A 288,358-nucleotide genomic window follows, 5' to 3' on the forward strand; every position below is an offset into this window, starting at 1 on the left:
CAGATCCCTTCCTCACCATGATCATTTCCCCCATAAATGGGCAAGATTCGGAGTCACGCCCATCTCACTTTTCTACGGCAAGAAGCTAACAATCCCTGGCAATCCTTGTCTTTCTTACAAAACAATGAGGGTATATTAAATACTAAACCGCTCCCCTAATCTATCAGCAAAGGTATTTGCAAGCCTGTTAATGACATCTTAAAGCCTTGAAAACACCAAGAGCATCCACGTTGACTGGAGCTCATTTTGATGATAAGACTGAAATCCAGTCTTCTCTGACAAATAACTTACATTGTCCATTGCAAAGGGAACCCACAGACATACATATGTAAGAGCTTCTCTGTGTGGCTTCTGGAATATAAAATGTGTCTATCTTTTTTTTTTTTCCTAGACACATGGATTATGTAGTTGAATACACTCGGAAGCACATTTAAATTAGCCAGGCTAATCCTTGTGATTAAGATTCAGTGCACTCGGGTTGGAGAAAGACCATTGAAGTTAATATTTGAAGTAGAAATGCATCCAACCTGGGCCAAACAGCCCCTATTGTTGTGAAGGGAGGCAGGGGAAAGAGTCCATGATTACAGGCCTAGAGATAGGCAGCAATCTTTGATTCCTTGTCCTCATATCTCACTCAGTCCCCATAGTGCCAACTCCAATCAGATTGTTACAGAATGTACTCCAGAAGACTTCAGGAATCCTCACTGTACAGCCTTGTATAATGCCATGTCTTACATAGTGTGACTTCAAGTAAAACAAAGAGTCAGCGTGCAACAATAGGAAAGGGCCCTAGCTCTGGAGTCTGAGGACGTGGATTCAAAATCTACCTAAGTGTGACCCTGAACCTCACTTTTCTCAACTGTAAAATGAAGAAGTTGGATGAGATGGCCTGTGAGGGCCCATCTAAATCAGAATCTTAGTGTCCAGCCTTTCAATAGAATGTACATGTTACAATGGTACCTATGGCTGCCATGACACTGTTAGTTAAGGAAGAATAAAAAGCCAGCATGATAGTCTGGCTTAGGGCAGATACGAAAATGTAAGTGGGTAGAGATGTCAGTGATAACACCTAGAGCTGTCAACATGCCTGTTGCTACCTGGGACAGAACCTGAATATTGATCCCAAAAGGGCAACAGCATTCCTAGGGGAGTGTGAATGTGTAGCATAAGCTCTCCGATCTGTGTGCCCATGTTGAGGCAAAAGTACTCAGAGAATAGGTCTAGACTGTAGGTCAAGCTACCTGTGACAGTCATCATTGATGCTGATTAGACTTAGTATATTCTGGGTAAATGTTTATCTGCAAAGATGGTTCTAAGGTCCCACCCATGTCTAAGAATAGGGTAGCTTGCAGGGTAAAGCCATCTTTGTTCCCATCCTAGTCTCACCCAGACTCAGAAGGTCTGAAGGATGGAGCTTTTGGCTGTAGTGAAGATCTTGATGTCTGTCAAATGTAATAGTTGATGCTCTTTAGCATTGAAGCTTTTTTAAAAGGCAAGGGAGTGATTCTCCATAACCTGGCACTCACCTGTCTAGTCTTAGTTCATATTTTTGTTCTTCAGGACTCTCCATGACAGTTAATCTGGCCCATTCATTGCTCCCAAGACATGACATTCTGTCTGCCACTGGATGGTTTGGCAATGGCAGCCAGGAAGATGGGGAAGCCCATTTGCCAGTAAGATGAAAGCACATGCACCAGAGTCCAGGGTAATTCCAGGACCAAAGTGGGGAAGGGAAAGGGCTGTGTACGAGTGGACTTACATGAGCATGTGCATCAGTGCATAGATGGAAAATATACACAATGGATGGAAACCACTTCAGAGCAGTTTTGAGTTAAGTTCTAACTGCTAACTATTGGACCAAGAGCATCTGTGAGGTGCAGGTGGGCTTAGTTTGCCCTGGCAGGGGGTTGCCAGAAATCAGCAGGTTGTAGGCTGCTTTTTATGCTGTTCCTATGAATCTGATTTTCCAATACTGTGATTTTTACTGAAATATGTTTTGTTGAAAAGCCTTTTTCTTCTGATCATGTTAGCATCTTCCTAAGAAGCAAATGCTTTAACTTGTATCAAGCACTCTGTCTTCAAGCACTTAACATGAGATCCTTACATCCTAGCCCAGTCTGTAACTTGAGAGCAAGTTAAAAGCCAATCACTTTTTCAATAATGTCTTAAGCAAAGGCTTCTGACTTATAGTATCATTGCCATTCAGTTATTCTCTTCTGCTGCAGTTGTCCATCACTTAAATCCAATTCAGGGCAAGTCATGATATCACCCCAATTTCATGGTCCTTTTCAAGGATGAAAAACAAACAACAACAACTCTTCTTCTGTCTTCTCTATAATATAAAATTGGTTTTGGACAAATCTTTCATACTCATTCTTTTTCTGGTCAATTGCTCAACTCAAGATTGGGAAGGTTTTTTTTTCTTTGTTGTTGTTTGCTTTTTAGTTATTCGGGAAAAAATATGACCCAATGACTATTAAGTCTCCATCATTCCAGTGCAATTAACAGTAGGCTCCCCATTTCATCACTGCCATTCTCATATAGACTTTAATAGCATTAGGAGGTGAGAGTCAGTGTGAAAGACCCTATTGTGATACTAGTCGTAGAGGACCAATGACATCAGGAAGGTGATGTCTTGACGCAAGCAAATTCCATTTCAAGGAGGCTGGACTGTGCAGTCACCAGCCTCACTCTCTCCCCCGGAGCTATCTGGGTCCAGTGGCAAGATATAGATCAGGACGACTGGAGATGACCTCCTGTGATACTAGTGATAGCAATAGAAATGCCATAGACTAAAAGAGGGGAAGGACTGTGTAGATAACAAGACCTTAAAACATGATAGACCACAAGAATTAGGTCTATGAATAGATATATGAAAGATTTCCCCCCTTTTTATGTTTAAAAACCAAGCTTCTTTTTCTCTATTAAAAAACAACCTAGGGGGGCGTCTAGGTGGTGCAGTGGATAAAGCATCAGCCCTGGATTCAGGAGTACCTGAGTTCAAATCTAGCCTCAGACACTTGACACTTACTAGCTGTGTGACCCTGGGCAAGTCACTTAACCCCCATTGCCCTGCCTCTCCCCCCAAAAAAAACAATCTATATGAACACAGCATGGCAAAGTAGGTGGAATGCTGGATTTGGATTTGGGAAAACCTGGGTTCCTGAGATGAATCAAGCAAGCAGAGAGCACATAATATTGGCTTACTATGTGTCTAGCTCTATGCTAAGGCAATCGTGCCCTAAGGGAGTTTACATTCTAACTGGAGAGCAGAGACAGAAGACAGCTAAGCAGTCCTCCATCCCAATTTCTCAGGAAACTGAGGTCAAAATGGTTATGTGACTGATTTACCCCACATCATATGGGTGTACGTGAGCAGCATTGTGCTGGTTGGAATTTACCATCCTGGGATTTACAATCCATTGTTCCTTCCACAGTCCTCCAGCCCTCCATTGTGTGACCTTGAAAATGACAAACTCTGTGCCTCAAGCAACTTATAGAATGATAGGTCTAGAGATGGAAGCAATCTTGGAGGCCATAGTGTCTAATCTCCTCATTTCAGGAAATTGAGGCACAGAGAGGCTCAGTTCTTTGCACAGTCATCCAGCTAGTAAGTGTTGGTAGCAGGGATTGAACCCAGGTCTCCCAGATATTACAACATGCATGAGGGTTGAAAGTGTCACACACAGAGGAAATGATAGATCTTTTACTCCAAGACAGAAAATGACTGAGCGATGTATGAGGAAGGAGAAATGGGTTCTCATCGCACCTTTGCTGAGTTTCTGGGTTTCAATCAATATTAATTCTTTCTTTGGTGGTGGATAGTATGCTTCATTAGTCCTTTAGGATTATCCTGGTATTGCTGAGAAAAGTTAAGTCATACACAATTTTTCAACAAACAATATTGCTGTCACTTTGCACAATGTTCTCCTGGTTCTGCTCACTTCACTATACATCAGTTGACATAAGTCTTTCCAGGACTTCCTGATCTCATCCTGCTTGTTATTTCTTATAACACAATAATATTCCATCACCATCATGTACCTTAGCTTGTTTATCCATTCCCCAATTGATGGGCACTACTTTGTTCTCCAATCCTTAGCCACCACAAAAAGAGCAGCTATAAATATTTTTGTACAAATAAGTCTTTTCTATTTTTGTGGATGTCTTTGAGATATAAACCTGGGAGTGATATTGCTATACCAAAGAGAATGCACAGTTTTATAGTCCTTTGGGCACAGTTCCAAATTGCTCTCCAGAATAGTTGGATTGGCTCACAACTCCACCAACAGTGGGTTAGTGTTCCTGTTTTCCTACATCTCCTCCAATATCCAACATTTTCCTTTTTTGTTATATTAACAACTCTGATAGGTATGACATGGTACCTCCAAGTTGTTTTAATTTGGATTTCTCTGATCAATAGTGATTTAGAGCATTTTTTTTATGTGGCTATAGATAGTTTTGATTTCTTTGTCTGAAAACTGCCTGTTCATAGACTTGGACCATTTTTCAATTGGAGAATTATTTGTATTATTATTAATTTGACACAGTTCTTTATATATTTGAGAAATGAGGCCTTTATCAGAGATACTTATTATAAAAAAATCCCAGTTTTCTGCTTTCCTTATAATTTTGGTTGCATTGGTTTGTTTGTGCAAACGCTTTTTTAATTTTATATAATCAAAATGATCTATTTTACATTTTGTAATACTCTCTATATCTTCTTTGGTCCTAAATTTTCCCCTGACAGAGAAATTATCCCATAATCTTTTCATTTGCTTATGGTATTACCCTTTGTGTGTAAAATATGTACCCATTTTGACCTTATTTTATTATATGGTGTGAGATGTTGCTCTAGACCTAGTTTCTGCCAGTTTTCCCAAGAGTTTTTTTTTTTTAATCAAATAATGAGTTTTCATTCCAAAAGCCTGGATCTTGGGTTTATCATATACTTGATTACTGTAGTCATTTACTATAGTGTAATTAATACCAATTCTTTTCCACTGACCTGTCACTCTATTTCTTAGCCAGTACCAGATTGTTTGTGATATTTACCACTTTATAATACAGTTTGAGATCTGGTATGGCTAAACCACCATCATTTGCATTTTTAATTAATTACCTTGATATCCCTGAGCCTTTGTTTATTGAGATAAATTATGTTTTTTCTAAATCTACAAAATAATTTTTGATAATTTAATTGTTATAGCACTAAATAAATCAATTAATTTAGGTAGGGTTGTCATTTTTATTATATTGGCTCAGCCTTATCCATAAGAAATTAATATTTTTCCAACTTCATATCTGATTTTATTTCTGTGAAAAGTATTTTATAGTTCTATTCATATAGCTCCTGGGTTTGTCTTGGCAGACAGATTCCCAAGTATTTTATATAGTCTACAGCTATTTTATTTTTTGTTTGTTTGCTTGTTTTGGGCAGGGCAATGGGGGTTAAGTGACTTGCCCAGGGTCACACAGCTAGTAAGTGTCAAGTGTCTGAGACCAGATTTGAACTCAGGTCCTCCTGAATCCAGGGCTGGTGCTTTATCCACTGCGCCACCTAGCCTCCTCCCCCCTACAGCTATTTTAATTGGAATTTCTCTTTCTATCTCTTGCTGCTGGATTTTGTTAGCAATATATAGAAACGATGATGATTTATGTGGGTTTATTTTGTATCCTCCAACTTTGCTAAAGTTAATAATTTCAAGTAGTTTTTAGTTGATTCTCTAAGATCTAAGTATAACATCATATCATCTGCAAAGAATGAAAGTTTTATTTAATCATTGCCTATTCTAATTCCTTTAATTTCTTTTTTCTTCTTTAATTACTATAGCTAATATTTTACAGTACAATATTAAGTAATAGATGTGATAATGGGCATCCTTGCATCACCCCTAATTATACTGGGAAGGCTTCTAGATTATCCCAATTGCAGATAATGCTTGCTGATGGTTTTAGATAAATAGCATTTATCATTTTAAGGTTAAGATCCATGTATTTGTTTTATCTCTAGGGTTTCTAATAGGAATGGGTGCTCTATTTTGTCAAGGGCTTTTTCTGAATCTATTGAGATAATTATATGATTTATGTTGGTTTTGTTATTGATATGGTCAATTATGCTGATAGCTTTCCTAATATTGAACCAGTACTGCATTTCTGGTATAAATCTCAACTGGTCATAGTGTATGATACTTGTGATATATTACTGTAATCTTTTTGCTAGTATTTTATTTAAAATTTTTATATCAATATTCATTAGGATCTGATAGGGAGAGAAGGAGGGATAAAATTTGGAATTCAAAATTTTAAATAAAAATATTTATTATTTTTTAAAAAAATATTAATTAGGGAAAATGGTCTATAATGTTCTTTCTCTGTTTTGGCTCATTGGTTTGGGTATCAGCACCATATTTGTGTTATAAAAGAAATTTGGTAGGATTTCTTCTTCACCTATTTTCCCAAATAGTTTATATAATATTGGGATTAATTGTTCTTTAAATGTTTGGTAGAATTTGCTTATGAATCCATCTGGTCTTGGGAATTATTTTCTTAGGAAGTTCATTGGTAGCTTATTCAATTTATTTTTTCTAACATTGGGTTAAATATTTTTCTTCTGTTAATGAAGGTAATTTATATTTTTGTAGACATTTATCATTTAATTTAGTTGTCAAATTTATTACCATATAATTGGGCAAAATAGCTCCTAACAATTGTTTTACTTTCCTCTTCATTGTTGCTGAGTCAGCCCCTTCATTTCTGATACTAGTAAATTGGTTTTCTTCTTTCTTTTTTTTAAATCAAATTAACCAATAGTTTCCCTATTTTATTTGTTTTTCATAAAACTTGCTTCTAATTTAATGAGTTCAATGGTTTTATTGCTTTGAATTTTATTAATCTCTCCTTTGATTTTCAGGATTTCCAATTTCGTGTTAAATTGAGGATTTTTCATTTGTTCATTTTTTGTTGTGATTTTTTAGGTGCATGTTCAAATCATTTACCTGTGTTTCTTTCTCTATTTTATTGATGTAAGCAGTTAGAGACATAAAATTTCACCTAAGTACCACTTTGGCTTCATCTCATAAATTTTCATATGTTGTCTCATTGTTGTCATTTTATTTCATGAAATTATTGATTGCTTTTATGATTTGTTCTTTGGCCCACTTGTTTTTTTAGGATTAGATTATTTAATCTGCAGTTAATTTTAATCTCTCTTTCAATTGTCCATTATCGAACATAATTTTATTGCACAATGATCTGAAAGAGATGTGTTTACTATTTCTGCTTTTCTGCATTTGGTTATGAGGTTTTTATGTCCTAATACATGGTCAATTTTTGTGTAGATTCCCTGTACTGTTGAGAAAAAGGTACATTCCTTTCTACTCCCATTCAATTTTTTCCACAGATCTATTATATCTAACTTTCCAGAATTTTATTCACTTGCTCAACTTTTTTCTTGATTATTTTTTGTTCCATTTATCGAATTCTGAGAGGGGAAGATTAAGGTCCCCCACTAGAATAGTTTTATTATCTATTTACTTCTGTAAATCAACTTTTCCTTCAAATATTTAGAAAGCATATGATGTTCAGTCTTCTTCTTTCCCCTTTTTATCAAAGTTCTTTGAAATATTAAAAATCACTCTGATCTTTCCTTTTTGTTTTTTTTTTCTGTTCTTCCCAAAATATGGATGCCTAAATTTAAAAATAATTGTATTATCTGGGGTTTCTTTTTCACACAAAATGTCTCTCTGCTCTACCTTCTCTTCCCAATCTTCCTTTTTTTTCCTCACCAGTGCTCACCTCAGAAACTGATGTCTTTTCTACCCAGTGATCATTTGACTTCCAAGAGAATCATAGAGGGGTAGGAGGTGAGGAGTGTCTCAGTGCAGCTCCTGCAAGCATGATCCTGGGAAGAGTTATTTCCCAGATCTCTCACAAAACATATGTGGGGGAAAGTATTACCTCTCTTAACAGACCAGGTACTTAATGTCTTCAAGAACTGAACATTGAAACATGAGCCCAGGTAACACCAATGTGGCTATAGTCTGGAGATCAGGGTCACTGGTTGACCTCTAATGGCTATTTTCCCACTCTCTCCTGTCTTTCCACATTCTCTCCTTCTCCATCTGATCGTCAACTTCAGAAGCAATGTGATATACTACATGGAATGCTTGACTTTGTGACTGAAGATACCTGGATTCAGAGTTCTGATTTTCCTACCAACTAAATGTATGACCTAGAGCAAGTCATTTAACTTCTTTGAGTTAAAGTTTACACAACTCTAAATTGGAATGATGTATGTGCTCTCTAACAGGCTTGGGTTTGTTTTTCTTTTTTTCAGCTCTTGTTTTATTCTACCCCCTCCTATATATTTACAGTTTGTTTCGTGAACCAGATATATGGTTTTACATTTCTCTTGATGATATTTTTGACAAAATTTACCTCATCATTATGGGCATTTTTAAATCCATTGATGAATTTTGTTATAACACAATAGATACTTCCCAACAAACACCAAACAAATACCTCTGAAATAATTAAGTAAAATTGCCTAATAGCATAACTGCATCTGACAGCACATTTTACTTCATAGTCTATCTCTTAAAAATTATTTGCCTTTTAACTCATTCATTGTACTTGACTTAGAGAGATTTACTTTGTCTACTCTGTTTACTTTGTCTACTTTGACTTATTTCCACCATTGAGCTATTGTGTATGTTATTCATTAGGCTCTTTTTCTTTTTGCATCTCTTTGTATTAGCCTTCCCATGTTTCTCTGAATATTTCATATCCATCATTCCTTCCAGGGCAGTAATATTTAATTACATTCATATATAAGTTTGTGCAGCAATCCTACAACCTTTGAGGATATATTTGTTTCTAGCTCTTCTTACTACAAATAATACCTCTATCAACATTTTTGTCCAATACATGTATATTTTTATATCAATATCTTCTTTGGGCAATAGTTCCACAGCAGCGGCATTTCTGAATTAAGAGGGTGGGAAACTCTACATGTAACTGGAAAATAATAAAATATTTTTATTTTTTAAAAAATAGGATGGGAGCCATTTAGGAGCGTTCCTTGCATATTTTCTACCTACTGAACCATTTTGTGGGCAATGACTCTATAGCATGCCTCTTTTCCCAAGGTCTTCCAACAAATTTTTCCCTCAATTTGCTCATTTGATGGTCATGAGGTGATACCAAGGGTGTCTGTTTCAGGAGCGGAACAGAAACTGGACATACTAAAGGAGGATAGCTTCAAGACTCTATGTGGAGTCAAGCAACGAGCTCTGTCAAGCCTAAAAGGAACATCCTGAGTACCCCAAACAGGGGAAAGAACAACTTTCAGCAAAAGCATTTCCAGTAGTAATGAGTTCCTTCTTCCCTCCCTCTTTGCCGCATGTGTTCTAAGTCTGAGCCTGTGTTCCCCTAGATTCTGTATACATAGGGGAAAGTGGGCTTCAACTTTGAGAAGAGCTTTTTGTACCAGCTGTTCAAAATATACCACCTTAGTAAATAACCAATTTAATCCTAATTAGATTGGGTTGGCTAATTAGCTAATAATCAGTGGGGGAAGCATACTGATGTGCTATACTATTAGGAAAAGCACTCATCACCCCCTCAAACCCTCATGGTATCCTAGAATCTGTGTCATTTGAAAACATATGGGGGTTCCTGTCTGTTTTAGGTTTTAAGGAACTTAACTAGGATTTCTAATATGTTGTTACTTATAAATTAGAGGCTATAGCACCAGTCTTTGGCATTAAGCATTTATTAAAGCATATTAAATATTAGTAAAGAAAGAACACATTGCTCAGAATTAGAATCCCTACATACCTAGGTAGAAAAGAGAGAGAGGGAGAGGGGCCGCGTGGCTGCCTCCTCCAGCATCCCAGCCAGGAGAACACATCCTAGAAAAGAAGGGAAGAGAAGAGCGCAACCCCCCTCACCCCAAAGATTTTTATCCTTTCTCAGGTATAGGTGGGTCACTGCGCATTGATCCAAACTAATTGGCCAGTCCATTGATTGACATGACTTGGGGGGTCACCTAGGTAAGTTAACTTCCCTTACGTAGTCAGGAAGGTCAATATACATTTCTTTGGCAATTTCCTGACTCTGGGCTGACCTTAAAAAAGGTCAGGCAAGACTCCCTCCAGTAGGGGGCAGGCCAAAAAAACAATTATCTTCCCACAAACTTTAAGGGGAAAAGCAGCCAGCCACCCTTTAGGAATCTACTCTGTAGGTTCAACTGGAGGAATGAGATATTGTGAATGTATGAACCATATTTAAAATGTTGCATTTCCCTAATTAATGATTTTGAATAATTTCTCAGGTGAATAATGTTAATTTGTGATCCTTCTTTTGAAAATTATTTATATTTTATATTGAGGGATGGATAGTAATCCTATAGATTTATAGGCAGGGGATGAATTCCTGTTCAAGTGAATCTTGTTTGTCTTCTATATTTAATGTCATAAGCTCAACAATTTTAGGGCCTGGCTAGAGAATCAAATAGGAAAAATAAGCATGGAGTATAGAAGTTTGGGGAAAGGATCAGGGAGAGGATGGTGCAGAGTACATAATATAGGGCTAGGTGATGAGATAAGTATTATCTACCTTGGAAAGAGTCCTAAGGGAATGGGCCATATAGGTTACTTAAGAAAAAATGGATCTTAAATAGTTATAGTTTGCTCTGTGGGTAAGGACAAGAGCCAGGACTGTTGTCATATTTTGTGTGTGTGTGTGTGAGAGAGAGAGAGAGAGAGAGAGAGAGAGAGAGAGAGAGAGAGAGAGAGAGAGAGAGAATGAAGGAGTGAACAGAACACTGAACACTGGGCTATCAGAAGACCCAGGTTCAAATTAGTTCTATCACTATGTATACAAACCTGAGCAAGTCACCATTACATTGTGAGCTCCTTGAGAGCAAAGGCTGTCTTTTCTTTGTATCTCCAGTGCTTAGAACAGTGTCTGCCCCATAGTAAGCAGTTAATAAATGCTTATGAACAAATGACTATTATTGACTGATTTTTACCTCTGAGTCTCAATTGTAAAGAAAAACAGATCTTTATCCAAAACTTTTAAAAAACCATGAAGTACCAAACGCATATAACTTAAGTACAGTTTTTTAATACTATATGTCAAGGAAATGGGATTTCACCAATGTTGGTAGATCTTTCACTGATGCAGATCACAATCGTCTTAAGATTTAGTAGACCAAATCAATGATCTTCTAAATTTCTTGTGTGGGGGGGGGGGAGAAATACCATCCTGTTTCCAACCTGGTGACATCTGGGTTAGTAACTACACTCAAACATTAGCTCCTTGGAGACAGGGATTATTTAATTTTGAGCTTCATATCCTTAAAACCCAGAACAATGCCTGGTCCATATAAAATAACGCTTATTTGACTGACTGATGATATTCAAAAGAGAACAATAGAAAGAGACAGGACAAGGAACACACTGGCAGGTGAGAGAGAAAGGAAGGTTAAGGGAAATGATCTCACAGAATCAGGGTGAACACAGAGACATCCATACAAACAAGGAGGGTGGAATGAGACTTTCTTTATATATGGCTAATGTAGAAATCTGTTTTGCTTGATTATATATGTTTGTAACAGGTTGTTTTTCTTTCATTCTCAACTGGGGAGGTGGAGTGGGAAGGAAAGAAGGGAGATTTGGGGTAATGTAAAAATTAACATAATATATATGTATATGTATACACACATACATACTTATACCCACCACACGCATATATGTATTCCTATTTCTGAAGAAAATGAAGACTACCATAATTGTTTAAGTTCCCTTTTAGCTAGTAATCATTCAACAAAAAAGCCACTATATCAATATTTATGATTTTAATTATTAGTTTTAAGGTGTTTTACTAAAGAGAAATGAGTGACCTTGGTTGGTATTATATATTCAAATGTAAACAGCTTTGGATAATAGAATACCAGGAACTAGAATCTCAAACTCCATCCACTCCCAAGCTCCTGCCTTAACTGTGTAACCTGAAGTAAGTATCCCTATTTTGTCTATGCCTATGTTCCTATCAGTGTCACAGCTACATCTTCTCTTTATTTCCTGGCAATGCTGTGAGGATGTAAATCCACCCAGGAAAGGGCAAAATTTAAAAGCTACTGAATTAATGCTCACAGAAATTCAGCCTGGAGGCCTGCATGTTTACATTTTTTTAAGAGAGACTGACTCCCAGCTCTTCAATTAGCCTTCCTGCTTCTAAACATAAATAGAGAAATTTAAATGACAAGCTATGGTCTAGAAAGTGAATCCTGATCATCTGATGGGAGGAAGAGAGAAAAGAGAGGAAAATGTTTTAATGGGTAGTTAGCCCAGAAAGTGACAAGATAAAACGATTAAAGCTTTGTTAAGATACCAAACAGTTACCTTGGAAATATTTGCAAAGAAAATGATGATGCTGTCAGTGAAATAATGTCATTTAAGAGAAAAGACTGCCATCTGGACAACTTTTCAATGATGCAGCTGATCATTCCACTGTTTTATCAAAGGCTTCCATTGTTCTTAAACATTTACTGCTAAAGTCACACATTTTTAGAATTACACTGTTTTCCTACAGTCCTGTGAAACACACAGTGTTTCTTTGTGTACATTTCTATTTGTGGTGTTTATTGGAGGTGAAATGACAGTGTGTCAGTAGGAGCCTTTTATTTGGAGCTGACTCATTCAGAGATATTACAATCAAACTTTTGTGATGTCGCAAATGCCAAACACTAATGCCAACTTCTGAATCAGGAGAACTGATTCAACCCACTTATGTATGCATGGAATGTAAGAGATATATTCATAGAAGTGCAACATTTTAATCAGACCAAAGAAAAAGGAAGATAAACATTTCACAAAGTACGTGCTTTGGTTTTATGAAAATTGCATAGATTAATGCACTAGGGAAGTATCCTGATATACAAATTTTGGATTTTATATATATATATTAGAGGCTTCACTTTCCTAAAGGATTTTTGTAGGCTTCCTTTTAAACAGCATGATTCTCTCATAGATTTAAAATACTCATAACAAGAATGAAAGACCTCATATATACAAAAATATTTATTCACAGCAGCAATTTATGGTAGCAAAAACCCCTTTCAAACAACATACATAATAAAAATTTGAACTTTTTTTTAATAAATTAGTATAGTAATAGGATTACGTCATTAAAATTGTCAAATGTGAGGAACTTAGAGAAGCATGGGAAGATTTATATGAACTAATGCAGAATGAAGTAAGTAGATTCAAGAGACTACAATAATGTTAATGAAAACTATATACAGTAAAAGGCAGGTGAACATCTACTTAATTAGAATGACCAATTTTAGACATGAATAATTGATGCAACATATCTCACATCTCTTATCTGTCAGTATTAAAGTACAGGGCTGAGAAATGCAACACATACAAATATGAAATGTACATGTTATAATGTGGTCACGGGTGGGGAGGTTGGTTTTGCTTAAATATTTTTCTTTGTTATAAGAGTGGACTAAATGGTGGTGAATTGGGGTTATAAAAGAGAAATGACTGGTTTGTCATTACAGATGACAATAAAGTTTATAGAATATTCATGGGATTTACAGCTAAAGGGGGCCTTATGTTTCATCAAAGTTACTATTTTTTTTTTGTTTTTCAATTCTATCTGACTCTTCATAACCCCATTTGGGATTTTCTTGGCAAAGACATTGGTGTAATTTGCCATTTCCTTCTCCAACTCATTTTATTGATGAGAAAACTGAGGCAAACCGTGTGAAGTGACTTTCCTAAGGTCACACAGCTAGTAAGTATCTGAGGCTTGATTTCAACTCAAGTTTTCCTTACCCCTGGCCTGGTGCTTTGTCTACTGCACCACCTAGCTGCACTTATCATCAAAGGCCCATCCTCTTATTTTATTGATGGGAAAACTAAACCCTGATATGGAAGTCACTTGTTCAAGGTCACAAAAGCAGCAGAGCTAGAATTCAAACCCAGGCTCTTTAACTCTAATCCCTCTGCTCTTTCCACTTTCTTTCCATGGTTTTAATCTTTAACGGGTGTTTAATAAATCCTTGTTAACTGAATTGTCATCAAACATCAAATGTTTGAGCATTTATTAGACCTAAAGTTGTGCACTATTCTGTAGAGAGACAGACTGCAGTAGATAGAGAATAATAATAATTAACTAGCCTTTATGTGAAGCTTTAAAGTTTGCAAGGTATTTTACATATGTTGTGCCAAGTGAACTTCACAATAACCCTGTGAGTACTTCAATTTTATAAATAAAGAAATAGACCTGGAGAGGGAAAGTGACTTGCCCAAAGTTACATGGTGTCTGAGGCAGGATTTACACTCAAGTCTTCCTGTCCAAAGTTCCAGGACTCCATCCTCTACACCATGGAGCTGCTGGATAGAGAGCCAAACACATAACCAGGAAAGGGAAGGTTCAGATCCTCTGATAGGTTGCAGCTATGTGACCTTAGTTCAAGTCATATAATGTCTCAGTGCTTCAGGCATCTAGCCTTGGTAGAGGGAGTTGCCTCAAATGAGAGTTTCCTATGCCAAGAAAATCACTTGTCCTGACCTAATCATCAGGTTCTTTGCTAGGTGATTTTAAATGATTTTTATATGGAACTTTTCCAGAACTCATCAGAAATATCAAATGAGCAATGCTTATTTGTCACACTTAAATGTTATTGATTTCTTTGGGTTCTTTTTTGTTTACTTACACACACACACACACACACACACACACACACACACACACATACACACCCCCACTTCTACCCTTGATAGTGTCTTCCCCTTGACTCAGTTAATTTCCCTGGCTATTGGAAGTACTGTCCTTTGTGCCTACCCCAATTTGATTACCCTGAGAACTCTGGATTGACCCATAAAATGCTGCTAGGATCATAACTTCATAATTTTCACTATACCTTCTTTTCCCAAGGAACAACCCTCCTATTGCTTCCTGGTAATCATCCTCCAAGAGGCAGGAGAATGGCATAATGTAACATAACATAACGTAATGTAATATAAAGTAACACACCATAGCATAATTATAACAAATATAACATCGCACAGTTTGCATAACATACGAAATACTGCATGACATGACATTATATATGACAATGTAAAACATAATATATAACATAATTATAATTTTAAAATAAGGGTTTTTTTAACACCAATTCTCTTTTTTTCTCCATTCTTGGTTCAAACTCTACGTGTAAGGCAAAATAGAAGCTGATATTTTTGCTCATCTCACTGTTTAAAAAGCCATTATGAAATCTGATTATATAGCAGTAGTGGTACCATATAAATATATGTGTGTGCAGTTTACATACCAGGCAGTCGTAAAAAGAAAATATTCTGACAATTCTTTATATTGTCTCAATTTCTTTCTCCGGATTTCAGTGTCTGTTCATTTTGTGCAACTGTGGCTGTGCAATAAATAGATCTTTGAGGTTGGATCAGCTGGGCCAAGAGATAGCTGAACAGAATGTGTACATCAATATAAACTAGAGGTGCCACACATAGGCATGATAAACATGTTCTAGGACACTGTGCCACAACTTCAAGGCACTGTCAGTTCAGGTTGTTTCCATATCCAGCTCTAGACATCATTTTGTCAGTGTAAGGTATATCCAGAAGAAGGTGACCAAGATGATGAGAGGAGGGAAACTATGTTATGAGGATGGATTTAAAAGACCTTAAGATCTTTAATCTGGAGAAGATAATATCTCAGGACGACATGCTGAGATGTCTTCACCTATTTGAAGAGCGATGAGGGAAAGGAAAGTGACTTATGCTGGAGATCCTTTATAGCTAGTGTCAATGGATAGAAATTTCTAGGAAAGAGATTTCAGCTCAGTATTAAGAAAGCCTTCCTAATAACAAGAGCTATCAACAAGAGAATGTCTATGAAACAGTAAGTATCCTGTCCCTAGAAGTATTCTTGCAGCTTTGATAATTTGCTAAGAATGTTACGGAACTGCTTCATACATCAGACAGAAAGCATATAGTCGAGCCTGCTAAGGTCCCTCCCAACCCTAAGTTTCTAGGTGGCTAGTGAGGTCCAGGCTATGGTCTGATTGTTCATAAAAGTGAGATCTGGCCCATGACCCTAGACTGCATTCTTCACCAGTCAACTGTCATGCAAATAGGTTTCTTAGTCATTAAGAGACTATAAATAATGATCATGAGGCCAACGGAGCAGGAGAGGTCATGGTTGATATGCACTGTAACAAAAGTTATGCAACTATTTAAACGTGGTTAAGCTACAGAATATACTATGGGTGGAGAAAGAAATGGCAAACCAGTCCCGTAACTTTTCCAAGAAAACTCCAAATGGGGTCATGAAGAGTCAGACAAGACTGAAACAACCGAACAACAACAAATACTAAGGAAGAGAAAATGAAACAAGTGCTTATTAAGCATCTACTACTATGTGCCAGGCACTGTGCCAAATTTTTTACAAATATTTTCTCACTTGATCCTCACAACTACCCTGAGACGTAGGTGCTAATACTGCCTTCATTATGTAGTTGAGAAAACTGAGTCGAAGAGAGGTAAAATGACATGCCTAGGATCAAAGAGCTAGTAAGCATTCCTGACTCCAGGCATTATCCACTGTGCCACCTCCAAGATGGGATAGTGAAGAGCCTGGAGGTCATCCCTTAGGAGGACTTGGTGAAGGAACAAAGGATGCTTAACCTGGAAGATGGGGGCCAGGGCAGTGAGTGATAAGTGTCTGAGTATATGAAGGGGATGTTATTGGCCTCATGGAATGGACTTGTTTTCTTTAGTTTCTGAAGGAAGAACAAAGACCAATAGATGCAAGTTGATTCAAAAGGAGCAAATTTGAGTGTGATGCAGGGGGAAAACTGCCTGATAATTAAAGTTATCCTGAAGTGGATGCGCTGCCAAGGGAATTAATGAGTACTTCCTCCCTGGAACATCCAGATAAAGGTAGATGACTATTCATTAGCTATTTGGAAGGGGGAAAGTTATTTATTTATTCAGGTGTGATTTTTATTGGTGGCCTCTGAGGTCTCTTCTAATGTCCAATATTCATTCTGTAATTCTGAAATCTCATTGTTGCTTCCTTCCCTTTCCCCACCCCCTTCTCTACCAACCAGTACAAACTTGAATAATAGAGATAGTAGCAAAAACTGAGGGTAGGTAATGGAGAGGAGTCATGCCTGTGCCCCTTGTTCCTCCCACCAGGACCCTAGAGCGACCCAAGCTACCTGGTAAGCACTTTGTGAGAGCCAAACCAGCCCAGGGCCAATTTAAGTCATTTTTATGGGACATATCTCCCTAGGAAAGCCTATGGAAACATAGCCCATAGTAATAAATATTAAATATGAAAAAAAATTCAGCTAGAAACATTGTGAGAGGCCTACACCACAGAAAATGCTGCTGACTTGATAGGATGTCAACTGCCTGAGAAGACTTAAGGGTATGTGTCTAAAGCAGAATTTATTCCAGCTGAAAGTCCCCAACCAATATCCAGAACAATGTGGCATGCCATGCAATTGCCTGCAGAGACAGAAGAAGTTTTACTGAACTGATCCCCATGCAACAGAAATTTATTTATAATCTTTTGTTATCCTAGCATTGAGTCATCTTCAGGAAACTCAAGTGAGCCTGAACAACTAGCCCCAATTCTTCAGTGAAAGGCATTTTTTAATGCATTAAAGGCAGTGTTACAGAGTAGATAAAGTACTGGAATTGCAGTCGGGAAGACCTAGGAAAGATGCTAGCTGGACAAGTCACTAGACCTTTCAGCCTCAGTTTCCTTATCTGTAAAAGAGAGACAAAAACAGCATCGCTCTCACAGAGTTGCTATGTGGATCAAATTAACAAGAATTTATTAAGTATTGACTATATTCCAGGTGGGAAACTAGGTAGGAGGGTGAATAGAGTGTTGGACCTGGAGTCAGGAAGAGCTGAGTTCAAATCCAGCCTCAAACACTTATAGCTGTGTGACCCTGGGAAAAATCTAACCTTGTTTGCCTCTGTTTCCTCATCTGTACACTGAGCTAGAGAATGAAATGGCAAACCACTCCAGTATCTTTCCCAAGAAAACCCTAAATGTGGTCATGAAGAATCTGACTGGGGGCAGCTAAGTGGAGCAGTAGATAAAGCACTAGCCCTGGATTCAGGAGGATATGAGTTCAAATGCGGCTTTAGACACATGACACTTATGAGCTGTGTGACCCTGGGCAAGTCATTTAACCCTAATTGCCCCAGGAGGAAGAAAAAAAAAGAATCTGACTGGACAGAAAAACAACTCAACAACAATACTCCAGGGATGGCTCTAAGAGCTGGGAATACAAATTCAAGCTAAAAGAAAGGCAGTCCCAGTCCTTAAGAAGCTTACATTGGTTTTTTGTTTTGTTTTGTTTTGTTTTTAGTGAGGCAATTGGGGCAAAGTGACTTGCCCAGGGTCACACAGCTAGTAAGTGTTAAGTGTCTGAGGCCAGACTTGAACTCAGGTACTCCTGACTCCAGGGCTGGTGCTCTATCCACTGCGCCACCTAGCTGCCCCAAGAAGCTTACATTGTAATGAGGGAAGAGAAGGCATAAAAAGAAGATGAGAGATAGGGGAGGGGAAAAAGAGAAGGGACATGGTGAGGGGTGGGGGGAGGAGGTGGGTAAAGGGTAAAGGAGCCTGGAGAATCAGCAGTGGAGCCTAGAGAGGAATGACAGAATGAACATGGCTGGCTTAGACACTTTCCTAAAAATGGAAGGTCTAGGAGCAGAGGAAAGGACTACAGGGGCAGAGTGATCTTTCTCAAGGAGAAAACTAATGGGTCCTAATGGAGAAAGAATTCCAGAGAGTAGAGAGCAGAGCCCAGAGAGAGAATGGAGTAAATATGGCTGGCCTGGACAAAGGACTTTGAAATCCTCAAAGCATTACAGAAATGAGAGCTAATTTTATGTAGTGACAAATGACTGTGTAAACATTCAACTATCCCAACAAAGTCAGTTGCAAGTAACTGATTTTTTAAAGTTTTGTACATATATTCAAATAGATTAAGACCTTAATTACATTTGGTCTGATGGTGAGAAAGATCTGAATTGCAGGACAAAAATGAGTTACCCAGGCTATCATTTTCTGCCCAAGAGCAGCTGAGCTATGGGCATGACAAGATGTCAGCTATTGCCAGCAGCTTGAAGGATTGCCACCAGCAACCCCTCCACCCTGAGTGAGGGCAGCAGACATAAACAAGCAATGAGCAGTGGAGCTTCTGGGCTGCTGTTTGAAAGGGTGGCCTGCCTTCCTGTTACTGTACCACTTTTTTTTTTTCCTGGAGAAACAAGAGAGATAATTAGCCTGGGAGACCTCATCATGTTGGAAGAGTGTAGCTTTGGAGATTCATTGTTCCTGAGCGGATTTTAGTGAGTGTTATTCCATTCTTTCATGCTTTGTGTGTGAAAATGGGGAAGTACTGTATACCAGGCTAGGCACTGATTGAGATCTTAGGCACAGAGAATGGAGAACCCAAGCAGAATGTCAGAGATACATACATACTTGCCAACATCTTCCAATCTTTCCTCATTCCCTTGGATCTATCTGTGTCACTGCTGTCACTGCCAATAGGGTAGTGAACTCTGGCAGGCAGAAGTTAAAGGGTACTAATGATGTTGACATTAATAATGGCAATAGTAATTCAAAGGGGAAGCCTGGTGGTGAAGGGCAGCTAGGTGGATAAAGCACTGGCCCTAGATTCTGGAGGACCTAAGTTTAAATGCAGCCTCAGACACTTGACACTTACTAGCTGCATGACCCTGGGAAAGTCACTTAACCTCAACTGCCTCACCAAAAAAATAGTAATTTAGAAGAGTATTTCTATTAAATAGAGTTTTCATCACTCTACTTTAGGTTAACTAACAGAGCCTTCCAGAGGAGCAGGTGATTCTCACAAAGTAGCTTTTTTTCCCTCTCATTGTTAGTTTCAGCATCCACATTAATAGAAGTCATCTTTAAATGTAATCTCACTTAGTCAGGGTCTTTCCATCTGTGACATAAAGAGAAAAGAGAGGATAGGACACGGTTCAGAAAGTCACAGCTGTTAGGGACCTAACACAGCATCATGTTTGCCAAGACCTTTGGAATAGACTTTGCTGAAGCAAAGTTATAGCAGTTGTAAGTTCTAGCACCTCAAGCAACTTATAGCACAGCCAGCTGGATGCATACTCCCCCACCCCTACCTGGAAGAGAGATACTTAACAATACAAGAGAGCATACAAACAGAGTTCATGTTCCAAATGTGGTTTTCCTCTACCACAAGATCCAGGATCAAGATTGTAGGATAACATTCATTTGTTCCCTGTCCTTTGTTTATCATTCCACAATGCAGAGGCCTATAGCCACAGGTAAGTGGGCCAGCCTAAAAACTGAGGTGTTTTTTTTTATCATTTTTATCATTTCTAATCTGCTGTCTACTGGCACCCTCAGAGTGGGAGAGAGTGCATTGGTACCTGACTAGGGCTTTGTTTAATGGCTATTGTTGCTACCCAGATCCAGACCTGCTCTGTCTCTCTGGTTGGACTAACATCCCCTGAATAGGAGATTTTGTCTCATGGCAATTAACTTTTAAAAATGTATATTTCTAATATTTTTAAATACTTTAATAGTCTTTTTTAAACTTTTCCCCTAATCAATTGGGAAATGGCTAAACAAGTTGTGGTATATGAATGTAATGGAATACTATTGTGCTGTAAGAAACGATGAGCAGGGGGATTTCAGAAAAGGACTTAACATGAACTGATGCTGAGTGAGATGAGCAGAACCAGGAGAACATTGTACACAGAAATAGCAACATTGTGTGATCAACTGTGATATACTTGTCCCTTCTTAGCAGTGCAATGATCCAAAACAATTTCAAAGAACTCATGACAGAAAATGTTTTCCACATCCAGAAAAAAGAACTGTGGATTCTAAATGCATATTGAACCATACTATTTCTACTTCTTGTCTGTTTTTTCCTCTTTTATGAGGTTTTTCCTTTGTGTTCTGCTGCTTCTTTCGCAAAATGACAAATGCAGAAATATGTTTAATGAGATTGTACATATATAAACTATATCAGATTGCTTTCCATCTTGGGGGAGGGGAGAGAGAAGGGAGGGTGGGAGAAAAATCTGGAACCAAAAATTCTATGAAAACAAATCTTGAACACTATCTTTACATGTAACTGGAAAATAATAAAATACTTTTATGATTTAAAAAAAATTAAGCACTTTCAAAAACTCATTTTTTTTAAGCTTCACAACAATGCTCCAAGGTAGATTTTCCTAGTATCCTTATTCCCACTTCACCAATTAGGAAGCTGAGGCTTAAGGTTAAGTGATATGCTCAAGGTCACGAAGCCAGAATGTTGCGGAGTCAGGAATCAATCCTGGACAGGTCTTCCTGATTCTAAGTCCAGCACTATATCCATATTCTATCCTTTTAAACCCTAATGCACTACAGAAATATTATTCATATTACTGTTAGTCTTCTTATTTCTATTATAACATGTTCCCTACCAACTCCTTATCTTTAAAGAAGGTTCTAAACACTCTATAGCAATCTACATTGAAACTTGGCTAAGGTACTTTCCCAGGATTAATGGGGTCTTTACCACACATTTCTAAGAAAATGGACAGATTTGGGGGAATGAAATGCAAGTACACTAGGAACAAAGGAAATAAAAATTGTAATAATTTAAACAAGTGGTTTCACTGTGAGCACATTTAGTGAGTTACAGTGTATTTATATAAGGGATCTTGGTAACAAAATCACACAAGGGTATTGAAAAAAGCTAAGGACAGGGACCCTATTCAGTGGATTCAAAATGCAGGCAATTGATAGTATATATCTCTTTCATCTGTCACTGGAGACATGCACATGAACCAGAGAACAGATTATTATGCAAAAGTTAAGAGAGGCAGCCTACTCCTTTCCTGGTAGTTATTTCTTTCGCCTTAAGAATTTCTAACGTGATGGTTCACACAGGAAAATGAAGCTCCCCTACTCTGTTTCCCTAGTTCTCAGTTGAAATATGAGGTTGTAAATTCTGTGTTCTGAAGCAATCATCACAATTGAGCTAAGGCATATTTTGACCATCATTTACGACTTCCTGTTCTCACTCAGCAAGTGTCTTTGGTCATCCAAAAGGTGAATTACCTTTGAGAGGTTTTGAAGGATCTGGTTTTTTAAGTGAAATAACTAAAAGGCTTTTTTATGAGATTTCACTCAAAACACCAGCCTAAACAGGTGAAAAGGGCAAAACCAGGAATAAATTGTGTGTCTGCCCTTTGTTCCACTCACTCTCTGTATATTACATCTTTTCAGCTAACAGACTTTAGGAAGACATTCCTGTCGATAAGGGATGAGAGTCCAGAACGTCTTGTCCTCAGAAGCTGGTCAGTGATGGATGTGTTTTCCATCCCCTTTGGTACCTTCTAAAAAGCAAGTCTCAAATGTTGATAAATGTTCTCAGAGCTTCATATATATATATATATATATATATATATATATATATAGAGAGAGAGAGAGAGAGAGAGAGAGAGAGAGAGAGAGAGAGAGAGACAGAGACAGAGACAGAGAGACAGAGAGACAGAGAGACAGAGAGAAAGAGAGACAGACAGAGACAGACAGACAGAGACAGAGACAACCAGAGACACAGACAGACTAAAGGCCAAACTTTGGATTCCTCAAGCTCCTTTAAATTAGGTCAGGGGACATAGGGATGTGTAATTCAGTACTTACTACTAGTATGGCCTTAGCAAATTACTATAACCTCTCTGGGCCTCTGTTCCCTAATCTGTAGGACCAGGGCTTGGATTAGATGATGCCTAAGGTCTTTTTGGCTGTAAGTTTCTGACATTGCTTTTCTGAAAACTGCAAATGTAATATAATGTGAATAATGAATGAAGTGCTAGAAACCCTCAGGTTGGCCAAAGTATTTTCCTCACATTAACAGTATGAAGTAGATATTGCAAGAATGATGAAGTCAGCTCTATTTGCAACCTGTGTGACTCTGAACAAGTCACTTAACCTCTGTTTGCCCCAGTTTCTTCATTTGCAAAATCAGAAGGTGTGGACTAAATATCTTTAGGCTAATGAACTAAGATACCTTCTTGTTCTAATCCAGTGATTTCCCCAATTTAGAGATAGGAAAACTATAGGATCAGATAAGGGATATAACATGTCTACAGCTAGTAAAAGCTATTATTATAACAAACCAAGTATTAATATATGTGTATGTAAGCAGATATGTCCGCATAAATTTATGTTTATATATATTTATATATAAACATATATAAACACACATATATATATATGTGTGTATGGTTATATGTAATATGGATACATGTATACACATATACATATATGTGTGTGTGTTTTTCAGCAACTATGGGACATAGTGGATAAAGCGCTGGGCCTAGAGTCAGGAAGATATGAGTTCAAATGCCCTCTAATGCTTACTAGCTGTAGGACCCAGAGTAAGTCCCTTAACCTCTTTCTGCCTCTGTTTAGTGATCTGTAGAAGAGGGATTATAATGGCACCTATCTCCCAGGGCTGTTGTGAGTATCAAATGAGGCAATAATTGCACAGTGCCTGGCACATGGTAGGTCCTAGAGAAATATTAGCTAATCTTTTGTTTTTGTTTTTTGTTTTCTGGACAATGAGGGTGAAGTGACTTGCCCAAGGTCATACAGCTAGTGTCAAGTGTCTGAGGCTGGATTAGAACTCAGGTCCTCCTGAATCCAAGGCCAGTGCTTTATCCACTGTGCCACCTAGCTGCCCCAGCTATTCTAATTAATTATTGCTTTCTAATAATGAAATACTTAAAACCTTAGATTTAGAACTAGAAGAGCTCTTCAAGATCATCTCCTCCACCACCCTCATTTTACAGATGAAGAAAGTGCCACTTTCAGAGGTTAAGTGACTTGCCCAACATGAGTCAGGTAATCAGCGGCAGAGCAGAATCTGAACCCAAGTCCTCTCACTCCAAATGCACACTGCCCCCCAACTGTACTGAAGTTGGCTTTTCTTAATATGAAACACTTTTCCACACTTGGTAGTTCCTTGCTGGATCTTCTCTTTCAATTTAATAACCAAAATACGACGGCCCAACAGATGAGGCCTAAGAAAGCCTCAGTCAAAATTGAGTCTCGAGATCCACGACAGGAAAAATGGCAGCATGTTATGGAGTCAAAGGAAATCACCTGAATCAAAAGACACGTGTCTATTTCTACCTTTTATGATGCTGAGATATATTAGGTCTGCAGGCAAAGGACTTGAGTCTGCGGTCCAACTTTGCTTCTAACCTCCTGGGCAGACAAGATGAAGGCCCAGAGTCAACATGCCTGGCTGGTATGGGCCACATTCCAGCAGCCACTAATCCCTGGTAATCATTTCCTCAATAGGGCACTCTGCTCCTCCTCTGCCCTGATATCTCAAGGGCCACCTCTCTCGTCTAGGCCTTTATCGCCTCATTCCTGGGTCGCCCAAACCAGACTTCCTTTTTCCAGTCTCTCTCCCACGTAAGCCCATCCTAGGTACTGCTATCAGACAGATTCCCTCCTTTCCACTTATTGGAGGCAAGGGCAGTGATGTTAAAGGGGCTTGAGCAGTGAAAGATGTCCACTCAATAGACTTTTTTTCTTTTTAGTGAGGCAATTGGGGTTAAGTTGACTTGCCCAAGGTCACACAACTAGTCAAGTGTCTGAGGTCAGATTTGAACTCAGGTCCTCCTGAATCCAGGGCCAGTGCTTTATCCACTGTGCCACCTAGCTGCCCCTCAATAGACTTTTAAAAGAATGGGGCTGATTTGATGAGATGGAAATATTCATGGCTAGAAGATTTGTGGAGCGGGTGCAGCAAGGTTGCATAGTGGAAAAAGCACTGGATTCAGGAGGACCTGAGTTCAAATCCGGTCTCAGACACTTGACACTTACTAGCTGTGTGACCCTGGGCAAGTCACTTAACCCTCACTGCCTGCAAAAAAAAAATGATCTGTGCAGTTTAATAGTTATAAGATTTAATAAAGATCAAGACCAATGTAATCTTATTCAACATTGAAGTAAAGCCTAGAGTCTGGATAAAGGGATTAGGGTCCCTGCGTTCTGCCTTAGTCAGACCACACACAAGTGGAGTATTATGTTTCAGAGTTCATTTTAGGAGGAAAAATGAAAAACTGAATTGGATTGGGGCCAAAAGACAGGGACTAGGATGGCAAGTAAAGAAAATCATGCCATGTGTTAAAGGAATTGGGGGGGGGGTTACATATATAGCCCACACAAAGGGGTGTGGAGGGAACAGGAAAGCTTTCTTCAAATTTCTCAAGGACTACCATGCAGTAGAGGGAATAAATTTGAGTTATCTAGCACCAGGGGGAAGACCTAAGCACTTGGACAGGAAATAGGGGAAAAGAAACAGGAAAAGAAGAGAAAAGTTTCTAGGAAAGCTAGCAAGCTCCCCATCACTGGAGGTATTCAAGCAGAACTGAGGATGGCATCTTGGATGCTAATCACACCATAGCAAACATAGCATTTGCTGACTGTACCGTACTGTTCAATCATGTCTGACTCTTGGTGGCCCCATTTGGGGTTTTCTGAGCAAAGATACTATAGTGGTTTGCCATTTCCTTCTCTGGCTCATTTTACAGACAAGGAGACTAAGGCAAACAAGGTTAAGTGACTTGCCCAAGGTCACATAGTAAGTGTCTGGGGCTGGATTTGAACTCATGAAGGTTAGTCTCCCTGATTCTAATCCCAGTGTTATATCCACCTCTAGCTCTTGCACAGGCCACAAAGAGTTCCCTCATGGAAAGGCTGAACAACCCCTCCAAAAATATCTGGAAAGGAAGCAGGCAGGGGTTGCCTGCTTCTTTTTCTCTTCTGCATATGTTCCAACTCCTCTGAGGAGAGAGGGTGTGAAATGGGATGGTACATGGACACCAACAAGAAGCCCTTGGTTGTGCATATCCTTTCTTGAGAGGCCAAAGCATCAGTACTGCCAGGAGCAATCAGGTACACACAAGCAAGCCCTGGGTATTCTCTGTGGGATGGCTACAGTTTTATCCATATTTTATTTTTTCCAAGCCTTCATTAGCTCACTTTTTCCTTGTAAATAAACTCCAATACTATCTTTCATCTCTAAAATCAGGAGAGTAACATCTGTAGGGCCTACTTCACAGTGTTGTCATGAGGCTAAAACATTTCAAAGAGGTATACCAGCTCTTGTTGCTACTGCTGTTATTCACTGTCTTTCTAAAATACAGAACTAAACACAATATAGTAGATATAGCCTGACTAGGGCAATTTACAGTAGCCTATGCCCCCTCCCCCACCAAGTTCTATTGTGTTCCTCTGAATGAATCGTAAGATTGAATTTGGGTTTGTTTGTTTTGTTGGTTAGGGGTAAATCACATAGCTGACTCATTGACATAACTGTCCACTAAGCCACCTAGATATTTTTTTTCACATGAACACTGTCTAGTTGTGCTTTGCCCCATGGCATGTTATGGTTATAAAGTGACATTCATGCATCAGTTAATAATATCAAAACGAACTGTAGTTGAGCAGTATGGCCCTTTTTGTATTCATGCCTTGTCTCCATAAGCATCACTGCTTTGGTGCTGTATATTCTGGTCTTCATACCTGACTTCATACCTTTTCCCCATCAGCACTGCAAATTTAGATAGGCAGTATTTGAAATGAAAAGCAGCTGTTTCTTGGTTTAGCTGATGTCTGTCATCTCTAAAAGGGTCACTTGTCCCTTTTATTCCAATAGTAAAAACATCTTAAAATGCTTGGGGGAAAAGAGCATGACAAAGGTATATTTCATCTGCCAAGTAGTTTAAAAGGATGCCCAGTGAACAGGTTTATTTGTATTTCATATGGTTGGAGGATGATCTGATTCTTTGGGGGGGGGGGCAGGGGGGTAGAAAGTATATGTGAAACAGCCTTTATAGTCTAAGGAACCAGGACCCAAATTCCTATGGTAGACTTAAAATATACTGAAAAGTTGTTGGAACTAGGTATTTTAGCAACCATGTCAAGCCCATCCAGCTTTCCTGTTTCTGGATGAAAATTATAAGGGCAATAAATTTGGGAAATAAAATGGAATCAATGCCCAAATAAAAAAATCAAACTTTCTTTTAAGATCCAAAATCATCTCAAATACATTTTTTTATTCAAAAAGTATTTATTCAATATTCTGTTTAATGCACCATACTAAGGACAGGTACAGATGAAAAATGACTTTCACTTCTCTAAAGTGGTTTATAATATAATGAAAGAAAGTAATTCTATCTTTTTTCCCCAGTTGGTTTTCAGTTGTGTCTAAGTCTTCATGACCCCATGGGGTTTTCTGGGCAAAGATACTGGAGTAGTTTGCCATTTCCTTCTCCAGTTTATTTTGCAGATAAGGAAACTGAGGCAAACAGGGTTAAGTGAACTGTCATGGGGCACATATTTAGTAAGTGTCTGAGGCCAGATTTAAACTCAGGAAGATGAGTTTTTCTGACATTCTATTCATTGTACCATCTAGCCATCCCTGAAAGAAATGATATACAAATAAGCATGATAATTCATATTTATAAAACACTTTCCTCACAACAACCCTGTGAGCTAAGTAGTAGAAATAACATCCTCTTCTCACAAATGAGGAAACTGAGAATCAAAAAAGGTAAATAATTTGCCCACCTAAGTATATGTGACTATACATATGTTATGCAAGTATAGTATAGATCTGAGCCAGGATTTGAAGCTGGGGCTTTCCTGAACTTTTTAACTCTAGCACTTAGCACACGGCCTTACACACACAAGTCACTTAATACATACTTGATTGATGGATTAACTCCAAATCTAGCACTCTTTCCACTATATGACACAATCTTCAACATGAACTAGGATGTGATTCAGCAAAAGAAAGATCCAAACAAGGGCAGCTAGGTGGCGCAGTGGATAGAGCACTGGCCTTGGACTCAGGAGGACCTGAGTTCAAGTCCGGCCTCAGACACTTAACACTTACTAGCTGTGTGACCCTGGGCAAGTCACTTAACCCCAATTGCCTCACCAAAAAAAAGAAAAAGAAATATCCAAACAAAATTCTTTAGGAAAATGTAGGGTGAGAAGGCTCATTTACATTTTGGAAGATTATGAAAGACTTCATTTAGGAGCTCTGACATAAGCTGGTCCTCAAAGGAAGGAAAAGATTTCAATAAGAAAAAGGATCTTGTCCCTGATATGGGGAATCAGACTATGTGTTTGCACATGGGTAGGGGACAGCAGGTCGAGTTCAAGCACTTGCTAGTAGTCCAATGTCATTAGAAAGTGTAGTGTGTGGATTATAAAATAATGCCAGAAAAGGCTATTGGAAGCCAGCCGTGTATAGGCTATGGGGCTGTAAATTAACTGTGAGGACAGGCAGATGGGGAAAAAGAGGCAAAAGGAAGAACTGAAGGATTCTGAGCAGGAGGGAGATGTAATCAGATCTGTGCACTAGGAAAACTATCTTGGCAACTATGCGAAAGATATATTGGAAAGGGAAGAAACTGGAGGCAGGGATATCAATTAGAAGTCTATTATAATAATATGACAATTAATGATATCCTGAAACAGGCTGGTGGTAATAGGAATGTAGAGGTGAAGGCATAGATCCAAAAGAAATCGTGACATGAAATTAATAGCATTTGGCTATGGGAAAGGAGAGGTAAAAGTGAAGGAAAGGTCAAAGATGACTCCAGTGCTTTGAGTCTGGGTGATTGGTAGAATGTTGGAACCATCAAAAACAACAAAATAGGAAATCTGGGAGAAGGGTCAGGTTTGATGCAAGTTAGATAAGTTCAGTTGTGGACATGAAGAGCTTAAAATGGGAGAAGGGCCTTTAAGTTAAGATGAAAGGGTACAGGAGAGTCATCTATACAAAATAAATGATTTGGTCTTTTTAATTAAGATACTGTCATTTTACAGCAAAAATAAAGTGATTAAGGTTTAATCAAGACTTACCTCTATTTGTGCTTCACAGGTGATATAAAAGGAAGCTATCATCATGAAGGAAAGAAAAGCACTGGGAGGCTTGAGAAGACAAGCAGGAAAATAATTGCAGTAAAAGGGGTGGAGAATAGTAGTATTCCCCATCAGAAGATTGAGAAGACAAAATGAAAAAGCTCTTCTACTCAGCAGTGTCCTCAGATAAAATCTAAGACCATTGAAGAAATGTCAGCACATGCTCTGAGATGCATATCCGAACTGCCAAGCAATCTGATGAGTTGAATCCCCAGAGCTTGGCAATGTGATGTTTAAAATCTAAATTGTGGTCACCTTAAATTAGAAGCTTTAGCACCAGTCCTTGGGCATTAAACATTTATTAAAGCATACAGATATTCCCATGGAGTTCAGAAAGTTAAGAAAAAAGCCTATTTAGCCTAGAGTTCCAGCCTGGTCTGGTTCTTCCTCAAGTCCTCTGCCACAAGCCTGCTTCAATCAGGAACTCTCTCCAGCAAACTCATTGTAGAAGCTTTTTATAGGTCTGGAACAGAGGAGGTCCTTACACACTGCTTCAAGTTGATTGGTTGGCGTCATCCAAATCCATTGCTTCTGAAGGTGTTCTCAAGGTGTTATTACAATCCAGTTAACTTGAAGTAGGCTAATCAACAGTCAATCACTCTCACTTGATTCAATCAGTATAGATTAATCTCCCGTTGGGTCTTTGAGTATCTGCTAAATTCCATTATTTCATCACAGCAACTACAAACTCTAAATGCTCTGGGGATGCTCCAGGGAGACTTTGGGTGGGGCTGTTTGTTGGCATTTAGCCCATGAGGCCCAACCAGTATTCCTCTCCCAAGACTTTAGGTTAATGGCAAATTTAGTAAGTAACTAGCTTATTTATAAAAGGGGATTTACTAAGGTAGTGTAGTAAAAACAGTTGGCATACAACTCTCTAACCAGTACAGATAGAATCCAGGGGAAAGAGGCTACATGTGGCAAAACAGTAACTCACAGCTTCTGGTTATGAGAAGTCTTTTTCTCCTTTCCATGAAGTGGTCAAGGACACTTCCAGAAAAATGAGAAATCACAAGGGTTAGAGAAACTAAAGCCAAAGATGAAGGGCTCCTCTTTCCTCAAAGAAGATGCTTCTCAAGGGGGTTAACTAGGTTCTTGCTTGCCCTCCCTCTCCCTCTCCCTGTCCATCTCCCTGTCCTTCCCCCTCCTGCACTCCCTCCTCCTCTTTCTCCCCCTCCCCTCTTCTCTCTCTCTTCATTTGCCTCTCTGCTGGAATTTGTGCTTAATGCTTGAATAATGTGGGTTCTTCTGAACTGATCTTGTATTTTATACATTACCCATAGGGTTTGACTAAATTTGTTGGATTATTCAGTTCATCAAAGGACTATTCACACTCAATCTAAAGTCTTTGGTTGATTGGTTAATTGAGACTTTTTTCTCAACTCCTAACAGTATCGGAACATCTTATTTACTTTTAGGAAGGTGAGGTAACAATTAATTTGCTCAACTAACACCCCATCCTGACATGAATAAAATGTTATTTAAAATAATAAACATTGTGAAATTGAGACTGTCATAAAAGAGAGACTATTTAACCATCCTTTTGAATCAGCAAGCCTTGATTAGGCCCTTCTACATATAAGGCCCTGGCGATGACAAATGCTCTCAAGGAACTGAAATTATGCTAATGCAAAACAACAGTGTAGTCCCCCAAGATTTTGGATTGATTGTCAATCTAGTCAGACAGCCATAAGTAGCTTATTTATAAAGGTGTATTTACTAAGATGGTGTAGGAAGAACAATTCACAAAGAGGTGAATCAGGAAAGGCCTCTTGTAAGAAAGATTAAGAATTGAGCCTTGAGAGGAAATAGTAGTTTGAAGAAGTAGAGTTGAAAAGGAAAATATTCCAGGCACAGGAATCAGCCTAGGCAAAAGCATGGAGACAGGAGCTGGAACACCATGTAGCAGGAACAGCAAGTCAGCCAAGAGTAACTACCTTCCCTTCTCCTCAGAGGCTTCAGCTAAAGGTTGTGTCCAGAAATGGAAATGGTATCAAAACAAGTTGATGGCCTTTGGCAGGTCCCCTTACTTCAGAAGCTCTATTGGTTACCCCACTAATGCCCCATATGTTAACTGATTTGATCCTTGTAATCAGGTGAGATAGAGAATGGAGATAGAAGGATCTCTATTTTATAGAACTGAGGCTCTTTAAAGAGAAAAACTTTTCTACATTCAAGCTCAGGTTTTGGGGTCCAAATCCTTTGTTCCTTCCATTATTCATAGCTTTCAAAAGCGGTGGAACAATGTACTGGAGAAAAAAAAATCACCTTGGCAGTAAGAAGAACCTTATTTTAAGTCCCAGTTTTGCCACTCAGTATTTTCCAAATTACATGTAAAAACAAATTTTGACATCAATTTTTTAAAACTTCTTCCAACTTCTCTTCCTCCCTCTCTCTCCACACCCTACCACCAAGAATTCAAGCAATTGGATGTAAGTTATACATGAGTAGTCATGCAAAACATCTCCAAATTAGCCAGGTTCAGAGAGAAAACAGACAAAAACAAAACTTCATATTAAGGAACTATCAAAAAAATGATTCAAACTGTTTCCAGATACCATCAGTTCTTTCTATTTATTATTATTAGTAGTAGTAGTATTAGTATTAGTATTAGTAGTAGTAGTAGTAGTAGTAGTAGTAGTAGTAGTAGTAGTAGTAGTAGTAGTGAGGCAATTGGGGTTAAGTGGCTTGCCCATGGTCACACAGCTAGTAAGTGTTAAGTATATAAGGCCAGACTTGAACGCAGGTACTCCTGACTCCTGGGCCAGTGCTCTATCCACTGTGCCACCTAGCTGCCCCCTACCATCAGTTCTTTCTTTGTAGATGGATTGCAATTTTCATAAGTCCTTCAGAATTATATTGGACCATTGCATTGCTGAAAATAACCACGTCCTTCACAGCAGATCATCTTACACTATTGCTGTTATTTTGTATATAGTACATTTCACTCTGCTTCAGTTCATGTAGGTCTTTCCAGGTTTTTCTGATAGCATCCTGTTCATCATAACTTTTATATAGTACCTTAAACTTGACCAAGAATTTTCTTCACAATAGCCCAGCAAAGTAAGTGCCATATATTTTACCATTATAATCAATCATCATAACTGTTTCCCTCTGTCCTATTCCCTTCCCATGATATTTACTCTCTATTTTCTATCTTCTTTTACCCTATTCCTCCTCAAGTGTTTTGTTTCTGACTGCCCCCTCCCCCACCCTACCTGCCCTTCTTTCACCCTTCCCTCCTTATCCCCTTCCCCTTCCACTTTTATGCAGGGTTAGATAGATTACTCCACCCAATTGAGTGTGTATGTTAACCCCTCCTTGAGCCAACTCTGATAAGATTAAGGTATTTGAGCTAATTCTGATGTGTATAAGGCTCCTTCACTTCCCCATACCTCTCCCATCTCCACCCCACCCCTAGACTCCATACCCCCTTTTCTGTTTCTTTCATGTGAGATTTCACCCTATTCTGCCACTCCCCTATCCCCTCCCCCCAGTGTATTCCTCTCCTCCCTCAATTTTACCCCACAGATGTCATCATGGGGTAGCTAGGTGACACAAGTGGACAAAGCACCCACCCTGGACCCAGGAGGACCCAAGCCCAAATTCAGTCTCAGATGCAAGACACACTTTAACCCCAACTGCCCCCCCCCAAAAAAAACCAAAAAAAATGTTTTAAAGGTATCATCCCTTCATAATCAATTCCCACCTGTGCCCTGTCTAAATTTATTCTTATTATCTGCCCTAATACTCAGAGGGCTCTTATGATTTAGACATATCATCTTCCCATGTAGGAGTGTAAACAGTTTAACCTTTTAACATCTCTCATTTCTTTTTCCTGTTTATATTTTTATGCTTCTCTAGGGTCTTGCATTTGAAAGTCGAATATTCAATTCAGTTCAGGTCTTTTCATCACAAAAACCTGAAAGTCCTCTTTTTCATTGAAGTCCCATTTTTCCCCTGAAAGATTATACACAGTTTTGCTGGGTAGGTGATTTTTGGTTGTAAACCCAATTCCTTTGCCCTCTAGAATATCATATTCCATGCTTTGATCACTTAATGTAGAAGCTGCTAGATCCTGTGCTATCTCTAACGCAGCTCCACAGTATTTGAATTGCTTCTTTCTGGCTACTTGCAATATTTTCTCCTTGACCTGGAAGCTCTTTCTGGCTACTTGCAATATTTTCTCCTTGACCTGGGAGCTCTGGAATTGTGCAATAATATTCCTGTAAGTTTTCATTTTGGGATCTCTTTCAGGAGGTGATTGGTAGATTCTTTCAATTTCTATTTTACTTTCTGCTTCTAGAATATCAGGGCAATTTTCCCTGATAATTTCTTGGAAGATGATGCCTAAGCCTTTTCCTTGATCATGGTTTTCAAGTAGTCCAATAATTTTCAAATTATCTCTCCTGGATCTATTTTCCAGGTCTGATGTTTCTCCAAGGAGGTATTTCACATTGCCCTCTATTTTTTTTTTATTCATTTGGATTTGCTTTATTGTGTCTTGGTTTCTCATAAAATCACTAGCTTCTGTTTGTTCAATCCTAATTCTTAGGCAATTATTTTTATCAGAGAGGTTTTCCATTTGGCTGTTAAAGCTGTTGACATTTTTCTCATGTCTTTCCTGCAACACCCTCATTTCTCTTTCCATTTTTTCCTCTACCTCTCTGACTTTATCTTCAAAGTCCTTTTTTTTTGGGGGGGGGGCAGGGGGTGGTGAGGCAACTGGAGTTAAGTGACTTGCCCAGGGTCACACAGCAAGTAATTGTTAAGTGTCTGAGGTCAGACTTGAACTAAGGTCCTCCTGAATCCAAGGCCAGTGCTCTATCCACTGCACCACCTAGCTGCCCCTCAAAATACTTTTTGAGTGCCTCTATGGCCTGAGACCAATTCATATTTTTCTTGGAAGCTGTAGATCTTGCTATTCTCTTCTGAGGATGTACCTCCATACTCCTTGTCACTAAAGAAGCTTTATATGGTTCATAACTTTCTCTGCCTGCTCATCTTTCCCCTCTTTTATTTGACTTTTAACTCCTTCTTAGTGTGGGGTCCTGCTTCCAGAATATACTGTCCCAAGCTCCAGGGGGTCCCAGGTGTTATGATTTGATGAGGGGCAGTGTCTTCACTCACCTGGCCCTTTCTCTGCTCTGTAGATAACCCCAGGCCAATTTGCCAATCAACCAGAAAGCAAAACTGTATGTGCTATGTTTGCCAGCTCCAATGAGTGTACACCCCTCCCCCACCTGGGCTGCCACCTGATCAAGGTTTCTTTCTGGTTCCCTGCTGGGGTAGGACATCCAAATCACCCCTTAGCTCCTTCATACACCTCTGTAGACTCCTCTCCCCCATCCAGCTGTTCAGCCCTCTCACCAGACTATGAGCTTAGTTCCAGAAGATGCTGGCACTGCAGCTGATTCAGAGGTTTTGAGGTAAGTTTCCCCCAGGAGCAGCCTACCTGGGGCTGTATCTGTGTTGTCGCTATCATGGGGCTAGATTCCACTTCCAGCCCAGTTCCCCCTCCTGCCAAACTTCCAAGGTGTCTTTGGCTGGAAATTTATTTCAGTCGTCTTTTTGTGGATTCTGCTGCTCCGGAAGTTGTTTTCTCTTTGCCACTCAGTATTAGCAGGACCTTAGGTAAATCATTTACTGTCTTTGAAACTCAGTTTCCCCATCTGTCATTTGGCCTAAATAACATCAAAGGCCCTTTGCAGCTCTGAGAGCTTTGATTCACATATATATATAGTAGTCCCTGAGTGAAAGAATCCCAAGGGTTCCAAGAACAAATTATAGACACCACCACTTTTGTTAACAAAAAAAGTACAGTATGATATGAATATTTTTATTTCTTTCACATTGTCTGGGAATGATACAATGTTTGATTTTTAAGATCTTTTTTTTTCCTCTTATAAACTTGGCCACCATTGGTATACATATGTATGCAAATCTCCAAATAACAACAAATACAACACATGAAACCATAAAGTCCCATTGTTTACAATTTGTTCTAAGAAATATGACTTGGACTCCCTGTTCTTTTTTGAATTTCTTTTCCAAAATTTCATTGTTGTTTAAAATGTCAGTATCTATATTATACTTTCCATTCTCCATTTTTTCCAAAATGTAACACTCCATACAAGTTTTTTCATACTTCTTCATTTATTCCTCATATTTATCCCTTTTTGTTTTTAGTTTTGGCCTGGGCCTGTGATTTTATTAGATTATGTAATTCCCTACTATGATGACTCTTTTTTTGGGGGGACAGCGGGTGTAATGAGTGTTAAGTGATTTGCCCAGGGTCACACAGCTAGTAAATGTCAAGTGGCTGAGGGCCAATTTGAACTCAGGTCCTTCTGAATCCAGGGCCAGTGCTTTATTCACTATGCCACCTAGCTGCCCCCAGTGATGACTCTTGGAAAGCTTCCTAGGGGTATTGAGAATTTCATTGTCTTGTCCAGATGAACATAGCCTACATGTGCACAGTTTCTGAACCCATATCTTCTTGACTTCAAATCTGGGACTGTTTCATTTGTCATTTCTAATGCAACTATAATTTTCCATTATCTTCATCTATCCCCCAATAGAAAGCAATGCTATCTATTTTCCTCATTGTTAATTCAATACAGTGCCAGATATACTAGCAACAAGATGAGAAAAAGAAATAGGGAATAAGCCTTGATAAGAAGTGTATAAAATATCTGTTTGCAGATATGATGATGGGTTATTTAGAAGTCCCAAAAGACTCAGCTAAAAAAAAAAAAAGATTGAGATAATAGTTTTAGCAAACTAGTAAGAAGAAGAAGAAGAAAAAGCACAAAAAAATGAAAATGACTGCCACAAAAGACACCACACAGAAATTAAAATTGCATTAGGTGTCACTACAGTATAAATTAGATGTAACAAAGAAAAAAATGAGAATGTATTTTAGAAAATATGGTTGTCAAAACAGCAGATTCTAAAAGTGCATTTCAATTACCCCTCAAGGTCTTAGGGTAATTTCATAATACTTCATACTCCTTTCTCCGAGAATCCAAGTAAAAGAATAGGAGAGAAGGATAAAGCGGGAATTTAGGGGAGGATCTGAATTAGGCTGACAGGAAAATAATTACACACATGGAGACCTATATAGATGTGGAAACAGTACAATAAAATAAAGACGCCTTAAATAAAGAATCGTTTATTCATCTAAATTTGTAAGTGATGATGCAACAGAACAAGAAAAGGGGGTGGGGAGCTAGGTTGCAGGGGAGGGTGGAATAAGTGTTTTTAAGGTCAGTTAACGATAACCTTGAACCTGAGGAAAAACTGGATTAGATATGAACTTGAAAACAAGGGGGAATCTTAAACAATGCTGCCCACTACCGTTTAATTAGAAAAACTGAAGGTAGCAATTATTTTAGCTACCTACTCCAAAATCTGACAATCTTGAGCACTTAGCACCATCTTCTGGACAGTCTCATAATAAACTGTTCTTTAACATCATGTTCTTTTTCTTTTTCATACAAAGAAAGGACAAGGAAGGGGTGGAAATTCACAGATCAATCTTAAAGTACACATTTTTTTTCCTGCAGAAAATTTGTAAAATGTCTCAGCTTCTAGAATTTTCCTAAAAGATTTTGTTTAAATCCTGAATATTAAAGAATCACAATACGGAGTCAAAGTTAACACCCCCTATACAATTTAGACAAGCTGTTTAACCTCTCTCAGCCTCAGTTTCCTGACCTGCAGTGATAATAGCACCTATCTTATAGGGTTGTGAGGATCAAACGAGATAACATATATAAAGCATCCTCCCAAACCTTAATCACTGCCCCCAGGTGAAACCAAGGGAGCTTCAAAAGAAGAAAATCTCCAACCCCCTATTTCCTTCCCACTCCCAGGAAGGCAAGGTCACAAAGAGTGTTCTTCATTAATGAAAACTTCAGAGCAAGAGATCACAGTATCTAACACTAACCCTTCTTTGTAGACTAATCAGCCAAGTTCCTCTTGCACTCAGTTGATGAATAATGGCCTAGAGAGCTTAATTTACTTCCTTGAGGTTACACAGTGAGAGCCTGATACGAATTGGACTCTCAGCCCAGTGCTCCTGCCTATACAGAAGAGACTAGTGTCTTTGTGACTTTTGCTGATACCTCCCTATTCCTTACTCTCACTGGGCAAATTAAGAGCCCTATGAAGAGTTAATCAAAAAAAGCTGTTTGTTCATGGGGGCTTGACTAAGGAGAGTAGTGTACTTTAAGTGGTGGTTTTGAGGAACCTAAGAAGCAGTTCCACAAACATTTTTATTAAGCCCTTACTATGTTTAGGGATCTCCTGATAAACTGAAAATATAGAGATGAAATGATGTGGGTTTTTGCCTTCAAATGGTTTCCAATCTAATAAGGGGATGAGTAGTAAGTTGTACTGGGGTGTCTGTTTTCTGAATGGACCTCTCCATTGCTCATGAATACTCATACTGGAACACTCAATTAGTTGGCCAGTGGGTGTGTCCCATCCATGCCAATCAGCCTGAGGATGGCACAAGATTTTTCTGACCTAGATATCCAGCTCCATTGTCCAGGGGGAGGGGACACAATGGGTTAGATGAAGGTGTAAGATATTATATAGTTTTTAGTAACAAACCAGTAAACGTTAGCATAACAAAGTAAAGTAAAGCAAACCTGAGAGCTCTAATCAGTGACAAACATACAATGCCCTCATGGGCTCTCTTTACGGAAGACATGCAAACTGGCTATAATCAAGTCAGAATATGATGTTATAAGTCAATCAGATTACAGATGTATAACCTCTCATACATAAGTCATGGTACATATTAAATTAAGCACCATATGCCTTAGAGTAAGAGTACTGTTAGACCTGATGGAGATACAAATGCATACAAAGAGGAAATGACTTGAAGAAGTGGCAGGTGTCTGCCTATAGAAGGTATGCTGAATCATGTAATAGGAGCATGCATTCATTTAGCACCTGAAGGTTTGCAAAGCAACCACCCTGGAAGGTAGGTGCACTTCTCATCTCCATTTTATAGCAGAGGAAATTGAGAAAGTGGCTAAATGACTTACCCAAAGTCACATAACTAGTTAGTGTCTGAGGTTAGATTTGAATACTTTTCTTCTGACTCTGGGTCTAGTGCTCTCCCCACTCCATCACCTCCCCACCTCACAAGCCACTTATTATATAACACAGACAGCCACTGCTGAAAGAACGTTGCATGGGTCACAGCAGCATTTAATAGCCAGATAAGCTGGAGGGCTACAGAGGGAGAGAGAAGGAAACATTGAGATGTACAGTATGTCTGTATCATAGATTATGAAAGAGTCAAAAATAAAGCTGCAAAGGCAGGTTAGAATAATTTTGTTGTGGTTCTTAAATGTCGGCCTATTACTTGTAACCATGCCTTGCTGGGCAGAACTTCACTGCTATTGGTCGACAATGTTTCTAGTTTCTCTGCTGAATTATCTCACAATCTGCCTACCATTTCTCCTATTCATCTTTTGGGATACATCTCTAAACAGTAGTTAAGGCTTAGGGTTGCACCCATGACATCCAAGAGTACTTTTAACGATTGATGGTTTAGCAGAAAATGTCAAAGGACTTGATGGTAATGAGTCGCTGATTGTTTTTTTATTTTTGATAAGACTTAGCATACAGTCCAAAATGTTAAGATTTCTAGTGTTTAAAACCAATGTTCCAGTTATCCCGTTAATTACTGCTAATTTTCTTAAATGTCTAATGTTTAAGAGTGATCTGGAATAATGCCATACTAGGAGGAGGAATAGAGACAGGGTAATATGGTAGAAAAGTTTCTAGATTGAAATTCAGGAGTCCTGATTTTATCATTAACTTGTTGTATGACTGAACAAGTTATTTAAAGTCTCTTTACTGGAAAATGGTCTTGAGAATTCCTCCATCATTTAATTTCAATTCTTGTATTTTTCTAAGTGTCGAGTTGGGTGATAACTGTGGAAGTACTCTACACACATATTATGGATCCTCTGGCCTGCTCTTCCAAAGCCAGGCTGCTACATTGACCCCTTGGGGTGCTAGGTATCCTGGGGAGTTTGTGGAGTGGCTCCTGACCTAGATACCACTAGCTTGAGCCCCCACCAGCAGTCCTCTTTCCTGCCAATCCCTCTGTAATTAGCAGCCTGTGACTAGTGTCCCCAATTCATTAAAACTCAACGTTGGGTACCAAGCACAAAAGAATATTTACTTTGAAGATGTAAACAAGAACAAAGTAAAGCATTTCCCCTATTACTTTTAGAGTACTTACTAATTGTGCGTACTCCCCCTTATTCCCTCTGGATCTTAGGGAGGAATAAACTCAAAACTTAGCTTAATTCTTATATAGAACCGATCCCACTAAGTCTGGATTCAAAGTCTTCTCTGCCAGAAGACTCCCTGTCTCAGTTCCTAATGAGCTGATATCCCAAAGGTACCTTGTTTCTCAGGCCATTGTTACTGCACTGTTTCTAGAATGCTGAGAGATCAGATCACCTTTCTGACCTGTGAAACTGCCAAAGTCCTTGACTTCAATTCCTAAAGATCTCTCCCTTTACACATTGTCTCTCAGCAGATACTTCAATGAGCAAATCAATCATTGAATGAGGCAGAAGGGGCAGAAGCTGATAAGCCTTTTTGAATGCCTCTCTAGCCTGTTAAAGAGCCCCCTCTTCAGCACTTAGTTAGTGGACTGGAACCAGTCACAGAATGTCTACACATGATCCAGGACTTGCCTAGAAACAGGTTTCCAGCCTGTCCATGTAGAACAATGCTGATACAAGTACCCTGGGCCCTCATGACACATATGCAAGTCTTCACTATCCTTCTGGGCCTGCTACTAGTCTGTACAATAATACTGGACAAATATGTTAACTCATCTAAGATTCAGTGTTCAAATACATAAAATAAAAATAAGTAATGTTTAAGACATTTCTGTTACAGTAAAATAAATGTAACCCTGTAACTCAATGTTACAACAGCACAAGTTAACCAACCCAAGTGAAAAAATATGCACTGAGATCCTATATTTTTGGCACATTGTAGGACACAAAAATACATGCACTGATGACATAAATTGTAAGTAAGGGCACTGCAAAAAGTTTCCATTCATTCAACAAACATTTAAGCCCCTCAGGGTACAAAAATAAGTAAGCCATATCTCTGCCCTTAAGTAGGGGGATATAATAATTAGAAAGAGGAAATAAGATCTTGTACTCTAGTTAGTGGGCACAGAGCCTGGAGTTGGAAAGATCTGAGTTCAAATCCAGCCCTCAGGCAAATACTATCTGTGGGCAAGTCACTTAACCCTGTTTGCCTCAGTTTCCTCACCTTTAAAATGAGCTGGAGAAAGAAATGGCAAGACACTCCAGGATCTTTGCCAAGAAAACTCCAAAGTCAGACACAACTGAAAATTACTGAAAAGCAACAGTTCAGATTTTGATTATTTAGTAAGGAAAAGACCATACAACTGCCAATAATCAGTGTTGACATTTCCTACAATTGTTTTTCGGGTCCTGACATACAACAAATGTCTTCCCTGGGAAACATTTGAAATTCTTCTGATTCTGGAATTAATAACAAGGGAATAAGCTCTTTTTGAGCTCTGTATTGCTCAATAAGTAATGGCATTTTGGCTATATTTTGTTCAAATTACGATAATAGATTTTCAGCTGGAAGGAATGACCAAGGTCAGCTAGTCCATTCCCCATATTTTATAGATAAAGTAACTGATGCCCTTCAAGGTGAAATGAATTGCTCAAACCATACAGGCAGCAAGTAGCAAAGCCAGGATATGACTCCACATCCTCTTGCTCTAGATTCAGCCAGTTTTAGATGAACTTAAAAGGCCATAACTACAGAGGAAGCAATTGCTTTGTGAAAAAAGCCTGGGTGCTTTATCTGGACTACATTTTTCTTGCTTAATAAATAGTGTGTATTCTTAGGCTATAACAACAATCCTTTCTCTTCCATTCCATGAATTTCCACCTTACCTGAGAATTAGTCTTTTACAGTAGAATACTGTGTGCTCAGCCAACCAAGAAAAAAGTCTGGGAAGGAAGTCTTGTTAATACAATGCAATCAACTTTCCCTTTTCAGTGTTCTGTGGGTGTTCTGATTTCCCCGGGGCTCGAAAGTGCTTCATACAATAGTAATGTATACAAATTTTCACACATATAATGATCTGAATGAATTTTAAGCAGTCTCTTTGTCTAGACCTAAAATATAACATTATTCTCTGGAAACCGGGATTGAATTGTGAAATCATTTTAGTAAATTTAGGATTGTAAAAAAATGATTGACCTGAGTCTTTCCTCTTTTTGAGCAGTCTTCATTCAAGTGTACTAAGGCTTTGTTAGTGAGGGCATTGGCAGAGCTGAATAATAGTCCCAACTCCATAATTTCCTCTTCCTATGACCTTGGACAAGTCATTTCTTTGGTGGTTTGTTTCCCCATCATTTTTAAAGTGAAGGGAGTTAAACCAAAAGGCATCTAAAGTCTTTTCCACTCTGACATTCAATGACGTTGTGGCTTTTAATGTCCCTGGAAGGTCCTCAAATAAATAGTTCACGGAGGAATAAATTGGGAGACACTCACAGACTGCTCCTTCAACTTCAGTGACCTGCTCTCTCCATTCTGAGCATTGAGTTGTTAGCATTGCTGTTCCCACCCCAACAACAATGCTTATTTGTCATATAACTTCAGGAAATATGTATACAAGATAATTAAGAGATATTAAAGTTTGAGCTGAATGTTTTACACTTCATGGTTTGCAAACGAACTTCACAAATACTAGCTTAATTCATGCTTACAACAACCTTGGGAGGGAGGTGGTGTTATTATTCCCATTTTACAGTTGAGAAAATTGAGGTACATGGAGGTTATATAACTTGTCAAGGGTCAAACAGCTGGTAAGTGTCTGAAGTTGCATTTGAATTCAGGTCTTCCTGATTGCAGGTCTGGCACAGAGCCACCTAGTCTCCTTAGGGAATTAGATGTTTCAAAGATGGAAGATCTGGGAATAAATTACTCTGAACTTGCCTCATCTCCAATGGCTGCCTCCTGTTTGGCAACTTTGATTTCTAAGACTGATTTTTGTCTTGTCTTGCATACAAAAAAGTCCCCATAAGAGTTCATTTAGAGCTTTGTAATGGTCTGTGTAGCAGGAAATGGAAGCCTAGATATACTCTGGGAAGATGCATCCAGGCATTAGAACAATTTACAGCAAAATCATACTAAGTACAAAAGGTATGACTTAATGCAAAAGTGATGATGTGATGATGATGACGACGATGACAACAACCATGATGGAACACACCTAAAGTATCAAAGCATGATGAGAAATAGGAATCAGAATGTGCCAAGAACAAACTACCTTCACTGCCTTGACTCACCACTTCCCTGATAGACCCTGGTAAAGACAACCTAGTGGAAAAAAAAAAAAGGAAAAAAGCAAAGAGCCTTGAGGATTACATTACATACCCCATAGCCATCACTGAAAGGAATAATTCATGAAGAGATAGGAATCCCCATCAACCACTTAAACCAAATGCCACCTCAAGAAGGCACTTCCTGTCCCCACCTCCTCAGTAGTCACAGTTACTTAATATAAAGGAAGGAAACTCCTCTCCACCCAAGTCCTTTGAACTGTGAAAAGTTTCCACATAAGGAGCAGATATGGTGTTATAAATAGAAATGACATTAAAAAAATGTGTTAGGGGCAGCTAGGTGGTGCAGTGGATAAGCACTGGCCCTGGATTCAGGAGGACCTGAGTTCAAATCCAGCCTTGCACACTTGATATTTACTAGCTGTGTGACCCTGGGCAAGTCACTTAACACTCATTGTACCACAAAAACAAACAAACAAACAAAATGTTACTGTCTGCTTTGCTTTTCTGCTAAACCTTTCTCAAAGCTGAAACCTCTTCTATGGGTTGCCTTCCCCTACTGGAGAGTGAGTTCCTTGAGAGCAGGGATTATTTGCATTCTCACCTCCTGCACTTAGCACAATGCTCTGCACATAGGAAACAGTTAATAAATGCTTTCTTATTCATACGTTCTCTCCATTGTTACAGGAAACAGTGAGTCTGGATTCACTGAATTCCAGAAGGTCTGATCTTTTACTCAACATTTTAATGCGGTCTAAAGGGTGAGATCGCAGTCCTTTTCTACATAAAAGGGAAAAGGAATAAAAGTAGTAAAGCATACAAGTCCCTCCCTCGAAAACATGAGAGATTAACAAGTGCAAGGTGACTAAACTTAATTTCATAACAATGAGCATACCACACTTATAACAGGTATTCCAAAAAAGATAAATTAAGTCAGATAAAATAAAGGAACAGAAATGATTTAATGTAGTGTAGTATTCAATATAAGCAAAGGCAAATAGCAGACCACCATGGGGACAGAGTAGATATTTTGTGACACTTTCAAGTGTATGTTGTCACTTTCTACCACATATGCCTCTCTTCTTTTTCTCCCTATCATTTACTTTGTTTATTTTCTCCTTCTTCCTTTTATTTATTTATTTTAAAGTTCCCTACCTTGCACGCCTTATGAACTATCAGTAGAGCCCACTAGCATATCCAAAGCCTGCTGCTGCTATTCATGCCTGAAAGCATTTGCTTACAGGGAGCACCTTTGGCATTCCCTACAGTTTGGATCTCAGGTATTCTTAGAGTAGTATAGTCAAAGGCTCAGTGCTGGTCAGGAGAGGACCTGAGACTTTTCTGGGTTGAGTTATGCATGTTTTTCTAAGGGAGCCAAGTATGAGTACAAATTCCATATAACCGATCAAATATATGATAACATTGTAGTAACAATACTGACCATCTCTAATTCTGTTTACAACCCAGAAAATTGACAGTCTGGAATTAGAGACCTCCACTAAAGTACTTCTCTGATGCCTCACATGGGTAAGGAAGATAAATTACAACCAAAATACATGTCTATTCAATCATCAATGAGTTACCATGATTTGTATGGTATAAATACAAGAATGTATGACTATATAGAACACCCCAAGTAGAGACAAAAATTATTAAATTGGACATAATATGATAATTGCCTGCTTGTCATATTCCTGATCTTTTAAAAAAAGGCCTCTCTGAATAAAGGAGTCCACCCTGTAGGGTTATATGTGTATATGAGATAAGAGGCCCTTCATGCCCCATGTAGGCATGTATATGTTGGCCATGATAACCTGCAAGGTTAACCACAGACTGAGCTATCCTCTTTTTTGCCCTTTTAACCAAAGTTGCCCAGTCTTCAAAGCAAATATCAGAGGCATAGGAATGAAGAGACCACCTTGGAAGCAGAGTTTCTCTCTTCCCCCAAATATAAAATCACAAAGACTGAAGTTTGTTCTACCCCTGGCCACATTATGGTTCACATTACATAGGCTTGGGAGAGACATCCCCCAAGAAATCCAAAAAGGCTCACTCAGGGAACAAATACAATCATGTCTTGCCCTTATTTTGCTGAATCATACATATGCTACATCCATATTATATACCCCAATTGTGGGTGTTCTACAAGGTTCTGTCCTCTCTCTCTTCTCTTTCTTTTTTTTTTTTTCATTTATTTAGACTTCCCCCCAACTCCACGTAAAAACAATTTTAAAGTCCATTTTTAAAGCTTTGTGTTTCAAATCCTCTTCCTCCCTCCCTCCCCACACCCCCTTAAGAATCCAAGCAATTTAATATAAGTTATATATGTGTAGTCATGCAAAACATTTCCAAATAAGTCAGGTGGTAAAAGAAAACAGACAAAACAACTTAAGAAAAAGAAACTAAAATAATATGCTTCAATCTGTATTCAGACACCATCAGTTCTTTCTTTGGAGATGGATCACATTTTTATAAGTCCTTCAGGGTTGTCTTGGATAACTGTATTACTGAGAATAGCCAAGTCATTCACAGCTGATCATTTTACAATATTGCTGTTACTTTGTATATAGTACATCTATCAGTTCATATAAGTCTTTCCAGATTTTTCTAATAGCATCCTGCTCATCATTTCACAATTACTACTGCTAACTGAATTTCCCTCCATCACTATTCCCTCCCCATATCATTCTATTCTCTATCTTCTTTCATCCTTTCCCTCCTCAAAAGTGTCTTTTCTTTTTTTCACATTTTAATTTTCTTTATTATTCAAAAAAACATATGCTTTTTATTTACTTTTTTGACTCTGTGCCTGTGCCTTCAACACCTTCACAACAATTTTCTGCTCCTCAATCAGGAAAGCATGCTTGATCCTGTCATGGACACATTTAGCACACATAGAGCCACCATAAGCCCTGCTGACATGCTTTTTGGTCTTTGATAGCCTCATAAGAACTTTAGGTCTCACTACACAAACACCTTCAAGTCTTCCTGGGCACACACCACAGGATGATTTTGGTGCTTTTCCAACTTTCTTAGTATAAAGGTAAACAATTCTGTTACCTGGGGTTCATGACAGCAGAGTTTTGTTGGAAGCTGTGTTGTAGGACGACCTACGGTGATATGTCAGACGCTGAACCATTTTTAATTTCTGTCGAGTCCATCACCGGGTGAGAGAAGAAGACTCCTCAAAAGTGTCTTGCTTCTGACTGCTGTCTCCCCTCAAATCTGCTCTCTCTTCTATCACCTTCTCCCCCTTACCCACTTCCTCTCCTATTTTCCTGCAGGGTAATAATTGATTACTATACCCAATTGAGTATGTATGTTATTCCCTTTTTGAGCCAATTCTGATTAGAGGAAGGTTCACTCACTCCCCAGCACCTCCTCCATCTTCCCTTCCACTGGATAAGCTTTTTCTTGCTTCTTTTATGTGACATACTTTATCCCATTCCACCTCTCCCTTTCCCTTTCTCCCAGTGCATTCCTCTCTCACCTCTTAATTTTATTTTTTATCCAACTCACACCTGTGCCCTCTGTCTCTTTGTCTAAATATATTCCTCCATTCAGCTGCCCTAATAATGAGAAAGTTCTTATGAGTAACAAGGATCATCTTCCCACGTAGGAATGTAAACAGGTGAAAATTTTTAATATCCCTTACGGTTAATTTTTCCTATTTACTTTTTTTTTTTTTTTTGCAGGGCAATGAGGGTTAAGTGACTTGCCCAGGGTCACACAGCTAGTAAGTGTCAAGTGTCTGAGGCCGGATCCGAAATCAGGTACTTCTGACTCCAGGGCCGGTGCTTTTACCACTGTGCCATCTAGCTGCCCCCCTCCTATTTACTTTTTAATGCTTCTCTAGAGTCTTTTATTTGAATGTCAAATTTTCTATTCAGCTCATGTCTTTTCATCAAGAATGCCTGAATGTCCTCTCTTTCACTGAATTCACATTACCCTCCCCCCCCCCCAAGGATTAAACTCAGTTTTACTGGGCAGGAGATTATTGGTTGCAATCCCTGTTCCTCTGCCCTCCAGAATATCTTATTCCAGGGCCTCTGATCCTTTAATGTAGAAGCTAGCTGCTAGATCTTGTGTTATTGTAACTGTGGCTCCACAATACTTGAATTGTTTCTTTCTGGATGCTTGCAATATTTTCTCCTTGACCTGGGAGCTCTATAATTTGGCTGCAATATTCCTGGGAGATTTCATTTTAGGATCTCTTTCAGGAGGTGATCTATGGATTCTTTCAATTTCTATTTTACTTTCTGGTTCTAGAATATCAGGGAAATTTTCCCTGACAATTTCTTGGAATATGATGTCTAGGCTCTTTTTTTGATCATGTATTTCTGGTCATCCAATAATTTTCAAATTATCTCTCCCGGATCTATTTTCCAAGTCAGTTGTTTTTCCAGTGAGATATTTCACACTGCCTTCTATTTTTTCATTCTTTTAGTTTTGTTTTATTGTTTCTCGATTTCTCATAAAGTCATTAGCTTCCATTTGCTCAATCCTAATTTTTAAGGCATTATTTTCTTCAGAGAGCTTTTATACCTCCTTTTCCATTTGGCCAATGGATTTTTAAGGCACTTTTTAACTCATTGGCTTTTTGTACCTCTTTTTACCATTTGGCCTAGTCTGTTTTTAAGGTGTTTTTTTCTTCAGTATTTTTGTGTGTGTGTCCCTTTAACCAAACTGTTTACTTTTTTTCATGATTTTCTTGCATCACTCTCACTTCTCTTTCCATTTTTTCCTCTACCTCTCTTTATTTTCAAAGGTTTTTTTTGAACCCATCTATGGCCTGAGACCAATTCATATTTTTCTTGGAAGCTTTGGATGTAGGAGCTGTGACTCTGTTATCTTCTTCTGAGGGTGTATTTTGACCTTCCTTGTCACCCTAGAAACTTTCTAGGGTCAGCACTTTTTTTTTTCTGTTTTCTCATTTTCCCAGTCTATTTCTTGAGTTTTTATTCTTTGTTAACGTGAGGCACTGTTTCCAGGGTGGAGGTTGTACTAGCCCAAGCTTCAGGGTGTTTGTGCAGCTGTTTTCAGAGATACTTTTAGGTATTTGTAAGTTTTTAGTTCTTCCAAGGTGGTATGACTTAAGGAGAGGTATGCTTACAACTCTCCTGGCCTATGCTCTGGTCTGCAAGCAACCACAGGCCTGCTTCTCTGCCCTGGAACTATGAACAGAGCCCTGATCTACTGTGGCTGCAAGTTCTTGTATGCTCATGCTCCTCCCCTGCCTGGGACTACCACCTGGATCTGAGTATGGGAAAAACAACAGAGTCCTGCCTCAGTGCTAACAAAGAGATTCCTGTAATCTTCTGCCCAACAGTTAGACTGAACATAGCTGAGTTCCAGAAGCAGTTGGTGCCACCACTGATTCAGAGGCTCCCAAGGCCTGCTCCTGGCTTCCTGTGGCTAGGGATGTGTCTGTGCTGGAACTGGGGCTGAGTTGGTATGGACTTCACTGGGCTGTGCTCTACTCTCACACCAGTAAAACAGATCTTTCCTGCTGACCTTCTAAGTTGTCTTTGGTTGGAAAAGTATTTAACCTTTTCTTTTTTTAGAGGTTCTTGTGCTCTAGGAATTGTCTTATGGCGTTATTTGAAGGTATATGGAGGGGATCTTAGGGAGACCAAGTCCCTGCCTTTCCTCATCCATCTTGGCTCTGACCCCTTTCTTCTCTTTCTTTCCCACTATCTCAGTGACCTCATTTACATCCTTGGGCTCAAATATCAACTTTATGCAAAGGACCCTCAGGATAACATATCTAGCCCGACACTCTCTTGCTCCAGACCCATATCACTAGCTTCCTGTTGGACATCTCCATGTGGATATCTCATGGACAACTCAAACTCAACATGTTTATAAAAGAATTCATTATCTTTAAAAAAAAAGAATTCATTATCTTTTCCCCTAAAGTCACCCCTTCATAATTTTTTTTTCTATTCATGTTGAAGGTACCACTAGCCTTTCAGTCAGCCAGGTTTACAATCTTGCCTTCATCCTTGACTCCTCCTTCTTCCTTAGACAGTATTTTCTTGTGGTCCCCTTAGAAATAACTGCCCAGATTCATTTCACAGTGTCTGAGCTGTAGTTTCTATAACCCTTTGTTATAATGTGTACAAGGCTATGTTTGTTTCTTAGAATTCTGTAATCACAAGTGCCATCTCTCCACTGGGAAATGCAAATAATTGATATCATTCATTAGAAAAGAGATACATACACACATTCACATAGACCTATTTTAAATATTGAGGCCTATCTAAGCTTTTTAGGATGTTTATGTATTAGAAATAAATTATAAATTGATACAATATACTTATAAATGTTTACCTTGATTTACATATTCTTAATTGGATATTGCCTTCTTTTGTTTTCATCTCTGAAGCTAGCCAAGAAATTCTGTCCTTGTTTCTCCAATTATATCTTCATAGATAAACAGCTACCCAGGCTCAAACATTCCCATAGTACTTGGGACATTCCCCTGGTATTAACTGACACTGAAAAAATGAGGAAATTTCATATCTCATAATCTTATTCCACTCCAACATTTACTCAGAGATCTCAAAACATAGATCTGGAAGCAGGTAATACTTTCTTCCCCACCAATCATCATCATGGAAGCCCCAGAAAAGAGGACGTGTCAATAGCACAACAAAAATAAGGATTTTTTCTATAACAAAAGGGGAAGCTACATTATGTAGGGACTGCCACATCATCATCCCAATCTGTACTTAGATTTGGAGGCCCACAACAACCCTTTCTAGTCTCTAGATAAAATCATGGCTACCTTCTATACATCTCTTTTGAAAACAGACATATTTTTCTCGGGTTTCTTTCTTTACCCTTCTCTGTTCTAGGTGCTGGGTTATGACATAATCACTCATATGGAGAGTTCTTTGCTGATAAATGTAGGAACTGCAATGTGTAGAAGAACCTGGTCAAATCTCATTTTCAAAGCTCTTCAGGCTCATGGAGAGGGTCCCTTATTCTCACTGTTGCTATGAGTGGCTCCAATTTACATTTCTAATCCCTTGTAAAGTCTTTTTTATTCTACTTCCACAGCATCTTTTTTCATTCTTTTCCCTTCTCTCCACTCATATAACCTCCACTCTAATTGAGGCCCTAATCACCTCTGACCTAAACTATTGCAATAGTCTTCTAATTGGACTCTTGGTTCCTCATATTTTCTCCCTCCAATATATCCTTCACATAGCTGCCAAAACAACATTCCTAAAGTTCTCCATTTCTATGCTTAAAAACTTTCAGTGGCTCCCAAATGCTGTTAGGATAAATTCTATCTCTTCCAGTTGCCATTTGAAACTTTTTTTTTTTTTTGGTGAGGCAATTGGGGTTAAGTGACTTGCCTAAGGTCACACAGCTAGTTAAGTGTAAAGTGTCTGAGGCCGGATTTGGACTCAGCTCCTCCTGAATCCAGGGCCGGTGCTCTATCCACTGCGCCATCTAGCTTTCCCCATTTGAAACTCTTGACAGTGTTTCCAGCCTAACCTGCCATGACTATTACATATTCTCCCCATTCGTGAACCCTATATTTCAGTCAAAGTAGTCCACCAGCTACTCTGATAGCCATCCATCCTCCTGTCAATTTGCCCAATATGTTCCCCATGTCCAGAACACACTAACTCCTCACTACTGCATTGTACAATCCACAGCTTCCTTCAAGGTTCAACTCATGTGCCACAATGTTCCCCAAGACAATTGCACTGATCCCACCATCTATTAGTACACTCTCCCTTCCTGAATTATTGTTACATTCAATACTGTTTCCATTAATGTACTTAATGTTTGTGGGGCAGCTAGGTGGCACAGTGGATAGAGCACCGGCCCTGGAGTCAGGAAGACCTGAGTTCAAATCCGGCCTCAGACACTTTACACTTACTTACTAGCTGTGTGACCCTGGGCAAGTCACTTAACCCCAATTGCCTCACTAAAAAAAATATACTTAATGTTTGTTAGATTGGAATTAGAGCATATGTCTTTTCAAATATTGCTGAATGAAACTGAAACCAAGAACACAGAAGCGCCTGTGTTTTATCTGCGTTTTAAGAGAAGCCAAGTTTCTCACAATTATAGTCAAGATTCCAAGGGTAAGAGGGCCTGATCACCAGGTTCTCCAACTAGACTTTAACATTGTACCATGAAGGTTAGCAGATACTTTACTAGGGGAGCACGAGCTCTGGAGGGGTCTTATCAAGCACGACAGCAATTGGACTTATATATATATTCAGCCAAACATGAGAACTGTCACATTGCATCAAATCAGAAGTCCTTCCGAGACAAGACTTTCTCAACAAGGGCATACAGGGACATTGGGCTATATCTCTACTCTCTTCAATAAATGCTACTACATTTTTGAGGCCTGGGATCCTTTTCTATACCAAACTTTGCCATAAGAATAACAACTACCATTTTGAATTTTAATGTTTATGAAGTTTTCCTTGCAACAACCTTGTGAAATAGCGTACTACCATGTTTTATGGTAGGACATAATCTCGAGGGGGATATAACCTAAGCATGCCCAGACCTCCCTTATAACTCATACCCAGATGGATTTATCTCATTGATTTGAAGTTCCCTAGAACAATGCAGATCGTTATCTATCCTGTTTCACTCTTATCCAATCCCTCCCATAAATTCAACACAGGAGTGTCCACCCAACATGCTAGAGGCCTTTTTTTCTTCTCATGATATTGTGAGGATGCCAGTGGGGACACCCTGTGGCTATATACCTGTAGTCTCACCCTTTCCACATGAACAACCCGTTTTATTTATTTTTTTATCATAGTCTTCCCTGGTAACATCATTTAGTGCTACTTTCTTCAAGGTTCTTCACTGGTAATATGTTGAAACTTCTGACAACAAATCTAGCACAGCTCTTTTCTGCAACCTGATAGTAGGCATGATTATATTTTTCATTGATCACTGAATAGTCAGTCAAAAGCACATTAGTAGCACTGTTTAGTGAGGAAAGCTCTGTTCACAGGACTCTGCTTGTTTTGCTTTGGTCACTAATTTGGACTTCACTCAAAATTGGGCCTTGGTTGCCCTCTTTAAGTGAAGTGACAAGTTTTAGTATTTAATAACTTTTGGCTTGTTATCATTTCCAATTGAGGAGTTGGGCCTCATTACTGTAAAGCTAATTGTCTACATTCTATAAATCACAGAATAATAAGTTTATAAATAGAGGTTTTCCTTCACTAATCCAAGGTTAGAAAAGTTTCACAAGAATAGAGGCTTAACAATTATTTGGTGGATTTTAGTAAGTATTTCATAAACACAAACTGAATGACTGATTGTTTTGATAGAATAACTCTGGACCTAATGTATATGGATTTAATTATCTGGATTCTTTGGTAAAAAGCCTTAATTTTCCAGTAAAATATGACTGCTAATACCTGACCTTATCAGTTTTCTTAGGTCTCTTTAAAAGAGCTCTAAAAGTACAAATTATATATAATATGCATAGGGGTATATGTGTATGTATACATACATGGAATTGGTTTTAGACTTTATGGGTATTCATTCTTGGTTCAGCTTATCAGCAGGGGCAGAGTTCATACTTAATACCTTGGAGAACCAACATATCTAAGCCCCTATCTTGATACACTCTTCAAAAAGAGTTCATATTGGAAACAAAAGTATCGTCTTCATGCAGACCATTTTTTCATAGACTTAATCAGTATGGCCTGGTCTTGAATATGCTTCCTTCAGAAATGGATCAATGTCAAAAAAAGCAATGTAGTCCAAGAATGAAAGGCACAGTAGCTAGAGTGCTAGACTTCGATTCAGGAAAACCTGGGATCAGATCCCATCTTTGCTATTTATCCTACATATAACCAATGTGTCAGTCACAAAAGTCTATGATTCTCACTTTCTTTATATGTAAAGTTGTGCATAACAATGCTTTTATAAACTACAACACAAGATTAACTTTTAATGGAACCTTTAAAGTGTTATCTAAATACCAGTTACTACTAAAGCTACATTTGAGTAAAAAAGTCTTAATCCAAAGGGGACACGGTATATTATCACTGTTTAGTGAATGCCCTGCACAAAATATAGGCTTACATTTGTTGATCTGAATAGAATATTGGATAAAAGAGGGTTAGAGCATCTGCACATTGCCTGGCTTCACAACCTCTAGTACATTAGCTGAACGCTTTCTCAATAGGTTCAATTTCAGTTTGACCTACATTTCAAAGCACTGTATTTGATGGTCAGTAGTGCTGGCATAAAAACCCCATTTGGATGCTCAGCTGAACAACTACCCTGAGAGGCCCTTCTATCAACTATAAGCTTTGTTAGCACTACATCTTAGCCAGGATTATTAGAACTAAACAGCATCAGCAGGTGCAGGATGCATATACACATCCAGGCTCAGTTGTGTGCTCTCCAAGTAGGCTCTGTGCCCATGTCCAGGGGAAGATCAGTATTGGACCAAGTCCTACACGACATCATTTGCACCTGGATCTCCCTTGGGGAATGAATATTTGGGCAATCCTCCCTCTCTACTGCACAGATCAGTAATGGGTTGGTCACAGGGCTCAAAGGAAGGCCATGAGACTGAGCCTCAGGTTCAGTAGAGATAGGCAAAGCAGCTGCCACCTTTGGCTGGGAAGCAGGGATTGTGGAGAATGCCATCAGCCATTCAGAAAGGACAGAGGCTCTACAAAAACAGGTTTACCAGGAATAACAGGTTGGTTTGCTGACACTAACTGAAAAGTATTGTGGCTACACTTTAACAAACCCAGTGGAGCACAATCAAATAACTTCCCTCTACCTTCTGAGTCACTACCTTTAGATGCTACACGTTGCTCACACAATGCCATTCCAATGATTCTCCCTCCTATTCTGCACCACCTAACCTGTGCTTGCCAAGGACTCCTGGGCCACTCTGGCATCAACCTGGCTTGGCTTTCTGCTTTATCCATGCCCTTCTTCCAGTCTGAACATCATCTCCTTATCTCCAGAGGAAGAATGCTTTCCCAGAGGTCTGTCTAATCACCTATACATGGAGCCCTTGTCTTGCTTCAAAAGGGATGTGGCACCATTATAGTCATTGATGCATTGCTGATATTAGCTACTAAACATGTGCAGTACTCACACAGTCTGAGCTGGAGATCCATTCTGGCTCCATGTCCCTGCTTTCACACAGCATATGGGGCCAGGATAACACTGGATTATACCCAACCCTTGAAATGCTTTGAAGATCATGGCAACTGATCCTCTCCGGAATCACTGGAATTCTGCTCCCTCTATATGGTTCTGTTATGAATCAGAATTCCATCAGGACCTACCCATTTGGGTTCGAATAAAAAGAGGTGGGTCCTGCCTGTTTGTTGGGGGAGAACAAGTATCTCTTGAAAGAGTCCCAAGTCTGTATCTGTGGGCAATTAGAGGTCAGAGATGAGCTGACAGAGCCAGAAGGGTGTTGTGGCAAGCTACTAAAAGAAAGCAGCCAAGAATATGAGTTAAAAATGTAGCTTTGTTCCTTTCTATTTGTGTGACCTTGGCCAAGATATATGACCTCTCTGGGGCAGGACAGGGAGGCAGGCTAATTCTCCTTTCCTTTCTAAAATCCTTGGAGTAGGTGACCATGAAATCTATGGCTCATAGCAAAGGGACAGAGAGTGGGCAATATAAGAGAAATAGTCCAAGCCTAGCAGCACTTCAGAGACACTCTCCAAGCACATTACTTTTACTCTGACAAGCAGTCATCCTTATCTCCATCCCACAGGAACTTTGGCCTCTCCCTCTTAGGTGCCAAGCTCTGCTCATCAGTAAACTTTTTCCTTATCTTAGCCAGAACCAAGCTTCCATGGCATGTCCCGAGCATCTCCAAAACATGCTGCCTGGGTACTGCCCTTCTCCCCACCCCCTTCTAGATCTTCTTTATGTATTGTCTTCTTCCATTAGAATGTAAGCTCCTTGAGGGAAAAAATTGTTTTGCTTGCTTGTATTCATATCCCCAGTATTTAACATAGCACCCAGCACACAGTAAGTACTTAATAAAGTTGCTTGCTTGCTCATTCTATCCTTCTGTCTTTCCCTCATCTCTGTTTTCTTCAACATGAATAGGGAAGTTACAAACAGGGAAAGCATTTTGTTTTGTTTTGTTTTGTGGAAGATGAGTTCCATCTGAAGCATATTTTATTTGAGTTGTTGGCAAGATCCAGTGCAATGCGGGGAGGAATGGATGGGGTGGGGGAGAGGGAGGGAAAGAAGAGAAAAAGAGGAAGGGAGGAAGGGAGGGAAAGAGGGGGAGAGGGGGAGAGGGGGAGAGGGGGAGAGGGGGAGGGGGGAGGAGGGAGGGGGGAGGGAGGGGGAGGGAGAGAGAGGGGGAGGGAGAGAGAGGGGGAGGGAGAGAGAGGGGGAGGGAGAGAGAGGGGGAGGAGGAGGTGGAGGAGGACAGAGCCTTAGAGAACACCCATAGTTGTAGATGAAACATCTGTGATACCCAGACAAAAGAGAGTAAAGAGTAAACTAAGAGGTTAACAGGTTGAAGGAGAACCAAGTGATAGATGTCTCAAAAATCCAGGAAAGGGAATCTTTGATAAATGAACAAATAACAACCAAAAAAAAATCATCTACAGTAAAGTCTTGAAAAATCAGTATGTTGGAGTTTATTGCCTTTTAATGTTTAAGTCAGGGGATATATCTGTACAGAAATTGCAAAACTGTTCATTAAAAACATCCTAAAAGTCCACAATGTGCCCCCATTACTATGAAAGTAGATCCCTGGATCAATAAATGGAAACCCTCATTTCTATGGCAAGTGATCATTATTTCTCTAGTTTAAACATGAGTAAATGTCAGAAATCAGTAAAATAAACCTAGGATAGGATTTTATGTACTTTGTTTTGCTTCTTTTCTTAGCTATGGGGTGTTTTTTATTTTATTTTAGTTATATTGCTAATGCAAAATTACTTTCTTCTTCTGAAGTGTTTCAAATTATAATGAGATTAGTTGGATGCTTTTTAATGTGTTTATGTTTTTCATTTCCTGGGAGACCAGCTTATGGCCAAGGGCGGAAGAAAGGCCTGTAAATTGGCTTTCTGCAATTTTGGCTATATTGACTCTTCATTCAGCTGGAATGAAGATTCGATTCAATACCTGGAGGCTTAAGAAAAAGGATGAAATTCTATATAACATCTTAGATGACTTTTAGGCAAACATAACAGAGACAGAAGACAAATGAATATTCTCCTCCACAAAGGAGTCAAGTCAGGAGGACACAAGTTTATTTCAACAACATTGTAATGCCAATTATGCCCATTCCTATACTGTATCAAATTAATCCAGGCCCAACTATGACTGAAACTACAATAAACAATTAATAAGCAATTTCCTAAAGGACACTGTTAGCAACAAGCATGGGGGGTAAGAAGAGTAACTGGGACAAAGCTAGCAAGATAAGTTTCAAGGGAAGCTTATCAGCCCCGGCTGAGCTTCCCTTCCACCCCGGGGCCCTCTCCGAGACCGGGTGGGGGCTGATGGCGGCCCATTGCAAGTGGGACAGGAAGTATTTAAGCTACATTTGCACTGCCCTCATTGCCAGTGTACCTTGGTGAGAACAGTTTCAATCCTTATTTGAATTAGTTTGATTTAAGAAAGAGTCCCAGTAGCCCAAAGGCAAAATACTGAAAACGAAACAGAATAGCAGCACTTTATTTGTGGGGAACCAAATCATGGGGCTCAGTCCTGGGAGCAGAGTTCATTCGGAAGGAAGCAAGTAGTGCACACAGGGAAAATGGAGAGAGACTAAATAAGGTAGGAATGAGGTGACAATTCTCAGCAAGGAGGGAAAGTCTCACCAGAAATCAGGGGGCAAAGTTGGGTAAACTGAGGAACTCCCCCTCCCTGTTTACCTGTGTGATGAAAGCCGTTCCAGTGTCCTGTAATCAGGTCAATTCTTTCAAGTCTTTCCAGTTTGAGGCAAGCTGGCCTAGCCCTTGAGAATCCAGAGTTCATCACCATAGGCACCAAGGGAACAGAGTAGGATTTTTGTGGCAGAAACTATATAAAAAAAAAAGTGGAACAAAATACAAAATATACAATAACATGTATATACCACTTTAAAATTTTAAAGAGCTTTAAAATTGCGTAGTTTCATAAATGTGTTTTTAGTATAATATATAATAAAATTCTAAGATTATTTTAATGCAAGGCACTCAGACAAAGAAAGCAGGGGAAAACCCCCTCTACGTTCTTCTCAGAAGAATCAGAGAAATATTTTTGTCTTATAAAAAAAGAAGGAAAAACCCAAGTCAGTTTTCTTTATTCATTATGTAGCTGGTGCATAGGCCTGGGATATCCCTTTCCTGGATGGGGATAAAAAAGAAGAGTCTGTGCTTCTCCCAACATACCTCAGCACCATCCTTAAAGGACTTACATTTAGTAAAGCAGGATAAGACCAATGTACAGGCAAGTGTAACAGAATATAGAGTCTGATAGAGGCAAAAAAAACCCAAACCAAATAAATTCCTTCGGGAAAGAATAAGAGATCAGTTTCACCTGGCTCTTTTTAAAGAAACTGCTCCCTCCCCCATTATTGCTCTTTGAAAGTAGACTAGACTGGGAATCAGAGGATCAGACCTTCAAACCCTAACCAGGAGGCAGTGTGGACCGGCTTCTAGACCTGGTCTGAGGGAAGCTGGAGTTTAAATCCCAGCTCAAGGCATTTTTAACACAGCCTCAGCCCAGAGGAATTCTTTACACCAAACAATACAGTTCTTTATCAATCTTTCACCCATCACCTGCTAAGCTGTGACCAATTCACACCCTCTCCGTGCCTCCGTATACTCATCCGTAAAACAAAAATCCTTTGCATCCCTCTTACTCTGAATGTGAGATTCTACAATGTCGCCGGGTCCTCGGATTCTATTAGGGAAGTAGGTAGGAGGGTGGAGTCAAAAATACCTGGCCTCTAAAGCCTCTGCTCCGTCACTTCTGTGTTGTGACGTCACCTCTCTGTTCCTCAGTTTCCCTAGCTATGAAATGAGTGCGTGCGTGCCCCTGTTTGGGGAGATGGTCAGGTCTCTCTATGGTCCCCTCGGGATCTAAATCTATAGTCCTCCTGGGCCTATCAGCCCCGGGTTCCAGTTCTGGGCCCCTCTCCCTTCCCTGGATCCCTTCTTGCACAACAGGTGAGAGTGGGGGAAGCCTTCGGAGAGGGGCGGGGCCGGGGGCGGGGCCGGGCGGCCGGGCGGCCGGGCGTGAGGGGCGTGGCGGGAGCGCGCCGGCCTGGGCGTGGCCCCGCCCCGCCCCAGTTTTCTAAGCAGAGGGCGGCTGGGGCGGCGCCACACGGAGTGGACATGGGGCTGTGCCTGCCCTGCCTGGGAGATGGGCCCCAGGACCCGCCAGACATAGTAAGTAGGGCCTCGCCGCCCTCTCCCTTCCGGCCCTGCCAGGCCCGGCTCGCGGACGTCCCCCTCGCCCGGCAGCGACAGGTGTCCCTCGCGGCCGGCTGCCCACGTCCCTAGCCCCGGACCGCTGGCTTCCGCCTCCAGCACCTCGAGGCCCCGGCTGACCTTCCCTTCCACCCCGGGGCCCTCTCCGAGACCGGGTGCGCTGGGCCTGGGGCCGATGGCGGCCCCAGGTGCCCCGAGGGCGGGTCTGGAGCCTTCCACGTGCTGGGCGGGGCTGGGTGGGGGAGGGGAGGCACGCACATGCGTGGCCTTGACAATGGGGCTTGTGTCTGGCGGGGGCGTCCCCCTCTCCCCCGGCCCCCCACTCAGCCGCGCAGGGCGCGTGGGGCCGGGGAGCGGAGTCAGCAGGCCCAGGTGGGATGGGTGGAGAAGACGGACTGCCCCGGGATGTCATTAGTTAGAGCACCCCCAGGTGTGCGAGCGTGGCGGGTACCCGGCACACCTGCCCGCTCCACCAAGGAGTCCGAGGGTCCTTCGGGCGTGGGCAGGTGGGGGGGGCGGTAGAGCGAGCGCCGGGCAGACCCCCAAACTGCCCCGCGCGTCTCAATTCCTCATCTGTAAAATGGGAACGGGAATGAAAGCTACCCCCAAGGTGGTCGGCAGGACCAAACGAGATCATAACTGCCAAGCGCCTAGCACGGTGCCTGGCGCCTAGGAAGTGCAGTATAAATGCCAGCCGTCCGCTTCGTCATTGCAGCTCTTGTGATCGGGGCAGCGAGAGGTTCCCTGACTTGCCCAGGGTCACAGAGCTGGTATGTACACCACCTATACCTTCGGCGTATAAGAGGATAGGGATCGAATACAGCTCTTCCTGGCTCTTAAGAACGGTTCTCTATTCACTGCACCACGTTGCCTCCCTTCAGGAGCTCTTACAACACTCACAGCGATTGTGGGACAGCCATTGACCTATTGTTTATTTGGTATTAGGACTTCCCTGGTGAGAAAATTCCCTCCCCAGGACAACTTAAAGAGTAATCTAGAGCTCCAAAGAAGTTCACGACTCACCCTTGGGACACAGAACCAACAGATGTCAGAGCAGGGACTGAAGCCATGTCTGCCCAAGCTGAGGACTGCTTTCTCTCTACCACACTATGTAACTGACGGTTTCCTTCCTCAGAGACTCATTCTTTCTATTCCTTCCCCCATGTTGCCTCTTAAAGATGAGACCAATAGGGAGAGAAATTGATTGGACCAGCATTTCCCCTCATTTATGAAACTCTCGAGAGGGGATACTCTCTAAAAATGCAACAACAGGCTGCACCTTTTCTGCAATTTATAGTGTTGGAAAGTTGTCTCAAGCATGGAGAGGTGACTTGCTCAGGGTCACCTAACCAGTATGTGAGGACTTGGAGAACCTGTTCTTTATGGGGCTCAGCAATGCTCTAGAAAGAACCTAGGATTTAGATGAGACTAAGTACTAACACTGCTTCTGTGGCTTACTGTTGTGTGATCTGAGCAAAGCCTTTACCTCTGGGGCTCAACCTCAGTTTCCCCATGAATAATATAATACCGTCAGTTACTTGCCTTAAGTGGCTGCGAGGGTCCAATGAAATAATATTTTTTAAAGTTTTGCAAATTTGCCTGTCTTGATGAAAACGGTTTAACCCCTGTGGGTCTTCTTGTGATATATGCTTTGCCAAGGCCCTTCCAGCACCAGTTCTGTGAATGGGAGTTGAAAGGACAATGAGGAAAATTTAAACTTGCTGGAAGAAAAAGGGGGAAAGACCTCCCCACTGGCAGTTTGAGCTCTCACAAGGTATAATGAACTAACTTCCCAGTCCTTGGATGCCTTGGTCAGGGCAGACCCTTTGCTTCTGTTGTAGAAGGTTATTTGTGGCTTTCTATTTATTTGCATTAATAAAGGTCTAGAGCTGGAAGGAACCTTAGAGACTTATTAAATCCAATACATTCATCTTACATGTGAGGAAACAGGCCCAAGGTTAACTGACTTAAGCAAGGTTGCCCAGGTACAGTGTCAGAAACTGGATTTGAACACAGATCTTCTGACTGCAGAATCAGTGCTTTCCAGTATATGTTGCTGGGCCCAAGAGTGGACAAGGTCCCTTCCGGTTCCAAAATTCTGCAGTTCTGTAATCTTTGATCTATCCTGGTGAAAATGACAGCTGGAGATTTTACTTACCCCAGGGCCATATTTTCCTTTCCTTTTTGGTCATTTAACTATTTTGGCAACCTGTCTGGCAGTGAAGATTATTTATTTTGTGGTGTTTGTAGGAAGTTCAATGTTATTCCCCCCCACCCCCCTCCCTTTTTTTTTTTGCCTTTGAATTTTAGCAGGCTTCTAGGACTTGGAGTTTACATTTTTACCATAGACTCAATACTGGAATGAACCTGAGAAATCAGTTAGTTTGAAACCCCTTAGTTTGTAGGACTGGGGAAACAAGCCTAGAGAGTTTGAGGCTTGCGCAGAGTCACCTAAGTTGTGTCAGAACAGGGTTTTATACCAGGTCCTCCCACATCAGAATCAGCACATCCTCCCCCTCTATAACCTGCTGCTTCTCACCAAATGTGTTCTTGTCCATTGGCACAGAGTCCCACGAAGCAGAGTTTGGGTAGGAGAAGATTTGTCTTCACATCCGACGTGATTTTCTAGTTACACGTTTACTGGACTCCCAGAAGTATTCACTTAATTCTTGGAGTGCTCCTAAGGTTACTAATTATTCTCCTATGATTTCTGGATCCACTTTTGTTTACTATTAAAAAATCCGTATGAAAATGTGGTTCCAGTTTGCCTTTATGGTAAGGTAGATGTTCATTCAGTTTATTCATCTTTGTGGAAAGATCTTTTTTCTACAGTTTGTATCAATATGTTAAAAGAGGACTCCTAGAAAACTGGAGGGACTCGGCGCTTCCCTGGGGCGTAGGTCCCTTGAGAAGTGCTTGTGCAGCAGTAGAAGCTTGCAAGTCAAGGGGCCTATGTTGTATCTTAAAACTCTGTCACATGCTAACATCTGCCCTTGGCACTTAGAGTAGTTTTTCACTTGTATAGTGTGTGTCATATCTTTTCAGCTACATTATAGTGGGGGCCTTACACTTGTGTTTATCCCCTGTATAACCTACCATGCCTCTACATAGCAGAAAAGGGGAAGTTTACAGACATAGGTGGCCAGTATGTACTTTTCTGAGAAATAACCATTTATATACCTCAAAATTATTAACACTTCAGGAAAACAAAACATTTTATGTACTTATTTGAGCCTTTCACAATAAACCTTCCATACCTTAAGGGAATTCTTTCTGTTAGAATATTAAGTACCCAACAAGTAAGGCCTTCAGTGAGGAGGCACACACACTGATTCCTTCTTTACTTTAGTCTCTGACAAAAAGTAACAATTCTTACCAAGGCCAACTGTGGAAATTTATTTTGATTCGGGGACCCTACCTTTAGGCTGAGATTTGAAAGCCTTAGGCCCTCAGGGCCTCTTCTGTGTGGGAGGTGCTGGTGCCCCACCCTTCCCCTCTGCTTCAGCTGAGCCCCAAAGCCCCGTGGGCTGTACAAGACGCCAGGTCAGACAGCTGGAGGAAAAAAAAAAAAAGCCCCCAGCTCCCTCCGACCTGAGTGGAGCTACCTGAAAGATCCCGGATGGCCTGTGCTGAGGCACTGAAGCTGAAGCACCCCCCCCCCAGCCGCAGCCCTGACTGGCAGATTAGCTTGGTCTGTGGGGGCGCAGGAAGCCCCGAGATTTGAGTGGAGAGAAAGAAAAAAAGGCATATATAGACCTGGGAGTTAGATTAGAAGGGATTTGGGGGGGGGACACGAGATGAACAGTAACGCAGGACTAGGAGCAAGGAGGAAAGGCCGGCGGACAAGATTAGAGGGGTGACAAAGGCGGCAGAGGATGGAGCAGACAGACAGACCAGGAGGCATCGGAGAGCACAGAAGGGTCAGCACAGGGTACAGGTTGGAGAAAGTGAAGATTAAGAGGAGTTAGAAGAAAGTAGCTGAGCAGGGAAAGTATAACGTGCCCTGAGGCAGGAGGTGGCTAAGGCCCTTATTGTATTAAAAAAGTTCAAATCCCTGCAGGTGGGAAAGAGATGCAGTGGAAAGAGACCTCAGGAAAGCAGTCAGGTTGTACATTTTATTTCCCTGTATTCTTAATTTTAAATGGTATCTCATGAATCAACTTTGCTTTGATTATTTAGTTAAGAGGCTTCTTAATCTTTAGTTTATCCATTTGGGAGTAGAGCAGTGTGGTGGAACTTTATAAACGGCCCATGTTAAATTAGTAGCAGTCAGATAGCCAGTTAGTCAAAAGTCCCCAGATTAGGCATCCACAGATTAGGCCCCCCAAAATTAGCCTTAGTCTTCAAAAATATTTTCACACAACCCTTCTACTGCAATTTAGTAAGCATTTATCCAGTGCCTGTGGAGTAACTGGTACTGTTAGGTGCTGGGGATGTAAAGAAAACTGCTGTGACACCGCCCCCCCCCCAAGAAATTTACATTCTACTTGAGCACTTGATTATAATTCACTTGTAAATTCTTCAGTTATACTTCAATTATAAATGCTCATGCTCTCTCTCTCTCTCTCTCTCACTCTTTTTCTCTTCTCCCTTATATTTAATCTTTCCCTCCTGCTTACAAAAATTCCCAGAACCTTCCTATGTTCTTAAAATAGCAACAGAAAAAAACTTTTAAATTGACCACCGCATCCCTTCTATCATGCCTTATTTTGCAATTGTTTTTATGACTAAACTCTACGGATATTGTTTGTTTTTAAGCTTTCTGTAACCCTTGTGTTCACCCCCTTTTCCACCTCTCAATCACTTCTCATCTTCTGAATGTCACCCCAAGATCTCGTCTGCCTACCCACACAGCTGACCCATCAGTTGAGGGTGATAAGGATCCCCTCTTCAATGAATTCTCTGATGGAACTTTGGACTTTCTGTTCCCTCCATAGCCCATGGTCCACTAGCCGCCAGAAGCAGAAGTCTGGCAATGTCATGTACTTTCTTAAGACGTTTTGGTGATTTCCTGTTATCTTTAGGAAAAGACAGGAATTCCCCAGCTTGGGTTTTAAAACCTTTCAGAGTCTGGCCCTAGCCGACCCTTTTCAGACCAGCCGCGTGTTATTCACCTTCACCTTTGGTTTTCCCAGCCAAGCTGGCCTTATGCAACCTTGCTTCTCCATCTCTGCCCCACCTGCATGGAGGGCTCTTCCCCTTCCTTTACAACCCATCTTCCACACAGTGGATGAAGTGGTTTTCAAGCACAAACCTGACCATATCATTCCCTCCTCCCCTGTCTTCCCCTCATTCCATAAGCTCCTGTGACTCCCTCCCTATCAAATCTAGGATAAAATATATACTCTTCTGTTAGGCTTTAAAGCCCTTCTTAACCTAGCCCCAAAGTTCCTCTCCCATCTTGTTGTCCATTGCTCCCCTTCCTGTACCAGCCAAATTGTCCTCACTGTTCTCACACCAGATATCTAAATAAAAAGGACTTGAGTTGGGAGAGAGTAAGGCCAATAGCAGCTGGGAAAATCAGGGAGAACTGCCTGTAGAAAGTGAAACTTGAGCTAAGACTGGAAAGAAATGAAGGCTCCTTGGAGCCTAGGATGAGGACAGTGTGTATTCCAGGCATGGGGACAGGGGGAGGAGGAGGCCAGCAGCTGGTCCCCATGTTAAGGCCCTAGCTCTCTGTCCTTGGACTGATCTTATAACGTCTGTCTCATTTACATATGTAGCAACAAGGCTCTGAGGTGTGAAATAATTGGCCCAATGTCTTACTGCTAGGAAGTAATAGACCAGGCTGCCCAACTTGAGGGTTTAGATTACAGTTCTGTATTCTTCCTCTTGCAACATACAGCTTCCTGAGGTAGCATGGTCACTTGCGGCTCTGTTTTCTCAGGGACTTTCATGGTCATTTTTTTTTAAATGTTATCAATTTTTCACAGGAAGATAGAAGATTAAAACTTGCAGAAGCTGCAGAAAGAAGACAGAGAGAGGTGAGATTTGAAAAATATAGCTATGGCTATTTGGAAATATTTTTAATATTATGTGTGTTTTGTATACATAAGATTCCTATTTTAAAACACACACAAAAAGATGCCCAGTAAGTTCAAAGGCAATTGTCTACTTTATAAAAAAGATTCATGATACAATTCACATAAATTGAGTTTAAACTAAGATAAAATTAATAAGAATATTTTACATGCATTTTTAGGAATGTATCTTTTATGAAATAAAAAAATATTTATTAATGATTTACTAGGTGTTGAGCACTGAGGGTACAGTGCAGAAAATCAAGGCTCCTTTCCCTCAAGAAAGCCACACCCTAATCAAGGGAAAGGATACATAAAGGAGTAAAGTTTCATGTAGAAGACTAAGGGTACTTAGTTTCTGACAGGCAAAGGTGGGAGGAGATGGCAAAGCTATAAGGACTTTGGGAAGCAATGGCAGGGAATATGGTCCCTGATCAGAAAAGAGAGTGGGTTCAGAGATCAGAGGGAAGTTGGGGGGAGTTGGGCTTTGGGGTATCTTCAGAAGAAGATGAGGATGGGAAGATGGTAGCCCCCTGAGAAGTGTGTCTAACTGTGCTGTGAGTGTACATCTCAGGTAAAATGCCCCAGTCTCTTTTCCCCCAAAAGATGGTCAGTGCCATAAAAAGCCAGAATTTCAAGAATGCATGATGTTATTGCTTTTGGTACTTTGCAATCACAATCCCTCGGTGCTTTGGCATTCAGTCTTCACAAGTTATGACTGAAAAACAATCCCCCTGTGGTTGGATTTGTGATGATTAGCCTCCTCGAACTTGAATTAGTTTTGACCTCTCATAATTAAACATATATTCTGTCACTGATTCTGAATAAAATATAAATAAAAACACATACGTAATTACTATCACAAATATATGTTGAATGAAGAAATGATTGTTTCCAGTAAAGGCAGGCTTAAAGACTTTGAGAAGAAATTTCATTAGTATGTTTATCAAGCAGTGGTTACATGAGGGATTTAGTAAATTAAGCCTACCTAAGAAGGGATTTTACATATGATAAAACTTCATATAAAAGTGTAAAGACTACTCTGAGCTCTGAGCTGACAAAAACAAGCCTAAGGCTGATTTGACCTGCAGGCCATACTTTTGGGGCCACTGGTCATGGGCATTCTTCACTTTGTGTACTGTTGCTGTAGACGTGGCCTAGCAAAGCACCTGGCTTTTATTTTGTGTTTTAACAACAGCAGAAATCGTTTCTATTACGCTGATTTCTTTTTCCTAAAGGCTTCATCTCGAGGAATTTTAAATGTGCATTCTGTAGAAGAGAAGAAGAAGAGAAAGGAGAAAATCGAAAAACAGTTGTCTTCTGGTGGTCCCTCACAAGGAGGGCTTCGAGTAAGTGTAGGGATACCCACTGCACCTGGAGTCTGGGGACTTAGTTTTATTTTTACTTTGTTTTCTTCTGCTTTGGTAATTGTATTTCAATATGATCCTACATATTTTGTGATCTTATGGGTTTTGTACATTTAAAAACAATCCGAGGAGAGTTCTGTAGGCTGCGGCAGACTTCTAAGGGCTCCATGACACAACAAAGGTTAAGAACCTGTGACTCAAAGTATGATGTAACTTCCATTCTTTTTTTTTTCCATTTATGGGAAAATTATTTTAAAAGTTTGACACTTTTTTGTTAAGGGCTAAAATTCTAGCTAAACTGTCTAAAATATCTAATGAGTGGTCGCCAATAAATTATAAGCTTTAGCAAGAGTTAGACTTTTAAGCATTTATTAAGGAGAATAAGAGTTTGGTAAAGAGAGAAGAAAAGGCCTAGATTCCTATCTATTAAAGGGAGAGCACATTTCTAACTCCCCTCTCCACCAGCATCCTCAGGAAAGGAGCCTCAGTCTCTCCCTTCCTCCTCCCACTAGCCCGCGTCACTTCCTTTTCCAAAGAAAAGACTCCTGGTCTTGCCCTCAAAGACCTTCGCTTCATGGGCAGAACTCTTCTACAGTAAGTCTCCAGCAGGTGGCATCGTTCCAATCATTACAGTTCCCCCCTTTGTTTCCTCAAGAAACGGTACGTTTCCTTGATGAAACAGTCAAAAATAACAGAATATAATACCCTATGCTAACTAACAATATGTTAATAACAATATAGAAAAGGAAGAGAGGAAAGTTTTGTCCAGAGGGGCGATTTTTTTTGTCCTCATGAACCGACGCTTTGACATTGGTCTTGCAAAGGGAGGACCTCTGCAGAGAGTACATGTTACAGATGGTGTATATTATAACAGAAAGAGAAAAGAGAAAAAAAAAAACAACAAAAACAAAACTGTTCATTTAAAGTCTCTGAAAGTCTTTTCTCAGATGTCCTCTAGGTGTAGTCATGGAATGGAAGTCTTTTCAGGGGTTGATGTGTGGATGCTGGTAATCAGCCAGGAAAATTTCCTACAAAATTGAGCTTAACACAACTTTAAAATAGCTTTGTCAATAATCAAATCAAACAATGAAAGTTCTCAAAAACATGTCTAAGGGAATTCAGAATCTTAGTTGTTACACATGAAACATATAATAAAACAAAAATTTAAACATTCTTTAAAATTATAATATTACTATAGTCCCCCCTTATGGAGGGTAATTGAGAAGACAATTGCTGCGATATTAATTATTAAAAATAATTTTTATCTTTGTTTCATCACTTTTTGCATCATCTGCCTAATTATCCTCATGCCATTATGAGAAATTAAAAAATCTAATATAATTGTTAACAGGTGTCAAGGCCAAATTCAACACTATATTTATCATGACACCTGAGATAATTATGGGGGTTACCATAAAAGAACAGAGAAATGATGGGATATGAGCATTTCCACACCTGAGCAATATGTACCGCCCATACAGTATGCCAGGCTTAAAATAGGTGGATGGAATATATGTCCATGCCACCGAACATATTGGAGGAAACTGAGTCAGACTTAATCAGATGCATGGGATTGAGATGTCCATGGCATCAAGCATATAGGAGGGAGCATAGAAGTCAGGTGTAGAATGAGATGGGTGGGATGAATACTTCCAGCCATCTGTATAATATTGTGGGGAAAAAGAGAATAAAATATTAAACCAAGAGAATCCAACCTCAACATTTGTCAAAAGCCGTTCTCTCGGCCATACCTTGACTTCATGCATGTCTCCCCTCATGTGACAGTTCAGTGTCTGCTCTTGCATGTATTCCTCTTGTGATTGGATGGCATCTTGGCCAACTGGCATCTGATAACTCAGAATAAAGGCAATTAGTGTCTTAAATGATAAATTCCCATAATCCATGTCTCATATGGATTTAAAAATTGAGGATAATAAATGATTGCAAAAAATGTGAATACATCTTGACTCGGAATACAATATATAATTATGCAACAATTTCAAATAATACCCCCTTTTTTTTTACTTAGTATACAATCACTTTTGTGAAAAATCAGAACATATTTAAATACAAGTTAAAGCACAACAGAATCTCAAAGAAAACTTTTTTTTTGAAAAAAGAAAACTTTTACAAATGTTCCCCTCTTTTTTTTTTTTGGAATATGCTTATCAAAAATAATAGTTATTATATTCTTTTTACTGTTCCGTCAAGGAAACATTTTATTTCTTGAGGAACAAAAGGGGGGACTGTAATGATTGGAATGACGCCACCTACTGGAGACTTGCTGTGGGAAAGCTCCACCATGAGGAAAATGCCTCAGAGGCATTGTGGCTTTTCCTTGGCGTCAGGAAATGACGTTTGCTCATGGGTGCTGTCTATCAAGGCTACCAGCCAATCAAATTGAGGAACCTCCTATGGTCTGGGAGGAGACAGGAAGGAGGAGAGGGAGCCTGCACAGAGAGCGCTGGGCCTTTTGGCTTCCTGACTTGATGGTGGTGGCGGCAGAGGACTTCACAGGAAATTTGAGGAAAGATAGGAATGCCAGGCTGTTAGAATTCTGTTCTCAATCTTTTTCTTTCTATTTTCCAATAAACCCTTAAAAACCTAAACTCGTTTTATCAGTGATTTTTAGTCAGTTTCCCCCAAACTGGGGGAATAGATTAGAATCCACATTTAGAATCTTAAATTACACATTTTCCTTATTTTGGGTATTTATCTGTAAGAAGGAAAACTGAAAAATATTATCAGCCAGGCGGATTGTTGATTAGAAGGCAATGATAAGATTATTTGAACATATAAATTGCAGAGTTAAGTTAATAGCATATCTTTATCTAATAGGAAAACACGTGTACCAAGTCAAAGAATTTTAGATAAGAGCTGAAAATGAGTGGCATGGGTAGTTATTTCATTTTTCAACAAGTCGAAATGTTTTTCAAGTCAGGGTAATTAAAGTCAAGTTTTTGTTTTGTATTTTTAAATCACTTTCACTAGTGAAGAGAATTCAGTAGAGCGGACAAATCAAAGGTCATCTTTTCTATTTGGGACCCAAGCATAGCCATACTTTTGCAAGACCATCAAGTCATCTAGTAGGGATAGTGTAAGAGCAGGCTAATGATACTTTCTTTTGTAACTGATGTGATTTTGTTTAATTTTGTATATACCTCTGACTCTGAGCTTCTTGGTGACTACCTAAATGTTTGTCTGTTGCTTCTTGGGTAGGTATGTTAAAAATCTAGGAATTTTCAAGAAAAGTTTTAGTGTTCATTCACCAGATTGTAGTTATCTATTTAGTACAATGTTAAGTTTTGGTGATTTTTCCTTTTTTTCTTTTAAACACCATTATAGAAGGATTAATAATAAAGCAAATAGGGGCAGCTAGGTGGTGCAGTGAATAGAGCACTGGCTCTGAATTCAGGAGGACCTGAGTTCAAATCTGACCTCAGATGCTTGACACTTACTAGCTGTGTGACCCTGGGCAAGTCACTTAACCCTCATTGCCTTGCCAAAATAGTTATAATAATAATAATAAAGCAAGTAGGAAATAAATATCTCTAATATAGATTCTTTACTTCCTTGAGAATTTTATCAATGTAGGATTTTTGTCCAAACTATCATCTTACTTCACCCACAGTTTATAAAAAAGGATTCTCTATACACTGATACAGAATGTGAGCCTGAGTGGACCTTCCTTCTCTTCTAGGGCTTTTTTCCTAAATTTATTTGCAGATGAGAAAACAGGGAGAGAAGGGTTACCTGTCTTACCCCAAAGCCTTATAGCAAGTTTCCCATTTAGCTCTAATGTAGGAACCACCTTTTTGCCATTCTTGTATTTGTTAAGAGCACCATGCTAAATCAAGAAAGAAAAGCAGGTGTAGTAAAAGGAACCCTGCCTTGGGAGGTAGAGGATATAGGTTTGAATTCCAGATCTGTACATGTTTCCTGTAGGAAGACCTTTGCGCCTTGCTGAGCCTCCTCCATGTTCTTTTCTAGACAGGTAGGTGATGCAGGGAGGGGATAGACTAAGAATCAGGAAACTCAGGTTCAGATCCTGCCTCTCACATTTATGAGGGCAGAGAACCCACGTGGCATGTTACCTAACCTCTTTGAGCCTTAACCCAGATTGCCTTGTACATCCATTGCCTTCTCTAGTGGTCCTGATGTATATCTTGCCTCTGGACCAGATGGCTCATGAGGAGAGAGTGAGGCTGATGATGTTGTACTGCCCTCCTTTACTTAAATCCAGTTCACTGCAAGTCAGGACGTCATCTCCCAGTGTCATGGACCTCTTTGAAAATGAAGGACAACCAACCAACCAGCAGCCAGTGTAGTAATGTCCAGTAGCGCCTGACATGTAGGTGGCACTACATCAATTCTTGATTTGACTACCTCCCAGGGTGGTTGAGAGAACCTAATATATGAAGGCTTTGCAGACCAAAAAGTGCAACACATGTGAACTATTCACATTACTATTATCTGTAAAACAAGTGGCATGAGTAGATAATCTCTACAATCCTATAAAGGTGCCAAATGAATTTACAATCTCCATAGCCAAGACAGTGAGTGAGCAAGAAATATAGAAGCAGATGGATTTTAATAATCCATGCCCTCAAAGGACTCTCATCCTCACAAGTGGTCAAAAATGTCTTGACGAAGACAAAATACATACCTTGGACTATCTTAAGGAGTGTAGGGATCAATTATCTTTATTCTTAGCACCAATCCCTGAGCTTACAATAACTATTTAAATAGAACTATATGTAGTCCCTCAATCGTAGGCCAAAGGGCTTTTATCTCTCTGTGCCTATCTGCCAGTTCTTTCAAATACAGTTCTTATTTGTTACTACAGTTATAATCTTAGCATAGGCTAGTGTTTAAAACTGAACTGTGTTGATGGGATGCCTGTTTTTCCTTATCTATCTAAGTGATGTCTCCACATACAGTGCATATCTTTATCAGAGAGTCATATTTTTCATTTCTCACTTTGGTCTGAGTGTTTCTGACTCAAATCCTGAGCAATATTCCTAGTTCTATACAGAGATCATCTTGCTCTGTGTGTGACTACTCCTGGTTGTTTGTACATTATAAAAGCAAAACTTTCTTTCCTATAGATTTCTCTGGAAGTAATATGTAACTTTTCATCTTTTTTTAGTGGACAGTTTCATAAAATTGTGTGCCAAATGGAAGACAAGACTACTGCCGATAACCTGTGGAAAACTGCAATCAACTGGCGCTTCGTAATGTGGCTTTTGCATTCAGCACATTAACACTTCTGTTTTAATGTGATAAATGATAAGTAAACTGTATACTGGAAATTCTTTATTTTTTTTTGAGCAGACAAACCTCAGGATATTTAACAAGATGACCAAGATTTTTCACTATAGTCTCTTTATTTTTGCACAAGTAGCTATCCTGAAGGGCAAGGGCTTCATTTGTGACTTTATGGAGATAAAGTAATACTGCCTAACAATATATTTCTGCTTTGGGTGTTGGTGATTAAATCTTTAATCAGTTTTTCAATGACATTTTCTCCTTTTTATAAAAAATTAAGTGGGCATTTATAGCTTTGCTGACATACATTGTGTTTATTTTGTATTTATACTGACTTAATGTTTAAACCTGTTGATTTAATGACTAAGTAGAAGGAAATAACCAAAAAATAATTTTGTGGCTCATATGAAACCAACCCTTCCCATACCTTTTGATTCATTAGATGCTTATTTGTAAGTAGATAAAATATTTAATCTGGTTATTTTCTGTTTAAGTTTTATAAATACGTTATGTAGAAATGGGGGATTTTCATTAAGCTAAAATTTATTTGCTATATTTAAAACTTGGTCCTTTTGGTACCATAAGAGGGCAATGCTGAGGTTGCAAAGAGATCAGGTTTGTTTCTCTAAAGACTTCTTGTAATGAGATTACTTACTAGCATTTGTCAAAGGATGAGCTTTAGTGTCATTTTTTAAACTCTATTAAATACTATAAAGCTAAGTGTAATTTCACTAGTGTGGTTTTATTTGTTAAAACATTCATGAGGGTGATATTTACTTATACAGACATCCACATACATGTACATATATATTTATATGTATATGTATGTGTATCTCCCCGGCCAGTGTTTTCCCCATACACCACAGTATCTTTCATAGTTGATAACTATGGGGACTTAAAAGTTCTATGCTTTGAGGAATACCAACCAATCATCTCACCTCTCCTTAGTAGTAGTATCATTATATATTATAATACATATCAACAGATATTATAGTACATGCATTTATATATATATGTACATGTGTACAATATATGTATACACACATGCATAAAATGACCAGAGGGTTCTTTCTACATGATAGTAATAGCATAATTCAAACTTGTAAAGACTTTGTTCTTTAGGCACATGTTCAATTTGAAAAACCTGTGTCCTTATTTTCATGGTTTGAAATGTCAAATGCCAAAATTGATCTAATAGTTACATATTCCTTCATCTAATTTACTCCAGGGCAAAGGATCTTAACCAAATCCCTTTTACAAAATATTGAAGCCTAGGGACCCCTTCTTCAGAATAATGCTTTTTAAATGCGTGAAATGTAATAAGATGCAGAGAAACCAATTATATTGAATTAGTGATGTCTTTTTTTCCCCATTCAAGTTTAATGTTGCCTTGAAATCTTTCCATGGAGCCCAGGTTAAGAATCTTTGCTCTAATAGTTTCACAAACGTAGGTCACTGACCTGCATTTGAATGCTATTTAGTTGTGTATATGGAATCAGACATAGGTATGGACAGGAAATAAGCCTGCCCACTTGGACCAGCTACTTCTGCTGCCCTTTCAGCCACCCTTGCCCTCAGTATGTTTACCTGCTGCTTTCCCCAAAACATCTTCTCTTGGTTTTCCCTCTTTCTGTCTCATACCACCATCTGCTCAGTTTCCTAGATTTAAAATCTCAATGTAGCCTAAGTTTTCATATCTGATCTGTACCATATCCTGTCAACTCTGGATTCTCACACATCGGATCGTTGATTTAGAGCTGGAGATGAACTGACAGGTCATTCACGCATATATTTCCTATATTTCAAGCAGCTTCTTGCTTCATGAACCCAGTGACTCAAAAATATTCCTCATTAGTCACATTTTCCTGTTTGGAAGCTCTGACTTCCTTAGAAAAATAATTAAGATTAGTTTCCTAAATAAGAAAGTTAGTTTAGCACAAGTACTATATTTAAATAACTTTTAATCATAGAGACAAGATGGTGTGGTGGAGAAAGTGCCAACTTTATCAACCTTTCTAGTTGAGAAAGGCAAGTGATCTTATTGAACTGGGGTCTTTTTGACTCTGAGGACAGCACTCTGGCCACCACCACTGTGGTCCTTCAACATCACTTCCTTTTCCTCCCCCACTGATGTCATCCTATTGCAGGCCTCCATTCTATTTCTGTGGCACATTGAACTCACACACTAATCCTTCACAGGTATGGATTGAGCCGTGTACATTAAAATTGTGTGATTCCTTAGCTTGGCATCTAAGGGTGTCCCATAACCCTGAGTGACTACATCTCCAACTTGATCTCACAGAGCACTCCTTTACCTACTGCAGGCCATAACCAAATCATATCTCTCTCTCTCTCTCTCTCTCTCTCTCTCTCTCTCTCTCTCTCCCCCTGCCTTTGTCGTGCTGGTTCCTATGCAGCAAACTCCTCTCTGATCCATCCTCATCCTTTGACTTTTTATTCATGATTTAAAACTTAATTAAAATTTCATCTTGGTGAAGCTTTCAAACATTTCCCTAACAATAAGGGTCACAGGTTCCCAAGATTTAGAACTGGAGAGGACTATAAACATCAAATGACTTATGCCCTTCCATTTAAAAATTAAGCTAAGGCTCACAGAAGGATTCCAGGGCTCTTTCCATAACACTGCTTGAATTATTATTATTTTTGTCTCAACCTGCCACTTAGTGTAAGGGCCAAAATTGGTATGGGGGAATTAATTGGGCAGCTCACAGAAACCACAAATCACAACCAATTCCTTACATCAGTTTGGTGAATTGCCCATGCAGAAACTCCCTTCACCAATAGAACTGGTCTATAGATTAGTCTCAGCACATGGTCTGAGGCATTGAGGGTCACATAACTAGTATATGCCTAAGATATGATTTGAACTCAGAACTTCCTGAGTTCAAAGTTGGCACTTTCTCTACCACACCATCTTGTCTCTATGATTAAAATAGTTCTTTAAATATAGTACTTGTGCTAAACTAACTTTCTTATTTGGGAAACTAATCTTAATTATAGTTCTGAGAAAATCAAGGCTTCCAATCAGGAAAATGTGACTAATGAGAAATATTTTTGGGTCACTGGGTTCATGAAGCAACAACCTGCTTGAAATAGAGGAAATGCTCTATTTGTTTCAAAACCAGAAGACTTTTAGTCATGCCAAAATGATATTAAAAGCATTCCTTATACCAAGGTAAATTTGTCTCTGATCTAAATTTAAATTGAATTTTAAATTAAATTTAAAATATTTTGGAAGTAGTTGATACTATCACCAGATTCCAAATGTTTAGGACATTGTTAATACCACCCCCCCTCCACTCCCGCAATGCACAAAGGTGTTCAAAGATTTAATCTATTTTGGGAAATCCCAGTGTGATAAGTCCCTCGACCAATGCAGCAGCTTATTCATGGTTCATTGCTTAGGCCCTAGGGAGTTACTTAAGGTAGATAAAGTTTAAGGGACCGGTTTAGCTTCAGACAGCTAGTAAGAATCAGAAGCAAGATTTGACTGCTAGCCCCACACTCACTATACCCACTGTGTATCGTGCTGCTTCTAATGGCAGACAGTAAAGTCTTGGTTAGCTATAGCTATGCTTTCAAAAACTGAGTATTATCATTTTAAAAATCACATGAAGGTACCTTCTCATGATAATGGGGCTTAGAAATTAACAGTAAGAACTACTCCCCCATACCTTTTTTTTTTTTTTTAAAGTAGACTTCTCTTGAATTAAGAAGTGAGGGAAAAAGGAATAAATAATGCTTCTATTTTCAAACCCCAACCCTCACCCAAGGTAAAAAGAGTTCCGAAGAGATTTGGAAAATCTTAAAAATCATTTAATCTGGAGCAGCTAAGGTGCACAGTAGATAGAGCATGGGCCCTGGAGTCAAGAGTACCTGAGTTCAAATCCGGTCTCAGACACTTGACACTTACTAGCTGTGTGCCCCTGGGCAAGTCGCAATCCCCATTGCCTCACCAAAAAAAAAAAGTCATTTAATCCACATTTGATTTTCCAATTGAGGCTCAAGGAGGTCAGGACTTGCTTACTTAACATGGGAAAGTAGCTTCAAATCCAAACCCTCTAGCTGCAAATCTCCTACCCATCACAAGAGCTCTTACCTGTTTTGGCACTTCTGAAAAGAAGCATTGGTCAGTATTCACCTACTTGGAGGTCACTGTTGCCAGACATGTAATAAATATTCTTTTAATGGAAGTGAATTATTATTATTAAGGGAGTTTTAATTCATGCAAAGCTTCCAAATGCAGTTAAGTGAGTAGTTTCCCCTGGTAATTCTATAATACAGAGAGGACTGGACTGGGAACCAGGAGGCTGGGGTCTAGTGCTGGCTTTGCTTCTTACTGGCTACATGACTTGAACAAATCACTGCCTCCTGAGCCTCAGTTTCCTCCTCTGTAAAAGGAATCAGGCTAAATGCCTTCAGAGTCCCCGCTGGGTACTACTTTATGTTCGGATATCTGGATAAGGCATTTTTGTGGGCCCTGCAGAAAGCTTCATAAGTTGCATATGCAGATTTGTATTTTGACCTTAACATGTTTGACTTGACAAAATTATGCCATGAAGTGGCAATTTTCTGCCAGGAGAAATAAGCACATTTAGAAAAATGAGTCAATAAAGTTCCTTTTCTAATCTCCCATGGCCATCTCTGACTGCCTAATTTTTTTTTAAAGCTAGTGTATCAGCTCTAATTTTTCATAGCTTTTTTATCTTTGCGTTTCCTTGAGACTAATTTGTGTTAAGGGAGATTGCAGAGAAAGATACATTTTGTGTTGATTCTTGCTCAAATTAAAAAATGCAATGTGACTTTTTACCCATTGGCAAGAGAAAATAAGTGAATTTCAAAGATTTGTGATTTCAGATATCTGTAATGAGTGTAAGTCTTCAAAATGTTAGGAAACTTTTTTTGTTTTTTTTTCTAAGAGTTTAGGAAAACTATAATTGATTGTATGGCCATCTAGTCAGATGGACCAGCTCTCGTTTATGGGTTTTCTTGGTAGAGATACTGGAGTGGTTTTCCAGTTCTTTCTCCACTCATTTTACAGATAAGGAAAGTGATGCAAAGAGGGTTAAGTGACTTGCCCAAGGTCACACAGCCAGGAAGTGTCTGAGGCCAGATTTGAACTCAGAAAGATGAGTCTTCATGACTAGGCCCAGCATTCTTTCCCCTGCACCACCCAGCTGCCCTCTTGGCTCTTCTAGAAGCTGCCAAATCGCACCGTATAGGGCAGCTAGGTGGTGAATGGATCCAGCACTGGCCCTGAAGCTGGGAGGACCTGAGTTCAAATCTCACCTTAGACACTAGCTGTGTGACCCTGGGCATTTAACTTAATCCTGTTTGCCTTAAACATTGAGGGCCATCTCCAGTCATCCTGATATATATCTTACCACTGGACCCAGATGACTAGAGGAGAGAGTGAACTTGGTGACTTTGTACATACAGTCCTCCCTCACTCAATAATCCAGTTCACTGCAAGTCACGATATCACCCCGATGTCATGGTCCTCCTCAAAAAGGAAAGACAAACAACAACAAATGGCACAGTCCATAGAATGCTCGGCCTGGAGTCAGGAAAACCTCAGTTCAAATCCAGACTTAGACACTTAATTAGCTGTGTGACCCTGGACAAGTCACTTAACCTCTCTCTGCCTTAGTGTCTTCAATTTATAAAATGGTGATGATACTAGCACCTATCTCACAGGATTGTTTTGAGAATAAAAAATATAATGAAATAATAGTTGCAAAGGTGTCTGGCATATATTAGACATTAATAAAGGTTTATTCCCTTCCCTTCTCCCTTTGCAACTTCTGCGCTCAAATAAAATGAATTTGAGTATCAATTAATGGTATTTTTAAAACTATAATGGATAGTCAGGGAGCTAGGTCATTAGAAGAGGTGACTACCCCCAAAGTATTGTGTTCAGTTCTGGGCATCCCATTTGAGGAACGACATTGAGAGGAGGGGCAGCAAGCAAAACGGTGAAGTGCCTCAAGCTGCTCTTCAGCAGATCAGTTGAAAGAAATGAGGATGTTTGTATACCTTGGGAGGGGGAAGAGGTAGCAGGGCAGATGATAGCTTTCTTTGAGCTTTTGAAGGGTGACAGTGTGGAAGGGGGCATTAGACTGTCTACTCCTCAGAAGTCAAGGACCAATGGGAAGTTGCAAAGAGGGAAATTTAGGTTTGATGTAAAGGTGGGGGTGGGAGGAACTTTACCCATTAGAACCATGTACAAATGGATGGGCTGGCCTGAGAAGCGGTGGATTTTCCCTTGGTAGAGGTCTTCAGACAAGGGCTGAATGACTACTTGCCATTTTAATGTAGAAGGGATCTCTTTCTGGGGCATAGGTATCACTGGATGGTTCCTGCAGTTTCCTACCTACTTCTGAAATTCAGCAAAGAGGAGTTTCATTTTAAATTAAGAATGGGGGCAGCTAGGTGGCACAGTGGATAGAGTACCGGCCCTGGAGTCAGGAGGATCTGAGTTCAAATTTGGTTTCAGACGCTTAACACTCACTAGCTGTGTGACCCTGGGCAAGTCACTTAACCCCAATTGCCTCACCAAAAATAAATAAACAAATAAATAAATAAATAAACTACACAGATGCATGTTTCGTTTTAAAGCTGTTTTTCTTTAATTTTGTGAATCAAAGGGGGATGCTTATTTTGCTGTCTTTATTAGCAAATCCAGTTCTGCTCCAACATACAGTGCTATATATAAGCCCATGCCACAATGAACTTACTGCACTATACGGCACAGCAAAGAGGGATTCACCCCAAAAACACACTCTAACCAGAAAACATTTTAAAATAACATGGAAGTCAAAAGAAGGCTCAACTGTACAATTTATTGTCAAAATATCAACATGGAAATTACCTGTGTGTATTGTACTAAATTAGTTGATCTGCAACTGTGCTTTTGTGAAACAATTCACAATCAGTTCCCAAAGGACATACTGGTAACTTTCAATGGGAGCCCCAGAGTATTTGGTCATATAAGTAAAGAGATGATCTTTAAGGCAATTGTCTAAGTGAATGTAAACTTATGGGAAGTGAGCTTCCAGGAAAACATGCTTATTGATGGTTGGTGTCTGATTGTCTAGCGACACACGATCACACTAACTTCCTCTTTTTAAAGCTTGATCAGAAATCCTGAAATGTGTCGAAAGTCTAGGATGCTCAATTTGTCAGAAACAGGGTAGATATATTCCACTGACTTGTACTTAAACCCTAAATGTTCTTTGTTGTTTTTTTTTTAATTTTTGTTTTGTTTTGTTGTTTTTTTTTCCTCTTAACAAGGTTCTGTAGTTACCTAGAACCAAGTCTTTTAAGACATTCTAAACATAATGTTCACATATTGAGGAGTAATGATTCGTCTAAAACTTGGCTAGTATATTTGATATTAGCATTTCACCTAAGAGGTCATTTTCTACAAAAGCTTTAGAAATAAATAGTGCTACATTTAATGATCCTTCAAGCATAATGCCATTGTCTGTCTGGGTTTGTTCCATTTCCGGAAGTCCTTTCAAGGCACGTGGACTACACTGACTACACGGGAGAAGTAAGTGATGTGGGCCTCTGTGGAAGTCCCTGGTGACCAGCTATGTTCATTTAATCTCCTTTTTGGCCTTATAATGGGCGGAGACCACCAGGTAATTATCTGGATTCATGTCCTTAAGGGTTGGTGATTTGCTCTGGATGGGAGAGGTCTTGCCGTCCACGCGGGAGATCTGGAGCATGCGGCAGGGGTCGTGTTTCAGCAAGTAGCCAGCAAAAGTTTCCCATCCTCCTCCCACACGGACCATGACATGCTTGTTGTGCAGCATCTAAAATGGTAAGACGGCAAAAATGGAAATATTTTAGTCAAGTAGCCTCGGAGACCTGGTGGAAGGGAGTATAGGACACCAGCCTTGGAGTCAGGAAGACCTACTTTAATGAAATCAGGTTTATTTCCCATCCCCTCTTCCCAACGTTCCTCCCATTCAAACCAATCACTAGGCACTTATTAAGCACTTGCTTTCTTCAGTGGATAGGGTGCCAGGCCTGGGGTCAGGAAGACTCATCTTTCTGAGTTCAGATCTGTTCTCATACATTTACTAGCTGTGTGACAGACCCTGGACTAGTCACTTGACCCTGTTTACCTCAGTTTCCTCATCTGTCAAATGAGCTGCAGAAGGAAATGGCAAACCATTCCAGTATCTTTGCCAAGAAACTGAAAATATGTAAAGCATTGCTTTAAAAAAAAAAAAGAGCTTGTGTCCTTGAGGAACTTGGCATTCTATTTCTGGTGGAATTAGGGATATCATTAAGGACAGTGAGGTGAGTCCTAACCAGAGAAACCTGGGAAAAGGCAAAGGGAAGATTTCAGTTAAATAAACGTCAGACTGAAAATATCCAGGTGTTAAGGGCTAAAATTCTAGCTAGTCTGTCTAAAATATCCAATGAGTGGTCGCCAATCAATTACAAGCTTTAGCAAGAGTTAGACTTTTAAGCATTTATTAAGGAGAATAAGAATTTGGTAAAGAGAGAGAAAAAGGCCTAGATTCCTATCTATTAAAGGGAGAGCACATTTCTAGCTCCCTTCTCCGCCAGAGTCCAGAGGAAAGAGCCTCAGAGTCAGCGCCAGTCTCTTAATTCCTCCTCCCACTAGTCCACGTCACTTCCTCCCGCCAAAGAAAAGACTCCTGGTCTTGCCCTCAAAGACCTTCGCTTCATGGGCAGAACTCTTCTACAGTAAGTATCCAGCAGGTGGCGTCATTCCAATCGTTACACAGGGTTCTTGGCATGGACTGTTAAGGGTTTTGTTCCCCTCTCCACCAAGCATTTGGGTCCTAGAGATACTGAGCCAAGAAAGACACAAAGTCTCTGACCTCTGAGAGCTTCTTTTCTACTGAGGGAAACCACACATACATATGTAAAGAGATTTAAAATACATGCAAAGGCTTTACAGAATAATCTTAAGAGGAACTTCTAGCCACTTGGGAATAAAAAGCTAACATTCATAGAGCACTGACAGTGTGCTAGCTGGGCACGAGCTAAGCACTTTACAGTTCTCTCATTTGATCTTCACAACCACCCTGGGATAATGGGTGCTATTATCATTCCCATTTTTTTTTTTGGCGGGGCAATGGGGGGTTAAGTGAGTTGCCTAGGGTCACACAGCTGGTAAGTGTCAAGTGTCTGAGGCCGGATTTGAACTCAGGTACTCCTGAATCCAGGGCCGGTGCTTTATCCACTGTGCCACCTAGCTGCCCCCATCATTCCCATTTTAAAGATGAGGAAACTCAAGTCTTCCCAACTCCAGGCCTGGCACTCTACCCACTGCACCACCTAGCTGCCCCTTGGACCAATTATCTAAACTCTCTAGGCCTTAGTTTTGTCATCTCTAAAATCTTCTGGTTACATTTCAGTCTGTCTATCCTCCCAATTTAAAAGAGGAGGACTGGATAAGCCAAGCTTTTTATCCAAAAGTTATGCATCAGTAATGGTGAAATTTAAGGTAATTTGTCCCCCGCCCCCCATCCCTCATCCTCACCGGCCTTGGCTTTTGGAGACTCTCTCTTTGCCTGATCCCTAAACTAACTCTGTGAGCTTCTTTGCCCTCCCCTTACCCTTACCCCCAAATTGTGAACTAAGACTTTTACTTTAATTACTCGATTCTTTTTACTTTTCTTTTTTTCTTCTTTGAATCCCCAGGGCCTAGTCCTGGGCTTGACACATTATCAGCAACTAATAAACATTGCTACATTTCTTGATTTATTAGAGAGGTTAGGGCATAATCAGGTAAGTCATTCTCTACTATTTTGTCAACTGTGAAATGCATTTTAGAAAACAGCAATCCTATGACTTTAAACGTACCTTGCCTCACTGTCTTGTAATGTCTTTGTTTCTCCCCACCAGCACCTGAACCCCAAGACCATAATGTAACCTAAGATGGCTGACTGTCCATTTTGGTACCTTGACTTCAAGGGACGAATTGCAGCCTGAAAAGAAAGCCATTTTGCTCCCACTAACTATAGGACACAATGAAAAATTCATAAGCCCTTCAAATGATCAATCGACAATAACAACAACAAAACCTCTTAAGAGGTCACCAGTCCACCAGGGAACCCATGGCCCTGGCTTTTGAATTATGGAATAATTGGATTGCAGGGAAGAGGCTCAGGGAAACACAAGGGAATTACACTAAGTAGAGGCATTAACATTTTAAGGTAAGATAGGAAAAAAATGTATTTTTTTCTTTTTCCTACCTAAAGCTATTAATTTGTCTTTGAAAACCTAAAGCATGTTAACCCATTCCGCACTGAATGAAGAAATCTCTGTTTATACTGACCACAAGAAAGGTAAATAGACTTTCTAATATGGAAAAAACACCAATCATTGATTGACTCCTTAAGCACCTTCAAAATGAGTTTTTTCATTAACTCTTCCTCTTCCTAAGGTGAGCGATTTTCCTAAAATGTTTCTAAGAATAAATGGAAATGATTTTTAGACGCAGAGTTCAACTTTAAGCTCCACAGAATCAAAGCCAGTAACTTAATATTTGCATGATCAAAGTTCCTAAAATGTTTTTCTTTCTTTCTTTTTGGATACTCCCCACATGAAACTACTTGGATTATTATTATTCCTGCCCTGCTCCAACGTGGATGAAGCTCCTAAGGCATTTCCTTGGGAATGAAAGCCTTTTATTGAGAAAACCACCATTTCAGGATATATAGTCCAACCTCCTTCCAGCTTTGAGTCTTATGCCCTTGCTACACTTGAATAATGAAAGAAAAACTTTTTTTTTCTTCTCCCTAACATTCTGCAGGTAATTACCTAATGCTTTAAAGTGGTATTTCTACCTAGAGACCACAAACCTTTTTACCAGTACATGGTCATTGATAACTATTACTCCCATATGTATCCTTTTCCATACTTAATTAGCCATGCAGGAACTTTGACATTACATCAATTCCCTTCCCTCTCAGGTCCTAATTATTGTCCAATCTACAGCTATTTCCATTTGGAGCAAAGTTTTCAGGAACCAGGCTCCCTCTGTTGTTCATTTCCTCCAATGCTCCCATGAAGAGAAGAAAACCTACCTAAATTTAGATCCTCTCAGTCCACAGGGACATCTTGTGTTTATCCATACCTTCTTGTCTAACCTAATCACTAGCTGTTTTTACAAGCTATCATAACTTAAGTGAAAACATTTTTTTTAATTTAGTCATCTACTCTTTAGAGGAAGATTATTAAATTAATTTATAGAGCAATGCAATCTCTTTATCCTCTTTTAACATTTTCCTAACAGAGCATATGTTCAACACTGGAGCTGTAGGGAATAGAGTTTATTTGCATTCTGTTCCATGCTATATTGAATTGGGTGAAAGCAGGTGTTCAATATTTCACCTAAAAGCCTGACAAATCTGGCTTGATACTAATGGGTACATAATCAAAAATGGGGAAAGACAGTATTGCACTCTGAGGCAGACCACTGTACCAAAAGTGAGGAAGACATGCATTCCAATCCTGCCTGCTGGGTAACCTTAGGGTACTCACTTAAGTGCTCTGAGTCTCAATTTCCTCATCTATAAAATGAGGATACATGTATTTTTATTGAAAGGTGGTTGTGGGCTCTAAATGAGAAAATATGGGAAAAACCCTTTGAAAACTTTAAAGCACTATATAGATGCCACCTATTGTGATAGAATATAAGTTCCTCAAGAACTGAAATGACGTTATCTTTTGTCTTTCTGTTCCCAGTGCCTAGCATAACCATTAGGTAGTATTAACTAACAAAAGCAGTCATAGGAGGTAGAAGGTGAGATGACTGAAAGGACAAGTTATTCTCACTCCCCTCCTCTGGCCCCCATCCTTGGAATGTGATAGTACCACATCATGACCCTTTTGATCATTCTTCCTGGGCTATGAAGCTAGGGATTCCAGAAGTTAGAGGTGAGGAAGAAGTACATTTTAGCACTTAGTACATTGCCTAGCACATAGTGGGTACTTAATAAAGGCTTATTGAGTGATTGATATTGGACAAAGGCATAGAGGGAAGAGCAAGTAAGCCAGTTTGATTTAAATGAGGATTTATATTTAAAGACTCAAATATAAGTATTTAAAGAGTATTGAGGGGCAGCTAGGTGGCACAGTTGATAGAGCACTGGCCCTGAATTCAGGAGGACCTGAGTTCAAATCCAGCCTCAGACACTTAACACTTACGAGCTGTGTGACCCTGGGCAAGTTACTTAACTCCAATTGTCTCACCCACCCCCCAAATAGTATGTATACAGGAGTGAGGCAAAATCAGTGTAAAATGATAAGTTTGAGTCATATTGTGAAGGACTGTAAATTCCAAATGGAAGAATCCACAATGATTCACAATAAGTCCAGACATATCAACTAGAACAGCCAAGAAGTTGACCTATAACCAATGGTTCTAGGCTATGATCTGACACAAGCTTGGTCAATATGATTAAAAACAGAAGGAAATTTTACTAGGGTCATCAACAAAGGATATATGCGCAGATAACGTTATACACACATGTAGATACACAGAACTTTTCATTTCTGTGGAAAATTATTTTACCCCTGTTACTTGATAAGCCTCCTCATTAACCTTCTCAAGGCTTCCAAAAGATCTGGGATTTTATAGAAATATATTTCTGTTGCCCTAATGCAAATCTTAACCCCTCCAAATCTTGGTGAAAAGTTTATGAGATACATTGCCCCGCACCCCCACAAGGAATCATCATATGTTGGATGTTGAACTGTCAGTAAACCTCTTTGAACTGAGCTAGACTCATCCTCAGATGACAGGCACTAAATATTTCACTTAGTCTGTTTAAAGAAGTCTTTCTTAGCAGGGCATGAATTCAACAGGCAGAGAGCCCTCAAGAACAATGGATTATCTATGTATCACAAGAAGATAGCAGTGTAGGTAGGACTTTTGTAGAGCTAGCTTTTTAAAAAAGTTGTGGGTTTTTTAAAAACATGAACTTGATCAATAAACATAAAGATTTCATATATAAGGAAAGTCAAGAAAAAGGCTTGTGTTAGAAATTGGCCTGCTGTTATGTGCAGATTGTTTTCAAAAGAAGTTTATATTTATAGATCATATATGTAACGATATATCATATATTGTACATATAGCATACATAACGATACCTATAGAACTATAACAATAGTTATACATATAGATGACATGCTATATAATATAGTATTATACATGACATCTACAATTATGTAGTTATATTTATAACATTTAATAAAGTAGTAACAAAATTACTCTACTTGGTGGTCTTTTCTTTACTTCTTTTTGTATCATTTTTTAAAAAATGATTAATGCTTTTTGTTTCTTGCATTGCTCTCACCACCCACTAACCTGCCACTCTCTTTCCAGAACAGAAGCCCTCAGGGGGCAGCTAGGTGGCGCAGTGGATAGAGCACTGGCCCTGGATTCAGGAGTACTTGAGTTCAAATCCAGCCTCAGACCCTTAACACTTACTAGCTGGGTGACCCTGGGCAAGTCACTTAATCCCAACTGCCTCACTAAAAAAAAAACCCCAAAAAAACAGAATAGAAGCCCTCCCTGATAATAAATATGCAGAATACGGCAAAACAAATCAACACATTGGCCAGGTCTGAGAACCATATGACAAAACGCTCCAAATCACTAATTATAAGAGAAATGCAAATTAAAACAACTGGGAGGATCCACCTAACACCCACAATATTTCAAAGATGACAGCAGCAGAAAATAGCAGTTGTTGTATGGGATTATTGGAGGACAGGAACACCAATGCACTGTTGGTATAGTTGTGAATGAATTCAATGATTCTGGAAAACAAATTTGGAACGGTACCCTTCCAAAGCACTAAACTCTACATGTACTTTGATCCAACAATACTACCATTAGGGGTATACCCTAAGAAGTCAAGCCTGAGGGTAAGTACCCTTACATACAAGAATACTTGTAGCAGCAGTTTATGGTATAGCAAACAACTTCAAATAAAAAAATGGGCCCATTAATTGGGAAATGAAGCTGTCCTCTTTCAAAGATGCAATATTATTTTTAACCACAGCATTAATATGATTAGTAACAAGAATTTATCAACTCCAACCTAGAAAAAATTTCCCTCTATTTTTGTGGCTCTTGATATTCCTTGTAAAGTCCCTTTACATTCTTCATTTCATTTCCCTCTCACAGGATTTAATTTCTAATATAAAAATAAAATACGTTTAACTAATATATTTTCTGAATTTGCCCATTAAGTCCCCAACATCTGTAGACACTACATACAATGTTCTTAGATCCTCATGTGTTTTATAGAATTAAATAGTCATAGGTCTACAATTGTAACAGACCTTGGAAGATACATAATCCAACCTCCTCATTTTACAAATGAAGAAACTGAGGTCCAGGAGGGTTAACAGACTTAACCATGGTCACGGAGGTAATAAGTTTTAGAGGTGAGATTTTAACCCAGCTTTTCTGACTCCCTAAAAGTATTCTGTAAATTGTAAAGCTCCGAAGAGTTTTGAGATTTTTGTTATTATTCTCATAGTGAGTACTTCTATTTCTGTTGTCTTCTCCTATTCTGACATATTCTTTTTTTTTTTTTACTTTATGCTTTATTCTTCTGGCTTGTTTTCTTGATATTTTCCAATATTTATAAACTTCAACATTTCTGCTAGTCCAAGCAGATCCCCAAGATCATGCTTGGTGATTATAGGCATTCTCATAGGTTCATTTGTCAACTACATGCCAATGTATTTGAAATTATATGCATTCTCATTCTCATAGGTTCATTTATCAAATACATGCCACTTGTTCAAACATTCATTTGCACCCCGACCGCAGCCTCTTCTCTGAGCTCCAGCCTACAATCTCCCACTGCCTGCTCAAATTTTCCACCTATGTGTCACATCAGCACCTCAAACCGAAATTGTTCAAAATCAAGGTCACCACCACCACCACCACCACTCCCCTACTTGCATCTGCCCTTTTTCTCAGCTTCCCTATTTCCTCATATTGTATCCTCTAAGTCACCTAGGCTTGAAATCTCAGGCATCCTTAACTTTTTCCTCTCTCTCAATACCATCCTACTCCCACAGCCACCAACCTCCCTAAGACCCTCAATGCTTCTTGATCAGATTTCTTCCTAGCCCCCTAACTAATCTTCCTGACATTAGTCCATTCTCTACAATTACTAAAAGTCTCCCTTATCCAAAAGTCTAACCCTTTCACTCTCCTGTTCTCAAAGTTCCAGCGGCTGCCTGGTACATATGTTAAAAAATAAGGTAAACTATTCAGTTTGGCCAGTAAAAACGTTTTATTTTCACCCTTGTTTTTATACCATGTTTTATTTTCTCTTTAGCACTGTTCCATCTCCCTAAACCATGGCACCTTCTCTTGTAACAAAGAAAAGCATTTAGGCAAAGGCAACTTATACAGTAAATGGGCTGGAGAGTATATTTAGTATTCCATATCCACAGTCCCCAACATATCTATTGAAAAGCAGGGATGTTGCATCCTTTATCAGTTCTGTGCGACTGAGATTGCTCATAACATTCCAGCAAGGTTCAACTTCAGCCTGACATTTACAGTTTTCTACAATCCTGGCCAACCTAAGTTTCCATTGTCATTTAACACAATTCCTCTTAACACACTTTGTATTCTGGCTAAACTGAACTATTAGCCATTTCTTGGTCCTCTCATCCTTCACCCTCCAATCTGTGGCTATTCATATCTGCATAAAGCCTTCTCTTCTTCCATAGTTCAGCCTCTATGCCAGCTTCTACATAAAACCTTCCATGATCTCAGAAACTAAAAGTGGTAACTCTCTCCTCAAATTGTACAGTAGGACTTTGCCTGGATTTTTCCTTTGCCCTTTGCCCTTGTATGACCTTTAGTTGTGTGCATCTTCATATGCCCAGTACCTAGTATAACTGGGTTTAGATTGTTTATAATGGTCCCTTGATTCTTTACATTTCTCTCCAGTTTGATCAAATATTTAGAGTAGTGGAACCATAGTGTGTTAAACCTTAAGAAACTGGAGATAATCTAATTCAAGTCTCTCGTTTCACAGATGAGCAAACAGGTCCAAATCCCTGTACATTGCCTTCTTCCCGTAATATGCTTTTCTCTGATGGAATTCATTTGGTCTTCATATATGTCTGAGGCTACTTACATTATTATATCCAGGTGATTTTGAGACCCCAGGAATGGAAAGGATAACCAGAATTTCATGTTGTGTTTTGAGTTGGAAGGGACTTTAGAGATGAGCTCCTTGAGAGCAGGAATTGTTCTCTTTGTAACATTTGTATTCCCCGTGCCCATCACAATGCCTAGCACACAACTTACTAACATTTGTGTATTGGCTTAATGCTTGATTTGGTTCAAGGTCTGCATTCTGGATTCTGGGGCTCAAAGAGTTGAATTCAAAAAGTTCCACAATATAAGAGTTGTAGTAGGCCTCAGAAGCCACCTGGTCCAACTTATATACGATCAAGAATTCCCTCTGTGGGCAGCTAGGTGGCACAGTGGATAGAGCACTGCCCTGGATTCAGGAGGACCTGAGTTCAAATCTGGCCTCAGACATTTGACACTTACTAGCCGTGTGACCCCGCGCAAGTCACTTAACCCTCACTGCGCCACAAAAAACAAAAATAAATAAATAAAAATAAATAAAAAAAGAATTCCCTCTAGAACATTCCACATCAGTAATTGTACAACTTTTACCCGATGACTTCTGCTGAGTTAGAACGACTGCCAACCAAGACAACCCATTCTGCTTTTAGACAATGCTACCAATTAGGAAGTGTTTCCTTCCATTCTAAATGTTCCTTTATAAAGTATCTACCCATTGTTTCAGGTTCTGCCTTCTTTACTGATGTAAGAACACCTTTAACCCTGTGCAGTGGGATCTAACTCAAATGGAAATGAAGGACACATATTGACTTAGAAAACCATGAATTAACATTATCTATCTGGTATCATATTTTTATTTATTTGGTTAGACATTTCCCAGTGTTTAGCATTTTAACTTAGTTTGGCAGCACTGGGAGGTACCCCAACCTACAAGGCATTCAAATACTTATAGCAGCTCTCCTATCCCCTTAACTTTCTTCTTCTTACACCTAAAAATCTCTACTTCTTTCAACCAATCCTCATTGGGAATGATCTCCTGTCTTCTTGGACACCTAAATAACATAGTAGATATAGAATGCTGGGCCTGGAGTTAGGAAGGCCTTAGTTTGTATGTGGTCTCAGACACTTATTAGCTGTGGGATACTGGGCGAGTCACTTAACTTATTTTTGTCTCAACTTTTTAAACTGTGAAATGGGAATAATAATAATAATAGCATTTTGTTTCTTGTATTGAAGATCAAATGAGCTAATATTTGTAAAAGCACTTTTAGCACTGAGTAGCTGCCTAATAAATGTGGATGCCCTTCCTTCTCTCCCTCTTCTCTGTGCCCCAGGCTTTGTCTCACAGTACAGACTGTCCAGCCCACTAAAAATGACTTATTCTTTCTTCCCAATTAATCTCACTTAATATACAACAATAATAACTTATCTTTTAAGAGTTTAAGCAGTCCCAGAATCAGCTCTTGGGCCCCGAGCAATGAAACTGCTTTTTAATTTGGTTCCACAGTAAATTAGGTGGACCTTCTTTTTTTGAGTTTGACACAATTCAAATTCTTCTGACTCCCCATTATGTATTTAAATAAAGTAAGTATTCCTGGCAGTATCAGAATTTGGCATCGCATTTAGGTCTAGGAAAAAGATGCCTTCTCAGACTCAGGCCAGCTCAATGACCACATAAAGAAAAGGTCCCAGTAAGTATAGCTCTGAACATTTCACCCTTCGAGATGATGGGAAAACTCTCCTGAAAACATTCCCTTGAATCATTCCTCCAGTCTAAAAGTTAAAATTGGACTTATCCTATTACTCTGGCTCTCACTCACAATAGATCCTTTTTAATAGCTTTTCTTTAATATAGGTGAGGTCAGTTAAGTTAATAAAAGAGCAATTTACTGGGAGACCCACTGAGGGCAAAGCATTCCTTTCCCCTTTAAAACTACATTACTCTATCCAAAGCAGGACAATTTCACTTTGCAATGGCACCTTGACACCCTTCAAAGCAAGATGTGCCACATGACTGAAGAGAAACAAAGTCTTTGCCAGCTCATTAAATGCCAGTTCATTAGTAAGTCATGCTGTAGGAGGAGACTGTCAACTCTCTGCTCCCACACATTCCAAAAAACAAGGGCGGAGGGGGGGGGTGTGTAAAACCCACATCCCCACACACGACCAGTAAATTATTTAACATCTGTTTTTAAAATGACTAACAGAGGACTAGGCTGATTTCCAATTTTTAATACCTGCTAATGAAAGAAAAACAGATAGAGGCGAGATCGTACAAAAGGCCACCAGGTGGCAGATTCACATAAATATATAGAGTGTCTAGCGGTGAAGGTTCAGTGTGAAGAAAAAGGTAGTTGGGGTTTGATTTCTAACATTTGAGACTAGAACAAAATGTCAGTCTTTTCAGACAAATGCAAAGCATATTGTTGTTTTTCCTTCACCAATATCCCTCAACCTTTGGCTGAATTTTGTTAAAATTAAATGAACTGAGTGGTTTTTTGCATAGCTTTTTTTTAAAGTACAGAGAATAGAATGCAAGTTATTAAGTACATAAATTATTGTTTTTTTACTATTAATGTTCCTTGCATGTAGTAGGTGCTTAATAAATGTTTATTGAGCCAAATTGTTTAATTGAAATCTTTTCTAAAGATGAGCACATTCAAAGGGAAAACATAGTGTGAGAATTAGGTAAAGGTTTCAACTCCACACAGTTCTTTGTCTTTATTTATAAAACATGGGGTGGAAATGTGTATCCAAAGCTTAAATGAAATGCCATTTGTTTAAACCTAATGCCATTTGTGTTTACTTTATGATAGAACTATATAGGTTGTATGCATTGGAAGGGACCTGGGCTCAGATTAGGAAGCTCATCAAAGCCAACATCCTTGTTTTTCAGGCAAGGTAACAGAAACCCAAAGACATCAAGCAATTTGGCCAGTGCCATCCAAGTGGTAAGTAAAAGAGCTGGCATTAAAATCTAGGTTCTCAGACCATAAATTAAGCAGTCTTTCCACTCTACCATAGTGCCTTTCAAACACAATACATACAAGAACATACTTAGAGTTATACTTGGATGGGACCAATCCAGCTCTCTATAAATGAGGAAAATGAAGCCTAGAGAGATTATATGACCTTGGGCAGGTCACACAAGCACCAATCAATGAATCAATAAAGTATTTAGAAAACATCTACTGTATTCCAGGGACAGTATTAGTGTTGTGCAGATCTAAGTAAAAAGAAGGAAACCATCCTTGTCTGGTAGGAGTTTAGGTTCAAATGGAGGCAATAAGTATGCATGTATGCATGCATATGTGCTTGTATATATGTATGTGTGTGTGTGTATATATATATGTATATATATACACACTTATACAAACATATACAAGATAAAAATAAAGTGAATGAGTGTAAATAAATACAAAGTAGTTAAGTACAAAAAAATTTGGGAACTATGATTATGGAAGAAATGGAACTAGCATTTGAGAGGATCAGGAAAGGCTTACTATACACAATCATACCTTATCAGCATCTTTTCCTTGAATATTTCCAGGTATGTGGAACTCCCTCCTTTAAGAATCAGCCCATTCCATCATTTTCCTAACATTTGCTACTCTGAGAAATCTAATTGCATGACTTGTTTTTTTTTTAAAAAGAATACCCTTTATTTTTATTTCTTTATTTTTTGGTGAGGCAATTGGGGTTAAGTGACTTGCCCAGGGTCACACAGCTAGTAAGTGTCAAATGTCTGAGGTCAGATTTGAACTCAGATCCTCCTGAATCCAGGGCTGGAGCTCTATCCACTGTGCCACCTAGCTGCCCCTGCATTACTTGTAAAAGAAAAAAAATTGGTCAGTACAAATACACTCCATAATAAGGAGGCTAAAGTTCCCCAAAATGTTCTCTTGTGTAGTGGGTGTAGATTGGAAGTCCCACCACGAAGTTATGCTGGACATGCTTCACTCGTGGGGCCAGAGTCCATACTCAGCCATGGAATGAAGCTCACCTAGGTGAGTGATGGAAAAGTGGGGGCAATGGGGAGGAAAAGGAGAGACAGGAATCCCTGCTCTCTCCATGGGACTTATAAGGAAAGCTGGCAGAGTCCGAAAATGATGCAGAGAGGGGGTGGAGCCTTTGTATATTTCTATATAGCTTACTGATAGGAAAAGTTCCTCCTACTCTAAGGCCAATCATTTTCTCACACCACCTTAGTCACAGGGACAAAGGGAACTCAGGGGACCAAGGCGACCACAGGGACTAAAACTTGTTGGATCACATATGTTCTTTAGTAAGATACTTGAACAACTATCTGACTGAAAGATGCCAAGAAAACATGCTGAGATCAATGGGAAGTGTTCCAGTCCACCCCCAACTCACTCACATGTTTACAATAGTCTCCAAGCATTTCCTTAAAGTGGGTGGCTTTAAATCAATCCCACTCAAGTCTTTTTCAAGGATCACAGTTGTTGTTGTTTTAAGCTCAGCATCTGGAGTCTCTGGGCCCATGCAAAACAGGTGGTAAAACAGTAATTATCTCGCCTGATCAGGAATTCACAATGCTGGGTTCTGACTCCGGAGAGATCAGAGGACCAAAGGAATGAGAAAGGAGAGAACATGTTAATCCCATGGCAAGAAAACAGGAAAACAAGAGGAGGAAGAAGACTATCTGGTCCCATGAGAGATTAGTCTATTCTAGCAGAGGCTGAAGGGAGCACCTGCTCTATGCTGTTGCCCCATATGAGTGTCTAACAAACATTGCCTAATGTCTAATCTTATGGATGGCGAGGAACCAGAATGTTAGGGGGTCCTTCAGAGCTGGAAGTATTCTAACAGAAGCTGCCCTTCAGGCAGCATCTTCTACAGGGCATTTTTCCTTATCCTCCCAACTGCTAATGTCCTTTCTCCCAAACATTTTGTACCTGTAAATGTCCACATACATATGTACATATGTTCATGTTTACTCTATTTATGTGTGTGATGTATACACACATATATTTACACATATATACATATGTACATAATATATGCACATCTTCTCACATTTATTCTGTCTTCTTAAAATCATGGAAGTTTGAATTTCTTCCCAGAAGTCACTGCATCCTGGGCCACCCTCTGCAGCAGCAGGTCTACATTCTTGCATGCTCCCCAACAAATTGAGGCTAGAGAAAGAATAATAAAGGATGATATTCCCTTATCCTTTCTGCTACTTTTAGGTCACCACCAGCAATAACTTTTAGACCCTTTCTGGCAGCTGGGTGATTCAATGGATAGAGCACCAGCCCAGTAGTCAGGAAGAACTGATTTTAAATTCTGACTCAGATACTTGCTAGTTAGGTCATTCAGGACAAATCACTTAACTTCTCTCTGTCTCAGTTTCCTCAAATGTAAAATGGGGTTAATAATAGGATCAAATGGAAAGTATTTGTAAAGCACTTAGCACAGTGCCTGGTGCATAGTAGGGACTTTAATACTTATTTCCCCCCACTCCAACCCCCATGCAATCATGCAGTTCTCACTTAATTACCAATCCCTATTTAATGATACTTCATAAGACTTCTACACCCCTTCAGATGTTTCCTCTTCAATCCAGATGTGAGAGTAAGGTTCTAACATTACAACCCCTCTACCCCCACCTTCTTACTCTGTATTAATTCTTCTTTCACAGCCCATCTTTATAAGACAATTGCGCCTTTTTACCTTTTCCTACCCAATTTTGCTTTTATAGAATCACCCCATCATACACAATTCAGCCTCAGACTTTCTTTCAAGCTACCTTAGTAATGATGATAGTTTTAAGATTACCGATAACATTTTCACATATAATAATCTTTGTTTATGTAATCTGGCTTCTGACTCCATTGGTCATTTGAAACTGCTCTCCCCAAGTCTAGAATAACTATTGACTGTTAAATCCAATGACCTTGTCTCTATTACCCGGATCACAAAGTGGGTTTTGTCATTGTGAATCACTCATTCCTCCTGCATATATCCTTCTCACTTAGATTCTATGATTCTTCTGTTCCTTTTGTGACCATGTTTTCCCTTTCTTCTTTGCTAAATTGCAATCTCTGTCCTGTCCCTTATCCAGAGGTGATCCCAAGTGCTCTGTAACGATTGGAATAACGCCACCTGCTGGATACTTACTGTAGAGGAGTTCTGCCCATGAAGGGAAGGTCTTTGAGGGCAAGACCAGGAGTCAGGAAGTGACGCGGGCTAGTGGGAGGAGGAAGGAAGAGACTGGCGCTCAGTCTCGCGCTCTTTTTCCTCTGGACTCTGGTGGAGAGCGGAGCTAGAAATGTGCTCTCCCTTTAATAGATAGGAATCTAGGCCTTTCTCTCTCTTTACCAAATTCTTATTCTCCTTAATAAATGCTTAAAAGTCTAACTCTTGCTAAAGCTTATAATTTATTGGCGACCACTCATTAGATATTTTAGACAGTTTAGCTAGAATTTTAGCCCTTAACAGATGGCTGACCACGAAGAGGAAAGCTGAACCTCACTTCTGATCTTCCGGTTGGGTAAGAAATTTTCCCTACCCTAACCCTTTAAATCTTAAGTACTGCTGAATTGCCTGGTGTTTTCCCTTTAAATTTTTTCAAATGGACCTTTTAAACTCCCTAATTATCCTATTTTTGATTTTAGTCTGTTTAACCAGACAAATGGGAGATAAGATCATGTTAATGCTTTGTTTTTGTGGATTTTCTATTTTTCTTTTTATTTTTGTTAGAAGAGCCAGCAATGTACTCCCACAAAGAAATATCTCCCCCTCTCCCAACCATGCTTTTTCAGAGAAACCTGAAGAGATTCCTGCAGCTTTTCCCAGTTCTAACACTAATTGTTGCTCTAATTTTGCATGCCTGGAGGCAATGACCCACCCTCTAGAAGCTTTTAATCCCCTAGCACCTGGAGGCAAAGTGGGGGAAGAGGAATCCAGGCCTGAGTTCAAAATCAAGTCGGATTCAAATTGTGCTGGTCCCTCCCCTCCTCCCCAGACCCCACCCTCTACTCCTCCTATGGCCAAGCCCATTGCTTCCCCTGCCTGGGAAGTCCAGAGATCTGATGCGCATGCTCAACTTTCTGTAACTACATTTGCAGCTTTAGGCTCAGTCCCTTCCCCAGCCTGGCTGTGCTTCTGAGACAACCTTAGAAAACCCTTTAAATTCCAGTTATGCTCGTTTTGTTCATAATTTTGCTAACCTGCTTTTGTCTTTAATTAGTAATCTTATAAAGCATTTGTATGGTGAAAAGACTGACAGACAATATAGAGGGGTTAAAGAAGAAAAACTTAAGCCGAATAAGAATGACAATCATCAACATAGTTCAAGACTCCGCTTCTTTTGCCATGGAAGGGTATATATTTTACAGAAATGTAGAAGTAAGCAGCAAGGTATTGATATGAGTATTGGGGATTTTAGATATCGGAATCAAAAGTGTTCTAAATTCACTCAGATTATTAATAGTATCAGTTCAGAGGTTACATAGGATTTCTATGCTATTACATATACATTTTGAAATTAATGGTATGGGTTTATTTTCATAGAGATTTTAATGCTTTTGAGATTGTGTCTTATACTTAGTTTCTAAAACAAGGAGAATATTTGTAAAAGCTTTTTATAGTCATATGATCAAGTTTATATTTTATAATACTCTTATTAATATTAAGTTCACATTCATTTAGACTTCCTTAGTTTGAATTTCATTGTCTTTTATTGTTCCATGTGTATTTTCTTCTATTCATTTGTCTATCTAATTTTGAAACATTGCAAGATGGTTTTGATTTCATAATACAATGTTAATTCTAGGAGTATTGTGCTCCCATATTCTGAGTTGTTTGTTTTTGTTATTTTTTCTCAACTGATTATTTGATCAAACTCTTTAAAGCATTTCCGTGGCAAATTGGTTGCCATGGCAAGTGTAAATTGATTCTAGAAGTATTATTTTTGATAAGCATATTCCCCCAAAAAAAAAAAAAGAGGGGGAACATTTGTAAAAGTTTTCTATTTTCAAAAAAAAAAAGTTCTTTGAGATTCTGTTGTGCTTTAACTTGTATTTAAGTATGTTCTGATTTTTCACAAAAGTAATTGTATACTAAGTAAAAAAAAGGGTATTATTTGAAATTGTTGCATAATTATATATTATATTTTGAGTCAAGATGTATTCACATTTTTTGCAATCATTTATTATCCTCAATTTTTAAATCCATATGAGACTTGGATTATGGGAACTTATCATTTAAGACATTAATTGCCTTTATTCTGAGTTATCAGATGCCAGTTGGCCAAGATGCCATCCAATCACAAGAGGAATACATGCAAGAGCAGACACTGAACTGTCACATGAGGGGAGACATGCATGAAGTCAAGGTATGGCCGAGGGAACGGCTTTTGACAAATGTTGAGGTTGGATTCTCTTGGTTTAATATTTTGTTCTCTTTTTCCCCACAATATTGTACAGATGGCTGGAAGTATTCATCCCACCCATCTCACTTCTCCACCTGGCTTCTATGCTCCCTCCTATATGCCTGATGCCATGGACATCTGAATCCCATGCATCTGATTAAGTCTGACTCAGTTTCTTCCAATATGTTCGGTGGCATGGACATATATTCCATCCACCTATTTTAAGCCTGGCATACTGTATGGGCAGTACATATTGCTCAAGTGTGGGAATGCTCATATCCCATCATTTCTCTGTTCTTTTATGGTAACCCCCATAATTATCTCAGGTGTCATGATAAATACAGTGTTGAATTTGGCCTTGACACCTGTTACCAATTATATTAGATTTTCTAATTTCTCATAATGGCATGAGGATAATTAGGCAGATGATGCAAAAAGTGATGAAACAAAGATAAAAATTATTTTTAAAAATTAATATCGCAGCAATTGTCTTCTCAATTACCCTCCATAAGGGGGGACTATAGTAAGATTATAATTTTAAAGAATGTTTCAATTTTTGTTTTATTATATGTTTCATGTGTAACAACTAAGATTCTGTATTCCCTTAGACATGTTTTTGAGAACTTTCATTGTTTGATTTGATTATTGACAAAGCTGTTTTAAAGTTGTGTTAAGCTCAATTTTGTAGGAAATTTTCCTGGCTGATTACCAGTATCCACACATCAACCCCTGAAAAGACTTCTATTCCACGACTACACCTAGAGGACATCTGAGAAAAGACTTTCAGAGACTTTAAATGAACAGTTTTGATTTGTTCTTTTTGTTGGTTTTTTTCTCTTTCTGTTATAATATACACCATCTGTAACATGTATTCTCTGCAGAGGCCCTCCCTTTGCAAGACTAATGTCAAAGCGTCGGTTCATGAGGACAAAAAAAATCGCCCCTCTGGACAAAACTTTCCTCTCTTCCTTTTCTATATTGTTCACATATTATTAGTTAGCAATAGTTATCATATTGTTTTTACTGTTCCGTCAAGGAAACATTTTGTTTCTTGAGGAACAACAGGGGGGACTGTAACGATTGGAATAACGCCACCTGCTGGATACTTACTGTAGAGGAGTTCTGCCCATGAAGGGAAGGTCTTTGAGGGCAAGACCAGGAGTCAGGAAGTGACGCGGGCTAGTGGGAGGAGGAAGGAAGAGACTGGCGCTCAGTCTCGCGCTCTTTTTCCTCTGGACTCTGGTGGAGAGCGGAGCTAGAAATGTGCTCTCCCTTTAATAGATAGGAATCTAGGCCTTTCTCTCTCTTTACCAAATTCTTATTCTCCTTAATAAATGCTTAAAAGTCTAACTCTTGCTAAAGCTTATAATTTATTGGCGACCACTCATTAGATATTTTAGACAGTTTAGCTAGAATTTTAGCCCTTAACAGCTCTGTCTCATTCCCTTCCTAATCCTTTCGAGCCACCTCTTCCATATTCTCCTCAACAATGACCTGGCCACTTCAAATACATTCATTCTTCTCCCCACCCTCTCTAGTGGCAGATCAATGAATCATCAGCTCCACCACTGCTCCTGGATGAGGTTTATCAATCTACTCTATGACCTCACTCACCATTCTTAAAACTTTCTGGACCAAAGTGGTCCTTTGTGGCCACCCCTAGCCTATGAGTGTTCCGCCTCCCACCCATTATAATGGAAACTCCTTGAGGGTATCTGCCACTTTGTTTTTGTATTTGTGTCAGCAGTGCTTAGCACATTACTTACCATATAGTAGTTGCTTAATCAATGATTTTTCATTCATTATTTCATTCATTCATTCTCGCTGTCTATTTTACTGATGTCATCAGCCCTCAGTTGGGTTCAATTGCCCCCCTATACAGATAACTCCATATTCTCCATACCTAGTATTCAGTTCTCTCCTGATCAGAAGTCTCACTTCATTGGTTACTTGGCAGACATCTCAAATTTAACATGTACAAAACAAAATTTGTTTTCTCTCCTACCATTATCATTCTATCTCCACATTTCCCTGTGTCTGAACATAGAATGTCACAACCATTCTTCTTAGTGACTTCAACTCTAATCTCTTCCCTTCACTTTTCTTCCTTCCTCCTCCTCCTTCTCTGTCTGTCTCTGTCTCCATCTTTCTCTCTCTCCTCCACATTCAGATTTTTCTCTCCCCCCACCAAATTCATATCCAGTCCCTTGCAAAGATTTGTCAATTCTATCTCCATATCTTTCCGATTTACCATTCCTCTCTACTCTCCTGTTTTGGCCATCACTCCTTGCCTGGGAATGTGTAGTGTTTGCCTCCTAATTGGTCTTTGTGCTTCCATAGTCCCACTCCCTCTCCAAACCATTCTCCACACGGTTGCCAAAATAATCCTTCCTAAAGCACGTCTAATCATGTCACTCCTCTGTTCAAGAAACTTCAGTGTCTCCCTATTGCCTTTAAGATAACATACAAATTCTTTAGATTTGCATGTAAAGCCCTTCACAGTATGACTCCACTCTATCTTTTGACATTTTTTTTTTCACTTTTCTTCCATTTATAGCACCTTCCACTCAAACTGACCTATTTTCCCTCACCTAACAGTGACATTCTGTCTTCAACTATTTTGTCAGGAAGACCAGAATTCAAACACAGATTCAAACACTTAATAGCTGTGTAACCCGGGGCAAGTCACTTATCCCTGTTTGCCTTAGTTTCCTCATCTGTAAAATAAGCTGGAGAAGGAAATGGCAAGTCACTCCAGTATCTTTGCCAAGAAAAACTCAAGTGGGGTCATGAAGAATTGGATACAACTGAAACAGCTGAACAGATACAAGTCCATCACTTTACACATGAAGAAAGAGAAGGAGGTGCAGGGGAGTTTGGTGACTTGGTCTTGAGCTATGGTCTCTGACTCCAAATCCAGTGCTTTTCCCACTGGAACACTGACCAATAAGCATTTCTTGTGCTCCTATTATGTAATGGAAGCTGTTGGAGGAGATGAAAACAAAACCATCCCTGGCCTCAGAGTCACAGTATGAAAACTGACCAGGCTAACACCCACTAGAACATGATGATAAATAAAAACCCACTGCTCTCTCTGGAGAATTAATGGTGAAAAATAAAAGCTAGCTCATCCTAAAGGACACGGCCATAGTTGGGAGACATTTGGACTATTGTGCCTAGTTCATGCACCTGCAGTTTTTAAGAAGGACTTTAAGGAAGCAGAGGACAGAGGAAAGCAAGGTGAGCGGGCCACCATACTACATGAGGAACAGGACACAGAATAGGACGCGGAACTGCAAATGTTTAAGTCTTCTAGACTTAAAATCAGAGACCAGCATTATGACAGACTGTCTCCAAACATCTGAGGGCTTATCCTGAAAACAGACCTAGAGGAAATGTCTACCAAATAGTGTGTACTGTCAGGTACCTCATAATAGCTGTTATTATTTTTTTTGGATAATTGCTTTTCTTTGTTAAAAAAAAAAAAGTCTGAATGAGAAAGGGAGGAGGACAGGAAAGACATTTGTTTTCCTTCCCAGAAGAAATGATAAAAACAAAAGACTTTATAGTTCTAGAGGACTGAATTGGGAATCCATCAGCTTGATGACGAACATCCGAAGGTCCAGGTGATGAATTCTTATTTACGTTCTAATATGACCTGGGTTCAGATCCTTCCTATGACATGATTATAAATTACAGGACAATTATTTTTATCCCTGGAAAGTGTTTCCTTACCAGAAACTCTTTACCAGCGAAGACACAGGTCACAATAAAACAAAGAAATAATATAAGAAATGACATAGGGTTTCGGTCTCATACGAATTTAAGCCAAAGTGCAGAATGATAAGGCAATAGCTAAAAGAAATTGGTTATAATATCTGTTGTGGGTGATAGTGGGGCTCTAACCATTGTGCTCATTCATGTCCACCAAGGTTGGTCTTGCCATGATGTCTGTTCAAAGACATAATAGATTTACTCTAGTAATGGGCCCTGAACTTTTGTGAAAGAAGGGAGAAAAAATATTAAAAGAGAAATTCTAGATTGTGCTTGTGGAAATTTTAATTAAGGCTGCAATTCAAAACTGAACAAAAGCTGGCTGCAGCGGCACTCCAACTATGACCTGGTGTAATGGCTGAGGCTGCTTGTGTTTCTAGAAACAGATGCTATTTGAAAATTGTCATGATGTCCTTGGGTTCCTTTTAATCCATTTCTCACAAGGAAGGTCCTTTAACGACACCCCAAACTCCCAGTACAAAGCAAACCAACCTTGGTTGCTTAGTGACACTGGAGTGCCGAGGACAAAATGCCTTTGGGTTTTCAAAGGCTCATCCAGAATGGGCCTTCATCTCTGCACATGGTGTAATAATTAAATGAGCTAAGGACAGGAGCCTCCATACTAAATGTTTCTATGAAATATCTCAGAATAGAATCTATTCATCAGTGTGTGACAATACCTGGCTCTTTCTCCCACTCACCATTTCCCCCAGAAGAGTACTTATGATCGACTTGGTTTTTTCCCCCCTATCCTTTATCCCTGCTTCTTTACTCAGAAGAATTTAATGGACCTTCCAGGGTTGTTTTTTCTATTTGTCTAAAAATCATGCTTCCTTGTTCATAATTTGGGGGTAACAAAGTCTCAAATCCCCTGAGCTAATTAAATTGGCCATTAAATGTTACTGGCATTAAAGCCCTCCATCGTATGGTTCTAACCTGCTTTGCCAGGCTTACTGAACAGTACACAATAACATGATTTCCTCCTTAATTAATTGGTCTTGTCTTTTGAAAGTGTTTCTTTTCCACTATATTTCCTACTGTTCAGGCAATACCATCAGCGTTGGGAGAGGAAGGTAAAAAGAAGGGGAAAGTTAAGATGCTCGGTGAAGACAGTTCTGGAAGGAAGGCCCTTTGCAGAGGTTTTTGCTTGAAGGCCTAGAATTTAAACCTATACCTCTGAATCAAGCTATTCTCTCATTCTAGTTTTGTTCTATGCATAATTTATACTCACATACAAAAACAATAAGCAACAAACACATTATTAGAATAGCTCTGTCGCCTCCTTTTATATAAGAATGAGCAGAGGCAAGAAGAAATATGCAAGCTATTTGTCTCAACAGAGCATTCCAGTTTCTTTCTGGTGATTTTTTTCCTTTCCTACACATTTTAAAAACTTTCTTCTCCTCAATGCAAGCTATCTTTTGCCAAAGATATCTTTTTTTTTTCTTTCATTCTCACAGTCAGTTGCCCTGATGGAAAAAAGGAACATAAGAAATGCTCCCCGTCCCAGGGAAGAGGAAATCTTGTTTTCTTTGTTCCCAGAGGGCAGAATTATGACCAATGCAGGGAAGTCAAAGAGGGTTAGATTTTGGATGAATAAAAGTGAAATTCTTACTAACAATTACAGCTGTCCCTAAGTGAAATGGATTGTTTTGAGACTAGTAAATTCCCTATCAACAGAGATATTCTAATGGAGGCTGGATGACCATTTGTTGCCGGTGTTGGAAAGGAATTACCACACAGCAATGAGTCAGATGTGATCATTTTTGTGATCCCTTCTAACCTTAAGATTTTGTAGTTCTATAGAGTAATGCGAACTTGAAAATCTACATGAATTCTCTATATTGGACACTAGAGGGCATGCCTTTCTTTCAAATCTGTTCACCTCATCTCTAAGTGAACACAACAGGTAAGATGTCCAAAATCAGTTTCACTTGATGGAATTGGTGTCATAAAACTCTAGAAGGTCATTTAAAAATTTTTGTTTACACGCAAGTTTTCAACAACACTTATGAGAAATAAAACAAAGCTATTCAGCAGTTTCTAAGTACTACAATCAGCAATTCCTGCCACTGCCCCACCCTCAAATACCCTGAGCTGTGATTAAGGGAAAGATAGATATAGAGATAGAGATAGAGATAGAGATAGAGATAGAGATAGAGATAGAGATAGAGATAGAGATAGAGATAGAGATAGAGATAGAGATAGAGATAGAGATAGAGATAGAGATAGAGATAGAGATAGAGATAGAGATGATAGAGATAGAGATAGAGATAGAGATAGAGATAGAGATAGAGATAGAGATGATAGAGATAGAGATAGAGATAGAGATATATAGGCAGGGGGAGGGGGAAATGCTAGTTATATAAAACCATCAGATAGAAAAACAAGCAAACATTACCCAAAGGATCTTTTCCTTTTTGACGAGATACATTTACTATCATTTTTCACCAACAAAATTTTCATTTGTAACTTAATTGCGTTAATCAGATAACTGTCTTCCACTGGTACCCACTGTGTCTGCTGAAAAGGATTATAAAAGGAAGTAAATAACTAAGTGACCTTTAAGGCCCATTCTAACAGGAAGACTCGGGGACTCTTAGATATGGTTGTTACACTCTAGGATACCTAGTCAACTAACCAGTCAATGGGCAGTGCAGGCATGTGGGGCACAGAGGTATGGTGAGAGATAGTTAAAATGAAGATAATTAACAGACTAATAAACATATGGTGTTATACTGTATCTGTACCCAAAGATGGGAGAGATGAAGGATAGGGATGGAGAAAGTTTGAGTGATGGAGGAAAGTGGCATTTGTTTTAGAAGGATTGATGGGAACAATGATTGCTGAAGGTGTTCAACCTTTAAAGAGGTGGAAATGTTGTATGTGATGGTTTGGAGGCTGAAAAATGTGACCCATGGACAACATGAAGGCAGCATTCTATAATCCTTTACCTTTCCTCAATAATAGACATGTTGCTCCAAACATTTGAATCGGTACATGTCCAATGCTTAAGAAAATGGGAATGCAGGGGCCGCTAGGTGGTGCAGTGGATAAAGCAACAGCCCTGGATTCAGGAAGACCTGAGTTCAAATCTTAATTCAGATGCTTGATACTTACTAGTTGTGTGACCCTGGGCAAGTCACTTAACCCTCATTTACCCACCAAAAAAAATGGGAATGCCTTGGTCATGATTTAGACAGATCCTATAGAAATTCTATAGGACTTGGAGCATTTGGGGATTACTTCTCTTTGCATGACCTAACCAATGAATTCTTCATTTTTTACCACTTTAGACCAAGAATGAATTTTTAAAGTCGTCACACAAAAGGATACTCTTCCTGACTCCCTAATAACAGGACATCATTTTTGGAAGTGCCTTTCCAATACAGTCAATGAAATTCCATGGATCTATCCTATATTTTCTTAGCCAATACTTGCCATGACCATATGTTAAGAACAGTTTTTCTCTGTGACAAGTTATCTGGAGCCCATAGGTGGCTGCATCCCCTACTCACTGTCCCTCCAGAATTCCCTATTTCTATTCATGATGTCAAAATTCTCCTCATCACCCACGAGTCATAGGATTACAGAGTATAAAGGATGAGCCCAAAAAGGGAAGCTTGAGAAATGTTTATAACCAGATGGCAAAACTAATAGAAGATGTTCTTTGCATATAGCTGCATAGACTCACTGATACACATGGTAATTACTTAATATTTATGTACCATAGATACATTTGTCTATTAGGCAACTAGGTGGCACGGTAGATAGAGCACTGGGTCTGGAATCAGGAAGAGCTGGATTCAAATCTGTCCTCTGGCAGTTACTAGCTTTGTGACCTCATATAAGTCACTTAACTACTTTCTGCCTTAGTTTCCTTAACTGTAAAATGGAGGTAATAATAGCACCTGTATCCCAGAATTGTTGTGAGAGTCAAATGAAATAAAATTTGTAAAGCACTTAGCACAGTGCCTGGCACATAGTAGGGACTACAGAAATGCTACTTATTTTTATGTTCAGCCATGCGCTATGTGGCTATGTGACTACTTGCACAATCATCTGTATATGTAGGTATACTTTTATGACTGTTCTATTATTACATAGATGACCAATATAATTGCAATACATTGTTTTAATTAATCATGTGCATATGCTTTTGTGGATATGCATGTACTAGTGTAACATGAGCATATAATAAATCTTTAATGTAATTTAGAACTGTGGTCACTAAAGAACCATCCAGAATTTGGCACTGTGAATGAGTATGCCCAAATACACCCAAGCTGATTTGTTGGGGACAGCAAATGTTTAGCTGGGGGAAGAATAAAAATGAGTTGGTAAACAAAACCCCAGCACCTAAGCACAGCAAAAGGTCTCATCCTTTACAATGAGATTATAAATTCAAAATTGGAAGGGGCCTTAGGGACCACCTAATCTAACCTTTCCATTTTGTAGATAAGGAAACTGGGGCCAAAGGAGGTTGTTTTTTGACTTAGACCTGAAGTCTAATCCTTCTTTCACACAAAAGCCCTTCAAGTATTGAAAAAAAGATAGCATGTCCCTCCAAGACTTCTCTTTTCCAGGGTAAATATAGCCACTTCCTTCACCTGATCATCAAGACATGATCTGAAGGCCCTCTGCCATCTTGGTTGCCCATCTTTGGATACTCTCAAGTTTATTAATAGCCTTCTTTCATCCACTGGGCTCAGAACTGAACACAAAACTCTAGATAAGGTCATAGAAGGAAATATTACAATAGGACTATTATTACCAGTTCATTCCTGGAAGTGGTTGCCTTCTTAATGAAATCCAGGATCACATCAGGTTTGGGTTGTTTTTTTTTTTATTTTTTGGTGTTGTTTTTTTTGGGGGGGCTGCCACATACTTTGCTGACTCATTCTGACCATGTAGTCCACTAAAATGGCCAAATAGTTCAGAGCAACTGTTAACCCTGCCTCCTTCATCTTGTATTTGTGAAGTGGATTTTTTGTTTTGTGTTTTTGTAAGTACAAGAATTTGATTTTATCCCTATTGGACTTTATAAGATCCATACCAATGGTGTAGCCTTGTAAAATCTTTCGGGGATCCTTACTTTGTCATCTACTGTTTGAGAGGAGTAATATTTCCTAGACTGGGGATAGCTTTTTCTAAGTCCCTAACCTATGCAGATTAGGCATGCGTTATGTTCCCTTAAAAATATTCCTACGTCTCTTACCACTATGAATGATGATGGTGATGAGGTCATCGCTAGTACTTATATAGCCCTTTTTAAGTTTTTGTAAAGTGCTATACCTATGTTATTTCATTTGATTCCCCAGACAGCCCTGTGAAGTAGCCACTATTACTATCCTCATTTTACAGATGAAGAAACTGAGGCAGAGAAAGGTGAATGACTTGCCCAGTGTCACCCAGCTAGTAAGCGCCTGAGGCAAGTCTTTCTGAACCCAAATCCAGCACTCCATCCATTATATCACCTCCAGCTACTTTCTCAGGCTTCTTACTACGAAGCATCATGACAAACAGGGAGAAAGGGAAGCTACATTCAATGGAAGCAAGACTGTCTCCTCATTGAGTCCCCCTTTCCATGCCATAGCTAAGGTGCCCTCTTTTTGTTACCTGCCAAATGTTCCCCAAGTGTTTTGTTCTCCTCTAATCCTGAGGTACCAGAAGAGCCTGGTCGGAGCTGGCTTCCCACACAGTGGGCTAGTTATCCGTCCCAGCTCTGTGTCATTAGCTAATCTGATAAACATGCCTGCTATGACTTTATCCAAATCATTGGAAGCAATATAAACTAGCACAAGGTCAAGCCCAGATCCCTAGGACCATCCTCTGGATACTGCTAGCCATGTTAACAGTGAACTATTAACAACTGCTCACTGAGTCTTCTCTACATGAACAGTATGAGAAATTGTTTCCAATGTTTTTTCTATTATCATGACTTAATTCCCTGGTTCAAGTCTGCGTTGTTTTAATAATCAAAACAACAATAAAAATACTCATCGGTATTTATATAATGCTTACTATTATATGGTACCAGGTAATTTGCTAAAGGATTTAAAATTATTATTTTATTTGCTCTTCACAACAACCATGGGAGGTGGGTGCTATTATTATCCCCAGTTTACAAATGAGGAAACTGAGGCAGAGTTAAGTGACTTGCCCAGGTTCACAGAGCTAGCAAGTGTCTGAGTCTGGATTTCTGTCTTCCGGACTCCAAGCCCAGCACCCTATCCACTGCACTACCCAGCTACCAAGTTACACCTGTACTATTGCAGGAGTCTCTTAGATTATGCCCTGATATCTTTTTCCTGGCCACCAACAATTGCTATATATTACTTCTAAATTAAGTTTCCTATGACAGCACTTCATTCATATTGCTCTGCTCAGAATCCTTCAATGTCTCCCCACTAGTCAATAAGGCCAAAATCCTTATCTGGGCAGTCAAAGCCCTGTATAAATAGTCTTGTTGCAATCGATCTTTCCATCCTTGTTTCCCACTTGTCCGTTGCATACATTCTCAGCTTTATTCAAGCTAATTATTCATTGCCTACCAAGCACCCCTTTGCATTTCTTAGTTCTTAATTATTGTGTGTTTTACACCCTCTGCCTGGAAGCTTAGAGCCTTGCTCAGGTCTAAGCTCCTCCCTGAAATCTTCCCCAAATGCTCTAGTTCACATTGACCTTACTGTCCTTTGAGATCAAAGTACCTAGTAGCATCAATCTGGTCTTTAATCTACGGCAGTATTTTGTAGTGAAAGAGCACTGGACACAGAGTCCAGGAGATTTGGGTTCAAATTCCATCTCTAATTCTCACCATCTCTGTGACCTCCAGCAAGTCACCTATCTTTCTTAGCCTCAAGTTCCTGATCTATAAAATAATGATAAAACTATATGAAGTATTTATACCTTAGCGTTGTCAGTCAATTGACAAATATTTATTTAGCACCTGCTAAATGCTAAGCACTGGGAATAGAAAGATCTCAAAGTATTCACAGTCTAATGAGGAAGACAATATACAAACCTGTTTGTATACTGTCTCCCCCTTTAGACTGTGAATGCTTTGCTCTGTGTGTATGTGTGTATATGTAGATAGATAGATATACACATATATACATCTATATGTATAGATGTATATACACATGCATTTATATACACCTCTATATGTATATACACATTTATATATTACATGTGTGGTGTGTACACACCCATGTACACATGTATATATGATAAATGAGAGAAAACCAATATATGCAAGGCACTAGCATTAAGGGGGATCAAGAAAGGCTTCCTATAGGTGGTGGGTCTTTAACTAGGACTCAAAGGAAGTGAGTGATCCTAAGCTATAGAGATGAAGAGGGGAAGAATAGAGTTACAGGCATGGGAGTCAGCCTGTGAAAATGCTCAGTCAGGAGATGTTGCGTCTGGTGAGAGGACCAGCAAGAGGGTCAGGTGAAACAATTAGGTACTTTAGGAAGACCAGTTTGATGGTTGGCTAAAGGACAGGGTGAAGTAGGGAGATATATAAGGCAGGGAAAGAAACCAGCAGGCTTTTGAAAAGTCCAGGTATGAAGTAGCGGGGGCCTGCCCTAGGAGGGTAGCAATGTCATAGGAGAAAAGTAGTTTAGGATAGAATTTTACAAAGGTAAAAATGACAGGATTTGACAACTGATTGGATAGGGTCAAGGGATATTTATAGGTAGTTTTGAGAGGAAAAATCCCTCATTAAAAATGTTCTAAATAACTTATAATTTGATAAATATAAATTTAAAAATTCTCATGTACCATCTCACAACCATCAGATTGGCAAAGTTGACAAAAAAAAGGAAAATAATATTCTGAAGGAGCTGTGGGAAAACAAATACATTAATGCACTATTGGTGAAGCTGGGAACTATTCTAACCATTCTTGAAAGCAATTTGGAACTATGCTCAAATTGCTATTAAACTGGATACAAGATTTGATATAGCAATACTGCTACCAGGTCTATATCTAAAAGAGACCCCCAAAAGAGGAAAAATGCCTGTATATAAAATATTTATAACAGTTCTTTTCATGGTAGCAAGTAATTAGAACCTGAGGAGATACCCATTAATTAAGTAATGGATGAGCCAATTATGATATATGAATATGATCCAATGTTATTGTGTTGTAAGAAATTATGAAAGATATAACCTATATCACATTGCTTTCCATCTTGGGGAGGAGGTGGGGAAGGGAGGGTGGGAGAAAAATTTGGAACTAAAAATCCCATGAAAACAAATGTTGAAAACTATCCTTACATGTAACTGGAAAATAATAAAATACTTTTATTAAAGTAAAAAAAAAAGAAATTATGAAAGAGATGGTTTCTGAGAAACCTGGGAAGATTTGTATGGACTAATGCAAAGTGAAGTTAGCAGAACCAGAAGAACAATTTATAAAATAGAAATAGTGTAAGAGACAAACAACACTGAAAGTGAACTATGATCAACCCAATCCAGAGAACACATAATAAAATATGTTATCCAACCAACTCCAGATGGAAAGTTGATGGACTCACAATGCAGATTGAAATTATATGTACACACATACATAAACACATACATGTATGTATGTATATAGGTTTATGTATATGCATCTTTATGCGCATATGCATAACCCATATACATACATGTTTTGTTTTCCTACATATGGTTATACTGGATTGGTTTTTCTTGCTTTCAAAATAGGGAGAGTAGGTGGGAAGGAGATGATGCCTAAGTTGTGGGGTAAGATAATGTATGTGATGGACTAATTTAGTTGTTAATTATTATTACTTTCTCCTGGCATCACTTTTATTATTTCTTCCATTGTTAGCTCTATTTCATCTCTCCAACTAGACTAGGAGCTCTTTGAGGGCAGGAAGTATGTCTTTTACTTTGCATCTCACTTAGTCTGGAGACTATATTTTTTACAAATGAGGAAACTGAGGCCTGGAGAGAGGTTCTATAATTGCCCAATGTTAACATCCTTATCTGCAAAACAATGATAATCTAATTGTTTGAATGTAGGAAAAATAGTAACTAACAAGAGAAGGTGGTTATTGTTCTTGTTGATTCTTCATTCTTGAAGAGGACTGTGGCATTGGGAAATGATGTCATGGTTTTCAGTGAATTGGATTTAAGCGAAGAGAGGGCTATGCAAAGTTACCCTCTCCTCCTCAGCCTCACCCTCTCCTCCAGAGGAATCTGGGTCCAGTGGCAAGATATACATCAGGACGACTGAAGATGTCCTTAGATGTTTGAGGCAGTTTGGGTTAAGTTGACTTGCCCAGGGTCACACAGCTAGTAAGTGTCAAGTGACTGAGATCACATTTGAACTCAGTTCCTCTTGACTCCAGGGCCAATGCTCTATCTACTATGCCACCTAGCTGCCTCTAACAAGAGAAGGTATCCTGTGCAAAACACCATCCAAATGATGCCAACAAAAGAGACGAGGAGGTCAGTGGAAGGGGAGATTACTGAGGTCTGGAGTGGGCAGGAAAACTTTCTCTGGATTCCTCAACCTTTAATCCTGTTGCTACCTGTTTAATAAGGGAAGGAAGAAATGGATCAAGACTTTTACATATGGTTTTGTAATCATCTGGAGCTGTTCTTGCCCCAGCCCTCTGCCAAAAGAGATTTAAATGCTTCAGTAGAGGGACAGGCCAAAAGACCCTTGCTGTCTCACTTCCAGAGAGATTCATGAACCACTAGCTTCTGCATATGAAAACATTAAATTTACTCTGGGGGAAAACAGCTATAGAGGAACTCTTGGGAGGACTCTGGACTTACTGAGAAGTTTCAATAAAAAAATACTTAACTATCACTACTGGGCTCACTTGAGGGGTCCCAAAACTGTTATTATTCACAAATGTTGTGTTCCATGATAGGGTGGAATAAGAAAATGGGAACTAAGGAATTAGAAAGAATCCAAAGAAAAAAAATAGCTCATGGTAACACATTTCTAAAAACATGTTGACGGGAACACCAGACCATGTGGTTTGGCTTATTTATTTGACTCTTGTCAATTGATATTACCCAGAGGTTCACCAAGCAACCCAAAAAATTTAAAAAAAAATTAGAACTTAAAGGCACTGGCTTTCTTTTCTTTTTTTCTTTCCATGAGAGGTTGAGTGGCAGACAATTTCATTTTACATAAAATTCACACTGAAGAAACCCCTGATTAACAAGTGGAAACTCTGACCTTACTGGAATCCAGAAGGCTTTTTTCTATCAACCAGATGTACCAAATCAGGCCAAAATCAACATGTTGCATTTTAGTTATCCTTTCTAAGAAGCAGAGAAAATAGAACAGAAACAGATCAATCAATACTCAAATAAATATATGTGTACATGTGTGAATATATTGTGTGTATACATGTATATACAGAAATGTGTATGTATGTATGAATATATACAGAAATATGTATATAGATAGATATATAGATAGATGATAGATGATAGATAATATGTGAATATATGTATATGTATATATACTTCTAGTTTGTCATATATACATATACATGCATATCTATCTATCTCTGTTAGAAAGCACATGTACTTAATCAGTAGATAGTAATTGCCCCCAAATCTCTAAGCCTTACCAAGCATCAGGACCATATCTAGAGTGAGTTAACTCTGGCTTTTTCTCAGGAGACCAAAATCTGGAGGGGGAAGGCATACTTTCTTACTATAGCAATTGCCTTACTTTAGCAATAAGGCCCCATACCAGTTGTTGCTGAAAACCCATCCATAGCTCCCCATTATTTGAATTTCTCATATTCCTATCAAGTAAGGAGAAAATTTTCCCTCTACTCATGGAAAATAGTCAACAAGCATTTATTAAGCATTTCCTATGTTCTAGGTAAGGCAGCTAGGTGGCACTGTGGATAGACTGCTGGGCATGGAATCAGAAGGACCTGTTTTCAAATTATGCCTAGTTGTGTGACTCTGGGAAAGACACAACCCCATTTGCCTCAGTTCCCTCATCTGTAAAATGAGCTGGAGAAGGATATGGCAAACTACTCTAATATCTTTGTCAAGAAAACCCCCAAATGGGGAAAGAAAGAGTCAGACATGACTGAAAAACAACTAAAAAACAATAAAAATGTTCCAGGCACTGTGCTGGAGATACAAAGAAAATGAAAAGAAATATATACATTCTCTGCCCTCAAGGAGTGAACATTGGGATACAAAATGTAAATAACCAGATATCTACAAGATATATAGGGCAATCCCCCAAATCTTAGTGTTATTTTAATCTTTTGAAGCTTAATATCCCACTAAGACTTTTGGGACCACTCTATAGACATTATGTCAATGGAAGTGATGGAGGTGGGGGATGGGCGAGGGGCGGTGAGGAATGGGAAAGATAGGATGTTGGAAAGGCCTTAGAATTTCTGCTTCTATCCCACTTCAAGTTCCTAAACATAAACACACTCAGCTGAAGGCTAAGATCACAAGTCTTTTGGCAAATCAAAGCAACCTCTCAGCATACAGGTAGGAGAGGAGGAGGTGTGTGTGGGGGGAGGAGGGGGAAGAACAATGTTGAACAGTGGAACTGCACTGAGGGGAAAAAAGTTCTTAATAGCACATCCACACCCGATGGAAGGGATGTTATAACAAAACTGGTAATGGGTATCACTATCATGCTCCACTCCAAAGCTGGAGGCGGGGGAGGGGAGAGGAAGGGAGCTAGGGGGAGGGAAGCTAGCTAGATCCTTAAAATCAATTTGCCAAAGTCTGCTTAAAATCCTTTACCAAGTCATCCACATAGAGCTCCTTCAGACTGCAACCTTTAAACGTCTGGCTAACATGTAAACCACTCACTTTCCTTTTAGCCTGTGGTAGGAACGCTCATTTTTAAATAGTGTGCTACACAAGCCATTCTAAAGAAAGCCATCAAAAGGCATCTAATATAAAGAGATAAGAGAAATGCATTAACTAGTTCTCCTGTGGAGTGAGCCCTGAATTGCGAGATGGGTAAACACTAGAATATTTTCCCTGGGAAGGGCATTTTTTTGTAAAAGCAAGACATTTGGAGATGGAAGAAAGGAAGAAGAAAGTTATCCTTGGCCCCATTTTTTACTAGACACAGTGAATCAGTGGGCACTGAGTTGTGTGTTTTCTTCCAACACTCTACACCAGGTATAGTGGAAAAGGTTAGCTTCAAATGCTTGGCTGTTTCACTTTCTACCTATGTGACCCTTGGGGCAGTCACAGAACATCTCTGAGCCTCAAATTCATCAGCTGTAATTTTTGGGGGGGGCGGGGCAATGAGGGCTAAGTGACTTGCCCAGGGTCACACAGTAAGTGTCAAGTGTCTGAGGCTGGATTTGAACTCAGGTCCTCCTGAATCCAGGGCTTCTGCTTTATCCTCTGTGCCACCTAGCAGCTCCTCATCAGCTGTACAACCATAGGTTTGAACTGAATTTCCTTTGAGGTCCCTCCTATCTTGAAATCAATGATTCTCTGATTTTTTTTTTTACATCAGTAAAAAACATCAAAACTTTAACTCCATAAAGCTGTACCTCCAAACCCCGAGGGATTATGTGACTTCTCCACAATCAGCTATGTACTAAGTCTCTGAGCCAACATTCCAATCCCACTTCCTCTAATTCCAAATTCAACACGTTTTCCCTTCAGGGAAAGGAAGGTTTATGAAACAGGTGTTAGTCCATAAGGTTCTGTGGTCCAAACCAGAGCTTCTTAAACTTTTTTCACTCGTGACCCCTTTTTGCCCAAGAAATTTTTACGTGACACAGGGCATATGGGTATATAAAATAGGTATACATAACCCTTTATTGTTGCCATTTTTTTTCACAACCCCCACATCATGACCCACAATTTTAAGAAGCTTTGGTCTAGACCTCAGGGAAAGCTGCCACTGCTGGTTGTGGAGTCATTGTGAACAACTCAAAAGTTTTTGTTTTCTCTGTTTGAAGGGTAGATTAGAGACTTAAAGAACATTTCTATTTATCACACACACAGTCATTGCTTTGACAATAACAAAACTATATAAAGTGATCAGCACAATGTCTGGTATGTAGTAGGTGCTTAATAAAGGCTTGTTTCCTTCCTCTTCCCCCAATGCTTATATTACTACTTTGATTAAATATTTCATGAGTTGTGTTTGTTTGTTTGTTTTGTTTTGTTTTGGTTTTTTTTTGTTTTTGTTTTTGCAGGGCAATGAGGGTTAAGTGACTTGCCCAAGGGTCACACAGCTAGTAAATGTTAAGTGTTTGAGCCCAGATTTGAACTCAGATCCTCCTGAATTCAAGGCAGTTGCTTTATCCACTGTGCCACCTAGCTGCCCCCTTTGTTTTTGTTTTGTTTTGTTTTGTTTTAGTGAGGCAATTGGGGTTAAGTGACTTGCCCAGGGTCACACAGCTAATTAAGTGTTAAGTGTCTGAGGCCAGATTTGAACTCAGGTACTCCTGACTCCAGGGCTGGTGCTCTATCCACTGCGCCACCTAGCTGCCCCTGTTTTGTTTTTTATAAAATAATTGGACCAAGGGTGAGTCACTGAAGCAAAGCTCAAAAGGAGTAAAGGGAACAGGTAAATAGGGGCGGGGAGGGAGGCAAATGATCCCAGTGATTATTGCTAGAAACATAAAACCACACTCCAAAGACAGATGAGAGAACCTTGTATCACTAGGCAGAGTTGAATGGCAACTAGATTCTCTGAGCTTCTGGACTAGGCGCTCTTTTTTTTTTTTTTTTTTTTTAGTGAGGTAATTGGGGTTAAGTGACTTGCCCAGGGTCACACAGCTAGTAAATGTTAAGTGTCTGAGGCCAGATTTGAACTCAGGTACTCCTGACTCCAGGGCTGGTGCTCTATCCACTGCGCCATCTAGCTGCCCATTCTCTGAGCTTCTGAAAGAGAGGAATAGGTGGGTTTGGTTGATATCCATGTTGCAGCCACTTCATGTGAATGCACTCTTTATGGTGAAATTTGCTACGAGCAAAAAGATCTGGATGGTTCTTGTCACATCTTGACTCAATTTCTCCTTTAATGAATAAGGCCTACTCTAAAGTTTCCTGTCATCAGTGACTCCTCCTCATTCATCTCTGGAGTAGGACAGACACACCCCTGATGCACAAAGCTTTTCTATGCAAAGCTTGATCAAGAGGAAAACATAGTAGTCTGATTGGTCATCCCCACAGCCACATTTGTTCTCTCCCATTCATATTATTTCAGAAGAAGAGGGAAGGTGAAGAGGAAAAAGAGGAGGCACACACTAGAAAAGGAGAAGAGGAAAAAAAAAGTTGTAGCTTTGAAATAGTTTATATAGAGATAAAAGGATGAAAACTTTCCAGAGAAATGCTACCATATTTTCCCCACTCACCCAGAAGTCTTGTCTCAGGGCAGCATGCACAGAGCCACCCAGTTTCCAGGCTTCTCTGTTTGAGGATGGAAGGAGAGTCTACACTTGGATTGCCTGATCCCATCTCGACCACCCACCTCCTTCAGAAGTCCCTAACAGTCCTTTTGAGTCACCACTTCTGAATGAACTGCATCCCAGTATGCTGAAAGAATGTTTGAATGAAAGTGCTACTATCAGTGATCTTTGAAATGTTGTGGAGGGGGAGGAGATGGGGCCCTGTAGGATGATAGGAAGGCAGACATTCTTAGTTAGGACTTAGATAAAGGCCTAGATAGCAGACTTAGCAAGTAGAGAAATAGTGAGCACCCTGGATGACAGAGTCAGACCTAAAAAGATTTCTAAGGACTAGATTATTGGAACAAAAATATTTTTGAGGGGTGGGGCAATGAGGGTTAAGTGACTTGCCCAGGGTGACACAGCTAATAAGTGTCAAGTGTCTGAGGCCCAATTTGAGGACCTGAGGGTCCTCCTGAATCATAGGCTGGTGCTTTATCCATTACACCACCTAGCAGTCATGGACCAAATTTAATAAAGTGAACACTGAAAGGAATAAATGTGAATGAAGCCTTATTGTTATGTTCACAATAGAAAATCTGCAAGTACAAGACATGAGTGGGGAGGTGGGAGGCAGGAAGTAGTGGGCATCATGGAGTGACAGAATTTAAAAAAATATCTCGGGGCAGCTAGGTGGCTCAGTGGATAGAGCACGGGCCCTGGAGTCAGGAGTACCTGAGTTCAAATCCGGCTTCAGACACTTAACACTTACTAGCTGTGTGACCCTGGGCAAATCACTTAACCCCAATTGCCTCACTAAAAATAAATTAATTCATTAAAAAAAAAGAATTACACCCAAAAAAAAAATCAGACACTTAACACTTACTAGCTGTGTGACCCTGGGCAAGTCACTTAACCCCAATTGCCTCACTAAAATATATATATATATATATATATATATATCTCAGGGTTTTAATGTGCCACAAAACTGAGATGTTAACCTTGAGATGGGATGCCTAAAAGGTTTATTTTCTTAGGGTATATTGAGAGAGGCATCATGTGGAGAAAGAATGAAGTCGGGCCTTCTGCTTTTGTCCCTGGTCCGACTCTCTCTGGTGTACTGTGGTCAGTTCTCAGTGACCCATGTAAGAAAAACATTGGGGGCAGCTAGATGGTTCAGTGGATAAAGCACCAGCCCTGGATTCAGGAGGACCTGAGTTCAAATTTGGCCTCAGACACTTGACACTTACTAGCTGTGTGATCCTGGGCAAGTCACTTAACCCTCTTTGCTCTGCCCCCCCCTCAAAAAAAGACATTGATAAGCTAGAAGGTCTCCAGGGGTGGTAGAAAAGTATGCTGAAAAACCTTTAGTTCGAGCCAGATGAGGGTCAAAGGAAGGAAATTCAAATGGTTACATTGGGAAGGAGAAGATTTTGTTTGGAGTATGATAGTTGCTTTCCATATCTGAAGGTCTGCCATGTTCTACATGAGCCCAGGGGAAGAGCTACAAACAATGGATGGAAGTAACAAAAAATCATATTGAGGCAAATCAAACTTCCCCAAGTCGTGGCTATCCCAAAGTGCAATAAGCTGCTTCAGGTGGCTGTGAGATCTGGCTCCCCAGCAGATTTGGAGCAAAACATGGGTGACCACATATCAGCCATGCTCTAGAGGGAATTCTTTTTTTGTGGACCAATCAGAGAAGAGAATGGGGGAAGGGAATCATCAATGGGGAGCCATTTATATGTGCCTGAGGGCACTGAGTTTTTTTTCCCCTTAAAATATGATCTCACTTGATCCTCACAACAACCCTGAGAGGTAGGTGCTATCATTATCCTCATTTTATAGCTGAGGAAACTGAGGCAGGCAGAGGTTAAAGGATTTGTATAGGGTTCCATAGCTAGGAAGCATCCGAGGCTGAATTTAAGCTTGGGTATTCCTTATTCTAGGCCCAGTGTTTTATCTACCATAGCACTTGCTGAGGAATTCTAAGGATCTCTCCCACTCTGAGATCCTGTGATTCTTCAAAAGTCTTTTGTTTTTCTTGCCCCCAAACACCAGAAATCCACTCATCATCTTAAGAACTCATCTTAAAATTCTGGAAATTCTAGCTCATGGTTCTTTAACAGATATCACAGCTAGTTTCAGTAAACATTGTCTTTTTAAAAACACAGAGAAAATAAACACTTTTAATATAGAGGGCATGGAATTGTGGAAAAAGGGTCACCCTTGCAGTCAGAGAGATCTGAATCTGTGCATGCCACTTAATCTCTCAGTACCACCAAGAATCCCTCAAACACTATACATTTCAGAGAAGATGCTGATATGCCTAAGAGGAGGAATTTTCTATGCCAGAAGTTCCTGACACTGATACAACCACAGGTCTATACCGCCCCCTCCTCAATATTATTTAAAAAAAAAATCACCCCCATGCCCAGCTGGGTTTACTTTCTTCAGGTAACAAGCAAATCCAGAATGACATTTACAATAAGCTATCGATGGATGAAATCCCTATTCCCATTCACCTTCTCTGTTCATTACCTAGAATTACCTTTCTAGTTTGCTGCAGAGCTACTTGAGTTTGGGAGGTTTATAATCTGTTAGGAGCATGGGGGAGGGGAGAAGAGTGAACTGGCTGCCATATGTTATAACCCACAACAGACTACTTTATAGGGAGACCTTCCCAAATTGCCATTTTCATTTGAAAGGCTTAAAACTTGAATGGCATATTCAAGAGGATTGAATGGAAACATTCCTAGAAATTATGCCTTCTTGTCACTTCTTGGCTCAGTATACTTTCTATGGGCAAACCATATTTTTAGGAAGATCCCATTCAATCTGGTTCATATTCTGAGCACGGTTCAGTTGTCAACTAATCAAGCCAGGGCATCAGAGTGTGAGACAGTAACAGAAAAATGATCTCTGAGGTGTGTTCCTGCCCAACCCATAAATGTTCAGATGCCACTGTTTTTGGAACAGAGAATTACTAGGCTAGCTGGTGATACACCATAGGCTGGGGGTGTGGTCGGCTATCCAGCCCTGGCCCTTTCTGGCATCACTGTGGGAATCAGATGAACCATCATGTCCCCTGTGTCCAGTGTCCTCTGGAGACAGCATGGGATAGCAGGAAACACAGCAGCACTGTGAATTTGAATCTTGGCTAGATCTGCCATTTCCTACCTGTGTGACCTTTGGCGATCACTTAACCTTTCTGGACCTCAGTTTCCTCATCTCTAAAATGAAAAGATTGGACCAAACATTCTAAATGAATGATCTTTTGATCTTCAATTGTAAAGGCAGGTCAATTTGACTCCACAAAGAAAGTTGGTGTGTAATTTAAGATTCTAATTGTGTATTCTAATCTGTTCCCCCAGTATTGGGGGAAACTGACTAAAATCACTGATAAAACTAGTTTAGGTTTTTAAGGGTTTATTGGAAAATAGAAAGAAAAAGATTGAGAACAGAATTCCAACAGCCTGGCATTCCTATCATTCCTCAAATTTCCTGTGAAGTCCTCTGCCGCCACCACCACCAAGTCAGGAACCCCAAAAAGCGCCAGAGCTCTCCGAGCAGGCTCCCTTTCCTCCTTCCTCTCTCCTCCCAGAAAATAGGAGGCTCCTCAAGTTGATTGGCTGGTAGCCTTGATAGACAGCACCCATGAGCAAACGTCATTTCCTGACGCCAAGGAAAAGCCACAATGCCTCTGAGGCATTTTCCTCATGGTGGAGCTTTCCCACAGCAAGTCTCCAGTAGGTGGCATCATTCCAATCATTACAGTGGGAAACTTCCCTATATCACTCTATGAAAAATTAACTCCCATTTCAGAGACAACACTGGAAGAGACTTTATAATGGGCTCTCACCATTTACAAAGAAAAGGGTCATTTTGATTTCGTTTGTTACAAGGTGAAAAGCAGTTTGGGGGTCCATATGAGAATAGCTAGGACAGGATTCCTTTGCACAGCCTTTGGAAGGGGAGTCATGCTTACAAAATAACCTATATTGGATGAGGTTGGAGCATAAACATTTTTAATGGGTAGTTCTTGCTAAGAGAATTTTTTTTTTTCCCCCAGAGCAATGGGGACTTGCCCAGGGTCACACAGCTAGTAAGTGTCAAGTGTCAAAGACCAGATTTGAACTCAGGTCCTCCTGAATCCACTGTGCCACCTAGCTGCCCCGCTAAGAGAAATTTTAACACAAATATTAGATTTTCCATTCTGGGGGGGCGGGGTTAGGGGAAGGCATCTTTTTGGTCTGATGTTCCTTGTCTGGAGGTCCTTTTGCAGAGAATTCCAAGGAGGTTAAGGGATATTCAGTGTTTTAGTTTTGTATCTTTAGAACCTAGTACAGTGACTGCTATGTAGTGTCAGTGTCTGGCAATAAGTGCTTCTTGAATTAAATGATGGATGACCATTTGTTGGGGATATTATGGAGGGGATATATGCTGCAGGTAAAGGGTTCAGCTTCATGATCTCTGAAGTGTCCCTTTCAACTCAAAAAATTCTATGACTGTGGAATTGGCTACTTTTTTCATAAAAGACATATGAATGAATAGAAAACTAACCCTGTGTATACAGTTTATGACTTTATAACCATTTGAGCTACCCTAAGGTAGAATGGGTTGGCTTGGAAGGGAGGGAGTTTCCTATCACTGAAGGCCTTAAAGCATGCATTCAATCAAAGATATCAAACTTGCAGCTCACCTGCAAAACTCTAGAATGGGGGCCATTCCATGATAAAATGTAATTGGGAAATGTTTAACAGAATAAATTAAAATACAGTACAACATAGATAATGTCAGCTTGTGGTTTTCTAAGTCAATATGTGCCTGCAGAGGTCCATTTCTGTTTGAATTGCCATGGGTGACCACTTGTGGGGAATGTTATGCAGTGTATACTACGCATCTACCAGGTAGAAGAGATGACCTGTGAAATCTCTTGCATCTTTCAGCTTCTGTGGCTGAATCTCACAGTGGCCTAATGCAACAATGCAGTATTCTTAAGATCCAAAGGGGAAAAAAACTGTGGAAGAGATTCAGTTGAATCCATTCCAACAAATATCTAATAAGTTCTTACTATGGTTAAAGAATTGCTCTAGGTACTAGATGGAATGTTTTTCTCCTACATAATGATTTCACCCTCTCTCAACATTCTATATATTCCCTATAACCTACTAAATACTGTTCCATAATTTTTAGGACCCTTTACTACAGTGGAAGAAAAGAAAGCATGGCGTAATTGAGAGAATATTGAATTTTGACTCAAAGGACCTGGGTTTAAATCTTAGTTTTGCCACTGTGTGCCCTTGGGAAAGTCACAACTTCCCTGGGCATCAGATTCCTGATCTTTAAAATGCAGTGGTTGGACTAGATTGCCTCTACCATTCCTTTCAGCCCTAACATCTATGATTTCAATCATCCTCTGAGGGAGACGCAAATGGTTAAAGAGGTTCATCTCTTTGATACTGCTCCATGATCCAAACTTTCTACTCTTTGACCCTCTCAAAAGAAAATCTCTCCTAAGTTCTGGTCCTCCAGCTAGCCTGCTTTCTGCTTTTCTGGGTGACAACTAACAATTGGATAGGTGTGGTAAAAAGTATTGGAGTGCAGCTGACTCATTTGGGAGGGGCCACACCTGGCCCACCCTGAAGTTATGTATGCTACTAAGGTCAGAAGGAGAAACCTCTCCATAGGCAGTTTTTGAAGGACCTCCCCTTTTCGGGGAGGAAGATTGAATGCTCACTGAGAGGAATCTGAGTCGCTTCTGGAACGCTGGCTTTTCTTCCTGTCTCTCCTCTGCTGCACCAGCAACTAGCAGTCATCCCAGGTGTGGTGAGTGAACACAAAAGCCCTGCATTCCTTTGAATTAGCTTAATTGGAAATGAGCTGGGGATTGTATGGACTTAGGTTAGAGCTAGGAGAATTTATCTATATTTCTTTTTCCCTATTTCCTTAGCTTTGATTTTTATTAATTTCACCTTTGGGGTTTAATTAACTCCCAAGTAATAAAATCTGATCCTTTTGTGGAAAAGAAGCTGTAAGGCTCCTTTCTTATTGGCCTGGGAGAAATATCTAAAAAGGCAGTTTGGAGGGGAGGGAGCTTTGAACCTAGAGGGACTGGGACCCCAATATTACAACAAGTTACCCAATTAACTCTCCTTATATTAAATTTGGCCCACACATAGGTAACCAGTCTGAAGGTGGTAATAGATGAAAATGGATTAGTGAGTTATGCGGGGTTTTTTTTGTTTTTGTTTTTTTTTTGGTGAGGCAACTGGGGCCAAGTGACTTGCCCAGGGCCACACAGCCAGCAAGTGTCAAGTGTCTGAGGCCAGACCTGAACCCAAGTCCTCCCGACTCCAGGACCGATGCTCCATCCACTGCAACACCTAGCTGCCCCATGAGTTATGCTTTTTAAAGGATATTTCCACTCTTTACTTCAAGTTTGATTCATAGAAACCATTTTTGAAGAGCATATTATTTGAAAAGACAATATGCTTTTCATGAGAGAGATGTTGCTAATGCAAGACCTTAATTCACAGACTCTTTTGTGGAAGCAGTTTTGTCCTCCACAGTAGGGCTGCACAAGAGAGATTTGGAAAGTAGCTTGAATTGGCCTACATGTCAAATTGAAGCTCCAAGGTAGTCCTCTTACACTATCTCCACTCAGAAGGAATTGAAGCAACATTGAGCAAGTCAATACCATTCTGAGTCGAGGAAGGTGAGACTTGATCCCTAAGACAGTGAATCATAGACTGAACACAGAGAGGGAAATAAAAGGGCTTTGCATTTAGAACTAGAAGAAGACTCTGAGAGCATTTAATTCAACCATCTCCATTTTACAGAGAAGGAAACTAAGTCCTGGAGAAGTAAAATGACTTGCCCAGGGCCACTACTGAGTAGTAGAGTCAGAATTTGAATCTGTCCTTTGACTATGAATCCATTGTTTTTCTGCTATATTCTATGTTACCTTTGGGGATAATTTTCAATCCATTCATTTGACTATCATTTATAGTATGTGCTTAAACCACAAAATAGTGCAATGTACTATTTTGTATCTTTATGATAGATTGCAGTTCCTGAAGTTATACAACATCTAGGAAGTCCTAACACACTTTTAAGATCGTTACCTGCACTAAGACTTTTGGGATGCCCCATATTATAACCTCTGCTGGATTTTAAGTGTTCAGGGATGCAGATGATGCTGGGTTTGCATTGAGTAACTATAAATACTTTTTGGTCCTTAATAGCTGTGTATTAGGGAAGGTATTACAATGAATGCCACCCAAAAAAAAAAAAAAAGATCTGCTATGGTAATTGAGCACAAAGTGAGATACAAAGTCCAGGCAAAAGTGCTCGTAAAGGATAGTAACCTTCTGAATGGTTAGAATTTTTACTGCTCTCTGTTTTTTGGGGAAAAGTGGAAAATCTCCACTGAACAATCAATTAAAAGGTATTTAGTTGAAAAGACAACTTCCCTGGGATGTCCTGAGGCTAGCATCCTGTCCATGTTCCTTTGCCTTTCTGCATTTATCATCCTATACCATGGGAACTGATCCTTAGAGTGATAACCCAGGGGCCCTATTGAGATCCTCAATCATAAAAGTCAGATAAATTATGCACAACCACTAAATATAGCAGCTGAATGTAATAGAAATGATCCTTTCCTGGGATTCAGAAGACCTGGAAGTGAGCCTAGTTCTGTAATCTTGGTCTAGTTCCTAAATCTTTGTGAGCCTTAGTTTTCTTTGGTCTTGTATTGTTTTGCTTTCACCTCTAAAATGGAACTAATAATATAACTCACGGAGTTCTGATAAGGATAATATAAAACAATTTAGTATAATATTTGTTGGATATTCATAATCTAATTCCAGCTTACTATTCAATACTTTTAAAATATATTATTCCTCTGCACTCATTCTACATTCCAGACAAACTGGCTTATTTGCAATTTCATGTTCTCTTGATTACATCTTCTATATGACCTTTCACAGATGCTGTATCTGCTCCCCAATCCTTTGAATGCTCCCCCTCCTTGCCTCTGCCTCCTAGGGAATCTAACTTCTTACAATATTTGGCTCTGATATGAACTTCTCCATGATATTCCCCTCACCCCTCATCCCTCCCCGCCATTGTTAGTCCTCTCTCCTCCAAAATTATTCTTTGTGTTTTGTATTTATTTGTCAGAGAAAATTATGTATTCTATAAGCATAATGTAAGCCCCTTGAGGTCAGAGACTATTGCATTTTTAGTTTTATATCTCTGACATTTAGCACAGTGTCTGTCACATAGTGCTAATGCTTGGCAAGTGAAGTTTGTTGAATGAAAACCAATTGAATCATAGCAGGAATGGTCAAAATGTTGTTACAATGTTTTAAATAAAAGGGGGTTTCTGATAGTACAAAGACAACTAGAACATGACAGTCTATTTATATCCTGTGTATTAATAATGAATTCTTATCCAATCACTGGATAATCCTTCAAGGACTTGCCTCTGGTAAAAGACCATAGACCAAACTAATAACATAGTCTTTATAGTGTTTTACATCTCCAAAAGTGTTAGCCTTAAATATGGGGCAGCTAGGTGGTATAGTGGATTGAGCATGGGGCCTGGATTCAGGAAGAGTCATCTTAGTGAGTTCAAATCCAGCCTCAGAAACACCAAATCAATTATCCTTATTTGCCTCAGTTTTCTCATTTGAAAAAATGAGCTGGAGGAGGAAATGGCAAACCATCCCAGTATCTTTGCCAAGAGAACCCCCAGATGGGGTCACAAAAAGTCAGGAATATCTGAAATAACCAAACAATAACATTCTTTTAAGCATACAAGTTTTATCCTATTAATATCATTTGGGATCTGGGGACATGTATATCAAATTTATATTCCACAGGGCAGCTAGATGGCGCAGTGGATAGAGCACCAGCCCTGGAGTCTGGAGTACCTGAGTTCAAATCCGGACTCAGACACTTAACATTTACTAGCTATGTGACCCTGGGCAAGTCATTTAACCCCAGTTGCCTCACTAAAACAAAACAAAACAAAACAAAACAAAAAAACAAATTTATATTCCACACGTATAGCTGACAGCTATGCACGGTCATCAATAATTCAAGAACATGATACATGATGAATATTTGTCTCCATTGCCACTTATAATGCAAAAAAAAAGCTTCAATCAGTCCATAGGGTTGCATAAGGGAAAAGAAATCACTAATATCTATTGTAACTACAACCATGAAACTTCATAGGTCAGTATAATAGAAACAAAACAAGGAATGCTCTTACTAGGAAGAGCAGCGAGTTAAGAAGGAAATGTCATGTATTTGATAACTTCATAAATTGCTACTTAATAACTATTTTGTGATCTGAGATTAGCTGATTTCTAAGTCAATAAAAATTACCAATAACCTAGTCAAGGAATTCATCTTCTTAATTAAATCAAAAATATTCCAGAGGAGAATGGTTCTAGAAGGAAATCAAAGCCATATAAATAAAATATAAGAAATTGCTTTTCAGAAAGTAAGAGGATTAGAAAAATAAAATAAAAAACCAAAAAACATTAATAAAAATTAAAAAATAGATTCTCTGGACAGCTAGGTAGCACAGTGGATAAAGCACCAGCCCTGGATTCAGGAGGACCTGAGTTCAAATCCAGCCTCAGACACTTGACACTTATTAGTTGTGTGACCATGGGCAAGTTACTTAACCTTCATTGCTCTGCCAAAAAAAAAAAAAAAACCAAGAAAAAGAAAGAGGATTATCATTGTTATTTCAAATAGTTCTAATGAAATCACACATTAGAAAGAACACTAAAATTATGATTTTCATATATTCAATTCTAGTATATTCTTATATATTATATAATTTAGTTTTCTATTTTTTTAAATGAGTTAAGTATATTCAAACAATAAGTTCTTACTTTGTGCCACGGGCACAATGAATGTGATGATTCAAATTGTTTAAAAGAATCATCAGCTCATAGAGCTAATTGGGATATAAGTGATTTTCTATTCCAAGTTCTTCATTTACAGAAGATGAGTGATTTGTCCAAGGTCACACAGATAGTAAGGAGAATAGCTAAGATTTGAACCCAGGTTATCTGACTCCAAACTCAATTCTCTTTCCAACACACACATAGTGCAGACACACAACCAGTCCCATATGACCTTCCCCTCCAAAAAATGTCCTCATGGTCTATGAATATCTTACCACAGATGAGGAGATCCTGGTTATATGGAAAAGATTTCATACCCGAGCAAGTCAGTTCAATATAGATAGGAATGGCAATTTTTAAAGTCTAATGAGAATATTCTACATATCTAGTAAAAACTGGGGTTTGGGGGATGATTTTTAAGGTATAGTTCCTATATTTAAAAAAAATCCCTGTGGCTGAGTTATTGAAGAAGTCAATAGTTATGCTCACTTATGCAGGTCAAAATTATTTTTGTGCCATGGTCTTTTCTTTTTCCACTTTAACAGGAACTGAGTGAAATCCCAAATGTTAACTAGAGTCTTAGGTAATACAGGTGCACAAGCAGAGGGAAAAACCCACACATAAACTAAGCAGTCACTTCAGGTCCACTTAAAATACACACTGAAGAACCTGGCAAGATGGTTGTCACCTTAGGGAAAAACAAGAGACCAATAATCCCACAATAAAATATTCTTCCCAGATGCCAATGTAAAAGACTGAATCACAAGACCACAAGTTTAGAGCAGGTAAGGAACTCTGAGGACATCTAACCTGACCCCTTCATTTTGTTGATGAAGAGACAGGCCCAGAGAGGTTAAGGGACATCTTAGCAGAGTTGGGATTTCAATCCAAGGTCCTCTGATTCCAAAACCAGTATTCTTTCCACATGATCACCCAAGGTAACAAATCAATTTGGATAGGCTACTTGAGTTTGCTGCAATAGAACTTGTTCCAGAATTCTCTCTGCCCTTAGTAGGATCACAAAATAATACATAGGCTTAGAATTGGAAGAGATAGTAGAGTGAATCCAGTATATCCCATTACTTCACAGAGAAGGAAACTGAAGGGAAGGAAGGTCACAACTAGTGGTGGGAATGGAATTTCCTGACTCAAGCTCTCTACAATCCATCGTGCTTTCCATGACAGTACACGGTCTTCCGTCCAAGGGAACAATGTAGGACTGACAGCATATGCAAAGCATTGGTAGCTATAGAGCTACAAGGGGCTTCAATTCCACCCTCCCTCCCCCATTTTATAGATGAAAATACTGATCCCCAGGGATGTTAAATGACTTGTCCCAGATCACACAGATAAGTGTCAGGCAGTCTTGGCTTCCAGGACCTTTGACTCCAAATCCAGAACTCTTTCCAAATGTGCCTTATTACACTATTCTTGTCTGTAATATTGTAAATATCCCATCCTTCCTGCCCTGCCCCCACCCATCTCCCTACGCTGTCCCACAGCACATACTGAATGAATTACTTACAAGGCTGACATGAATAATTTAAATTAAATTTTACTAACTCATAAAATATTCCCATTTTTTGCATTTTTCTCTTATAATCAATACCCACTGAACTGCAGAAATCAGCATATTGGCTAACTCTGAATGTCAAAATAGAGGAATTTCTCAAAGATTTGGCCCTGTGAGAGATCTCTCCATACCTTAGATAGTTTTAAGAGTTGCCGACTAATGCTCTGGAGATAAGCCCCCAGCTTGGCTAGGCTGGGAACAATATAGAAACAGTTTGTCACTAGATACTTATTTCAAACTCATGAAGCTTGGCAAGACCTAAAAGAGGCTGGGTTTTACTATTTTAGTCTCTGAGAACATGACTGTGACCTCCCAAGCCAGAGTAAAATATCAGAGTAGAGATTTAGTAGAAGGAAGGAGTGAATTATCAATGGGGGAGTGGGAGGGGTGGAGGAAGGACAATGTTAAGTATTATTACCAAAATATCAGGCTGAGCCATTTAAATTTTAGCCCCAGAGAAATCAAACCACCGGCCCTCATTTTTATATGTGGTAAAAACAAACCCTCTAATTACACAGTAAGATCATTCTGAAATGAAGCCACAAAGTGTCTGAGTGCTTCTGAAAAAAAAATAATATAAACTATGAATTTCTTTAAGGACTTTGAAAACCAGAACACAGTCATGATGTGGAGTGAGGCAACAGACTGATGATGCTAAATAATACATTTGTCAAGACTGAAGGAGGACAGCAGCAACTCTGAAATCTGGAATGTATAATGAGGTCTGCTCTTATTCTTAACACAGTCATTTGATATTTCAGTTCAAATACACCTCCACAGATTTAAATAATTTGTGTTTTCAGCAGTTGAAAAGGAACAGGTTTTTTACTGGATGTCTGAAAAAGCTACTGCACAAAGGCACAACTAATGACTCAACCTAGGATACACTCACATATCACAGTATGACAGAAAGGTACAGTGATTGCTGCTAAGGGCTTTAGTGTGAGAAAAGGATCATTATAAAAATAAGATCGAAGTGTGACAAGTCATTTTCTTTCTTCTTAGTGTGAGCAGCCAATTGTGTCAAATAGTCATAAATGATGCTAAAGAAAGAAAGCCTTGCTTTATTTTGATATGCATGTATTGCTCTTCTCACTCTTACCATAAAATCAAAGAAAATAGTTCCTCACATCATGAGATCATACATGTTAAAGGGACTTTAAAGATCATCAAAGACCACCCCTCTCTTTTTACATATAAGAAAACTGAGGTATAAAGAGAAGTGGCAGTCGGGTCCTTCCTTTGATTTCAAATCCAATTTCCACCCCACACCCACACCACAAATACAATTAGGCATGAACTATTAAGAGGTGAGTTTGTTAATTTCTCTCTTAGGGAAATATTTCAGATCATACCTCTCTCTCTCTCTTTTTTGGCAGGTCAATGAGGGTTAAGTGACTTGCCCAGGGTCACACAGCTAGTAAGTGTCAAGTGTCTGAGGCCAGATTTGAGCTCAGGTCCTTCTGAATCCAGGGCCCGTGCTTTATCCACTGTACCACCTAGCTGCCCCCGCCCAAACCTCTCATTTTTAAAGGGACATCAAATTAGCTCTCCATTTTTTTTGTCTACAATCTATTGTTAAAGATCCATTTACCTTTTTCTACCACTGAACAGTTCCATTCTCTGGGGACACCCATCAGAAAAAAGACCATCTGATCACTTAGCTACATTTTCCCATGGTTTCTTATTTATTTTTCTATTTTTAAGAAAGAAGGTTTCTCTCAGTGGAGGAGGATTTAATTGACATGTGTAAAGTCCTTTGAGAGACATCTGAAAGGTGTTTCCAAAACGCAAATTACATTAATGAGTATTAATATATTGGAAATCAAATCTGAGCACTCATAGATCAAAGATTATAAAAAATTAGAAGAATCTTTATAAGAGTCCTCTAGGGGGCAGCTGGGTGGTGTGGGGAAGCTGGGTGGTATAGTGGATAGAGAACCAGCCCTGGATTCAGGAGGACCTGAGTTCAAATCCGGGCCTCAGACACTTAACACTTACTAGCTGTGTTACCCTGGGCAAGTCACTTAACCCCATTTGCCTCACCAAAAAAAAAAAAAAAAGTCATCTAGCTCTATGTCCTCATTTTACAAGTGAGGAAAATGAGGCCAGGCCAGGTTTAGTGGATTTCCCAATGCTACCCGGCGATTGAGTGTCAAGGTAAGATTCTTGGTTTGCAGATACTGTTCTTTCCATTACAATACACTATCCATTATGGGCCATAAACATTGCCAGAGAAGAGTTTAAATTCTGAAACAGAAACAAAAACATTGGCCAAGAATTTCCAAATGCAAGATTTTCGTTTTCCTGAAGAATGTTCACGTTTGTGGTACTTGTCAGGGAAGAAATGGATGTATGGTCTGTAATGGCCAATGAATCATGTTTCAGAGATTGGGTCAAAGTAAGTAGGATACTATTTCAGGCTCTAGTGGTGCTTTCTTAGTGAAGCCTTTCATTTCACAGGAAAAGATTCTAGATTTAGATTTAGAAAGGGCCTGAGAACCGAAAGGTATCATCTAATCCAAGCCTTCCCATCCCCATTTTATAAAGGAGGGGACTGGAGCCCAGAGAGTTTCCATGACTCTAGTATCAATGATGATAAGGACGACGACGATGACAACAATGATGATAGCAAGCATTTATATAGTACTTCAAATTTTAAAAAGCACTTTACATGGGGGCAGCTAGGTAGTGCAGTGGATAAAAGCACTGACCCTAGATTTAGGAAGACCTGAGTTCAAATCCAGCTTCAGACACTTGACACTTACTAGCTGTGTGACCCTGGACAAGTCACTTAACCCTCATTGCCCCACAAAATCAAAAACAAAATCAAACAAAAAGCACTTTACGTGACATCTATCTCATTTGATTTTCACAATAACCCTATGAGGTAGGTGCCAGGATTATCATCACCATTTTATAGATGAGGAAACTGAGGCTGAATGAGATTAAATGTCTTGTCCAAGGTCCTCCAGCTAGCAAGTGCCTGAAGCCGGACTAAACTCAGGTCTTTCTGGCTCCATATCTGAGGCTCTAACCACTGCAGCAACAAGCCATGTAGCTGTTAAGTGGTGGAGCCAGAAATTAAATCAGATCATTAGGATCATAGGTCCAGAGATGGAATGTACCTTTGGGTCATCTAGTCCAACCACTTCAGATTACAACCCAGAGAAATGAAATGTCTTGTTCAAACTTACACAGGGAGAAGTAGAGGAAATCATGGACCCCAAATCCAGCATTGTTTTCACTGAATCTGAGAACTAACAAAAGCAGAGCCTTTTTCTGAAAGAGCCACAGCGACTTCCATAGGTTTTTGTCTGAGGTCAGAATCTGACTTATTCATTTTTCGAACAATGGCTTTCTCCCCACCAGCCTCTGTGACATGGAAAAAAAAATCCATATATTCTATGCAGTGTTTCCATGAATGTAAACAGAGGTGTTAATCTCTTTGTTACTTGTTTAAAACCCAATCACATTATTATGTAACAGTTCATTTTTCATCAGCTGGAACCTGGTAAAACTTGAACTGTGCTATTTTTTTTTTACTAACAGTAAATCAATATGTGTCAAAACAGTAGCCCTAAAAGTCATTTCACTCACTATTGTTGGACCTGCCCACAGCAAGTCCCAGAAGAAATTTCCAGGCTGTGTTGCTATAGCAACAGAATCTAGTCTCTTGCTGGGATGGATACTCTGAGTTCATTTTCCTGCCCTGGTGAAGTCCTGTAGAATTTTTATGGTTTACAAAAAGAAAGAAAGAAAATGAAAGAAAGGGGAAAAAAAGACACAGAATTGGTAACTGCGGACATGACCTTTTTATTGAACTGAGATGATTGAATTCAGAAGCAGTTCAAAGAAGGTGACTCATCACCACTCAGAATCCCTCCAGTTAGCTTCAGATTAAATTATTCTTTGTATTTTCTCTAAATTGCTTCTGTGATCATATGTCTTAAACTAGAACAAAATTCTCCATTTGAGCCTTTAAAAATGCAAATGGTTTTGAATCAAATCAGTCTGAAATCTAGCATGCTGTAACCAAAATATGTCTGACTCCTAAGGAAAGGATATCTGATGTCACAAACCCACTTTTGTATAGAGCCTAGGTTCGGGTAGAAAGGATGGAGTAATGGCCTATTTTCCATAGACCAAAGTTCTTTTATGATTGTTCTAAATCAACAGACCAGGCTCTTCTGGGTAAACAATGTTTGATCTCCTTAATGTTACGGAGCTCATTATTGGTTATTCTTATTGGCTGCACTTTGGACAAAATTATAACATTAAACATTTAGAGCTGTTATAATATTTTCCTTCCCTCCTATGCTGTTACAGTTTTTCAGTCATTAATATGGTACTGAAAATGTTCAAATGAATAATTAATCATGTATGTTGTCTAACAGTGCCAGGGCAAGTCTGCTATATGACTATAAACTTAATATGATTTCATGGAGACGAAAAAGTCTGTTCCTTTCATTGGCCTACTCGAAGGCCTGAGAGCTCTACCTTTTGTTCACTCTTCTGGGTGAAAATATTGCAAGCCTCTCTCAAAATGAAAAGTGTTACATTGAGAGGATAATATATAAATCCATCAGCAACCTTTGAACATATTAACTCAGCTAAGAAATTGAATGTGCTCTTAGATTGCTTCAAGAGAGGCAGATCACTGGATTGAGAGTGAACCTGTAGTTGAATTCTACTATCTACCTGAGCTTCAATCAGTTTCTTTACTTCTTTTGACCCCAGATTCTTCACCTGTAAAGCAAGAGGGTTATTCTAGATGGCTACTAAGGTTCCTTCCAGCTCTAAAGTCATGGTCCCATGATCCTAGACCTCTTCCTCTCACTTTCCTAGACTAGATAGCGGTCAAGAAATGGCACACAGGACCACATTTGAAGGAGAGAAAGGTAGGGGACATTCTAGAGCATGGGGTACTACTGATGACTGCAGTCAGAATACAAGAAGACACTGAGTCCCTAAGAGGCGAACCTTCAAAAGGTGGTAGGGATTGTTAAAAGAAGGGAGAAAGAAATGAATGATTTGAAAGACAACCTTCACCTCTTTAAACATTTCCCTAGGGCCAGTCCTGAACAGAGCTTATGAATTTCCAGGAAGGAAAGGGAAAGTATTATGGTCCTATTTGTGGCAAGGTCAGTTTCTCATTCTAAACTCAAAGACAGGAAAAAAAATATGACTTTAACCTCATATCTACCTCCAGGGGTGAGAAACAAGGTAAAAACTGCTCCCGTAGTCCAGAAGAGGCTAGCCCCAATAAACCTCTCTAAGCTTTCATAGTGGAAATGAATCTTAACAATGACACAACAGGATAAGAAACAGCTTAATACCCTGATGTTTATCCCTCCCCCCGCAAATTTGTATCTGTGTTTGCAAAAACAGCAAAAGAAACTCATTCTATAATCCAAATATGGTCTCAGTACCAGAAAGAATACAAAACAGTGAAAGAAATCTATATTCCAATGTTCCCAACCCAGAACTGATGCAGAAAGATTAAATAAAGTATTAGCCAAGAAGTTACAACAAGATATCATAAGTATTAAACACCATGACCAAGTTGGACTTATACCAGCAATGCAGAATTGGCTTAACATTATAAACATAATAAAACATATTAATAACGAGAACAATAAAAATCACATGACTGTAACAACTGACAGAAAAAAAGCTTTTGATAAAATACAGTGCCCACTCATGTGTTATGGAACTTTTGATGCATAGAGCCTGAGTCAATACTAATGTAAAGGTTATTGACCAACTGAGCCAATGAACAGGAAGAAAATTTGTTAAGCAATAGACAGTGACTAAAACCTTATTAAAAATATAAAAATCTGATTCTAGTTATGCTTTTAAAAATACATGGAGAGGTTTGTGGCTCAGTCTTAGAACCTGAATCTCTTTGTCTAAATTAGGCAAACCCTAGCCCTTAGGTACAAATTGACATATGATATTCACCAGCCTTATCTAAATACAAGGATTATTCATAAGGAACTGAAATCTCCCCCACTCTAAGACAGAAGCCTATTAGAGAGGATAATGTGAAATGACCCATACTTTTGTTATTTGATCCCCCCAATAAACCAATAAACAAAACAAGAATTCCCAAAGGAAGGCACTGTAAAATATTCAAGCTTGAGGACTTGGATTTTCATTAGTTATGGGGGAGGCTGAACAGCAGGATTAGTTCCCACTTGAACAAAGGTTTTATAATTCTCTCTGCAATTGGTGTCAACCATCCTAAAGTCTTTAAATGACCTAAATTTTTCTCTGTATTTGGGCCATTACATTTGTATCTATGTGTATGTATCTGTACAAGTAGATATTTGTGTATATTTGTACTGTACATCAGCATAGATGAGTTGAGATTGGCTTTTTTTGGTAGGAAACCAAAGGAACATAAATAGAATGAGATGGAAGGAACTTTTCAGTCCATCTAGTAAAACTTCCTTATTTTACAAATATTGAACCTGAACTAAGAGAGATAGATTAACCTGTACAATATTACATAGGAAGTAGTAAGTAGCAGAAAAGAAATTCAAACTCAGGTCCTGTGACTCCAAAGCAAATAGGTTTTCCATTGTACCATGCTGACTCCTACAGGCTCCATAGTGGCCCTGTCTCTCTGTCTCCATCTCCGTCTCCCTGCGATTTCTTCAGCTTAAAGCCTCTTTGTCTACTTTTTTTTTTTCTGACCCCATTTAGTCAAATCTAAGAGTGTATGTATGAAAGAACACAAGTGTGCATATGTACACTTGTCCCTGCATGATGTCCCAATGCAGAAAAGCTTACATTTCAACACACTTAGAAAAAAAGGGGGTTATAAGGAATGTAAATGTTGTAAGCGTGTGACTGGAAATAAGTAGAATAAACCAAACAATGGCCCCTTAATGAGGGATTTTTCTGACAGGTAGCATTGGTGAATCTTGATATTTTGTGATGTTGAAAAGCAGCTAAGCAAATTCATACTCAGATAACTCATGTAAGAACTAATAGTCCTAACATCATATTTCCCAATACTATAAACTGCATAGTTAAGGATTATATTATATTTATTTTAGGCCTCCCCATAGGACTTAGTACTGCCTTGCACATAGAAAGCAGTCAACTTTATATGGCACCTTAAGGTTTGAAAATGCTTAACACAAATTATTTCATGTGATCCTCAAAACACTCAAATAAATAGGCACCATTATCTCCATTTTATAGAGGAGGATGACAGGGCTCAGAGGGCTCAAACGACTTACTTGTTAATGGCTGTAGAATTAGTAAGTATCTGAGATTAGAATCAAATTTAGGTCTTCCCTACTTGAAGTGCAAAGATCTTCCTATTACACCGTGATTGAAAAAAAAAAAAAGATAGCTCTTTGAAATAGACCTCTGAAATAGTCATGGCTATGCTGAGTTTTAGAGATAGACACTTTTGCACACATGAAGATTTGTGTATACACACATGCACACATACACATATATGTATATAGTCATAGTCATGTGACCAGTTTTAAAATGTGTGAACATATAAAATCTTAAACTTCTTAGGGACTAGTACTTCACATTACGACAATACTTTTTCTCTTTATGAAGAAATTCACTAAATGGAGCTTTTAAAGGGAATTCTAGTGCATGTGAGTGTTTATTCACAAAGCCACCACAATGACTTGATTAAGTCGAAGCCAAAGAAAGTATTGAGTCACTGCTAATTAAGTCATAAACATAACCGCTGTTCAAACATCTCTTGAAATCACACTATAAAACAATGCAAAAGATGATTTAATATACACACACTGGAAAGAGAGGTCGATTTTCTGGAATCTGCAGTATTGTGTAAAGCAAGTCATACTTTTTTTTTTTTTTTGTGGGGCAACAAGGGTTATCTGACTTTCCCAGGATTTCACAGCTAGTAAGTGATAAGTGTCTGGGGCTGGATTTGAACTCATGTCCTCCTGAATCCAGGGCTGGTGCTTTATCTGCTATGCCACCTAGCTGCTCCCAAAGTAAGTTTTACTTATAGAGAATAGCTCACAGATCACATCTTAGCTGGATCACAGATTTAGAGCTACAAAGAATATTAGCCACTGAAGCCCAACCCTTTCATTTTATAGATGAGGGAAACAAATCTCAGGGAAATTAAGTGATTTTCCAAGAGTACAAGGGGAGGAAGTGGCAGAGCTAGGATTCAAACACCAGTCTTCTATCCCTAAAAACAAGAATAACAATGAAAATAAACAGTAACAACAAAAGCAGCAACAACAATGATAATTACTATCCCTTTAAGGTTTACAAAGACCTTACATATGTTATCTCATTTGACCCTCACAACAACCCTGTGAGGTAGGTGCTTTCATTGTCCCCATTTTACAGATCAGGAACCTTAGGCTGAGCCCTTTAACAATTTGCCCAGTGTCACACAAGTAGTAAGTTTCTTTCGTTCTTTCTTTCTTTTTTGGTGAGGCAATTGGGGTTAAGTGACTTGCCCAGGGTCACACAGCTAGTAAGTGTTAAGTGTCTGAGGCCAGATTTGAACTCAGGTCCTCCTGATTCCAGGGCTGGTTCTCTATCCACTGCACCACCTAGCTGCCCCAAGTAGTAAGTTTCTAAGAGAGGATTCAAACTCCAGTCCTCCTGCCTCCATGTCCAGCATTCCATCTGCTACACCACCTAATCGCCAGTACTTTTTCCACTGCCCCACATCTGGAAAGTTGTGAACAATACCACAAGCAGCTAATTTCCTATATCCACTATCAGTCACGGCTATCTTATTTTTAAATTATTTAAATAAAAATTATTTTTAAAAAATTTTAAATAACCATTTTGATACCCAACAAAGCCTTCTTGGATCCTAAAAGTTAGTGTTGTGTCACACAATAGAACCCCAGAGTTCTAGAACTTATATTAAAAGGCAATATGATCCCTAGATCAATGGAGCATTTCAGTTAATGAGGCATTACAATGAAGCTTAGAATACGATTTTATGTGGAATTTTAGAAGGATGGTGAGGAAGAAATATTTACGTGCACACTGAAAATGAAATCTTAACCTAGAATTTCATAAGTGATCTGACACAGTACATTTTGAAAAGCAATTTAATTCCATTGCTGAGTATTATGAGAATAGTTTAGAGTTAAAAATAAAATGGTAGGGGCAGCTAGGTGGCGCAGTGGATAGAGCACCAGCCCTGGATTCAGGAGGACCTGAGTTCAAATTTGACCTCAGACCCTTGATACTTACTAGCTGTGTGACCCTGGGGAAGTCACTTAACCCCAATTGTCTCACACATGCAAAAACAAACAAACAAATAGATAGATAGATAGATAGATAGATAGATAGATAGATAGATAGATAGATAAAATGGTGATGGCCTCTCTTGAAGAATAAGAAATGATAGTCTCAGGGGCAGCTAGGTGGCGCAATGGATAAAGCACTGGCCCTGGAATCAGGAGGACCTGAGTTCAAATCTGGACTCAGATACAACACTTACTAGCTGGGTGACCCTAGGCAAGTCACTTAACCCCAATTGCCCTGCAAAAAATAAAAAATAAAAAAATGATAGTCTCATGAATTATATTTAAAATATTGCTATATAGATTTAAACCTACATTAATTGATATTTTTCTTATGCATAATTTCATAATTGAGAAACCGAGAGAGAGATTCAGCTTGCTCTAATAAATAGAGAACTATCCTAAAAGTCAGGAAAACCAGGGTTCAAATCTCACTTCATATATATATATATATACATATATATATACATATAATCTGTGTGACCCTGGGCAAGTCACTTAAAATTTCAGTGCCATAGGCACTTTTCAAAGGCTACAAACTATAGAATGTAAGTTATCAACACTGGAAGAAGGAGTTTGATAATTAATAGTTCTACATCAATTAAATGACAGGTTTGGAAACCTCCCTTCAAAAGAAAGAATACATACATATACATCTAAAGAAGAAACAAATACTCTAACATAGGGATAGGAAATTGGCAAATTTAATAAGTGACATTCTGTTTTATATTTTATTCTGGAACATAAGAGCAACTAGTTGGCACAGTGGATAGAGTACAGAGCCTAGAGTCAGTAAGACCTAAGTTCAAATCCAGTCTCAGACACTTAACTACTTATGTGATCTAGGCAAGTTACTTAACCCTCTTTGTCTCAGTTTCCTCATCTGTAAAATGAGCTAGAGAAGGAAACGGCAAATCACTCCAGTATCTTTGCCAAGAAAACCCCAAATGAGGTCATGAAGAATTGGACACAACTGAAGTGACTGAACAATAACAACAACAACATGAAGCATAATGATTTTAAAATTTAAATCATGATAACTCACATTGTGATTGACTGTTGACTTCTCTGAGAAGAGATCATTTGAGAGAAGATACAAAAGGACATGAACTGAAGGGGGAAAATGTGAAAGTAATTTGGAGGGTTCTTGAATTGGGAAAGAGACCCAAGTTTGAACTTGGGAGGATGGACATATCAGAGGAGGCAATGTGGAGAAGGGAGGGAAGGAATGGAGTTCAATGAGATGGGTGTAAGGAACAGGGAATTGAGAACAAATGGAGAAAAATTTGAGCTGAAGGAGACTGACGATTTGACCTGAAAAAAAGACAATGAAGAGGAGAAGAAGATGAAAGGCCTGAGAAGGAACAGAAGGATTTCAGCTGAGAGAAGCAGAAGGGTTTGAAGCATTGTAGAAGGAAAGAAAAGATGAATGATAAAGGAAGAAAAGAAAATAGTTGGCAAGGCGGTTAAAGAAAGGTACATGATGTCTTTGTAAGAAAGGGGTATGGCCTTCAAGGCTAAGAAGACAAGATGAAAAATGACATTTGTGGAGTTGAGGAAACCCATAAGCAATTTGCCACAGTAACTCTCCAGGGTAGCTACTATCAAATAACTTCTTGGTCTTAGGCTCTCACTTTTAGCAAGTTTGGAGAAAAGGTAGAATTTTACAATGAACTTTATAGACCCTGTGATATTTTTATCTCTGCCAAGGCTAAAGGGCTGTTATCTATGCTCAAAGAGTAGGTTGATCTACTTCCTGGAAAAAATAAAAGGCAAATAAGCTAGAGAAATACCTCATCTCTTGAGAATATCAAGTGGAATCAAGTATCCTTTCAGAGCAAAACAAAACAGTAAAGGAGGGTTCCAATGTGAACTGAAAGAAGAAAAGGAATCTGAAGAGGCAGAGGGGAAATCTTACTTTGGCCAGAAGGTTGGAGGATGGAAGAATGTTACCCAAGAGAAAGGGGGAAGAAGGTTAATTGAATGGTTAGAGCCAAGAAACCAATAAAAGTTTCTCCCTGAAAAAAAAAAAAAAACCTGTTTTGTTTTGTTTTGTTTTTTTAAAGGAAGCAACTGCTTGGTCTCCAAAGAGTGATGACATAATCCTCAGTGCCTTTTGATGCCAGATTATATGGCAAGCTTCTGAAAGAAAAGGGATGGGTAGTGGTGGTTGGTGATTCCATGCTGTCATTGCTGTTTGTCCTTCATTCCCAAAGAGGACAATGACATTGGGGTGATATCATGACTTGCACTGAATTTAAGTGGATGTGAGAGAAGGCTGTGCAAGATCACTCTCTCTTCCAGAGCCACCTGGATCCAGTGGCAAGATATATACATAAGGACAACTGGAGATGGCCCCAGATGTTTAAGGCAATTGGGGTTAAGTGACTTGCCCAGGGTCACACAGCTAGTAAGTGTCCAAGGTGAGATAACAAAGAGCTAACAAAGCAGCACTCTGTGGATCTCATAGTAACAGGAAAGTCTAAAAATTTCCTGGAGATTCTATCTAAGACATACCTGATAAAACTCATTCCATCAGATAATTATTACTCACTTGCTGATTCAAGTGGGCACAAATAATAGTTCCAATAGGAACCTAAAAAAGCACCACCACCAAATCCTGGGCAAGGATCTTAAGATCCTAAAGACAAAAACTGTTCCTCCTTGAAGTTAATGAATTCAGAAGCTAAATTAGAAAGGAAGTGGGGTGATAGCAAGAAAACTATGTATATCTACCAATCTAGATACCACAGAGTAGTTCGAACAGTGAAAGAATAGAAAAGCAAACAAACAAAAACTGGAGACCAAGGGGAATATATACAAATATAAGAGCAGTAGTTTTATGAGTATATACTCTGAATTTCATAGTAAACTATTATTATTACAGGGGCAGGCAGGTGGCAGAGTAGATGGAGTGCTGAGGCTAAAGTCAGGAACACCAGAGTCTAAATCTAATCTCCCTTATTATCTGTGTGAAAGAAACAGAAACAGAGACATAAAGAAACACACAGACACATTCAAAGACAAAGATATACACACAGAGACAGAGGCCAGGCAGAGACAGAAATACAAAGACAGACACAAGGAGAGTCACTTAACAAGTGACAACCTCTCCCTCATTTTCTTCATTTATAAAATGTGGATGATAATAGTGCCTACCTTATAGAGTTGTTGTAAAGACCAAATGAGAATAATTGTAAAGTGCTTAGAACAGTGGCTGATACATTAAAAAGTGCTACATAAATGTTAGTTGCTGTTGTTAGAGAAATTATATTAAAAAGGAGCCATTGGAGGGGGGCAGCTGGGTGGCACAATGGACAAAGCACCAGCCATGGATTCAGGAGGACCTGAGTTCGAATCCAGCCTCAGACACTTGACACTTACTAGCTATGTCACCCTGGACAAGTCACTTAACCCTCATTGCCCTGCAAGCAAAATAATGAATTAATTAAAAAGGAGTCACTAGTAAAAATCTATTTCCTCAGATATCTATATGCAAATACACAAAATTTGAATACCAAGCAAGATGACGTCAAGATTCTTATACAAGGTGGCAAATTTGACCTCATAGGCATTACTGACATTTGGAGAAAGAAGCCCCATACCTGGAACATGGGCCTTGCCCCAGGGTATTTATCCCTCAAAAAACAGAGGATAGGTAAAGGGGAGCGAAAAGTGGAGATTAGTGTTATATATTAAGATGTCACACTCAGGAACCAGATAAGGGAAGCATAGTGAGGAGTGTTCTGGTAAAAATCAATGAAGCACAGAAATAAAAGTTAAGAAGTACTGTCATCTTAGAATATAATAAACCACTTGGACAGAATGAAGAAGTAATTGAGAAATTTGGGGAACAAATCAAAAGTCCGACATGGAAACAACATAGTGCTGATGAAGGATTTCAATTACTTAGACAATTTATTCAATTATTTAGACAATTATCTTAACCTAACACTCTAGATAAATAGATATAGATGATTAGGTACATATTTATAGATTTATAAATATCTCTATAAACCTATATCTCTTGCTGTGTCTGTCTCTTCCTCTATTTCCATCTCTCTGTCACTCTTTCTAGGTCTTTATTTACCTCTATCTCTATCTTTATATCAATCTGTCTCTCTCTCTCTCTCTCTCTCTCTGTTTCTCTAAAAAAACAAGCAGAGGTACTAATAATATCCTGACAGCTTAACAGTAATTTCATTCTGAAAAATCTGAAGAAATTGAGGAGTAAAATTTCCTATTCTGAATATGATTCTGATCAATAAGAGACGAATTGTTATTAGGATGAAAAAATTACACACACAGCATATATACATGGCATATATATATATGTGTGTGTGTATGTATGCATATTAATATATATATATATATATATACACACACACTATGTACTAAAATTATATAGGGGAAGTCAACCTAGAAGGGATGGGGGGGCTCCCAAAGAGGAAATTCTGATGACAACACAGAGAGAAAAACTTGATAATGACAAGAAGGATGAATTGTCTAAAGAGACAATGTGTATATATATAAAGGGAAATTTCTAACCAGTTTTGATTTTTGAAATATGTAAAGATGGAAGCAATGATTGATAGTAGATAAATATGAAAGAATGGCATGATCCTGTAAGGAAAGTATTAGGCTTGCTAAAGTTGAAGATGACCTGAAAGGCTGATGAAGAAAGCTAAGGGTTACAAAAATTTAATTTGTAAAAGTCCTGGTTTTTGAATGAAGAAGCTCAAAAGAAGAAGACTTCTACTCTGAATGGATTCAACAGTGATAACTGATGCCAGGAAGAGAAGACAGAGCTACTCAACTCTTATTTTGCTGCTGCTTCTCCTGCCAAGGAGAATGACCTTTGGACCATAAAAGACAGAATCAAAATGGCTAATAGGTAGTTGATGTCCAAATAACAAAATTGAAAATGAGTGTAATTAGAGAGAATCAAGGTGTCTTTGATGAACTCAAGTCACTTGTCCCAGATAAATGATATCCTCAGGTAGAAGAAACTGGTATATATGAATGCTGAGTCACTCAGTGATAATTTAACTGATCGTGGAAAACGGGAGAGGTACTATAGGAATGAAGAAAGGAAAATGCCATTTTTTAATGGAAGAGAATGGACTATAGTCCAGCGAGCCTGACTTTGATTCCTGGCAAAATTTGGAACATATTATTAAAGGAATGATTAGGAAATAGCGAGAAAGGGAAGTGGGGATCACAAAAATGTAGCATAGTTTCATCAAGAATAGGTCATGCCAAGACAATGTTACAGTCCCCCCCGCTTTTGGGGGACAGACTTTCTAAGAATGTTATAGATACGTTCACCTAGCTTTTAGCAATAATTTGACAAAATTAGTAGTGCTTTTGTTGTGGAAATGATGGAGAGATCTGGGCTAGATAACAATAGAATGGGGGTACTTGAATGCCAGAACCAAAGAGCAGTGACTACCCACTTAGAATAAGTCACTAGTATATAACTCCAGGGATTTGCTTTTTAACAATTTAATCTATTTATTTAATAATATTATAGATAGAATGTTTGTTACATTGTCACATTACACAAAGTTGAGATAGATACCTAACAGTAGATTCCACAGTCAGGATTAAATAAGATCTTTGTCTAGAATATTGGCCAACTCTAATAATATGGAATATAAAGGGGATAAAAATACAACCTTGCTTAGGTTACAAAGGATGACTTCATAAGTACAAAGTGGGGAAGTATGCCTAGACAAGCACATTATTTGAAAGATGATCAGGAGGTGTTGGAGAAGGCTACAAGCTCAACATGATTCAAAAATATGACATGATGGCCCAGAAAGCTAAGGGAATCTTAATTACCTTAAGAGAAGTGGAACATGGGGCAGCTAGATGGCGCAGTGGATAGAGCACCAGCCCTGGGTTCAGGAGTACCTGAGTTCAAATCCGACCTCAGACACTTAACATTTACTAGCTGTGTGACCCTGGGCAAGTCACTTAACCCCAATTGCCCAGCAAAAAAAAAAAAAAAAAAAAAAAGAGAGAGAGAGAAGTGGAACATTTAGGAATAAGGTAATGATCATCCCTAGTCTGGCCACATCTAGAGTAGTGTGTTCTCAGTTCCCACAGTTCTCAGCACCACGCTATTCGAAATACATTGATAAATTAGACATTGTCCAGAAAAGGGTAACCAAAATGGTGAAAGGTTGTGAGTTCAAATTGCAAGTGTATTGGTTGGAGGAATTAGGGATCTTTGGCCTGGAGAAGAGTTGACAAGATGTGTTTGAAAACTGCCACAAAGAAAAGAGATTAAATTTGTTATGCTTGGCTGAAAGAGGAGAAGGAGGAATAATGTATGAAAATTTCAAAGAGGCAAGTTGGCTTGACAAAAAGAAAAAAATATTCACAATGAGCCCAATCTCCAAATGGAATAGGAATACCATTACAAGAGGTAATGTTTTCCCCAACACTGGAAGTCTCCATGCAAAGACTGATTGACATTTGTCAGTTGTGCTCTAAAGGATATTCTTTCTCAGGTAAATAGTCGTTAAGGTTTCTTCCAGCTCTGAAATTATGTGATTCCATGATTGAATTTGTAATAACAGGTTGAATATTTTTAAATGACCAAATATGCATAGAAGAAGAAAAAATCCTGTGAACTCACTTCTTTTATTTTTTGGCATTGCCTGGAGTTTAAGCAACAACGTAAAATATCCATTATATTAACTGCAGATGTTCTAGAAATAAAAGTGAAATATAATTTCCTTTCTCCAAAAAACGAATCCAGTCTTAGAAAAAGGTGAAAGAGTATTTTAAGAAACCAAATTCATGATTATCTGCAAAACCAATCACAGAAGAAATGGAGAGGATTTTTGGAAACCTGAATTTAATGAACCACTTCTTAAAATAGGAAACATATTCATTTAAAATAACTCCTGGAATGACTAGTAGTTTTTGCCAAAGTTTCTAGGCAAAATGTCAATTTTAGAAATGGACTAAGATCACTAACTTATTTCACTGGCAGGTCTAAATATTAATTACATGATCAATGCTGAAAGCTTCTGACCCAGGAACTAATCTAAGAAATAAAAATTTCTTTCATTTTATCCTGTATTATATACCACTGAACTGTTAGACATTTGCTCAGATGATGTAGAAAAAAAATTTTAAACCAAAACTCAAACAAACGAGGAACTGAGAGCTTGAATTCAACTGAGACCTGGGAATGAGAGATGCAAGAATCAGGAAGAATGCCTGATTTCATTTTATATTTCATTAAAAAACCATCCAAGGAGATCTCTTGGCTCTAGTTTCCATTCTGTTTTTGTTTACAGTCTGCTCTAATATGTATGTGTACATGCAAAAACAAACATACAAAAGAACAATTGATACCCTACCCCTTTCCCCCCCTTCTTAGTACTGAATATTCCCATGGAGAATGAACAACTGAGTGAAAATTAAAACTTATTTTTACCCTAATGAAAAGGATCTTTTCTCCAACTCTGTATCTTCCTTGTGAGAGGCGCTCCACACAGAACTTGTTTGGACATTTGCAAGGAGGATCTTCTGAAATATGTTTCACCTGTAACATAAGAGCAGGCCATTCATTATTCTCTCTCCTGGATAACATCTGGGATTTAGATAATACATTTTGTTACTAATAATAGTGAATTTTTATATAGCACTTTCCAGTTTACATGTAATCATCCATTTGATCAATAATAGTAACTCTGTACCAGGATTTGTGTAAGCACAGAACAGATTTAGCCCTAAATATACAAATGTTAGAATCTAATGATATTTCCTGAAGGTGTTTATTAGTATCTTTACAAAGGCATAAATATACTTTAGAGTTGCAACATTTGTACAAATTTGTCCAAGGGCATTCTTCCAGTATAATTTATTTTACATCTATCCTTTATTTTCCATTCCCACTGCCAACACTATAATATGGGTCCTTATCACATGATTTCTGATATACTGCAAAATAACCTTCACTGGCCCCCCTTGATTCCAGTCTTCCCCATCCCGATTCCATATACTGATGCCAGATATATCTTATTAAAACATCACTTTCAGCATGCCATTCCCCCTGATCCAAAAACCACAATGGCTCCCCACCGACTTACAAGAATACCATTCAAAGTCTCAGCATTCCAGGATATCTGCCATTTTGTACCTCCTCATTTCTGCAGTTTAAAATCCTTCCATTTCAATTCAACAAAAATATCTTTCCTATCTGAAATCTCTGATAGAGCCAATAGGATTTTTTTCATGTTTCCACAATATGCCAGGCACATTTCTTCTTCTGGGCCTTTGCCCATGCCACTTCTCTGGGCTAGGGGTGTCTTCCTCCCTATTAGTCTGCTTATTTTACCCTTCAAAGTCCAGCTTAAGTTTTGTTGTTCCACTAAATCATCTTGAAACACATCAATATTGTGATCATTCTTATCCTTGAACTCATATTCTCTTCCCTTGGTATTTTTCCTATACTTGCCTTCTAGAATTGTTGTTTTTTTTTCCCACACCTGTCATAGTTCTACAATTATAGGGCCATATTTATTTGTTTTTCCAGTATCTAGCACAGTGTCCTGTATATATTACACATGTAATGGAGATGTGTTGAATGACAATGATTACAAAAATAAAAGAATGATAATAATGATGCTGATTGCTGATAATGATAATAACGTGGCACTCTAAGAATTGTGAGCTTCATTCACCGTTTCAGGTAAAGTTTGATGAGTGGTTAAGGCAAATATGTTGAACATTTTAATGTCATTATGCGATATATATTTTCAGCACTTTGCTCTCAGTAATTCCTCAAAAGTGAATTTGAGTGTTTCCAAAATTAAAATAAAAGTAAACCAATTGTTTTAAAATTAGAAAATGTGAGTATCTTACTTTGAACTTCAGGGTTTCCTTCAACAAGCCTTTCATGATGGACCTAAAACCACCTAGGAGTCCATATAATGATGACAAGACATTCAAGCTCCCTAACCTCACTTCTGAATATATCACTTATAACCTCTGTATTTTATGTAATTGAGGCACACATTTTATACATCCATTTACATAACATGTGTCCTTAACTATTATGCCCTCAAACTAGATTTTGTTTAGAGCAAAGCCAATATACATACGAAATGATATATACATATGGTGTTTGAATAATAATGAGCATTAAGGGAAAGTAGGCTATCTCATGACTTCATAAGTAAGATTCAAAATAGGTTGGATTTGGAAGTATGCCCTGTTCTGTTCCATACCTTCTTCCGTATACATTTTCTGAAGAGAAAGCACAAGTTACAAGGGAAAAGGAGGCAGTTCTAACACAAGGTATTGCCTGACCCCAAAAGGAAAGACAAAGGTAATGAAGTGAACACTAAAGGAGCATGGTCCAATGCCCTGACCAAAAATCTTGCCCCAACTAGGTGACCAAGTGTCTGAAATTCTATCATTAAATACATGTTCCTTTGGTTGATAAATGCTCTTCTAAAGTAAAATAGTTTGCAGAAGAGTAATACACAGCATCCCTAAGATTGTAGTCTAAATTAATTAATCACAAACACCTTTTCCCCCCAAGACAAGGGACCTTGCCAATTGCAGAACAATAGTGGTCAAAATAAGAAAGTAAATGGGTATCTAAATGAGAGGTGGAAGTTGTGCTGGAAAGAAAGGCAGGAGGAAGATTCACTGTATTCACAAGTATGGCCTGTGAAGGAAGATCGGAAACTTTCTTGAAACAAGGAGGATGGTAGCACAAACTTGGGAACAGTCACCTTCACCACTTGTTCCTGAATCTCCCAACACATAGCCTAAGTTAGTCATAAAACTCTTTCTTCAGTATTGAAACTACTAAGAGCAGAATCACATCATAACCAAGATCACTACCAAGAGAAAACTGGTACACCAAAAGATGTCTGAGATGTGAGTCACTGCTTTATATTGTTCTTCATAAGCATAAGAAAAGTGGCACTGTGCTAATCATTGCCATGAAGTAGGTCTTCACGGTAAAGGAAGAGAAGTCTGGCCTGATATCTTCGGAAGATGACTAGACATAACTAGCAAAGCCAGAGTCAGACTTTATGAATTCTGGGATGAGAAAAGCCAGGTTGCTTCTCAGTAGATGGACTTAAACAATCCATAAATTAGGATTCTGACAGCATATATAATAGGAAACAAGAGCAATGAGGCCATGAAGAAGAGAGCTTTCATTCAGAGCAGTGATCCTACTATGAAACTAATACCCTTTTATCCAGCAATACCACTGCTAGTTCTAAATTCCAAAGAGATCAAAATTGGGGGTTGGAGAGGGGAAAGAACTACAGCAATATTGTATGATGAAGAACTGTGAATGACTTAGTTATTCTCAGCAAAACAATGATCCAAGACAATACCCAAAGGACTAATGAAGAAAAATGCTATTTGCCTCCAGACAGAGCAGTGTTGCTGGAGAATATTCAGAAATCTCCACAGTCTAACATCACTAAGGGCAGAAAACATTTCCTTGAGGGAACTATCTTTGGGAAGTCATACCACACAAGCCTTCAGGCAGATAGTTTATCACTACTAAAAGCCTTCTTCATCTGAGGGAGAGATGCTTTCATAGGTGGAAGAGTGACTATCACGTTATGTGGAAGAATTAGGATCCAAAAAGCCTGGACTGATTATTTAGGTCAAATCTAATAAGGACAAATGAGATAAAGTTAAGTGAAATCCTATACAACACAAGTATAGCATGGCAGGGGCTGGAGGGGGTGGGGGAAGGAATGGCTGAACAGCTGTTTACTTGAAAAAGCCTTAAGGATTGTAATAGTCAACAAGTCCATTCTGAGTCAAAAAGGCAACATGGAAGTCGAGAACATGGGCCTCAAGACCTGGATTTGAATCCTGGATCCACTAGTTAATGACCTACAGTATCTCAGGGAAACCACTTTGACTGTCTGAGCCTCAGTTTTCTCATAGGTAAAATCAGGGTATAGGGGGTGGATTACTAGAAAGTAACTGAAGCCTCTTCCACTCGAGTTTTGCTGCGCTGCTGTGATTGGACCAAATCTGAAATTGTATGTTGAGTTTGGGGCACATTTTTTGGAAGGGCACAGAGAAGTTGGTGCCTATCCAGAGGATGGTAACCAGGATAGTGAGGACAGTTGAAAGAACTTGAAATGTTTAGCCTGAAGAAGAGAATACTGGGGAGAGGGGTATGGAGGTGGACAACTTGATAGCTGTCTTAAAAATATGTGAAGGATTGTTGCATGGAAGAATGATTGGATGTATTCTGCTTGGCCCCAGAAGGTATAACTAGGAGTGAGGGAAGGGAATTAGGGAGAGGACCTTCCAGCTTCATACAAGGAAGTGTTTAGAGTTGTCCAAAAAGTGGAAAGAGCTGCCCCAGGAGGTAATAAGTTGCCCATCACGAGTTCTTCAAGTGGAGGCTGGATGACCACTTGTCAGGAATGTTGTAGAAAGGATTCCTGTTCAGGTACAGGTTGGACTGGATGACCTTTGAGGTCCATTCCAACTTTGATATCCTGTGATTCTATGAACAAGAGTATTCTGTGGGCAGAGGAAATATGCTGTTAGGAAGGAAATACCTGATAAATGAAATTTGTGCTTCTTACATTACTTTGGGATGAGCTAGGTTGCTGCCATAAGCTCTGGCAGGTGTCCTTCTGGCTACTGGCCAAATATCTAGACCAGGTTTCTAATGAAATAGGATGTCTAGGGTGGTCAAATTACCCTGAATTATACCATCTATCATTACCCCAAACAGAGGAAGTTGCTTAGGTAAAGGAAGAATACTAATCTTTTCTTAGAACTTTATTCATCACATTGACTGGCTCTCCAGAGAAGGTAAAGGTTTGAATTAAGCCTTGTCTCTCTATTCTAGCAAGACTGAATAATGATTTTCAAGGCTAATGAATAAATTCACTTAGATAGATGCCTGTTGTCCTTCCCTGCTGATATTCAGACTAAAGGAGGTGTTTTGAGCTGGCCACCTAAAAGAGCCATCTATTTCTTTTATTTCATTATTCTCTTGCTGGGCCCAAGGAGGAAATATGAGGACACATTGGCTATTTTAATACTGGCAGGATGCTATTTGTTAAAAAACAGAACACTTGCTTGAACATGATATCTTAACATAGATCTAGCTCTTTTGGCAAATAACAGCTCATTTTACCAAAGTCGAAAGACCTAATAAACCTCAATCAGGAAACGTAGAATCTGACAATCTATTGCCATTTTGCATTCCAATTTTAATCAAACTATGGCACAGGAATTTCCATTCTCAATTAGCATCTTGTAGAGTAGCCATCACAAAAGGAATAGTCTCCCTTTTTCTAGGAAACATCTGTAACTCCCACTGAAAGTGTTGATAACATTAATGTGATTTCCTTTTTTTAGTCTGTCACAACTGCCTCTGCAATAAAACATTTCATTCATGAAATAGAGAGCCAAAACAGAATTGCAGAAGCTCAAAAACATGAGATGTGCAAATTTAGAGACATCTCCAGTCCAAATAATCAGCCACAGTCAGATACAATACGCATTGACTCCAGTGTGACCATTGTCCTTCATTCTTGAAGAAGACCAAAATGACATCACTATGTTGGGGTTAAGGTACAGTGTGTCTAACTGTAACTGATCAGACCAATAGGAGCTCAGAATGCTCTACCATATGTCAGGCACAAATCGCCCATGTAAACATTTTGAGTGGAGACATCTCTAAATTTGCACATCTCCTGTGTAATTTCAGTCCTCTTCAATTACAAAGGACAACAACGAAAGAACCAGCGTCCCATCACTCTAGCTGAGCACAAGAGTTTTAGGACAGGGAAGCCTGCTGTTTTCTCCTTGGTAATGAACAACACAGAAACATCTGCTACTGTGCTTTTATTAAAATCGCTATTGTTTTGGCTGGCTTTGATTTTAGAAATTCACCTTAAAAAAATACAAGAATCTGGAACATTATACAGCATTGGGTCAATTGAGTGGCTTTTGTGGCCTTTTTTAGCTGTCTTTAGTTTCATTCTGCTCCTCCTGGTTGGAGTCAATGGTGTGATATGGGAGCCAAGAAAGCTAATGTGACCTTAGGCTGCACAAGGAGAGGCCTAGCATCCAAGAATACGTAGGCAGACATGCTGCTGTACTCTGCCCTGGGCAGACTCCATCTGGAGTATCGAGTTTGGTTCTGGGTGCCACATAAAGGAAGAACACTGACAAGCTGAAAGGTGAATAGAAGAAGGTGACTAGGAGGGTGAAGGACCTCGAGTTCTTGCCATACATGGAACTGTTAAAGGAACTGATGATATGTTTCTTCTTAAGAAGAGAAGACTTGTGGGCAGTGGTGATAGGCATGGATGTGATAGTTCTCTTTAAGGAGGACTATAATGTATAAGAGTGCTTAGACTTATTTTTCTTGCCCCAGAGGGCAGAAGTAGGACCAGTGGGTAAAAGTTGGGAAAAAACAAAACCCCAACAAATTTAGACTTGATGTCAGGAAAACCTTCTTAACAATTCAAGTTAGCACAAAATATAATGGGCCATTTTAGGAGGGGGTGGGTTCTACCTCATTGGAAGTTTTTCTATTTCTCTTTCTTTCTTTCTTTCTTTCTTTCTTTCTTTCTTTCTTTCTTTCTTTCTTTCTTTCTTTCTTTCTTTCTTTCTTTTTTTTGGCGGGGTCACACAGCTAGTAAGTGTCGAGTGTCTGAGGCTAGATTTGAACTCAGAGTCTCCTGAATCCAGGGCAGGTGCTTTATCCACTATGCCACCCAGCTGCTCCCCATTAGAAGTTTTAAAGCAAAGACAAGAGGACCATTTCTTGGGTATGTTAAAGAAGGAGTGTTTATCAGGTACAAGATTGACAATGGAGACTTTGAAGTCTGCTCCACCTATGATTTTTAGTGATAAAGCTTTTTCTAAAATATTCCCCTTCCTTGTCTCCTTCTCAAATTACCTGCCCAACCCCTCACATACACACCCTTCTCAGAGTTGGCCCCAGGGCTAGGGGGCAGTGGAAGAAGAGAATCACTCAAATCCCTCCTTAAATACTGAAATGTGATCCTTTATCTTAATAATGATATAAAAACTCATCCACACCTTTGATGGATGGGTTCTGTGGGATTTTTGTCAATGCCCTCTCATGGATATTTCAATTTGATTCCTCCTCTACAGTGCCATGCCATATTGTGGCAGGGAAGTGACCCTGGGCTCTCAAGGCCTATGCCAGCACAAGACAAACTTTGGTCTTTCCTATCAAGATATAAAGGCCACTCAAGTATGGGCCTGGTAATAGCCTATCTTTTAGGCTGTTAGAATGTTAGAGTCAGAAAAACTTGAATTAAAATCCTACCTCAGAAATTCCTAGTGTTGTGACCTTAAGTAAGTCAGTTAATCTTTCTCAGCCTCACTTTCCCTGATCTATAAAATGGTAATAATAATAGCAGCTACTTCATAGGGTTATTGGAAAGATAAATAAGATAAAATATATAAAGTGCTTTATGAAATTTAAAATGCTATATAAATGCTAAGAGTTTGTTTGTTTGTTTTAACTAAGGAGCAGCCTGGCTACTATTGGAGAAATTCATTACCAAGTTTTTCACAAGAGAATTTTTTTTCATCTAATGTCCATCTTCTAAGATGAGTAGTTGTAATCTACATTAATTAAATTATAAAATTTTTGAAGACCTTAACTATTATCCTTTTAATTCTCTTCTGCCTTCCCCAATGTCTCTAAAAAGTCCTGATTAAACATATTTTCATGTACCACCAAAGCAAAGCAGAGACATATATTACTATTTGCTAGACATCTCTGCTCTGTGTAATTTGGGGGCAGCCAAGGCAGACTTAGGTGTTTGAATTATCAAGACCAGCTGAAATCAGTAGCATCCTACACTGTACTTTATCCAGCCACAATCTCACAGTTAAGAAGAGGAAAAAGGACCATTCTGGCCTTTATGTAAAGATGTTACTGCCTCATATTTGGAAGAGCATTCTTTTTTGATTTCCACCTCTCTCTGAATCAGTAGAGATGAATTTTGGGGTCATTCACATTCTCTCATTCATGACCCCTGCTAATCAGTTGTGTACAATTTTAAGATCATTGAATCATAGAAGCTTAGAGTCCAAAAACACCTCAGAGTCCACCCAATTCAACATATGACTGAGCATTAGTCCCCTCTACAATAACCTCAATGAGTCTAGCTTGAAGGTGTCAAAAGATGAAGAAGTGACAATCTCCTGAAGCGGTTAATACAACATTTGGACTGTGCCAGTCCTTAGGATGTTTTGTTTTTTCTTATGTTGAGTTGAGGTACACAAAGATGATTGGACAGGGCAAAGTCTGAGCTGTATCACGGTTCTCTGTGAGATGACATAGTGATAGCCAATCAATGACCTGAGCCTCATTGAAATGATCCTGTAATCAACTAGACTGCATTTAGGAGTCATCATCCCTCCTGAACTTTTTTTTTTTTTTTTGGTGGGGTAATGGGGGTTAAGTGACTTGCCCAGGGTCACACAGCTAGTAAGTCCTCCTGAACTTTTAAAAAAGTAAATGTCATGGTTCATTCATTTTTTTTCAATTAAGAACTTGGAAGTGGTAACAAAGGATGGGCTGTCAAATGAGGCAACGGAAAGGGCTGACATTGCTTTCTTGTGAATTTATGTATAGTCTAATCCTAGCAGGACAGCATTCCTTTTACTCTCTCTGTCTAGTCCGGAGTAACTTTAGCATCTGTAGAAAGAAGACTCTGGCTATGGCCAACAAATCTTTCCAGCTTCTCCTCCTCTGTTTAGACAATGTAATGGCTGTCATAAAGCTGCCAATAACTCTCTCCCCTGAGCTTAAAATAGATCTGAAATGATAAAGTATATTTAATTCAAGGCTCTTGGCATTACCATTCATTTCATGTCCTTTCAAGGAGTGAAAATTAGGTCCTGGACTAAAGAAGATCTGAGTTCAAATCTGACACCAGTAACTTTACTAGTAGCTGTGTGACCCTGGGCAAGGCATTTAACCTCTGTCTGCCTCAGTTTCCTCATCTATAAAATGGGAACGATAATAATAGCTCCTCCCTCCTGGTGTGAGGATCACAAGATAACTTTTGTGAAGCACTTTGCAAAGCTTAAAGTGTTATATAAGTGCTAGCTATTATTTTTAATTTGTTAAGCATTTACTAAGCACTTATTAAGTGTCAGGCATTAGAGATACAAAGTATGGAACATTTCCAAATTTGGCTGGGTTGACTCATGGATAACAAACAAAGGATACATCCCTACTTGAAGCCTTTTCAGTATGGGAGAGATTGCCAAAACTTGTGCACTTCTAATATAACCTTTAAGAACGCATCACCATCCCCATGGATAATGAGACAGCAGAGTACAAGCTTTAGTTGGGGAGGCATCCAAAATAAATATGTTAACAAACAATGCAAAATATAAAGTTGAATTGGGAAGAAAAGGTATATACTTCAAAATAGCCCCAAATTATCTAATCTGTAGTTATGGTCAGCCAGATAAATTATAAATATTCTCTTAAACTTATTGTGTAATAAGGATCAAGGCATTGTCTAATTCAGGGATAGCATTTTATTTGTATTCTCTCTTCACTGTCTTTGATTTTGTTCATTAGGCTTCCCTATTCATGGAAAAGAGAATCACAATTCCGTCAAATAGTGGCTGCCAGAAATAACTAATATAGACAAACTTTAAAACTTTACAGTGTACAAGGTTCAAAGCACATCATGGTGTAAGTATATCTGGGTATAGCCATATATTTAAATAGTCAAATACATTTAAAAAATGTTATTAAACAGTAATCAGTTGGTAGCCTAATTTAAATTTATGATCTAGTCTATAATTGTCAAACAAAATGGGAATCCACAGAGATGATTATATAGGAATCTATTCATTTTCTCAGGTTTCAATAAAATTTGGATCATAGGTGGAAGCATTAGGTATATTCAATTATATGGAATGAAATGTACATATCTGTCTACATAAATAGGTGTAATATGTATGTATATACATATATAACAGGAGTCAGGAGAGACCTGCATTCAAACTCCACTTCTAATCTTCTATCAACTATAGGACTGTGAGGAGAGTCACTTAACATCTCTTGGCCTGAGTATCCTTATGTGTAAAATGGGAGGAATAATTCTCACACATACCTGATGGGGTTGTAATAGTAGGCAAGTGATATCATGTATTTAAGGGGCTTTGCAAACCTCTAATTATTGATATCAGAATCATTGCTTTAGAACTCTAAGGGATCTTAGAGACCATTGAAGCCCACTGTCACATTTTATAAACAAGGAAACTGAGGCACAAGGGGGTTATATGATAAATCTAGGGTCTCACAACTATAAATATCAACTATGACTAAGTATATAGTTGCCAGAATCACTAGGCACTTGGTTGGAAGTTTGACTGGCTTTACTTACAGCATCATCCAATAAGTTCCCCGTGCTCTTTTTTCCAGAAGATTTTGTTGAGGAGGGAGAAGGGGAAGGAGATGGGGCTGAAAGTGTTTCTTCCTGTTCAATTTCTTTTTCTAGTTTTATCAAACCTGGAGGTTCCACACCATACCTTAGTGTTAAAAAAAAAAGACAAGGAATTATCAAAACATCACTCTTGTTAAGCAATATACATAATACATAGGAACAATATTCAATTTTTTAAAAAAATTTGGTCCAAACCTGTGATTTAATCATTATGGGGAAATCCTAGTGTGAAAACACTCTACCGGTGAAGATCCACAACTCCCTTGCAACTCATAGCTTTAGAAAGGTACCTGAGTCACTGAGAGAGTTAGTGAATTACCCAGGGTCCATAGACCATATGATGTCAATCCTTCTGGAGAAAAAGGATAAGTGATCTCTTATCATTCTTAAGATACCACAGAAATGATGACTTTGAGAAGTTCAATGTCTCCCTCTTCTGCTCCATCCTGACAGTCTAAGTTTCATACACCTTCATACTACTGCTGCCCCTCCTCTGGAATTTGTAAGAGTTCTCTATTTAATTCAACCCAGTGAAATTTATTCATCATTTACTATATACCATACTATACTGTTGGAAACAGAAAAATAAAAATGAAACTGTCAAGGAGCTTGAAAGGAAAGTCAAGAGGACTTTGTGACTGTCCTTATGACAAGGATTTAAGTAATGAGAGAAGGCAAGCATGATTCCAAGATGTTGAGTCTGGGAGATTGTAGGAAGAGTGATTTCATTGACAGAAAAAGGTCAGAGAAGGAGGAAACTATTTATGGGAGGAATATAATGAGTTCTTTGTAAGCACAGTTTGGGACATGCTGAGTGAAGTTGAAACTAGGATATAGAAATGTAAATGTTCAATAAGTAGTGTTAGACATAGGACTATAGCTTGTATGACAGATCAATATAGCATACACACACACATATACCCTTGCACATGTGCAACACATGTTTGTATGTGTACATGAGAACATGTGTATGTTTAAGTGAAGACATGTAGATAAGTTTACATTTATAGACAAATTTATTTATATGCATGATAAACTTTTATAAATTTCCATAAGCAGATATAATCTGTATAAAATGGATACTTTTTCTAGTTAGATTAGAAATATTTTTAATACAATTCAGTAATCATTTCAAAAATTAATAGTGAATACTTGGATTAAATGAAATATAAAAATATTATATAAAATGATACATATATCAATCATATACAAATTTTACATGTATATATTTTATATATTTTAATTGTATACATGTCTTAGAACACAGTCTAATGGTTTTGGCTAAGAAAAATAATTAGCAAATGCTAATGATGATATAAGATGATATTTATTATGTAAGATCACAATGGATTAACTTTGATAAGAGTTTATATCTTGATATTAGGTTTAGGAAAATACTGAGATTAGCACATTTATGAAATATAATAGATGTGAAATTCAAACTGATGAAAATCAGCTGACTGAAAATAAAAGTTCTGAATATGATAGTTTCTCATTCACAAACTTTGACAAACAATATGTACAATAGTACATGAATTTTCTCATAGTTTCTCATAGAATTTTTTTTATTTTAAAATATTAAAAATTATTAAGTATATACTTATAAAGTATATTATCTTTTCTATTTGGGATAGATAATATGATTGTACAATCACAGAAGAAAATCACTCCTACAATGGAAAATAAAATACCATAAATATTTTCTTCTCAGATAATTTTAAACATAAATATAGGAACTCATATTTTGGGGGTGTCATAGGCCCTATTGGCAATCTGGTGAAGCCAATGGAGTCTTTCCCAGAATAATAATTTTAAATGCATAAAATAAAATGCACAGAATTGTGAAGGAAACCAGTTATAATACAGATAAAATTTTTCCCACATAAATTAATGGATCCCCTAGAAATATAACCGTGAATTCTCTGAAGCCCAGGTTAAAGATAGCTGCATTCATGTTCATGCTGGCATGTTATACTTTTTTTTTTCTAAATTAAACCCTTCTTCACAAAATCCCCTAATTTCAAAACCACCAGTTGATTAGTTGATTCTTCACATTAGAAGGTCATTCTTCCCTTTATATAAGGATCTAACACATTCTTTTTAAATTTTTTATTTAATAGCCATTAACTCAAACCACCTTCTTTGAATCTTTTTTTTTGTTTTTTGTTTTTTGTTTTTTTTGGTGAGGCAATTGGGGTTAAGTGAGTTTCCCAGGGTCACACAGCTAGTAAGTGTTAGGTGTCTGAAGCCGGATTTGAACTCTGGTCCTCCTGACTCCAGGACCAGTGCTCTATCCACTTTGCCACCTAGCTGCCCCTTCTTTGAATCTTAATGAAAAAAGAAAAAAAAAAAAAGCAAAGTTAATCTATGATGGTACCTGCAGAGTTCTTTTTAAATGAACTTCCCAGAATAGCATAATGAAAAACATACCGAACTAGAGCACAGAAACTCTGGGCTGTAGTGCTGGTTCTCACACAAACCATCTTGGGTAAGTTGTTTTAACCTCTTCAAAGGTTTGGGGCAGAGGTGGGAAGAAGAAAGGAAGGAAGGAAAGGGGAGGGTTTCAGACTAGATAATTGTTTAGGTCCTTCTGCTTTTAAAATTTCACTTCATTTACAGAGGAACAATACATACACATATACAAATACTTCATTTAAATATTTCTTTCTGGATCATTGAATACTCAATTGAGAGACCATAGTTATCTAAAGTGAGAGAATTCACTGATAATTGACAAACATCAAAAAATAGAAATTTCCAAAAATAGAAATTAAGTCAAAGGAAAAATAGTTTCATTTTTAAAATGTGACCTAGTCATTACTTTTAAAGGTATACATTTGCAACCAAAAAATAAACTACAATAGTCTTTTACTAAAAATGTGAAAATAAAAGAATCATAGAACCTCAATGTTTTCTACAAAATGCAGGTGCATTGTCCATAAAAATAAAAATAACTCAAAGTCTAAGCATGATAGCCAGCAATAAAGTAGTCCATGGAAAATCTTGATCCTTGGACTTTATAATACATTATCTGGATCAACTGAGAATTAACCAAGCCCATTCACACAATAAATCTAAAACCTAAAATACAAGCTTTGTGCTAGTATTGGCATGCAAGGGCACAGCCTGTCTAATGAACTTATATACAATTCATTTATTGCCTTTCTGTATGGAGATGCCAACAGGTTATAAATTATTACTCACTGCTTGGATGGGGACTTACACCTGCAAGTCAACTCAGTCATCAAATTGGCTTTTTCCTTTGCTTTAAACTTTTCTGCCTCTTTATTTCTATTACTTTCCATGGTCTAGACCAATTTTGAATTCTACTTTACCCAAGTATTTTTTCAACTGCCTTTTATAACCATTTTTCTCCATTATGAGCTATTAAATATCCTGCTGGATGTGCCTGTCTTTCTTAGACAGATTTGAAAGCAAAAAGAAAATAACCTGAAGATTAAATCCAAGCAATAATAATAATAATAATAATAATAATAATAATACCCATAGATTCTGACAGTGGACAAATAGGATGGATCACATTTCCTTTTATTCTGACTTTATAAGACAAATTAAACAGTTAAGAAAAGAATGTGCCTGGAGGATTACCCTCTAATGGGCTTCTGAGAATGGTACCTCCTATTTCTTAGAAAAAAATTAAACAGAAGCCCAGAAACTTTCTGAAACTCTTCAGCAGACTATAATGTTCAAATAAAACACATATGGTTTATTTGAAAGAGAGAGAGGGAGTTTTATGACCACATACGAGAAATTGATGTGTGTGTTATTTTTAATCTTGTAAAAAAAAAAAAGCAAATATTCATTAGAAGGCAGCATGACACAGGAAACATTAACCAATTTGGAGTAAAAAAAAAATTGGTTTCCAGTTTTGTCTCCACCACTTATTCAGTGTATTAACTTGAGTCAATTGCTACTCTGAACCTCAGTCTCTTCATTTGTAAGGTGAAGATAATGATATAGTCATTACTAATTTTCCAGGGTTATTGTAAGTTTAATTGAAAAAAAAGGCATAAAATATATGCTATTACATGTTTCATGTACAGAGGTAACTAGCAATTTTGGTACTTAGGTCAAGAAACATAAAATTCATCTTCAAACTTAGTATTTCATGATGTTAAAGTGATCCAAGAAGAATATAAGAAGTTACATTCCATGGTTGGGTATTATTACAATGTACTTGAATTTTATAGCTTCTTTCTTTAACTATCCTTTTTTTAAAGTTTTAGACTTTATTTAATTTTAATATTCATTTTAAAAGAATTTTGAGTTGCAAATTCTCACCTACTGCCTTGCCCAATTGTTGAGATGGAAAGCAATATGATAAAAATTATTCATGTAAAGTCATACAAAACATATTTTCATATTAGCTATATTTAATTATTCTTCCTAACTAGGTACTAAGGTTTTTGTGTTTCTAGATGTTTCTAAACTGCAGAAGGAGAACATGTGTTATTTATTTTTTTATTTATTTATTTTTTGCTTTTTATATTTCTAGGCTCTGGGCAAAATCTCTGATTGCCCCACCCTTGTTACATCTCTGGTTTCATGCTTTGGTGGATATTTGAGGAACATGGATAAGAACTATACCAAAATAGGGAGGCATAGATTGTAATCTGTGTTGTTAGAGGGAGTACCTTCATTCATGAGACAACAGATCAGAGGACCGAATATTTAAATAAGGAAAAGACAAATTTGTTGGAATATTAACATTTCAATTCCCCTTCCCCTTTATTAGTTTTAAAACCAAGGGGACCAAAGATAAATGAGTTTAAAAAGAAGTAACCTCTTTCTCCCATTTGAATCCTAGAGGCAGCTAGGTAGTACAGTGTTGGATAACGCACAAGGCTGAAAGTCAGGAAAATTGGAATTTAAATCTGTTCTCAGACATTTATTAGATGTGTGACCTTGGGCAAGTCACTTAATCCTCTTTATCTCAGTTCCTCATCTGTAAAATGAGCTAGAGAAGGAAATGGCAGATCACTCCATCATCTTTGCCAAGAAAGCCCCAAATATGTCCACTGACTGAATCAGACACAACTGAAACGACTCAAAGCAAAAACAACATAAACTCTAAAGACTCAATTCAGGGTAAAGGCAATGGGTCCCTCAATGGCCAAACCAGGAGAACAAAGGTTCTGACAGGTACAACCACACTGAAAAGGTTTTGAGTACAAGTCAGTAAACCATTTCCTTTTTCTCCCTCTCTCTTATTATCTCTAAATGGGCTGGAGGGGAATAAAAACAAGTAGAAAGACAGGAAAGAAGACAAAAGGTAGCATAAAAGGAAGGAAAGATCAGTTGAAGAAGAATGGGGGGAAATAAAAGGGCAAGAGATATTGAAACTTAATCATAGTAATAATAATTAGAATTTATACAGCATTTTAAGGTCTGCAAAGTGCTTCACGTGTTATCTTCTTTGGTTTTCACAACAACCTCATGAAGTAGGTGCTGTTGTTATCTCTATTTTATGGATGAAAAAATGAGGCTGAGTGGCAGCTAGGTGGTGAAGTGGATAGAGCACAGGCCCTGGAGTCAGGAGGATCTGAGTTCAAATTTGACCTCAGACACTTTACACTTACTAGCTATGTGACCCTGGGAAAGTCACTTAACCCCAATTGCCTCACCACCACCCCCCCAAAAAAAGTGAATGCTGAAAATGAGGCTGAAAGGTTAAATGATTTGTCCAGAGACACAGCTTGAGACAGGGTTTTGAACTACACAGCTTAGTGCTCTAGCTGCCTACTGAACTGCCCTATGGATTTGTTCACTGGATCTTGAAAAATTATAAAAGGGTCAAGGAAAAAGAATGGATGAAAGAGTAGGATGTGAAAGCAGTCATGAGGTAGAAGGGGATGTCCCAGATAATTTGCTTAGCCATGCTACTTACTCATGACCTTGCCAACACTTCTGAACAGGAAGTATAAAATATGACATTGAGGGCCTTACCTCAAGCTGTTGTGATGTATCCCTATTGCACATGTGGCTTCCAAGCTGCTAGGGGATGCAGTGGGTAGAGCACTGAGCCCCAGGAAGACCTGAGTTCAAATCTAGCCTCAGATATTTAGCAGCAGTATGCTCCGAGCAATTAATTTAGCCACTATCTATCTGCCTCACTTTCCTCATCTGTAAATAATAGCCCAGGCTTTTCATAAGGAAAAAATGAGATAACATGTGAAGTGCTTTGCAAACCTTAAAGCACTACATAAATGCTAATAACAGCAGCAGCAACAACAACAACACTAATAACAGAAAAATATGTCTTTATTCTTTTAAGGACAAGACCTACCTGGCTGCAATCCTGCCCAGCTCCAGCAGACAAAGGCACACTTCTCGAGGCTGCTTGTGGAGAACTGGAAAGGCAAAACACAGGAAACGAACTTTTACAATAAAAAGGAATTTCCAAACTGTGCATAGACAAACAGGTTTAACTTCTTATTGTCACTAAAGGTTGAAATGAATGTGCTAGACTGTTCAATAATTCTTTTTTCAGACGCACTATAGAGTGCTAGACACCCACCGGGCACTTGGAGTTGTTGAAAACATACATACATCATTCTCCAACAGAACCCATTAGTGTGCTCAGGAAGTTCCAGCCATGTTATTCATTTCAATCAGTAAATACTAACATTATCATGCTTAGTACAAGCCTCAAGATAATTACAAGGGATACAGCTAATGGCCATTAGGAAATACATCTAGTAGATACACAAGTACAAAAATACCCAATCCATCTTTAAAAAATCCATGGACTAGATCTGAAAGTGAGTTAAAAAAATCAAGCTACTGAGATATGTGTCAAACAATAATGAGTAATGTGAGCAGAGATTTCTCAGGCTTAATTTCTGCCAGATAATGAACATTGAATATATGAAACATTATTCAATCAAGTACTTCTCGCTGGATATATACAGTAATAAATAAATTCCATTGATTGCACACAAAAAGGAATTGTTCCCAAACAACTGATTTATTTATTCAATTGATGGCTGCTGTCCTCATTAGCAAGGGCTACTAAATCACAGAGGTGTTTGTTAACCCTGCCAAGGTATACTAGAATTTACTTTATTGTTCCCAGGACTAATCACTAAGGTTTTTTTTAGGAAATATTTTTGATACTTCTAAAGTCTCCTAAGGAGGGAAATAGGCTATCTGGCACATCAACAAACAATCAGATTAACATATGCATAATATTTTGATTCATTGATCCTAGGGTGTGCATAACCATCAGTTGTGTGAAAACATATATATATATATATATATATATATATATATACACAATAAAATAGCATGAGTACACCAAGTTAGAAATTAACAATTATACAATAATCCAGTTTCATCTCCATCTGCCTACTCCAAGCACCTAGCCTTCTTTTCCTTCCAAGTAATAGCAGTGGTGCCTTATCTTGAAGTCAAGGGGGAGGATGTTAGTAATAGTTTATCTCTCTCTCTCTCTCTATCTATCTACACATGGATATAGATACACACAAATAATTATATATTTTGTATTTTTATTAAATGAGGATGCACCCCAATTTTGCGGCCTTCAAGCAAAAAACCCGGCATAATTCTTGGATTTTAAAAATGTATTCAATTCCCTCCATCCTTTTTCATTAGTCTAGCTTTAAAAGATTTTCTATTCATGTAAGAAAAGATCACAGTTATACTCTCAGTGGGGAAAGACTCAATCTGGATGATAATTTAAAAAATCTGAATTTTATTTGTATTCTTGGTAAAGAGTTGGGGGATACAGAGCAGAATGTTGCATTCATTGTAGATATCACATTGTCTGTTGTTTTACTTAATTATTTTTCTTTGTTACAAGGGATTTTTTTTTCTTTTGTGTTCTCTTTTCTTTCTTTCTTTTGTGGGGCAATGATGCTTAATTGACTTGCCCAAGGTCACACAGCTAGTAAGTGTCAAATGTCTGAGTCTGGATTTGAACTCAGCTCCTCCTGAATCCGGGGCCAGTGCTTTATCCACTGCACCACCTAGCTTCCCCCACAAGGGATTTTTCAATGCAAAGGATGAATAGAAGGGAGGAACGAGTAGTTCCATGACTTACTGTGATATAAAGCCAAAAAACAACCATTAATTATACATCTTAATTCCATAATATTTTCAAATTTTAAAAATCCCTCTTGAAAGTAGAACAGCAAACTTTACTGCAGTACTTTTTTAAAAAAATTATCACAAATGTATAATTAGTAGCATATAAAATAATGAAGGTTGACTGAACAAAGGTAATTTTAACCTTGATTTCCTATGTACTTCTTATTTATTAAAATTAGGAAGCGGCAATTTTCACAGTGATGAATCATCAACTGAACTTTAAAGTAGAAAAGACAGATAATGGTTCTATCTCCATAGCATAATGTTCAAACAGAGGACAATACTACATTTGTCATAAATGGGATTCCACAGAGTATCAAATTGACAAAAAATTAATCCTCTCTCTAATTATCAAACTAATATTTTTTTGACCTGGAGTTTTATCACATCTGAGACACAAAATCATCACGATGGGAAATGAGGTCAATTCTCCATGTTGTGCTCCAGGGAATACAGCCATTAATATTTTCTATATGCTTGCTGGCATGTTTCCTACCTCTAAAACATACTGGCTAGATGACGTTGGACAAATTCTTTAACCTCTCAGTTTTCTAGCTGAGACTATAAGTCGAAAGGAAGATGCCAACCTGCATCATCCAGGAGTTTCCCCAGATTAATGATATCATAATCCCTATTCATTCACTTTCTAATGAAAAAGAGTAACACTTGGAGAATAAGAATTCAGGTAAGAAGCAGCTTTATAAGAAAGCAAATATCAGCAAATACAAAAATAATGAACCAGGGTATGATAGTTCTATCATGTAGTGTTCCTAAATTCTAGGCCATCACCACAAAGAAAACCCAAGATAATGTGAAAGGAATGTGGCTCTCAAAGGTGCTTCTGCAAGAAAGAATATCAGTTCTGGGCACTTTGTGAAAGAAAATGTTGTAAAAAGAATTTTCATGCCTCTTTTGCATTCCTTTGTTTAATCCCCTGGGTCATCTATCAATGGGTAGTTTCCAGAAGACTAAGCCTAAATACAAGTTCTGTAACAGTTTTGCTGAGAAAACATAATTAAGAATTGAGAAAATTGTAGGTAATTGCCTACACTTTTAATTTTGCTTCCCTGCAAGAATTTAGGACAAATTATTTGCTGTCTTTATATCTGTTTTCTAATTAAATAAAAACTTTTTAGTTTTGCTAGAAAAAAATCATCTTGGGATTGTAAGATCCTAGATTTATAGTTAGAAGGGACCTTGGAATTCATCTGGTTCAACCTTCTCATTTTTCAGATAAAGAAACTGAGACCAATAGATAAAGTGATTTATCACCCAGTAAGTGGCAGATATAAAAACCCTCTGACTCCAAAAACAGCATGGAGACACTGTACTCCACTGAATTTACTCACTCAAACACAATATTTTCTAATAGATCCATTTTTATACATAAGCATAATACAATCCTGAATTATTCCTCACTTCAAATTTTGTTTCCATAATTTGACTTACATATTTTATTTTAAGATCTTTGGAAAGCATAACGATTGAAATAGGGACTGAATTTTTGATTCCAATGGTACAAGAACTTTCTGGTATGGAAACTTCCTCTATCAGTATAGGTTGCTACCTTCACCGGAAAATATACAAGTTTAAATAATGAAAAGTATTACACATTTACATGCAAAACACATTTGTTTACATTGAAAAAGTAAAACTGAGGAAATTTTTTGGGTGAATTTCTTTGATCTTTTCAGTATAAAGAATGGGAGACTAAAAGAAATGAAGTCAAAGGATTGAAATGAATTATTTAATGACTGTTCATTTGTGGTTAAAAAACACTGTAGAGGAGAAATCCTTTCAAAGAAAGAAATTCTATGATTGAGGTATCCTATCAGTATGCATGCATGAGCATTCTGCTAGTCACTGTGTTTCCCATTTCCCTTATTTATGTATATCAAAAATATTTAATCTTGAATTCTATCAAGTTTCATATCAAATAGGTCAACTAAAGCAGTTTATATAAATAGTCTATGCAGGGTTGTCATAGTTGTTAATAATTTATATTAGAAGCCAAGCAGATGTTGAAATGGAAAAGGCACCATTCTCTGAAAATTTTAAACATCCTGCCACTAATTTCATATTATCCCTAAGAACCAAGTCATTTACATGCTTACGTTTTCAAAATAGTCACTGTTAATAGCTAGTTAGAGCAGGTGACAAGCCTACTTAGGACTTAATCCTGTACCAGGATAGTTAAAATGAACACTTTTTTTTTTCTTTTTGGGGGGAGGGAGGAAGGGAAAGGTGTTACATTGGGAAAAAGAAAACTAAAAAACTTTGCATACAGTAACATGTCATTCATTTTAAATTCTTTTATTGGTTCATACTCTCAACAATACATAGTAATAGTATTAAGTGTTAAACTTGGAAGATGTGATTGTATCATATTTAATATTTTATGCTTAAAATCAGACCTGTGACTTCATTAGTATGGGGGATTTACAATGAGGATATTCCCTTCACCAATGTAAGTTGATTCCTGCTCTGCAATTAATATTCTTAGGGCATTGCCTAGAGCACTGAAAGACTAAGAGTCTTGCTCAGTCGCACAACCAATAGTTATCAGAAGCAAGACCTCAACTCTTATGTCAACTCTTTACAAACATTGATAAAATATTTATTTGGTCCACACTTATGATTTCATCTTGCAGAGAATTCCCAAATGAGAAAAATCCATCTACTAAAACAGATCAGTAACTGTTATGCAACTTAGAGAGTTCTTCGAGACACTGAAAGGTTATTTGATTTGCCAATATATAGTTAAAATGTGTCAGATGCTAGACTTGAACCCTGGTATTGATTCAGTTATCCATCTATCCATCCATCTATCCATCCATCCATCCATTCATCCATCCACTCATCTCTCTGTCTATCCCTCTGTCCATCCATCCAGCCATCTGCCCATTCATCCATCCCTTCATCCATTCTTCCATATATATATATATATATATATATATATATATATATATATCCATCCATCCATCCATCCATCCATCCATCCATCCAAGTGGAATTTTTTGGCTTCTTTTTCTTCTTAGTGGAATTTAATTTTAACAGAGTTTGCAAAGTGATCATTGCCTCTAGAAAGTTTTCTTTTTTCCTTCTTTTAATGATCAAACAATTTAGAAGAAAGCTGTAATTATTTCCTCAGGCAAATAGAACTCCAATCTGCCATTTAAACTCCATTATAGGAGGCCTAACTCCATGCCTTGCATTCTGTCAAAATCTTATGGGCATCAAATGTCAAATGGAGTTCTGCCTGCTTTGGAAATATAATATTAGTCTAATGTCTAATGAATGAAGTTTCTATGTCATAGTGTACATAGGAACGCACTGCATTGTGCAGTGAAGTTAAGCTTCAACTAGCTCCATTACAATTTAACAGATGGACAATGTTATGAAAGTTATTGAGTTGCCCTCATCAAAATTCTATTATCCATATGCTTTCTATATTACAATATTAATGGCAATTCCCCAAGGAGGGGATGGATTTTTAAAATTTCTCATGCAAGGAGGAAATTATGGGGACAAACTTTTAATCAGCTAAACTTGTCTTAATCTTGAATAGGTTAACTTCAAATTGAGCCTCCCTGTTTTAGACATGTGGCCTTCTAAACTGAGGCAAAACAATGCAGTAGAAAGGGGCCTAGTTTAGATAATCAGAAGCCTTAGATTCTAATTCGGATTTGTCACTACACTATCAGTGTAACCTTAAGTGACTCATTTAAACACTCTGAGCCTTACTTACCTTATCTGTAAATGGATAAATGGACAGCTAGGTGGCACAGTGGATAGAGCATCAGGGAGTTAGGAAGACCTGAGTCCAAATCTGGCCTCAGACACTTACTAGCTGTGTGACCCTCGACCAGTCACTTAACCCTGTTTACCTCAGTTTCTCTTCTGTAAAATGAGCTGGAGAAGGAAATGGTGTAAACCACTCTAGCATCTTTGCCAAGAAAACCAACCTGTAATCCTGATTCTGGAGGAAGCAGAAATCTATTCATTTTCCCTAATTTAACCCTTTCTCAAATTCTCTCTGAAACACACTTCATGCTGGGAATAAAGCAATTTTACAAAAACAAATGCATTACCTACCCTCTCTCTGTGTTTGGTTTCAAACACTTTACATGAGCCCAGTGAGTAAAGAGAATTTGAGATGTCCTGCTCCCCGAAATGGATATTATGTGTAACTTGATGTTGATAAAGTAGTATATAAACAGAGTAGGTATTAACTACAAAATCTGAAGTCAGTACTTCCCTGGATTAGCCATAAAGATAATCTGTATATAAATATTCAAGAACTGACCATATAGATGAAGCTATTGCTGCTATTTTTCCTTAGCTCCAATAAAACATAGCAAACATTCCCTGATAAAACCATTCTATGGCCCTCAAAATAGCAAACTACACCCTGAGACATGGCTTGTTTAGTCAAACACTAGTAAACAGGCACAAAACCTTCTTCTGATGCAACACACGGCCCTGAGATGCATGATTGGAAATGTATTTTAAAAATCAACATTCAAAACCCTTGTGTTTCTTGACAGCAGGGCAGAACTGGGACTGCAGTGGGGAGCCCTTTGGGCAGCATCATCCATTTCCATAACAATAATCAAGGTTGGACCAGAGAGTTAAAGTAATCAGAGGTCAGAGTCAATATGAAGCATCAGAAGACAAGTTCACCAAGCAAAATCACAAGCACAACATGACAAATACAGCCACCACAACAAAAGAGGGGATGTTCGGAAAGAAACCACACACAGGAGCATGCTAGCACAGCAGAGAGCAAACCCTTTTTCTTGTTGAGCAGATTCTTTTGTCAGAGAAACAGATGGAGAAGATTCCCTGGCTCCAAGTCCTATAATCATTCAATAAGATTGTGATATTGATATGGTTAGTACAAGCCAAGTGTTTACCCCAAACAAACGTGTTATAAGAGCATGCTTTCCTCTCTTTGGACACCTCTCAGCTTCCCATTGTCGATAGAATTAGAGGCAACCCAACAGAACCCCTAGAAAACATTTTAAAGGCTGATTAGCTTCATGAACATGAGAAATTTTAAGGTGCAAAAGTAAATTATAAGTAACAAAACTCTCAGCTACAATATGGCATCATTGCTGGATCACACCTTAAATAACCATGTATTATAAGCACTAATTTTATAATGTGTAATTGACACTACTGTTACTAATAAATGTTAACCAATGTATTTTGGGGTGTCCAATTTAAAACATACAAGGGAAACAGAGTAAGATCTAGAACAACATTAGTCAGAATTATTTTGCAAAAGATTTCTAAAACATTTATTATGCCAATTACATAGATTCTTTACCTGATTAGCAGGAGAAGAGAAAACTAAAAAGGGGACATGATAGTGAGCTTTAAGTATTTGAAGGGCTATCATATAAAGAGGGGTTAGGCTTGTTCTGTTTAGTTGTAGATGGCAGAACAAGGAAAAATAGGTGGAAGTCCCTGAGTCAGGAATGCAGGCATGACATAAGCATGATATAAGCAAAAGCTTTCTCATTTTGGGAGCCATTCAAAGGCTGAATGGGGGCTACTTCTGAAGAAAATGGATTCCCCTTCATTCGTCTTCAAGCAAATACTAGATGACCAGTCCTCTTGTGTGTTTTAAAGAGGATTCCTTTAGGAATGGATGAGATTAGATGGCCACTGAGGTCCCTTTCATTCTGATATTCCACAATTATCTTAATGTTCAGTTTCTTAATAATAAGACCATTATTTCATAGCCCTGATATCATAAGGATGTAACTATGAACTTGAAAATGGATAGTTCTTTTATGATATAAACATATTAAATACTCTATTGCACCTTTGATGTATTTTGGAATCATGAACAAAGATATGGGAGGGACCTGAGAGGTCATTTAGTCTAATTCCCTCATTTTATAGATGAAAAAATTGAGACCCATTGCTAACATGCTGTCAGGAATACAGCAGCCACTCAATAAATGCATATTGAATTGATTTGACATGACCTATCTAAGATACACCAGCAGTTAAATGGCAGAGCTGGAATTTGAACGCAAGCCTCTTGACTACAAAGTACATTATCCATCATAATATGATTTTTCTTCCTATTCTTTTTAGTTTAAAAATCAATTTATTTAAAATAATGTTGGTAAAAATACTATTTTGGAGTCATGTCATACTCAGATTAAATTAAAATGTAAATATTTCAAAGACAATTCTAAAAATTAATTAATGGGATTTTGTGCTAGAGATGGATTCAGGAAGACCTGAGTTCAAATTCTGCCACTGAAGCTTGCTGTCACATTACCCCAAATAAATCATTTAACCTCTCTGTGTCTCAGAGTAATGTATAAGACATATACTCAGTTATAAAACATACATGTATTTTTTACCTCGGTATTCCTTAATATGATGCTTTTGAAATCAGTTATCACAGGTGCAAAAATAAAAGGTTTTAACAAGGCTCCCAATCAAAGGAAAAGTTCACAGATTTGGAAGAGACTCCTCATTTACTTACCTTTACATTAGAGACAGGTGAGATGCATTTAGGGCTAAACATAACATGTTACACTTTAATCCTGAAGCAGGTTCTACCACCTAAAAAGACTGCTTCATCCAAATACATATCAATACATTATTTTTCATAATCCTTTAAACCTTTCATTCAAAAGAGATTTGCCCTTCTATACTTTGTATTCACTGATCTGGGTCCATGTGGTTTCCTCCCACTAGAATGCATGCTCCTTGAGGGCAGAGACTTTAATTTTTGCCCTTCTATCTCCAAGAGAGAGAATATGACAAAGTGGAGGCAAAGCTGGCCTTAAGTCTTCCCTGGGCTCCATACCAGCTATGTGTTCTGAGACATGCCATTTAATTTCTCCATCATCTAATAATCCTCTAGGACAATAAACTACAGAGAAGGTGCTGACTTGCAGTGTACAAAGAGTTTATTCATGAAGGAATTTTCTCCACCAAAGGAATCAGTCCCTATCCCTATTTTCAATGCTTAGCACACCTTCTGAGTCACCCTGGGGGCTCAATGAATACTTAAATGTTAAAAGATAGATGAGTAAGAGAACAACTATGACAGTTCAATTCCTAAATTCTACTGTCCTCAGAAGTACCTGTGGCTATAGTCAAACTAGCAAAAATGGGTGGAAATTGCAGAGTCAAAAATATTGGATTGATATAAGAAAATAACTTACTAACACTGAGGTATAGCCAAATTTGGGGTTCAAATATATCTTTTGCTCTCCCCAAATAACAGCATGCTAACATGATTTTTTTTTCTTTCCTACTTTTCATTTTAAAGCTTTTTTTGTTTAAAATAATGTTTGTGAAAAATATTGCTGGCCCAATCCATTTCTAAAACACCGATATTTTCTTTTATTTTTTCCCCAGATAGGAGAGCCAGAAAGTTAAATGCTGACATTTCACTCAGAAAAAAAAAGAGAGAAAGAAAGAAAGAAAGAAACAAGTTGCCTCCCAAGAATGGCATAAGGAGATAAGCAGCAGGGTTGACTTTGTGTGATGGTTTTGTATGGGCTATGAAGAATTGTATCTCTCCAACAATCAAGAAAGGGGTAAAGAAGACATGAAGCAAAAAAAAAAAAAGTGTTGCTGTACATGCTTGGAGACTGGTGGCAGAGGCATAATAATAATAATAATAATAATAATAATAATAATAATAATAATAATAATAATAATACTGCAAAGCTCCTCTTCCCTATCCTGCCCTCCCCCACCATGAGATTTCTTGGCGTTAAGCAGGGTCTAAAGAGAGCTGATTGAGATTTTGTGAATGTAGATTCTCCCCCAAACAGTGGTACAAGAAACAAGGAGAATTGGAACAGAAGGATGGCGTATCAGTTGCTGCAGAGATAAGGACTTTTTTTCAGGCTGGAAAGGACCTTTTGAGCAGCTCAAAACAGAGTCCCCTTGATAAACCGTCAGCACAGTGCGATGCTTTATCATCCACTCCAGCCGATTTTTTCCTTCATCGGAACATCTTTTCATTTTATTTGTTCTTCAGATCACCAGGAAACAAAGGATGTTCTTCATCTCATTTTCTACTGAAATGAAAACTGCAAGGGGTGAGGGAGGGGACAGGGGGGTGGGAGCAAGAATCTTGTCCTAAATTCCCTTTCAAAGTGGTTTGAAGACACTTCAAGCACAGGACACAGGGTTATTATTGTTTTCTTGCTCTTCAATGGATTTTTGAATAAGGGTAGCCCAGGGTGTCAGTAAAAGCCTCATCTCTCCTCACCCAGAAGTCCAGCAAGAGAAAGTACACCAGGAAAGTAGAATTGATTTAAAGTCCCCTTCTGGAGGTTAGCATTACAATCCAAGGGCGCAGCTGCTTCCATTCTTGGCGTGATCCTAAATTCAACACTCTATGAATGGTCAGGTTTTTCTTTCTCCCTGGAGACTGTGACCACATTATCTTACTACTTATTTTAGGGTTTCTGTGAGGGTGGGGTGACCATTATGGTAAAACCTATGGACCCCTTCTCAGAATAATATTTTAAATGCATAAAATAAAATTCATAAGATTGTAAAGGAATTCAGCTAAATCAAAATTCAGTTATCAAAAATATATGTACACTTTTAAAAAATAAAAGTAAATTTGGTGGTGAGTACCTGACCTAAAGTCAGGAAGAACTGAAATCACATCTGGCCTCAGACACTTACTAGCTGTGTGACTCTGGGCAAGTCATTTAACCATGTTGGCCTCAGTTTCCTCATTTGTGAAATAAACTGGAAAAGGAAATGGCAAACCGCTCTAGTATCTTTGTAAGAAAAACCCCAAATAGAGTCATGAAGAGTAGTGCAGAACTGAACACAACTGAACAATAATGAAATAATAGGTTAAGAATCTGACCTATTTAGAGCAAGAAAAGTTTCTCATTTAATTTTTTTTTTAAATTCTGGAAGCCCTAAAAGGTAGAGCCTTGACCAGTCACACAACCAGGATGTATTTGAGGCTGAACTTGAACTCAGGACTTCCTCTCTTTGAAGTAAGTCCTCTATCCACTAAGCCAAATTAATTTTCCAGCTACCATTGCAATAGCAAAATAAATAAGCAAACAAATACTATGTGTATAAAAAAGGGAAACTAACTAAACTGGAAATTATTGAAAAAATTTACACAACTGTTCCTATGTTTTCCTCTGATTTTAACATTTTTTGTACACAAAAGCAATTTGTGGGGAAGGGGGTGTCCTGACCTGTCATTTCACTGGTATAAGGAACTCCTGGTGAGCAAGGAACTTCTTTGACTAAGGAAGATCAGTAGCTCTTTTCAAACATAGAATCTTCGAAAGTTGTCTGGGAGGACTGAGTGATCAACTGCCTAGACAGGGGATCATGGTCTTTTCTGTGTGTCCTGGACCCCTTTGGAATCCAGGGGATGTCAATGGACCACTTCTCAGAATAATGTTTTTAGTGAATTAATGAAAAACAGAGGAAGCCAGTTATATTGAAATTCAAGTATTCATATGTATATTAAGAAAAAAGAATTTCAGGGGTAGCTAGGTGGCACAGTGGATAAAACATTGACCCTGGATTCAAGAGGACCTAAGTTCAAATCCGGCCTCAGACACTTGGCACTTACTAGCTGTGTGACCCTGGGCAAATCACTCAACCCTTATTGCCCAGCAAAAAGAAGGAAAGAAAGAAAGAAAGAAAGAAAGAAAGAAAGAAAGAAAGAAAGAAAGAAAGAAAGAAAGGAAGGAAGGAAGGAAGGAAGGAAGGAAGGAAGGAAGGAAGGAAGGAAGGAAGGAAGGAAGGAAGGAAGGAAGGAAGGAAGGAAGGAAGGAAGGAAGGAAGGAAGGAAGGAAGGAAGGAAGGAAGGAAGGAAGGAAGAAAGAAAGAAAGAAAAAAGAAGTTCAAGGACTGTAGGGGTCCTTGGTCCCCTGACCCTAAAGTCACACAGCTATCAGGCATCCAAAGCAGGTAGGTCTATGTCTTCCTGACCTCAAAGGCACCTATCAGTCCACTAATACAATGTTACCTCTAATACACTACTTCATTGATAGAGGGACTTCCTTTGGGAGGGAACTCCCTCTACCTGTGCAGATCAGCACTGAATGTTTAAATGACTTGCCCAGTATCACTTAAACTAATAAAGATAAATATTTTTTATCAATTCAAGCATCTGAAATTTGGTTGGTATTAATTCTCCTTCCACCTACACAGATTGCAACCCCTCTTTAAATTGATTATCTTGGAGAGTTGTGGCTGAAATATCCATTCCTCTGGAGCTAATGTGGCAATGAACCTATCTAAAATTAGCTAGGATGGGCCCTCAGACAATATGATTGAAGGCCCATCCCCAGGTCCATAATCTAAGACCAAGAACCTTAACCTTGAATCGTATACCTCAAGACATTAATAAATTTGTATGGGAAAAAATCCATCTTTATTTCAATATATGTTCTATCCTTTGTAAACCATGGATTTTACTTTATACTTTTAAAAACATTATTGTAAGAAGGCACCCATAGGCTGCACCAGAATGCCAAAAGATGCAAGACACAAATAAGGTTAAGGATGTTTTGTCTAAAGTTTGTTTTTGTTGTTGTTGTTCAGTAAGTGCATTAGATTAATAATAATAATAATAACAATATCTAACATTTATATAATGTTATGTGCCAAGCACTATGCCAAGTCCTTTACTGATCATTATTTAATTTGTTCCTCACAATAACTCTGGAAGCTCTGTGCTATTATTATCCTCATTTTATTGAAGTATATGAGACAAACATAAAGTGACTTGCTCTGGGTCACACAGCCAGTAAACATCAAGGGTCATATTTGAACCCAGAGCTTCCTGGCTCCAAGCCCCACACTCTATCCATTGTACCACCTAGCTATCTCACATTTCACTGATACACTGTAGCATTTGAGAACACCAAATAACTCCATGCCACTGTGGAGCAATAGAATAAGAATTGAACAGACCTGTTTAGCAAAATGTAAAAACTTCATTATCATTACATTAATGCTTTTGTCTTATGACCTACCTGATTACTAATATAAATATTTAACATAAGTTTCTAAGTCTTCAGTTCTAGTTTTGCCTAAAGTAGGGCCGTGGAGCTGGAGACGTTTTGTTTTTGTCTTTGTGGCCCCAGCATGTTGTATGGTCCCTGGCTCATAGTAGGTATATAATAAATACTTGGGGCAACTAGGTGGCACAATGGATAAAGCACTGAGCTTCCAGTCAGGAAGACTCATATTCCTAAGTTTAAATCTGGCTTCTAATAATTCCTAGCTGTGTGACCCTGGGGAAGTCACTGTTTACCTCAGTTTCCTCATCTGTAAAATGAACCGGAGAACGAAATGGCAAACCACTTCAATAACTCTGCCAAGGAAATACCAAATGGGGTTCCAAAGAATCAGAAATGACTAAACAACAACAACAAAATTCTTGTTGATTAATTGACATTTCACATTTCTGTCTAGCTACAAAGATTAAATGATGATATAGGGGGAGCAACTAGGTGGCACAGTGAATAAAACACCAGCCCTGGATTCAGGAGGACTTGAGTTCAAATCCAGCCTCAGACACTTAAACACTTACTAGCTGTGTGACCCTGGGCAAGTCACTTAACCCTCATTACCCAGAAAAAAAAATGATATAGTCATTGAAGATTCTCTAATATCTAAGCTACTCTATTCTAGGAATAGCAGACAGACTGTTATACTCAGAGCCAGAAAGATTCTGTTCAAGTCCTATCTCAAACTTACTCCTGGGCCAGTCACTCACACCTCTTAGCATCCAACAGTAGCTCAATAATATCCATTGCAGGAAGAGTTGATAATTTGTACTGGTTAAGGGAGTTTCCTCACTAGGTACTCTATGTACCAACAAAATCCCTTGCCCAGACTATATGGGGGGCGGGGGAGAGTACTAGATATTTCATAGTGAGAAGTGTATTGAAGCCATGGACCTGGGTTTGAATCTCAGTTCTTCTATTTATTCCCTATGTGTAACCTGGAACAAATCATTTGTATATTTTCTCAACTGCCAGTTGAAGGTGTTGGATCAATGAACATTCCCTCCATCTCTGAATCATGACCCTGTACTATATCCCTGAATTTGATAGGTTTTGGTCTTTCATGATCATGTATTACAATCATACAAGGACATATTTTTTTCATTTTTTTGGTGGGGGCGGCAATGAGGGTTAAGTGACTTACCCAAAGTCACATAGCTAGTAAGTGTCAAGTGTCTAAGGCCTGATTGGAACTCAGGTCCTCCTGAATCCAGGGCTGGTGGTTTATCCATTGCACCACCTAGCTTCTCCCTATCCACCTAGCTGCCCCCATAAGGGCATATCTTTTTTTTTTTCCTTTTTTTGCTGGGCAATGAGGGTTAAGTGACTTGCCCAGGGTCACACAGCTAGTAAGTGTCAAGAGTCTGAGACTGGATTTGAACTCAGGTCCTTCTGGATCCAGGGCTGGTGCTTTATCCACTGTGCCACCTGGCTGCCCCTATAAGGGCATATCTTAAAGGATATTTGGCCTTGTATTTTTGAGTTGAGTTATCTGTGTGTTATTTTTACTAGGGTTTCATTTTGTAAGACTGTATCAACTTCAGCTCAAATGAAAGTATGTTGCTTCTGTTTCTTCCCTTTCCCCATTTGGTTCTGTTCCACTAACCATGGCATAGCTGATAATAGTGGATTTGTAAGACTAAACCTTTGATCCAAGGAAAATGGACACGGAAACATGGAAACTCCTTGACATCAGAGCTTGCTTTCATTTTTGTCTTGGGATTACAAATGCCTAGCACAATGTCTATTCAGTGCCTAAGGCATGCTTGTTGAATTGCGTTGAATTGAACCTTCTCTCACCAAGCTAGTGTAAGAAGCCAATCTAACTGCTTGGAACATGATTCACCAAAAGAGAAAAAAAAAAACATTTTTTTATCTTGGTAAAGCATGAAGTGTCTATTCTTTTCTTTCTTCAAATACATATCAATTTGACTTTAGATAATTACATAGGTTAGAAGGAAGGTGTTTCCATCATTTTTACAGCTGGAAAGAATCAACCACTATTCTCAATTGGAACATTGGAATGTTCAACGTAGGTAAATTGCTCATAAAGACTAATGGTACAATTTCACCCCAAGTTAATATATCCCCTCAATTCTGCCTTGCCTTATTAACAGCCTTATTTTTCAGAAGGAAAATCTTGTGTTCCAATTCCCTTTCCTAGTCTTCTTTCCCCAGGGTAAACAATAATAACAGGGAACTGTGATGTTTAGCTACCTATGAAAGTTCAGAATTCCAATAATATAACATACCCAAAGAAGTGACTATGACAGTTATTAATTTGTGAAATCATCATAAGTCTCTAGGTTGGGGGTTCTTAACCTGGGATCTGTAATTTTGTTGTGCTTCTTTAAAAAAAAAACTCAAAATTTTCTTAATTAGATTTCAAAGTTTCCTTTGAGATCTTTTGTGTTTTATTTTATGCATTTAAAAACATTATTCAGAAATGGGGTCCAGAGGCTTCATCAGATTGTCAAAGAGGTCAATGACACAAAAAAGGTTAGCAACTTCTACCCTAGAATCATAGCTTTAGAGCTTAAAGGTGTTTTAAATCTCAGCTAATCCATCTTCACCTATCTTAGATTCTTTTGTTTTAAATGAATTTTATTTTTATTATGAACTTTAAAAATCCATCCCACATTTTTGAGATGAGGAAACAGCGCAGAGAGGTTAAAGTGACTTGCCCCAAGTTATAACACTAGAAAGTAGTGGAGTCCAGAATCTAATCCAAGCTATGTAACTTCAAAGCTAGGGCTCTATTCACTCTACCATACTGCCTCCTCTTATGCGAAAGAAAGAAAGAAAGAAAGAAAGAAAGAAAGAAAGAAAGAAAGAAAGAAAGAAAGAAAGAAAGAAAGAAAGAAAGAAAGAAAGAAAGAAAGAAAGAAAGAAAGAAAGAAAGAAAGAAAGAAAGAAAAGAAAGAAAGAAAGAAAGAAAGGAAGAAAGGAAGAAAGGAAGAAAGGAAGAAAGGAAGAAAGGAAGAAAGGAAGAAAGGAAGGAAGGAAGGAAGGAAGGAAGGAAGGAAGGAAGGAAGGAAGGAAGGAAGGAAGGAAGGAAGGAAGGAAGGAAGGAAGGAAGGAAGGAAGGAAGGAAGGAAGGAAGGAAGGAAGGAAGGAAGAAAGGAAGGAAGGAAGGAAGGAAGGAAGGAAGAAAGAAAGAAAGAAAGAAAGGAAGAAAGAAAGAAAGAAAGAAAGAAAGAAAGAAAGAAAGAAAGAAAGAAAGAAAGAAAGAAAGAAAGAAAGAAAGAAAGAAAGAAAGAAAGAAAGAAAGAAAGAAAGAAAGAAAGAAAGAAAGAAAGAAAGAAAGAAAGAAAGATGCTATTTATTAAGCAGTTGTGTTGTTTGTTTGTTTTGGTTTTGGTTTGTTTTTTTTTGGGGGGGGGGAGTGTTCTGTCCATAAATCAAAGGCTCATTTGTCTCTACACATTATACCAATCACCTCACAGAAGAAGATACATACCCAAACCTTCTGATTCAAAGAGGCATGTTTCATCCACCCCTACATCTCGGCACCAGGATAAGAAATTGGCTGTGTTGTCTCGGGCAAAAAAGGAGCCTGAAGGTGCGCTGGCTTTGCATGGAATCTTCCTCATAGGCAGGCACTGTGAAAAACAAAGAACTCTCACTCTGTTGGAAGCACATCTGGTCAAATCATCCTAGGAGTGAATATTAAAGGGCCATTTATGTGTACCATGAAACTCCCTTACAATGACCTCATCTCTAATGATTCCTTTGCACAAACCTATAGGAAGGGAAATGAAATGCCAATGAAACTGATACAGCAACCCAGTGGTGTATGAGAAATCTGCATCCATCAAAAATGGAGCATTATTGGGACCATGAATTTCAAGCCTCAAGCAGGAAAGTCCTGGAAGTCCTTATCCTGTCTCTATTCCTTCCTATTTTCTTTCTGATATTTTTTTTCTTTTGGGAGACTCCAGATAAGAAATTCACTCAATATCACTATCTGCCATTTCTTTTTAGATATTTGCTATTTACTTATCTATGTACATGATCTCCAACCCCCATAGAATATAAGGTCCCTCAAAGGCAGGATCCATTTTTCCCCATTTATTTATTTTTTTAATTATAAAAGTATTTTATTATTTTCCAGTTACATGTAGAGATAGTTTTCAACATTTGTTTTTATAAGATTTCCAGCTTCAAATTTCCCCCCCTCCCCTCCTTCCCCCCTCCCCAAGACAGCAAGTAATCTGCTATAGGTTATATATGTACAATAACATTAAACATAATTCTGCATTAGTCATGTTATAAGAGAAGAATCAGAGCAAAAAGAAAAAACCTCAAAAAAGAAAAACAACAGCACCAAAAGTAAAAGAAATAGTATGGTTTAATCTGCATCAATATTCCACAGTTCTTTTTATTTTCTGGATTTGGAGAACCTTTTCCATCATGAGTCCTTTGGAACTATCTTGTATTGCTGAGAAGAATCAAGTCTATCATGGTTGATCAACACATAATGTTGATGATACTGTGGACAATGTTCTTCTGGTTCTGCTCATCTCACTCATCATCAGTTCATGCAAGTCTTTCCAGGTTTCCCTGAAATCTGCCTGTTCATCGTTTCTTACAGCACAATGGAATTCCATTACATTCATATACCACAACTTGTTTAGCCACTCCCCAGTTGATGGGCAGCCCCTCAATTTCCAATTCCTTGCCACCACAAAAAGAGCAGTTATACATATTTTTGTCCCTGTGGGTCCTTTTCCCTTCTTTATGATCTCTTTGGGAAAAAGACCCAATAGTGGTATCACTGGGTCAAAGGGTATGCACAGCTTTATATCCCTTTGGGTATAATTCCAAATTGCTCTCCAGAATGGTTGGATCAGTTCACAGTTCCACCAACAATCCATTAGTGTTCCAATTTTCCCACAGCTTCTCCAACATTTGTTAGTTTCCCTTTTTGTCATATTAGCCAATCTGATAGTGTCACATGGTACCTCAGAGTTGGTTTCATTTGCATCTCTCTAATCAATGGTGATTTAGACCATTTTTTCATATAGCAATAGATAGCTTTGATTTCTTCATGAGAAAACTGCCTGTTCATATCCTTTGACCATCTCTCAAATGGAGAATGACTTGTATTTTTATACATTTGATTGAGTTCTCAATATATTTTAGAAATGAGGCGTTTATCAGAAGTACTAGCCATAAAAATTGTTTCCCAGCTTTCTGCCTCCCTTCTAATTTTGGATGCATTGCTTCTGTTTGTACAGAAACTTTTTAATTTAGTGTAATCAAAATCATCCATTTTGCATTTCATAATATTCTCTATCTCTTCTTTGGTCATAAACTGTTCTCATTTCTAAAGATCTGAAAGGTAAACTATTCCTTTCTCTCCTAATTTACCTATGGTATCACCTTTTATGTCTAAGTCATGTACCCATTTTCACCTTATTTTAGTATAAGGTGTAAGATGTTGGTCTATGCCTAATTTCAGGCAGGATCCATTTTGCTTTTGTCTTTGAATCTTCAGCACCTGGTGCAAAGTAGACATTTAATAAAGGTTGTTGAATGAGTGAGTATAGCCACTGATGCAAATAAACCCCTCAAATGTCTGGATGGATTCTATTTGCTTGTAGTCAGATATTGCTGCCTAGACATCATCCGTCCATAGAGGAAGGATCCAAATGGAAGTGTCTTCCAGAAGTTCCCCAAACCTCTGTTCTTCTGAACCCAAAGTAAAGGGATCTTAGTATTCTGGATCTTTGAGGAATGAAATTCTCTAGTTTTTTTCCAAATTCATCACTTTCACATCCTACAGAGCTGTTTTGACAAATTTCTAATCTGCAGCCTTTTATTTCTTCCAAAACAGAGTGGTCTTGCTCTATGGTACTGTTCTGTAGGAAACAAGAGAAAGTAATACTGACAAAGGCAAGATGTAACTGGCCCTAAATTGCCTATTGACAGTTAATTATTTTGGAGAATTTTGGCCTAGAAATTTCCCCTCAACAAAATGTACAATTATATGAAGAAATTCATGATAGAATGTGACCAATTAATACATTGATCCTATGTAAAAGTATAATAAGTGAAGATTTCATGTAATTACCTTGATAATTCTGGGCCAAAGTAACAAGAAAAAAAGTCTTTGAACTAGCCAGATAGTCAAGGCAGAGTGATTTTTGTGAATTGTATTAGTAAAATAATTGCTTCAATTCTCTACTTAACTTCATACCTGTAGATAAAACAGAAATGTTCTTGATGGTGGTAGATCACAAGGTTAAAATGGTTGTGAAAAATCAATAAAAGAAACAAATAAAAGTGATTGAAACAGTCCTGCAAAAAAAAATTAAATACTCTATGACCTTTTCCTAGTCTTCTAGCCCAGTGACTTTATGGCTACGTCCATGTAAATGAAATTTTCAGTTATTTAAATAAAAAACTCAGTTACTCATCCAGTTTGACAAACTTTTAAACACCTGCTATGTGTACTTGCTGCTAGGATGCAAAAATAAAGCAGACTGTACTCTGTACTTTAGTGGGGAGGAATATAGTGTATATGAAGGTGAGTAAATATAAGACCATCTGAGTCAGGAGAAAACACCAACAACTTAGGTGGGGGTCAGAGAGGAGAAAACGACACATCAGGAAATGCTTCTGGAAGTTGAAGGGAACTAAGCATTCTATACGGAGGTTTTATTTTAACACTTAGAGTAAAGAAGTAGAAACATCTATCCAAAGAGCCCACCTAGTTCAATGATTATGACTATATTAAAATGATGTTAATCTATTAATTCTTTCGTGTATAAAATGAATTTTAGATTAATTTCCCACAAATAGTTAATTCCAAAAATACAACAACAAAAGGCAGCATGGTAGAATAGATTGAATTCTGCCTGTACTTGGAATGAGGAAGACCTGGGTTTGAATGATGTTTCAGCTACTTACTAGTCGTGTTAATGCCAGGCAAATGCCTTATCAACTCTGTGCCTCAGTTTCTTCATCTGCAAAATAAGGGGATTGGATTCAATTGCCTTTATGGTCCCTTATAGCTTTAAATCTATGATCTAAGGTATAGAAAGAAAATTGACTCCCGTATTACTTAACACTGCACTCTGTGGTATTCCTTTTCCCTAACCATGGCCCTATTGAGAGAAAATGGAAGAGTTTCATAGACCTAAGATTTATAATCATTCTCTAGAGTTTCTATTTCTTCTTTCTTGACTCTCCCCATAATTGACAATTTGGCTATTCACTTCTTTGACTCCATGAACCTCCAGGTTACTCGCCCAGTTACTAATAACAATGTCAATATTGTTACATTTTAGTATTATTCATTGTGGAGATGCAATATAAAAGTAAACTATTAGGATTTTTGCAGTGGCTTTGAATTCTCTCCCCTTCTAACTCAAGCTTAAGAAGTTACAGAGACACAGGACTACATGAGACCTATCTTGATCCCAATAGTTTCTAGTGTTCTCTCCCCAACTACTCTTTTTTTTAATTTACTTATCTGTGCACATATTGTTTCCACCAATGAAATAAAAGCATCTTGAGGTCAGTAACACTTTCATTTTTGTCTCTGCATCTCCCTCATCTGACATAAAGTAGGAACTTGATGAATGCTTGTTAGGATGAATGGAGGGACATAAGTTTAAGGGAGGAGATAATGAGTTCCATATTCAAAATGTTGGGTTAGAATGCCAATGAGATATACAGGTGGAGATCTTAAGTGGACATTTGGTCATGTGGAAATGCACTTCAGGATAGAGAGAGAAGTATCATAGATTCATGGACAAAAAGCCAGCCTTAAAGTCAGGAACACCTGGGTTCAAGATCTATCTCTACTACAAAGTGGCTGTGGGGGAATAACCAAGTCACTTGAACTCTGCATTTTCCCAGCATCTCTCCCAGAGTATAATTTGTAGAACAGTTGCCAGTCTGCATTGGCAGAGAGAGTTTCCTCCATGGGAGGTTTTTTATGCCAATGAAATCATAGATTCAGACCAATTTTTATAAAGATTTGGAGCTTAGACAACTTCACATATCAAAATGGATTGAAATTTTTACTTGGTTAGTTAACTATGCCTTAGAGGTTACACATAGATTAGGTTATATTTACTAAATATATTCATAAATTCTGTTTATATATGTTCATATTTGTGTATATATTTATATTTTCTATGCATATATTTTGTGCATCATGAGTTGCCTATATACTAACAATGGAGATAGATGTATAGATAGATATATGCATATATAGACAGGCATACTATTTGTAGAGAGAAATGTACTATAAATCTTCTTATAGCTCAACAGATAATGATCTTAGGAAAGATAGCCTTTCTGAATCTTGGTTTCTTCATCTTGAAATGAGATTATTGGATTAGATGATTGCTCAGATCACTTCTGACCATAAATCCTACAATCCTATGAGGAGATCATAAATAAATTATTTAGAGCTTTATGATAGCTAACACTATGAAGAATACTACAATAGCTTTATCTTCCTACCAACAAAGATATTCCAGAGGAGAGATTAATTCTGTAGGCCTATGTTATAAGAAGACCCAGAAGTGGTAGGTGCTAACAAATTAGTCAGTGCAGCCAACAAAATGCTATATTGAGAACTTACTTGCATGATCTTTGACTTAACAAATAAAATGCAATAAATCTTTTCTTTTCTACAAGATTGTTAAAGCATCAAGTTTTCTATATAAACATAGATGTCATTCTTCCTGGAAAATTCTTTGCTCTGATGGGAAAAGGCATGACTGTAGTTTTTGGCAAGTTAAAGGAGAGCTAGCCATCAAAACGCCATAACGTAAGAATCCAGAGGAAACACTAGTTCAGTCATACAATCTAGCAAAGAAGGCGATTTATGGAGCATCCCTTTCTGTTCTGGAGCTGGTAGTTAGATTTAAGTCTTTGGGCTTGCCAAATAGTATCTCTGGCCATTTATACTCATACTTGTCTAGACAAAGCATTTTAGTAGCTAGAATTTGATAAATAACCCCAAACAATCTAAATCATTCTGAACACTTCATAAAAAATATCTAATATAATATAGGCTAAGCAGTTATTGGCCAACCCCCTTAAAATTCAGGACTCAGTAAGAGACCTATGTCAGAGGTCATCTTTTTGCAGGATTATATCTTACTCCAATTAGAAGCCAAAAGGTCATCCAGGTGACCAATGCTCATGACTGATGCATTTATGAGCAAAGTATTTTCAGTGGGAAAACAGACTGGTTAAATGTCATTGCAAAGGACTCTATCACAGTGACATTGGATTATGGCAGAATTAGAAAAAATACTTTTGCTTCATTATTATCCACACAATTTCAAGGTATCAAAAGAAGGGTCTTCAATATGTTGGTGCCCCCCCCCATGGAGAATTTAGAAGAAGATACTGGCAAGAGGTTTCTTTGATGAGCTGTTCTCAGTGAGTTTCAGTCATCATCTTTGGATAGAGTACACACATCACTGAGTTCACAGATGAAAGTATTGCTTTGAATTTTTTGCTATATATTTTTATGAAACACCTGCAAAGCAGGTGCTGGCAGTGATGTCAGATGATGATTGCTCCCTCTACACACTACCTTTGTAGCTATTTTATGAGATGTCCTAGAGTGATTTGAATTGTGTTGGCCTTTAAAAATAGATTCTAGCTATGAAAATGTTCTGTCTGGACAAAGGCTAGAAGCTGCTAGCGATACTGTTTGGCAAAACAAAAAGGCATGGATCTTCTTGTGATGAAGACCCTTTCAGCTACATAGTTCTGTAACTTTATAAATCTGCATCAAAATCAAGTAGTCTAAGAGAGAAGCCAGCTTTCAAATCTCTCAGTAAAACTGTCTTATCCAATCCAAGACTAGACCACACCTTTTTTTACATGTCCCAAAATTACTTATTCTCATCCAACTTGTTCCATCAGACTCGCTTACTCTAGCTGCTTTAAACAAATGCTGGTTCCAAGTTGTGCTTCAAAAACAATCCAAACTTTAAGTTCTGCTTAACAGAGGGAATAAGCCAAAGCACTTGACCGGAAAAAAACAAGGACTTAGCTGGTCAAAATATTCTCATCCTTGATATAAACTATTAAAAGCAAAGACTTTCTTTATAAAAAAAACAAACAAAAACTTCAATTACAATCCCATAAAAGTTCAAGAATTTTAACACATTGAACGTAGTAGTTGTGTTTAAAAAAAAATACTGGAACATATTGTTAAGTTAATACAAAGTATATGCAAAGTAAACACCAGATACCCTGGGGGCGGGGGGAGGAGGGTAAAGCAGGATCAGTCAACAAGCATTTCTTAAGCACCTACTACGTGCTAGGCACTGTGCTAAGTGCTGGGACCACAAGGAAAAGCAAAAGTCAGTCTCGGGGGGCAGCTAGGTGGTGCAGTGGATAGAGCACCAGCCCTGGAGTCAGGAGGACCTGAGTTCAAATCTGGCTTCAGACACTTGACACTTACTAGCTGTGTGACCCTGGGCAAGTCACTTAATCCCAATTGCCTCACAAAAAAAAAAAAGTCAGACTGGGATCCCAAGGAGCTCATAGTCCAATGAAGGAAAAAATATACAACCAAATAAGTGTAAATATTCTTTATACAGGATAAATTGGAGATAATTAATAGTGGTAAAGCTCTAGAATTAAGGGAGATCAGGAAAGACTTCCTGTAAAACAAAGCTTCTTAAACTGTGGGTGACAACCCCATATGGTGTCATGTAAGTGAATGTGGAGGGTAAAAAAAAAAATTGGCAATGGTAAAAGGTTAAGTATCCCCTTTTTATATACCTACATACCTGGGGTCGTGTAAAAATTTCTTTGGAAAAAAGGGGTCACAAGTGGAAAAAGTTTAAGAAGCCCTTCTATAGAAAGTGGGATTTTAGCTGGGACTTGAAGGAAAATTGAGATGTCTAGTAGACACTTGTCAGTGGAAGAAACAAGGCCAGGGATGCATACAGATAATTGAATCTGTGGTAGTTTACCACTCCTAAGAGGAACATCTTGAGGACATCAGCAAAAGAACTTTCAGTAGCTGTGAGTTACACATTTGCACACATACTCTTTGCATCTGAGTCCACTTTCTTCTGGGACTCTCAATGCATTAGAAGGCAGGTGTGTCACAGACTTTTAGGGTATAGGGGTGAATTTTGTAACAACTATACTAACTCTTCCAACATAGCCAATACCCACTTCCTAAAAACTAGTTAATTAGGACGACAAATTGGTAATAATAACAGATCATCTTAGCAGGAACTGTACCAGTTGGGGCACCAGACAAAGGCTAAGTTTAGAGCCCATAGTCCATGCAGTAGCTAGGTTCTGGGGCCCAAGTTCCTCAACATGAGTGGAAGTTAGGAGAAAATTTCTAGCACACAAGTGAATGTGAATTGCTTCTACTTCTACTGAGAGGCCCAATGGATAGAGCAGTGAGACTGGAGCCAGGAAAACTGAAATTCCCATCCAGTCTGACACTTACTAGTTATGTAATCCCACTTAACCTCAGTTTCATCAATTGTAAAACAGGGATAACAAGATCTCCCACCTCCCAGGGTTCTTCTGAGGATTAGATGAGATATTTGTGAAGCATTTAGCATAGTGTCTCCTATGTGGTAGGCACTACATAAATGCTAGCTATCTTGTTGTTGCTCAGCCATTTTTCAGTCATGTCTGACTGTGATCCCATTTGTGACCCCATCTTGAAAAAGATACTGCAGTGATTTGCCCTTCCCTTCGACAGCTCATTTTATAAATGTGGAACTGAAGTGAACAGGTATAGATGACTTACCCAGGGTCACATGGCTAGTAAATATCTGAAGATAGATTTGAGCTCAAGTCTTCTTGACTTCAGGTCTGGTACTCTATCCATTGTACCACTTAGCTGCTTTAAAATGCTAATTATTAGTATTCAACTACTAATATGATAGATGTTATTATACATTATTGTAATAAAAACTGAAGTAAGATGCAAACCCCATGGACACCTTGGAGAAGAGGGCTAAAATAGATAAAAGCTAGGTATAGAGAAGTCAGCCCAAATACTGAGTATGAACTAAGAGCTGGGGGATAGCAAGTGACCAAATGCAAGCTTTTGTTCAGTCATTTTCAGTGGTGTCCAGCCCTTTGGGGTTTTCTTGACAAAGATACTAGAGTAGTTTCTCATTTTCTTCTCCAGCTCATGTTACTGATGAAGAAACTGAGGCAAATGGGGTTAAGTGACTTGCCCAGGGTCACCCAACTAGTAAGTGTCTGAGGCCAAATTTGAACTCAGGTCTTCCTGACTCCAGGCCATGCACTCTATTTACTATGCCACTTTGATGTCCCAAGTGCAGGTTTGGATATAGCTAAAGAAATATGGATTTATGTCATCCTTCCTAACCCCTCATTCCATTCTTAGCTCCTTGTAATGTCATGCATCAAGGATGGTGGGATGCCTAAAAGTGGTTTCCTTGTAAAATAACCAGTCTACAGTGGGGAATATCATGAGATTGGATGCTATCATTGGACCTCAGTTCAACTTCTGGCTCTGCTTGTTACTAGTTGGGTAACTTTGGGCAAGGTAATTTTATCTCTATGGGCCTCAGTTGTCTCACCTGTAAAACAAGAAAATTAAACCAGAGGTACTCTAATGTTGCTTCCACCTCTAAATCTATGATCCTTTGACCTCACTTACATTGGTAGCTACCACAAAGTCTTCCCTTAGTACTTACTGACTTCCAAACTCCTGCTGCCTATTATTATATTGTTCAATATAATTTCCTTGTGTAAATCTTATTTTCACATGGAATGTAATCTACTGGAGGACAGCAACCACATTGGATGCCGTATAATGTCTATATATCATAGGGCTTAAATGTTAGTATACAATCAATAAATGTTAGATTGATATGTTGATCCATACATCAGCAGAGCAGTGAATTCCCAAACCTTCCTCCCTGATCCTTTCTAGACTGTAGTTTCAGTGTGATGTAATAAGAGAATCTAATTCTAGATCATCTTTAAAGGATTTTAACTTCAAACCACTGTTTCTTGGTGAGTGAAAACCACTCTAAAATCCCCTTTATTATTTTTTCTTCCCTAGTACCCTGCATTTCCTGTAGAATTAGTGGTGCCACAGTAGAATCATACAATAAGAAAGATCAGGAAGTAGGAGCACAATAATCTGTGCCATTTTCTTCTACTTAAACCCTTCTGGGTCAGAAGGTCAAAGGGCCTTAGAGACAAAGATCTTGAGTTGAAGATGCTCAACCTCCTTGGGCCTCAATTTCTTCACCTTTAAAATGAGGGACTTGGACTCATGTCCCATAAGCTCCATTCTATCTAGATATATAGAGAGAGCTATGCTCATATGCCATTATTTTTAGCAATTTTTCTGTGACATGAGGATGCCTAAATCATAGTTGAATGCTTGACCAAATTCCCTTCCAAATGCTAAAAGCTCCATTATCTGGGTCTGCAGGTATTTTGGAGGCATTCATAACCATTTTTTTCTTTTAACCAGACCCACAAAACTCTTTATATCCTGTTGCTTAGCCTATGTTTGCTTTAATTCAGCGAGAAAAAGAAGTCAAAATATCAGAAGAAACTGGAGCCAGAGATCCATTTAAAGTGGAAAGGAAATGTTGAAGTTAAAGATTGAGATTTTTCTAAGAAAAAAAACACATTCAATAAGTTATTATATCCACTCTTAAGAATGTTAATATTATATGGTACTTCCTTCTCTTCCAATTTTTGGGGGAGGTTAGGAAAACACTGAAACAAAAGCCACATTCATTTTAACATTCAGACCCAAACGAGAGAATAAAGGAGTGGCATTTGCAGATCTTTACAAGAGCAGAAGTGAAAAATGCACCATTAGGAGTTTAAATAGTTCAATTTCTTTATAAAAATCTGAGGTAAATACTGCTCCCTGATTACTTCAGCTAGACACTTTGGAAGCTAAAATAGCCCACAAAGGGATATATAAAAGAAGACATGGCAAGAACCAAGAGCTAATATCTTTCCTTTTCCAATAGTCATAAAGAAAATGCTGCTCAAACATTCAGATAATAAAGTCGCTCTTTCCACGAATTGAATTAATATTTCCCCTTATATCCCCCTTGCTACCTTTGGTTTCACCATTTATTTTATTGAAGAGCTTTTCTCCCAATAAAATAATTTCATTGAACATTAAAAGGGCCAAGGTATCTAAATGTAATTTAGAACTCCCTACCTAGGAAATTTAGTAACCTTAACTATATGGGCCAATATAAAATGGGTAGAGTTTTTTGGTTTTTTTAATAAATCCTCTGGAGTAGAGTTATGATACCACCCTTAGGGGCCCATTTAAGGGTCCAGTGGTCTGAGATTCTTTACACTACTTCAACAAATGAGCTCCCTTGAACAGAGCCCCAAAGAGATCCCTCTTGTGCTAAATTCAAATCCGTAGAGAATGGTGATTCAATAAGGTTCTATGTAACTTTAATTTTCCATTAGCCATGAGAAAATATAACCTACAGGTGGCCACAGATTTGAATCATTTTAGCTGTCTGCCATCATCTGTGATGCATCAGCACATCATGTGAGTAATAGAGTTCACTTCATGTATTGATGTCTCATTCCTAAGACTTACAAAAACTTAGGGATAAGATGAACAAATTGTTCATCAGCTCCATGCTACCTTCATTCTGCACCTCCCCACCCCACCCCACCACCATCAAGGATCTGATAGTGCTTTAGAAAGGAGAAAAATATTCTGTTATACAGAGAATGAGACCATATGCTACTTAAGTCATTATTTGCATAGATAGACTCTAAGCAGTTTACTGTAGAGGTGTTTGGTTGGCTGATTATGTAGGGTGGATGATAGACAACAAGGTAACTTACATCTTAGATTCCACAGGCAAGGGATCATATTAAGTGTCATCCTCCTTCACAGGAAAAAAAAAACAAGCAAAAATATTGAGTAGTTCTGCCTTCTCTCAATTGACCCTTGTCATTGACCAATGCACTCCACATGTTGCACCTATTCTGACTTTGCTGTCTTGATCTCAGCATAACAAAAAGAGTCCCTTTTTGGTCATGTATTTCATTCAGTGTCTATGTATTGTAGGCTTTAGTATTATAGTTATTAGCTATCATTCACATAGGACTTTAATATTTACAAGATCCTTCACATATCTTACTCCCATTTGATTGGTTCTGGGATTCCTGATATTCCCAGGAGTATGTGAATCTTTCTTTGTATATGGCCTCATGAGTCAAGTACATTCCATTAATATATACATGCATGTGTGCATATGTATATACATGTGTGCATGCATATATACATGTACACTTGCATGTGAATACACATAAACATGTATATGTACATATGCATATACATATCAGCTATTTCTCTGTTGAGGTAACCCTGACTTTTCACCTCCACTAGATTTTGTTTTCGTAGTCAATATTTCATTCTTAAAATCAGCTCACCACCAGGTAGATGACCTCCTTTCTAAAATGTCAAGTTTTATGTTCCTACCCATTCTTTTTTTGAACTGTTTGAAATCTGTTCTCTGAAATGTAGGCCATACATTAGACCAGAGCTGTCAAACACAGCCTGTAGGGTACTTGCAGCCCACAACACTCTGAGGTGTATTGGAAGAGAACCAGATTAAAACACCATTGGGAAATATTTCTAAAAAATAAGGAAAAATACAGAAAAACATAGACAACATTACAGTTAAAAACTAAGCCAATATGCAGCCCTCGGGGATCCTTATGTGTGGATTAGTGCCCCTCCTCACCCATTTCTATTTGAATTTGACACTGCCTGACTTTGCCTACCTTATCAATCATATACCCTAAGAAATAGTGGTCATTTTGTCCTAAATTTTCCACCATTTCTGCTTTAGTCACCAGCTACTCCTTATTGAATTCCTTCATCCTTTGGGGAAGAAAATCATCATTTAAGCAAATGAAGAATAACTACCTTTTCCACTCTTAGCAGAGGTTGCTCCAGCAGTTTTACAACGTGGCACGGTAGAAATAAGAGTGAATTTTGAAGCAAAGCTCTTGGACTTGAATTCCAATTCTGCCAAGTACTACCTATGTGACTCTACCTATGTGAACTTCTCACCAATCAAATGAGGAGCTTGGAGTAAATAGGGCCAAAGGTCTTTTCTAGCTTTAGACTACACAAGTGTAAGATCATAGATTTGGAGCTGGAATGGACCTCAGAAGTCATTTTTTTTTTTGGCCCGGCAATGAGGGTTCAGTGACTTGCCCAGGGTCATACAGCTAGTAAGTGAGAAGTGTCTAAGGCCAAATTTGAACTCAGTTCCTCCTGAATTCAAGTGCTTTAACCACTGTGCCACCTAGCTGCCCAGAAGTCATCTTTTAATTAAAAGAGAAAACTAAAATCCAAGGTCACACAGGTAGTCCACAAAACAAATCCTTGTTTTGTTTTAAATCCATCTACTCAGATTCCAAACCCATTACTGTATTCCCTATACCAGATGGAATTTTAATTTCAATGGAAGTGTTTAATTTAAGCATTCAAAATCATACCTGATTGACAACATGCCCTTGTGTTTTCTCATGCATGGCTAGAGGAAGAAATAAAGTAGTTTTGCCCATAATGTAGCAATTTTATTTCCTAATAAGAGGTGCTCTTATTGTTTCAAAGACATCCATCAAAAAACAAACCCGACTCTAATGGTACTGAAACTAGCTTTTAAACAAGAACTTCCCATGAAGTGGTAAGTGTTTACAGAGTAAATGTTTACTTGAGATTTATAATCTTAAAACATCTCCTAGATTTCTGAAAAGTTAAGTGAATTTCTGAGTCACTTAGAATGTGTCTGACACAGAACTTGAACCAAGGTCTTCCCAGCTCCAAGTTCAGTTCTCTATTCATTATCCCATGCTGCCTCTTCATGAATTTATCAAGGGGGGAAAAGAGATACATTAGAAAAGCCGTATTTCCTTTTGTAACAGAGCCAGATACTATTGGCAGATCAGGGGAATTATCAATTATAGTATACCTGTATTTCAGGAGGATCACAAAAATCATAGAGTTGAAAGGTACCTCAGAGACTATGCTAGGGCAACCTTTAACTATTCAGGAAATCTTTCAATAGTATCTCTGGAATTTAAAGCCATCTAGCCTGTCCTAGGAGATCTCAAGGGATAGAGAAGAAGACCAGTCGTTTTGGGATTCGTTGTTGTTCAGTCACTTAGATGTGTCCAACTCTTTGCGACCCTATGAATAGGGTTTTCTTGGCAAAGGTACTGGAGTGGTTCTCCATTTCCTTCTTCAGTGGATTAAGGAAAACAGAGGTTAATGCTTTGCCCAAGATCAGACAGCTAGTAATTGTCTGAGGCCTCATTTGAACTCCACTCTGCCTGACTCCAGGACCAGAGTTCTATCCACTGAGCCACCTAGCTGCTTCCTACTTTGGGATAGCACTAATTAATAGGGATTGTTTTTTCCCCATTAAGTCAAGACTAAATTTGCTTCTACTTCTTGCTCCTATGTTTCTGAGGTCAAGCTGAACAGATTTAATTTCCTTCCAATACTTGAAGATGGCCATCATCAGCATTGTTGTTGTTGTTTGTTCTTCATTCTCGAAAAGAACCATGACATCGGGGTGATGACATGACTTTTACTGAATTAGATTTAAGCAAGAGAGGGCTGTGAAAGGTCACTAACCTTACTCTCTTCTCCAGAACCATCTGGGTCCAGTGGCAAGATATATATCAGGACAACTGGAAATGACCGAGGATGTTATTTTAAGGCAAATGGGGTTAAGTGACTTGCCCAGGGTCACACAGCTACTAAGTGTCTGAGGTGAGATTATCATCATAAGCAACTAATTTTAGGGTACTTTATCACCATTACTCCATATCCAAGGTAGTTCTTGAACCCAGTTTTCTTGATTCTACATTCAGAACTGTGCCACAAGGCTTCCCTTACTCATGATTTCTTAAACATACACATGTTCATGTACACATGTACACATACCAGTACTAATAGAAGCAAAATAAATTACTTTGAGATACTTTTTTGAGACAGACAGATGGGGGGATGGGATTTTTCTCCTGTTCCTAATTCCACTTTGGAAAAGGAAATATGTAGCTCAGGATAAGGAAACCCACTTCAGTTGGTAACCATTTTTAGTTTCACTTCTTCATTTTTACTCAATGTGTTTAAAGTAAATTTCTTGCACAACCATTATTGGTTGAATCTATACTTTCTTTTCTTTCAAAGTCTTTGATCTTTTTATTATTTATTTCAATGACAGCAGCAAGATATTGATCTTAGATGGGCATCATAGTCTTGTGAACACACCTTCATCAAGGATGTGGGATGCACTTTCTAGCTGCTCAAATGAGACAAGAGAAGGTATTCATGGGTCTGGATACAAATATCTGAAAATACTATTGAAGGACTCATATATTGAGAGCTCTATGACCTCACCTAAGAAAACATTAGACCATTACTCTGCTATGTAGTTGGGCCACATGTTACAATTTCTTGAAGGCCACACACACACAGAGAAATAGCAAAAATAGGAAAGTGTGTACATTTTTTAAATCACCTAGTGAAGACCAGCTTTTTTTAAAAAAGGAGTGAATTTTTCTCATTTAAATTAATTGCAAATAGTCTATCTGTCAGATTTATGAAAGCCTCTCTGTAAGAAGGACTTTATGCATCAATATTCATTAGGGATGCATTTCAGTGACCTGAAGTCTCTCCACTGGTAACAGACCAGTCTGAAATAATTAGGTTTCCATATGGCAAGACCAACTTTTGTTGATATAGGATAGAATGTCCACCATTACTTTCAAACAGCAGTGCCCACAATTAGCACTATCAAATTTCGTGAAAACAGTTCCCCAGCTAGACTTTTTTTTTTTTACAATCATGTCTTGGTGTGTCTGCCTGTGGCTTAAAGCAGGATGTGAATGTGTGAGTGAAATAGATGATGTCAGCCTGGAAAAATTCTGTCAGGTTCAAGTCTACACTCAAGGGACCTACTTGATTTTCCTGGTTCTATGAAATTTCATAGAAAAGAAGACCTTTTCCTCACACAATCCCAGATTTTTTTCAGGTTTTAAAAATTGGTGGGCATTTAATTTTTATTTTCAATCTTATCACCACTGTGCATTTGAAAAAGAGCATAATTCATTTTTTGTGCATTGCTAAGAGAGTGTTTAAAGTTAAAAGGAAATCTGAAATGACTGCTGTTCACACTTGCCATTCCAGTTAAAATGGATGGTTAGCCATATCCCCCAACACTTGCCCAACAGGACATCTCCTTCTTCCATACCTTTCCACAAGTTGCTCCCTTGTCTCTGGAATGTGTTCCCTCCTCAGAGTCCCTCAAAGTACAACTGAGCTGCCATTCCCAGTGTGGGATCTTTCCTTATCCTCTTGCTTGTTAGTGTACTTTAATTCTCAAGATTATATTGCATTACTTTGTACATGTATACACAATATGTGCATATGTGTTTCTGCATCATATGGACATACATGTATACATATATATAAAACTTCTCTTCATTTTATATTTCCATATATAATATATGGAAATGCACATATAATACACATTATATATATATATGTGTGTGTGTGTGTGTGTGTGTATGTGTATGCATGTACACATTTTCTTCCTCCAATAAAATATAATATCCTTGAGGGGAGTAACTCTTCCCCCCCTTTGAGGAATCAGCAACCTAACATAGTGCCCTACACGTAAAAAATTCTTAATAAATATATGTTGAATTTAATTGACTAAAAAAACCCAACAACTCCAAAACAATAAATACTAAAAACCTCTAACAATTTATTCAAGTCCTAGTGAGACATCTCAGAAACTTTTATTTGATAAGTCCCCTAAACTAGTTGCTACAACCATGTTCATTTCTGCTTTTCAGGAATTCCTAGCAGGTAGAGTTATACAAGTGACAGAACCGTCACCTTGCTCAAAGGACTCCATTGTTAGTAACTAGCTCCGTCATTCATTCCTATCATTCAATTTCCCCAACATCCAGATATTCATAACCCTGACAAAACTACAACTTATACCCTCATAAAAAAGAAATAATTTCTTTCTTTAATAATGGAACAAAATGGCATGAGTAAATTAATGAAAAGGGCATTATTAAGTGTTTACTGTGCTCTTTGTACTGCACTAACCACTGGGGATACAAATATAAATGTGAGATAGCACCTGCCCCCAAGGAGCTTACATTCTTCTAAGAGTAGAAAACTCATATAGGATAGTGGTGGCTAGGAAAGGATGTTTTGGTCTGAGATGTCAGAGAGATGATGAGGGGACCAATAGTGAGGTCAATTGACTAGTGTGTCCTTTCTAAGCAATGGTAGTGTTGATTAGAGAACCTAATTTGATTCAATGTTATATTATTCCCAATTTAGAAAGAATGTTTCATTTTATTGCTAGTCTTAGTGTATAAATAGAGGAGTGTTTTTTAAACTGTGGCGACTCCACTACAATTGCTAGAGCAGGAGCCTAAACCAAGCCGTCATTAGTTTAAATAGGATTTATGCTCTGGTAGGAACAACTATGACATAACTCTAAAATGTATCAAGTCCCAAAATACTTTATAGCAACACTCTGACTCTTCTCTATAACAATGTCTCTGATGACTTGTCCAATTCAGATCAGCAAATATCTGTTAACCCTTGTACTGAGCCCCGAGCTCCAAGAACTAAATGGAAAAATAGTCTCAGTCGCCTTGGAACAGGGAAGTTGTAGTATGTGAACAATAGGTAAATGCTAGTAGGGAATGATGAGGATGGAGAGAAATGCCAATAAAATGGTCCGAAAGAAGCCCAGCCCATCTTCCTAAACATCACTTAGTTACCCACTAGCATTTTCAGTAGTGATAATAAAGATATAATTCATAATAATAATGATATAGCTAACCTTTGCCTATGACATCTTAAGTCATGCAAAGCACTTTACACAAATTATCTCATTAACAGATGGACGAGTGTTTTCCATTCTTATTCATTAGTTGCAACTCAATGAAACATCCTTAACTTTGGGTTGTTTTATGAAAACAATATCAACTATTTATAGTAAAATTTGAAATAAAGTAAAACAAAATCCATGTGATAATGGTGAGGTGCTAGTTAATTCAGATGCCCCTGTCAAATTCACTGAAACATATTTTCATGAATGAGTCAGGGTTCTCATAGTTACATCTAAATGTTTTCTAGGTTGCAGTGTACTAACAGCCAATTATAAAAAGAAAGGTGATATTTTGAGGTGGTTTTTTTCTTTTAATTCCATATCCCTTTGAATTTAACAGGAGAAGCTCAAAAAATTTATGCTTCAGCTCTAGGAGCAAAAATAAAAAATATATATACAGCATGTGAAAATAAATTGCCAATTCAAACATGCCACACATTTGTAAACTATATTCCAAAATCTGCCACCTCTTGAAATGATCTCTTCTGTGTTCTAATCTATGATTACTTGAAACCAAAGTACTTTTCAGACCATTTTGTTAAGTAACTTCAAACATTCTAAAACAACCCCACTGTCCCAAAATCCAAAAGGTCAAGAGTGATCTTGGTGATGAAATTCTGAAAAGAAGGGTAAATTTCCACACTGTAAGGTCATGTTGAATTTTATCCCTTTTCCAATTCCCCACTGTTTCTATTGACATGAGAAATATTTCTAGTTATTTCTAATTTCAGAGGAGTTAGTATAGAGAAAGAGGGATGGACATGGAAACAAGGAGATCTGGGTTCAAGTTCTTCCTCAGATACCTACTGGGTCACAGAAAGTCACTTATCCCTGTGCTGTTCAGGCAACTCCTTAGGATTTATCTACTAAGACATAGATAAGTTGTGAATCTGTGTTGGTAGAGGGAGTTCTCATACTAAGAATCCTTTACAATGACCCAAATCACAGGTCTTTCCTGTAGCCTAAAAAATTCGAAAGCACTGGAATTGAGCCTAATTTTCTCTTGCTGACCGACAGAAGTTGTATTTTGATTTTGATTGTTAAATGAAGACTAGAGAGAAGGCTAATTAGGATCCAGGGATTAAATTAAGCTCCTTACACTCATATTTCATTCAACAATTGCTTTAGTAGGCATAGGGGAAGAAAAGTGGAAAGGGCTTCAGAAGGAATCACATCTTCAGTGTCTGCCATAATTGCAAGGTAACTTCACCCTTGAATACCCCAATAACACTTAATAGTCATTTCTGTCCCCATCCAAATGTTCATTGGCAGGCAAGTTAATGAAACCACATAATTCCTAAGTACTTTTCTTTCCCCATTAGATCCCACTTGTCTGACATTCTGCTGCCTTTGACTGGTTCTCAAAATACTCAGTTGTCTTACAAACATGCCAACTCCTTAAGCAAAGATTTGTTTACGTAGGAATTTGGGGAACCCATTGCTTTACAGTTTAATTTTTGCAAGTGAGTGGGTTTAGCAGACTTCATCTAATGTAAATTAATCTAGTCGTAGACACTTCATCTTCTGTACTCAAAACCAGTGCCTCCACCTTCTGAGGTTGAACTGACTGGCCTCTTGAGCTTAAAGCATAGCCTATAACTGACATTCGAAATTGAGGTGTGACGATTAAAAACCAGAAATGAAAGTTTCAGTTTCCTCATGGCAATCTCTAGCCTTGCATCTTTTCATACAGAGACAGCCCACCTTTATAAGCTACATGCTTCTGGGATCAACACAAGACCACCTGCAGCAGAAAGACTGTATGGTGCTATCTCCCTTTTTTGTCCTCATTGAAAATAAAAGGGTTCCACATGACTAGGATTTTTATATACAGAGGTAAACTTCTGTTAACTGCTAAAACTTTTTTTTTTCATTTTAACCATGTTTGGCAGAAATATTATTGATAAATTAAGGTCCACTGCTTATGTAAGAGTGTGCACAAAGAACCAAAACATAACATTACTTAACATTTACTAGCTGTGTGACTCTGGGCAAGTCACTTAACCCCAATTGCCTCACCAAAAAAAAAAAAAAAAGAGTCAAGTATCTGAGGTCAGATTTGAACTCAGGTCCTCCTGAATCCAGGGCTGGTGCTTTATCCACTGTGCAACCTAGCGGCTCCAACAGTATTATATATTGAATGCCTAATATATGCCAAGTACCATGCTTAGCATGGATGGGAATGGGGGTGAGAGGATACCCAAAAAAAGTCAAAAGACATTTCTTGCCCTCAAGGAGCTCACAATCTAAAGGGAGATACAATATCCAAACAACTAGGTCTTATTCAAAATCCAGTATTCTTTCTACCATACCATATTACACTGTCCTAGATTGCAGCATGTGATAAGTACACATTAAATGATTTGCCCTCGATTACACAGTCAGTATCAGAGTCAGTATGTGAACACCAAACTTCCTAACTCCCCCAACTTAATCCCTCCAGTTAGTCCATTATATCATGCTACCTCCTTATTGAGCACACATTAAAAATAATACATTGATGGGGCAGCTAGGTGGCGCAGTGGATAGATCACTGGCCCTGGATTCAGAAGGACCTGAGTTCAAACCTAGCCTCAGACACTTTACACTTATTAGCTGTGTGACCCTGGGTAAGTCACTTGACCCCAATTGCCTCACAAAATAATAATAATAATAATAATAATAATAATACATTGATCATAATTTATTTCCTCTCTTAATTATTCAGGATCTTGATCATAAATATCAACTGTACTCTGCTATAAAACAGTAATGCTTTTAGGGTCAATTGAGGCCTATCTGGCTGTTTGCCCTTATTTTAAATGGCACTGAGTTGTCACACTTCTCTTTGGTCTGGTTCTTTATAATATTTCTTCCTCTTCCCTTTGCTGCCACTGCTGTTGCTGTGCCTCCTTGTAGCAGCCTCACTCCTAATTTGCTGTGAGCTTAGAAAACAATTACCAAAGAAATATTATCAAATGTAATTGGTATTAGAAAAATCATCAAGTTGCAGACCCTTTCTTTTACCGATGAAGACACTGTGAGTCAGAGACTTTTTTTTGCTTCTTTCATGATTAAAGATTGTGTTCTGTGTAGTCAAAGTTGTTGGATAAATGAGGAATAACTGGGGCAGCTAGGTGGTGCAGTGGATAAAGCACTGGCCTTGGATTCAGGAGGACCTGAGTTCAAATCCAGCCTCAGACACTTAACTAGCTGTTTGACCATGGGTAAGTCACTTAACCCTCATTGTCCTGCCCCCCCCAAAAAATGAGGAATAATGACTGATTACAGGGAAGCTGGTGGCAACAACAGTCTGCACTCACACAGTTGACAGGACTGTTGCCTAAAAAAGAATTCCAAAGGCAATCTGCCAGTCAGTTTATCTAATCTAATCTAGAGTAAGTTCGATACACTTCCAAAAGCTTCTCTAGAGGCAGAATTGATGGTCATTTACTGGCTATAGTTTGAGGGCTCCAGGAAAAGTCCAGGCCAAATACCTTTGTCCTGTTCCAGTTATTGTGCACTAACTGTTCTCTCCTCAGGGTTTTATTTTAAAATTCTCGAACTCTTGAAGGGGTAAATATATTTTCACTAATCCCTTACTCTCAATCAAAATGAATTAACATATCATTTCTCTTGTTCACAATAGCTATAGTTCATTATATGGGAACTAGGTATCTTTTAAATAAGGCGGGGGGGGGAGAAATTGAAAAGAAATATAGGATAGGTGTGGGAGACTTTGATCATAAATAAAAAGTTGCTTCATCTATTTAAATGTTATGGTAATAAATTAAAGTTGCTTATGTATATGTGTGTATTATCTCATTTGAACCTCACAAAAAGATAAGCGCCGTTAGTATCCCCATTTTTCAGTTAAGGAAATAAGGCTCAGAGAGGTACATGTCTGAGGCAGGAATCAAATTTGGGTCTTCCCATCTCCACGTCTAGCATTCTATCTATAGTGCTATCTAGCTGCTTCCTTAAAGCTAGATCAGAAACCCAAAATACCTTGAAAGTATTTCTGTGTGTGAGGGTAACAATCCCTATTTATCAAACCCATTTGACCTTTCCTGTAGCTCAATATCTTGGACATTGACTAAGGTGGGTTCTCTGCTGACCTATAGTGCATGGAAACTCGTATATATTTGAAGGAAAAAAAGCTAGGCTAAATATAGGGAGTAGGAAGACATAAAATCCAACCTCTCTCCAAGCCAATTTGTAATCCAGGGAAGCTTATATGAAATAAGGAAATGGAAAGCACATATATTTATCTCAGATTTCTTTGTCCAAAAAGCATATGGAAGTCACAGAATTTTAATGTTGGAAGGGACATCAGCATTCATCTCTTTAAATCCATACAAAAATTAAAATAAAATAAATTTAGACTCAAATGCATTCAACAAAAAGTCATCCAGCCTCTATTTAAAGAACCCCACTAATAGGTGACCCACTAACTCCAATCATAGGAACCCATTCTACTTTAGGACAACTTAATTATTTCCAATTCCTTAATAATTCTTTCTTTCAAGTAAGGTTAATGGGAGGTTTTGTCTGTAATAATAGTCTTTTTTTTAATAGAATTTTATTTTCCAAAATATATGTAAAAACAAATGTTAACATCAATTTTTTTTAAAAAATTGTTCCAACTTCTCTTCCTCCTCTATTCCCACCCCCCACCCACTAGAACTCAAGCATTTCAAAATAAATTATACACCGATCACCTCCTGAAAGAGATCCCAAAAGGAAAATCTCCAGGAATATTATAGCCAAATTCCAGGACTCCCAGGTCAAGGAGAAAATATTGCAAGCACCTAGAAAAAAGGAATTTAAATACTGTGGAGCTCCAATAAGGATAAAGCAAGATCTAGCAGCATCTACATTAAAGGACGGGAGGGCATGGAATTTAGTAATAATAGTCTTAAGGAGTCGTTGTAATATTTCAGATTCACTCAAGGGAAGATCAAATACATGACAAGCAGAACTTTAAAAAATGAAATTATAGAATTATACTTAGAGCAACTGGTATGAGATAGAATTCACAATTTCACATATAGTCCTATTTTTTCCATGTTTTGGTTTATGTATGGAAATTGTCTGCTTTTTAAATGCAGCATTAAATTAAAAAACCCAAATAAGTTATAATTTAGCTGTTTTGGAAGACCTTTAGTGATTGGGAACCTACTGCTTTCCAAAGCATCCCATTTTGTCATGTTACTATAATTTTCTTTACAACACATGATCTGCTCTCCAAAATTTGGACCCATTGTTTCTAGTTCTATACTGCTACTTCCCGCCTATTTTTTTTTTACTTTAAATAAAAATGTATATTTAAAATAATAATAACAATTCTTTCTTTCTTTCTTTCTTTCTTTCTTTCTTTTGTTGTTTTGGAGGGGCAGTGAGGGTTAAGTGACTTGCTCAGGGTCACACAGCTAGTAAATCCTTAAAAACTCTTAATTCCCTAATAGGCATTAGAAAATTTTTTCCTTTATAAAGCCTCTTAGCTGCTGCTATCTCTTTCCTCCTTCTGCCCTCTGAAGTAATAATAATAATAATAATTCCAATGATACCTTTTCAAAAATGTAGAAACAGATCATATCTCATCTAGGTCTTTTTTTTCAGGCTAAACATTCCCAGGTTTTTCAACCAATGTTCATCATATGATAAGAGTCAAGTGTCAGCACCAAGAAACTGAAACATCAATTTACAGAACTACCAAAAAATCTTTTTGAGCAGCATAGTGACTGTTGGATATGTAAGTGCTACTATACCTGAGACATCATAGGATCTCAGAGGTTAAAGGGACCTCAGAAATCACCAAGTCCAACCTGTACCCAAACAAGGAACTCTTCTCCAGCATACCTGACAAATGGATAGCCAGTTTTTGCCAGAAGACCTCCATTGAGGGAGATCCCCCTTACCTACTGAGGCAGCAATTCCATGGTTTTTTGTTTGTTTGTTTTTGGTGAGGCAATGGGGGTTAAGTGACTTGCCCAGGGTCACACAGCTAGTAAGTGTTAAGTGTCTGAGGCTGGATTTGAACTCAGGTCTTCCTGACTTCAGGGCCAGTGGTCTATCCACTGCACCACCTAGCTGCCCTGAAATTCCATGTTTTTTAAACAGGTGTTTTCATAAATGTCATAACAAATATACTGAGAAATTCTTGTGATTTCAAAACATTACTATCACCATAACAGAGTTAAATAGAAAGATCTATATGACAGATTCAATTTTCCTACCTGTGTTACGGACACTATTTCTTGGACATGCATAGGATGGGAGTCTAAATCTAAATAGAGGTATGTTTGCCTAAACAGTCATTTTTTTTTCTTACAAAATTAGATCCATTAATTACTGCATTAAAATATCATAATGGTATTCACTAAACATCAATACTATCGACATATGTTCATTAGTCTTGGGAAGTTCTCCTGAATACAGACTTATTGTAAAACATAAATGCTGAACCAACTTTCAGGGAGAAGGATTAGGGGAAAACAAGATTTGTTCCCTTGGATCTAAAGTCAATAAAGTTAAGCTTACCTAAGCCAAAAAGGGAACACATTTCAGACTCAGGATCAGAATTAAAACCCCAGGATTGCTAAAAAGCCTCTTAGGAAGAGTGTGCCTAAATGTACATATTAGAATTAGAGCACTGGCATCCCTTCTGGCTTTGTGCCCTAAGACTATTTCATTTAGTGCAACTTTTAAAATGTAAATGGAGTAAATGCCTATATTCCCAGAAAACTATCCTGAAAGTTTCAACTATTTGATGTCTTTTTTCTCTCCTACTTACCCTAAGACAACTGACCCTTTTCCAAACCATCAAGAAAGCAATTTTTCTATACATTATTTAACCTACCAGAAAATGACAACAACTCAGGTGTGAAAAGCACCTCAGAAGCTATTGAGTTTCTGAACAAGAATCCTTTCTAGAACATAGACAAATAATCATGGAACTATATTCATAGTGATCTGTAGGGAATGTTCATCTTCAGCTTCCAGAAGAAGCCGATTCCACAATTGCACAGGTTTAATTCTTAAGAATTTTTTTCCTTATACCTAATCTGAATCTGTTTCTCTATAAATTAAATGCATTGCTATGAACTATGTAGTGCAGAGAAAAGCAGAACCATTCTAAACTTTCACATAACAGCCTTTGAAATCTCTTCCTTAGTCTTCTCTAATTCAAGTTAAACATCCCAAGATTTTTCAAATAATCCTTGGTGATCTCTATAACATTCCTCATCTTGCTTGTTTTCTGGATACTCTCCATCGAAACAATGTCCTTCTTCAACTGTGATATTCAGAGTTGAACTCTGTTGGGTTGCCCAACAATCAGGCTCTCTCTCCTCTATATTCCTAGACACTGTCTCCCAAGGCAACCTAAGATCACATTCACTTTCTTGGCTGCCATATCACATTTGACTTGCATTGAGCACTGACATCTCCAGATCTTGGCGGGGGGGGGGGGGGGGGGGGGGGGGGGGGGGGGAGCTGAACTATTTTCTAGCCATGCTTCCCCCATCTTGTTCTTGGAAGTTGATTTTGAACTGAAGTGTAAGATTTAACACACATTAAACTTATTCTTATGTAATTTCATCTTGATTACCCAGACTAATGTTCTCTTTTGGGATTCTGACTCTGCTACTCAGTGTGTTAGTGATCATTCTTTTTTGTCATCTATGTGTTTCATAATCAAGAAATATAGTGTAGCTAGGTGGATTTGGAATTGGTTGAATGGTCAGACACAAAGAACATTCATGAATGAGTGTTTATGACAATAGAAATTAATTACATAAATTTGGTCTTTAGTGTAGTCACCCAGAAATTGATCTTGACCTAATATTGTTTTTTTTGGGGGGGGGGCAATGAGGGTTAAGTGACTTGCCCAGGGTCACACAGCTAGTAAGTGTCAAGTGTCTGAGGTTGGATTTGAACTCAGGTCCTCCTGAATCCAAGGCCAGTGCTTTATCCACTGCACTACCTAGCTGCCCCCAATATTGTTTTTATTAATGATTTGTTTTACTAATGGTTTCAACCCAAATTTGCAACATGGAAAAATTAAGGGTCATTCACGTTGCAAGATGATTCCTTTAAAGAACAAATATATCTAACAAGGTTGTTTACCAATTAACCCACAGCTTTGCCTACATGATAATGTATGCTTCTTGTGAGTTGAAAAATAGCTTTTCTAATTCCATTTTAGAACAAAAATTCCTAAGAGTAAGGTATGATTATAGGCATTGGGGATTTTTAAATGAACTTGAACTGGGAACTTATTTCTTTTTCATGCTAAACCTTTGAACATCTCTATAATGTATTTTGTTGTTGTTGTTTTTTAAAAACCTCTGATTTCTCCAATTTCAACTTTATTTATTATTCTTCAAATATCTTATGCTATTGATTTTTGAAGGGAAATTCTAGTGTCTCTCTTTTATTTCCTAAATTCTACAACATCCGGAAGCTTTGTTGGTTGGGACTGATCAGGAAACTGGGTATCCTTGATGGGCCTAGGATGTTCTTTCCCCAAACAAGGGCTGAATTCTCTCATTGGACTATGAATAAGCAACTTTTCCCCTTGGAACATAATGTGGCATTCTACTAAGTAACAGTAGTTCCTTTGCTCATATTGCTCTCTATCCTTCAAACCTGATCTAAGCATCCAGTGCCCTTTGAAGTGAACGGAAACTCTGCCCCAAGAGGAACTTAGTGCTGTCTGGGTAAGAGTAAGATAATAGAGGAGTAACAAATAGGAATGTAAAGAGGAAGAGTAGATGTACTCTTTGATTGTGGTGCTCCATATTACTTATTCAAAGGCCAAAGAATTCTAGTCCACATTAAAAAAAAAAAGTTTGTTCAAGTCAATGAGAGCTTTGCTAATGGCAGTGTATTATTTATACAAGATGGTTAGTAGAACTGATCTGTATCAGGGCTAAGAAGCAAACACCCAACATAGTATAAGAAATCATGACATTCTGAGCTAACAACTTTCAGCCAGAGACAAATCATGCATCACAACTAATTCACCATTCTTTCTTTCCTTTCATTCATTCATCAATGCATTAATCCAACCAGCTATAAGACTTGGGACCAGGCCCTTATCATTTATTGCTTGTGCAAATTTTTTTAACTGAAAAAATTGAGAATATTAATTCCCCCCCCAAAAAAATTGTAAAAATCAGACTGTTTAAACTAGGAAGTAGTTTAGAGCTTTTAGAAAATATTTACTTTATAGGAGCATCTAGTTGGTGCAGTGGATCGAGCACTGGCCTTGGAGTCAGGAGAACCTGAGTTGAAATCTGGCCTCAGACACTTACTAGCTGTGTGACCCTGGACAAATCACTTAACCCCAATGGCCTCAAGAAGAAAGAAAGAAAATAATTTATATTTTGTATTTTTTTTTTTGGCATGGCAATGAGGGTTAAGTGACTTGCCCAGGGTCACACAACTAGTAAGTGTCAAGTGTCTCAGGCCGGATTTGAACTCAGGTCCTCCTGAGTCCAGGGCTGGTGCTTTATCCACTGCGCCACCTAGCTGCCCCCCCAAAAAATATTTACTTTATATACATAAATGTAATTAAAGGGTTAGCTAGAATACTGAGAAGTTAGGTGATTTGTCCAAAGGCATACAGGCAGTATATTTCATAGGTAGGACTTGAGCCCAGGTCTTCCTGGCATTGAGGTCACCATTCTATCCACTATGCCATGATGCTTCTCTTAGGCAACTCTCTAAAGCATTAATTTATCAAGAAGGAGCTGACCTGAGATAGTCGAAGGAGTTTCCTCACCTGGCAGTTCCCAATAAAACAGGTTCTCAAGGTGTGGTTCAAAAAGCCCTGGAAGTCTTTCAGATCCTTTCGGAATCTGTGAGATCAAAACTACTTTCATAATAATTAGATGACATTTGTCTATACAATATTACTCACTTTTCAAACTACATATCTGTGTGAGGCCAGATTTTCTTCATGTACTTCAACTAAAACAACACACTGAAACAAACTGCAGAAGAAGATAGAAGTGATTCAAGAGGACCTGAGTTCAAATCCAGTCTCAGACACTTAACACTAGCTTTGTGACCCTGGGCAAGTCCCTTAAACCTCACTGCCCTACAAAAAAAAAAAAAAAAAGTAGATAGAATGGTTCACTTGTCTTCTTTTAAGCCAGATGTTAAAGAAATTTGTAAAAATAAAGAAGTAAAACAATGCTACTCTTCTCATTGTTTTTGTTTATTTTATAAACTACTATTTTTTTTTTTTTTGGTGAGGCAATGAGAGTTAAGTGACTTGCTCAGGGTCATACAGCTAGTAAGTGTCAAGTGTCTGAGGTCCGGTTTGAACTCAGGTCCTCCTGAATCCAGGGCCAGTGCTTTATCCACTCCGCCACCTAGCTGCCCCTACTTATTTTTTCATAAGAAAAATCCCTTTCCGGGCTGCACTCCTGACTTTCCTAGTCTTTTTTCTACGATGATCCAGAAACTTCTTCACATCTGAAGTCTGCCTAACCCATTGGAAGTACCTTCCACCCCTTCAGCCTTTCCCTCTGATTTGCTGTTTCCTCCTCAAACCTTCATTATAAGGATGAAGCCTAGGCTAGCTATTTCTTAATTCCTCTCCAAGCTGCACTCCTCATTCTCCCAGACTTTTGCTACTATTTTGGTACCTTCATCCACACCCCTACCCCTTTCATTTCCCTTTTATGTGATATCTTTCCCTAATATAACCAGAGCCCCCAAAGCATATTTCTCATTGGTTAGAGATCAATGAATGCACTGTACCTGTGGGAGAGAATGTTGGTGAAAATTTGAGAGAAGAAAGATCCACCCTCTTCACTCTCTTTGAATGTTCTTCTGGTTTGTATTTTTGAGAAAGGGTCCCAGATCACTCCCACAGGGAAATTCCCCAATCTCTAGTGTTGCGAGCTATGAATAAGGACATGATTGAAGTTCTATATATCAGCTTCTTCCCAGAGTCTTTTTCCCTTCCTGGCCCAAAGAGAGGGTAGCATTATACATCTTTTCTCTTGGAGCTGAAGACCAGAAGAACTCAAATAGACTCTAGAAGAATCCAAAGAGAGTAGATCTATAGGTCTCTCTTCCCTCCACAACTCCTCCTGACCATCACAAAGGCATGGAGCGTTGCTCTCTGTTAGTGATGAGAGAGTCTCATAACAATGTACTTTGGGGCTCAGGTTCCATTGAGTACCTTCATCTCTACCCCCCCACTTCAGCTCCCTTTTATGCATTGTCTTCCCCCATTAGAATGTCAGTTACTTGAAGGTTCTCTCTGCTTCTATTTGTAAAGCTGGTGCTGGGAACAGTGTCTGGCACATGGCAAGAACTTAATAAATGTTTGACTTGACTTGAGAAATATTTATTCTAATATGTCATAGGCTTATTTTATTTAGTTATTTATCTATCTGTTTGTTTGTTTGTTTTTGCGGGGCAATGAGGGTTAAGTGAGTTGCCCAGGGTCGCACTGCTACTAAGTACCAAATGTCTGAGGCCAGATTTGAACTCAGGTCCTCCTGAATCCAGGGCTAGTGCTTTATCCACTGTGCTACCTAACTGCCCCATTATTTTTATTTTAAATGAATATTTTAAGTTATCAGTTTTAATTATTAATACAGTCCATATTGACATATAGAACTTATATAAACAAAAAGCTCCTTATGGTCCTCAGTCATTCTTAAGAATGTCAAAAGATCCTGAAAGTAAAAAGTTTGAAAACTGCCTGCCTATGATAACAAAATCACAGGTCCTCTCCCTATCCTTTCCTGCATGCCCAGTTCCCCAACTCCCTTCCCCCCCACACACAGTGATATTGGTTTGAGCTTTCATCATTTTAGGGAACTACTGGTGTAGAAAGTCCCTCTACCAACACAAATCAACAACTCAGTCAATCAATTGCATTTTAAGTGTCTATAATATTCAAGGCATAGAATTGAGCATCAGGGATACCAAGGAAAGCATTAACCACTACATTCCCTCAATGATTTTTTATTCTATTCAGAAAGACAACAGATACCCACATACATATACACACATATATGTATATATGTGTGTATATATATATATATATATATATATATATATATTTGTGTGTTCATATACAAACAAAATACATGCAAGGAAAATTTATATGGGAGTGAAGAAAATAATTAGAAATTGACAATATTTGAAAATTGGAGGAACCTAGGGATGCTAAGGGGCAGAGGTGAACTTTGATCATTTATATTCCTAGAGAGTGAACTGGAAAACTAAAAGGGTTACAGGATTAACCCATGGTGACCCAGTTAATGCATGTATAGCCCATGTTTCAGGAGGCTCTGTTCCAAGAATTCACAGTAATGGATGTTTTGAGAAAATCATGTACGTATAAACTATAGTATATTGTAGGTGTCAATAAATATTTATTGACTGAAATGTTCATAATGCATTTTGGGAAGAAGAGAGCAAAACAAAAGAAGAAGAAGAGGAAAAAAAGAAGGAAGAAGAGGATGAGAAGATGGGGAGGAAGATGAGGAGGAGGAAGAAGAAAAGGAAGAGAAAAAGGGGGGAAAAGGGGAGGAGGAAGAGAAAGAAGAGGGGTGGAAGAGGAGGAGAAAGAGGAAGAAGGGGAGGAGAAAGGAGAAGAGGAGAAAAAGAAAAAAGAGGAGAAGGAAAAAGAAGAAGAGGAGAAGGAAGAGGAAAAAAGGAGGCGGAAGAAGAGGGGAAAAAGGAGGAGGAGGAGGCATGGTGTTTGATTGGTAAATGCACTTTCATCTTGAGGAAAGAAATTAATTGAGACTACTCAGTGTTAGAAGTAGGACATGAGTCAAGGCCTTCATGAATCCAAAGCTGACCTTACATTCACTATGTCACGCTTCCTCTTATTTTAAAATCACAAAGAGTTATATATCATGAAGGGCCAAAGAAATATAAAATGATGCTATGAGGATCAAATGAAGGAAATAGGAATATTTAACCTGGGAAAGAGAGGATTTAGGGAAGACATGATAGACATGTTCAAATTTCCCATGGATTACCACATAGGAAAGGGATTTGTCTTATTCTGCTTGGCTCCAGAAGGGAAAACTTGGAACAGTGAAGTGAGGAGAGGCAGATTTAGACTTCAGGTAAGCAAAATTTTCCTAACAAGACTATCCAAAGTGGAATGGGCTGTCTCTGGAGTTAGTGAGTTTTCTCTCTCACATTTGTGCTGGTAAAAGTTTAACAACTGTCTCTCAAAAAAATTGCGTATGGCACACATTAATCTGCATTAGTAACATTTTCTTCATCATTTTCTTAACTTTGGAAATCAACACCACCATTAATCAAGCCCTGATTTGTAGCATTTGCCAATTTCCAAGGTATAAATACTCAAAATGAAAATATAACAATTTGCTTTCCTGAACTGGTCAGAGCCAGTGTCAGTACATCCCCGGTTCTCCCTCTTTTTAAACAAAAGCTTGATGACAATTTATTAGAGACATTGTAGAAAAGATTCTTGTTCATGTATGTCACAGAGCAGATGGCTTTTGAGGTACTGGGTCATCTGTGGATTCTGTGATTCTATTAAATCTCATTATACTTGAGGCACTATATTTTAGTCTTAGGTGTTCTCAGCACTTAGCACAGTGCATGGTATATAGTAGGCACTTAATAAATATTTGTTGACTGACTTACTCAGTAAGAACATTTGTATGCAAGCTCAGAATATGGTCTAGATGTTAAGGACAAGACATTATAGTATAGAAGTTCATATAGGGAAGGAGAGAATGGAGGAATGATTTCTTGAGTCAACAGGAAAATAAAGGGTGTTGATTTATTTTTTTAATCCCCATATCACTATAACCTAACCAAAGGAGTAAAGCGTATAAACCAATGAATGCAGATTAAGCAGAATAGTAAATGTACAGATAGAATATCTACTAACATATTTCATTAGAATTCATTTTCAGATCTCAAAAGTTTTTAATCTATCGTAAGCAGGCACAAGCCTTTCACACCCTGAATATCCCTCACTGTTTTATATGTGTGTACATAAGCTCTAAAACTGACATTAACTACTTGTCAGGAAAAGAAAAATTTGGCTGCCAGAATAAGGAGGTGAAATTGAAGCTTCCAGATGACAAGCATGGAAGACATTTAGTGACATGAATCACTGAGATGGGATCACATTTGGTGTGGGGTTTGTGTGTGTGCATACATGCATGCCTCTGTGTGTGTGTGTGTGTGTATGTGTGAAGCAGCTCTACAAAGCACCCAAGCAGCCACCTCACTAGATCCATAACTAGGGTGATAAAAGCCTCCCTGGCTACCCATAATACTCTCTAAGCCTCGATGGAGCAGATTGGGCAAACTAGGGCACAAAGAGAAAAAGGTGATGTCCCTGAGATGTCTAACAATTTCACCTGATTTACTGTAAATGTTACCATTTAAATTTAGTTAGTTCACCCTTTTTGAGGGAAGAAACACGTCTCTTTTTTTCTTTGACTGCCCAGAGCCTATCAAAGTGCCATACATAGAATAAGTGAACTTACTCTATACAAGGTACTGTGATATAGTGATAAATATATAGTAAGAAATGCTTATTGGACATCCTAACTATATGAATAATGCTGTCACTGCATTTGAATTTACTAATGGTGGCACAAGCTGGACAGATCAGATGATACCTGGTACATGGTCTGTTTTATATCTGGACAGAAAAGGCAGGACTACCATGCATCGAGGTGGCCCAGTGGGTAGAGTGTTAGACTTGGAGTCAGGAAAATTTGAGTTGAAATCCTGACTCAGACATTCACTAGCTGTGTGATCTTAACCTCTGCCAGTCTCAGTTTCCCCAACTTTAAAATTGGGATGATAACACCTACTTCATATGGTTGTTAAAAGGATCAAATTAGATCAAGAGATAACATTTGTAAAGTGCTTTATATGCCTTAAAGTGCTATACTCGCTATTACTGTTATAAAGGGCCAGGGGTTCCAGGAAAAGCATACTGTTATTTATCATTGGCCAATTTCTCTTCCTATGAGAATTTTTTTTAAAAAAATTGAAGAGGAGGGGCAGCTAGGTGGAGCAGTGGATAGAGCATGGGCCCTGAATTCAGGAGGACCTAAGTTCAAATCCAGCCTCAGATCCTTGACACTTACTAGCTGTGTGACCCTGGGCAAGTCACTTAACCCCAATTGCCTCACTAAAAAAATGTAAGCCCAATGCAATATAATAGAGTAGACTATATTAATGAAAGTAATTCTAAGACCTAACTTGTTGTCTTTAAAATAAAACGTTATAGATGATGGGTAATAGATGTAGAACTAGGAAGAGACTTCCAAGGACATCTAGTCCAATAGCCTCATTTTACAGATGAGAAAACTGAGGTCTATGAAGAAGAAGTGACTTGTCCAAGAGTATAGAGGTATTAAGTGGCAGAGCTGGAATTCAAACCCAAGCCCTTGAACTTCAAATGCAAGGCCCTTTCAGGAGAACCGGTGTCTCTCTAGTTACATTCATTCAAATGAATATCATAACAAAAACAAGTTTGTCTTTTACAGTGTTAACAGACAAGGTGTTTCTGTTCTAGAAGTAGTCACTTAAAGTTGTTGTTTTTTTTAACCCTAAAATTATCACGAATTTTTGAGGAAAGGTGTTACTTAAAGTTTTGCCCCTTTCAATTCTACTGTTTTTTTTTACCTGACTTTAACTCATGCTGAGATTCTTTTAACTACATCCCAACTCCCCCTCACCTCTCTCACTGCCTCCTCCTATTGAGCTTCCTTCCAGCTAATGAGCTCATGCTAATCTTGAATAACTCATTCCATGTTGACCTCTCAGTTCTTTTGAAAAGTAAAAACAAAATAGAAGAGGGATGGGGAAGGGTCTGAGAGATCTGAACACTTGAGATTCTGCACAGGAAGCCACCTGTCAGCCAGTGGATTTTTTTCTGAAGCACCAATACAAGCAAGGAGGCCAGGGCATCATGAGGCCTCACAGTACTGTTCTAAGAAGACTCAAGTCACTGCTGAATTATCTGCATGAAAGCTCTTACATAAAGTACACTGGCACCAGGAGCTGTGTTCTCTTATCAGAAGGTAGGCACTAAGGAAGGAATCCAGGCCATTGGGAAGGACATCAGGAAAGGATAAATGACTGTAACAATACTCGGTGACATAGCATTTTTAGAAAGTGTGTCCCCATGACTAACAACTTCTGATCAAAATGTGGTCTAGATGAGGAATGAACTAGGTAAAGAGACACCTGTTTCGGGTAATTTGGTCTTGTTTATACTTTAAAACAATGGCTTGATACATAAAATGATAGGTGATTTTGCCAGGGAGCCTAGGTCTACAAATAATGCACCCCCCCCTTAAGGGGTAGCACTGTAAAATTCTGTATATTTGACCAGTGGCCAACCTTCTGGGAATGGAGGCTGTCCACACTCCGCAAGGCTGGTCCTTGATGGGAGACATGCAGTCCATTCTCAAGTCACATTCAAAGCAGTTTCAGGCTGGCAGGAGCCACCAGAGCTGAGATTATATTGGCAGAGCCTTTGGAAAGCGTCATAATTCAACACGGAATTGCAGCTACTAGATTGCTTAAATTACTTCTGTGAGGGGGAGTCTTGGACCTTCTGGCCAGCCCATTGCACTGAAAGATAACCTATCAAAGCATCAGAATAACTTTGATTTGGGTTAGGACATATCTGTGATTTCATCTGTAGACTTGGCAAGGGGACTAAGGCACTGGGAGGTTGGATGACCGTGTTCCTAGTCACAAAGTTAGGAAACACGTCAGAGGAAGGCCTTGGACTCAGGGCTGCCTGCCCTCAAGGATGCCTCTCTATCTGCCAGGCCATGACACCTGTCAGATTGGACTTGGCAAACTTTCATACATAAATACACAGAAAAACAAATCAGCCAACAAACATGATTTTACATATCTAAAAAAGGGCAGCCAATGATTCCTCTGTGACACTACGTACTCTGTGTGAATTCTTGCACTTTTGTTTAAAATAGAAGTCAGACATTTAACCCCTTTTAAGCTTTGCTTTCTCTGTTAATGAGGAGTGGAGCCAGATGAAGAGCCCTGGATGTGACGTTCATGGAGCTGGCTCCGAATGGTGGCTCTGTCACTTATTATTTATGTTAGCATAGGCAAATCACATGACTGCTCTGGGTCTGTTTCCTCTTATGCAAAATGAAAGAATTGGACTAGATGGGCTCTAAGCTCTTTTCCAGTCCTAAAGTTCCTTTCAGGAAGGATTTCTACAAAATAAAACCTCACATCCTTTTTATTTCAATTGATGTTGAATATGGTTTACAAGCATGATTGCATTAGTTCTCAAATTTTCTCATAAATGTATGTGTAGAGAGGAAAGTCATAACTAGCAGCTCTGTGGAGAAAAGGAAGGAGAGCTCAAAGATGGAGGGGACTTGTCAAGAGAGTGCCTGAATAATAGTCAGGAAGACCCAGCTTCAATCTGACTTCAGACACTATCCAGGTAGGTCTGGTCAAGTCACTTAACCCCACCCCCAGCCTCAATTTCCTCTTCTGTAAAAGAGAAATACAAGCACCTACCTGAGAGGGTTGGTGGAAAGATAAAATGAGATAATATGTGGAACATGTTTGTAAATCTTACAGTGTTATTATAAAGTGCCATTGTTAATACTTTAGCTGAAGTGTTACTATGGGGGAGGTGGAGGCTGGGGGATCTCTGGAGGTGGGGACTTCTGAGCCACAAGTCAAAGCTGACTGTAGGTGCCCTAAGTCCAGCATGATTATGGGATATAATAGCCTATAGGGCGGCAGAATGTTGCCTGAAGAGAAGTGAATAGAGCCAGGTCAGAAACAAAGCTGGTTCTCATGTTGAACAATAATGGGTTCAGACCCTTTAGTAGCCCCTGCACTTTTATCCTGAGTAAGATAGAGAGATCCAATCTTGAAAATATATATATATATATAAATACATATATATATGTGTGTGTGTGTGTGTGTGTGTGTGTGTGTGTGTGTGTGTGTGTATCTGAAGTTAAAAAACACACCCCTAATTTAGCGTTCTTTCCTTCAGTCACTGTATTATCTTAGAAAACAAAGGTCTGGTAGGCAAATCTTGCTGCCAAATTTTGAATCCCAGACAAATGATAGTGTTATTAATCAGCTCCTTTACTAATTGCCATTTCAGCCTCAGTCAGCTGCCACCCACTTCAGTCAAATCCTCCTATCTACAGTAATTAGCCTTTACCAAAGGGATTGTAAAAGCAGAGTAGAATTAAAAACAGGCATTGTGTCTAATTAAGACTCAGATCAACCTTTCAAGAAATGTTGTGATTTCTCATTAAATGAGATCTTTATTCATCTGGGCACAACAAAAAATCCCAGAATTCAGCTGGGTCTCATATTGATCCAGGCTGCCCACTAATAGTACAAATCCCACAATTCAGCTGGGTCTTGGGTTGATCCAGGCTGCCCACTAACAGTGCAGAGTAAAAAAAGAAAAAAGAAAAAACAAAAAGCAAAACAAAACAAAAAATATTCTGGCAAGCTTTACCTTAATGGGCTTATTAGCATCAGTGTTGTCTTTGAATTTCTCTTGCACAGTTTCTGCAAGCTGACAGAGCAAGGCACCATTATCCAACTTCTCCATAAATGTTTCTGCTGTTATCTCATTACCTGTAAGAAACCAAAAGAAAGGAAAGGAAATAAGGGCAGGAGGGTCGGTTTCAAGTTGGAAAGGATGTTTGAGATCATCTAGTCCACCCAATTCATTTTATAGAAAAGAAACTGAGGCCTCCAGAGGTGTCGTGGCTTGCTTGTCCAAGGTCTTACACGTAGTATATGGCAGTGCCTGAATTTGAACCTCTGACTCTGAATGCTGAGCTCATCTGAGTACCCTATGCTGCTTCTCCTAGACAACAGGTCTGTGCCAACATGACTATCAGAATCATGAGAAACACCTCATTTTATGTGAGCAGAATTACTTTATTATTTTGTGCCAAAACAATTATTAGATTTATGTTCTTCTTGGATGGCATGAAAAGTTTCTTAAATCAAAGTCTATTCTTTCCCCAGTGTAGTTCTAATGCATAGTATATTTGTTTTACATAACCTTTTGTTGTTGGCATCCTTCAAGGTATAGAAAGATGATAAGAGCCATTGAATTGATCACAGTCAAAGGTGATGAAAACCAATCAGCTAAGTTATATATGCATGCATACACACACACACACATATGTTATAAAGAATAGTTTTACTAGTGATGGTACAATTCAGTTGCCATAACTATTCACTGTGGCCCAAAGTATAGAGCCCTGGGCCATCGTCTAGACTTCTAGTCTCTGCTCCTGGAGACCAGGATGGAAAGCTGGTGGATCATTTGAGCTCAGGAGTTCTGAGCTGCCATGGGTTAAGTCCTTAATGAATCTACTATGAGTTCAGCACCAATACTGTGAACTCCTAGGAGGAGTAGGCCACTACGCTGCCTAAGGAAGAGTAAACTAGCCAGCAGGAGGAAATGGATCAGGTCAAGCCTTCTTTAAGTAGTATTATCAGGGCCTGTGAGCTGCTGGAAAGTCTCTATCCTCTCAGCCTCACTTTTCTCAAGGATAATATCTATAGTCCATACTTCACAGAGTTGTTGTGAGGCTCAAATGAGAACATACATCAGAAGTGATTTACAAAGTATTAACTGAATTTAAAAATACCACGTAAATTTTAGTTACCATTATTACGGAGTATCACATCTTAAAAGGCAGGACCCCATACTGTAGGACAGCCCAATGAAGTCAGAAGTCCCAAACCCCAAAAGTAATGTTCTCAAAGCTGTATTAGGCAGCATGGGAGAGACAAATTAGCATAAGACTCTCAAGGATCTTTCATTCTAGTTGTGCAGATAAGATATACATGTGAACTATTAAATAATTGTAAAAAGTGCTTAATAATAGTAGTAGTAATAACTAGCGTGATGTCTAAAATCTAAATGTGGGTTTGCCTTCAATTAGAAGCTTTAGCACCAGTCTTTGGGCATTAAGCATTTATTAAAGCATACTAGGTATTAGAAAAAAGAGAACATGTGGACTACAGAAAAGGCCTATCTAGCCTAGAGTTCCAGCCTGGTTTGGTTCTTCTTTAAGTCCTCCATCACCAGCCTGCTTCAACCATGAACTGCTCCGCAAACTTGAATGTGGAAGCTTTTTATAAGTCTGGAGCAGAGGTGGTCCTTACACACTGCTTCAAGCTGATTGGTAGGCATCATCTAAATCCATTGGTTTACTGGACTTGAAGGTGGTATCAGGTTGAGTTCAAAGTCCTTAGCTTCTGAGAACAATACCTTCTTAAGGGCTAGCCAGGTGTGGTTACAATCTAATTAACTTGAAGTAGGGTAATCAGCAAAGTCAATCACTCTCACTTAATTCAATCAGTTTAGATTAATCTCCAGGTGAGCCTTTGAGTATCTGCCAAATCCCATTATTTTCTCACACTAGTAACTAACATTTATATCACACTCTAAGGTTCACAAAGCCCATTACATTTATTATAGCATTTGAATTTTATTAGTATATTTTAAATAATGTTTAGAGCAGATAGTGCTTTAGAAATTCAGAATAGAAAACAGGTTTCCATTTTACTGTTCAGGGTACCATCCTCTTTCAAGACCCCTAGATTCTTGCAACCTTGATGTCCTCTTCAATGCCTCACTTTCCCTCATCTCACATATACATATTCAATGAGCTGATATCTTGTCATTTCTAGTTCCACATCTCTCACATCTACTCTATTCTCATAAAGCCACTACTATAGCCCATGCCCTAATCACCTCTCACCTGTATTATTGAACTATTCATATCGGATCTTTTTTACATAACAGGCCATGTTCCACACAGTTGATTAAGTTATTTTCCTAATGCACAGATCTGATCCTGTCCTTCCCCTATTTAGTAAACTGCTGTGGCTCCCTACTGAGTCTAGGATCAAAAAAAATTTCATATTTATCTTTTGTTTTAATTTATATTTGTCTAAGTTTTATAATATGTATAATTACTCATAAAGGAGGACCAATTTAAATAAATAAGGAAATGTATCCACATTCAGGGTATTGTTCAAAGCATTTATTTTTACTGATATGAGGCCAAGATTTTAAAAGTTTGAAGACCACTGGTCTAAAGAATAGAGAAGTTAAATGGAGTGTCTATGAACAAATGGATGGGGTCAGAACCTAGATCTCCCTAAGACCAAAGTTGGCCCTCTACTCCAGAAGCCATACTGCCTTATGCACGTTATAGATATTTGTAAATCTTTTGAATGAATATATTACTCAAAAAATTTAAGAGAAAAAAATGATAGGTCCCTCCAAAAAGTGAAATATCTTAGAAACTTCAGGACAACCCTGATATCTTATTCCCAACAATATCTAGGTATCTTTTATTCATAAGCTAATTTTTAACAAATGAGAACAAGAATCAACCTGCTGAAACCTTCAAGCAGGGAATGGTCCAATTGGAAAAATAGATCCAGTAGTTTGGTTAAAGTTAAATTCACTAAATCTGAGACATTTGAATTGCATAAAATACCAAAAACATAACATCTGTTTGATGTGAAACTTTTTGGGGGAGAGTGATGGTGAACTTAGGGAATGGGAATCATTTTTATGCTTCATTTGCTCCACAAGATAGTTCGAATTTTTGCCCCTCCTCAGTATAATGACTTCTGCAGGTGGCCAGACAGCAGTAGCTATGAATGCTCACCACAGAGGTAGCCTAAGCAGACGTGCCATTATTTCAGAAATATATGCAGCACAACTGGAGCCAGGAATGAAAGTAATAGCTTCAAGATACAAAGAAAAAAAGAAAAAAAAGTCAGCTAACAATTTTTATGCCTTATTCTCCAGATAGGCCTATACTTTCTCATGCTAATAAGGAAAGTATTTTCCATTTTGTTTTTCTAATTCATGCTAAAAGGTATTTTATATTTATGTGTATGTATATATATATATATATATGTACACACATACATAGGTGGATGTGTGTATCTATACATATGCATATATACATATATGTACATAAATATATGTGTATATATAATTTTTTGGCAGAGTGGCCATTTTAGTCAATTTTGTTTACATTTCCAGAGCTAGTAATAATATCTCACTGTAGGGGATTTTGTTGTTACCCAGAAAAGGCAATTTGGCAAATTTATCATCGATGCAAAAAATATTCTCATCAATTGCTATTCGACTATATTGCTCAAGCATTTTAAAGATTCCAGTGATAAAAAATAAGATGAATGCAATATAGAAAACATATACAGAAAAGTCTTATATGCAGGGGGAAAATCAATCATTCTTTGTCAAAAATTATTCTAATTAAAACCAACATTCATTACAAATTTACTCCAAAGGTATAATTATTACTTTTTTGTATGTTATACCAGAGCACTTTTCTCCATCCTGATTTTTATGAATGCTTGAAGAATGAGTTTGCATTGAACATCTGTCTCTAATGAAAAATATATTAGGTGTCAGCTTTCAATTCTGTGTATTTTATAGCTCTAAAAGGTGGGATTTCTTTGCTAAAACAGACACCCTGACATATTTTATAGTTGAAATCCACTGACTCAAATCAAATGAAGGAAATGTGCAGAGGCTAAGGAAAAAATACATACATATATGTAATATACACACACATATATATACACAAATACATACATATACATATCATACATATTATGTGGTATTATATATACCATATATATTTGGTGTATGTATATAGTATCTACATTTATATCTACACATACACACATCAAGGGCAGTGCTGATGCTTATGGAGTAAAATCCTACAAAATGGGAAAGATTTTCCCTACTGTTTGACCGGAATGGGAGAAAGGGTGGTGACCAGACATGAAATCAGAATTCTAGAGAACAGACCTCCAGCAGATACTGACATCTTTATTACCTGGAAGATGGATTGGTTTACTGATCAATTAATTAAAGCCATTGTCTCCAACCCCCTGCTCTAGTGATCGGAGGCTTTGACCTTTAGATTAGATTATTCCTCAAGCCATCGTTAGTAGCTTGTTGTTTACAAAACAGAAACAAAAACCAGAACAAATTTGAATCAGTCTTGTTGCTGGAAAGTGCCCCCCATTTGTCAGCACATACAGATGTGAAATCACTGTGTTCCTCAATTTTTTTTTAGATGAGGCAGGTATGTGGCACATCAGAAACTTACTAGCTTAATTGGCAAGTCACTTAACCTGTTTTCCTCAGTTTTCTTAACTGTAAAACGTGCATAATAATAATAATAACACCTACCTCACAGGGCTATTATGAGAATCAAGCAAGACAATATTTGTAAAGCATCGGCTACATAGTGGGCAATTGAAAAAAAATTGTTTCCTTTGGGAAAAAATAGCCTTCCTGACCTACATCGAAATTTTAGTCCCTCCCAAAGTAATCATATGCCACCATATTGATACAGATGAAACATTGCCATATATTTCATAATGTGATCACATATTCAATTTATTTTAATAAGCACTTATCAAACTACTCATTTGGAAACACTGAAGATACAAAGAAAAAAATAAATAGGACCTACCCTCAAAGACTCTGAATTCAACTGGTTGGCTCAACAACACGTACACAGAAAAATCAACACAAAATATTTTCAAAATAAATTCCAAGTAATTTCAGGGATTGGGGGGAAGGTAGAAAGGGAGTTCTGAAAAGGCCTCCTGTTGGTGGTGGAATTTACACTGAGTTCAAAGGCAACTAGCCATTCCAAGCAGTGCAGATGAGGAGAAAGGGTATTTCAGGTATTAGAAACAGCCCATATAAAGGCATGGAAATGAGAGAGAGATGGAAAAATTACATATAGACAATAGCAAGTAGCCCACTTTGGCTGAACCAGAGAGTGAGGAGGGAACACATATATCATAAGCCAAGAAAGGTAGTTTAAAACCAATTTTTGAAGGTAGCTAGGTGGTACAGTAGTTAGACCATTGGGCTGGTAGTCAGGAAGAATTAAGTTCAAATCCTGCCTTAGATACTTATTAGCTGTATAAACCTTGGGCAAGTCACTTAGCCTCTATTTGCCTCAGTGTCCTCAACTGTTAAGAATAGTACCTACCTCCCCTGATCAAATGATGATCAAATGAGATAATATTTATAAAGCATTTAGCACAATGCCTGACATAGAGTAGACACTAACTAAAGACTGGCTACTAGTATTATTATTATCATAATTATTTTATATAGGATAGAAAGAAAGAATATTACCCATTTCATATCAGTACAGAGGACAGAACCTTTAATGCCATCATCCAAACAGTATGTCCTCAGGGTGATTCTTCATAGGGTCCTCACCATAGTAAGAACTTAGCAGTCTATTGAACTTGTTTAATAGGATAATTGATTTAAGCCTGGAAGGAACCTCAGAGGACATCTAGACCTCATTTCACAAAAGGGGAAAATGAGGCACAGAAAAATTAATTGATTTGTCTAAGGTCACCCAGAGAGTGACTGTCTGAGGTAGGATCCATCCATCCCTAGGTTCTTCTAGCTCCCAGACCAGTTCCCTGTCCACTCCATCATGCTGTCTCTTTTCTCCATAGAAGGGTAAGGAAGGACTGAAGAGGTGTCTAAATAGCATTTACACTAAACATCTGAAGGTGGTAACCAGGCATATTTTGGCACTGAGGTATGAGCTCATTACATCAGGGAAGAGGGCAGGGTTGTGAAAAGAGGCTCTTTCAACAGTATTCCTGAGGGGCTATGGCTACACACACTTCTCTCCCAAAGGGGAAAAGAAGAAAATTTGTCTCAACTGTTCATGTGAACTCATACTTCCACAGCATTTGAGTAGGACCAGGGTGAAATTTTAAGAGTGAAAAATCAGGGGACTATTCATCAGCCCCAGAAATACTAAAATATCCCTTTGTGTTGATATGGCTGACAGTTCAATTCCACATGTGATTTACATATCTCAGCTCGGTGTTTCTATTGAGGCTAAATAATAAAGACTTTGTGGGTAAGGTTCTGATGCTAGATTAGACAGTGACTGACCTGAGGAAGGTTATCTCAGTTCGTGAACATTACTTTGATTCTTTAAACTCTTGAAATCCACACAAGATGGCATGTTTCCTAAGGAAATTATATTGAATATATCAAGAACATGATTAGTTTAAAGCCTACAGAGCTGGGGAAGAAGCAAGTAATACTTTAACATGATAGAGAGGGAATAAGTAAAACTTTGAAAATCCATCCGGATACTTGTTATACTTGACCTTATCAACAAAAAGCACCCTTCAGTATTTTGAAATTAAAAATAAAATTCCTTAGAACAAACTAAATTCCTGCTTTGGTAGGGGTCAGAGCACAGGTGATGATGGTCTGGACTTGTGATTATATCAATGGAGGGAACAACCATTGTTAATGCAGATAAATAACTTGTCTGAAACTTATAGTTTTAGAGCATTATCTAGAATAATTGGAGGCTAGCACTGGAGGCTATTTTCCTAGGATTACCCAGCTAATGTCTCATAAACAGACTTGAATTCAGGTCTTCTGAAGATGTGGAACAGAGACAGGGAAAAATATTATGTCATATACCATATTGTCTGTTTTCATTCAGAGACTGTGCCTTTTCCAATATTTATAGCACATTATATTAGCTTTTACATTTTTTTTCCTTCTGTGTGTGTGAGGGGGTGTGTATATCAGTTTTGTATGTCTTAGAATTTAGGCTTTTCAATACGCTGGGACCCCATACTTTTTAAGTAAGCTATATAATATTTTCCAAGATCATAATGCCAAGACAACCAGTGCTCAAACTATATTAACTAATGGGATAGAGACTGGATCTGTGATTTCTTTGCTATCGGGAATTCTCTCTAGTATTGCAGGCAGGACACTCCTCTGAAATGTACATATTCTTAGAGATTCACCTAGAACATTGAGTGGTTAAGTGATAGGCCCAGGGCCACACTGCCTATATGTGTCAAAGGCAAAACATGAATCCAAGTCTTCCTGGTTGCAAGGCCAGGTCTCTGTCCACTATGTCATGCTGCCTCTCACTGATTAATGATAATTATGAATGAGCATTTCCAACATAACTAGGGAAAAGGGAAAATGCAGGTTATTACTTGAATTAATCACAAGTTTAGTGAACTGTATTTTTATAGGTCCTGTTATTACAAATACATTTGTCTTTCTGTGTGTGTATGAGACAATATTCCAGCTAATGTACATCTACCTTCTAAAATCTTTTAATCTCAGCAAATTAATAGCATGTGTTTCCATAAACATTGGCAAAATAGTATAAGATAAAGAGTTGTGCATTTGGATTCAGAAGATCCCAGGTCTGAATGTTACTTATTAGCTACGTGATCCTTTTGGGAAGTCACATCATTATCCTTGTCCTCATCCTCTTCCTCTTCCTCAACACTGACATATAGCCTTCCAAGGTTCCCAACAACCCTATGAAGAAGGTGTTAGTATTATCTTCTTTTTACAGATGGAAAAAAAAAAAAAAGCAAAAACAAAAAAACAAAACCTGAGACTCAAAGTTGTGAAATGATTTGAGAGAGTCACATATCTAGCGGATCTGTTTTGAACCCAGTACTTTTCTAATTCCAAACCAAATACTCCTTTGAAACTGTCTCACTAAGTCTTTCTGAGCCAAACTTTCCTCATCTATAAAATGGGGTTAACTCACAGAGCCATTGTAAGGCACAAAAGAGATAATGGATATGAGGTAATTAGTAGAAGTACTTTCAAGTACTTTGTAAAAGTTGTTGCTGTTGTTGGGGAACAATAGCTTAGTGACCTATTGGGTGTTACCTCCTGAGGCTGCAAATACATCAAACATGTTCTGGGAAAGGAATCAATTGTTATTATTTTCACCCTTTAGTACAAGAGGCTAATAGTTAAGAAACTCTTTGGTGTGTTAAAGATCCTTAATAGAACAGTTAAGCAATAAACTATTAAATTCAAAATTTCAACAATAGTTGTTGCTGTTCAGTACTTTTTCAGCTGGGTCTGACTCTTCATGACCCCATTTGGGGTTTTCTTGGCAGAGAAATTGGAGTGGTTTGTCATTTCCTTCTCTAGCTCATTTTACACATGAGGTGACTAAGGCAAACAGGGTTAAGTGATTTGCCTTAAGTAAATATCTGAGGACAGATTTGAACTCTGGAAGATGAGTCTTCCTGACTGACTCTAGGCCTGCAGCTCTACTCAGTGTACCACCTAGCTGCCCTTCAATGATATAATTTTATGAATTTGTTGAACATCAATAGGTATCAGGCAATTGACAGGCCAATGCTACAGTATAGCTATAATCTAGAATTAAAGCACAAAAGTTTTAAAAATAAGACTATGCTTCTCAAGGTATACTAGAAAACAAAGATCAAATACACAAATACTGTAACAAACCAATGGATCTATGACCTTAGCAATGAATTTGTTTTCTCCAGCAATGAAGATGGCAGCCTAATCATGCCTGCCTTGCCCCATTCTCTGAGACTCTCCCTTATGCATTCTCTTAATTCCTTCACAGGGAGCCCACCAACTTCTTGGGGGGCTTGGTTCCTTTCTCTTGACATTATGAGAATGCCCATGGCACATGGAAACTGTCTTATTTTTATGCCATTCTTGCCACACGACCAATACACCTTTTTCTCATATTTTTTTCTTTTATATTTACCTGTAGAGTCATAGCGTGTCACATGAGAATAGGACCTGCATTACTTTTTTTTGCTTTCATTTCTGGAATTTTATGTGAATTTTTATATAAAACCTTCATAAAATATCAGTATGCAATGAGATGGAGGGTAAGAGGAACCTATAAGCCATATCAGCATTTTAATAGTCATTTGTCTTTCTTTAATAGAAAGCAAATTCCTTGACGGTGATGACTATGCTCCATCTGCAAGATCCTTAGTTAAATGCCATGAACATAAGAGTCACTGGTAAATATTAGAGGAAGATGATTACAATCTGATCTCTCCATGAACTACACTCAGCATACTGCTCTTTAGAAGAAAAATGCTGAGGCTAAAATGATGGGCCAATGGAATGAGATTGCATTTGTTGAAACTAAATCTGGATTCCCACCCATGGTTTAAAACAAAAAATTCACTGCCTACAAAAAGGAGAAAGGAAAGTCGTCTAGGCCAGTGGTGTCAAAGACATGGCACATAGGCCACATGTAGCCCTCAATATGGCCTGAATCAGATTAAAATACAGTTCCTATATGATTTTAATGTGTTGATGTATTAATAAAAAAGAAATATACAAACACATGTGGTTTTCTGAGTCAATATGTGGCCCACAGGGATGCTTATGTTTGGTTTTGTGGCCACTGTTTCTATTTAAGGTTGGCATCACTGCTCAAGGCAAAAGTTTGTATAGGAAACGATTTGGGGTTTTGGTGGACTATAGACTCAATTAGAAACAACAGTGTGGCCTAACTGTTAACCACAACAGAACTTAATGTTATTAGAAGTACAATGTCTGGAAGGAAGGAGATGACAGATTACCCACCTTTCTGTCCCCCTGTCAGGTCACATTTAGACTTCAAACTGATCTGTTATCGCATCAATCCAGGACTGCCATTAATATTTATCCATATGACTCTTATCCATGTTAGATCAAGAGGGTCACCTTGGAAGGTCCACCCAATGTCCTGACATCACAAAGTTACAAAGAGAGCTCCTGGTTATTCATCTGTTATTTCTTACTCTTGCCACCTGACCAAGCCATCTCCTCTTCTTATTCCCTCAGTCTTTGCTTTGATATTCTTTCTCCTATTCTTAGGAGCTCTACAATGGTTATATGCTACAGCCTGCTAATATCTGCCATGCAACTTTCCATCTCCATCCATGTGATAATCATCTTTAGGTCTTCAGAAGCTGTAGAGTTCCACATTTAGCAAGCAGATAGCCATACCACTAAAATTTTAGTATTAAAAAGTTGAGCCTTTGCTAATATGGGAAGTTTACTATCAATAAATGATCTTTGCAAATTCCTAATGGAGATTTCTGTTCAACTGTGGGCATCACATTTTAGTAGGGCCTAATGGACAAGATGGACCATATCCAGGAAAGAATGACCAGAATGCTGAAGAGGACCATACTATACAAAGGATTGGTCGAAGGAAAAATTGGGCATCTTTGGTCTTGAGAAGAGACTTAAGTGAGGAGAGGGGGGACCTTATAAGACTGTCATTTTCTGCTTGGCCCTAGAGGACAAAACTAAGAAAGACAAGTGGAATTTAAAGAGAGGGAGAATTTGTTTCGACCTAAAGGAAAAAAATTCCTTAGCAGTTAGAACCATCCAAAAGTAGAATTAGCTGCCTCGGGGTTAATGGGTTCCTCATCTTTTGATCTCATGTGGAGGCAAGACAAACACTCAGCAGGTCTGTTGTAGAAGGATTCCTGTCTGGATAAGAGTTGTAGAAGATGGCTTCTGCAGTCCCTTCTAACTCCGAGTTCCTGCAGCATTTTCTAAGGAAGCCTGTTTCCTTTAAGCGGTTAATTTATCCAGATGGTATTTTACTACCTAGACACACAAGACTTCAGTCTGTCTAGGTAACAACTAGCTTAATAAATGTTCATTGAACAATTGAATGAAAAACAGAAATGGGTACTTGTTATTGCCGCCTTTTAATTCTGGGCACAGGAATAGGTTATTACTCACTTTTATTGACTTGTGATGCTAGTCGTATAATCGTTGGAAATTGTGCCATTACATATATGCGACATGTGCCATGAATGTGAATAATAAGACATTACAATGGCCTAGTAAAACCTAATTTTCTCCTCTCTCCAAGGATTAGTGGCTAGCCAAATCACAGGGATAAGAAATGAACATTTGGAGAACCCAAACTCCTCCTCAACCATTATTTTAGAAGTGGGATCAGAAGTGTCTGGATTGAGAATAGGCATTCAATATTCTCTTTAAAAGCTATAAAATGAAGAAAGAGGAGGGTGAGGAAATAGTTTGCTTAAGTCAACTTTTACTCTAAAACAAGCAGAAAGCCCTTCCATATGCAGAGTCCCCTTGCATAAGGTCTTAAGCTCTTTAATAATAAAACCTCCTTAAAGCTTTTTATTCTAATTCCTGTATTTCTAACTTCCCTCATTCCCCTTACCTCCCCTCCCCAATGAAAATCACAGAATCTTCTCAAATGAAACCATCTGCTAGAAAAGCATCCAGGGCACCTCCATTTTTTTTTTCATGTAGGTGAAAAACAAGATATCGTATATCTAGGAAGAAACCTCCCAAACAGAAAATGATAAAAATTCCTTTAACATGATGTAAATTCTAGTTGCTGTGAATATGCCACAAGATATTCTTCTGAAAAACAACCAAAGCTAAATTCTTCTGTTATTTAAAAAAATCTTTCCCCAAAAATCTTTCCCACCATTTCAGTGATATGGATTTCTCCCCTTCACCCATTGTGCCATGATAAAATGTCCTATCCTCTCACCAGAATTTTTTGAATACTTATATTGTGCCAAGTTTTCTAAACCTCCATAAAGAAATCTGCCTGGGATTTATGGCCTATCTACATCAGATGAACTCAAATCAACCTTGAGCTGCTGTTTCTCTGTCTCTCTAGGGTTTTCAGAGGATCACATTCCTAAGAGAGCTAAAGAAGCATCAATCACATCTATCTTTAAGCTACTAGGAGCCTCTCCCTGAATGTCCCACTCACACATAAAATTCATGGACAAGCATGGGGGAAAGAAATCATTCTTATAGCATCCCAAAAGGAAAGCCACTCATCACACAGATCTATTCCTCAGCCTTTAAAGACTTTATTTCCTTTTTAAAGGGACAGCCTAGTGTAATGGATGGAGGGCCAGACTATGAGACTTAGAAGTACTTGAGTTCAGGTCTTGCCTAGGATACATTGTATGTGACCTGAGCAAATGACTTAACTTCATAATGTTCTAGGCAATTCTTTAAAACTATGTCACAAGGAGTTGCCATTTTCCATAAAGGGAGGGAGTCATCTAGTCAAGGGAGTGTTCTACATTTGGTATGTCTTGGACAGATAAAATCAAAGGTCTGGAGTCGCCACCTTTTTCTGAGAGAAGTGTTTTTTATTGTTTGGTTTTGGTTTTTGGTTTTTTACCCAATACCACGAATATACAACTCCTGAATCATTGAGTCATATAATTTTTTAAGTTGGGTAACTCTATAGGTTACAGAATCTAGAACCTATGGATCACTTAGCCAAACTCCCCACATTTGAGGATTAGTGGGAAAAGTTGACTTTTAGGCCAGTATTCTGAATTATGCAACTTCATTATTACTTGAGTATCCTAGCCTGATGTTATAATTATTCTGTTCATAATAAGGAGACTGCTTTCAAAATGCCTACACTTACTGACAAAATCTTCTCATAATTGTAAAAAATAATAATAATGACAGATCATGTTTACATAGCACTTTAGGATTTTCAGAGCACTTTGCATAAATTATTTCATTTGAACTTCCAAACAACCCTGTAAAGAAAGTGCTTTAATAATCTTCATTTTGCAAATGAGAAAAATGAAGCTCAGAGTGGTCAAATGATTTGCCCATAGTACCAATGCCAGTAAGTGCCTGAGGTGCCATTGGAACTTAGATCTTCTTCACTCCAAGTCTAGCACTCAGTTCACCACCATGTTGCACATTCTCTTTAAGCCTATAAAGACTCCAGGTCATAGGCTTTATGACTCGAGCTAAGTAATCTAGCCCAGCAATAACTGCAGGGAGGATTAACCAGCAGGTTTGTTTAACCAGATAAGGAAAGGAAACAATATAATTTTGACAGGTGGATAAAGGACAATACTAGTCCGAAGGAGCTACTAAATTGTTGGTATAAAAGCCTGAAGAAAGAAACTACAAAGAACTTTGTAGAAAACAAAAAGAGGAAAAGCCCCCTCTGCTTGGATTAAAATCCATGGGTGAAATTAGAAGGCAATAGTGTTTAAGACTTCCCACGATGATGTGAACATTTCAATACAGTGAAAAAACAATGATGGAATCAATTGGAAATAATGCTGAGTTTAGAGTCAGTGATAGTGGTGGTGCTGGTGGCAAACTGTATGATGTTGAGTAAGACCTTTATTCTTTCTATGCCTCAGTTCCTTCATCTATACAATGAGGGAAGTAGACATGATGAATGTTAAAGTCCCTTCCATCTCTAAATCAATGACCATTTCAAAAAGGTGGGGGGGAAACCAGCAAAATAGGAGGAGAGGAAAAATTTAGGGCTATACCAAGAATCCCTAAAAGTTTTCTGAATATGTAATGTCTCTTTTCAGCAAAGATCTTAAAGAAACTGCGCATCTTGTGAGCTTTGTGGAAGGGGTATGCTCCAGTTCCTAAATCAGTTTTAATATCTGTAAAAAGCTTTCAGTAGGAATTAATACTACAATAGGAGTTTGAGGTTCATAGATTTAGAGTTGGAAGTGGCTTGAAAGGTTATCTAGTCATGAGATGGGCAAATTCAGAGACATATCCACTCTAAATGTTTATACAAACTAATTGTTCCTGACTCTAGATAGAGCCTCCTGAGCTCCTTTTGGTCTGATCAGCTACAATCAAACACACTGCACCTTGACTTCAACATAGTGATGGTATTTTGTTCTTCTCTGAGTACAAAGGATGATGTCCAGTCCAATCTTCTCAGTTTCCAACTTGGGAAACTGAGTCCCAGGAAAGATTGCCTAGTTTTCCTGGAAAATAAGTGATAGAGCCTGGATTTAAACTCAGGTTCTATGATTGCAACTTCTACATTCTTTTAAATGCACCACAACATATCATTGAGATATGAAGATGATTCCATTTTAAGGCTTGCAAAGCTCTTTTCATATATAGACATCTTATCCTCACAGCAATCCTATGTGGTAGGGAGGGATAGTTACTGAACCTGAGAGTTCATTGGTCCAAGGAGGTCCCAGTGAGGAAATTTCTTTCAAAATAAATTGTAATTTACAATCCTAGGAAATTGTCCAGTTCCCTAAGTGCTAAAGTGACTTGCCTAGGACCCCACAGCCAGTAAATGTCAGAGGTGGGATGTGATCCAAGCCTTTCCAAGCCTTTAGGCCAGCTCTCTACTTACTTACTTATGTCAGAACATACTGCCTCTGAATGTGCTACATACAACAGGTATTATTATCATCCCTGTTTTTACAGATAATTCTGAAGCTCAGAGTTATGGACTTATCCATGATCCAGCCACTGGTAAATGATGTAGGTGAGATTTGAACCTGCATCTGCTTCACCTGAAGTACAACTGTAGCAGCTCACTAATGGACCCCTCAGAATAAGTTGATGGAAAAAAAATTGCCAGTTAATTCTGTTTAGTTCTTTTTTTTTTTTGTGGGGCAATGGGGGTTAAGTGAATTGCCCAGGGTCACACAACTAGTAAGTGTCAAGTGTCTGAGGCCGGATTTGAACTCAGGTACTCCTGAATCCAGGGCCGGTGCTCTATCCACTGCGCCACCTAGCCGCCCCACTGTTTAGTTCTTCTTAACACATTTTTCTTGTGTTAATAAAGATAATTATTTTTCTTAAGTTTTATTTCTCATCATTTTTGGAGATAATATAGTGAATAGAGTTCCAGACTTGGAGTCAAGAAGGGTTCAAGTCATTTACTGTATGACCCTAAGCAAATCATTTCCTCTTTATTACCCTCAGTTTTTTCTCAACTATAAAATATGAATAATAATGACATATACCATTTGTATATCCCTTTTCAGTTTGCAAAATTCTTAAAATATTTTATTTATCTTTACATATGTTATATTATTTATATTCTTTCCATAGCCTGGCAACAGTCCTAGTAGGTAGGTGCTATTATTTCCCCTAATTTACACATAAGGAAACTAAGGAAGACAGATGTTAAGTGACTTGTCCAAGGATACACAGCTAGTAACTAACTCAGTTCTTCCCAACATGTGGTAGACTTATAACACTTATCTCACAAGTTGGTTGTCAGTAATAAATGAAATGATGTATATCAAGTCCTTTGCAAACCTTAAAGCACAACCTAAATGTCAGTTATTACTATCACTATTTAAACATTTTACGAGTCTATAGTACTTTATGATTTACAAAGCCATGCATCTATATAATAAAAATATTTTGAATATTCTAATTCTCATTTTCAAAATTGGAAAGTGGTCTTCTTAAGTTCCCTAAACTATAAAGAACTCAAAACTCTAGCTTACTAACTTAGTCATAAATCTTTCCAATAGCCAATGGACCTGGTTCATTAGGAAAATTCTCACAATGTCAAAATTACCAACCAAATAACCCATTTCCCTTGGGGTCTGGGAGTAAAGAGGTGTGGGGAGGGGAAAAGTAGAGGAAGATCAGTCAAACCAGCTGGATGGCATTATGTGAAACAAACAATCCATTTTTCTTGAACTTTTCCACCTTATAACCCAATGTACTGGTATCATGAAGAAATAGGCTATGGGAGACCTTGGGAAAGTAATTGAAATTTTCCACAGCCTTCAGATTCACCGATACAAAACTGAAATAACATTAGCTTATCTTCTCATGGTTCTGTCACATGCTAATGTGAAAGGAGCAGTAGATGTAAAAACAAAAAAAACAACACTTATTTTCTGCTCACTAAATCAGATCTTAAAACCTCACCTAATAGGTTTGTCAACCACAAGGCAAGATCTTCTTTCATCGGCAACAAATTAGCTTCATGTCTGCTGGCCAGCCATTGACTGTACTGATGCATATCTGAGAGTCCTGGGCCACTGCGTACCTTTGGGCTCAGGGTTGTACACATCCTTTATCTGGTTGCAATACCTGTTAGGGAAAACAAAATAGTTGGGGTTGATTATAAAAAGTCTTCCATTTCATTTCTGACAAATGCAGGTGGTGACAAGCTGAAGCTCCTGACACAATCATTGACCTTGTTCACGGATGCTTTGATGACAGAGTATGATTAATCATTAAGCCACATGTTGTACCATTTTTCTTATCTAAGTTTACTTCTGTTCACACTCATCAAGTCTGCTGACTATATTGGGAGGAATCAGCCCAAAACAAAGGTCAAATACAAAAAGCAAACTAGGTGATTAGTTGGAATTAAAACAGTACATTTAGTTCAATTTAAAATACATGATAAACAGATTCCTCCTCTCAGTGTAGAGGTGGTAGTGGGTGTGGAATGTTCCATACATTGTCAAATATAATAATGTTGGTGATCAGTTTTACTTAGCTGGTTTTCTTTCTCCTAAAGGATAAGTCAGTCATAGCAAAGAAAAGATTTGGTATTAAAAAAAAATCAATGAAACTTTTTTCTTTAATATCTAAGTGGTAATATTTTGCTAAATGAAACATAGTAAAACATTGTTGCATATGCATATATTTGAAGTCTAATTCCAATTTTCATTTAGAACAAAAATAGAAAACTGACAACAGCTATGGAAATCAATAACATACAATGTGTTTATAGACTATATCATATAATTCATGATTCAGATATCCTCGTTCCTCTTTCAAATACTTGTTCCTTTTAGAAGGCTATTTACAATAATCAGTACATGCTAAAGAAATGTTAATTGGCAATGGTTAATGAGGAGCACTAACCTAAATACAAAAGCTTTATCCTTTAGCTTAGACCACAGCATTTTGCTTGTTTGTTTGTTTTTTGTGGGGCAATGAGAGTTAAGTGACTAGCCCAGGATCACACAGCTAGTAAGTGTCAAGTATCTGAGGTCACCTTTGAACTCAGGTCCTCCTGAATCCAGGGCCAGTGTTTCATCCACTGTGCCACCTAGCTGCCCCCACCACAGCATTTTTTAGGGGATTTTACTACCCTTTTTCCAAGGTGGTTATCGAGTTCCTTTATTATATACTTTTAATGGAGAAGATGGAGTTGATAAGGAAAAGTATGGATTGGAGGAAAAGGAATCTAAGAAAGAATTTTTAACTGTAACAATGATTTTTTTTAAGATAAAAGATAAGACTCCTGAGAAGTTGTGGCTTCTGTAGTCATATTTAAATCACAAGCAAATGTGCTTTTCATTCTAATTACTTCATGTAGCTGTGTTTGACTTTCAGGAAAAAAAAGTCAGTGTTGACAGTTGATAGAAGGGATAAATACACACACACACACACACACACACACAAAATGGATGTCATCTTACTAGACCCATCAACACCTTGTATCTATAAAACAAAGGCAAGTTTCAATTGCTTATGTCCTTTGAGAATTAGTTTTCCTAGACTCAATACCCCCAGACTAAATGATTAAGTTTCATTGAACATTCAGTATTTGACTTTGAACTTAGTGTATTTATATATGCATTGGACATGGGAAATGAGGCTGCAGAATTAATTATAAAGCAGCCAAAGCTTTAAACTCAGCAAGTTTGCTAATTGTTCCAATTAGGAGTAAAGGATTCTTTGGTCATTTATGCATAAATAACATAATCACATGAACTGCTAATGAATCAGGCAGCAAAAAACAAATGTGTTCACAGCAGACAAAATTATTTATCATATTTAGTATATTATGGAATTGTCAGATTATTTGTCAATTTATGGAGGAGTATTTTAAGAATGCCTTAATGAACCAAAATCCAAATGTTCATTCTTTTCCCCCCTCAATTAATCTGAAACCCAAATCCATACATCCACATTCCCCTCACTCACTTTGCCTACCTAATCCTATACCTTTGAAAACAAACACACACACACACACACACACATACACACACACACACATTTAAATCTGTAGATTTAGTTTTTCCAGTTAGTATGAAAACATCACTGTATCCCAAGTATTTAATTTTTACATTAGAATTGGCTTTGGAGAAGAGAAGGCAATATTTGGCAGGTCTGGGTGGTGGTAGGGTGGCAAACAACAAAGGCATGGCCTAATCACCTGTTGATTTATAGTTTATGTATTCTTTGGAAATGTTCCTTGTGAAGATAATCTTATAGAAACCTCTATCTTCTTACCGGGGAGAAGGTGGGGCTGGGGGAGGAAGGAGAGAAAAAAAAAACAAAACTAGCGCTCAAGTTTTGAATTTTCCTTGAAGGTGATAAATCCCCCTTAATGTTTTCATACCTTTTTGCTGCCAAGGTCATAGAGCTGCTGAAATGTTTTGTAATCTGTCTGGCCATATGTTACCAAGTTGTCAGAATAGGGAGCCTAGTTTCCCGTTGTTTATGGCTTCTGCAGCTCATAATGACATTATTCATATAAAGTGCTACAGTCTCTCCCTAAACTCGGGTGATTAAATTCTAGAAACCTAAAACACTTGCCCCAGTTCTTTTCATAAAATATTACTCATCCAAAAGGCAACACTTCCTAGGGGGGAAACCCCAACCTCCACATACTTGCTTAGAGTTCCTATAGGCTAACTTCCCCAATAAAACATTTCAGCAAGAATACATTTAGCACATGACTCATACATTTAAATAACTAATTGAAAACTTTAAAAGGTTACCTCTAAAATGTCTTTCTTCTTAAGAAACAATCTCTCCCACTACTTTCCTGAAAGTGAGATGCAGTGGTTCAGTAACTTTACCTATGCCCTATTATGGATGCCCCAACTCACATTTATGCAGCACCGTCCTATTTCACACTCTAAGGGCAAGAAGAAGACAGCTTCGATTCTTAGGCTCATTGTCTAGCCGAGAATTCAACCCAGGATAGTTTACAGTGCACCCAATGGCATGTAACAGTTTCCAACCAGTCAGAGGGATACATTTCTACCCCCTTCATCCCAGAAAACAGAGAAGTTCTTATGTTCCTTTACAGGGGCACCTTTATTTGTCAGGCAGCTTGGATGGTGCTTCGCCAATAATGTAATTCAAACTATCTTCTAATGTTTGCAAATGATCACCGTGTAGAAACAATAAGGGTAATTTAGCTTTTTTTTGGTGTGTGTGCTTAGACTGTCTTTTTGATGGACTTAATTAACTACTGGGATAGAAGAACAAGAAGAACACAACAGGGAGCGAGGTGGAGCTCAGTGGATGAGCAATATAATAGAGGAGTTATCCAATTCAACTTGTTCTGGGGTTATAGCCTTCTAAAGTCACTGCCATGCTGGGATATGTCCACTACTTAGAATCCCTTATGAAAGAAATGAAAGGTTTCAGTTCAGTTTCTCCTAGCCTTATGTTCACATCTCCAGGAAAATTACTAGCTGTCTTGGAGTGACTCAGTAGCATTGTTGGAAATCACACATGGACTCTGTGAATTTAGACTCAGAAGAGGCATAAACGAGAAAAATAGAATGGAACCAGTTGACATGGTCAAAATCAGAGTTTGGATGAATTGATAGCATTGGCACTGTCGTTTGCTACTTAGATAATTAAAAGACACTAAAGAAAGGTAATGAATTGACATTGCTTGTGCTAAAGGAGAAATGCCTTGAACATATGGACATCTGATAGATTTATGTAGAAGAATATTGTTAGATGTAAGTGGGGGAAATTTCAACTACATTTTTCTTAGGCATTGAAATATTTTTTCACGGGACCATGGATCTAGAAAAGGCATCATAAGGTAGCATATAAAGATCTAGACTTAAAACCAGGAAGACCTGGATTCAAGTCTCACCATACACAGAGGCTGTATAACTTTGATACCAATAAAATACCAAGTCTAGTCCCTCTCCCCTCTCCCTTAGAACTAGAATCATAAAAGAATTTACCAATCTATCAATATGTTCTTTTACAACTGAAAGGCCTGAGGTCCAGGGAAATAGAAATAACTTACTTCCAAATAAGTCACACAGGTAGCAAGTAGCAAAGGCAGGATTCAAACCCTGATTCTCTGCATTCTATTGTGCTGTCTCATAGATTACCAAGAAAACTTATGTAAGCTTAAAAGATCCTTAAAACTGAGGTAAGAAGGAGTAGGGAATAAATAGCATCTTGCTCCTGCCAGTTCTGATTCTAATTCTATGCATCTGTCCTTTCGACAAGTAATGAACTGGACCCCTGGGACTGTTAATTCATTAAAAACTACACTTTATAAAGAAAAAAATAACAGTAAACCAAACATAGAGTTCCTCTGAATGTTAATGCTAAGGTTTTTCTCCTTTCATGGTTGAGGGGGTTCTGGAATAACAATTAAGATGACACTTGAACTAACACCAGGGCAAACGAAGAAGCTAATGATGCAATAACTGAAACATCACATGTTTAAAATATCTGTCCAGTCTACTGCTGCTCTGGGATCCCTGATTTTGCAGACAGAACATATCTTAATAATGAGAAGTGTAACTAAAGAGGTATTTTAGATGTCTAGAGATCTATTAACTGACCAAAAGGATATACTATTCAACTCTGATGTTCACAGATTGATAGAATGTTAGTGCTGGATGAGTCGATGATGTTGAACACAACATGATGAAAGAAGTGGCATAGTACCGAGTAACAGTTATTTGGGAATGGAAGAAAAATAAGGCTATCACTTCAGTCTGATGTGAGAATGCTCCAAGTATTGTGATTTTGGAAGAGAGGCAGGTTTCTATTAATTTTACTTTTTAACTTTATTGTATAAGAAAAGAGAAATATTATTTTTAAAAATTATCATTTGGATAAGTCATTTAACCTCCCTGGGTATCAGTTTTCTAATCTGTAAAGTTAGAGAATAGGACTGGATGAGTTCTAAAATCCAAACCATATGTAGATCTATGATTGATCTATGAGTTCAAAGGCAACCCAATAATCAATGTGAATCCAAAATGTTTCATATACAAAATGAGAGATATCATTAAATGGTAGGCTGAAATATTGATTGAAATATATATGAGTTTTAGATTATTTTATTTTTAAAACATCAAAATAATTCAGAATCAGAATAAACCTGGAAGCCATCTAGTCCAACTCATCCATACTTTCACAGGAGTTCCCTCTACAACATTTGCAAATGATCATTGTAGAAACAATAAGAATAATTTAGCATCTGTGCATTTACATACATGTGCACATGAGCATCTAGATTTTTTATAGACTTAATAACTGGAATAAAAATACAAGAGGGATACAACAGGGAGTAAGGTGGGACTCAGTGGATGATCAATATAATAGAGGAATTATCTAATTCAACATGTCCAAGGAACATAACCATCTAAAGTCACTGCCATGCTTAGATATATACACTACTTAAAACCACTATGTAATGAGTAAAAGGTATTAATTCAGTATCTTCTGTCTTTATTTTCACATTTCCAGGAAAATCACTAGCTGTCTTGGTATGATTCAATAACATTGTTGGAAATCACCCATGGACTCTGTGAATTAAGACTTAGAAAAGGCATGAACAAAGATAATACATGGATGCAGTTCAATTGATCAAAATCAGAGATTACATGAATTAAAATTAACTGCAGATATTAAATGATTACTCAGCCTTTGCTTAAAGATCTTTAATAAGGGGTAACCAACCATCTCCCAAAGCAACCTGTTTCTCTTTGAGATAGTGCTAATAAATATAGTAAGCTTCTTCTTAGATCAAGACTAAATGTTGCTACTTATATCCATAGCTTCTAGTTCTGTCCTCTGGAGTTAAATAGAATAAAACCAATCCTCCTTTCAGGAGGCTAGGTGGTACAGTAGATAGTGGGCCAGGCCTGAAGTCAGGAAGTCTAATTTTCATGAATTAAAATTCTGCCTTTTCCACTTCTTAGCTGTGTGACCCTGAACAAGTCACTTAACCCTGTTTGCCTCACTTTCTCATTTGTAAAAATGAGCTGGAGAAGGAAATGGCAAACCACTTTAGGATCTTGCCAATAAACCCCACGTGGAGTTACAAAGAGTCAGACAATTGAACAAGCCTTCATTTACTTGACAACTCTGAAAATACTTGAAGACAGTCCTCATGTCTAAATCAGGTTAGGTTCAAGGTACCATGTTTCTTTTAATAAAGCCTAGACTGTATTTATTTTCTTGGCTACCATATTATATTTTAAATAAAACATGCTGTTATTTAAGAAGTGAACCTAAAAGAGAATAATTATGAAAAGAAGGGTATATTTCTCAGTGTTGTTCCTACAGTAGTAAACTGTGATAGAGAGTAGTAGATCATTCTTCCCATCCGTTGTTAATTAGTTCAATTACTGCTTTAAAACACACACACACACACATGCACACATGCACACGCACATGCACAATCACACATTAGGTGCTCCTCACTTGGAGAACTAGTTAACTGTGCTCTCTGATCTTATAGGCTATATCTCAAAACGCCACAGCTTACTTTCTTAATGTGCCCCATGGGCTTGAAGAGGGAATACATTTAGCAATGTGGATAGCTCATCAGCATCCCTCACCCCAATAGAGAAGGGAAGACTTAAAGCACTCAGGTTAATGACACTATCTTCAGGGGTGAAGGAAAAAATCATTTCCTAAGAGTGAGAATCCAGAAATATATCATTATATCACTTGAATTATCCCCCCCACTAGAAAAAACAAGGACTTTCTTAACATAAAGGTTTTGGTAGTTTGATTCATATGAGAGACAGACTCATCAAAATCTAAATATGATTTTAAAGCTCTATATTTTCTCAGCAGTTTTACTAAGGAAAATTCCATGTCTCAGGGTGTAACATGAATATACTATACAAAGTTATTCCCAAAAAACAAATGTGTCTGAACAAATTTCTGCCCATAAATGAATTTTTAAAAATTAGGAACCATGCATTAATTTGTTAGTCTGTGTATATGTATACATTCATTTACATATATATATATACATACAAGACACAGATAATATGACAATAAAAATTTATCTATGAACTATATATACAGATGATATGATAAATCATGACTATCTTATAATGTCATAGAATCTTAAGAGCTGAGAAAGACCTTGGGCAATAGCTCTTCCACCTCCCTAACTTTACATCTAAGGGACAAAGATGTATCCAGCCAAAATCACCAGAGTAGGAGAAGGGTTACCACATCTTAAACCCTTAACTCCCAACTTTACTCTCTATACCACACTTATTGCATGACCTAGTTTTTACCCTGCTAATACAGGATAGTGTAGACTCCTATATTTTATAACTAACCATCACTTCAATTAGAGAAATATGGTTCTACTAGACAGAAATGTGAGTGTCACACACTCCTTACCCTCCAATATGACAAATCAATAAAAAGTAGAGCTCAGATTTCATTGCTAACATCATAAGGGAGTGCACCTGATCACTAGTTTCTTTATTTTCCCAACAAACTGTGCCAATTTAGCTTGGGTTTCTGAACTCCAAAATAAATTAACTCTGAGCATAGAGTTCAATTCAAGAGTGGGAAATTGCCTGTGAAAGGCATTAATCAGAATTTTTAAGGACTTACATCAAAGTGTGATCTTGGCTGATAAAAATAAATGCTAATTCACAAGAATACTTTGTCTTCTCTGTTATGAATAAAAGGTGTGACAAAATTTGTGCTAGACTTGAAACATACTATAGTTAAATTAGCCCATTACTTTACTATATTTTGATATGAAAGTACCTTTAGGACCTTGGTTTAAAGCCAGTAACATACATAAATTCACACACACACACACACACACACACACACACACACACACACACATATATATACACACATAGACACATACATATATATTAGAAACTTCAGGGAAATGGTATTCATCCATAACCCCCAGGTGTAATGGGGAAAGTAAAAAGATGAGCCAAATTATTGGATTATAGAGCTAAAATGGAAGGTGCCTTAGAGGACATCTAATACAACTCTCATTTCATCTATGCAGAAAGAAACTAAAGCCTAGACAAGTTGAGTGACAACTGCCCAGTGTCACACTAATAAAAAATAGGTCTGGATTTGAATTCAGGTCCACTGCCTCTAAACTGTTCCCCACACCCAGGGTACCATGCTACTTTCCTAATGTTTGTTTTCATCATTAAAAAAATATTCTGAGAAGAAACCCACATTTTTTTTTTTACCTCAGTTGTGGTTGTATTAGGCGTGCCCTTGACATATTCAGGTTACTGATGTGTAATGAGTATATGGAATCCCGTTTTGCTAGCCTGGGGGCATGATTGTCACTGGGTTCATTCTCTGCTTGACTAAGGCTTGAAGTTTTCACAAACACAATGTTCCAAGTTGGACTGATGGTCTAGCTCCCCAGGGTACTAGACAACAACTTGTTGGTCCTGATGCCCTGCTAGCCCTCAACAAATGAGATTTTACTGAAGACATCTAAATCTCAATAAAACCACAACCCCCAACGTCTAACCATCCACCTTGCCAACAAATACACTCTAGAGTTAAGGGGTCCTAAACTTTAATCTACCTGGTGGCAGAAATCACTGTCAGAGACCCTATGAATATCCCGCCCCCCTCCAAGGCGAGTGCATGAAGAAGGCTGCATATCGGCTCCAATGCCTCAATCCTCTGTGAACCTCAGTCCCTTACCTTCTTTTATTAAGCAGTCAAAGCAGAGGAAGCCATGTTGGAGATGACCACCACCTCCGACTCTGCAGTCAGGGGAGAGCATTCCTTGGAAAGGAATTCATTGATCAACTGCAAAGGCCAGCCTGGGCAAAGCCAGCTTTCAGGAAGTGAAAGAGAACGGTCAGCTGGGAAAATCTCTCAGCTTTAAGGTTTTAAGAGAGGACGAGGAACAGCTCTACTTTTGGCCTTAGTTAATCTCAGGGGAGACACTTGGGAAGGGGACGGAAGGTGTGCTTCCTCTCCCCTGCTGGCGCTCCCAGCTCTAGGCCCCAGCAGCAGGACACCAAATGCTGCCTCTGACAGAGTGGTCAGATGCAGATCCTATTTCAACTGCAAAAGGGTTCCCATACATCATTGATCTAAGATTGGTAGGGCTCCCTCTCCCCCCTCCTCTCACGAAATACTGCAGGCTGAAAACAAGAAGGGCCAGAAATGTAGAGAGGAAGGAAGGCAGAGGAGGGGAAAGGAAGGCAGAGCACCGGAGTGCAAAAGAAAGAGAAAGGTGCCCGTGGTTTCCTACACCTTCAAGTAACAGAAGGACAGGCAGTATGCCCTCTGCTACTACCTCCTGGTGAAAGCGAGATTTCTGAACCTGTCCCAGTTTTTGTCCTCTGCCACCCAGGCAATTCCAGTCATACTTAGCAACTCTCCCGACGACTTTGTATACGTTTGACTAGCTAGAAGAGCAAATGCCCGGGAAGATGAGTTGAAGGTTTGGCTCCACTGAGAATTTAAAATCATAGCTTTTCCAAAAACCTTATCAGGGTTGGAAGCAAGTAGCATTTTATTTAAAGGCTGCCTTCACTGACCTGAAAAGGCTGAACTCTGGTTAACTCATCAGAGAATAAGGTTGCTAGACTCCCTTCTCCCATCCCTATTACTATCGGTGTTCTGACCCTTCGCTCTTAATACTAGCCAAAAAAAAAAAAAAAAGTCAAGACCCGACTTACTAAAAGCCTGCTCGCTGTCTGTATAATCAGGACACTAATTAGACCCTCTCACTCCTCTCGCTGGTTGGCTAGAGCAGCACGAGCACTTTTTTCGCGTTGCAGGCATTTTTCACTGCCTTTGACTGCTGTGTATGCTGGAAACCTACCCCTGCTTGCAGTAAGCAGCAAATCACCCCACGCGCAGGGGACGGCCACCCTCTCTTTAGAAACAAAACAGCGCTAAAGTCGCCCTGCTGCTTCATCAAAGCTCAGTACACACGTACTTCTGCCCTCCCCTCTCCCATACGGAGGCTTATTTGCTTTCAATGAAAACGCCAGCAAGAGCTCATCGAGAGCCTAAAGCAGGCTCTCCTGCTCCTGCAAACTACCTCCTCCTCCCAAAAATCCGCATTGCTGTGACTGCGGATGCTGCTTTGGGGGAGAAAGCCGCGTGCGCACCCAAGGCCACTTGGTTGCTGGCATTTCTCACCCCAGCGTCTTTGAGATCTGCTTGCTGCTGCTGCTACTTCTGCTCCTGAAAGGCAGCCTGTCTCTTCCCGACCCTGCTGAAGGGGCTCGGAGGTCGCCGCCTCTGGAAGTCCGTCCCGCAGGTCTCTCCTCCTTACCCCACCACCAGCAGCAGCAGCTCTGACTCCAGCAGGCGCAGAACCTCTCTTCATACTTCTCTGGGCGCTCCACTTAGTGATGTTTGGGAAAACGATTTCCACCCCCCTACCCCCTTGCCAGAAACAGATTTCCTACATTTCATCAGTCCACATAGACTGAACGGAAGTAAAATGCTTACTTTTTCTGCTGGACGGCAAACGCAATTGACACTGATTTACCCTTGAAACGCTGAGATATTATATTACAAGCCCTTGGCAGCAACTCCGAAACCAGGTCCAAGCTCCCCGCCCCCAAGTCCCCCAAACACTGACCTAAGGAAGACCAAGGAGGGAAAAATCGTCTTTAACGTCAATGTTTTCACAAAGTAAATGGCTTTAGCATAATATTAAAACTGGATGCTGAAACAGTTTTGGCTTTTTTTAGCCAGCGGTTTTACAATTCCAGGGTCATATGTGTCTCATTATGTTCTCTAGTAACTTTTTTTAAAGACCCTTTTCGTTCTAAAGTGAACAATACACTACCTTAAAATGTGATTCTTTTAATTGGAAAATGCCAGATTTTAGACGGGGCTTCAAGCTCACCGCTGTTTTCTCTTTGAGAAAAGAAATATTATCCCACCTTGCCTCCACTCAACAAACCTGCTGTATGCTGAACAGCACAGACAATTTCCCCCAACTGTTGTTTATTAGGAAGGTATAGTCTGGGAGGAGAGGAGTCCTGTTCTGAATTTGCAAGGGGTTGCAGAGGTAAAACATATGTTCGATTTCCCATTTCACCTCACTTGTATATAAGAACCCTTCACTTGTTGAGTTTACTTACATATCGCATTATCACTTTACGTTTGGTGTATTTCAAAAGAAGCACACTTTGGAGGAAAAGGGTTTTGTGGTTTTTTTTCTTTTAAATTCATCACTCCCTTTTACCTCTTTAATCCGTGCACAGTGAGAGAGGTGGAACAGTTATTGTCATTGAATATGACTCCCTTGAAAATTAAAGTAACTAAAATTTTAGTACTACACTAAGCAGAAAATGGAGAATTAAAATAGGTATTTTACAATAGAAAAGTTGTTTTTATTAAATTATATCTTTCAAAGGCAAGTAGTTATTTCATCCTAAGTCACCTAGAACTTTGTGATAAGTTTATGCCAAACTAAGTATCAGAAGAGGAAAGGGAGGAAGCATTTGGGCACTCCCTGGGATAATTTTTCATATTTTTAAAATTTTGAGTTCCATTTGATCTTTTAAAAAACTGATACATTTGGTTTTGACATAATTATTTTTCTTACAACTCTCAGTTCTAACTCTCCCCACACCAAATATGAATACATATATACGTACGTAGCACATATATATATTAATATACAAATGAATGAATGAAACCCCCCCATCTAACAATGATTTCCAGGGTTTTCAGTGGCAGCATCCTTATAAAAAGACCTATAAGTTTTTCAAACATCAGAAAACTCTTACAAAACTGTATTCTGATGAGACGGTATAAATGAATCTGAAACATATAGCTTAAATTTTCCTCAAGAGTCATAGAGATTTAACTATTACAGGGAAAGGACTTTGGCAAAGGAATTTAATTTTTCCATTATATTTAAAGGAAAAGTTACATGGATCACAAAAAGTGTGAGAGAAATTGTTTTAACAATACACAATGGGAAAAGACATGATCACCAGATTAGCTGGACAGGCAATCTGTTGTATGAGTAATTAAATTAAATCATCAGACGTAATATATCTAACACTGAATTCTCACTAAACCTACCTTTCCTCTTATATTCTCTACTTATGTTAAGAAAACTACCAAATTTTTCAATCACTGAAGTTTGCAAGGTGGATGTCATCCTTGACCTTTACTTTTCCTCCCCATGTCCAATGAATTGTGCATGCTAGCTCCTCAACATTTCATATCTGTCCCCAACTATCTACTCACAGAGAAACCACTCTACATCAGACCTGAATGCTCTTTGACTTGGACTATTATACTATCTTCCTGATTGGTCTCCCTGACTCAAATCTCTCCCTTCTTCTATCCATTTTCCACATAGCTGCCAAATTGATATCTCTGAAGCATAGGTTGGGTCATGTCACTCACTTGCTCAAAATGTCCTATCATCTTTGTATTACCTCTAAAACCAAAGACAAACTCTTCTTTTTTGGCAATCAAAGCCCTTTCAAAGCTAGTACTAGACCATTTTTTCAGGTCAACTACACATTTTCCCTCACCCATTATATGCTGCAGTGTCACTGGAAATCTACATCACTGGAAGGAAGGGGCCCAACAATAAAAGCATCTATCTGTCTGTCTATCCATCTGTCTATGTATATTTTAAATGAAGAGGGATGGAATGAATAAGGTCAGAGAGATCATCATCTGAGCCTCAAACACTGTTAATCTTTATCATACTCATGAACAATATTAATATGAGCATTCATAAAGGCACACAATGAGATATTCTGATGTCCTTGAAGTTCTTAGACATATTCTTTGCACATGAAGTTCTTATAATTGGACCCAAACCCAATACACATATTATTGTCATATTACTCAATTACATCATGCAAATAAAGTGGGGGAAGCCGCCATATTTGTTTATGTCACCCCTAAACCCTATCTCCAAAAAGAGACATGTGTAAAACAGTGAAAGATAGTCATTAAGAGTTATTCTCCTTTTACTTTCTATTGGAATTGTTATCTCCATTTAGTGGATCTTGGACTTTTACTATGAAAAACAACAGATTATAATACAATCTGTAACCTATACCCATTCCATGCCCTCTTATTTTCCATTTGTTATTTACCTTTGGACCTAAAGGTGATGATGATGGTGATGGTGGTGGTGATGATAATGATGTAGTAAAGAGAAAGAGAATAGTAAATTGGGAGTTTAAGGGAATTCATTCTTATAATGAATGGGCAGAGAGCTATACAAATAGAAAGGAATATGATATGTGTAAAGTGACTAACAGGCTGGGGGTGCTGCTTCCTCCCATTGCCTTTGATACTAATGTTTTTATTCACCATATGAGGAATTGGGGGGTAGTTGGCATCTGCCTTTGTAGATGGACTTGCTGACCACCATTCTGGGTTCTATGGGTAAGTGACAACTGCTATTGGAATAAGCCAGGCTTCCATGAGATAGACCAGAACAGTCAAGACTGTGTCCTACAGGTCAAGAAGCTATCTACTAGTCATAATGACTGATGGAGATGATCATCCCAGAGTAATCCAAGTTCTAGAAGAGAGACATAAAATATAGTGGCTAGTTAGCAAACAGGGAATGATGCTTTCTCTCACTGTACTTACCCTACCTTTTCCTGCTATATTCCATGACATTGAAATGGAGCTTGAGAAATGCTTCTGGTCCCTTAATCTTTTCTCCAATCTTCAGACATGTGTAATTCAGGAATTTCTTATGCTATATTTTAAAAAAACTGGGAAGGCAAGAAGGAGGAAGTACTCAAAGATGGCTGGAAGTGGACAGCTTCATGTAGGCATACTTAATTATTTTCTTTCCATTTTTGCTATATTCAACAAACTATATGAGCATAGCATGTTGAACATCTTAATCTTCTTTACATACAGGGAATCACTGGAGAGACAGGAAAGACAAAACATGAGACAGGGCTGTAAGAGCTAGAAAGTTCACATTTTTACTATTTTGAGCAATATTCCTGGCTAAATTTTGAACCTCAAAGGTGTAGATTTAAATTGCTTAGCTCTGCCCTAACAGTATGCTGCAGATTTGGGAAGGAACCTCAGAGTAAGGAGGCCCAAAGTCCTCTGGTGGCTAGAGAAGCTACTGCATCATTGTGAGAGGATATCCTATACATGAGCTAGGTAGGAACTGAGGTGTTGACTGAGCTCAACTCAGATATTATTCTCTCATTGGATAAGGGATAAAATAATGTACTACCTTTCTGTAGGCTTAAGGGAATGAGCACCCAAGACAATCTATACAGTTTATACAGAAGGCTATCACTAAGAGACCAAAGCAATACAGACAAGACATATAGATGTCATAGATACACTTCTGGGCAAGTCACCTAACCTTGTTAGGTTTCATTTCTAAAATAATAAATTAACGAGTCTCTTAATATTTGATTTTATATTGATATTTCTATTCATCATACCCTAAATACAAAATCAGTCTAATTATGTTATAGTCACAAAAAGAAACCTTCTATAAAAAATTTTAAAAATTGTTATCAGTTGAATAATGAATCTTAAAGTCATTTATCAATTCCTTTATTATTAGTCATTTAACCCAAACTGCATATTGCACATTATAGATTACATAGCCAGGATCAGCAAAAATCTCAACAAGTTAGAATGCTTGACTGAATCTAGTTAGGTACAATTTAATAAAGACAAAATGTAAAAGTCTTAAATGTAGGCTTAAAAAAATCATTTCATAAGGATATGTCAGAAGAGGCAGGACTAGAAAGCAACTGATTTGAAAAAAAAAAGATCTGAGTATTTTATTGAACTCTTATCAGGTCAGTGGTACAGTAGATAGCATGCTGCTCCTGAATTCAGGAAGACTTGAGTTCAAAATCTCCTTCAGACACTTACTAGCTATGTGACTCAGGGCAAATCACATGCTTGTCATCAGCCTCTGGTTCCTTGATTTGTAAAATGGTAACAATAATAATAGCACCTATCTTCCAGGGTTGTTGTGAAGATCAAATGAGATATTTAGGAAGTGCTCTGTAAACTTTAAAGCACTGTATAACTGCTTTCATATTAATATTTAATTCATTAATATTCATTGTTCAAACAATATAATCATATAATATTTATAAATATTCATTTGTTTGCTAATATTCATAATAATTTAAATTCATTTGAAACAGCAAATGGCACAGCAATAAAAAGAAAAAAACTAATTCCATTTTAGGCTGCATGAAAAGAACCATAGTGTCTAGGATAAAATTGGTCAGACCACATCTGAAATAGTGTTCAGTCCTATTTCATAAATTTTAGTGAGGACATTGCCAACCTGAAGATAATGAAGAGGACAGTGAGGTTAGAGAAGTCCCTGGAGACCACGTCGTATGAAAATAGTTTGAAGGGACAAAGTGTAATTATACCATAGAAGAAAATCCTAAGGGGTACTTAATCACTACCTTTAAGTATTGGAGGGACTATTATGTGAAAAGGGGATTCGATTTGGTTTTGCTTGCCCCTATTGGGTAGAACAAGGAAGGGAAATGGAAGTTTCAGAGAGGAAGACATAGGTTTAGCCAAAGGCACACTGCCATTGGGGCTTGGGGTAAGAAAGAGCTTTCCAATAGTTAGTTATGCAAAAACTGAAGGGGCTGCCTCAAGAGAAGCAGGTATGTCTCCAAGTGAAAATCATGTGACCACTTGTCATAAATATTATAAAAGGGAGTCCCAAACTGGTATGGGTTGAACTAGATCCCTTTCAGTTACAAATGCTATACAACCAAAGGACAGATACTTTCCCCCTAACTGTGCAGACCGCATAATTATACAAAATTTCCCTAATGTATTAGCATGTGTCTTCCATCTGTTCTGCAGAGACTAGATTAAAATCACTCTATGAAACATGCTATTTGTCTGGCATACATTTAAATTGCTATGTGATATTTGCTACTTTATGAGTTCTGTTATCTAAGTTAAATTTCATTCTTTCTTTTTCTTCATTAATAATTTCATTTTTTTCTAATCCCTTTTAAAAAAACACCTCAAACTGAGCAAAACTCACAGAAGAATGTGCTGAAATCATCTTCTAACCAAGAACGGCTTGGAAGGTCAGAAGGAGGGAGCTGCTGGGCTGATACAGGAGTCGGGCCCAACCCCACAGTCACCCTGACACAGATCCAGTCTCAGGAAGTCCTCACCAGAGAAGGAGACCCCCAGAGCCTGTGAATCAGCTGAAGCACCAGTGTTGTCTGGAACTAAGCTCACAGTCTGGTGAGAGGGCTGAGTCCTGGGCAGGGGAGAGACTACAGGGGTCTATGCTGGTGCTAAGGCAGAACTTGGATTTTACACCCCTACTGAGAACCAGGAGGTAGGCTCGAGTAGAAGTGGCCCAGGTCGGGGAGGGGCACTGGCTAGTTGGAGCTAACAACCACAAAAACACAAAGCTGGTTGATTAGCAAATTGGTCTGGGGTCATCTAGGACCAGGAAACAGGCCGGGCGAGGGAAGAACCTGATTCTCCTTAAATCATACCACCTGGGACTTCTTAAGCTTGGGATAATGCAGCCTGGAAACAGTGCCCCACTTTAAGGAGCTAAAAGTCTAGTAAAAGAAAGGCAAGATGATCCGACAGAGAAAGGTGAGGACCATAGAAAGTTTCTTCAGTAACAAGGAAGACCAAGGGGCACCCTCAGAGGAAGATGTCAACATCAGGGCCCCTATATCTAAAGCTTCCAAGAAAAATACGAATTGGTCTCAGGCCATAGAGGTGCCCAAAAAGGACTTTGAAGATAAAATTAGAGAGGTAAAGGAAAAAATGGAAAGAGAAATGAAGGTGATGCAGGAAAGACATGAAAAAAAAGTCAACAGCTTGAAAAGTCAAATGGAAAAGGAGGTACAAAAGCTCTCTGATGAAAATAATTGCCAAAGAAAAATACCTCAAACTTCCTGATGCTAAGATGCCCAGATTGAACACTAATATAGTGAATACTATGCTGAAAGTCACTAATAAACAGGTTCTTTGTTTGTTTTTGGTTTTTGGTTTTTTGGGACAATGAGGGTTAAGTGACTTGCCCAGTGTCACACAGCTAGTAAGTGTCAAGTGTCTTGAGACCATATTTGAACTCAGGTCCTCCTGAATCCAGGGCCTGTGCTTTAACACTGTGCCACCTAGCTGCCCCCAGGTTATGTTTTAATATTTTGTTTTTCCCTGGGTCTTGGTTACTTTGAACCCACAACATGGACATATGATTTTTAAGAGCTGCTACATCACTGCCTGGCTCATAAAAACCTATTCAATCTAAAATGAATTTGAAATATTGTAAATTTACAGTAAAAATATCTTGTACATTTGTCAACATTTAATATAAATGCTGATTGATTGAGATTGAATTAGAACACCAGACTCTGGGGATGTAAGTAATTGAATAAAACAAAAGAAAAGAAAAGAAGGGAAACAAAGGGACATCTCTGTCAAGGGAGTCCAGTCCAAACCTAATGTGCAGAGGGGTACAGAATGTCATAGATTTCCAGCTGGAAAGGACCATAGAGATCATCTCTTCTAAGATCCCTTATTTTATAGATGAGTAACCATGGAGGCTAAGTGATCTTCCAAAGTCACATAAGCAGTTAAAAATTACATCTTTGTTTGGTTGGGGTTTTTTTTGTTTGTTTGTTTTTGCAGGGTGAAGAGAGTTAAGTGACTTGCCCAGGGTCACACAGCTAGTAAGTGTCAAGTGTCTGAGGCCAGATTTGAATTCAGGTCCTCCTAAATCCAGGGCCAATGCTTTATCTACTGCACCACCTAGCTGCCCCCAAGATCCTCATCTTAAAAAGTTTCACTGATGCTAAGTGAAACTGAGCAAGTATGTATAAAAGTCAAGACTCAAACCTAGGCTTCCAATTCCATAATTATTTATATTTCACTATCTCTTCCTCTAACGACTAAAGATTTTCTACAAATTCCAACACACAAAGCTTGGCACGCTTTACAAAATGCTTGGGAATATACTCAGCCACATTTAGGATAATGGTTCCAGATCTTATTTGACTGAAGTCATTCTAATTTTTTTTCTGGTTCCCATTTTTATGTGATACAGATGGATAGCCTGCCAGACAAGAGATTAAGGAAATTCAGGTAAGGAGAAATCAATGCCACCGAGAACACTCCAAAATACATGGAAGACTGTAAGACTAGAAGCCATAAATACTCCCACGGAAAGCTCTCGGTGGGCCAGTTATACTCTCTTACCCATCCCCTACTCCGGCTAATGTGTTGTCAAAATACAGAGTAATTCTTTCATAGGAAAGTATAAAGTGATGGTTACATGTCGTTCCCTGGACCAGATTGTATTTGCCGGTCTCTGTGATAAAATTAGTTTAAAAAATTTGCGAGTCAAAGTAACATGGTGGTTAGAGGCCTTAAGTCCAAGAAGACTTGATTCAAGTTCTACCTCTAATGCATCCTGACTGTGTAACCCTAGTAAGTGACTTAAGGTCTACTCTAAGCACCTCTCTAAGATTCTAAATTGCAGAGAAGGTGCTGAACTTCACTGGTGAGTGGAGTTTCCTCATCTGTAAATTCTTTATATCAATGATTTATGTGTGTGTGTGTGTGTGTGTGTGTGTATACATTATTGGTTAAGAAATATTCTGAGGGGCAGCTAGGTGGCGCAGTGGATAGAGCACTGGCACTGGAGTCAGGAGTACCTGAGTTCAAATCCGGCCTCAGACACTTAACACTTACTAGCTGTGTGACCCTGGGCAAGTCACTTAACCCCAATTGCCTCACTAAAAAAAAAAAAAAAGAAAAAAGAAATATTCTGAGAAAATAAGATATTGCTTCACATGAAAACAGTTTATGGTAGAGGTAGCATGTAAAATGTAAGTAAACTGCTGCAGTTGCTAATGGGATCTGTGTTCATTTAAGCCAGATTTCTGATGAGAAGTCATGGACACTCAGTCTTAAAATAAGAGAAGAGGGGGAAAGGCAACAATTTAAAAGCAAGCAAGTTTAAAAAACCCCTTCTGATTTGAAGAAAATAAGATTGATTAGAGTGTTCACACCACCATTTAGAGAGGTGCTAAGTAGTGGTCATCTCTTTCTTTTCTCAACTGAATGGAGGAGAGGGAATAGAGGCACATCAGAGGACTCATGGAAGAAAGTCTTTTACCAAGCAGGAACACAGAAAGTTTAAACTAATTCTGTTGCCTTCTATTACTTCTAATAGTCTAAGCAGAGTAATCAGATTGCCTGTGGATATGATGAAAAGAAGAACTGGAAGTCAAGGAAAGTCATATGGAAGATCAGATGGTGATTAACTTCAACCAAGTTAGTAACTAAAATAAAATAAATGTAAATTTACAGTTTTTTTTTAATTTTGTTTTTGTGGGGCAATGAGGGTTAAGTGACTTGCTCAGGGTCACACAGCTGGTATGTGTCAAATGTCTGAGTCCGGATTTGAACTCAGGTCCTTCTGAATCCAGGGCCAGTGCTTTATCTATTGTGCCACCAGCTGCCACAAATTTTCCATTTTTATTATTCAAATTATATTGATGTTTGTTTTTATGTCACTTGAGATCGAGTTTGGTCTATGGAAGTCTACAGCTGGAGGAACTGGACTAGAAGTTATAGATGCAATTAGCAAGGTTTCCAAAATATCTGTTCTAGAACTATGAGACAATACTATATCTTTTTTAAAAATTTACTATACTCTATCTTTAAGTGTATTTCCTTCTTCCAACCCTTACAAAATCATCTATTTTAAAAAAGGATGAAAAAAATTCAACAAAACTAACCAACATATTAAAATAAAAAGTCTCACAGTTCCCCCACCACTGAAAAGAAGAACAGGAAGGTGCCTTCTCGTCTTTCTTCTTTGGGACACTTTTGATCATACATTCACAAAATTCAGTTTTGATTATTTTGTTGCTGGTGTTCTTTCCACTTCTAATGTTGTAGTGACTTTGCAGATTACTTCAAAAACTCTATTTCCTCACACATTTTTCCCTTTTCTTTCCACCTATGTATCAAGAGAATAATCAAGAAAAATGTTTCTTCCACCTCATTTCTCCCCCTATTACTTCTTATTTCCTGCCAATTGTGGACTCACTAAATAGAATATACTTTGCCTTTCCCAGGACAGAGAAAGCATTAAATTAAAGGCACATTCATTTTCTGGCCACATTCACAAACTAGATTAAGCCAGAGCAACCGCTCTTTCTTTCCATGGACAAAGATGTCTAACTCTCTCAAAAGGAAAGAAAATCACTATGCATAAATGGAATGATTTGGCATTCAAGGTTGCTTAAAGCAACATTAAAGTATAAAGGTTTGATAAGGGGAAACTTAGTAAGTCAATAGGGAGTTAGACCTTAGTGTGGGTCACTGTGTCCTCCTATGGAGAGTGTGAACATAGCCATTGGACCTCCATTAAAAGAAGAGAGATCGGGGAAGCTAAATGGTACAGTGGATAGAGCACCAGGCCTGGATTCAGGAGGACCTGAGTTCAAATCTGGCCTCAGACATTTGATACTTACTAGCTGTGTGACCCTGGGCAAGTTACTTAACTCTCATTGCCCTGCCAAAAAATTAATTTTTTTTTAAAAAAGAACAGAGATCTCCTAGTTCCAGGTATTTAATCTATTCCCAGCTAATTGTTGCTGAATGATTAAATCTGAGTGATTAAAAATGAACTGATTGGTTCTGGCTATCATAAATCAGTCACTCCTTTGTTCTGGGCCTATGAAATAGAGTCAGTAAGCAGTCAGTTTGGGCTTTTATTTCTCCAGAAAAGAAAAAAAAAGACTAATCTGAGAGGAGAGTTTTGTCCTTTATGTACAAGCATAGTTAGGTGTTCCATGCCTCTACCCACCACCTACTGGGATTAGTCACAATCAACCACAGATCACCATCTTGGGGAAGCAATGAAAGAGCCTCTCAGCTAATCAGATGTCAGAAGCTGGAAGTAATGGTAGAACATCAAGAGTCCCTGCATCCCAAACTTCTGGTCCTAGTCATGGAAAGCATGGAGAAATATATTGACATTTTATATACTCTCAACCATAACGCCCCAGGAGAAAAAAATCACATACACAGTTGGTGGTAATTGCTGAACCCAAACCTTTTGGAAGCCTCTTAATATTTCCTGAACCCTCAACCTTCTGGAGGAGGATCAAGATTTCTTGGGCCAAGGATCAAGCAAGTGGTTCTCCAGCTGGAGGAACAGCAAGAGATTGAACCATGATGCGATTGAATAAAAACAAACAAGAAAGCAAACAAACAACTAGATTTTGTCCTCTGGTACTACTAATAGAAAAGAGGATTATTACTCTATAGCCATCCCAAATGAAACTATGGGTGCCTAGGGAGAGGGTGGGCCTTGCCAGAATATATGAAAATGTCTCTCTAATAACCCAAAGTTCACTTCCTTTCTAAGAACAATTCAAACCTCAGGCTGGTTCGATGAATCTAGAATAATGTTCAGGTCTCTGGTATAAAGATGGGATCTGTTAGAGTTGGAGGAAAACTATCAATTTGTTATAGACTACTCTGAGTCCTTTATGTGTCTTCTTCCTCCCCTCCCCACACTGTGGAAAAAATAATGGCTACCCACTATACATTGTTACTTTTAGTGCTAGCACAGAACCTGAGAGCCTTTTCCCAAAAACTTTTGAACACCCAGAAATATGCTGTATTTTAGATGGGAACAAAATAAGTTAAAGAGATATCTCTTTGGTGGTAGTCTACTTCAACTATAACCAAGATAAAAATAATATCACCAAGATTATGTAAACCCAGAGCCTAGGATAGTGGGCCACAGATTTCAGAGGAAGATTTCCCCACCCCATACAAATATTAGCTCCAGATTGTAATTCATTTGCTACTAATGATTGGCATTAGTTATTTTTGTTCAGTAAATGGAGAATCGAACCCAAACCATCAAAAAAGTAGCTTAGGGATGGTGATAGATTATCAGATCAGGAATTAAAACAATTGTATCCATTTGAGAGTAAAAATATTAGGAGAGAAAGGATAATATTTGTATGAAGAACCATAGCAAGAAATAAAAGATCAAGATAAAAAGAGGGATTACCAGCAGGTATTCAATCAAGATTTCTCAATCTCTTTTCCCTCTTCCTAGCACTTTGTTCATTTTTTCTTGACTACAAAACAATATGTACCATTTATATATCACTTTGAGATTTGTAAAGAACTTTACAGATATTATCTCACCTTAACCTAACAACAGCCCCAGGAAGTAGATACTATCTTTATTCTATTTTATCGTTGGGGAAATTGAGGCAGAAAGAGATTAAGTAACCTGCTTAGGTTTACATAGTAAATGTCTAAGTCAGGATTTGAATTCAAGTCTTCTTGAATATAGGTCCAATACTCACTTGGTTTCCTCCTTTTTCTTTTTTCTTTTCATTCCTCAATTCATCTTACATTTCTGGGACTCCACTCTCATGTTTGGCTTTTGCCAAATGTTTATGAGTCTTTCCTCTTCAGGAGGGCCCTGTTACAACTCTGAACTTTCTTCCATTTTCTTCTTTCTCTAACTGCTAGGTTAGAATATTAGACAACCTTTCTCAACTGTCATCACATGCTTTCTGTAGGAATAGAGAAATCAGCCTTGGTCTCTGATTCATAATTTCTCTTAAACAACTTAAAATATTGGATAGATACTAAATCTCAAGAGAAAATTATAATAGGGAAAGTTCTTGTTTTCTAAGGCTAGAAGAGAATATAGGTAGTCTCAAAACAGATTAAGGGTTTAAAAATGGAGAACTATTCTCAGCATTCTACAGTTGCAAATTCTATCTATCTTTATTCATCAACATATTTTTCTCTATCTTCTAGATCTTGTGGCTTCTAAATTCAAATCTGGAGCTGATTTGTTTTGTTTACAGTGATACTTGGGCGGATTTTTATCAAAGTTATTTCCATAAATGCCCTTTGATGTTTCTTTTCATTCACCTGAATTGTGGATTTTATTTTTGTTAGTCTTGCACGTTACTAGTGAATGTCTTTTTTTTGCATTCATTGGGTTTCTCACAAAAATGGAGGAAAAAAATCATCCTCCACCCATCATCTCTTTAGTTTGTCAAATCTCTTTTTATTTCATGCCTTGTGCCTTAGGCACACTCTAATTGGTCCTGGCTGAGCCTTTGCTTCCTTGCTGGTATCTGTCATGTGCTGAGTTATGAACAATAGTGCGAGAACTGCTGCCCGACTTTCTTCATTAATGACACATGTTTCTGGAGCACATAAGGAGACGGTGAAAAGATTTGAGTTTCAGAAAATATGGCCAAATTTAAGAGCAGGCAATCAAAGCCAAAAACAAAGAGAAATGCCTATACATAGTAAGCTACAGTGTTTACTTTTGTAGAACTCAAGAGATGTGAAAGAAGAAGGTGTGTTTTGAAATGTCCATGCTGCAATCCCTCCATCAAACATGCCAGTTTGGTTCAAGCATGTTTTTTTTTTCAGCCTATTTTAGATCATTTAAAAGGAAACCATGTTTGTGCTTGATTGGGTGAGGGTTTATTGTGGATGATTAACTGAAAGTGATGAGACCAAAACATATAGTCAAGACAAAGAATAATATCTATTAAGTATGTTTGATTCACACATTTTCCTACAGCTGCTAAGAAGTACTGATAATTTTATTTCTATGTTATCCCATGTTAAGGGACAGTCACAAAATGGATAAAGGGAGGGCAGGCCTTGAAGGCCAGAAGGCTTGGGTCCCAGTCCTGTCCCTGATCTGGAAAAATGCACACTCTCTCCATACCTACAAGTCAGTCCTATAATTTTTATGTTTCAGGAATTGCTGACCTGACTCAGGGGAGAGAGTTTCTACCGCAGGAGTTCCCTACATGGAAAAAATGGAAGATTACATCAAATAGAGGAGGAGGAAGAAAGAGGAGGAGGATAAAGAGAAGAGGAAGAGGAAAAGCATGAAGTAAGTTTAAGTTCTGCTTTAAAATTTGGATGCCATTAATAGATCATCGAGCCCCTCAAAACAAAGGAAATCAAGGTCGGCTCTGAGAAGGATGAGTATATATGTGATTCTCATCTGGATAGTTTGAGTTCATCTCTTTCCTGGGCTAGCAGCCTGAGACATTTATGAAGCTTGCCAGCCTTTCCATCAAGTTTCATTCAGGCAGAGACTGGAATTTCGACCTGTGTGTTACATCCTTTATTAGAATGTGAATTCCCTGAGAAAAGGGATTACCTTAGCACAGTGGTTTGCATATAGTAAGCACTTAATGAATGCTTTTTTCATTCATTCAAGAAGCCTGACTTCTCATGGAAAAGAGAAGTGCCAGCTATGGACCTAAAGAGACCCCAGGTCTTCATACCCAGCTGGACTGCTTCCGCAGCAGAAAGTCAGCCCAGGGGAAACTCCATGAGGAGTCTATGAAGAAAGGAGCATGATTTGACATTTCTGACTCACTCATTAGCTCTCTCTTGCCTCCATGAACTCTGCAATCTAGCAATATGGTCTATTTACTTCCCTTTACTCATGAGAGTTTCTCTACCGTCTTTGGGCCTTTTCATTGGCTATTCACCATGTCTGGAAGTTTCATACCTTGAATGTACTTCCTCTTCACTTCCACCTTTAGAATACCTAGAAAGTATTCCTTTGAAATTTACTTCAGGTACCCCTGCTAGATGAGGCCTTTTTAAAAAATATTTATTTTTTAAACACTTCATTTTCGGGGCAGCTAGGTGGCGCAGTGGATAGAGCACCGACCCTGGATTCAGGAAGACTTATATATATATGGTGGCACAGTGGATAAAGCACTGGCCCTGGATTCAGGAGGATGTGAGTTCAAATCTGGCCTCAGACACTTGACACACACTGGCTGTATGACCCAGGGCAAATCACTTAACCCTCATTGCCCCACCAAAAAAAAAAGACAATAAAGAATAAATATATCTTCAGTGGCTAATGTGCAGAACACTGTGCTAGGTAATGTAAGGGATACAAAGAAGTTTTAGGTGAGGTCTTTTGTCTCAAGGAATGTCTATAACAACTATACAAGCAATATGGAGGGATGAAAGATTGCTTCTAGTTTGAGTGGTCAATGTTTTATTGAGAATGTGGAAGTTAAACTAGGTCATTAAGAATGTTTATGGGGGGCAGCTAGGTGGCACAATGGATAAAGCACTGGCCCTGGATTCAGGAGAACCTGAGTTCAAATCCGGCCTCAGACACTTCACACTTCCTAGCTGTGTGACCCTGGGCAACTCACTTAACCTTCATTGCCGAAGAAGAAGAAGAAGAAGAAGAAGAAGAAGAAGAAGAAGAAGAAGAAGAAGAAGAAGAAGAAGAAGAAGAAGAAGAAGAAGAAGAAGAAGAAGAAGAAGAAGAAGAAGAAGAAGAAGAAAAATTAATGAATGAGCGAATGAACAAGTGAATGAATGAAAACACATTTATTAACAAAAAGAATATCTTAGCTTACAAGTAATTATGGAGGACAAAAAGTATGAAGTTTCTGGGTGTTCATGTATGTGTGTATGTTGGGAGGAGATGCAGTGAAGATAACAATTCAGCTGTAGCATAGAACTCATGTGAGGATTAGGACAAGAGTCCTTAATATGTGGTCCACAGACCTGCAAGGGTTGATGGAGATTTTTCAGGGAATCTATGAACTTAGAATGGAAAAAAAAACAAACCACATTTATTTTCATTAATCTCTAACACAAATTTAGTATTTACTTCATTTTGAAACATTCTTCTTAGAAGGATTCTTAGGTTTCACCAGGCTGCCAAACGGGTTCATGACACACAAAAAATGGTTAAGAACCCCTGGAGTGAAAGATAAAGCTGAAGAGGTGGATGGGGAACAAGCTATGGAGAACGATTGAAACTTAGATAACTATTAAGGCCCTACTCAGACTTCATCAAAGAAGTCTTTCTGAAAACTTCAGCCAATATTTCCCTCTTCCACCTTTGAATTCCTAATGCATTTTAGTTTGAGTAATCTGGGTAAGCTTTATCAAAAATGTGGGAGTCAAATTAGGCCAGAAAGAAAGTGTATGATTTGAATTTTCAGTTATTGCCAAGCAATACTTATGCTTTTGTGCATAAATTCTTGGAGGGCAGGGATTGTGCTTTGGATCCCCCACAGCTCCATAAATATTCATGCAGATCTGACATATATATTATAGGTTGATTTACTAGTCAGGGCTTAGTAGTGTGATGAAGTGAGAAGGTCACTGGTTTTGGAGCCAGAGAACCCAGGTTCAAATCCTGCCCCTGTTGTGACCTTGGGTAAATTACTTAGCTCCTTGGTTTCCATGTCTTTATCTATAAAATGAGGAGACTCTGGGCTTCTAATATATATTTCAACTCTACACCTATGTTTTTGCTGTTTTTTTTTAATTCCTTTGGCTAACAGTTGTTGATGTATAATAAAAGATATGACTTTTTAGAATTTTATAGACTAAAATTCACAAAGTGGTAAATCAAATTATTGTTTGGAGACTATGGGAAGATTCAATAAGGACTGTTGGCTTCACAATTCACAGAGGTAGATTTTATGACTTTTACCTACAAAGGAAGGGTGAATCATTGGGCACCAAGAGGATATGATTGAGTCATTAGAAGCAGTGAAGGACTCAGCAGGAAATGAGACAACAGGAACAGTTTGGAAAGCAAGAGGAATTAAGAAGACATCAGCTAACAAAGATTTTGGCATTTGGGAGGCTGCTCATTGGAAGAAAAGCACCTCTTTACTGTCTCACTGAAGAAAAGGTTGGGAGCCTTCTGATTGGAGGTGAACTGAACTCTTCAGCCTTCTGAGCCATTGCTTTTTAGCTCCATCTATGGAGCTCTAAAAAAGCATCTGGTTAATCTTTTCTGTCCCTTTTCATTTGAGAGGGGGGAAAAGATGGAAAAAGACAAGTTTAGCTTGCAATTCTTTTGTGTTTTAATCAGATGCTGAGATCTAATTGGACATTGCTGAATCCCATGAAGACCTCATTGAGATTGTTGATATTGCCCAGAGAACCAATCTAAGGTTCTTTCGAGTTCTCTGGCTTAAAGTTAATTACTTGTCATTATAGTAGTATAAAATTTTCACAGTGTCTTCTTAACAATGGTTCCAAGTTCAAAGAGCTTCTCTCTATTTCATGAATTTGAGACTAGAAAAAGAGTGAATTTGTTCATCAGTTGAGTAGCGAGGGTCAGAAAAGGAGCAGCTAGCAGAGAAGGGCTTCATGGTGACAATTGCTCTTGAAGGGTCCAAGAACCTTAAGGCATGAAGTCAAAGTTCCAGAGTTACACACACACACATACACAGACACACACACACTCTGTATTCACACCCCTCCCTATTTCTGTAAATGCCCACTCTCCTACAAGGACTCTATGTGTATTGTTGGGAGAGGGTGACCCAGGTTTATGTGTGGACTATGATCTATTGACTATACTTTCATTCACTTCATATTGAACGGTTGTGGGGTTTTTTTACAATTATTATTTCTCTTGCCTTATTACTTAAATATTTTAGGTTTAAGACCTAATGGTATCATGATAACTGATTTTGTGTGAATGAGAAGCTACTGTAGTAAAAGGAGCATCTCCCCCTTATGTCCAGAAAAGTTACCCCTAGGGCCCTGGGAAAGTCTGGGTTATGCCAAGCATTATTTCTCTCCTGTATTAATAACTAATGATTGAATCAGGTGCAAAATTTTTCCTTCTTTCTCCTTCTTCATTCAAAAATCAACCAGTGTGAGAAATCTTGGGCAAAGACTTACCCAGTCTTTAAGACTTAAAACTTACTTAAGATCTAATAAGACAGTAAAAGAACTTCTAAGTTTAGGCTAATGGAAGGATTCCTGTTCATTGTGTTTACTAAGATAGGTCTGGGAAAATATGGATTCTCCTTTTTTCAGACAGCTGATATGGAAATTGATGTCTTTTTAACTGAGACTTGAGTGATCCAAGTCTTGTATTCCCAAGGACCTCATTAGAACGAGTCCTTTATTATAATATTCATTTTTTCATTAATTGATAACCAACCAGAGTTGATTGCCACCCTCAGGAATACCTGCTTTTCCAAGAACACATAAACTATGAACCCACCACCATAAGGGGTTTTTAGCATTTAAGAGTGCCACTGACCTCCCTTATTAAAATGCTAGCATTTTTAACAAAATGATAAATTACCCAGAAATTATATCTTTTGAACTTTTTAAACACCACAAGACCTGCCTGTATGAGGTCAGGTTGTGAGCTAGTCACACTTAAAACACAGGCTACAAGGCACTTAATCTATGCTTATTAATTCATCCATAACTTAGAACCTTAGAGAATTGCCTAGGGTACTGATTGGATAAGAGACTTTTCCACAGTCAGCTTGCATGTGTGAGAGGTAGAATTTAAACCCAGATCTCCTAATTCATCTAATATGTACCATGCTCCCCCTATTTAATAAATATTTGTTGAATTGAATGTGTAGCTTAAATCCTTTGGGAATGCTATCACACTGCAAATTCTTGGGCCAAATTCCCAGTTGACCTAGGAAGAAGAGAACAGTGATAAAGATACAAGTTAATTGCATTTGAATAAGCAATGGCAGAATCTGTCTCAACAATGTTTGCAATATATAATAATATATGGCTTGGTTTCTGTTCTGCAGTTGACATTTTCAAAGAGACAAATCAGGGTACAAATAAAAAGCTTTTAGCTGAATGTCCTGTGTTTCTCCACTCCCATATCCTGGCTTTCCCCAAAGGATTTTCCTTTTTCTATTTTGATACTGTGGATTTCCTCTCACTCTGTATCAGAATTTCTTTTGATTTCCTTTCATTTTTCTAATAATTATGATAGTACCTTTCTTCAAGATTTTATTTAATAAGATGTTGTTGTTGTTTTGTTTTGTTTTCAAGGAGGACCGCAACAGATGTCATGATTTACACTGAATTAGATTTAAGTGAGTCAGGGCTGTGCAAAGTTACTAGCCTCACTCTCTCCTCCAGAGCCATCTGGATCCAGTGGCAAGATATATATTAGGAGGACTGGAGATGGACCTGGATGGTTTTTAAGGCAATTGGGGTTAAGTGCCTTGCACAGCTGGTCACACAGCTAGTAAGCATCTGAGGTGAGATTTGAACTCAGGTCCTCCTGACTTCAGGCCCAGTACTCTATCCACTGCACTACCTAGAAGTCAACAACACTGAATTTAGAGGATCTGGGTTCAAATTCTACCGCTGCTTGCTACCTTGGACAAGTTATAACCTTTCTGCGCTCCCATTTCCTCAATTCTAAAATGAAAGGGGTTGAACTAGATGGCTCCTAAGACCTCTTCAATCTCTAAGCCCATGACTGTAGACTTAAATTTGAAAATAATGCAATTGCTTAAATTTAAAGGCTTGATTTAGTGGATTTAAAGCTATAGGCAATAGAGTAACATAAGGAAACTTGGAAGCTATTACAGGTAATAAAAGGTAACTTGAGCTTCGAGCACGCTGAGAGAAAAGTAGGCTTCATGGTAAGCTTAAATCTAGGTCCATTTTACTAGAAGACCTAATTAGAATCATAAAATTATTGAGCTTGAAAAGACCTTAGAGATGATGTAAAACTTATATCATTCATAAGCTTGTGTTTTGTGTTGTTGTTGTTGTTGTTGTTGTTGTTGTTTTTGCAGGGCAATGAGGGTTAAGTGACTTGCCCAGGGTCACACAGCTAGTAAGTGTCAAGTGTCTGAGGCTGAATTTGAACTCAGGTTCTCTTGAATCCAGGTCTGGTGCTTTATCCACTGTGCCACCTAGCTGCCTCCTATGTAATTCATTACAAATAACTGCAAATGAATTCTATTCTTATCCACTGTTAGAGAAGGCCATTACATTACATTCCTTCATTTGTAAGAGTAAAAATCTGAAAATTGAAAAGATTGACTAAAATCTTAGAATATGTTAGTTTGTTTTAAAAATGTGCAATTTCGGAACCTTTTATGTTACAAAATGGGAATTAGGGGCTTCAAATCCCCTTTCCTATAACTTTAATAAAACAAATATCCATGAAAATTCTGACTCAGAAATCTTTGTCAGAACATTTCAGAAGTTAGATCTAACCTTTAGCTAAGGAGAATTTCCTGCCTTTTCTATTTGGAATCAATTGATAACATTATTAACAATATTCACAGGTAAGATTTCTAGAAGCTAATAACATATCTCTTCTGTACTCTGAATTTATTGCTATGATTTGTTTTGCTTTTCATAGATTATTCAATTTGAAATACTAGGAATTTGGGGGGAAATACCCTCTTACTTTTAATGAGATTAACATACAAAGCCTGTCTATAATCTCAGATTCCCATGCCAAATTATGAGAAAAATGTCAAACTTCTTGACTCTTGTCATCACTTAAAAAAAAAAAATCACATGCTCCCTAGTGCAAGGATGTTAACAAAGAAAATTAAATTCTTTTAAAAGTAGAAACAATGATTTCAGAGGCTGAAAAATGTGCATGCATACCCAGACTACATGTGTGCATATACATACATATTACATACATATATCATACATACATTCTGTGATTTCCATTTCCTTGACTTTATTGTTTTTATGTAAATTCTCCTAGGACATTTCAGGTTATATGTCTGGAAACCTCAGCCATCCAGAAAAGGAAGGTCAAGAGAATAATGAAAAATGTGCTGAAAGAATTCACATAAAAGCTTTGGAGACTTGAAAATGGAAACAACAGACACTTAGAAAGTTATTGTACCCAATTCTCTACCTTCCTAGCACTGACTTATACAGAAAAATAGTAATAATTTTGGGATAACAACCAATAAAGACGTCCAGGTGTTATCATAGCATAAAATGTTCAAATATAAAATTGAAACAATTAAAATTCAATGATAGCTATCACCCTTGAAGGGGAAGGGTTTCATGTGCCTGGTACTGTCTTAAGAACTTTACAAATGACATCTATTTTAATCCTCACAATAACCCTGTGGGGTTGTTGCTATTGAGATCACTCTTTTATAGTTGAGGAAACTGAGGCAGACAGGTTAAGTGACCTGTGCAGGGTCAAACAACCAGTAAGTGTCTGATGCCAAATTTGAACTCAGGTCTTCCTGACCAGCCCCACACCTCCAGCTATTCCACCACCTTCCTTCATTTTAGTTTGTATACTTTATATTTCAGGGCTTTATTACCTAATTGATATTGGTCCTCTTTCTATAAATTCAAATCACAATGAGTCTATACCTTCTCAGCTCATGTCAACCTTTTCCATGTCTTTTCAAAGAGCCTCTATTGAAGGTCTACCAAATATACCGGAGGTCTTTTAATTTTGTGAATACCAATGTAGCACTTACGCTTGCTACCTCATTCTCCCTGTTGGGCTCACATATTTTTCTACCCACATATGCATGCACACACAAACACATACACATACATTATATGTATATATGTATATGTATTTGCATATGCATGTGTATGTGTACATATATAATTTCTTTAATGATTTTTAAAAATACTGCTTCTATGCAAATCATCATTGACAATATGCTGCAATCTACATATTCTCATCCTGAATCTTGTCATTGCCATTTGGATTATCTTCCATTTTGATTCTTCTAAATTTAAAATGCATGTAAGAGGGGCAGCTAGATGGCGCAGTGGATAGAGCACTGGCCCTGGAGTCAGGAGTACCTGAGTTCAGATCCGGTCTCAGACACTTGATACTTACTAGCTGTGTGACCCTAGGCAAGTCACTTAACCCCAATTGCCTCACTAAAAAAAATAAAAATAAAAAAAAATAAAATGCATGTAAGGCATCTCCTCTTACTATGTAGTGCACTTCCCAGTTGGGTGTGTGTAGCATTGGAGACACAAATACGACCAGACCCTGCCCTCAAGGAACTTATGATTTACTAGGGGAAATAATAGGTATAAATATAAATATATACAAAACAAATTCAGAGTAATTGAAATAGGAAAGGCATTAGCAGCCGAGGGAGTCAGGAAAGGTTCCATATGGAGAGTAGCATATGAGCTGAGCTTTGAAGGAAACTCCTGATTCGATAAGGCAGGAATCAGAATTAGGGTTAGTTGTTGCATATAAGGAATAGCAGAAATGCTCGTCTAGTTCTATAAATTAAAAATAAGTATTTTTTTTTTTAGAAAATCAAACAATAAAAGACAAAAAAGGGAATATACTAGGTGAAGGAAGGGGAATAATGGAAAATAAAGTTGGGAAGACAGCAGGGCTAGGTTGTGAAGTACTTCAAAGGACAAACAAAGGAGGTTGCATTTTATCCTAGATGTAATAGAGAGACACTGGAGTTTATTGAATGGGGAGAGTGATATAATAGAACCTGTTCTTTAGGAAAATCACTTTGACAGTAATGTGAAGGGTACATTGGATAGGTGAGAGATTTGAGGGAGTGAGACTAATTAGTAAGCTATTGAACCAGTGCTACTGAAAGGTGATATGGACCTAAACTAGGTGGTCACTGTGTTGGTAGAGAGGAGACAGATAGTAGAAATATTGTGGAAGTGGGACTGACAAGCCTTAGCAACTGATTGGCTATGGTGGGAGGAAGCAAAGGGAAGGGCCTAAGATAACACCAGCATTGTGAACCTTGATCATTGGAAGGGTGGTGGTATTTTTGACAGAAAAAGGAAAGTTCAGAATAGAAGTAGGTCTGTAGGATGAGATGGCTTCTGTTGGATGTTGAATTTCAGATGCTTACAGGATGGATTTTGCTTTTTTCCCCATTTTTTAAAAATTATAAATTAATAAACCAACTAAAATGAATACTCTCATATACAGAGCAAAACAGAGGAGAGGTTTATACTACAAATCTCTTAGGTATAGTTTGCCTTTCTTTTCAAGTATATAATAAATTCAAAAGAATACTCTCAAAACTTTTGTGCTTGCTGGGATTCCTTCTGGCTTTCCTTATGTGCATTTCAAAAATATGTTTCAATGACCCTCTTGTCTTTTCTTTCTTTTTCTTTCTTCCTTTTCCTTTTTCTTCCTTTTTCCCTCCCCTCCCTTTCCTCAAATAAGAAAAAGGAAAACCTTTGTTGCAAATAGTAAATCAAACCACGCAAATTCCCACACTGGCTGCCTGATATCCAGCTTGTAATGTCCAAGAGGCAGTTAAAGAAGCAAAGCTGGAACACAGGAGGAAAATTGGGGTTGAATACATAGATCTGAAAGATACCTGCAGAGACATGAAAACTAAGCCTTTGGAAGCTAATGAAGTCACCAAGTGAGAGAGTATACATAGAACAGAGAAGCAGGTCCTAGCATTTGGCGCATCATCTACCCCCTTTAGGGAGCACAATATGGATCTAGGAAAGGAGACTGTCATAAAAGTCTTTTTTTTTTTTTTTTTTACTGGGCAATGAGGGTTAAGTGACTTGCCCAGGGTCACACAGCTAGTAAGTGTCAAGTGTCTGAGGCCGGTTTTGAACTCAGGTTCTCCTGAATCCAGGGCCGGTGCTTTATCCACTATACCACCTAACTGCCCCTCATAAAAGTCAAGAGAGAGAGAATCTAGGAAAAGATAGTCTATAATGTTAAAGGATGCAGAGAGGTTGAGAAGAATGATATTTGAGAAAAGGATTCTCAAAGGATTATTGCATCTATCACCAGACTCTTGAATAATTTTACCATATGCTCCTGTTGCATATAAAAGATACTTTGTTTTAGAAGAAGCCCCAAGGATGCATTTTGTTTCATTCACCAAGTCATTTTTTTCTAGCTAACTATCAATTAGTCAATAAACAAATATTTATTAAGTGCTTTGAGTGTGTGAGACCTTGTACAGGGGATACAAATAGAAAAAAATTAAACAATTTCTATTCTCTAGGAGTTTATATCCTATCAGGGGGAGCCCAAATTAAATATATTTTCTCCACATCTCTAAATCAACTGTGTCACTTTGAGGGTATTGTTGAAAAAAGGAAGGGGGGAAAGAAGGAAGAACAGAAGGAAGGAAAGAAGAAAACATATCTTGAAAAATCTACCTATTGCCTTGTCATGCTTTCACCAAAGGTAATCTACATACATGCACAGAGAGACAATTCTTATAAAGACTGTAGGGAGATGAAAAAGTCGAGCATATGAATCAGTAGCTGTTAGTGACTTCCCAATTACCTTTTTTGAATAATACCATCTGTGATTTGTTCCCATTCTTTTGGGATTTTCTTCTCTTTAAGGAATCTTAAAAACTGATTCCCCAGTTTTCTACAAAATTCCATATTAGGTTCCTCCTAAGCTACCTCCTTCTAAAACACAATCCTAGAAGTGATTTCAGCTGTTCATGGTTCAGGCAAGGTATACTAAACATAATCTGATCTCTCATCTTCCATCATTAGTCATACCCTACTGGAATATTCTACCCATGGGACTAGCAACCAGTCCACAAGCTGTACTGTCATCCACATAATATGATGCTTGTGTAGGAAGAAGGATTCCATAGCCTGATGAAACAAAGAGCCCTTATTATCTATACTCTGATGCTCACTCATCCCCTTCAGGATACACTGAAAAGTCTTTTGACTGTATGACCTTGAAGAAATGATGCTGTGCCCAAAGAATTAGGTTTCTGATTCTCACACTTGCAAGTTAGAGTGGGGTTTTTTGTTGTTGTTTTGATTTGATTTTTCCTACTAAAAACAATTAAAGGGTAAAAAAGAAGGCACTCAATGTAGGCAGTCATCCAGTCAAACAATAAGCATTTATTAAGTACCCAACATATGTCAGGCACTGGGCTAAGCACTGGGGAGGCAAAGAAGAGCAAGAACCAGTTGCTGCTATTCCATAGGAATCAGATATAGGAGTTAAATTTACACAGAAAATAAATGCTTAACATAGGTCATTCACAAATACAAAACTTAAACTTAAAAGTAAACTTAACACAGGATCCAGTAACAACTTACAATCACTTTTACAATCAGAAGAGAGACTAATATTCTATGCTCATCAGAACACAAAGCAGTCCGCAGGATTGCTAATGAAGTGTTTAACCATTTACTTGGTCATCACACTGTCTAAACCACTCCCAGTATATGCCCTCTGACAAAATGTCCAGACTTGGGTCAATTCTCCGATTGTTGACTGTTCTGTCTGATATAAAAGCTTTCCTTGTCTCTAGCCCACTTTTGTCATTGCCATGATTTCCTACTCCACTTACTGGACTTCTTGACCTATCAAATTTGCAAGGTCATCTCCAAGTCTCTGTACACAGCTAAGTCAAGAAGCATGTTCAGTCACCTACTCAGGAAAGGAATTATAAAGCAAAAAAAGGCGGCGGGGGGGGGCAGTCAAAACCTCGGGTATAAGCTTGCCTATGGGTCTTTGTGTGATGGGAAGCCTCCCAAAGCAAGAGTTTAGAGACCAAATGCACTACTTGCCCCACAGTAGAGTCAAAGCCAAAAGATTAAGAGGGAAACTGTTTTTAAATAGATTTAAAATACTACTTCCCTCTCCTCCCAACAACCCCTCCTTGCCATCCCCTCCACTGCTGTCACAAAGCAGGAAATGACCAAGGAAACACTTAAGAGTTTACCCTGTTATACTAAATAAGGTAATTTCAGTACTAGGACAGCACCTGGTGAGAATTAGGCTGCAAGGTACCACTGGTTTACCAGAACCAGGAATGATAATACTGAGCATGCGCCATGGAGGGAGGGAGAGTTTATCTTCCAAGCTACAAGTGTCACCACTATCTTTTCAGTGTCACCTCTCTTCACATACAGAAGGATCCTCACAATTTACTCTCATCATAACCACCACTTCCTCTTTGCTGTCATCATTGGTTCTCAAGATGGCCTTTAAGTTCTCAAAATGAGGAGCAACATTTTAGTAACTTCTTAGTGCCCTTAAATGCCCTCATCAAATTACAATCATTTGCTTTTCCCACAGCATCAGAAGATGGGGAGAAATTCTTTCTAAAGAAAGTTTAATATTTGAATCTATTTTCTTATCTCAGCCTTACTGAGTCAAATATCCCAGATTCCTAAAAAAATATCCCCACAGAGATCCACCCTTTACCTCTTTTTCCCAAAAATGATCCAGTTTTTTTGAATGTCCATAAAGTTGTTGTTGTTCATCCTTTGTTCTCGGAGGGAACCAATGACATTAGGAGCGCAATGTCTTGACTCAAAAGTGAATGGGATTTAAGTGAGGCAGAAATCCAAATAACTCTAGAGGAGAGAGTGAGACTGATTACATTAATTTGTACAGGTTATAACCTACCATGTTGATAATCCTCACTTGCTTAAAGAACTGAACATCTGCTGATCTAATGTCCTACTAGGCTAGTAAGTCTGCATAGAAAAAGCCTGCGATGGCTTGTGTTTAGGGTTTTGTCATCAGCAGTTTCCATACCTTTCTTCTGTAGAACTTCCCTTTGTTGCACTAAACTAAGTAGTGTTAAAGGTCACCGGAATGATTTCCTCAGACCTTTCTGGCTGAAGTATTTCCAATTAAGGTGGAGGCCTGATTTTAAAAGTCCCGCCCACCTGGGTTTCCTTCTTACCACCAAATAGAAAGTCCCTTGAGCCTCCTTCAATGGGCTAAAAAGAACCTTTATCAACTTCCTCATCCTCTACCACATCTTAGCTACTTAAAGCCTCTCAATCCAGCTATCCAACAAGAAATATGAAGAAAAATCATAGAAGAAAAAATACAGACAGAAATAGACTAATTTTGTCACTATGTTAAATTTCAGACAGGCAGACACACAGATAGAAATGTTTTAAACCGCACAGGACACAAATTTACATTCTCATACACAATCCTCTTGTTCTTTTTTGTATCTTGAAATGTTTGTTGATGATTAAGTTCACATTAAAAGCACATTTTTATTTTTTTTTTAACAGACAGCAAGTGAATACACCCTAGAAAACTGAAATTTTTGGCTCATTTAGTCTAGTGTCTCTTAGCACACTTTTTTTTCTGTTTATCCTTAGAATCCCCTTGAACCTTGTACAGGTGACGGAGCTGTTTGGAAATGGAACTCTTGCAATAGAATGGGAGCTTCCCACTTCCTGGAAACCTTTAGGTAAAGTATTCTGTACCACTTAGTGGGGAGATTTTTGTTTCCCAACTTTTTATTAGTCTTTAAAATAAAATTTACCGCTATAAGACTGTGGACTACATGATTGCAAGTGAACCATCTATTTCAATCTACTGGAGAAGGGCAGCTAAGTGGCTCAGGGATAAAACACCAGCCCTGGATTCAGGAGGACCTGAGTTCAAATCCGGTCTCAGACGCTTGTGTGACCCTGGGCACACAAGGCACTTAGCCCTCATTGCTCAAAAAAAAATATCTACTGGAATACTTTCCCTGCAAACTCCTATACCACAGAAATCATAGATCCCGTTTCTATTGTTTTCCTTTCCCTATGTATACTTCATCTTCTTTGATAGTTCCTGCCCTCAAGGAGCTTAGTCATTTTTATCCACAAAATCTAACACATATTATTCAGTCCATAAACATTTATCAAGGCTCTACTATGTGTCAGGGTATTGTGCTGACACTATGTATTTAAATGCTTATTTGCTTGATTTGTTTCTGTACTTCATAACCTTTTTCCTACATAAAATGTTTTCATATAAATGTACACATATGTATGTAAACATATACATATGTATTTGTGAATATCTGTATATATCCATACCTATATTGTGTATGTACATATCTGTGTATATGTATGTGTGTGTATATAAAAAACACATTAAATAATGTATCATATTATTAAATATTTTTTCATATATATATGAAACCCAAAAGATATGTCATTATCTTCTACAGAGAAGTAATTATGTTCCCACATCTTTATATTTTAGTTCGGTCTCCGCGCTATTATTAGTACAGACATTTGTAATGCGAAACAAAATATCTGATGGCCAAATAAATCAAGAAGGGTCAAACGAGTTCTCGGGCCCTAGTACCAACTGAGTACCCATGAGATAGCGCTCTTTCTTTTCCGTATTCAAGATGGAGAACAGGCTCCTCTGGCAACAGTTGCTATGGTTGCTCAGAGCGTCAAGGTGAGGTTTTATTGCCCTCCCTTTTGCCCACAGTAAAGATGGTGCCTGATTGACAGGCAGCTGGGCCAATAAGGATGAGCCGTTTCGGACGCGCGGGGAGGAAGAAGGCGGGTAAGTCTGCGTCATTTCCGGCGCGCCGCGGTGATGGAGCTGCTGCTGGAGCAGTTGGAACGCTTCGCTGAGGTGGTAGCGGTGTCCCGTACGCGCCATGCGGGCAGTTGGGGGCGCGTGGCCGTGCGCCGCGCCCTGCGCTGGGCCCGCTACCTGCGGCACGTGCACGGGCGCTTCCGCCATCGCGGCGCTGTGCGGGCGGCGCTGGTGGAGAGGCTACGCAGCCTGCCGCTGCGGCCTGGCCCCGGGGGTGGGAACGCGGCGCACGCGGGACCTTGCTGGGCGCCGGGGCCGCTGCGGAGCTTCGCGGGCCTGGGACGCGGGGACCAGCTGCTGGCGCTGGGGCTGCTCGAGAACGCGGCGCTGCCGGGCCCCGCGCTACACGAGCTGCTGCGGCACCTGCAGCCCGAGCGCGGGGAGCCCGAGGACGAGGCGGGCGAAGAGGGCGGGCTGGGAGACCGCCTGGCCGAGCTGGCTCGCCGCAGGGCCGCCTCCCAGCTGCTGCTGCCGCTGCTCGGCGCCAGCCCGCCCTGGTCTGACCCCGTGCTGCGGAGAACCGAGGCCGAGCTGCTGCTACGGCGGCTCCGAGAAGAGGCCAGGGCTGCGCCCGGCTCCGAGACCCTGCTCCTGGACCGCCTGTGGGTGCAGCTGCCCCAGCCCCGCTGGCTGAATGTGGTGGCCGAAGCGCTGCTGCTGCCGCTCACGGCCCAGCCCGACGGGCATGAGGACGAGGATCCAGATGAAGAGGACCCAGCGAGCCCAGTGGACCTCAGCCATAGTGCCGCTACCTCCCTGCTGACCTGGCTCCTGGCAAGGCCCGCCCCACTGGCCGCCTTCTGCCGCCTTCTACCCGCCCCCCTTCTCGCCTCCCTAGCCAGCCACCACTCCTCCCTGGGCGAAGCCTTCCTGGACCTGCTCAGGGACTGGGGCAGCCAGCTCCACTTCGATCCAGTGCAGGGCGCCTGGGTCGGGGCTGGCCCGGAGGGACTGACCTGGGAGCGCCTCCGGGACTGCTTCCGAGGCTTCTGCCAATCCCCAAGTCCCCTAAGAAACCAGGCTCGGGCCGTCCTGGACGCCTGCAAGGCTCGGGACGGAGGCTTCGAAGCTCAAGGGCTCAGTGTATGGACTGACCTGATGCGAGACATTGGAGAGGGCGGAGGATGCTGAGACCAGGGGGGAGATGCCCCAGGTTCTGGACTTAGTGTCCGGGCCCACAGTGACCTCGGCCTTTGAACTCTAGTTTGTGCTCTCACTGTTTACATGAACTGAAACCGGCCCTTCATCCTGAATGTACACATTGGGGGAACAGTGCCCCCCATCTAGACAGCCTGGTCAGCCCCAGAGTGGCTTTAGCCTTTCAACTCAAGGAGGTGTCCTCACAGTTTACAAGAACTGGACATTCATGTTGAATATACAAGTCTGGATATACACAGTAGTGCAAAAGTTATCCCCAATACTCTAAAAAAAGTCAAAATCCTAGTAAACTCATTCTTTACCGGCACCTTCCATAAATTAAAAATGCCTTTTACTGTTACTATATAATATTTGCCAAAGAATAGTCTGTTTGAAATGACTAAATGGGCCTTTCCTTTCTGTGCTTATTTAAGTGTTTTCCTTTACATTGTTGATATTTTTTAAGAATCACTCTGAAAAAAGGATTTAAATTAAACTTATATCCTTTGGGCAAGCCCTAGAAGTTACTCCAATTCTGATTTTTCAAATAGGATACACTTTCAGGGGTGTGTGTGTGTGTGTGTGTAAAATAAGCTTAGGTGTTCACAAAAGTTTTTGATTAATTTTTCATTGATGCTTTCTGTATTAATATCGCAGCCCCTTCTGGAAATGCCTCTTCTCCCTTACTCAGCTGGATACCCATTTTTATCAAAGAAAAGTAGTGAAGCCAAAACAATTGGCATTCTGATCTGTTCTAACAATGTATGCAGGCCTCTGCCTCTTTCATTTGGAAGGAATAATGATAAACTGGATCACTTTATCTACATCTTAGAACTAGAAGGACCTTGTAGAAAATTTAGTACAAGTCCCTCATTGATCTAAGAAGAAACAGGCAACAGAAGGGTCAAATGACTTGCCCAAAGTCACATAGCAAGTACAATGTAGTTAAGATTCAAGGTCAGGTACTGACTAAATTTAGTGTTCTTTCCACTACACTCCTGTTCCCATGAAGTTAAAGATTTGGGGTGAGAATAGAACTATGATGGCCATGGAAAGGTTGAAGTGGGGAGAGAATAGATTCTGTAGTGATAGACCATTGGACCCCGTGGCTGACATCAGAGAAATTTGGAGGTGTAAGTGGACAAAACTGGCAGCTAGTCATTCTTACACAGAACTTCATAAATCAGTAACTAATTCCTGGCTATGGATTCACTCAGCACTGCCCTAAGCAATTAGACTATCCAGTGGTGTCACATAATTTAGAGGGATACGTGCTCATATATCATGTAATAATCAAGTGTTTGTGGTGATGTGCGAATGGGCAACTTTTCTAAGAACACAATTTTAGTAGTTGTAAAATGTTACAATCAGCAGCATTGTGATCCTTTCCTTTGTCACACAGATGACCTAAACCCAGAAAGATAGTGGTGATGGGCCAGCAAATTATAGCACAGAGTAGGCAAAATGTCCCAATTTATTTAGTTTGAAAAGCTGAATCAGACTAAGTGCTTTATGTAATATATTACATGCTTGTTATATTTTTAGATTTTGCTTCAAGAAATACTAATGAAGTGTATACCGTTTGGCTCTTATCCGTGGACTGCTCAATAGCTTAACTTTATTTTGAGCAAAAATATGTATCTGCTATTCTTCTTTTGGAATAATGGTTAACCTTTGTGATCCTCAGTCAACATGCCAGCTGAGTCATGAGATTCTCTACATAAACCATGCCAGATGACTGAGGTTTTGATTTACAAGTCTTATATTTTCATACCCTACTGACAAATTTTGTTCTCTTCACTACCAAGCTTCAATATTTGTAATATATGACCCCTATCTTTTGTTTAAAGAATGACAAAAATGCCAGAGGCTAAATATCCTATTTTTAAAGAACCAGTGTTTTTCTGAGCCATAATTTGATTTCAGGCCAGACTCCAAGTTTGATCGCTTTTCTTCCATATGAGTAGTTCAGGGAAGTGTATGAAGTAAGACAATCTCAAAGGATGTTTTGAGGCTTACCTTTTAGATAAAATGGTTTGTGGCTGAAAAGATGGCAATGTTCCTCCTTGTCTCTGATTCCTCTCCAGTCTCTGATTAGTCCATTTTTCATTTTTCCTACATGCCAAATCCAATAGTGTAAATCTAGTTTGTTCTGCTCTGCACATAGGTGTATTTATGGAAAGATTCCCCAGCTTGAGAGTCAGAAGACCCGGGTCCAAGTTCCACAGCTGACTTAAATTCTCAATGTAAACCGGAGGGAAATCACCTCTCTGGGCTTCTATTTCATCATCTGTAAAATGAGCCAAGCTGGACTAGCCAGTGTCTAAGATCCTTTCCAGTTCGAATGTTCTCCGAGTACCCAAAACAGTACTAGGGATATTTTCTCTATTGGGAAACCAGGCTTCTTCATCTAGCCCACCCCTCCTCCTCGTTTCCCATATTTGGCACTGAATTTTAGAATTGGAACATATTTTCAAAGGAAAAATAAATCTGTATATATCTTTTTAAAGACCCTTAACTCAGGAGTGACCTATCTCCTCACTTGTCTTATTTCAGAGCAAAGTATGGTCACACATTCCCAGTTCCCCAAACATACATATGCCTCATTCATTGTTTTGGGGAGCTGAACCAGCCAATCTGGGAGAGGAAAAAAACACTCTGGCATGCGATGAGGGAGCTAAGAAGTTCCAGTTTTCCTTGAAAGGGGAGAGCTTGGACTCTCCTTTGAACTCTTCTGATTTGTCCTAATTCTATTCAACTTTCACCTAATATATGATCAAAAACTATCTTGGGTCTCACATATTCTTTGTTTTGAAAGTATCCTCAGGGTTCTATTCCCTTAAGTGGAAAACAAGATATACGATAAAGTGTTGAGGAAACTTTTCAACACAGCTCTCTGCCCTAGTCTATTTTATAGAGAGAATTCTATGCTGTGATAGATGTAGAAAAATATGGCTAGCTATCTAGATAACTCACTAGTTAGCTAAAGCATTTATTAAACACTTAATACCTTACTGTGCTAAATGGGACCTGAGAAATGCTGTGGAAACTTGGGGTAGTTGTCTTATTTCCCCCACAGCCTAATCTCTCCTAGATCTGTCTCCATTTGCATTTACACATATTTATCTATACCCCACCCCTTCTGGTGACTAGTAAACATCTAGACTTTTATTTTTGTCTGTGTCTCCTAAGCCTAGCACAGTGCCTTTCATAGGGTCTTTGTTGAATTGGAAGGATGGAAAGAGGAACTAATGCCCTGCAATCATATTTCCTCCTTTATTTCTACCTCTTAATAATGAAGAATATCGTTAGACTATCCTCTCAGGCATTATTGTATTTGAAAATGCATGCAGCAACTCCATTCCATTTGGATCAAGCCTTAAGTCAAAATTCAGCTGTTGTGGGTCACCTGCCTCTTTTTCATTAGTTTTCCCTGTGGATCATGTGCAGTTCTGCCATCAGCTTCTGGAGGGTTAAATAGGGAAAGACCTACCCTCCCCAGCAATAGGGGAAGCCTGGGTCTTCAGAATTTTAAAAATTAATTAATGTAAATTGTCTGGGAAGGAATCATTGATTTCTTCTAGGAATTAATTGGGCATGATCAATCACTAAGTCTGAAGTGTGACAACCAAGTCATTCATCAGATGCTAATTGTCAGGGTGGGGGAGGAGTGCCCTTTCAGTTTAGAAAAGATAGTGTGCCCTAGGGAAATGAGTTTAAATCATCCCAGGACTGATAATTAATGTGTGTACAACTGTCTCTGGGAGCTTCATTACTCTTAATACTGAGGTAAAGGTTGAGTGCAGAAAAGAACCTCCGGTTTTGAAGTCTTGTAATTTTATTCTTTTGGTCCCATGAGTGGTCAGCCATCATTTCTTGGGTATGTTTTATGCAGCAGTGGCAGAAAAGCACAGGGATATAAGGAGCAAGAAAGAATACTGTATACACAGTATATTTACACACACCTGACACTTTAATTTGTACCATGGATAAAATGAAATGTGAACTAAATTCTGTGAAATGCATACAGGCTAGAGATGTATTACAATATTTGGATTTTGGATTCCTTACTTTGACATTTCAAATGAATTTGTTCTAAAAGCATATTTGTTTTTGTTCCTGCTCACGCCAAAGAAATCCAGTCTATTTTATACCATATAACCTTTAAAGGAATACATTTATATCGCAAAGTAGCATGCAGTACATTTTAGTAAAAATGACAATGTTACCAGTTTCTGAAATACAGATGCTGATTTTAAGTTACAGATCTAAATCCTCCTTGGTGAATTTGGAAACATTTTGTGAATGGCACAAAAATATGTAAACCTATCTTTTCATTCCTCATAATTATTTTTCATTGTTGCATTTACAATGTATACGTATTTTTCATTGCAAGCTGTGTGGAGGACAGCTAATCATAAGCACTTCAGGAATTCTCCATACAATTAACAAATATTTATAAGGTATTTATTCCAATGCTGGGCCTTTATTTATGAATGTTAAGGCATCAGAATCTGCATGGATTACATCATGAGTGCACTATGAATCTGCTGAAAATGACAGTCACTGTCTTCACACTGATCCTACTTCATCATGTTTAAATCAATAACCAATTTTGAAGTTCAAGTTGAACATACAATTTTCAGCAGGAAGGTCTGGCTGGACCTGTGATTCCATCAGTGACACAGTTGGTGTGGACATTCCATCCAGTGATACAAAGACCCAACCACCCTATAATATCTAGTAATTTAGAGACTTGCCTGGGACACTGAGAAGTTAAGTGACTTGGTGACACAGCTAGAATGACTAGGAATTGTCTTCCAGACACTAGGGCTGACCCTCTATACAATATTCCACCTTACCTTTCAAACAGAAACAAATTGTGACTATGTATGAATGTATATGTGTAGATGTATATGCATACATACATATATACATACATACATAGAGTCCTAATATGTTATCATTTTTATAGGCATATTGTATTTCCTTTCTTTTTTTATCGTTTAATATATTACATTATAAATTATATTGCTTTTTCTATGGTTTAATATATAGGTTGCATATATACACAAACAATAGAAAGGATGAACAATAGAAAAGGATAGGCAATACAGGTTACTAAATGTCATATATATTTATTCTTCCAGAAGTCATATCTGGTAATTTTACAAATATTCTAGACATGAGCTGAAAAATATTTCTGTCTTTTATTTGACCAATGCAGAAAAAACACAGCAGATCATAGCCCCATCCCTCCTGTAACTTTCAGAAACATTCTGTAGTTTATATAAACCCTAACAGCCCTGAGGAAAAAAAAAATGCACGCATTGTTCTCTGTCTGCTTTCTCAGTAATTGCAAAAACATGTGTCTGACAGCGCCAGTTTGAGATTGTTGTTGGAAACATAAAATAAATTGCAAGTGACTAACATGAGCAATTTACAGAAGGTACATGGTATACTTCACTAGTCAGCAGACTTAACTTGCATCTGGAATTACTATAGTAACCAAAACCAAGAGAGCATGTGCCGTTTCCTAATTATAAATGGAAAACACTGGACCCTATACATTGTCCAGCAAATTGGTCCCAGTAGTATCAGTAGTAGCTAGTTCACTGTTATCATTATGGCTCTAGCTAAATTAAGCTATTTGAAGGGTATTATTTCTATAATCTGTTAAGGGTTTTCAATCTCCATAATCTAGTGGCATTAATAGAAATAATATCAGGTAAAGGGCATTTTTGTTTCAGCTTAAGCATATGTAATATTTGCATATGAGTAGGTATAGTATAAACATATATGTCTGTAAATAATAACAACATTTATATAGTGCTTTGAGGTTTATCAAATACATTGCAATATTATTTCATTTGATACTCTCAACAACCTTAGAAGGTAGGTGCTATCATTATCCACATTTTACAGGAAAGGAAACTGAGGCAGGCAGATTTCATGTTGTTCAGGGTCACATTGCTAGATAAGTGTCTGAAGAAGGGTTCAAACTCAGGTATTCCTGGCTCCAAGTCCAAAGCTCTATCCACTGTGCAGAGATGGGGAGAGGAGTAGGTAGATACTGAGGCCAAGAAAGATGAAAGATCCCCTAATTTTGTACACGCAGATATATGTGTGTAAATACATTATTTTATATATATGTTTGTATGTATATACACATACACATAAATATGTATGTGTGTATAGATATATTGCTGGAGTGGTTTTGAAAACTTTCTGTTTGCTTAAAAACAAAAGATAGTCACAAAGGTTCCATCTTTACTTGTAACTTATTGCATAGTTGTACTTGGAAGATGATATTTTGATAGAGCTACATTGTTAAGGCCCACCCGAAATGGTGAGTCACAAAAGGTAGCTTTATGGAGAGCTAAAGACACCTTAGAGGACAGAATGCTGATTCTTGTTATAAGGAACTTTTGAGTATTTAACATATTCAGACAAGGCTAAATTCCCTGGTTATCAACTGAACTATAATGCAGAATGCCATATCTATAGTCAAAGTAATAATGATTTTACATAGCAAAAAGATCTTAGCATAGTGCTTTGCACATAGCACTCAAAAAACCCCTTCATCCCATCTTACAAGAAAGAAATAAAAACGTGAAAGGAGATTTGTTTGTTTCTGCTTTAAAATAGAAGTTATCGGATATTTCTGGTCACCTTCACAAATGAAGTGTGGTTTTCAAACCAGAAAAAAAGGAAGAAAACAATATGATCATCCCGTGTCCATGCCTGAAAAGAAGGGAAACAAGGAACTACTAATTAAAGTGAATTTTGATGCTATGGTATAAATAGGATTGGTTTACTGAAGTTCCATTATTCAATATTCATTGAACAAACATTTATAAATCCATTTCCATATATTATGCTCTGTACTGGCTATCAGTACTCACTAGAGGCTTAGGGCAGTATCAAGATAGATAAGACAGCTTTCCCTGTACTTAAAGAATTTGTAATCCATTTGAGAGATAACAAAGACAAAGAACTATAATGTAAAGTCTGAAGTGTGAAAGAGACATATCAAGAAAGAGTCATAATAGAGAGTTAAAAGGGAGGGAGAATTATTGAGAGGGGAGTCAAGAGAAATTGATATCATCTGGGTTTTGAGGGGAAAATAGGATTCAACAATTAGTGATTGAGAGGAGAACATTTCCTGGAATAGAAAATCATGTGAGGGGACAACTAGGTGGTGCAGTGCATAAAGCACCAGCCCTGGATTCAGGAGGACCTGAGTTCAAATCTGGCCTCAGACACTTGACACTTACTAGCTGTGTGACCCTGGGCAAGTCACTTAACCCAGAAAGAAAGAAAGAAAGAAAGAAAGAAAGAAAGAAAGAAAGAAAGAAAGAAAGAAAGAAAGAAAGAAAGAAAGAAAGAAAGAAAGAAAGAAAGGAAGGAAGGAAGGAAGGAAGGAAGGAAGGAAGGAAGGAAGGAAGGAAGGAAGGAAGGAAGGAAGGAAGGAAGGAAGGAAGGAAGGAAGGAAAGAGAAAAAGAAAAAATAATGTGAGCAAAAGTATGGAGGTAGGAAAGCAGGACTCTGTGGAATTATGACTGGGGCTTTATTGCTGGAGTATACAGCATGTGTAAATGAGGTTGTAAAGGTATGTTAGGTCCATGGTGTGGAGCGAAGTTGTGTCCTTGAAAGCCATAGTAAAAAAAAAAATTATATTCAGTAGTAAATAGGGAGTATTAAAAATGTTTGAGCAGGACAGTGAGTGATGTGTTCATCCCTATGTAGCACCTGAGATTCCCCCCTTGCATAATGGGACCCAAAAAAAATCTGCCAGAAACTCAAGGCACTTTCTGGGGTCAACGTAATTCCCACCTTCTAGAAGAAGCTTTTTCCAGCCTGACCTTTTCTCCCCCAACTTCCAGCTGCTAATTCCTTCCCTTTCCAAATTTCCTTTATCTTTCCTGTATAGCAAGTATTCTCTGGCCTCTCTTTTATTTAAATACAGACTAGCTATATGAAGGTTCTATGGATACCCTTAGAGGGTTGGTGTGTTTCTTCTCAGTATGTGTCAGAGAGGAGACTGAAGCACAGTTCTTACTAGCTGTCAATCCACTACTCCAAGCTACTTCTCAATAGAATGATAAAGAATTGATGCTAAGTGTTTAAGAGGAATATAGCATGCAGTAGGATAAGGAGAAAATTCCTGCTGAACTGCTGGCTTTTTCCCCCCTAGGGAATCAATCCTTGAACTACCTACATTTCCCATCTAGAGCATCAGTCAGTCCAATAACTTCTGCTGAGTTTACCTTCTCAAACTTCCAAACTTCAGCATCCTCCTTTGGTAACAACAGAAGGCAGTGTTTGCCAGCTAAGTCAAACCAACACTACCTTGTGCACCATTTCCTCTCAGACCTTCATTGAGGAAGCCAAGGACCCCACACCCAAAGATTGTTGGGAATAGCATCATCACTCCCTCCCCAACCTCCCACTGACTGATTCCAGCCCAGCCTTCACAGCCATTATTGAAGGAAGAAATCATTGTGTAGAAAGGATCTACTTTCTAAAAAGGAGGTCACCACCACCACCAAGAGCTGCTGATCAACTGCCATCAATGGACTAGTAAGCTCAGGAGCCTTGGTAGTAGCAGCCCTCTCAGACCTACATGTGTCCAGCTTCCAGTTTAAGCTTCAAGGCCATCATGCAAGGAAGCAACTCCTGGGAAGAAGGAACCAGCCATCCCCACCATCTACTACTCACAGGACAGGGAAGCCAGCCTGAAGTAGAACAGCACTTGAAAGGGAGAAATGCAAGGTAGCATGTGCCAGGCAAGTCAAACCACCACTACCGCCACCACCGTCTACTCTTTTGGTTTTTTTGTGAGACAATTGGGAATAAGTGACTTGCCCAGGGTCATACAGCTAGTAAATGTTAAGTGTCTGAGGCTGAATTTGAACTCAGGTAGTCCTGAATCCAGGGCTGGTGCTCTATCCACTGCGCCACCTAGCTGCCCCTCACCATCTACTCTTTAACCCTAGTGGAGACAGCTTAGGATCTTGAACCCAAGAGTCTTGAGCATAGCAATGCTCCTGGCCCAGTGCTTGGGGCCATTATCCTGGGAAGCAACCATTTTTTTGGAGATGTAGCCTGACAACTGTTCCTTCAGGTGCTATAGCCACATCCATTAAAGACCTAGAAAAGAGTTTTTGTCACAGAACCCTTGGCATTGTCAAATGGTAGGACCTCAAGGTCATAGGATTTAATAGTGGAAATTACATCAAAGGAAAAGCATTAACATCCACTTTGCTGCTGTACTCTGAGGATCATCTGACATTCCACCTGACTGGTAGCTTAAGCCTTCCATCTGTGCTGTCTCTCCCATTAGAATGTGAGTTACTTGAGAGCAGGGATACTAATTTTTTATTAGTATCTCTAGTGTTTAGCATACTGCTTCACACATTGCACTTCAAAAACTTCATTCATTCATACCATCTTCTCTTATACACACAATTACTTACATGTCTCCTCCATCAGAGTGGGAGCTCTTTGAAGGTGGGGACTCTTTTTGTCTTCTTTTCTATGTCCACGGCTCAGAACACTCCCTAATAGATAGTAAGCAATATAGTATCTGGAGTAAGGGAAAGGGTAGAATGGAAAAGAAGTGAGTTGCCTAGTTCAAGAAAAAGGCAGGAGAGTAGCAGGTGTCTGATGAAAACAAAGCCAGGCGTACTCAAGGTCACCAAATAGGATTAGACAAACTGGACTTTACACAAAATAAAGTTCCTGCCTGTGGTAGAAGCTAATTTCTTTTTGTAGTTTAAAGTTAAGAGGGAAGACTTGGCTTAACCAGGATTTGACCTGTTAGATTAAAAATATTGTGACTGTATTTTTTATGTAGATATGAGAGGGTGGCAAAGGGCATCTTGAAATGATAAAGATGGAGTATCTGAAGATTGTATTTTTGCCACAGCCACAGAGTTACTGCATATGCACTAATTTAGGTCGCTATATACTTCTCATAAGATAAAAGGACTGGAGGAATGCTTCATCATTCTATAGCTTGGCAAGGAAAATGAAATGTTCCTTGAAAAAATAAATGGAATGACTTCAAGGTTAAAAACAGAAGAGAAAACGGATCAGTAGAAGAGGTAGAAGAGATCCCTTACCTGTTTTAGGAAGGTTGAGAGTAGGAGACTATGACGCTGAGGAGGAAGGTGAAGAACATGGAGTAGTTTTGAATTCTGAGGATTTTCCTCAATAGGGCTGGAGGGTGGGGGTGGGGGTGGAAGGGATTGGACCCTCTCAAGGGGAAGTAGCTGCATGTCCTCCAAAGAATGAAGGATGTGCAGTCACAGTTAGCATTTAAAGAAATTATCTAGAAAGGGAGAGAGAGGAAGGACTCCCAAGTAGTGGTTACTTGTGGTTCTCTGTTGAGGGACAGTGAAGCAGCTAATTATTGACCTAACAATAATAATAGAAAGGACTTCTGTCTTCCTGGGTTATGTGTCTGGGGCATGAGGGAAAGCCTTTCAAGAATTGTCAGATCTGACAACCACTATCCACTTCTAGAGATTCATGTAGGATATTGCCAAGAAGAACCTAGAACCACTGGTAGAGATTGGGAAATACAGTGTAGAAAAATAAAGACTTCAAGTGGTGTTTTCAATCTCATGGCTAATTATAGGTAAGTGATTCCAATGGAAAAACAAAACAGATCTGGAAAACAAACAACTGGATAAGAAGAAGGTGTCTGAGAAAGAGATAATTTCCAGATTACTGGGATAGAATTTATCTAATAAGGGCTAGTAAATGTATATTTTCCTAAACTCTGAGGAATCTGATATCAAGAGGCCTCTTTCTTTATCACATGCCCATAACAGTTCAAAGTTTATTCTCCTCAAGTCATCCGCTACCTCATCCTTGTCAAGTAGCATATCACCTAGGACCATAGGTACTTAATAAAGGCCTGTTGATGGATTGATTGATTAATTGATTAGAGCTCCTGCCCCCACTCTCCTTTTCACACTGGCCAAAATGTGCAGGTTCTTTGATAAAACTTCATGTGTCACAGGAATCCTCATGTTATACATGAGGAATCTGGGACCTGGAGAGGTGATTGAGTGAAGGTCACAAATCCAGTTAGTGGCATTAATTTGGCTTAGATTGCCTTATGATTATTTTTTTTTAAAGAATGAGAATGGAAGTATTACAGCACTACCTTAACTGTCATTTCTCGTATTTCTTTAGAATTTCAGTCCTGCAATGCATTTGAGATCTCAACTATCCTCTGATAGACATCTTAATACACCTGTGCTGTCCCCCACATATGTCTTTGGTATATGCCTTTCTAGGGTGGGTCTACCCAACTTGCTGGAAGTCTTCCTTTTATTTTTTTATTGTTTAGATAGCATTGAAGGAAATAACTGCCCATCACTTATCCTTTACTCTCACTTCACAGAAACACAGAATCCGAGAGTTGGATGGGACCTCAGTGGCTAGTTCATGTAACTCATATATTTGAAAAAAAAACAAAAACAAAAAAAATAACTCCAGTCTCAAATGTTCAACAAGTAGTCATGACCAGCCCACCTTCCCCACCTTCGCACTGGCCATGCCCATACCAGGCATGCACTCTTTCCTCACATCTACTAGTAGAATCCCTTACTTCCTTCAATACTCAGCTCAATTGCTACTTTCTCCATGCTTTGTCCTAATTCTTGCACTCCCCCAGAATTGGTACCACTCTCACTGCCTAAAATACTTCATATTTATTTGGGATATTTTGTCTAAACTTATACATCTGCTTGTTTCTCCAATAGGACTTAAGTTCCTCAACAGCGAGATTATTTTTGTCATTGTGTCCCCAGCAGCCACACAGTGCCTGACACATAGTAAGGTATTTAATAAATGTTTGTTGATTGATTGCTTGATTGACCTCTCTGAGAGAATGAGACATTCTCTTTGTAGGAAACATTCTTAAAAGCAGCCAAGCAGGCCATTTGGTTATCCCAGACCTTGACATTCCATTTCCTACCTTTATGACTTGGTTCAGTCTGTCCCCCATGCTTGGAGTGCAAGGCCACAGATACACATATTAGTCTCCCTAGCTTACTTAAAAGCTTAGATTCCTACAGGCAGCCTTTTCTGGCCTGCTTAGTTATTATTCTCTGCCTCTTTCATATATCACACATATATCCATTTGTTTCCATATTGTATTCCTACCAGTAAATTGTAAGTTCCCTGAGGTCAGCTAGTAGAATTCCATCTTCCCTGAGTCCCATATGATTCCTGGCTTTTTTAGTACTAGCCAATAAAGCATCAGGACTATGGAGGAGAGGGGTAACAGGTTTTATCTTTAGATTCCCTGCACCTAACACAGTATCTTGCACTTAGATGATGTTTAATAAAATACTTTTTGGGCTAGGTGTGGTGGTACATGCCTGTAATTCCAGCCAAGGAGGAGATGGAGTTAACGAGGGCTTGTGATATTCTATGTGGAAGTCATTATGGATATATGCAAAGTGGAGATCATTCTATAGTGAGGGATCCTCCTTCCCAGTGAAAGTGTTAATTTCTTGGTTGCACACAATATTATTTGATACTGTCATGGGGAAAGAGGTGGTGGTGGTGGGTCCTTAGCTATTCCCCTTCAAAAATTGCAACTCTCAGGCAGCTAGGTGGTGCAGTGGATAAAGCACCAGCCCTGGATTCAGGAGGACCTGAATTCAAATCCAGCCCCAGACACTTGACACTTACTAGCTGTGTGACCCTGGGCAAGTCACTTAACCCCAGTTGCCTCAAACACCAAAATATAAAAGTTGAAAAAAATTACAACTGTCTGCACAAAATCCAATTAGAATTAAAATGGTCTTTTATTTGGTGTTGGAGAAAGTGACCAAGAGGTAAGACTTTCCTCTTGGGGAGGAGATGGTGTGGAGACATCTTTCTCTTTGAATGGAAGAAAGGCCAAAGCTTTTATAGAGGATAGATGGAGTGACCACCTGACAATGGAAAGTTCTTTTTGAGGGGTGGGGAAAGGCTTGAATGAGGGGTGGTGGTCCTGACTTCTGGAGTTATCTCTGTCTCCTGGCACCATTCTGGCATCAGTCATGACTGATGGGATTAACTCCCTTACTTCTTAGGTGTGTCTGCCCTTTAATTTAGCTCCTTATGGAGAATTTCCCCAGACCTATATCTTAGTGAATTTTTCCAGTGACTTGAAGACGTGATTTATATCCACCCCTGTCTTGATATACTTAGGTCTGCAGAAATCATTCTGGATACAAATACATTTAACATTTTGAGGGTGGACCCACTAATGGGCTTTTGGAGGGGGGATCTATAAGCTTAAATAGAGAGGAAAAACAACTGCATTTCTACTTTCACTAATCTCTAATAGAAATTTAGTTCTTCCCTCCATTATAAATGTAGATAACAAAACATTATTCTGAGGAGGGGTCCAGAGGCTTCATCAGACTAGCAAAAGTGTCCACAACGTGAAAAAATCCTTTGGATCAGCAACCCCCATGTTACTTATCTTCTGTTCTCTAAGAGGACCATGACAGGAGGTGATCCTGTCATGACTTTCAGTGAATTGGATTTAAGTGAGGAAGGGCAATGCCAAGTCACCAGCCTCACTCTCTTCTCCAGAGCCATCTGGATCCAGTGGCAAGATATTTATCATGACAACTGGAGATGGCCTGGGCACAGTGGGAGAAGTTGGCCTTTTAAGCTAAGGCCTTTTCTAGGTCTTATTTTGCCTGAGACAGTGCCCATTGAGTGATTAAGACTATGCAAGAAAGAAGGCAAAGAAAGGCCTTTTTTACCTAATTTACAAAGGTATAGATAAAAGGGATACACTCAGGTTTTCTGACCAAAAGAGATACCATTGCTATTTAAGCCCACCTAGAGCCATCTAGAGGCCAAACAATGGTAAAATGAGGACTGGACTGGGACATATTGTTGGCCAATCAATGAGGGCCAAAGTTATTTAGATTTAAAGTGTGGTCCTTAGAAGACAGCTTGCAGGTAAACCCCAAGAAAGCTTGTGAGATTTATTCAGACAAATTTGTATTTCTTCGGACAAGAATACCCACAGGTAAGGCTATGATTCCCTATATGGAGAGAGGGAGAGAAGGGGAAGAAGGGAGGTGGGAGGGAGTGAGGAAGGAAGGAAGGAAGGAAGGAAGGAAGGAAGGAAGGAAGGAAGGAAGGAAGGAAGGAAGGAAGGAAGGAAGGAAGGAAGGAGGGAGGGAGGGAGGGAAGGAGGGAAAGAGGGAAGGAAGGAAGGAAGATAAATCATGCACCTTGACATTTGATCAGTGTTGGATCCACTGTTCATTGACAATTGATATGTAACTTATTTAGCTTTCTTGTCCCCTTCATATTTTACCATATATGCAAGTTTATCTAACTTTGCCACCACCTACTTTCCCAGACATCACGGTCTGTGGGCTGATGTCCTGTTGTGAAAAACAGTTCTGGGACAACAGGAAGATCAATCACTCTCAGGACCTCCTACTGACTATTAATTTTGCCCCCATGGCTGATCTGTCAGCATTAAATATGAGATGCCTGTATACTCAGGCCCATCTGTCCTCTCTCTAGGCAAGCATGATGCTTGCACTGGAGAGAGAAGCAGTCTCAGATGGGCTCCTGCCCCTCTGCTCCCATCTGTATATTCCTCTTTGTGAGAATTGATGGGAAGTGCTTTGTCTTTGCTAGGACTACTCAGCAGCAGGCCAGGAATGCTTAAGATTTATATACTGCCTCCTGAGACATTTGGTGTCCACAACTTTGGCGCTTCTCCTGCCAGTCTGTCCTGTGTTACTAAGTACATGGTTGAGATAAGGACCCCATGGGGTTGATGTCAGGTTGATTGCAGCTCTTGTTAGCTTAACTCTCCCTCAGGGGTGATAACACTGAATTTTATCACAGACTTGCTCCCATATTAGGGGTATGATGCCATTTTGGGTAGGGCTGGCTGGCCACCCTGGGACAGCTGGTGCCACACACTACCTGTTACAAGCTCATCACTACTAGATCAGCCTAAAGTTGAGTTACTACTGAACAGTCTGTAAGAGGATGAGTCTGTAGGATTTAAGTCCTGGGTGTCTGAGATAGTTTACATCTTTCCCTGGGATGAACCTTCAACCACGTCATAGGCCCTGTTCTTGAAGGAAATTGTCTGACCCCACAGTCTATTCCATGTCACTGTTGATCAGTGGTCCCACTTCATCTCAACTTCCTGGACTATAATATTCACAGTTCAACAGGTAAAAAGATTCAACTCCCCATATCCCCTCAATCAAATGGCCAGAGATGGTATGTGGTTTTTCTTTGTTGTTCTAGGAGGTTAAGGAGACTTTTTGACACTTTCTTTGGATCCAAGAGAGCCTTAATCACAGCCAGTCAAAACTGACTAGACCCAAGACCTATCCCTCGGTAAGATCTTGGCAAAATTTCAGGAGAGAGAAGAATTTTTTCCAAAAGGGGCTATTTTCAGTCACGGTCGGGAAGAGAGGATGGACAGGAAAAACTAGTACTCTACTGTGCTGAATGGGACACTATGATGGCCACCGTATTCTTCCATGTGAGGAGTACCCAGGAACAGACTTCAGTCCAATTCAACAAGCAGTTCCTGAGTACTCACATTGTGAGGCACTGGGCTAGGGATGGATGGGCTTAGAGAGACAAAGTGAAAACAGTCCTTGCACTTGAGGAACTAGAATATACTATAAACATACAGTCTGTTTGTTTACAGTAAATGAGTTATATATAGATAAGTAAATAGAAATAGGTATGTATATATGTATGTATATGTATGTATGCATGTGTGAATATATGTGTGTTTCTGTGTATACATGTATACACACACACACAAAGTAAACACATTTTTCCCTGGTGGGGAGGGGGGATAGATATGGGTAGTGCAAACCTCTGTAGGAACCAGAAAAGGACTTGTAAAGAAGCAGACATTTGAGCTGAACCTTGAGTAGAGCCAGGAATTCCAAGAGGCTGAGATGAAGAGGGACAGCATTCCAGGCATGGTCAAGGTGGGAGAATGGGACAATGCTTGAAGGTAGAGATTGGTCTGTTGTATAATGGAAACCTCAAGGAGGCTGATTGGACTGAGAAGTAAAAAGCATAAGCAGGAGGAATATGAAATCTAACTGGAATATTAGGTTTGAGCATAGAACATGGGCTGCTTTCACTTGGGGCCAAATTGTCAAAGGAACACTTTAAATATCAAAATGTATATTTTGGTCTAGAGGCAATAGGGAACCATTGAAGCTTTCTGAGCAGAAGAGCAGGAAACATTCCATAATTTACACTGCACCAGGAATTATGAGAGCTTTTTATCTTTCTGACTCAACACCTCATGCTTCTTGAATGCTTGAGTCTTTTTAGCTATGTCTGAATATGATTCCTGCCTGGTACTTCCCGCAGGAGGCTGGGGAGTGATGTCTCTCAATTCCTGTACTGTCTAAGCTAGAAGCCCATTGCCTTCAGAGTCACAAATATGCCTCCCAGCCTGCCTTAGTAGTTCCTAAGTGGGATGTTACAATGATTAGTATCACTACATCTTTCTGGTACCCACTCTTGGTGACTTTGCAGCAAAATAAGCAGCCCTGCCATCTCCTCTTTGCATCTCCTGTCCTGCCTGGTTTTAACACCATGGGACAACATGATTCTCCCAGGATAAGTACATTACTTGTGGTCTCATCACCATACTTCTAGCTTAATCACCTCCCTTACCCTCCCTTCTCCCCTCTGATTGGAGGGCAGGAGGATGGAGTCCCCAACTCCTCCCAATGCAGAAATTGAACACTCAGATCACTCCATCTCACTTGCATCTGTTGCTCTTCCTGCTTTCCATGGAACAAGATGCTTCTGTGCCAATTCCCTCCTTGTTCCCTACTTCCCTTTCCTGCCTCCTTTTGTGTTTGCCTCCTATTAGATTGTAAGCTCCTTGATGGCAGGGGCTATCTTTTTATTAATTATATCCCTAGTATTTAACATGGTGCCTGGAACATAGTAGGCACTTAAGTGTTTTTTTTTAATTGACTTGCCATTGTTAGCTGGAGGTATCACTTTGGAGAGTCAGGTTAATAACAACAACAATGGCAGCTAGGCATCACAGTGGCCCTGGAGTCAAGATGACCTGAGTTCAAATCTGGCCTCAGACACTTGCTAACTATGTGACCTTGAGCAAGCAAGTCACTTAACCCCAATTTCCTTAAACATGGGCCATCTCCAGTCATCCTGATGTATATCTTGCCACTCGACCAAGATGGCTCCTGAAGAGAGAATGAGGTTGGTGACCTTGCACAGCCCTCCCTCACTCAAATCCAATTCAGTGCAAGTCATGATCTCTCCCAGATATGGATTTCATGGTCCTCTTCTAGAACAAAGGACAAATAACAACCACAATAAATATAGGTATCAGACAGGACTGAAGATTACAGTAAAACCTGGGTAGGAACAAAAGTAATTCTTGTTGAGTGAGGAATAGAGAGTAAGTGATGCAAACTAAGAGGTGACAACTTACCAAAAGTCAGGCCTGGCAAATGGAGGGGTGTGTTCAGAGTGCTGAAATTCTAGGAGCCGAGGTAAGTAGAAACTGAGTCAGGGAATTTAGGTTTAATCTTGAAATGTCAGTGCAAGATACAGAGGCAAAATACAAGGAGCACCTGGGAATTGACTATTTGTTTGACTAAACCTGTAACTCCAAAATCTTGTGTTTTAATGACTATTTGCATTCCATATTTTGTTGCTTCCCAAGAATGCAAACATGCCAGTGTGTTTAGGGGCAATACCTACTCCCACCTCATCGGTCCCCTAACTCAACTGTACCATCAAACTATGATCTCATACCCTTGTGTTCCACTGGTCCTTGCTTTGAAGGACTGATCATGACCTTAAACTAGACTTCCAAAGTCATGCTTGTTAAGGCTAAAATTCTAGCTATTCTGTCTAAAATATCTAGTGAGTGGTTGCCAATAAATTATAAGCTTTAGCAAGAGTTAGACTTTTAAGCATTTATTAAGGAGAATAAGAATTTGGTGAAGAGAAAGGGAAAGGCCTAGATTCATCTATCTATTAAAAGGAGAGAGCATTCCTAGCTCCGCTCTCCGCCAAAGTCCGCACAAAAGAAAGCGAGTCAGAGCACTGGGCTCCCCCTTCTTCCTCCCACTAGCCAATGTCACTTCCTGATGCCAAAGAAAAGATGCATGGTCTTGCCTTCAGAGACCTTCACCTCATGGTGGAGCTTTTCTACAGTAAGTCTCCAGAAGGTGGCGTCATTCCAATCGTTACATGCTATTGGTGGAGGGGGAAAAAGAATACCTCATTAAGAAGAGCTTCATCATAGAAGCTAAGGGGCTAGCTCTATTCCTTAGGACTGGGAAAGGGAAGGCTGAACAGGTGAGCCGGCATAGAGTTACATGTTCCAGAGTTAGTAGAGGTTTCCCATTAAGCCCATCTCCCAAGTCATGACCTCGAGGTCCAGGAAAACCTTCTGAGAGAATGGAATGGGTCCCAGCAGGGCAAACAGAAGTCTGGGCACATGTGCTTACTTGCTCACAGGCCTGCACAATAGAATGAAGATTAGATGAAGAATAGCCACTGCTATACATTTTTTCAAACCTTTATTTCTCATGACATACCTCTTGATCTCTCCACAGTCTTTGGCTCTTCAATTCATTATCCTGAGCAACTTTGATTCCTTACCTGGCTTGGCTTGTGGTTTATATCATTTCTCACCATGTCATATCCTTTCATGTCTAGTGATTGCCATAAACAATGACCTGGGTCAACTCTCCCCATGGAATCCAATACAACCCCATCTCTCCCTCTTTCCTTCCCAGCCTTCAATGACTTTTGGTTCTGTCCTTTGCTACTAATACACTGTAAGCAACACTCCCTTCTAGCTTCCCTTTATGTGTGGTCTACTCCCATTAGAATGGAAGATCTTTGAGGACAGGACTGTTGTACTTGCTTGTATTGGCATCTCCAGTGCTTAGCATAGTACCTGCCACAGAAGTGCTTGATAAATGCTTTATTTGCATCTCTTACTCTCTCTGCCTCTGTCCCTCTGTTTCTCTCTGTCTTTCTGTGTTTCTCTCTGTCTCTTTCTCTCTCTGTCTCTCTCTCTCTCTGTCTCTGTCTCTCTCTCTGTCTCTCTCTGTCTCTCTCCCTCTCTTTCTCTCTCTTTCCACCCTGGTAGCTTCTCAGTCATGCTGTGACCTATCCCAGGATGGGGTCAGGAATGAACAGGACAACATAACATAATCAGTACTTCAAGTTGTTCCAAGGGAGGGTTAAGTATAGCTGGTTAAGCTTTAACTCAGTCTGGAAAAGGCTAAGGGGGAATTGCAATGAAAATCACTGGAGGCATAGAAAAATCAACTCAATGTGTTGATGACCTTCATCTTTAGTCTTTCATCTTGTTCTTTCAGTACCTTGGGGATGAGAAGATCCCACTTAGGCTGTTCATCTGTTGTGCCTCATTCTCCATATGTGCTTCACCAACCTCCTTTTCTGATCACATATGTCCTTGATAATGTCTTTAATATAGCTGCTTACATGCAAATTGTCAGTAACATGCTACAGTCTGTTTATTCCAGCCATGTGTCTTTCCATTATCCTTTGGATTATTTGTAACTTTAATTCTTCCAAGATCCTTGTCTTCCATTACTCATAGCCATAAAGCATCTCTGGGAGAATATTAATGGCAAAGAATGAGGCTTCAGCAGCACATGCAGTTTGGGATCATTGAAAGCACTGTCTGGTTTGTCAAGGACAATCAATTCTGGGTCCAGAATTTTCAAAAATACTTTTTACATTTGGCAAATTTTCAGCAAGAAAAAATGGACTTAATTCCCTCAATTTTGTTCCAGAATGTCCCCAGTCTCCTTTATCCTGGGGATATCACATAATTATAGAATCTCAAAACTGGAAGAACCTTCAGAGGCCACCTAATCTACCTCATAAGCTAAACAGAAATCTTTTCAATAGCATAACTGAGAAGTGGCCACCCAGTCTGAGCTTAAAGATTTAGAGTAAGGGGAAAGCCACTGCCTTCCAAGGAAGTTAATTCACATTTGGATAGTTCCAAGTGTGAGGAACAAGTGATCTGAAATATATATATATATATATATATATATATATATATATATATAAATCATGCTGGATTCAGGAGGACTTGAGTTCAAGTCCAGCCTCAGGCACTTGACACTTACTAACAGTGTGACCCTGGGCAAGTCACTTAACCCCATTGCCCCCCCCACATACATATATACATATATACACACATATATACAGATACATACATATACATACATGTACATACATATACACATATTATAAAATGGAACTCTTTGGCAGCCTATGTACACATCCTTAGAATAATGTTTTTAAATGTATAAAATAAAACCATAAGATTCCACAGGAAACTAAAGATTAGTGAAAATAAAGATAGAATTTTTCCCATATGAAAGGCCCCCCTCCTTTTTTCATGGATACCCCAAAAGAGGGGTCTGTTTACCTCAGGTTAAGATAGTCTATGTGAGGTAGTTTGTCCTTACAATGAACCTAACTCTGTCTCCTTGAAATGGCTACCTCTTTGTTCCAATTCAGTTCTTGGACCAGGCTGACCAAGCCTAATCCTTCCACATGATACTTGAGGATGGCTACCAGATCTCTTCACATCTGATCTTCCGTGATGAGATATCACCAGTACTTTTAAGTGATCCTTAAATAATATGAGCTTGATACCCTTTGCCAATCTTGATTTTCCTCTTTCCTCAAACATGGTGCTTAGAATAGAACATCATAATGTCAGATATATTCTTAGTGGTACTGTCCGCTTGGGCAGCTAGGTGGAGCAGTGGATAGAGTGCTGGGCCTAGAGTCAGGAAAACTCATCTTGGTGAGTTCAAATCTGGCCTCAGGCACTCCTAGATGTGTGACCCTGGGCAAGTCACTTAAGTCCATTTGCCTCAGTTTCTTCATCTGTAAAATGAACTGGAGAAGGAAACGGCAAATCATTTAGCTGTGTGACCCTGGACAAGTCACTTAATCCTGTTTGCCTCAGTTTCCTCATCTATAAAATGAACTGGATAAGAGAATGGCAAACCACTCTAGTATCCTTGCCAAGAAAACCCCAAATGGCATCAAGAGAATTCTAAAAATCCCCCAGGTCCTTTGCACTCATTCAGATTACCCATAATACTCCAGGTGCCCCTGACTTTGAAATCAGTCATACCCTCCAAACCTTGGGGAGTATCCCACTTGAGCATACTGTCTTAGCCACAGGAGTGCCCAAAGGACGTCATGTGCTATTGTGAAGTGACTGTTTATAGTGATCAAGAAAAAGGGGATGCTGGAGGTGTTGAGATCATGAACTGTATAGTAGACTGTGCCTGTGGTATCACCTATCTATGAGCTGAGAGGACTGACCGATGACCTATTGCCATGGAGGTGAGATTCACACAGCCTCTTCCTGTTATCCCAGAGAGAAGCAAGTTCTCCCACCAACAATCAAGAATCCCATAGCTTCTTCTTCTTGCCCTCAGTGCAGGCTAGCCAAACTGAGCCCAGCTGGAGAAGGGGTTTCGATTTCTCTAACTTACTGTTAAATTCCATTGTTCATGTCCTTTAAAATGCTTAAATAAATCTTAGTGGCCAGTAATAATGTCAGAATGTCAGCTTCTTGGTTGTATACATAATTTGTTCAAGAGAAGGATTTTCCCATTTCAAGGATTGGAGCCATTTGAGGTGGGGCTTGGGAAGGGGGAGGGAAATGCAACAGAAAGAAAAAGCACCAGTGATCTTTTCTACATGAGCCTTGCCAAATCACTTCCAACCAAAAGAGATGGCAAGCTGAGAAAAAACCCCTCTGGGAAGCCTGAAGTCTCTTCTTTCAGGCTGCTGCTGCAGAAACTGGAGGACTTTGTCCATATGCCATGACTTTAAGCTGGAGGTCTCAGTGGGCAGGCATCATCTTTGGCCTGAGATTGGTAGTACCCTGAGGCTGAAGGTCCCCTGCCTCACTCATGAGTTCCCCTGAAAGTCAAAAATTCAATTAAGTAAGATTCAGTTCTTCAATAATTTATTAAATCTCTAATACATGCCAGACACTATACTAGGTGATGGGGATAAAATAATAATAAGAGCTAACATTTATAGAGTATTTTACTTTGATCAAAGACAAAAGTAAAATAGTCCTTGGCTTAAAGTAATTTGTAGTCTACTAGAGGAATGACATGTGAACAAATATGTTAACAAAAGGCAACATGGGTCCATTAATTGTTAAAGAGAGTAATTTTAGTGGAGTAGAAGGGGCAGGAAAGACATTTTAAGAGGCTAAGGAAGAAAGCATGTGGTGATGAAATGGGATAAGCTATAAGCTGCAAGCTGCTCTTTGGAAGAGTTTGGTGTGAAAGAAAGGAAATACAATGAGAGTTCAGGGGCAAGTTGAGTTTATTATTATTGTTGTTGTTATTGTTATAAGGTAATCCTATGCATGCTTCCAAGAGAAGAAAGGAGTAAGATGGGAGATGAGTAGGCGCAAGGTCTCATAGGAAGCTTAAGAAGACGGGATCCAGAGCACAGCAAAGGGGACCTTTACAGAGGAAGATAAAAGTACTCTTATCTGAAACTGCAGAGGAAGATAGGCGAATGAATGTAGGTACTGAAATCTGTTGAGGTGATGAGAGAGATGGATGGGAGTATCAATGC

The 288,358-nt window shown here is 38.6% G+C and overlaps 3 protein-coding genes and 1 pseudogene across 4 annotated transcripts; 2 read left to right on the forward strand and 2 right to left on the reverse strand.

Moving 5' to 3' along the window:
* Window positions 1-45,201: 45,201 nt before the first annotated feature.
* Window positions 45,202-45,609, reverse strand: LOC122732602 (annotated as a pseudogene).
* A 12,125-nt stretch (window positions 45,610-57,734) lies between these two features.
* On the forward strand, window positions 57,735-71,282 carry LOC122731318 (small VCP interacting protein). The gene is made up of 4 exons (XM_043971348.1): window positions 57,735-57,859; window positions 63,835-63,885; window positions 65,160-65,270; window positions 70,438-71,282. The coding sequence occupies exons 1-4, from the start codon at window positions 57,806-57,808 to the stop codon at window positions 70,450-70,452; spliced, it is 231 nt and encodes a 76-aa protein (XP_043827283.1). The 5' UTR covers window positions 57,735-57,805; the 3' UTR covers window positions 70,453-71,282.
* A 5,905-nt stretch (window positions 71,283-77,187) lies between these two features.
* GAS2 (growth arrest specific 2) lies at window positions 77,188-236,936 on the reverse strand. 2 transcript variants are annotated; one of them, XM_043971686.1, is made up of 8 exons: window positions 236,835-236,936; window positions 226,293-226,457; window positions 210,183-210,304; window positions 174,190-174,331; window positions 157,853-157,916; window positions 151,486-151,630; window positions 141,510-141,617; window positions 77,188-78,397 (listed from the first exon to the last, which is right to left on the reverse strand). In XM_043971686.1, the coding sequence occupies exons 2-8, from the start codon at window positions 226,435-226,437 to the stop codon at window positions 78,179-78,181; spliced, it is 945 nt and encodes a 314-aa protein (XP_043827621.1). In that variant the 5' UTR covers window positions 226,438-226,457; window positions 236,835-236,936; the 3' UTR covers window positions 77,188-78,178. The 2 variants fall into 2 exon arrangements, with proteins under 2 accessions (XP_043827621.1, XP_043827620.1); XM_043971685.1 differs by lacking the exon at window positions 236,835-236,936 and adding an exon at window positions 236,520-236,770.
* A 27,577-nt stretch (window positions 236,937-264,513) lies between these two features.
* On the forward strand, window positions 264,514-266,101 carry FANCF (FA complementation group F). The gene has a single exon (XM_043972465.1). It carries the CDS (start codon window positions 264,514-264,516, stop codon window positions 265,645-265,647), a length of 1,134 nt encoding a protein of 377 aa, XP_043828400.1. The 3' UTR covers window positions 265,648-266,101.
* Window positions 266,102-288,358: the final 22,257 nt, after the last annotated feature.

This window comes from Dromiciops gliroides, chromosome 6 (assembly GCF_019393635.1).
Source record: "Dromiciops gliroides isolate mDroGli1 chromosome 6, mDroGli1.pri, whole genome shotgun sequence".
In the NCBI taxonomy this organism is placed as follows: Eukaryota; Metazoa; Chordata; class Mammalia; order Microbiotheria; family Microbiotheriidae; genus Dromiciops; species Dromiciops gliroides.

Bases quoted from the DNA above. Each gene is read 5' to 3' on its own strand.
- LOC122731318 (XM_043971348.1), top strand. From the start codon at position 57,806: ATGGGGCTGTGCCTGCCCTGCCTGGGAGATGGGCCCCAGGACCCGCCA. The intron at 57,860-63,834 runs GTAAGTAGGGCC...AATTTTTCACAG, and splicing joins CCCAGGACCCGCCAGACATA to GAAGATAGAAGATTAAAACT. The intron at 63,886-65,159 runs GTGAGATTTGAA...TTTTTCCTAAAG, and splicing joins CAGAAAGAAGACAGAGAGAG to GCTTCATCTCGAGGAATTTT.
- FANCF (XM_043972465.1), top strand. From the start codon at position 264,514: ATGGAGCTGCTGCTGGAGCAGTTGGAACGCTTCGCTGAGGTGGTAGCG.
- GAS2 (XM_043971686.1), bottom strand. From the start codon at position 226,437: ATGTGTACAACCCTGAGCCCAAAGGTACGCAGTGGCCCAGGACTCTCA. The intron at 210,305-226,292 runs GTGAGGTTTTAA...GGTTTCTTACAG, and splicing joins GTGGTTGACAAACCTATTAG to GTAATGAGATAACAGCAGAA. The intron at 174,332-210,182 runs GTAAAGCTTGCC...TGTTTTTCACAG, and splicing joins ATGCTAATAAGCCCATTAAG to TGCCTGCCTATGAGGAAGAT.